This window comes from Diadema setosum, chromosome 4 (assembly GCF_964275005.1).
Source record: "Diadema setosum chromosome 4, eeDiaSeto1, whole genome shotgun sequence".
NCBI lineage: Eukaryota > Metazoa > Echinodermata > Echinoidea > Diadematoida > Diadematidae > Diadema > Diadema setosum.
In genome coordinates this window covers 47,494,888-47,733,089 of record NC_092688.1, presented here as the reverse complement: position 1 = coordinate 47,733,089, position 238,202 = coordinate 47,494,888, and the positions used below count along the sequence as shown (strand labels likewise).

At 38.0% G+C, this 238,202-nt stretch overlaps 6 protein-coding genes across 6 annotated transcripts; 4 read left to right on the top strand and 2 right to left on the bottom strand.

Moving 5' to 3' along the window:
- Nucleotides 1-35,747: 35,747 nt before the first annotated feature.
- On the bottom strand, nt 35,748-66,061 carry LOC140227377 (acetoacetyl-CoA synthetase-like). The gene is made up of 18 exons (XM_072307788.1): nt 65,956-66,061; nt 60,349-60,452; nt 58,696-58,813; nt 57,023-57,136; nt 54,854-54,951; nt 53,201-53,397; nt 51,730-51,883; nt 50,964-51,044; nt 45,490-45,614; nt 44,793-44,857; nt 44,157-44,279; nt 43,312-43,425; nt 42,794-42,919; nt 42,150-42,219; nt 39,330-39,388; nt 38,034-38,236; nt 36,658-36,787; nt 35,748-35,866 (listed from the first exon to the last, which is right to left on the bottom strand). The coding sequence occupies exons 1-18, from the start codon at nt 66,059-66,061 to the stop codon at nt 35,748-35,750; spliced, it is 2,106 nt and encodes a 701-aa protein (XP_072163889.1).
- Nucleotides 66,062-72,621: 6,560 nt separating this feature from the next.
- Nucleotides 72,622-142,432, top strand: LOC140227375 (transmembrane protein 132D-like). The gene is made up of 11 exons (XM_072307787.1): nt 72,622-72,685; nt 103,703-104,558; nt 121,511-121,663; nt 129,666-129,846; nt 132,319-132,462; nt 134,334-134,539; nt 136,939-137,066; nt 138,122-138,282; nt 139,035-139,232; nt 139,985-140,122; nt 140,589-142,432. Exons 1-11 carry the CDS (start codon nt 72,622-72,624, stop codon nt 141,786-141,788), a joined length of 3,429 nt encoding a protein of 1,142 aa, XP_072163888.1. The 3' UTR covers nt 141,789-142,432.
- A 4,361-nt stretch (nt 142,433-146,793) lies between these two features.
- On the top strand, nt 146,794-153,405 carry LOC140227947 (peroxisomal sarcosine oxidase-like). The gene is made up of 8 exons (XM_072308331.1): nt 146,794-146,895; nt 147,791-147,939; nt 149,016-149,232; nt 149,997-150,179; nt 150,950-151,087; nt 151,633-151,797; nt 152,411-152,486; nt 153,278-153,405. The coding sequence occupies exons 1-8, from the start codon at nt 146,794-146,796 to the stop codon at nt 153,403-153,405; spliced, it is 1,158 nt and encodes a 385-aa protein (XP_072164432.1).
- A 1,969-nt stretch (nt 153,406-155,374) lies between these two features.
- Nucleotides 155,375-162,321, top strand: LOC140227946 (peroxisomal sarcosine oxidase-like). Its single transcript, XM_072308330.1, has 8 exons — nt 155,375-155,476; nt 156,379-156,527; nt 157,003-157,219; nt 157,649-157,831; nt 158,720-158,857; nt 159,314-159,469; nt 160,805-160,880; nt 162,197-162,321. Exons 1-8 carry the CDS (start codon nt 155,375-155,377, stop codon nt 162,319-162,321), a joined length of 1,146 nt encoding a protein of 381 aa, XP_072164431.1.
- A 7,270-nt stretch (nt 162,322-169,591) lies between these two features.
- LOC140227374 (vacuole membrane protein 1-like) lies at nt 169,592-182,903 on the top strand. Its single transcript, XM_072307786.1, has 13 exons — nt 169,592-169,704; nt 172,621-172,877; nt 173,571-173,661; nt 174,269-174,379; nt 175,243-175,322; nt 175,607-175,703; nt 176,319-176,370; nt 177,193-177,275; nt 178,443-178,523; nt 179,173-179,289; nt 180,969-181,030; nt 181,883-181,988; nt 182,766-182,903. The coding sequence occupies exons 1-13, from the start codon at nt 169,615-169,617 to the stop codon at nt 182,901-182,903; spliced, it is 1,365 nt and encodes a 454-aa protein (XP_072163887.1). The 5' UTR covers nt 169,592-169,614.
- An 8,464-nt stretch (nt 182,904-191,367) lies between these two features.
- On the bottom strand, nt 191,368-227,430 carry LOC140227372 (stromelysin-1-like). The gene is made up of 8 exons (XM_072307784.1): nt 226,931-227,430; nt 208,057-208,316; nt 199,606-199,892; nt 197,715-197,873; nt 197,037-197,176; nt 195,276-195,423; nt 194,243-194,518; nt 191,368-193,289 (listed from the first exon to the last, which is right to left on the bottom strand). Exons 1-8 carry the CDS (start codon nt 227,099-227,101, stop codon nt 193,180-193,182), a joined length of 1,551 nt encoding a protein of 516 aa, XP_072163885.1. The 5' UTR covers nt 227,102-227,430; the 3' UTR covers nt 191,368-193,179.
- Between the last annotated feature and the right edge of the window lie 10,772 nt (nt 227,431-238,202).

Below are 238,202 nucleotides of genomic sequence, written 5' to 3'. Positions count from 1 at the left end.
AAATGCAGCTCTATGGGCGAACTGCACATCAGAGGCAGGGGGTCCATCTCCTTTTAGAGATTCTCCCAAATATTTTATATGCATTCAGCTCCGAGGCTAAATTGCAGGGAATGAATGTATAGTGAGAGAGAAATATTGCATTATTTCTATGTATCTCAATTGAGAAAAATGATATGAAACGAAAAGAAACCATGAGATTCAGGGGCGGATCTAGCTTTTTATAAAGGAGGGGGTTGGGGGCGGTATGCGAGGGAGCGTAGCGACCGAGCCCGAGCGAGCGGAGCGAGCGAGGGGGGGGGGGGGGGGGGGGAGGGTGTGGGAGGGGGTGTCCCCCCTCCCACAGTAGGGAGAATTTTTGAAAATCTGTGTGTGAAAAAGGCGATTTCTTGCATCTAAAACACCACTATTTTTGGTATAGAGGTCATTGCCATAAATAGAAAAAAATAGAATTACAAGTTTTAAAAAAAAGATAAGATTACAAAAAAATGGTCCCCGGATTTTTTTTTTTTTTTTTTTTTTTTTTTTTGGGGGGGGGGGGTTGGGGTTGCAACCCCCCCCCCCACCCCCCCCCCCCCTCTAGATCCGCTTCTGAGATTTCTGAAGCTTTTGGTAGAAGATGTTTACATTACTTTGCAGATCAACTACTCTCATTATCTATATGCGTGTCTGATAAATGTTTGCACTTGACTAATCAGGAAATTTATGTTTTAACACAATCATAAGCCTGTGGTAGGAGTATTCTTGTTAGAATGACAACATGTTGGCTTGTGAGTGGGGCCTATAATAGGGCCTATGTATTATTTAAGTGACAAAATATATATATATATATATATATATATATATATATATATATATATAATATATATATATATTATATATGTATATATGATGTTCTAATTGTCCTTTGCAGGGTTAAACGTTCGGTCCTTTTATAAAGTTTTTTTTTTTTTATATGAAGGTGCCTTTCAAGCATATTTCATGAATTGATAAATTTATGAGAAAAAAAAGTTTGATTTAAAAGTTCACTTCTACTCCATCATGATGTCAATTACCATTGTTACATGTGTGTTAGATAAACAGTACATCCTAGGCTAGGCCTATATGTTTGGTAGGAAAGAATTACGACCTGGAAGATCATGACCTAGCTTGAACAGTATGTGGAATCATCACGTTCTGTACTTTTTCATGTACACATGAATTATGCATATGCCTATCGGGCTCAGACGGGCTCACAACTAGTGGGGTCGGAACATAAGACATTAAACGTATACCTGGTCCTTATAGGGAGCAAAATGGTAGGGCCTACAGTGCAAATATACAATATATGTATATGAAACATTCTTTTTTCTTGTCTTGTAAGGGATATCAATAATATATCTTGTATTATGTATATATTCATTGACACATGATTATATGAACAGACCAAAAAAAAATATAGCCACATACATATTTTAATACATGAGCCTACACATATTTGATATTATCCTGTCTTAGTTTATACTTTTGTATCTTATTAGTGATTCCTTCAGTATTTTTGTGTGTGTGTGTGTGTGTGTGTGTTTTGTCTGTTTTCATCAAATGTTTCATCAATTCACAATGCAGCAGTCGGAGACAGCAGACGCATAACTTTCATTCTCCAGCCACCACGGAACATCATCTGGAGACAGCTCAATTGCTCTTTAACTTTCTTCGGTGTTTTTCTGCTATTTGCACCAACCTCATTTTACTATTCAGTTATGGGCACGAACTTGATCTCCTGGTCTCGCTCCATTTTTTTTCCAGCAAACTCTACTTCTACAAAGCGCAATCATGCTTATGTCAACCAGAACAACAGTACCACGCCCTTCTGCACGTAAGCAGCCGAGCCGCAAACCTGCCAGTCCACTGCAGCATGGGACATTCCAGACCATGACGTTCGTTACTGTGTAGACCCTGGATATGATACCGGACTTCCAATGGTGAATGAATGTTCAAAATGTATTTGTCATGTTAAGTTGATATAGAGCAAGACCTGTCTTGTATTTTTCTGTAGCCTGTTCATGATTCACAGTAGGATCCTATTCTCTTGTCAGAATGTTGTTTTGACGTCCATTGCAGTCACGGTTACCCCTCATTTGAATACGAGCATAACCTTTATTTTGAGTAAGGCATTATGCTTTTACACTCGAGTCACTTCTTGTATGAGACTAATCTGTAAACAGTAACTATCATGTCATTTAATACAAATCATTTTCTTTTTCTTTCTTTCTTTTTTTGCTGTTGTTGTTTGATCATTACATTTGGTTCTTCACAGCTCTTTTTTTTTTTTTCGCAGAGTCAGTTTCATATTTTTATACGTCATCGATTGAATATTGACGTCTCATCATCTTATTGTTGTGATTATTCTACCACTATCTAGATAGTTTTGGTGTAGGAAATGCAAATAGAGCCTTGAATAATAGACGGTAGCCTCATGTGCTACGAACTACGTCAACTTCGTCAACGAATTCTAAATTCGTTGACGAAGTTGACGTAGTTCGTAGCACATGAGGCTACCGTCTAATTTCTGTAGATCTATTTCATAGAACTGTTTACTATTATTCCAGAATTTAAGACATTTTCGTCCGCAGTGTGAAAATAATCATATTATTCCTCTGTATTGAGGGGTCTGTGAAGTGCAGGTGCGCGTTGATTTGTGTTGGTGTTGGAATGTGTTTTTTCTTCTTCTTCTAATTCTCTTTTATTTGGATCGCTTGGATGCGTCAGCGGGGGACCAGATTATACGCACGGTGTTCTGGTTGTGTCCTCATTCTGCCGATTGTTGCTGGGGTGCTGATGTGATTGGCGGAAGGCGTTGAAAGTGCGCCCTCCAGTGACCGTGCATGGCCTGCAAGAGACCCCGCCAGCGATATGTTTTTCCCATTATGGAAAGGCATTTATTTGTGTTGGTGACTTGGATAGAGAATAACTATCAAGTCTTTGACTTTTTTACTCTCTCTAGCCTTAAAACCTGACGGAATAAACCGTTACAAACTTAATATACTTTAGAAATTAAGAGCAAAAATGAAAACAAGATGTTGAGCAAGACCCCGAATGGGAAAACCACGGACCAATATTATCAGTCCAAGCTCTAACACACAGTGCCAAAGCGAGGCGATGCCGAGGTCTGTGGTCATTGTACTTGAGAAGTAGGTAGAGTCCCTATAGTAGGTAAAGTCCCTATAGTCTTAGTCAGTAGACTGCCGTAGACTTTACACACACTAGTGACTTTCCCATACTGGAAATAAAAATATTTATTATAGCACCCCGCCAATATGGCCATGTTTTTTGTTTAGTCACATTCAAAAGCACAATCAAACAACATGCAGGTTGTGCTTGGTCGAGTGGAGGGTGCATTCCGGTGTCTTTTGTGCGTATTTGTATCAGCACAGATCATCTTTGATGTCACTGCTTTGGCGGTGGTTGGTGGATGGGGTCGCGGCCTGAGTGTTGGTTTGGGGGTGGGGGTGTTGATGGGTGTGTCGGTCGGATTCCAACAAGCAAACAAATTAACATTTCCAGAACGTTTAACGTTGTTTCTTTTCTTTTCTTTTTTTTTTGTTTTTTGTTTTTGTTTTTTGGGGTTCAGTTTTTTAATGTCCCGCGTACATCTTTGTCTAAAACGGATATTTTTTAAACGTGCGTTCAGCGTCAAAATTTGGACTAGGCATTCGTCGCAATGCACAGATTGTTTTTTGATTTTTTTTATTTCTTTTTTTGTTTTTACAAGGTCTTCAACGTTCATATTCGCCTTTAATGAACGCTTAAGAACCGTTTTTATTTGGTTCGCTACGTCTTCGTCATTGGTTTCTATAACTATGTCATGAATATTCATGTACATTTATGAATATTCAAAAATAAAGAATCTGAAAAAAAAAGACTAGTAGAAATAGATAAAAACCATTGAAATCAAGGCACGCAATCTGCCGCGCTTTGTCAATGATGAGCCTAGCGGAATCGCCCTGTATGATGTTGTGAGATGGGGGTATACAACCAACATTATGCTCTCCACAGGAGACAGCTATGAAATAGTAGCCCTCCCAAGTTGGATTACCCTTTTTTTATTCGCATACAACATATTATATATATATATATATATATATATATTATATATATATATATATATATATATATATATATATATATATATATATATATATATATATATATATATATATATATATATATATATATATATATATATATATATATATATGTATATATATATATATATATATATATATGTATATATATATATATATATATATATATACATATATATATATATATATACAGTATACACTCAGAAAAAAAAAAGAAGAAAGTACCGGTAAACGCTTTTTCAAGTTTAGGTTTCTCATAGAATATTTGGCTGCAAGCTAATGTATTATATACCATATTGAAGGTAATTTGATTGGTTATCAACCTGGTAGGTCAACAAAAAGGGAAACTTTACGCATGAATGAACACCATTGTTTTCTCTCTTCCAGGGCACAAAAGTAAAAATTGCGAAACTGAATAAGTTGTCATTCATGCGTATGTACTCTTCCATAGAACAATAAGAACAAACAACACATTTCACATAAAAAGAAACAAGAATCAAGTTGCAAAAATAAACCTTTGGTCCCTTTGATATCTTTAGAGCCCAGAAGACCAATGAAGGCTACAAATAATATAGGAAAATAAAGCATGTTAAGTCAAATCTAAATTCAAATGAAATCAAGAGAAATAATAATTCATAAAAATGGTAGAAATTTGAGGGGGGTTTTTTCAAATTAGGACATTGTAAATAATGTTTGGTTCTTGAAATTGTCACATGGATTTTAAATCACTTTGTATTTACAGAAATAAATAAAGGAATTCTGCTCATTTAATCATCTTTATGCTTGTTATTCCCTATGTCATTCGAAGTTTGACTTGATAGAAAATTCTTACTTTTCCCCTTTAGTTACCCACTTTGTTTTTCTTAGAGGTATAAAGAGATAAAGAGAACAAAAACTTATTTTCCATATATCATTCATGTCTCTCATTGTGGTAAACTGGTCTTTTGTTGTCAATGTTATCTTGAAGAGCATTTGCAAATGAAAGAGAACATGTCAATTTTTGCAATTTTTTAATTTTGTGCCTTGGAGGACAAAAACGAAGGTGCTCACTCATGCGTAAAGTGTTCTTTTTAATAAACCTGTTAGCTTAATAGCCAATTAGATTACCTTTAATACGATATATAAAACATTGACTTTCATAAAAATCTTCTATGAAAAATATTACCTCGAAAAATTGTTTACTTTCTTTTTTGCTAAATGTGTATATAATTGTATATCATATATTAGCAACTGAAAACACACCTTTCACACTGATATATATGTATATATATATATATATATATAGAGAGAGAGAGAGAGAGAGAGAGATTTATAAATTACACGCATCAAAATGGATAATAGTTACCTATGAATACTTCCTTACATCCAACATCAATATCAGTATAACTGATGTATTTGTCGATTTATATTAATAGTCATCTATAAAATTAATGTGCGTGGAAAAAAAAAATGTCTTGGGTTGCATTCCGTTTATAATCATTAATATAATCAACTTTGTATACCTCACTTAATGAATCCTTGTCTCTGAGTCGCCGGCTTAAAATTACGATGACCCGCGAATCATGAGCTGTAAAGCATTCTATTGGCCCTTAAAATAGGCCAATAGCATCCAAGGGGGACCGCTTCATGTAGCATACGAAACTGCCCTCTATCGCAAGTACCTGGATGTACGCGGACTGTCGACCAGGAAGTCGTGGGTTTGATATGGGTATTAACTTTGCTGTTCATAATATTTTATAAAATTATCATTATTACTTGTTGGTTAGATGTTGTGGGCATGTTACAGTAGATATTAACCGTCACATTTCCGAAGCAGGAGATCGTGGCTTTGAATATACGGAGGACACATCTGGCTAATACAATACTTAATGCTCTGTTTGTTTATGTTTTAGAACCTGGAATTGAATGTCGTCTTTTCTTCTTCTTCTTCTTCTTCTTCTTTTCATCAGCAACGGTTTTAAATATTGGCTTCTTTTCTTGGTATTGCACATCAATGACATTTTCCCCACTCTTCTACGGCCGACCAGCCGCTACCAAGACTTCGAAGCAGCCGCGGCCAGTCATTCACCATTCAATCACACAACTGAACAATTCAAGACTAAAACGCCAATACCGCCCAAACACAGCTATACAAGCAAAACCGACCATACAGATAATCGTAATTTGAAGGGGATTTCAAAAACATTATTGTACCCATTTGCAGATGAGCAGCAAAACCCGGGCTTAGCGCTTCAAAATAGCTCTAAAATGTGAGTTAGGAAAAGAAACAACCATGCAATGTAAAAGTGTTAATCAGTTTATGCATACAAATGTGAACAATAGTTACAATAAGATTGTTTATGATAATACAACAACCATGCAGTCATGGCTTATTGAGAAAAATAGGGATATCTCCTATACCTTAGGCTTTATTGCAAAACTATTAAATGGCATAGGATGTTTTATGACACTACTGACCTCTACATATGAATTGAATTGAATTGCTGAAACTGCACTGGTCTTACACTTGAGACACAGTGAACAGTTCCAGCTGTTTATTTTCATATTTCATATCACATCAAATCTGTAAATGTACTTAACAAAAAAGAAACAAAAATATAAACAAGCAATTGGCAAAATTCAAAATATGATATAAGATTGGTAATTACAAGAAAGTGTGTCAGCATTTTCTATGTACATAAAAGACAATTCTCTTTTTGTGTGAAATACGAAGGAACCGCAAAAGCAAAGCTTGTAACCGCGTGTTCCACCCAGAAAGAAGTAGCAATGTAAATACGTTTTGCAATGGAGATAGGACACAAAGTACTAATAACGAAACTATTTGAAAGCTAAAACAGCAAGGAACAAATAGAAGTAAAAGAAAAGAGAAAGAAAATAAGAGAGAAAAGGAAGAGCATAAGTATACTGATTGATAAAAGATAGCATGAAAATACACTGGTATACAAGCATGACCTATATCTACCTACCTATCTATCTATCTATCTATCTATCTATCTATCCATCCATCTATCTAAATACATCATTTATGTGAAAAATTGAACATTTTCAAAATCACTGCTCCCAACGGTAAACAATACCTTTTAATCTTCGACACGGACACAGTACCAAGAAAGCAACGCTGTTTCCAATGCATCGTGCATCGCCCAACACCCATCATGCCCCCCCCCCCTTATTCCAACGTCCACAATAGAGACTATGGGGGAATCCGTCCCATCCTCAACATCAGTCCTTAGGAAGAACTGTCGACTTGATTGATGTGCTTAAAAAGTGTGTTAGGAATTATTGTAAGTGTCTTTTTCTTTATTTAACTACAGTGGTTTTGATCAGTTCTTGTACATTTCTTTCGTTTCTGTTGCATTGATGTATGGGTCTCTTTCTACTTATATCCGTGGAATTTTCTTCTTATCAGAACTTCTTTGATATTCATAATTTGTCTGAATTAATACTAATACAACGTAACTTTTTATGGAAGGGGGGGGGGGGCTTTCTGCATTCATAACACTTTCCAATCATCCACACACACAATGGTATATTCCTTGATACTGAACTTATGTTCTTCATGTACTTGTTAGTTTTTTTTTTTCTCTGCCTTTTCGTAATCACACTTTGTTCCCTCAATGTTTTTTTTTTTTACTATTCCCCTATTTTCACTTGTATGGATTTGATAGAAAGGTTGAATTATTTTGATGGCAATTAAAACGTATTTTTGAAAGAAAATACTTGCAGTAACCAGCATGCAGTAACCAGTAACTTTACCCTAAAGTTGCCACAAAATGATAAGTACATCGCAGAAGTGGCATGACGTAAGAAATAGTGACGGTGATAACCATGGTTTTATAAAATATCATCATTGTAATTCAGGGGTAATACGGGATCAGTTGCGCGAGGTGGTTCTTTCTTTTCCGAGGTTGTGTGATATCAAATCTGAGTACTGAGTTTAGGACAGACCCTCAATCTTTGAATGGCATATCATTACCACGGAATTGAATTGTATGCATTCATCATTTCAGCGTATAACATTGAAAGGGAAGACGAAAATTATACTTCCGGCTCTCTTCAAATTAATCTCTCCTGCACTTTCAGTATAGGAGTCAGTGCATTGGTTTAAACCGCACGTCACAATCACCAGCGTCTCTATAACATTCTATAGGTAGTGTGAATAAGTATGTTACACATGAAAAATAACAAAGAGGGGAGGGAGACAATTGCTTCATAGTTCAAATACCAACGATCAAATGCACCTGCAACTAAAGTCGTGGTTTTCCCCAGATTGCGCAATCCGTCTTTAGATGAATACAACTTTGGGGGAGTTCCACTTAGTAGCTTGTCAGCCAATCTGTTTGTTTGAATAGAAATACTCCATGAATGAAAGCAACATTTCTATGGCGTGCAATTGCACTATAAACCCGCATATTCACATAGTGTCCATATCAAGAATACAAGTACCTTTGAAGCGTTATGAGGTACAGGCGTCTACCCCCAATTTGCGGGTTTTTCCGTATAATTGGAGAAAGATCTGCTTCCATTACAGGGCTTTGCATATTTTGATATAATGTTATTTCGATAAACACTTCATTTCCAGAGTGAATATTACTAAACATGCCGCACATATATGCCACTTCTCGATGTCACAACTGAATATGCAGCTATAATAACCTGTTTACTACTGCAAGTCTGGATCTTATTAGAACAGCCGTGATTTGGTAAAATACGTAGGACCTATTGCGGATTAGGTGAAATATTCAGGCGTAAAAGATGGAATTGCCATTTTTCTGACATATTATAGTGACATGAAATAAAGACGGTTGTATTTGATCTTTTCTGTTCATAAGATATTTTTTTTCTAAGTTTTGCATGCTGAGGAAGACGATTACGCTTCATCAAAAGAAAGATGCACACTGTGTATTTTTGTTTCATTAAATCAGAAAGTAGTGCTCCTGACAAAAAGATTTTGAGTTTTAGTCCTCTTAATATGATAGGCCATCGGATACCTAACGAAGTGATTATACCATTTTTAACCCTGCCCCACCAGCAAGATATTTCCTACACACCTGCGTTCTTGCGTCACCTCCGCACAGGGATGCAAGCAAACGAACAACATACACCATCTCCTCGTTTGACCCGTGCACTAAAGAGCAACAACCACTCACCATGCTCACTAGGCCTACAGCTAGATCTCGAAATCCCCCTCACCCTAAAAAAAAAAAAGTTTTATCGTCAAAAAAGAAATCCGAAAAGAAATAACAGAGCGATTGCACATCTTATATATATATATATATATATATATATATATATATATATATATATATATATATATATATATTAAAAGCAACATCTCTACGGTTTAAGTCAATGTTTTGGTTTACAAGTCGAATGGCTCAGAAAATTGAGAGCATTTTTTATTGTAAGATGTATACGGAAAAAAAATACGTTGATTTATAAGAAGGCAATTTTACTTAAAGCTTAGAATTCATTGTATAAATTTTTGGCAGAGAGCATATTTTATTTCACCTATTATTCCGAAAACGGAATTAAATCCAGATTTTAGTACATGCATGATCATTGTGCCAATAATCTGAGTGGATTTCATGATCAAGATACAAATTTAAAAGCTCTTTGTTGCATGAATACCACGTACGAACATTATAGACAAAGTTAATTAAACACCCATGAAAATGCTTTTTTCTTTTATTTGGAAAAAGTTAGATAGATAAGATTGATATGTGCAGAATAAGAATTAACTCATTAATTGCCGGATATGCAAAGATTTCTGTAAAAACTGACGGAAGTTCACCTGAAAATCAGTGTAACCTGGGTGTAAGAAGGCAATGGTTGAGATGAATAACAATTTTATGACATACTGTTTTAAAACGTAAGTAGTATTGGAAGCAAGAAAAAGACTAAAGCTGCAGCAACTGCAGAGTACTGTATTACAAATGCCATTGTTAAAGAGTAATCTAGACGACGGTCAATGAAATGCATCAATTACAATTCAACTGTTTACTCTCCGGTTCACCTCTGTTGATGATGATTGTTTCTTGTCTTTATGCTCTAGCATACACAATATTACGCAAACACGCAGACCAAAATTGAAGAATTACCAAGCGAAGAATGAATCTAATGGCAATAAAATTGTTGCAGCTTACATTTCATCCTAGCAAGATGAAGATGGAATTGATCCTGAAACTGGATATGAAGCTATTCGACGCAGGATAAACTAGCAATAATGAACTCAGCATGGAGATGGACAATGGCATCTGTCGATCTTCTTCTTTTTATTTCCATCTGGTATACACAGGCGAGGATTTGGTTCAAATTACGGTTACCTTTATTAATCTTGTTGAGCGTTCCTTACTTTTTTAAATTCCCGATCAAAATGTTTTAGAAATAAGGTCCTTTTTACCCAGTGGATCGGGCAAAACGATTCCAAGTGCATGGGCAGGGTACAGAATGTCAATAGGAACATAAGTTAATGCACAAAGGGTAAAAAGAGATCTGACGTGTCTGAAAAGGTTCTGTAAGCCCACAATGAAGACAGAGTAACAAACAGACACACAAAAACACACGCGAATGAACATTAAAGGAGACTTTCAATGTCTCATGAACATGTTTTTCAATGCATAGCAATAGACAGTATGACTCGTGACTCTATAACACGTGGGATGATCTCAAGGCTCAAGGAGATTGTAAGGTTCAAGGGATTTCATTTCATTTCATTTCATTTCATTTCATTTATTTCATTCCTCCTTTCTTTTTCGGCAAACATAACACGAAATGAATCTGAAGATATAACATAGGCATGTATTCGACTTTACATGGTAGATAATGGTTAACAAATACGAAATTATACATGCATACCGGCAAAATACAAAGTTATGTTTGGAGAGAAAAAAAGAAAGAACTGAGAGGTTCACTGAGAAGCATGCTTGTAAATTGTGAACCACTCAAAGGATTCTTGTGAATACATTAAACTTTTTTTGTTACAAAGACAGGAGAGAACAAGACAGGACAGAACAAGACAGTAGAAACACAACGACATTACATGACTTTACAGTAGGGTATACCATGACAGTAATAAAACACAAAAGAATAATGGAAAGAAAGGAGAGAAAGACAAAGGAAAGGAAAGGAAAAGCCAACACGTTGAACATCGGGATCAGAAGAGGGAATTGAGGTGCTGAACATCGGGATCAGAAGAGGGAATTGAGGTGCTTCAGCTCGATCAGCCGAGCAAAGTTTGTACAAATAAGATAATGTAAAAAAGTACACAATGATGAAATCAATGATTGACGATGAACCCTTAGGCTGTAAAGACCAGCTAAGTAATGAATCGTATATATCTTAATGTCGTGAAGTGGGTCGACTTCACGGGGTATATGGACGGTTGAGGTCCACGGGGTACACACCAATGAGGATGTCGGGAGACTTCACTTAAAGGAACTTGGGCCTTTAATGTTTCTAAATGACTCAAGAAACCAAAACAAAAAAAAAACCTGAATCCAACACAGGAATCTCTGTTGTGTTACGAGTTCCCGTTTGTCAGAACACATCGTACAAACCCGGATTTTCTCCAAAATCGGGATGATTGTCCAAAACTTTGACTTTTCCTCCGACGCAAAACGTGTCCTCTTCCTCTGGCCGTTCTTAGAGTGAATGAAACTCACGCAGTCTCTCCGAGCTGACCAGAGGAAGATTTCTGACCCAATCACTCTTTTCTTCCAAATTATTATTCTTACTCTAAAATAATCTTGGTTTTCCACAAAGCGAAATAAACATGAATATACCTTTCGAGAATCACAATACCATGAAACTAATTGTATCTGAAATTATCATAGCCGATGTTTTTATTTTATAATTTTCTCCAGGAGAGTTACTTGCTTGCTCGCGGATGACCACATGATGTCATCGCAAGTTAAGCGGTTTTCTACGAAATACACCTTGATTAAAGGTATTCTCCGGCTTTTTTTAGGCAAAAACAGCAATACGAATGAATTAAACTGTATTCAAATCCCTTTTTGATTCCGTTTATGCGCTGTAGGGAAGTGTTCTATTTCAAGCATCTTAATCAGCCATAATGATTACCATTATCATCGAATTTATTTGCACAAACTAAAAAATTAATCTCGTCAATTTTCCATTTTCCGACATTAATATGAGTTCAACAAAAAAAAATTAACTTATGTACGCTTAAACGAATTTAAAGATAAAGAATTTTTTATATCACAACTTAAAGAATTCCAAAATCTAGGGCCAGTGTATATAAATGCATTTTGAGCCAATAACGTTCTCAGAAGGGGTAAATGAAACTCATTAGATCGCCTGGGCCCTGTTTTATGAAGAGTTAATATTGATTATATAGTTGATTTCAACTGCAAGTCTATGGCAGACTGTGTGTTAAGGAAATTTATGATCAATTTCATCTTTTGATAAAACGGGGCCCTGGTGGGACAATTATGAAAAGATTTTTTTTTTTTTTTTTATTCATGTTCCATATTCCACATTTCACACAAATTATATATTCCATTTGATTTTGAAAAAGAAATGTTTTTAACACAATGGTCAGTTTGAACCAAAATTGCACAAATGGATAAGGACGTATAATTGGCGTGTAATATGAGGAACCCACTAAAAAGCAAAGCTTGTAGGATGTGGGTTCCAAAAATGTAACAGGCTTTTAGTACAGTATTTCAATTTCAAAAGTGACGTAACATGCAAAAATACAAGATATCGAGAATATTATAAAGTTTACGGATTGCACAAAGTATAGTATTATGTTTTTGACTAAACCTATGGTATAAATGCTATAAAAGTAGCAAGTTAATCAAACTACTGAAGTCATCCGAGCTAGGCATCATTTGAGTATGCAGACATTTTCAAATGGTTACGGCAAAATAATTAAACATAGGATTTTAGAAAATGGGCTTTGAGATTTTGCTTAAAGGAACTTAAAGAACTTGATTGCAACCGAACCGAATCTAACTCATTCCAGAAAGAAGGGCCGGTCGATGTTATTGTCTTGAGGGCTAAAACTGTACGAACAGGGGAAAAATGATAGGATTCACTGTGTCTTGTAGGGTAAGTATGAATATCATTGTTTTTAACAAACATTGTAGAAAATATACTTGGAAGATCACCAGTATTCAACTTATACATAAAAATTCCAACATGATACAAATACAAATCAGAAAGTTTTAACAGTTTACTTGAAACAAACAATTCATCAGTGTGATCAAAAAATTGTGCACGATTTATAATCCGCAAGGCCTTTTTCTGAATCAAAAATAACGAATCGATTTTAGTCTTAGAGCAATTCCCCCAGGCTAATATTCCGTAATTCAAGTAAGGTAATAATAAAGTTGTATAAAGAGAATGCAATATTGGCTTTGGGAAGAGATATTTCAGTTTGTGAATAACTCCAACATTCTTGCACAACAATTTGCATAAATGATCAACATGTGCCTTCCATGAAAGGTTACTGTCAATATAAATACCTAAAAATTTTGTTGAATCTATTTGGTTTAACTGTAGACCGTTCACTAAAACTAAACCTGGAAGAGATTTTATTGTGTTACTGAAGACCATATAATTGGTCTTATTTATGTTAAGCGACAATTTATTTGCCTGAATCCACTCAAATACCAGCTTAAGTTCATTATTCAAAGAATCGAGCAAAACATACGGATCTGAGTGAGAATAAAAGAGACTAGTATCATCTGCGAACACAAGAAAAGACAGCAGAGAGGATGAGTTCCGGAAGTCATTGATATATAAAATGAATAAAAGAGGACCTAAGAGGGAGCCCTGTGGAACAGCACAACAAATCGAGTTTATTTCAGAGTCATGATTATTTATGGAAACAAATTGAGATCGACCGGTAAGATAACTTCTGAACCACTCCAAGGCCTTTCCACGAATACCGTAATGATTTAGTTTATACAAAAGAATTTCGTGATCTATTGTATGCGACTTTGAATCTATAGCTCTTACAACTTTCTCAACTAGTAGTAATATAGCATGGGTGGTTGCATGTTTTTTCCGAAATCCGAATTGATTATCAGCTAAAATATCACATTCGTTTACAAATTTGATTAAACGATTATAAACCACCTTCTCAAGTAATTTAGAAAAGAATGACAGAAGCGATATTGGTCGATAATTTCCTAACTCATCCTCTCTGCCTTTCTTATAAATCGGGATAACTTAAGCAATTTTCATTTTAGTGGGAACAATACCTGCTAATAAAGATAAATTCAGAATGTGAACTAATGGTGATAGTATTTCATTTACAATACATTTCATAAGGTGATTAGAAATCCCATCATGACCTGTACTCTTTTTGGGGCTAAAAGAATTGACAATATCTACGACCTCTGTTTCAAGTACTGGGAGAAAAAATAAAGACTGTGGATTGGAATTAAGTAGATAAGAATGAAAGGGTCTGTGTACAGATGAAATGTTGCGGGCCAGATTCGGACCAATATTAACAAAAAAAGAGTTGAATGCTTCCGCAATTTCCACATCATCTGTTAAATTCTTCCCTTCACAAAGTATATTATCAATAATACCCTTATTTACACGTTTATGAATAACACTATTTATTACATGCCAAGTTGATTTTGCATCTGACTTGTGCTGTTGAAACAAAGAACAAAAATAATCCTTTTTTGCTTTACGCAGTAGGGACGTAAGAGTATTCCGATATTTAATGTACTTTGATTTATTCAAAGCTGTATTACATGATTTATATTTGTAAAACAGAGTATTTTTCCTATCTATGGATCTGAGTAAAGTTTTTGTTATCCAAGGTGAGCGCGGAACTGTTTTGTGGTTTCCTCTTTGATTTCTCAAAGGGAAATGCAAGTGATATAAAGGTACCAAAATATTCATAAATCTGTCATACGCATCATTCGGATCATTAGAGTTAAAAACCTCATTCCAATCAATTTCGGATAAACTTTGTTTAAACAGCTGGATATTATGATCAGAGAACACTCGTGATTGCGATAAATTTTTACACACCTTTTGTTTATACGATTCAGGTATAGTAGAAATTGAAGAAACAATAACGGGAAAATGATCTGATATGTCCGTAACAACGATACATTGATCGACATAATCATGGCTGTTTAAAAATATGTTATCGATCAGTGTTGCGGAGGCTCCAAATAATCTTGTAGGCTTGGTGATACAAGGAGTGAAAGAGGATGATACCATAGTATCAAAAAAATCACGTGTTTGTGGCTTACCATAATCAAGCAAGTCTAAATTAAAATCTCCCATTATATACACGTGTCTGTTGCGCAAATAGGGCGAATCTAAAATGATTTCTAAAGTTGAGATGAAATCAGAATGATCACAGTTTGGGGGCTTATAAATTTCTCCTATTAATACGTTTTTACCACCTGGCATACTTATATCAATAAAAATACTTTCAATGGAATCAGACATATGATTCAGCTGGGTTATCGTTTCAAATTTCAAATTATTCTTCACATAAAATGCCACACCTCCACCTCGTTTACAAACTCTGTTATTTGTTACTAGTGTGTAACCATCTAATTGTATGAGGGAAGTGAAATTTTCAGCCATCCAAGTTTCACATAATCCCAAAACTGAAAGTTTTACATTCAAAGTGTCGAGAAATAATTGTAATTGATCAAAGTTTTTAATCAAACTCCTTATATTGTAATGCAAAACTGAGAAAGTATACTCCGCTCTGAAAGACTTAAGCTGTGCTACATGTTGCGGTAGAATATAACTAGATGTTGTTAGTTTCGGATGGAATGAAGCGTCATGGCCATCATGAATGAGGTCAAGATTAGGCATATCATCATTAAGAGTATTGATATCATCAATATCGTTGGATACGTTACCTAACATTTTTAACAGACATACATGGGTAAGATAATAAGGTGGTGTAACATTGCTTGGAATCATCCTGAGAAGAGAATACAATAACATCAGAAATCACGGTTTGGTCAACCATTTCGTTACAATGTGAAATACATATATAGACGCACACAGTACGAGTATCGCATGGGTGCCTTGGCACCATCAGAGCCGTAGTGAAATGCACGCGACAGTATGCACATGTTCCAAAAGAGAAAGCATGAGAAAAATGCAACTTTGAACGATCAATGAACTGACGACTCGATTTCCACAAAAATAGACTCAGTATTAAGAATACAGTAGCTGAGAATACATATGACTTTTTAAAAAAGCCGAGGGCGAGAAGATTAAGGAATAGTAACCATTTGTTTGGTGTGACCGATGAAAACCTACAAAATTGGACTTGGGGGAGAATGGAAGGGAACCCCACCACCATCCGGTTCATTAACAAGACAACAATCACTATGTAAGGGAAAACGACTGGATAAGGTTTGAGCTGAGGAGACATGGCATAAAATTGAATGCTTAGTACATGATAAGTCGCATGATGCGTCGCTCGGGTGACTTGGGAATACCAAAGCTCAAGTACAATGATCTCGACAAGACCTGATACAAAATGGGAGGCATGAGAAAAATGTGGCGTACAACTTTCAATGTAATGAATTCTCGGTTTACACAGAAACAGACTCGGTGTTGTGTATACACTGACTAACGCTATGAATAAATGGAACAATATGATGAAAGCAAAAGCAACGGAATAATGGAACGGTAAACGCACATCTGGTGTGCCTGGTATAATGACGTAAACAGAACTACAGGACTAGAGTTGGGCTGGAATGAAATCCCACCACCACCAAGTTCATAACTTGGCACCAAACCACATACCAGAGGAATGCATTAATTTACATTCGCTTTCCGCTTGTTCTATACACACGTATGAAGCATGTTCTGACATGAAGAAAAGAGAAAAGTCGGCAATGGTATTCAGACAACAATTCGGCGCAGGATTTATACGAATACACAAACGCATGATTTTAGTCACAAAATTTCTCTCGTGAAGGTGCCTATCAAATGCCAGCAAGCAAAAAAAAAAAAAAAATAATAATAAAAAGCATGATACTGAACCAGGACTTAGATTATCATGATGAATTTACAACCAAATGAAAAATCAGATTTGTATTATTTACTACCATACACATTGATTTCGTGGAAACATTGAATAAAAAATGCTGGGAAGTGCATTTGTGTTATAATTAAACATAAACTGACCCAGCTGAAAGAAAAACAAATCTTTAATTTTTAAAATCTCATATCTAACAAATAATGGATCTGCATGGGAACGTGGAGAAACGCCACAAATAATACGAAGTGCCTTTTTGTTTGTAATAACAATAGTCTATCTAATAAAGTTTGATGGGCACTACCCCATGCTAAGATTCCATAATTTAGATAAGGTAATATTAATGAAAAATACAACGTCAACAAAGAAGATAACGGGATATGAGATTTAAGTCTATTAATAATACCGATATTACGCGAAATTGTTTTACTAATATTAATAATAATGAGGCTTCCACGAAAGTTTATCGTCCACTGTAATACCGAGAAACTTTGTATGAGATACACGCTCTAAGTGAATGTCATCAAAAATGATATCTGTGCGTAAAACTTCTATGGACTTACTGAATAACATATACTTTATTTTTCTGAAGATTCAGTGATAATTTATTAGCTCTTATCCATTGAGTCACTTTTTTTAATTCAGAATTAATAGTATGGACAAGAGTGATTGGATTTTGGTGGGAGAATCGGCAAAGAGTATAAAAGAAAGTATGTCGGATGATCTACAAAAATCATTTATGTAAATGATGAAGAGTAAAGGTCCTAATATACTACCCTGAGGGACGCCACATTTAATGACTTCAAGACTAGAGCTGTGCTCGTTCAAAGATACATATTGTTTTCGGTTTTGCAGATAACTACTGAACCACTCCGAGGCCTTCCCTCGTATACCATAATGAGACAATATTTGTGAAGTAAAATTTCGTGATTAATTGTATCGAAGGCCTTGGAGAAGTCCAGGAAGATATCAACAAGATGAGAATGGTCATCTATAGTGTGTGCGGCGTTATCAATAACTTCAAAAGAGCATGAATGGTGCTGTGCTTCTGACGAAACCCAAATTGAGAATTCGTAAAAACATTATAATAATCAAGAAATTTAATCGTTCTTGTAAATATTAATTTTTCCAAAACTTTAGATAGGGATGAAAGTAAAGAAATAGGTTTATAATTACTTATATCAAAACTGTCTCCTTTTTTGAATAAAGGACACACCTTAGCAATTTTCATACAATCAGGAAAAACACCATGTAATATGGATTTATTAAAGATATGAGAAAGTGGATCAGCATTAGAAAATATAATTCCCTTTATGATAATATTACTTATATCATCGTAACCGGCACTTCGTTTATTATTCATTGCAGTAGCAATGTCTATTATTTCATATTTCGTAGTTGGAGCAAGGAAAATAGAACTGGGATTGGATTGACCTGAAAATATTGCAAAATGCAAAAAAATGGATTCACCATCTTAAGAGGAAAATGTTCACGCAGGATTTATACAGAAATAAAAAAAAAGCCAATTCATGAATTACGAAAACGAATTATCACACTCAGATCACCTAATCACATTAAGAACTTTGTAAAAGGTTATCTGTTCAGTCTTTGGAATCAGATCCGTGGTTGTATAGGCACTAGAAATAAACTGACGTCTGATCAAGGAAGTGTTATCTTATGAAATTAATGATGCATCTGAAATTGTCTAAAATGTATGAAATAATAGGGCAATGGTCCATGTACTTCTTGAAATTGCAATATTAATAGAGACTACACTGCTTTTGACCTTTGAAATCCATTGCCCTGTCATAAGGAAGAGAAATGATGGTCCTGGGTTTACAAATATGGAATGTTGGCAGTGCAGATTAATGACGAGGAACATAATAAAGAAACATGAGCAGACAACCTGGCCTTAGTAGTCTGCTTGTTTGTCATCATTTTTCTCATTGGCGCGAAGGAGGACATCTGTGATGTCCTTTTGGGCACGCCTCCAAACATCGTGTTGGAAGTTGGCCATGGCGGATCTCACCCACTCGAAGAATCTCAGCCTCTCGTCAACCTGAGATTGACGACGACTCAATTTCATGACTTCTTGGTGTATTATCGTGATTTTGGAGCCTTGGTCCTCTAGGGCGCTGAGGAGATTCTTGTCCTGCATCTCGCCTGGCTCCACTGTAGAGGTTCCACGGACGGTAGATGGGATTTCTGCTGGTGTCTCGTCATCCTCCATGTCCTCAGAGGAAGCAGCAGTGTCAGAGTTGGAGACAGGATCTTGAGTACTATGGCTGGCCGTTTGGGTTGCCCTCTGTACGAAATAAGAATAGGTTGCCCTCTGTACGAAATAAGAATAGGCAATATTGTATTTTCTGATTTTATATTGTGACAAAACTCAAATGTTTTAAGATACATTCAAATCACAATGACGAATATAATGGTTTTATTTGGGGTTGAAAGAGTACGCAAGTAATAAATATTGGAGTGGTTGGGACGGAGGAAGGGGTGGCTATATGCAGAAGGGGACCCTACACATTAGGTGATGGAAATCGTAGACAAAGCCATGGACATTATAAAACAATAATAAACAATGAATAGCTTGGCTGTTCCCGGACACAAATGTATATACTGTTTGCAGTTATGTTCAAAAAAATCCTGAAGATGAAATGGTTACACGTCTCTAAAATGAAACACGTTAATTTCTCTTGCTAATACTCGAAAATGTCACGTGGATCATGAAGAGTCAGTTACTCACTAGAGAGAAAAATCAACCATTTCCCGCTCTAAGTTATACTTTCTCAATATAAAAGATGTCAGATATGGAAATTCGTGACAACTTACGAGCTTGTTATCGTGCAACACTACGTATCACTGGGCTCATCATGCAGAAGTATGTAAATGTGAAACTAGATATATCGCTACGGCGACTGATATGCCTCCGCCATAATGCATGGTTCTCCTAATAGGTATATAATACAATGTCTTGACAATGTGTGATGACAGTCTCACACAATTGGCAAAATATTAAAATGACAGGTTTGCCACAAATGTGCTGAATATTCACTTTCCTAGAACTAGGTTCAATTGGATGAATGATTAAAATGTCAGAGTGCAGGTATTTGGGGAACTGATGATTTTTACTTGACTTTTGACCCTTTTATAAGTTTATGCAACTAGTAATTTTCAAGGTATTGAGAAAAAGTATAATTTCAGTATCAAATGGGAAAATAGCATTATCTAAACCTGGCCTTTGACCTTTGACCTCACAGTTCCAAAGAGAATCACTGTTAGGTAGAACATGCATAAATATGTAAGTTTCATGATGATACCTTGAGTTACTTTTGAGATATGGAGGAAAAAGTGCAATTCAACACTTTCACTTGACCTTTGACCTTTTGACCATTGACCTTTTGGCAAGAAACTTCCCACAGAATATATATCGGGTAATACATGCATACATCAAGTTTAAAAAAAAAAAAACCTTCAGGCATTGCATAAATATAAGGAAAATAGTGATATTTTGAGGAGTTGACCTTGACCTTTGACCCCCTGACCTTTGAACCATGACCCCCAACTTCCCTAGATAATCACTGCCCATTGGAACAATCATATATACTAAGTTCCATGAAGATACCTTGAACCATTTGCGAGATATGGAGAAAAACATGAATTTTCAACCTTTTTTTTTCACAAATCCTGTGACCTTTGACCTTCGACCCCGTGACCCTAAAATCCAAACAAAGTATTATCCCCCAGGATATACCCTCATACCAAGTTTGATGTAAAACCACCTCACGGTTCTTGAGATATCGACAAAAACAAAACGGGACGGACGTACGGACGGACGGACGGACGGACGGACGTACCTACGGACAGACGGACGACCCGAAAATATAATGCCTCCGGCCACTTCGTTGGCGGAGGCATAAAAAAAAAAAAAATCGCTAATGCTTTCAATTTAAAGCTGTGTAGTATGTATCAGTATGGCTTATCCAATTGTGAGCATTTTCATCAATCTGTCCAAAGACTATACTCAAAACTGCCGTTCATCTCGTCAGCTACGGCAGTGCAGTCACCGCTAGGGGTTATGAAATATAAATTATGCAATATATGAAATGTTTTGCCTCTGACACCACCGATCATGAAAGTTACCTAGCCCATACATTGTGGATAATCACGACGTCAGACAAGAGGCACAATTAATTCTCTCATACACTGTCATAGGTTATTATGCGCTGATCGTCGCCAATATGTAAGCATCTAATCCAGTGATTCTCCTTTCACTACCATGACAGGGGCGGGTCCAGGAATTCTGTAAAGGGTCGCAACTAATATTACTGGTGCCACTTCCGGGTTTCATTTTATCTTTTTTATTTCTTTTGTTTTTAACGAAAAATAAGGGGGCATGGGCCGGTTGCGTCCCCCTCTGGATCCGCCACCATAGTCACTGCAGGATTATGGCGTGTCTGAGTGATAGCAGGGATCCATTCTCAGACCATTGCTTTCTGTGGCAAATGTTTTATGACATCTGTATATTCCTTTTCGTGAAGCCCGATTTCATATTTGTCTATGAACATGTGGACCACTACTGAAAAATAAGTAATGTTCATCATAAATCCCGATATATTTAAAGCTAAATAAAAAAAGACACACATACACGGCCCTAAACTAACTAAATTCCGGCCTTCTTTTAAATTGAAAGCAGCTATTTGGAGCATGGTTGCCTATTCCAGAATTTGAATGACCGACGAGATTCCGTCGCCAGCTTGACATGAATTTGAATGCTCATTGCTGAAATGCGCAAATGCTCCGATAGTGAATTCGAATGACCGGATTTTGAATTTGATTGCTGATTCAGTGCTGCGAGCGTGGAATGCGTGAAATTGAATGCTCGGAATAGGAACATGAACGACAAAAGTATGAAATTGACCGGGAAAACCTATAATATCGCTTGTCGTAGGTTAATACGTCAGCCATTTCAAACCCAATTTTCATCAAATAAGCGTTGAATTCCTTTTTGAATTATATGCTTTGTAATATTTCATAAGGGATTTCTTATTATCTCAAGCAAAACTATACCCATCCCTTTAAACATTTTCTGATAAATGACACCTTTAATCTGATGACACTTCAGTCGTTATTGTTGTAAAGGGCATGATGAGGCCAGTCATTTCTAGGAGGTGGGCTTAACAAAGCAGATATCTACCCAGTGGTAAACCTGCCATACAAGGGTAAAAATGTCAGGAGTCAAAAGGTCATTAGTGAAAACTTAGATTCATTAAGTATATCATCAGTACACTCAAGAAAATCTCACTCTTTAGCTGTACCTCCTGTAATCGAATATCAATTATTTATAATCTGGCAGCATTTATACGCATAATACTCAATCCTGTTTAATGCTTGATTTAGTTACATCCTTGAGGAGTTGTTGTCTTAAATGTTACCTATGAATGACCATCATTCATGCTGAATATGGAAAGCAGATGGAAAATATCCATGTAATACCAGAAGTAATGTAGATGTAGAGTTTATGTAATAATATAATAACTTTGCAACTTTGGAACGCTTATATATAAGACTGTGCGAGTAAGAGGCACCAGAAGATCTAGAGGGGGGGGGGGGGTTGCAACCCCCCCCCAAAAAAAAAAAAAAAAAAAAAAAATCCGGGGACCATCATGGGGGGTTAATTTGGCAATGACCTCTATACCAAAAATAGTAGTGTTTTAGATGCAAGAAAACGCCATTTTCACACACGGATTTTCAAAAATTCTTCCTACTGTGGGAGGGGGGACACCCCCCTCCCACACCCTCCCCCTTTTATAAAAAGCTAGATCCGCCCCTGGGCACAACGTGTATGATTGCGGTGGCGCTGCATGGCAAAACGACAGTCGAGAAACAGATGACAATACTATACATCATGCATCCCATAAACATGGGATATATCTACAATCATGCCTGTCTTGGATTCTCTGTGGTCATTCTAATTTCAATTCAATTCAATTCAACTTTATTTCCACATAATCATTAAAAGGATACAAATAATACATAAAATGTGATATAATGAACATCAATTGGAATACACAAACTAGAAGAACAATACACATAGAATACCATATTCACCAAAAGGTGTTTCAACAAACACAAAGTGAATTACAAAGAAAGGAAATAACAACATAATGGATGATTTGTGGAGGGATCATGAGAAGTTTTTATGGAGATTCCATAAAACTTATAAGTAAGATCCCCAAAGAGTACAGGAATAAAAGAAAGTATTACAGTGTGTGTGTAGGGGGGAGGGTGTCTAGATGTCATTTAACCGGATACACTTGAAAAATCAAACATACTAAAATATCATTACAGATACAGAAAGCTCTACAGATTCTATGAAATTTTTGTCAACAGGTTCTTTTTCAATTTTCTTTTAGGAATTTGTTTGTAGGATAATAACTAGTACAATACTTGTATATATCATATCCCCTGGTTTTTGTAAATGTTTGCTTCATATACGTAAGCTTCAGCCTTTCGTAATTCTTCTCTATTAGCTTTCATATTATTTTGAAACTTGCACGATGAGATCTTTGTCAATAATGTGCCTGTGATGTGTATGCATATCAGAAATTATTATGAAAAGAGAGGAGATTTTAACCTAATGACCTATATTTTATTTCCGTGAATAGTTTCCTAATAACTACTAATCCTGGTATTCTAGGGATGAATTTGAATAGAAAAGTGATGTACAAGATGATGTACAGTTATCAATATCCTTGTGCTGAATTTGACTAACATACAAAATGATTACTTAGATTTGCTTTAAGAAGTAGGCAACAAAGCAAAAAAGAACATCTCTTCATTGAGTCACATGTGTATCATCGCTAGGGCCGACATAGTTTTGGAAAATTAAAGACTTTAGTTTTCGTCTGTATACTACTGTTCGTGATGACAGAGTTACCTTCTAATTTGAATACTGTTGGAAAAATTAACGTGATTGGTGAAACAGATAATGAATTTTAAGCAGCTAATCAATCTTCTATAGTTTCTGCCATGGATTATGTTGTAACAGCTGGTACATTTTGCTCTCGAATATTTTTAAATGTATTTGTGACCCAACTACCTCTTCTATTACCTTGATTTTTACTCTTGCTCTGGATATCATCACTCCTGACATTTTTATCTGATATTTTTTTTTTCTCTTTACATTTTCACAGCTCACATCTTTTTTCTTGACATGTGTATTCACTGACATTTTTACCCCAACATCTTTTAACTTCTTTTATTCTGCCTTCTCATTTTTACTGCATGCGATTACTTCTGACACTAATAATCCTCGACAATTCTACCCGAGTCGTTTTTGTTCTCTCTGACATTTTCACCTATGACATTTTACCTCTCATACTTTTGGCCCTGATTTTTCATCCGGGACACTTTAGCAATGATCTTATTCACTAGAATATTTTCACCGTTATATTTTCCCCCTGTCTTTTTCCCTTCTCTCATTAATTTTTTTTTTTTTTTTGCTATTATTTTTACGGGTGGTAACTTCACTCTAACTTTCCAAAAGGACGTTTTTCACCCTTGACATTCTTAAATATGACATTTTAGTTGGCACTATCATACATACCGATCTTTATGTCCTTCTTTAATACGGACGAGGTGTGAAATTTGTTTGAAATGTTACAGCCCCCTCTTAGTTTCAGCTTCTAAAAGATCTCCAAAGGTATGTAAATCCGTCGGATTCTTCGGAGAATCTTAAAAAAAAAAAATGTGCACATTACAGGACAGTGGAGGTTGCCTGTAAACATCGAATAACATCGTTTTGGCCCTTCATAAAGTTTATACACAGCTAAGAATTGTTACACCAATATTGTTAATGTTAGGGCAAGCACGTCGATCTCTCTTCGTCAGGTGATTAGGCTGCTGTTTCGGCCAGTTGGGTCCGTAACAATACTGTCCTGATTTGTGATGTCCACTTTTTTCTAATGAGATTTTCCTCGAGATTTAAATCTATTGTCCTATTGGTCGTACTATTTTTATAGTACATGCTTGCATTAGACGTAGAATGAGACTAATTTGTTCTTTTTCATCACAACTTAATCTTTGAATTTAAATATTATGTTCAGTTGGACGACTTACCTTTGACGTTTTACTCGGCCTATTTTTGCACTTAGTCGGCTGGCATTTACAAGAGTTGCCGCAATGCTTTTGATAGTCCTTGCAATGACATGCATATCTGCCACTCTTATGATAGCAGACGCCTTCACAGTCACAACGAATTTGCGCTTTTTGTGACAAGACGGCATGTGAAAACGATGCGTCATTTTCAGATTCTGGTCCGGAAGCCATAGCTATACAAGTTGACTTGGCGATCGTGTTCGAGTTGAATGTACGTCAAGAAAATATCGCGGACTGAGATGCGTTCACGTGTATGTACTGTATATAATGAATGTACCGACCGCGTAAAAGATAAGATGGGACCAAAGAGGTTCTATATATAGAACCTCTTTGGATGGGACGTAGAAAGTGGGAGTGGCTAGTGGGTCCATAAGAGCAGTCTCAAGGATAAGAAGCTTTGAATGCGAGTATGGCAAGCCATTTTATTATTTGAAGTTATTTAGTGATATCACGAATTCAAATTTGTGTAACACAAGAAAATATAATTTCTGATATCAGGAATTCAATTTTTGATATAAAAAATTCACGAAAGTTTAGCACACAATCCTAATCTGTGATATCAAGAAATGGATTTGGTGATATCACACGCTCTCTCTCTCTCTCTCTCTCTCTCTCTCTCTTCTTCTTCTTCTTCTTCCTAAGTACCCTTACGGTCGTATATGTATATATATATATATATATATATATATATATATATATACATATACATATATGATATGTTGTTTCAGATAGTGTTATATTAAATGTAGTTATATATATATATATATATATATATATATATATATATGTGTGTGTGTGTGTGTGTGGGTGTGTGTGTGTGTGTTTGTGTGTGTGCGTGTGTGTGTGTGTAGGTGTGTGAATGTATGTGTGTATGTATACATAATGCAAATAGATATATGAATATATTATATTATATACACATGTACATGTATATGTTTATAATGCTATTTTGTTTGTAATTAGGCCTATGCTTTAAATGATGAGAAAATATGGTTATTGTATTTCAGCAGTTTGATACAAGAATCTATTTATACATGTTTTTTAATTAATGATGTATTTTGTTGATGAGATAATGTTAGATTGGATTTTTGTATTGCATTGAATGATATATATTTTATATATATTTATATATATATATATATATATCTTTTATCAAGGGGATGGTACAGTTACCGTTTCAATGGGGCTTATGGTTTCCGATTTTTTTTTTTTACAATGACTTTGAGATATTGAGAATTTTTATTGCAATATGAAAGAGTGTATAATTTTATAGAGGAATCCAATTTCTTTTATGAAAATACGTATATTTGTAACTCTGTTTATTGTACTATTTTTTTAAGTTGATTATCTAATCATTCTCATTTCTCCATCTTGTACATTTTTTAACTCCATCATGGTATGATTAATTTTATGGAGTTATTACATTTTTGGATGCTCCGGCTTTTTGAAGTAATGAACAATTGTATATAAATGATAGACCTTACGTATCGTAATTGATGATATTTACAGGTGGTTTTTTTTTTCTTACGCGGACTCACGCTTTCCCTTTCTCTCCCACCCTCATTTCTGCCTCTCTAACCCCCTATCAGTACCTCTGTCTTTCTTCCCTTCCTCTCTTCCTCTTGAGTCCATATCCTGGTTAAATATAATGTGTTCATAATGGAAATGCTTTTTGTAATTTCATAAGTTTTTATCAGTATTGTGTATGTATTATATTTTATTGTAACATCGTGCAATTCAGTCTCTGAGTGCAATGTGATTGAAGTAAAACCATTATTGAATTGAATTAAAAGCAATTGTGATTGTTTGATAACAGAAAAGGGATTTACGTGTTAAACCAATAGAAATTTGTGATATTACGAATTGAATTCTTTATATCACATATTCGATTTTTTTTGATATCACAAATTCCATTTTTATTTGTGATATGAAAAATTCGAATTACTGATATCACATTTCCATTTCATTCCATTTTCAGATATCAAAAATTAACTGACATCACTGATTTGAATTTTAGATATCAAAAAATAACTGGGATTTCGACCGTTATTTGTGTGCAGAAATTCAGCTACGTATTCAGACGTTACTTTTGCGCAAAATACCCAGAGAATTCGAGCGTGAATTCAGTGCTAAAATACATAGGAAATTCTAGCACAAGTTTTGAGCAGAAATTCAAAGGGATTTACAAATACTAACTTGTATAGAATACAACTATCAAAATACCAGAAAGAGACTTACACATCCATTCACAGAGATCAGCCACTGGCGTAAATCTGTACCGAGGATGGGGGGGGGGGGGGGGGGGCGATAGTCATATCACAAACTAGCACGAGCAAAAGCCCCGTAATGCGCGCACGTGCGCGCAATGTGTACGTACAAAAATGAAGTGAAATGAACTATATAAGACTGAAACATGAATATTTATTTCTGTATGTGGTTGATAGTTCCTTATTCCTATCGAATTTATGAATTTTCTTGAATTTTTGATACATTATTTGCGAGCGAGTGAAGCGAACGAGCGCTTGAGATTATTATGTATAAGTATTATGCAAATTCTAACAGCTAGCACTGCACCACTGACCACTTTGTGAAATATTTTCTTGTAAACTACATTTCACAGCTGGGTATTTTTCTAGTTGTTTGATTGGAATGTCCACATCATTTTATTTTACTTTTTTTTTCCTAAGTAGGTGTATACCGGTATGTGTTTTGCGGAAAAGGAAACGAGGGTGTTTGGGCATTTTCGAAATTAATGTGGAAACATCTCATGCACACTTTTACTGAATTTTGTTTATTTTTTTCAAAAACACTCACACACGGAAACACAATTAAAGATCTTGAACAGTTCAGGGGGTGAGGGAGGGCAACTGACGGGGTAATACCCTAGCAACTCTCCTTTTCCATCTGATCATATCTTATCTATGCCATTATCTGGACACCCTATAGAATTAATTGGTCTATAGGTGGCGCTGTTCATCCTGTCAGTCTCGTGGGCCTTCTTTGCCTAGTGTCGGTCTCGTGAGCCTCTTTTGCCAAGTGTAGGTCTCGTGGGCTTTCTTTACCTAGTGTCGGTCTCGGGAGCCTTTTAAGCGTAGTGTCGAATAATTCATGGGCTGTATAACTCGTGGGCTTATTTTGCTTGATGTCGAACTCATGGGCTTTATTTACTCAGTGTCGAATTCGTGGACTGTATAACTAGTGGGCTGTATGACTTGTGAGCTGTATGACTCGTGGGCTGTATGACTCGCGGGTGTCGGTCTCGTGACGTGCACTCGCTCGTACGTGGCGCCGCAGCACGTCCCTGTTTGCGAGGCCTGGAACGGGCATGTGATTTTGTTTATTCAAGTTTCCCGTGTTGTCATCACTGGTGATGGCATCGTCCTTATTCTTGCACTGCATTTTATCATTTGGGTATAATCCAACGAATATGTATCGATATTCACATTACATAATCTACTTAGCTGATTCAAATGATCTTCATATATTCGCTTTGTATATTCCTTCGTTCAAATCTGTTATTTTATGAATTGTAGTTGATTCAAATTTACTGCATTTCTTACTTTGAAATTTTCTTCAACTTTTTCTTTCCTCCTGTCTGCCTATATTTTTTTAGACAGTTCCATGGTGATAGCCGACAGGAGGTTGTGTACCGGTTTTGTGTAATAGCGTATATGCATTTTCTGAGGCGAATATCCTGTTTCATTGCAACAGTAAAGGGCAGTGCTCTCTGTTTGTATAAGATATTATGAACTCCTTCATCTTCTTTCTGTATTCTCCGCCGAACTCCTCGTGTATGTATGTCTTTTCTTTTTGTTTCGGAAGCCCACCGAGACACTCGTTGTATCCTCGTTCACCAATTATGTGTGTTCTGTGTTCTTCTCTTTCATCTTTATGGACCCTTCCTGCCCATTTCATCCTGCATTTTTTTTTTTCACTCCCAGCCCAGTCCCTTTCTTTGGCAGCAATTTTGTATTCACCCAGGCCTCTACGAAACCCATACACATTGCTATGTGCATTGATTATTTCCCATGCTTTATCACATTCTGTCTGTTGGCTATTTTCCCACTGCATCATTCATTTATTTATTCATTCATTCATTCATTCATTCATTCATTCATTCATTCATTCAGTCAGTCAGTCAGTCAGTCAGTCATTCATTACTCATCAGACGCTCCTGAACAGAGCGCTATTACTGCAATAGAAAACCCTCCGTAACACTTGCAATTCTCCCATACATTCACATGAATCATTTGCCTATGATAAGTTATTAAAACTCAATGCATTATTTCTAATTAACTTAGACCAATTTATGCACATGTATGATAACAGGTTACTTCCACCTATTTCATCTTGCATTTCCGACTCTATGTTCCTAAAAAAAAATCAATCTTACCATAATTACCCTACTCGACGCTCCAATGAGTTTCACTATACCACTTTTTCGGACGATTTTAGCAAAGAATACATTTATTTACACTGGACCAAATTACTGAAATTCCCTGAATCTTGATATAAAATCTGTACCCTCTATATACTCATTTAAAAGGGGGTTGAGCTTTAACTCTTTTTGATACAATCCTATAATGACAACCCCCAGATTTGGATTAGTGTATACACCTGCCCGAGTATACTTGGGACCCGTCCTCAACGGGTTAACGCTTCTGGACAGAGTAGAGGTCCGTCTGTAAAATCTTCTGTGTACTTTTTTAAATCATCATTACTGCTATTATTGTCAAGCCAAGGCTATGATCAGACTTTAAAAAAAAAAAAAAAAAAAAAACCTAATTCGCAGTTGAAGGGTTTATTGTGTATTTTTTTTCTTTCTTTTCACCCTCAAACCTCCGATGATCGTTGTCCATGTCCCATTCTCCGGTCTACTAGTATTTGATTACCTTCTTGGCACGCTATTATAGTTTTTTTTTTTTTCCTTGTCGTGTTTTGTCGTCAAGTCAGTTTAGTTCGTTTGTTTGTTTTTTTCTCTCTACAAGTAGTCATATTGCTGTCCCAGTCTTGTCTCGTGTTAATTAGTTTGCTTGCTGTTTTGTTTTTATGTGTGTGTGTGTAACTGTTTGTCCGTCTGTCTCTCGATGGGCTCCCAAACCTTCCGTGCTGCTTAGTTGCTGTTTTCAATATAAGAGGGATCCATATTCTACAAGCTCTGTCTTTTTAGTGGGTTCTTCTTTTTTCAAACGATGCATATTGATAATCATTTTACTTTCGTTACTTCACCAACCATTGTAATGTATCCTTACTGTAAGTATTTAGTAAATTGTTTTCATTGTATAAACCCAAAATAAATTCGAACTGAACTGATCTGAAATGTGAAACAAATGAACTTGAATATGATATACAGGTAGTTAATGAGATACATATACATACACACATACATACACTCATTCATACACACATACATTCATAGATTGATGGGAAGATGGTAAAGTGACGAAGTATTCCAGGTCAGCTGAATTTGTTACCATGAATCACGAGAGGGTGAAATAAAATGAGCAAAAATATGGGAAACAACATTTCTCTCTCTCTCTCTCTCTCTCTCTCTCTCTCTAATATTTTTATATATATATTATATATGTATACAGGTGTATATCATATATATATATATATATATATATATATATATATATATATATATATATAATAGATATAGATATACATGTATTTAGTTAGTTATATATGTGTGTGTGTGTGTGTGTGTGTGTGTGTGTGTGTGTGTGTGTGTGTGTGTGAGATGCCTCAATATCACAAAAAAAAATTGGAATGTATTCTACAAGTGGCATAAGTCCTTACTACCAATTTACAACGTATCATGATTAGCTAAAAGATGGGATATTAATCCATTCACAATATATACACGCATTCAGAACACAACAAAAAAGAAATGAAGGTGACAGCATAAAAACAAGACTTATTTGCATATACTGTATATATTTTCCCATGAAATATCTTTATTATGAATAGTTATGACATTCAGACAGCAAAAGATAACTAATATGTCTTTGACAAAAATATTGCCTCAGAGCCCAAACTCTCACACGACACTGATATTATGCTAAACATTCTTCAGGGAATGCCATACATTTTTAGTCTTTATGTTCACCACACCCTTTAAATTGTTTCACACATGTTCGCCATGCATAACCTTCATGGTGCATACCATACTCTCTTACAGGAGATTAAAACTTGCTTGATAAATCTCACTTCTAATCACACAATAAAAATGAATACTGAGATAGAACGAAATTGTCTTGTCAGTCAAATTCAGAGTACATTAGAGTCAATAAGTTAATTTGACTCTGACTGACCAAAAAAAAAAAAAAAAAAGTTTGGATATTTTCTCAGGACAATGGTTTATGACTGAACTGCATTGTTATGTTCATGAGAGTTATGTACTGACATCAAACCAAGACTAATTTCAAATTCAGACTGGTTAGTAGCTGATTTGGATCGACATATTTCAGGAGAATATTTCAGTCACAATTTCACACTACTGACAGTGATCTAGTTTGACTTGTACAGAAAGATGATACATGCACAAGAAGTGAAATTATATCCTGGTAGCTAAGGAGGGAATAGAAACATAAAGTATCCTACTCGGCCTGTGGTGTAAACATTCTGGATTTGAGCATGGCATGGATACAACCAGTTCAAATGTGAAGTTTATCCAACCTTGGCAGCACAACCAGCAATATAACATCATATTACAGCAATATGCACATATTCGTGTATATCATACCTGTGATAGTATCATTTTCTACTCACAAACTCGCTGTAACCCTCAAGGACTAGGAATGGCAAAATATCAGAAAACTGATATTAGAGATTTTCACTTGGGAAACACTTCACGGAAGATTTGCAATTAACGTGAACTGCAGTTATCATTACAGTAGCCAGAAAAAAAAAAGAGGAAAATAACAGAACAAATTTGCTCTGATATCTTAAATTGCTATCATGCAACTAAAGACATCTTTACAAAATGGGGCCCAGATCACTTACTGTGCTGTCAATTGACAACATATCTATGCACAGCTTAACATACCTGACAGCCCACATTGACCTAATGGGATGTTGGCTTTGAGCAAAGACCACACATTAACTCACACCTCTTCTGGCTGTTGATAAAATATAATAATATCATTGTGCAAAATCCCCCATCCAATAGGACTGCTTGCCACTGATTTGTACTGCAACCTATCACAGCATTCCATACAGATGTTTCAGCCATAGTACATGAAACAAATCATAGATTTAACATAATCTACAGATTTGTCATACTATGCATGATTCGACAAATGAAATTCATGTCTTCATGAAACATATAAGTTCAGCACACATGCACACACACAAAGAAATATAATCTAATCAAACGTTGATCCTCTTGCAACACCACTCATGAAATATAAACATCGAGCGTGAGTGGAATGGCCAGGTATTGCAGACATAACTTGGAAATTAAAGAATTTAAATAATGAGAATTCACACTCAACCTCATGCTATGATTACTGATTTGAATTTACAAGAATAAAGACCACAAATATGGTAGGATGTTTGTATTGTTACAGTGAACAAATATTGTCAATGCAGCATATGCATTAATCCATTTAAGAATGCCTAAATGTTGTTAAAGAGAGTACCGGTATTCAATTTTGTAATACCCAGGTAAGTATTTACAATTTAATAACCCATAAATTTACATATACTCCAGCAAAGTATATGCAAAGATATATTCCACACCATTCATCACCTTTTCAATGTTAATAAACATCAAACTTTCTGTTCTTTGTACTGTGGATGAAAACCTTGACATGTATCTGGTTTGGTCACCTGTGTAAATGCACAGATCACTCAGACACTCACTCTCCATATCCTAACTATGCTAAAAACCATTCAAGAAGATAAGATATATACAGAGTGATATTCATTCATCACAGTCTTTGACAAATAATTATGGGTTTTTGTACATGAAATGAGTTGGAGCATGTAATTTTCATATTTACTATTTGTGTACAATGTACACATAAACTGCACTGCAAAACACAGAAATCATTGTTGAACATCAAATATAGTTTACTTAAAATTTACTCTGCCCACATTATCAGCTGGCTACATGCTTTGAAAGCTGTAATGATATTAGCTATTGAACTGCTTGATTTGGTCAATAAAAATCAATATCATACACTACATAATAAACAGACCGCACCAGTCACAAACACTTTTACATACAGTAAAAAATAACCTCTATGTCTCTTCAGCTGTGTGGCTTTATCAGGTCAATATTTCACTGAATGTTGCCCCCTGTCTCTAATAAAATTCTGCTGCCTGATTGGTCAACAGTGAGTCACATGCATATTCATGCTCGGTTGCTAGGAGTCAATATTTTATGCACATCCTCCACTAGACTTCATGTCAACAAAACATGGTGCTAATCCATTAGGAAGGAAACTCTTTATCTAAATATTATGACATACATGAAAGATGACACATTTTTGATAATTACAAATCCTATATTATGTCATTAACTTGTTAGACAAATTGAAGCAAGTGTTAAAAAAAAATTGATTTGAAGATCAATGCATCATTGTCTCTGTTCTCCATGCTAAATTCTAAAACACCAGCTCTGTCATGACAATCTTCATATGGGAAACATCTTATACGACCAGCTAAAACTGAATCGATGTCGCGAACATTCATCTACACTGGAGTGGAGTCTAATACGAATCGTGATTTTGTTCACACAAATAGTTTAGTCTCATTTTAAAGAGAGAAAGGCACACAGTATATATGGGATCAAAACTGCCCTTTGCCCCTTTACCAACATTTATATGTGAGAATGAATAGTAACAAAATTTGAATTGTCATTTTGCAAGGAAATGTAAATAAATACATCGCATCAATGCTGATGTACTTTAAAAGCATGGTCTTTGACTATTAAGAATGAAACAGGAATACAATAATTCTATAAATAAAACAACAAGATCTTTAAAAAAAAATAAAACAAAGTTATCCATATCAAAGAGGGACAAAAGATCACATATTCCAGCATACTTTCTGCACATGTCAGAACTCGGTAAAAACATGAAATCTTTACTTATTCCCTCTGGTTTTGACAAACATCAAGTAAAACATACAAAGATTAGAATTTTATCATTTATCACATGATTTTATCAATGACAAAATAGAAGACATTCCATGAAAACATTTAAAGGAAAATATCCACATTAATATTCACAAAAGGAAAGTATTGTTCCTTCAGAAAAAGAAAATTTAAGATTGACAATTTCAGCAGGAAGCTGAAATCCTTGAAGAATAGTTAGAAACCCTGGGAGTTCATTTAGTAGTGGCAGTCATATGAATGGTGATGATATACTCAGTCTTTGGAATCAATTCTTTACCTGACAGCAATTCCAGCAATGGAGAGTAGTGTCATGAGATGACATTGGCACAGATCTAAAGAGTGACGGGAATTGAGGTAATTTTCTACGATATTTGGCAAGAAGCAGACTCTTGACAGAATCCAACAGTCATACACCTACATCTCTAGTTCAACTGTTGGCACATTTGTGTGGTGATGAGAGCTGTTTGAATATCACAGTCAAGGAGACTGTTGATGAGAAAGGAGCATAAAAATTATATTGAAGGAACACCATCTTCTTATTTGGACAACAGGGCCAAATTTCATAAAAGATGTTAGGATAGCAACTTTTGCTGAAATGGCAACTTCCCATATCAACAGCCAATCAGGAAGCCGGATTCTTGTCATTACCATGACAATTGCCATTCCAGCAAGAGTTGCTTTCATATCAACTTTCTGATGAAATGGGACCCAGATTATTCTTTATGCTATCTATTCTTTATGCTATCTATTCATATCATCAGAACTGAAGTCTACAATAAGGTTTTTCAGTGGTAAATGTATTCTAGAAGAAATTTGTATTGCAAATGCACGATACCAAAAAATGATGTGTAATGTATCTTCCCAAGTGTAGAGACATTTTTCTCTGCAGTTTTGTTGTATGATCATAGAGAAAAGAGTAAATTTCATGCATTTTGTTCTTGTACAAAACTTGCATAAGATTTGTATAATAACTCAAAGACCGGATTCTGGGAGTAACATGGAATTTGAATAAATTACAGTGCCTGAGATAGCTTTACTCTCATTCAGAGAAGCCAACTATCAGCCAAAGAAGGTCTAACATGTTATGAATACTATAAATACCAATGAAGAGATTCTTGACTGAATACTTGATGGTCAAACTCTCTTTCCCTACTACATCATGTCTTGAGAAAAGGCTGCCAATGACAGCTTCGAGTATTTTTTGCATTATTGTTATACTAACCTACCTTCCTCAGAGTAAATTTATTTACAATAGAATATATACCAGGAGGTCTGTGATACCCTGCCTGTGGTTGTGCTATATAAAGTGAGCTGTGAGCTCTGGAGGTCAGTTTTCAGGTGCCGTCTCACTGGTGGGCGACGACGTTGTGTCCACGTGAGCTTTCTTGACGGGTTGCATTGCACTTTGAGTGGGTGGGATGGGATTCTTGCTGGGCTTGTAGTAACCTAGCAACAGAAACAATCAAATTAGATCCAATCACTGTAAACCATAAATTTTTGTGCACATGAAACTTTTGCAAATTTTGCAAGGAGCCAAAATTCACGAAAGTAAAAAGCACACAAAGGTTTTTGTCTTCATAATGTATTAAATACTGGTGACAATTTGGAAAAGTTTCATGCCACAAATAAATCAGCTCCAATTTGCAATAGTTTCATGCCGTGAATGTTACAGGTTTTACAATAAAAAATGTTGGAAATCTGAGCCAGTCAGAGAAACAGCAAGAGCTAAGAACTATAGATTCTACATCATGTTATTTTGCACTTGAATCAAGAAGGAAAAACTGTGTTTGAAAGATAATCTGACATTTTCTTACCTGGAAAATGTGAAGCACTTTTCAGTGGCATATCACAAAGTAATACAATGAAACAAAGACAGTTCTCAAAGACAGTTTCTAGCTTTAGCCTTGTTCCATAAACTCTTCTCTGGAGACCAACACCTTGCAAAATGTGTTTCTTTTATCATGTTTTCCAGCTTTTCAAATTTTACAGTGGTTCATTCAAAATCACTTCTCAAAACAAAAGCAAAAGTAGTATATTCATTATTATCATTCATCATTATCATCATTCTGATAATCTCCAATATTGCTTTCATTACAATCATGACTTAAACTGGCACTTTTAGCATTTTTATCATTATCATTAATATGATCTTAAAAACAATTATCATCACAATCTCTTCCCCAGTTGTTATCATCATATTTATTACCCAATAAGAATTGAAATCAAGCAGAACCTACCTTGTAACTCAGGAAGGTTCTTGTAGAGATCAAGAGAGTCGGGATTTGAGAAGGCTCCTCGCTGGATGATTTCCTCTCCAGCGATAATCTTCTTCACTGCCACTTCCACTTTCTTGCCGCTGATGGTGTACTGCAAACATCAATCACATACCACACATTAAAAGAATAATTAACTATAAAAGTGAAAATTTTCTTGCGAGTCATTTTTTGCACTCCACACAACAGAATGAATTTTGCATGTTTCGAATTTCGTAGATGGTCACAAAAATTGAGCAAGCACTTCAAACAGCACACTGCTGCCATGGAGGGTAAGGCCTTTGGCGGCACATATTATGGTAAAAGGTAACTTATGACATCAAATTCATTCATGCTACAGGGCAAACAAACATGAGGAAAACTAAAAGCAAAATAGGCATTAATTTCACTAACTCTCATTTTGCACAAGTTTTGTGTCATGCGAAATGCAAGAAAATTATCACAAAAATTTCCACTTTTACAGTCATGTGGAGTACAAGCAGTAGTATGTCATCCATGTCAAGGCATAACTTGAGAAAATACACTGACAGCAGAGAAGTCATTTAGACACTCTCATGCAGAAACAGAAACCATTTTTAATGTCACACTGATCCATGTGGAAGTAAGTTTTTACATGAGACATTAAATGCACACACACAGCTGTCTCTAAATGTGAGCTCTTGAAGGAGTAGTATGCATGCTATATCTGACAAGTAGGCCTTATACAACCAGTGGCATTGACCCAAAGGCAGAAAAAAAAAAATACATATCTGCAATATCATAGCTAAAAAGTCACACTATAAACTGACCCAGCATCTAACCAAGAGACTTGAGGGTTCTACTGTAAAAGTGGAAATTTTTGCGGTGTTGAAATTTTCGCGCATTTCACGCAACCAGAAACTAGCACGAAAATAAAAGCACGCGAATATTTTTGCTTGCAATATGTTCCCATACTTACTGTCTTGATTCCGCGAAATTAAAAACATGTGAAGCCCTTCTTACTGAGCCGAGCGCGAAAAATTAGTCGCGCGAAAATATCCACTTTTACAGTATACAAGAGATGTTGACTTCGTAGCAAGGAATAGAAATTGTCTTATCTTTGATCGAAAACATATTTCCAGAAAGTAATTATCTCCATACATCTCATGAGTCATCCCTTACAAGTGTTTACCTATTTCCCTAAATGCATCTTACAACTCAATATCAATCCCTATGTACAATTTCCACCTCTCAACAGGAACATTACTGGTAAGTAGTCATGTCTCTGCAATACTTTACCTGAATCCTGCAGAAATGCGGTTTCTTCTTTATAGGGTGTTCTATAAAGAGCAAATTAACAATCATCATATTTGTTCACTTACGGGAATGTCCTTGGTCTCAAGTATCAAGGCTGGCACATGGCGGGCGGACAGCTCAGATCGGATCAGGACCTTGACTCTCTTGACTACTTCTGGGTCAAAGGTCACACCTGAGGCCATCTTGAGGAAGAGGATGACTCTTTCCTCATTGAGATGGTTTCTCTGAGGGACACACAGACTGTCCTGAATCTCTTTCAGTCTCTCCACTGCAACAAACATAAATACACATATATGGGACCAATTATGATTCAGGGATAGCATAGGCCCTACTCTAAAACCAGAAATTTTTGCATGCATGAAACTTTCACAAATTTGCTTGGAGCTGTGATTTGCAAAAGTAAAATGCATGTGAATGTTTTTGTCTGCACTATGCATTAAATGCCAGTACAATGCTGTATACCTTCATATTACACAATTCACAAAGTTCAATGCTGCAAACAAGGCCATCGGCTCCAATCTGCGAAAGATTCATGCTGCGAATGTTTCTGGGTTTACAGAGTATGTATATACATATTTGAAGACTGTGCTAGAGAATTTTTTTTTAATTATTATTTGTTATTGGTTAAGACGCTGAAGGTCAGATCAGGTCATTTCTTCTGGGATGACACCGATGACTTTGGCAACCTTTGAATTCATCACTCCTGTCTATAGTGTAAATATTGAATGTGTGGAATGAGACTAAATCTAATTCAATTCAGTCATTCATTCAAACTTAAATACACTTGCTTCTCCAATTCTTCTGGTGCTATCAATGATTTCAAGATGATAAACATGGTGTCCAGCTTTTTATTGTTTTTGTCAGAGAGGGGCATAAATAGAGAATGATGAATGGAAGTTGCCATGACAACAAACTCATAATACTGCCTCTTCAATGTGAGCCAAGGATGAGGATGATTATGACAAGAAAGGATTACAATTCTCTTATGTGAATGACACAAACGTACAACAAAAAAGAAAAAAAGCTCATTAACATCACCTCATGCAATGGTTTTGAAAACAAAATATGTAAAAATTTGATATTTGTAAAATTACTAACTTGCAACAATATTGCCTCCCCTAATGCATTGTTTATCATCTCCACGATGAAAAATTGCTAAATTTTCTCTTGAAAGGTGATAATACTTCCTTCTAATTCTGTCAATGAATTTCTCGTTCTCAAATTAAAAAACTCATGAGGTTGTCTTACAAGTCCAAAGTCACAAATTTCATGCTTGCAAAGTATATGGCATATACAGTTATTTCATATCATAGTTTTGATGTTTATGAATTGATGGAGAATAAGAACAATGAAAACCTCACCAATATTGTAGATGTCTGAACTGCCAAACCGTACTCCATTGGGATTCAATGTGCCATCACTGAAACAAAATGTAAAATGATTAAAATATGAACATCTTGAGAGTAAACAACCAAACAAACTTGATTGCTTCAACAGAAGATATTTGTTATGGATAGCACTTTATTTAGTCATCAAAACATGCCTCACTAATCATGACTGTAGAATTTGTAGCTGTTGACTGCAAAATATTGTGGGCAGTAATATAGACAAATATGTTCCCTGTAGAATGCAGTGGTCTCTTGTGTCATGGGCACATTACCATTATAAGAGCTTTATGTTATATTCACACACTATATTACTTCTCATAACAAATACATAGGCAGTTGCATCTAAAAGCAGATAGGCAATTTGTTAGTCAGTTGCAAGAAAAACTATGAATCATGGGTATAATTGCGCATGCATGGGGGTAGCACGTGTTTCTGGGAATTTCTCGCGATGTGACTCAAGAATTTCATAACTCATATGGTTCTTGTTGGATATTACTCGGAACAATTCATCGATTTGGAAAATGGAAACCATTGTGACAGTACTGGAAGAGTTTTCTGGATTTTTATCAGGAGGATTAACAAGGATTGATTCGATTCAGGAGGATTAACAAGGATTGATTCGATTCAGGAGGATTAACAAGGATTGATTTGATTCAGGAGGATTAACAAGGATTGATTCGATTCAGTTTTTGCAACCCAAGCGACCGAGGAATTGCAAAGTTCTCCGCACAACGCTATGGGCATCAGATTGCACATGTAATCTCTACACATGTGCCATTGTATACAACCGGCTGCAGTTTGTTCCAGTAAGCAAGTGTTCCGTCGATAGCTATAGGACGTCTACACGCGAATGCCATGGAAAAACTGCAGCAGACATTAACAAGGATTTCACCATTCGGAAAAAATGAAAAAAATTGTGAAGTAAGTGATGTAGACGGAGTGGAAACCGCGGATCATGAATCATCGCGCGACAAAGCAGAGGATGACCAAAACATCGAACGCACAGATCCTGATGCTTTAACTTCAAGTTCTACAAACGCAGCGATGCTTCTCAAATCCAAATGCACAATCTTCGCCGAGCAAGGCTCCAATTCGAAGCAAGACAAGAAAGGGAAATCCGGTAGAAAAGGATCTACTTCTGCCAGTAGCGGAGCTGGTGCCAAGAAAGCAGGAGAACCCAAGTCCAAAAAGGGAGGGAAGATGGAGAATGATGAGTTATACTCCCTAGTATGCCAACAGTGCAACAAATCAGATAGGAAACAACTGACTGAGTGTGAAACCTGTGACCAGTGGGTGTGCTTGGCATGTCAAGACATGAGTATGGAAGTCTACAATTTACTCAAGAAGGCTGGTGAAAGATGTCACTGGTACTGCAAAGAATGTGAGATAACTGCAGTACAAGGTGCTAGAGATGCTGTCATGTCAAAATCAAATCCTGACTTGTGTACTAGTACTAGCAGTAGGCCTACTACCAGTTGTTGGTCGACCTATGGGTCAGATGTGAATGTTGAGAAAGTAAAGATGGATGTGAACGAGAAAATAGAACATGTGATGAAACAGATGCAGGACACACTGTCGTTGATGTTGAAATCTAGTGAATCTCACAGCCATGGACGTAGTGACTATCCTCTTACGTCACATAGGACGCATGCACAAGTCACTGGAGAGCTTAAATATGCAAACGGTTTGAACACTAAAGAATTAAACCAGCCCAGTCCCATTAAACGTGATCAAGGTGAACTGGTTGATGTGATAATTAGGTCTGTTGATGAACACATTCCAGGACAAGAGGTCACATACTCAAGCTCAGAAAACCCTACGCAAACTCAAATGTAAGGCAAAGGAATTTCTCACACCGAGTAGTTAACCTATGGAACAGCCTACCACCTGAAGTCATCAATAGCAGCACTATCAATACCTTCAAATCAAATCTTGAAAAGTCATGGAAACATAAATTCAACTGTTCTGACCCGGATACTAAATTCCCATGATGCTCCTGCCCTATGCATGCAAATAGTAGAGCAAATAACACTTGCAGCAAGACTCAAGAGGATGCAGAGGGGCAAATAAGTCCAGTATACTTTATGCCCAACATCAGGTAAATCAAGGTAAATCATACAATTTGCAAATAATATTTGGTAAGAGTTGACAGCTTCTAATTGAAAGTAATTATTCAATATGTATATTGTGAAGTGTGTAGCTTTGGTTTATGAAAGGGCAGCAGCTGCTATTGTGTGCACAAGTTAGATTCGTCTGTAAAAGCACAGTACATATGGCATGTATCTCGAATCCAATTCAGCCATAAATCTTTCTCAAAGCTGTCCGTCGTAGAGTTGATGACAGTTTTTAACACAACCCCCCTAGACTCCAATCCCAAGTATCTCTTAAACAGGAGATTCTCCTGCCAGGACCTCCTAGCAAACTTGAGACTCCGCTCGCGAGCACACGCACAATATTATGCCCGCCTAGCGCACATCATGAGCACGCAGCATATCCTTTGAGACCGGGGTCCAACTCAAGTGTTACAATATCTTAGCCTCATTTTTTAACTCATATGACAAAAGTAAGGTGGGGGAGAAAGCTTTACTTCAAACAGGAGAAACTACATTATAAGTTGGAGCCACAGTGCTGAAGCTGAGTAGTCCCAACTCAGGTGGGAACGAGGGACATTTTGCAAAAAATGGTGTCCAGGGAAAGGTCTCCTGCCAAAGCGTTGGAGTTGGAGGAGTTGGAGGACTTTTTAGATGGATAGAAATACCTAGCAAAATACTCACTTGGTTCCAACAATCTTACCTTCTTCCCTGCATGAGGATTCCTTTCGTGACAGGATCAATGTTGATGAAGTCCCCATGAGCCCAAACACCTGGGCAAGAAATAGAAACAAAAATACAGTTACTACGTTTCCACATGAAGCAACAATGTATTAATTTAATTAGTATAAATTTGATTTTCCATCAAAAGAAAGAAACACCACAACATTTTCCCAGGGTAAGACAGGCATTCCATAAGCCCAACCCACTATAAGGAGTTACCATGGTTCATCTCAGAGCTCAATTTCACTTTCTCAATGCTGTGTCAAGACAGGTTTGTCTACTCTATGTATCAATAAGTGTTAAGTTATTCATATGTAATCTTGCCTTCATATTTCCACAGTTTAAAACAAAAGACATCCACCACAATGTCAAATACTGGCCTGATAGAGCCGTCAACACACAAGTATCAAAATCACCAGGTATATGTTATTTATGTTTATATAAGATACACATTTAATGTAAATCATGGACTTTCTGGTCTTGATACTGGAAAGAATTGCAATTCCTACTAAAACTTCCAATATCCACTCATTCAATGCTATGTTTATTGTTCCCTGTTTGGCACGTGCAAAATACAACCAGACAGATACAGCAATAGCCTTTAGTTCTGACACTAAAACCAACCTCTGTACTTGGCAAAGTAAGCCTTCTTGTATTTAAAGCCGTCCGCATCATTCCAGAAGTGTGTTGGCATGCAGGGAAACGGTTTGATGCACACCAATTCCCCACTCTCACCATACACTGCCTTGCCTGAGGAAGAAAAGCAAGTCACCATAGGAGTTCAACAAGATTTAAACAATGACAAGAAGAAAATTGGCAGAAGGAAAAATGAAAGATGAAAATGAAGAACATAATGCCATCCAAGGGATGTCCTGCTTATAGCAGCTGCAAATATGTCATCATGAAATAATTTCAATGCATAACCATCTTGTGTTAAGAAAAATATTCTACTCACTTAACCTTTGAAACTTTCATTTATATTGTTCAGTAAAGAGAAAAAGGGAGAAACATTAGTCATATTTATGCCAGTAGATCTCAGAGATTCGTGACTACCATTCTATTATCATCGTTCTGAGTGCTCCAGTAATTATAACGACCCATCTAGTTTCAACTGGACCAGTTGACCAGAGTTTGAAGCTTACCATCTTCATTCCAAGCCTCTATCGCCATGCCCAGGTTCCTGGCCTGAATCTCACCACGGTAGACTGGTACCGTCCAGTTCTGTCCAGCAAAGCAGGATACCAGGTCAGTGCCCCCTGTGGAGAGATGCAGCATTAAGGTGACACCTCCATTAAAGTCTGTTACCATAGTTACTTACACAGACAAGCTGGAGTGCAGTCCACACACAAAATATATGTGTGAAATTCACCTCATTCATCAATTCTGAGACTGACAAGGAAGTTATAAAAGACATTTGTACCAAAATATTGCTATTCCTTAAACTTTATTCAGTGAGAAATAACCAAAGCTACAATTTCTCACATAAAATATGATTAGCAAATATTAATTCATATAAAAGAAAAGAAAACACCTTTTGTAAATTCAGCCATACAGCATTGTAGACTATTTCATCCTCTACCCTCTTGCAAAATTTTGAGGCAAGTGGGCGATCCACGGCCAAGATCTTTGGGGCCATAATGCCCCCCTTCCCAATTATAACAAGACTAAAAGACCAGGACCATCATCATCACCATCATCATTTAAACTATCATCATCATCATCACTGCCATCATTTTAACCGACATCATCACCATCTCATCACCATCACCAACATCATCATCATCATCATCACCATCAACATCATCATTTTAATCATCATCATCATTATCATCATCACCATCTTCATCATCATGATCATCATTATTATCAACATCAGCATCACCATCACCATCACCATCACCACCATCATCATCATCATTACCACCACCATCACCAAACAAACACACATGCCACAGACATTCAAGAGATGCACAAAAATGTCACATACCAGTGATAGATCCGAGGAGGAGGTCCTTCTTGATGGAGTTGTAGACATAGTCATAGGATGCTGGCACCAAGGGGGAACCGGTAGAGAGAATTGTGTGCAGCTTCTCCAGTTTGTGGGTCTTACCTAAGAGATGGGAAGTGACTTTATTAATCATCAAAGAAGCTGAAACGCATACCAAAGAGACTGCTGCATATGTCTCAACCTTACAGCACAACATGGTACAACTCATTCTCAAATACCGGTAGGTGGCTAATATGTGTATACAATAATAGTTTATCTCATTTGCCAAGGAGAGCAAATTCAGGATCTTTTTGTGTGCAAGCTGAGAGGAGAATCCAACAGTTTGTCTCTGAGATGATTTGTAATGTCTGTCATGAACAATTATATTGACCTAAGACTATAACAACAAATCTTTAAAATCCTGCCCTGAATGGGCTTGCCTCAGGCATACTGGTGTGTGGGCTAGTAGCATCTTGGACCACTGTGTAAATGTAAAAGGAATAATTTCCTTCACCAGTATTAAGTCAGATTAACTATGAAGACATTTCTTGTCGAAACATAAGTGCACATGAGACAGATTCTCTGGCAAGGTCATATTCCAAGAAATCATCAAACAAGAAGAATGAAAGAACTCACAGGGATGAACTCCCTTGTCCTCCAGCACAGACAGCCACTTGGCACCGGTTCCTAGAATTGAGATGCTGATGGAAACAAAACCATGGCAACAGGAATTGGATGATGAATTCAACAAACAGTTGATATACTTTTTAAAAAGAAAAGTCTGTCTAAAAGATGGCACATGCGGTCTACTACAAATTTCAAACAATATTATTCACAGATTCCTCATATCTTTCTCCATAATTCTTCCTGTATTTCACTTGTTACTCCATCATGTGATGTTTTGGTTTAGAGTGTTTCTGCTCACACTGAATGTTACCAAAATATGCATAATACTATCATGAATAAAATATCATTGTGCATTTATTGTCCAGTAACAAAAACTTTTTAACTACTTCAATAGATAATCCAAACCACTGATATATCAATCTACTGCAAAGGAGCTTCATAACAAAGAAGTAGTCTGTATGCAAGGCTTAAATGCTTGCATTTACATCTTATCAGGGAAAGAATGCCTTTCCAACTTATGGAAAGGGCACAATAACATGATACTTCATTTCTAGTTAGTACAAATAATACAAGACAACTCAACTCTCAACCTTTGAGTCTCTTGGGATATATTCAACTTTCCTTGTGAGTGCACCTGAAGTGTTGCATAACTTGTGGATTTTTTTTTTAAATGATCTGCAGTAAAATAAAAACCAAAGTCACTCACTCTAGACTGTCCACAAGGTCCCAGAGAACTGAAGGACCAGGAACTAATGGGGACCCGTCATACAGGACCACACCGCTGCCTACAGCTAGAGCTGTTACCAACCAGTTCCACATCATCCAACCAGTCTGAAAATAGATTTTCATAAATAATTTTATTTAAAATCAATTTTAAATCAATTATATTTTCCTCCATTTTTCCTTACCTGATTCACATGACAGCTGATCACAAAATGGCATTAATGAAACCTTTAGCAAAACATGAAAAGCAGCGAGATTTTAAATGGATTCCTTGTATAGTTATTGAAAAGACCCATTTAAATGAGCAACATAATCTAAAGAGATGTGCCAAAATTTGTGATACACAACTAGAACTGCATACACAGAATTATAAACAGATACAAAAGAATTATCCTTAGAATTTATGAATAATCTACAAAGCAAAAATGGGCCTGCCACACCATTTATACATGCATTGTTTCAGTTTGTTTTGTTTGATTTTGTCCCAAAAAAATGATGAACAAGAAAGTCTTTCCATATATAATAATAACAAATCCATGAGCGCATGTCATGTATTGGAACATAAGCTCACAGTTCACTCTGCAAAAGATGTTCATATACAAGTTTATTTCAAATTAGATAACTCAGACAGAACTGCTCACCCAGGTGGTGTTTTAAAGTAAATCATTCAAAGTCCAAGCACACTAAGTATCAGTATCAACACTTTCACATGGTTTCCTATTTCATTTAACTTTTTCCTATTTCATTTTTCTTATGAGGTTGAGAGGAAAAGCGGGAGAAGAGAATATCTTAACTAACTTTACACTTGCACATCTTAGCAGTCATGAATAAATAGGAGTACCTGTTCTTCTGGTCATTTTTGAAAAGTAAAGGTAAAAACACTATATGGAACAAACAGAGCTGCCAACCGTTCCGAAAAATTCGCATTTGTTACGAAAAATCGAAGGGAATACGAAAATACGAAAACGTCCTTAGAAAGTACGAATTCACAGTGGGAAAAAATAATGGGTAAAAAAAAATGGCAAAGGCACGTCGCATGTGCCATGTTTTCTGTACTCAGCTGGGATATCGATGCAACGCGTACGCACCGTATGTGGAAAGCGCTGAATAGAAAAGTGTTCGCACACGCATATCGCTGCTTGCGTACTGTGTACACCGAACAGAACTTCGCGTGCGTGAATCCCTGCCGCCTACGGACCCTGGATGTTTACATGGATCGCCGTGGTATCCCCATGTGTGGCCGGCTGGGGAGCGTGAGTATACTGCAGTAGCTACACACTGTAGCAAGCTGCCACTACAGTACCCTATTTCGTTTTGAGGCGGGGTAGAAAGCGTTCCGTTGTGCAATGTCTGCTTCTTTTTCTCTTCTTCTTCATCTGCTTGTTCCTTGCCTTCCAAGTACGAAATGATTTTTAGAGTGTTGTGTGTGTGTGTGTTTTTTTTAATAACGTTATTGCATCATTTTCTGCAAGGAAGAGGTGAGTTTCTGTTCGTGTATTGATGTGCACTGCAGTATGTGCAGGTGAAAAGCATTCGAACTTTCTTTCCCGAGTATTGTGGAAACTCGATGTATTTCTAGGCCTATTAAAGGAGATCTCATATAACAGAATACTTATAACAAACTGTTTTCCGGTCAAAATGAATTAATTTCCTTTGTTTTGTATCGTTTATTGACTTGATCCCAAGGATCTCGTCGCAATACAAAGTTTCTAATGTGTATTTATTTTCGCGAAGCTTTCGGTGCTGCAAACTTTTGCTAGGGCCTAAGCTTACTAGATCTACTGTACTGAACTTCGTTTTATTTCTGTCGTTTCTCACACCTCGTTTGGTACGATTTCTTCCATTTTATATCACTTTATCCTTTCCCTTTATACTTTGAAGTATTTAAACGTAATTCTCTTAAGTGTCTCGCACTGTTATTTTCGTAACAGCGATTTCTCCGCTTCGCTGCAATACTTTTTCGAATCGAAGCGACGGAGTTTGATCCCAGCCGCTTCGATGTGCTGTTTGTTGTATTTTCCATATGTTTGTGTTGTTGGGAGGTGTTGATACTTTGTATTTGTTATTTATTTTCCAAGGTATTTATCTCGAGGGATTATGCGTGTTTCTTAATGTTGATAGGAAAAGGCTAAAATGATCTTGAGTGATGTCTGATGGTGATGATGATAACTATGCTGGTGACTGGTGTAAAAAGACGGCTTCCTGTGAATGCTGAGCGTACGTGACGTTTGTTTTATTTCCCTTTCCCTCTTACTCTTCTTTCCCCCTTACTCTTCTTTCCCCTCTCAAGAATGATAAAAAAAAAGAAATTACATACACCTCACAACAAAGAGAACCACGTGCTATAGCAACCTTCGTAAAGTTAAATCTAAATGTTCAATATCAGCAAAGAATAAGGGGAAAACACGAATGACAAATTAATCAAATAAAAGCGAAGAGATCGTGTATGCAGTCTCTTCGGCTCGAAGACACTTGACACCCCACCCCTCTCCCTTGTGGAAATTTCCACAAAAGCAGGTGCCACACCCAGGTGCGTGCCAGACGAAAGAATGCGCGCACTGGAATAAACAGCGTGTAAATATCCTGGAAATATCGATCGAAGAACCAGCTCATTAGTTGAATTAAAGGAATCATTGCAAAGATATCATGATTCTATTTCTATAGCCTTTCTTTTGGCGCAGAGTAGGAAACATCGAACGGTCGATTATAGTGTACTTGATCGAATATCTAATGTTCCCTGAACAATCATAAAAGGATTGATTATTCAGTCAATTAAAAATGCAATCACAGAAATACATGAAAGGTCTCGTATGCCCAGACAAATTCTGGTCCAATGAGATGCAGTCATCACCTGGTTAGACAGCAAAATACAACGTGTAATGACAATTAATTTCAGTTCACGCTCATCAAAACTGCTTATTACTATTCAAAGTTTTGGCTATCAACATTCGTTCGTGGGTGTATTTTGTTTGTTTGTTTTGTGTGTTTTCCCTCGTGAAAGACGTAATGATTTCTTCGTATCGAACGTAAACTGCATGTTTACCGTAAACAAGCCATTCAGCTCAGCTCAGCTATGGCGCATTCGATCCATCAAACTTGCAGTAACCTCTTATAGGCAGGAGCACATGGCGCATTCCTTTAAACTTGAAAGTGAAGCCACGTGTTGCACATCGGCGCTTCCACACACAGCGCGGCATTTTGCGATCAGCGTTATAGCAGACTTTCCGATTCCAGTCCGGGGAAAAGGAATTGGAATACTTCGGAAAATACTGATGTTTAAAATCCAATAAAATGAAAAAAGCCTGAAAACAACGCATGATTATGTTTTAATAGTAAACAATAATTGGAAACACAGAACAGAGTTTTGCATCCGCTCACACAGAAGCTCTCTTGAGAAGATGAAAGCATTCCCCGTCCCCTGCTAGATAGTGGAAGCTTCCGTAATCAGCCCAGCAAGTTTTTGGAGTTACATACAGGTGTACTTGCTCTTGCACACATTCATTGGGAGAAAGCAATCAATCAACGCTGAGCATTGCGTAGTTCGGCATCTTTATCGTGCTGGTGACCAGCTCGATGCTTCGGCATGTGTCATAACATTATGTTTAGAGCCTGTAGGCCTCACAAGTCGACGAGTTTAATTCAAAATAGCAACTAGAAATGTCACTTTGGCGACTGGTATGCCTCCGCCATAATGCATGATTTTCCCAATAGGTCTAGATAGTACATGTGGACACTGTGTGATTACATTTTCACAAAATTGGCAAAATATTGGAATGACAAGTTTGTCACAAATGTGTTGAATGTTCACCTTCCTTGACGTAGGTTTAATTGGATGAATAAGAGAGCATGTATCTAGGGATTTAAGGACTTTAACTTGACTTTGACCCATTCATACATTTAGGCATTGAGTAATTTTCAAGGTACAGGTGTGGAGAAAAAGTGCAATTTCTGAATTGAATAGTAAATTGTTACCATTTTCATCTGGCCCTTGACCCTAAAATTCATAAGATAATTACTTTCAGGTAGAACATGCATAATATGTACTAAGTTTCAAGGTAACTTGAGCCACTTCCGAGATATGGAGGAAAAAGTTAGTTCAGCACTTTCACTTGATCTTTGACCTTTTGACTTTGAGGCAAAAAGAGAAAAAAAAAAAACTTTCCAGAGAATTTCTATTAGGTTACACACGCATACACCAAGTGTAAAAAAAATAACCCTGCTGGCATTGCATAAATATGAGGGTAATAGTAAAATTGTGAAGTCTTGCACTTGACCTTTGACCCCATGAACCCTACATTCTCTAAATAATCACTTCCAGTCAGTACATGTATATACTATGTTCCATGAAGATACCTTGAACAATTTTCCAAGGTACGGAGAAAAAAAAGAAGTTTTAATATTTTTACTTGACCTTTTGACCTTTGACCTTTGACCTCATGACCCAAACTTTCACCAGAGAATCTTTATTGGGTAATACATGTATACACTAAGTTTCAAGAAAATATCTTCAGGCATTCAATAGATACATTTGTATGGTGGAAATAGTGAAATTTTATGTATTTGACCCTGACCTTTTGACCTTTGACCTCATGACCCAAACTTTCACCAGAGAATCTTAATTGGGTAATACATGTATACACTAAGTTTTAAGAAAATCTCTTCAGGCATTCAATAGATATGGTGGAAATAGTGAAATTTTATGTATTTGACCCTGACCTTTTGACCTTTGACTTTTGACCTCATGACCCAAACTTTCACCAGAGAATCTTAATTGGGTAATACATGTATACACTAAGTTTCAAGAAAATCTCTTCAGGCATTCAATAGATATGGTGGAAATAGTGAAATTTTATGTATTTGACCCTGACCTTTTGACCTTTGACCGTTGACCTCATGACCCAAACTTTCACCAGAGAATCTTAATTGGGTAATACATGTATACACTAAGTTTCAAGAAAATCTCTTCAGGCATTCAATAGATATGGTGGAAATAGTGAAATTTTATGTATTTGACCTTGACCTTTTGACCTTTGACCTTGAGCATGTGCACCCAAAAGTTGATAGGCACAACTTCACCCCCTAATACACAAACATGCCAAGTTTCATTAGGATACCTCAACAGGTTTCGATAGTTAGCTTGTCCACAAAATTCATTACGGACGGACGGAAGGACGGACGGACGGAAGGACGGACGGACGGAAGGACGGACGGACGGACGGAAGGACGGACGGACGGACGGACGGACAACCCGAAAACATAATGCCTCCGGCACCACTTCGTGGCGGAGGCATAAAAAGAGGGAGATTGAAAAAATATGAATTCTAGTGGAAAAATACGAATTTTGGAGCTGCTGAGTACTAATTTGTGCTTCCAAAGGTTGGCAGCTCTGAACAAAATGCAGTTGCTCTAGAATTAAGATCGTGCTTTTCACAACATGACACCTTCTGAGTGACTCACCGTTGTGTAGTAGATGATGTTGTCCTCTCTTGTTAGGTTGCCATGGAGAACATGCTCTTTGAGATGCTGAATTAGAGTACCCTATGGTTTCAAGGAGAAAACATACAATCAACTCAAATTACACAGCAGCAATGGTTAGAATCTATCAAAAGCACACTTAAAATATAATGTAGACTTTGTAAAGAAGCTTAGTTTTCATTCATATGGGCTGTTTTGTATGATTTCACAGATACAACTACATCTGTAAATAAATGCTGGTATGTCTATAGCCAGAGTGACACTAAGTGAAACTACATGAAGTTTCACAATCGGGTATTTTGCTTTGTGTAGTTTTGGCAGTGTGACCACAAACTTCTCGAGAAGTTAGTTACCTGTGAAACTTCTCGTAAGCTCTTGGGAAGTTTCTCGCTTCTTGCAAAACGATGCATAGGTTTTGTGTAGTGTGGCCACACACAGCTGAAACTTTGAGAGGTCTGTCATGTGATTAGATCCATTTCATGTTTTTTATGCACATTTTGCATTCTTTAGCACACTGTTGCATGTTTGCATTTTTTACATTCATGGAGGGTAACATGTTTTTTACTCATGTGGAGCATGTGTGTTGGAGACCAAAACTATTTTGCATCTCTGAAAGTACACATAGTTTTGTTAGTAGTGTGACTGTGTGCTCTAACTTCTGGAAGTTACCAGGAAGCAAACTATAAGCAGTTTCACATAGTGACCACAGCTTAGGGTGTGGTCCGACTTTCATTGACACTATGCTTACCCCAGCTGAGTGCACCATACACTTTGGTGCCCCAGTGGTCCCAGATGAATACATGATGTAGAGGGGGTGGTTGAATGGAAGCTGCTCAAATTCCAGGGTGGGGTAGGTCCCATCGGGACACTGACCAGATTTCAGGAAGTCTGGTAGGAAGATGCTGCAAGGAGGAGAGGGGCAGTCAAGTAGGAGAGAGGTAAGGGTAGACTGAGAAGCCCATGTATGCACGTTTGGCAAAATCTTGCACAATGAACAGTTTATCGGATAACAGAAAGTATCAAAAGGGAATTTACCCAAAATATATGTAGATTCAGTTAATGCAAAGATGATATTAGTTCATATTAGTGAAATTTGAGAAAAATCAGACAATTCGCTCAATAGTTATGTATTATTAAAGATTTGGTTAAATCCATGCGCCATCACAGTTAGATAAAGAAGACTACAAACATGATGTCACCGTAGGGCAACTTTATATGGAAAGTAAAAAGAAAATTCCACAAAATGTAATTTTTAATGAAATTCTATATTTCTTTAACTTGTTCGTAAAATATGTCCTCTGTAATATCCTTCCCCCTGACTTTTGAAAGACATGAGTGAAACCTTCTTTCACTAAATGCTAGAAAAATGAAAAGACAGTATTGGTAACTTTATTTTTTGAAGTATCACTCGATCAAAATCAATTTCCAACATTGCAAAATTTGACCTGCCATTCAGACTTTGAAAACACAAGCCTAACATTCCTACTTTAGTACCAAGAATTTATAAATACATGTATGTTTTACAAGCTCCAAATATGTTATATAATAAAAATCTGGTTGAATTTTGGCATTGTATATGTAATTGCTGATTCCCACTTCACATTATACTTCAAAGCTACAAACCACTTATCAAATACAGAAATTTCATCAAAATGCTGTTCAAAGTCCAAAGAGAAATTGGTCTCTGTTAACACAGTAAACACAGTTTGAATGTAAACAAGAATATATTTCAAATGTAGATGGAGGTTGTATTTGAATATGATAAGAGAATACTGTAAAACATGATATATTCGCGGCATGAATTTTTCGCGAATTGGAGCCGACGGCTTTTTTTGCGGCATGAAATTTTCGCGAAATGCCACTGACATTCAAGGCATATAGTGTAGACAAGAATTTTCGCGTGCATTTTAATTTCGCAAATCTTGGCGCTCGCGAAATTCGCGACATTAAAATGCACGCGAACATTCCTCGTTTTACAGTAATAGAATTTCTACACAAAACACAAAGAACACATATAAAGGTCAAAATTTCATTTTATGTCTGCAAATGAAACTATTTTACTCTTCATCAATGAAAGTTAAGTTACATAAATCAACTTCAGCCTTGATAATGTGGTAAAATAAAAGCTTATAAAATGCATGGGACTTCCAAGGGTCTCCAAACATCCGGTATCATGCACTATATAGTTTTGAAAAGATTCAGAGATTTTTCATGCTCACCTGTTTGGAATGTTAGAGATGTCCAGTTTGTCAGCCTGGTGGACGTAAGGGATGACCACCACCTTCTCAAGCTCTGGCAGTGCTTCCACCACCTGGCGGAGTTTGCCGAGGTGGTCATGGGTTCGGCCATTGTAAACAACCGCATCAACAGAGAAAATGACCTTGGGTTTGATCTGTTTGAATCTGTCCAGCACTCCCTAGAAAATGAACAAACAAACAGATGAAAGTATGGTTAAGTTTACAAAATAACTTGGATGTATGACACCAGTCAAATAACTCTTGTTAAGTTTCTCACAGGATCTTTGTGTAGTGTAGATCTGATACTTGATGTCTTTTCATTATTTACAATGAGACGACAAAGAAAACTCTTATCACTTTCTTTAATTCATTTGAAAACTATTTAATATCAAACATTGAGCATTGAATCTTGATTACATGAAAGGTCAAGCAAAAACTTTTCAAAACAGATGAGCTTTAACCCACCACCTTGATTAGATCTTTTGTTATATCTTAAGAGAGCTATATGTGATTCCATTAGACCTACGATTCTCTAGAATGTTACATTGTAAAAATAAACTCCTGGTCTTTGGAAAAAAAAAAGGTGGTGCTTAGTTTGATCAACAGATTTTGACATTATTTAAACTTTTCTGTTCAAATTCTGTGAGGACTGTAAAGTGTTGATATTATCTTCTCGAGGTAACAAATCATGAAAAATACAGAATTGCAAGTTTTACTTAAGTCCTGTGACAAAACAAAAGTTTGCTTTAAACAGAACTAATCAAATTAGTGCTCTCTTTCAGCAGAACTGATAAAAAATTTTATATCCCCATCAAATTAATTACTATTTCATGCCATGATGAATAGAGATCGTCAAATTCATGCAAGTAAACAAGACCAAGAAATCCTTGATTGGAGAACAAACAAACAAATGGGTAAATATGCCCCTCTTAGACTTAAAAAACAAATTTTTGAATTAAAATGATCAGCCCAGTAAGAATCTGACCTGAGTAAGATTGCTTTCCCAAATACCCTGCACAAATTTTCAGTGGGTCAAGGCATAAATTGAAGTGCAGTTCTCAGAAATTTGCTTAATCTTAAATTACATCTAGACTTGGCATGGTGGAAATACAATTAATCCTGTAAAGCAAAGTTGATATGAACAAAACAATGGCTGCAACAATCTTCTGTAGGTGGGACTGTTGCTAAACTGAAATATAAAACTCCTGCAAACAAAATCACAACAGTGAAATGGAAGGAAAGATACAGCTAGCTTAGCATGGTTTCACAGTGTTCATATTCTATGTGTCATGTTTCACATATCTTGTGCCAAGAACTGAAATTGTTGTTTTTATGGGGGATTTCAACGAAGAGAAATAAGCATCATGTTCTATGCAGTCTTTTTTAGGAGATCTTTTGCTTCTTTGCATCATAAAGGCATACACAAACAAATCAAACTTCTTGCAAACTTGAGTTTATCTTGAAGCTGGCTTTGTACAATTTCACGAAAAAGTGTGAAATCAAAGTGAGACATATGCTAGTAATTGAAAGCTCAAAGTTTAGAGTCATGGAATTTTAGAATTACCAAAATAAGGATAATCAGGGTGATGGATCACAATTATGACAATGATGATGATAACCTGAGTCTTGTCTCACCGTAACTCCAAAGTCTGGTGATGTGGAACTCCACACTGCCCCCATACTGGATGCTGCAAGCATCGCTTCTATGGCAACGACACAGTTTGGTATGTAACCTTGGAAACGAAACACAATGCAACAAAAATTTCAGCTTATGATTTAATTGTTTATGATGTTTTTTAAATCATCATCTAACTTCATACACAGGCTTCCATTTCTTCTGCTGTCTGCAAATCTGTTTAAATTCTTTCACAAACTGAGCAGCACTACTGCAGATACTGTAAACATAATTCGCGGCAAGAATTTTTCACGAATTAGAGCCGACGGCCTTTTTTGCGGCATGAAATTTTCGCGAACTGCCACTGGCATTCAATGCATATAGTGTAGACAAGAACTTTCGCGTGCATTTTAATTTTGCGAACATTCCTCGTTTTACAGTAACACTTACCTCTATCCATTCGTACTGAATAGCAGGAAAGCATTTAAGAAGTATAGACGATTACATAATCGGGCAAAATTCATATATTTTCATTCTTTATGTACAATTTATATTGGGGAAGTACCATGTGCTGTCAGTTTTGAGTGATCATATCAATGTATGTGTTCATAGTTTCTTTTTCTTTTTTTATCCATTTTCTAGGCATTTTGGGACTGTTATGAATTTAAGGAAACAAAAAAAGGATGAAATTTGCAGTATTCCTTATCTGCATTTCTCAAAAATAAACTTTCTAAAATCATCATGAAATGTGAATATTGAACTACAGGTTCAGGTTGATGATCAAAATTCAGTGGAAGTTTTAAAATGAAAACTTTGTCAAAAGAGCAGTACCATTTTATGTTTCAGAAACAATCTTCATGTGTGCTGACTAATGTAATCATTTTATCAAGTTTCTGACATGAAATGCCAATTGGAACAATAGTGAGCTTATTTCTGCCTGGGACCCCTGGGCCATTTTTCCAAATTGTGGAAATTTTTCCAAATTGAGACTATAAAACATCCAAGGATTACTTGGGGTTGGTTTGCTAATCTTGTTTGAAGTTTCCTGGATTACTAGTGAGGGACACTTACATCAGTATTCATATTCATTAAAACTGTGGACAGGTTCCTGACACTAAAGAAACAAGTTACGTTTTGTACATCTCTTTCCTTACAACAAAATAATAGATCTTCAAAGTCTAAATTTCTTTCCATGTTTACAAGCCACACGAGGTCTGAATACAGGTCAGTGAGCCCAAAATCCAGTCTCTCTAGTGACTCAATGCTCACTGCTCACAAGGCGTGTGTGGGGGTGCAGTCAGTGTTGTCTGTTTCTCTTTGTATTACATGAAAACACATTGTGAGGTCTCTTTCTACTCCATCGCTGTGCATGCCAAAGTCAACTTTTTTTATTTTTTTTCCAACACAAATGGAATAATACTAATGCTAATTAAGAACAGGAATGTGTTTTATGATGTGAACACTACATAATTTTATATTTTTCAAGGCAACATACCAGCCATTTGTCAATTAAAGGACAATGGCCCTGTTCTTTATCATGATGATAAAGTAACAATGGAAACTTCACTGCATAGTGCAATAAGTTCCCATTTATACATTAGAGATGCCAACAGATTAGAAGTGCAGTTTACCATACACTACCAGTAAAGCTCAAATCATGATTTCTTTCTTTTTCAGGTTGTGAAGTAAAACCAAGAGGGTATCAGAACAGGTGTAAAACACACACATATATGTATGCATATGTCTAGTCAATTACAGCAACACACACACACACACAAATTATATATGCATATCCCACAATACACTTGTAATTACCATTCTTTTTGTGTGTGTGCTGTATTCATGAACTCTTTCTTGCAAGGCAAAAAAAAAATATAAATAAATAAATAAAAATCAAGACTTAAACAAGAGTAATTTTCCCCACTCAACCATGGTGTCCTGCATGTAAAAGGCGTGACTCTTTTAAAAATCATTGCCGGTATTCTCATTTCAGTGTGTAACTGTTGGCTGTTAAATGGTTAAATTAAAAGACAATGTACCAGTGATTAACATTATGAAATACAATGTCACTAATGTACAGACTAAGATGTGACAGCAGGGTTTGTGGGGCTGTGTAAGTCAACAAGATTTAAAAGCTCAAACAGTAGCTTTCCAAGTGATCACATGACTCAAGACTGAGAAAGGCTTACCAACTACCCTGTCTCCTTTCTGGATGTTCATCTTCTTGAAAGCCGCAGCAAACTGACCGACTGCGGCATGAAGCTCAGCGTATGTGATTCTCTCCACTTCTTTACTCCCTTCAACTGGGGAGAAATCAAATGGAGACAGATATAAATCAATTAAAGCACAGAAAGAGGTATATAGGTCATATACGTGTAGACTAAAGTTAATGTGTCTCTCTTGCAACCCTGAAAATCAAATTCATTTCATAAACTGGTACATTGTAAAGGTAGGTACAATCATGTCATGTAGGTCAGATCCTTCCTCAGAAAAATAAAACTGAATGAATGAATGAATACCACAGATTTCCAGTGAATTTATTTGGACCGTGCAAAAATTTCAACCATTATTCTCAGTGCAAAAGGGGGGCATATATTCTTGAGTGACATGGGGTCAGTTTCTTAAAATATCTTATTATTTTAAAAAAATACTCTAAGGTGTATTACCATAAGATTTCATACATGATGTCGGTATACATTATTCTTTAAAATGCAGAATTCTGTGATGTTTGCAAAGGGGAAAGGCCTATGGGACCCTTTAAAGGAGAGTTAAAAGAGATGGGTTAATAGATGGAGGGATACATAGGTTGGCATCTAGTAAAAAATATGTAGATTGATGATAGGTACAACTGTAGCTCTTCTTACACACTTACATAAATATAAACTTAGTCACATACATTGTATATCCAAGAGGATAGAGTTTAAAATTCTTCTTCATACATGGAAAGCAGTACATTCTTCACCTCCAAAATATTTGCAAAACCTTATTTCAGAATACGTCCCTGGCAGAAATCTCCGTTCATGTAATAGTAAACAATTAACAGTTAAAAGAACAATCTCGACTCTCGGAGAAAAAGCCTTTGTTTCTGCAACCCCATCTCTCTGGAATGCTCTTCCACTGAGGATCCGATCAGCAGAGACCATTGAAACATTTAAAAAGCTTTTGAAATCACATATGTTCGCATCTTGTTTCGATTGAATTTCAACGAATTGCTCATTGGTGTGTATATTTCTACCTATCTCTTTCTTCTTTTTCAACCTTCTTATGTACAATTATGAGTACGATGTATGCTATTCTTTTCATAATTACGTCCCTCTGTGCCTCAGAATAGGATACTAGATCGAAGGCGCATTACAAATGCTGTACTTATTATTACTATTATATACAAAAATAAGTGGTACATACATACAGTACATAAATGTTTTAAAACATATACATCTGTGCATTCATAATTTGTACATACACATACACATACAATCGTTTACATTACACATGGTATAAATATGGATTTGTTTGGATTTTGGAAGGAGATTGACAAATGTACAGAGAAAGACAAGGAGAAAATGAGAGACAATCATGATTAAATGCCCAAATCAACATTGATTCTATCGGAAACACACAACTTGTACCTACACCACAGTCTGTAAGCTGTGCGCCATCAAAAACTTGTTATTCCCACATGCCACAACTCATATCATATATTGGCCCTGAGTACATAGATTACATCATTGGAGAGTTTAAGCTACTTTTCTGCCCTTATCTTACATTAAAAGATGTGAACATTGTCACTTTTATCAGATTAACTCAGGCTCCCAATATTCCCTGAATCCATGAATCCAGGGAATACACCCAAAGAGCTTACCTGCAGCATAGAGGGCGACTCGATCATCATTGTACCTGAGAAGATTCTCAGCAAAGTTCAGCAGACTGCCTTCAAACCAGACTGGAACCTCTTCTATACCCTTACTTGGGTCTACCACCTGTAGAGAAAGGATCATTGATTCACAGAGAACATGATTAGTGCACCCTTCAGTCTCTCTGATTTTTGGAACTAAACATATTAACCTGCAACCAATTTTCTTCTTACTGACATAATGGTAAAGGTGCTACATGAAAAACAGCAACTATCACAATCGATATCATTCTTAGCAAGAAAATCATGAATCAAAGCTTTTATGTAGATTGTTTAACAAGCTAATGTAACATTATTTTGCTTGTAGCTGATGAAGATCATGCTAGGATCAAAAGCTCAGGCTCCTTTTGACTCCAATTTTTTTTTTTCTTTTCCATTTGTGTGACAGCTGAATCACAAAACTGACGTTTGATGACAGCTTGTCTTAATTTCTTCTGTCCAGTCTGGTCAGTGGCATTTTAACAAAGCTAGTCATGCAGCAAGAAGCAATAAAACTGGACACTGCTCTACCAAAAAAAAAAAAAAAAAAAAAAAAAAAAAAAAAAAAAAAAAAAAAGGAGGGGGAAAGCAATAAAGGAACAAGTGTCATTGCTAGTATACACAGACATCATCTCTCCTCTATCACACACACACACACACACACACACAAACACACATACATGGCACACATGGAAGCTGCACCATTGTAATTATGGCACTTGCTATTTAGTGCTCTACCACCACGAGCCCCAATCAATAATTCCCTGTGTAAACTGTACTCGTAGAATAGATTGATTCGCAGACAGTTCAGTGCTGTCTGCTAATTGGACCAAAACAGCACTGATTTTTTTTCATTCCCTACACATAATGACATACTCCAATTAATGAAAATGTTCTATTACTTTAACCCCAAGGATGACAACATACTAGAGTAATGTAGATTCTTTGAACTAGATCCATTTTTCCACGATCAGTCATAAACTGGCAGGAAAATGTGACACGTAATAGAATTACAGCACTAGTTTGTTTACACAGCAAATGTATGTGTACACATTCCAAATTTTACAGCCATTCAACAGCTGTGTCATATGGCACTAATCCAATGGTGAGTCTGTCTCTTCCCATTGTATTATGGCTGTCAGTAGTTATAAATAGTAAGGTTAATATCCAGTCCTTTGATGTTTATTGCTGATATTCAATTGGGCATATCAAATCACTGATCGAAAAGAAAAATGTTGAATGTGCAATAAAATTGTATGCCAAGCAGTGACTACAAGGGAGATGCGGTGTGGTGATTAAATATGCCAGAAATGGTGGTCCAAGAGTGTTAAGAATGTTGAAAGATTGAAATCAGTAAATTTTTCTCCATTCCCAGCAGCCAGTGTCCATCTGCATGTGTCCATTCACCCAAAGCGACCACCAGGGCAAGGGCAATTTCTGTCAAATTTGTTTTCAATAAATTTTATGTCTCAGGAGCTTGGCATGCTGCTCTCAGGAAGGGCCAGAGGCATTATAAATCATTTACAACAAAGTTCTGGCATACAGTGATAAAATCATCACTTGCAAAATTATACTTACCTTAATTCAGCACTTAAAGAATATCTATACAATTATCTCACCTACCTGTGTGTATGTCTGTGAGTGTTTGATGTCGAAGTATTTCCAGCATTCACCCCAGAACACGGCATAGTTATCCACTGACCACTGCCACAGTTCCTCATAATTCTCTGTCATGGAGAGATAGACAGCAACAAGAGGAATGGTTGAAAAATCTCAGATTTAAAATCACCTTCACCATACCAACATCTCTGTACAGATAACCTAATAATGTGAATCATTCCACCATCTGACAAATTCATTTAACTCACCGACCGATGCTATTCATTTAACAATATCTGATTGATGAATTAAAATTTGTTCATACTTCTCCTCTGGGGAGCTAGTTACTAGCAGTTTCTTTAAATCAATTCTTCTTACACACACATTAACTCATGGAATCTGGTTTGTATTTTAGCCATTGCTACTTAAGTCAGACAAATTCAGAGAAAGCATTCTGGCTGATAGGCGCAATCTTTGATGAAACAATATTCTAAAACACACAATATGAATCATCAAGTCATCTAGTCATTTGCAGTGAATGTAATGTAGCCATGACATCATGGTTTCGGAGAAAACAAAACTTGCTCGAGTCATATCCTGAAATTCAATGGCAACTAATGTAATATACAATTTTGTATTTCCCTACACACAACTTCAAGACGTGGGATATTTACACTCATTATTTTTTTTTTTTTTTGGTCCACTGAGGTAATCATTCCAATTAAAACGTCAAAACTGAATTTCAAAATGATAATAATCTTGATAAAGCCAGTTGCATTCTTGATCCATTTTTCTTTTCAATGTCAACTTCACTTCATTATATATTTTACATCTATCTATACTAAGTCTCAATCACACAAGCATTTGAAACAAAACTCTTTTGTTCCCTTCTGCAAACAAAAATATCACCACAGAAAAAGAAAAAAGAAGCGTGGTTAAGGAATGGGTCATACATCAGAGTGTTGATCCTTCTCACACATCAAAAGTCCTACCAGCTGATTCCAGTCACAGTGGAAGATCGGAAACGGTCACCACTAATTTGTGATGGCTCATAAAAAAGTGATGAAAACATGCTGGTATGGTATAGTACCAACAACGTGGAAAATACCGATACACACTGTAGGTGAATGAGTTGAGAGAACAAACTCTTCAATAACATGTAGACAAACAAGCCCTCAGCACAGTATCAGGCAGCATTTGTTTTTTGTTTTGTTTTGTTTTGTTTTGTTTTTCATTCCCTCATACCCATTTCAGATTGGGCAATTGTCAGGGGGATGCATCCAGCACACATGCTACATTTCTTCGGTCTGATATTTTTGTCAGGCGACTTCCCATTGAAATATCAATTATATGCGGAGCAATAATTTACCCTCCCAATTCCCCCCTCCCCTTCATAGTTCTAGGATCGGGAGACTTCAGTATGAATTGTTTTCCTGCTGAAACATATAGTTTATGCACACTACCCTGTACATGGTGTGTACAGTATACCCCATATATTTTGTGGGATTTTCATTTGCAAGCACGAATTTCATGAGTCAGATGCTACTCGCAAACTTAAAGGACATGTTCACCTTCACAAACATAAGGATTGAGAGAATGCAGCAATATTAGTTGAACACATCATTGAAAGTTTGAGGAAAATCGGACAATCCGTTCAAAAGTTATGAATTTTTGAAGTTTTTGTGCAGTCACCGCTGGATGAGAAGACTACTGCAGTGTATGATGTCACATGCATACAACAATATAAGGAAAATATAAAGAGAATTTCACAAAATTTTATCTTTTGAAAAAAAGTACACATTCCCTTGACCTGTTACTGACATATGTTATGGGTAATATTATTCCCATTGCCTTTAGAAAGAGGCAAGTCAAGTGCTCTTTTATTATGCGAAAAAAAGTGAAAATATGTTGAATTTTCTTTACATTTTCTTTATACTGTTGTACTCATATGACATCACAAGCCTTAGTAGTCTCCTCATCCAGCGGGTCCAACACAAAAATTTTAAAAATTCATAACTTTTGCATCGATTGTCCAATTTTCCTCAAACTTTCACTGATGTGTTCTATTAATATTGCTACATTCTCTCAATCCTTATGTTCATGAAGGTGAACTTGTCCTTTAACAACACATGAAGAATATTAACTCTGATCCCGACAAGCATGCATACATTTCTCTATTCGTTGCTGCACGGCATGGTCGCGAATTTAACTAATAAACTTGCAAAATTGTCAGGAAGTCCCATCAATTTGTGAAAAATTAGGTTTCCTTAAAGGTCCAGTTTACCTTTGGGAGCAGTGATTTCAAAAATGTTCAAGATATCACATTTGATGCATATGTGTAGGTCTGTTGTATCATAAAACATCCTACCATATTAAATATTTGCAATAAAACCTAAAATATAAGGAGATATCAGGGTTTTTCTCAGTAAACCGTAACTGTATACGGTTTAGTCTGGAAACATTTTTATTATAACTATTGTTCACATTTTGTGTATTTAACAACACTTAACATCGATTATACGGATTCAAATTTTGACAGTTGTTGTTTCTATCCCTAACTCACATTTTAGAACTATTTTAAAGCACTAATGCTTTCATCTGCAAATGGTAAACTATGCCTTTAATATACAGCATATACAGTATGCTAAAGAGATTGGCTTTTATCAGGGTTTCATAATGGCTTTTGGTCTGGATGGTAGGCTGAAAGAAAATCACCCTTACCAAGCAGAAGTTTACCAGTAATATTAATAACAGTTCTACAATTAACCAACCAGTAAAGCCAGTCTGGAAGGGACATAAAGACTCAAAAAGGGCAATGGCGGTTGTTGCTAGGGGGTGTCTTGCTGTTGCTAGGGGGTATCTGCCATTGCTGGGGAGATGTGAACAGCAATGTCCGTCCAAAAACAAGCATTGTCATTGATATTTGTGTGTCTCATTACTCTGCAGTATTGAAGGAGTTTGATCTTACAGGCAAGTAGATAGATTGACTGTCAATCAGCCTACGAGGCTTATGAGTAGCAACAACGACCATATCCATGGCACAACTGGGCTGCATAACTCGGCAATCTATCACCAGCTATTAAATCATTGTTTCTGAGTTTATCAATTCAGAACTGAATTGGTATAAGTTACAGAATTCAATAATATTAGTTATGATTGTAGTGGCTGTAGTTACATACCAGGACCATGGTCAAATTAACAAGATTTAGAAATTAACTACCGGTACATACAGTAATCCGTCGTGTAGACAAAATGGCCACTAGGACCGAAGTAAAACTTTGTCAACTAATTTCATCTCGTGGACCATTTCACACATAATGGTCAGTCACAACATGCCTTCAGCAGGCTTTTCCCCACTGCCCTGTCACACCAATGGCTTAGACGTGTTTTGTTTACCATGTGCAGGGTTACAATATCATACAGGCAAACAGAGGCTACCCAAGTCTTATCACTGAGCTGTGCATACAGTAGCCAACCTAACATCCAGTCCCAAGCTATGATCGTCCTCAAGGTCAAAAGGGAGATTCAGATAGATGTTTGTTTGACTGAAAGATCGGTCTGCATCTGGTCGTCAGGGATATGTTACGCTGAGACTGCGTCTGGCTTCACGGATGAGGAGAGTGATAACGCCGAAAAAATAAAAGACTCCTCCGGACAGACGGATCTTTCTGTCTAGATGTTTGTTTACTAGGAGTACTACTTTATACATCTCAGGCACTGGCATGTCAACTTAGATACTGGTAAGACAAAATTTCCATGGTGGTGGTGTGTAGTATTAGCTTTGAATAAACATTTGTTGAACTTTCCAGTTTTAATTTGAAAGAGTTCCACATACAGTCTTTATTTAAAGTGCTCTTATGAAGTAGAACTACAAGTATTTAAATACAAATAAACCCTATATTCACTTACATTATTCATCAAATATGTCCTGCGATCAACTTGAACACAAAGCTCCCACAGTATACATGTAACTGTGCGAAGGAGCGCCCCAGGGTTACAAATATGTATGCTATTATACATTATCATACACATTTGACCGAAAGATCGGTCTGTATCTGGTCGTCGGGGAAATGTTCCGCGGAGACTGCGTCTGGCTTCACGGATCCCCTCAGGAGAGCGATAACGTCAAAAAATAAAAGACTCCTCCGGACAGACGGATCTTTCTGTCTACATACACATATGCTCAATACAATCACATAATATAATTTATTATTTTGGTACATGGAACACTTGCTATCCAGGTACATTCTAACAATAACATTTAACATCCCATATCATTTTGAACACTCTTCAACTTCTAACTACAGATATTCACTTCTGCTATTCCCACAGGAACAGAACTTAAAATTAAAAACAAAATGGGGAGCTCCAACCAAATACGCGTATACACAGTATACGATACTTTAACCATAGCCCGACCAGACGCTGTTGATACGCTACGCGAATACAGCGTCTGACCAACGAGCGGGCACCTACAAAGTGGGGAACCACAACACAACTACAAAACTTATGAAAATTTATACGTTCTTTATAAACAATGTACACGTTACCAAACGTTAATTACCTTAAGTGCATGCTTGTATTACAGAAGGTTCGTAAGTCCATTGAGAGCCCTCGTGATAAGTCCGTGGAACCAAAAAATGATACTTTCTGGCGGATTCCCTAACACCGTCAGGGTTCATCGTTGCAGAATTCAAAATGGCGCCTTGATCTCTGCGGAAATCTTTTGCGTGCGTGCGATGCGCTGCTTGAGTGTTGGTGTAGCAGCACGGTCGACAGCGCGACCTTTTGAAAGGGCATTCAGATCATGTGACCTCCCGGATATTGGAAATGGCCTGGCGTGAAAGACGATGTACCGTTCGTGAACCGTTCACACATGCTGCATATAACCATCATTTTAGGTAAGTTATCAAATCTAAATTTCAATATTCATAGCATAGATATGAAGTCTCATTATCATTTTGTTCGTCAGATGAGTTTGAAGTGACAAAAAAATGATCTAAAGTATCAAAATTCAATCCGATCGCATGCTATCGTTGGACCCTCTTCGTGTTTGGAGCTTCGTTGGTACAGCCCTGTCGCGCTACGTATGTACAGCGGCGACTGGGCTGTGTATAGTTACTTTAACCACTACCAGTATGGCAGTAATTGTTCGGTCAGATTATTTTTGAAGGAGGGCTTTACAAAAGACTGGAAAGGATCCTTGATACAAATCAAAACTCATGTTTAGGTTACCGAAATTGTAATTTGTAATCTCACAGGTTTCAGCTTCAACTGGCCCCTAACAACATGCAACATCCACACGGCGTACAGACAGGCACTAAAGAGCGCGAGCGGCTAGCCGACACCGAAGAGGCCAGAGAAAAGCTAGCAGCTCAGTCAGACCAGGGGGGTGTTTCATAAAGCTGTTCGTAAAGTTACGAACGACTTACGAACAACTGGTGATCAGTTCTTGTGCTGCATTATGGAAATTCTGATAAGTATAGCACATCAGAACTGATCACCAGTCGCTCGTAAGTTGTTCGTAACTTTACGAACAGCTTTATGAAACTGGGCCCAGGGATGTGGAAAGAGCTCAGACTGCGTACTGCAGCGGGTAGCTAGCAGTAAACGATGTCGAAGAATACGTACCGAGATGCAGGTTGTATGTACTGTTTATGATCCCTCTGAATTCATCCATTTTCGTTGCCCGTTTGGGATCAGGCTTCCACATAAGTTTGGGGGTTTCTGCGTCCATAATGTTGAAAATTGTACAAACAAAGATGAGCTAGAGAAGTAGAACAACTACTATAAGTTCAACACGATATGTCGGCCTCGGCTTTCCAACAACGCGACCCGCAATGAACACTCGTCGTACACGTTTACACGCGATGACAGCAGTGTGAGGTCCCTTGATCAGCCGAGTTTAAGCCCCGCCCACTAAGACTGAACTCATATTTTCTTTGTCAGTTATGTTTCCTAGTACTACTCCTCTACTTTCAGAAGAGATACCAGTCAAATATCGCCACTTTATTAAATTTTCACATGAATTTATTAATTGGTTTTATAGACTAAAATCTTTCCTGTACCCTCAGGTTTTGGGGTTTTTTTTTTTATTTAGTGCATGCTTCTATTCAATGAGGAATCAAAGCTGAACATTGTTCCAGTTTATGGAATTTTGCGTGTCCCATCTCATACATGTTGTATTACCATGGCTCACTGTTCATCCCGCTGTTCATTGGCTCGCGAAGATCGCACGATGCATACAGTCACTGGGCCACGCAATACACAATCATTACACACGTTCTGTGTGGAAACTGCTCCTGCTCATCGGAGCGTCACGGAGGTGTGTCAAAGGCGTTACCCCCATCTTGACCAATCACACGCCGTGTCGACTTTTTGTTGCCTACGATGTTTTCCTTTTGTTTGCTTTGTGTATTGCGCAACGTGAGTTGCTTGAGCAGGGAGATAGTTTTCCACCATCTTGCTAAGTGAACTGTACTTTTATTTATTGACAAGCATATTTCATTCATGCTAAATGTTTAATCTGTCTGCAAGTGTAGGTTATAACTAAGATACAATCATCATGTTCAAAGTGTAACAAGAGTTTGAAATGATCATCTGAATAAAAAGCATGCAAGCATGCATTTAGTTACTCACACTTTGACATGACTTTTTCTTTCTATTCATGCTTCATATCACTATTATTACTATCATAGTCATCATTAATTATCATCATTATCATAAAAATCATTATCATCATGTTGCTGCTGCATTACACAATATTGATTGATAGTTCAATCAATAATGCGTTGAATAGCATGTGGCTCATTTTTTTTTTATTTCACACTCATCAACTCCATTACGCCCATTAGTTTGTTCGTGAACAAAAAACAAACAAACAAACAAACATATATTTCCTACTAACTAAGCTCAGGAAAGGTGAAGCCCATTGTGGCTGTAAGAGTGAAGCACACTTCCTGTACTATTTATGTTTGCACCATTCGTTCAATTTATAGATTTGAATCATCGTGGGTTAGCTCCCTCCTCTGGACAGAGATCTAAGGTTGTTCGCAAACTGATCAGAAATAAAACACAAAGGACAAACTATGAACCATGAATTACACGAACGTCTAGAGTGTGAAAGAAAAAATGGATTGCATTATCTTGTAGTTATCATTGATGGTATTGTGTACCATTGGGAGCAGTGATTTAAAAATTTTCGAGTTATCACATTTGATACAATATGTTTAGGACAGTTGTATCACAGAACATCCTATCATATAAAATTTTGCAATAAAGCCTAAAATATAAGGAGATATCATTATTTTTCTCAATAAAACATAACTGTAGACTCTGTATTCTTGAAAAAGCTTAATATAACTATTGTTCACATTTTAACATTGAATATACTGATTAAAATTTTTACTTTGTTTTTTTTTTTCTATCCCTAACTCACATATTAAAACTGTTTTGATGAACTACAAAAACTGGGTTTTTGTTTCAATTCTGCAAAGGGTAAATAAACTTTTTCCGGGGTGAGCAACCTATTGGAGAAACAAAGTGCATGTAAACAGTTTATATCAGTTATTGTTTCAGTCTGCTTTTGTTTTGTATTGTTTTGTCTTGTCTTCGAGGGAAAAACTTTTGCACACAATCCTTTCACGTGGGAATTATACCAGGGAGGTGAGAGACAACTCACCTCCCTGATACGTTGGTAAATGACGAAGGCTGGTTGACACCAGTGCTGTTCTTGCCACAAGATGGCGCTCATTCACTCGAGACGTCTTGAGAACATGGCGCAATTTCGGCTTGGAATTCACGATGTGCTTTGCTGGAAAATTCGTCTCTGCTTACTCCACGGCAAAAAAGAAATAATAATAATAATAGTAATAATAATAATAATAATAATAATAATAATAATAATAATAATAATAATAATAATAATAATAATAATAATAATAATAATAATAATAATAATAATAATAATAATAATAATAATAATAATAATAATAATAATAATAATATAAGAATAATAATAACAATAATATAATCATAATGATAACAATCATATGATCATAATATTAATAATAGTAATAATAATGAACAAATTAATTAAATAAATGAATTGTAAAAAGTAAACTGCAGCATGAGAAATATTGATGAAAATAATATCACACGGTACAAACAAACGAATTATTCAACGTAATCCATGTAGTCATATCAAAGTATTTAGACACTAAATCAATATTTGCCGACTGTGTTTTGGGTCACAGCTGCTGGCAAGTGATACATTTGTTGTACTTATCTTTGATTAAGGTAACCTGTTTACATTAACAACAACAAGAAGGTAATTCCACATAAACATCGCAGTGCACCTTTGAACATGCCCACACAAAAATAAGAAAGTCATGAGATTTCAGACTTCATAAATTGGCAACCAAAATTAAGAAAATCTATTGCTTGTGGCGATTAATAGTGTTTCATGAAAAGTATGGTAATTTTATGATTCGATAAGGTATAAAGTAATAAGGGGTGGGGTCTGAAGCTTCAGCTTTTGTCAGAGAAAATCATGGCTGAACGATTCACGTATATGTGATCAGGTTAAGTAGTAAACCCTGTTGCAGATAAGAAGCATAACAGTCCGTATGATTCATTCAGGTGTTACGGTGACATTCAAACTTTACTACTACATTGTAATGCCTTTCACACAGAAATCTCAGTATCTCTTGAACAGTAAGTGTGTTGCCCGCCCAGGGTTGCCCATTGAATATCTTGGTAAATCGGGGTCATCTTGCTTCAGCGGTTACTGTAAGGACGTTCCTGATAGAGGGCGTGATAATAGCAGCTCTCCTCGTCTGCCCCCTTCATGAATGACTGCCTTCAACCTGATAGGGCCTCCGACACGCAAGGCACAAAACTGCAACATCCAGCAACCTCTTAACAAACCCGATCGCTTAACGAGCAGTAGACTTTCTTTTTAGGCAAAGATTAATATCTAATTCAAAAGAAGAATTATTTTTTTCCTCGTAAGAACGGAAAGAAAATAAAAAACAAAACGTGGTGTTCTGACTAAATAAATGACGCCCTCCCATACCGAAAAGGAGACAGTATTACATAACTGTATTCTACGCACACAATAAAAAAAAAAGACGACACACAAGCGCTCATTCAGTCCAAAAGCGACGCAAAACGAAACAAGTATGTATGGAAATTTAATTCTCAATATCATTCAGGAGGTCTGAGAAATAACGAGACTCTTTGAATCTATCCAAGGTGTAACGAAAAGCTATTGATAAAATATTGTAAGCATAATTATTGTTACATATTTTCATCATTTTTTAAGAATTATATTGCATTGCATATTTCCCCTGGTATTTAGGTAACATAATCCAATGTTTTTCATGTTATATAAGTATCATGGATTGTTTAATAAACTAATAAAGAACATTAGAAGTCGTTGACACTTTAACAAGAATTACTTACTAAGCGTTGCATAGACAATGAAGATTTGTCAGTTAATATTTTTTTTTGCATAATATATTGCATTTTCATTTTTTTCTCCTTAATCTTCTTCGACCAGAAAAGATGTTGATGAATAGTTTGTTACTCGACGTCAATTCAGAAAGCAGTCGGAGAAGACTAGAATGATCTTTCTCATATAGTGAAAACTTACATGACTCAGTCAACTTCATAATATGGCCTTGACATTTCCATCTTGGTGGCATTGCGGAAGACGTAAACGTTTGAAACATCGGCAAAGAAAATCGATTTGGGGTGAGAAGACCAAGATGTGACTCATCATAATTATCATCAGAGAGGAATTGAGAAGAAAGATCATCAACATTACCAACGTTCAATGTTCAATGACCTATGATGACAAACAAACTAACAAATAAACAAACCTAAAACTTCTTTGTTTTGTGACCCATGATAGCTCCAAACGTTTATGTCTCTTGAGTTCGTAACACTGCATGTGAAGTGAGAAGATCATAGCAATGTGATTATCTCACGGTGTGCCGATCGATTGTTAAAAAAAGTATAAAGTAGATAGAATAGAACAATAATTCTCTTCTGTTGTGTCTAACCAGAGATCGAGAACGTAAAATCAAGTTGACGAATCGACTTTGTAGACCTATAAGATCAATCCTAATCCCCGACCATACAATGCATCCCTCCCCTATCACCACCCTCCGCCCGCTCCCTATTCTTTACCAATCGATCGATCTCAGGTAATGGTCAACTTTAATCAATGAACAATAGTGCGGAAGATAAAGCTGGCAGTAACAACACGCGCTGAATGTAATTCAGTATCACACGGGGTTTCACACGGCTTGGTAGCACTTAAGCCCCCTTTAGATTCAGTGGATTGGATCGTTTTTTGTTTTTCCGGCTATTCTTCTCGATACATAAAGAGCTGATCCGATCAGAGTGCGCGAAGAAGACAGCTCAATAAATGTCTCCCTGACAATGTATACATTTATTTTCTGCGTCGTCAAAAAGAACATGCAAATTCTTGCGATGAGGGAAGACTTACGTTGATATTTTAACGCAATGTTTTACTCAGAAGATTTAATAAGACCATCGTTCCTCAAAATAATAATAAAACACCCAAACGGTGTGCAATACTGCCTCTCGTGGCGGAGTCTGTATAGTGACTGTACTGATGTGGCCAAGAGAGGGAGTGAGAGGGGGTGTGGTTCGGTAGACATGGAAAGATACGTGGATTTGTAGAATGAATCTGATAGAAACAGATATCTTGATGCAGATTGGTAGGTAGATAAGATAAATAGAAAATAGGTAAATACAGATAGACATTCATGCAGATAACTTGAAATCTAACAAGATAGATAGATAGATAGATAGATAGATAGATAGATAGATAGATACACCTACAATAGATAGCCTAGATGGGTAGAAAAATAGATGGATCGACAGATGGAGATGACACACATATACATGCATATATGTGTGTTTATATACGTATATAAATATATAGAAAAAGGGGACAGAGATAGGAGAGACAGAGAGAGAGAGAGAGGTTGATATCATAATGTCGATATAGACTTGGTAGTTTTTGAGCATGAATCACTAATAGACATAGTGGGAGAGAAGTGTGTGCAAAGAAAAGGGAGCGCATCAATAATGCCACTACAGAGAAAATTTGCATATTCCTCATATGACCTTGCTCAGCCAGGAGAAATCTTTTCACTGTCGGAAGTATCGCTATAATGAATACCTAATAACTTATTTTGTCGGCATCTCTCCCAGAAATACAAAGTGATCGCATTACAATAGCATGAATGCGGGCGCTGTGGCGCAGCGAGGCTACACCATTATTGGCCGAGTGTGCTTTTGGATCTCTTTAGCGGCAGATTAATAGCGTGGTTTTACAGACCCTTTGTAGAATTACTTACTCACAATCATACACTAAATAGACTATCAAAGGTTATGTCAGGCATCCATTGCTGTTTTTTTTTATTTTATAGACAACTGTACTATCAGTATTCACATAAGGCTTACAATTTAGGTTATGGACAAAATTATTGTATAAATGAGACTTAAGTATGTCTGTGCTAAGACTACGTGATGAGCTACAGTCAAACCTACCGCCCCGTAAACACTTTACACACAAACTAGGCGAAATGAATGCGGCTAGACTCCGTGGAGAGCACTTCGACACACAGATAGACACACACACATGCATTATCGCACCTCACCCCTGTACAATGTGCAGGCTGCCCACATGCACACACTCAACCTGAACGAACACACACACTGCCATCAACATACAACGTGAGTACGATCCTGAGTGTGCAAAGAACTCGCCGCCTCATCTCATTCAGAATCTCACAACAAAAGCCTGCCCGGCCGAAAGCTCTACAAGCGCTGAATCGCTGCTAAAAACATCTACGATTTCTGGTTGTTCGGGGAAACGCGAGCAAAAGCTATGATTTGTTAGCCGAATATTTCAGAGATGCAGGGAATTTTCCAATCTCAGTTTGTCATAATATGCCTTGGATTATCTACCCTTGGACGAAGCAAGCGATAAAAAGAGCACCGACTCCCCGCCGTGCAGCGGGTGTGATAATTCCACATCGAGCTTATGGGAGACACGACTGCGGAGCGATCCCCGGTAAATCAGATGCACCGACTTGCTGACTGCCCTTGTTAGCTCTACAGCCACTGGACGTAGGTAGCGAGTGAGCAAACGTGCATTTTGTAGCTGGAGCAGAACGACCAACTACACACCTTCACGGAGATTAATCTTTTCTGGTCGTATTCAAGTTAGTCTGAGGACACAGCAAAACTGTCCAAATGGCGAGGATACATGATGTCTTTGTAGCTTTTGCAATCATGCAATATGCAAGTTGTCTGCAAGGTAAGATGGTGATTTCAATTCCCAGTCTTCTTTGTAGGGCTGCTACTAGAGTCTAGTATTATTCTTCAAGATTTGTGAAGTTTGAGCAAAGTAAATGATGTAGAACATATGTGATTTTCTCTAATTGGAAGTTAATGCAAAAACAGGTAAGGGCCAGGATAAGAATTCATTTTCTCTCCAGAAAAAAAAAAAAAGGTCATTAAGTCAGTGTGAGAAAGCAGTGTGTTGATGTGCAAACTGTTGGAACTACATTGTACATGTAGACTATAGGCCTAAATGGAATTTGACAACTACGAATCAAGTCTTGTGTCTACTACTATTACTAATAATGTCTTGGATCATTTGAACATCAAAAAGTAGGGGAATGGTACTGAAGCATTATAAAAAATACTGCTACTGCACTACCACAGCCATTGAGTTCTCTGCCACACTTTGAATGTTAATGAAATGTGTGTGATGTCTTTTTTTCCCCCTCCTGGATTTGTTCTGTATGACATTTAATGTGTCAGTATTTGCATACTTGCCAACATTTTCATTTGAGAAAGCGGTAGAATCCAGGATGCCTATGCATGCAGTGCTAGCTTGAATGCTAATGAAATCTTTCAAAAGCGGTAGTCTACCGCCAAATGTGGTAGAGTTGGCAAGTATGTATTTGGCAGTACGGACAAGGCATATGTATACATTTACATGTATAGGGCTTACAGAATGCATTGATTGACTGAAACATGGGAAGTTAACACTTTGAATATACACTGCACATCAAATGACAATTGTGCATTTGGTCCTTGTGTTGTCATTTATAAACATCAAAACAAATAATGTGTTTCATAGAACTGCACAAGAGATGTCTTTGTCACATGGCCACCTCAGCTACCTGATATTCCATATTTTGACTGAGCCATTGAACTACTGCAATGTTCTGCAAAATTACATTCTAAGTGTCCTTATTCTTTGTATCATATAGGCCTACATAGACTCTACATGTAGGCCTACCAGGTACATGTGCAGTTTAAGTTTTTTTTTTTTTTCTGTGACATCTGTTGCTGATGACAATTTTCATTCAAAAACAACTTTCAGGAGTCAGAGTGTATAAACTTTTGCAGTAGGTGCGAGTACACAGTATTAAGATGCAAAGAACATGAATGGATAGAGATACATTACAACTTACAAGTTACATACATTTGTATTAATTAAGAGACTGACAAATTTAACAATGTTTAGGAAGAGAAAGTTCTGGTACCCTGTCACACATACAGTTGTAACAGTGTAATGTACAATTATAGATCAAGGACAGGGATTGAAGAGCTCTTCTCTTGACCAAAAGATCAGTGTATCTTGTTGTCGGGGATATGTTCCACGGAGACTACATCAGGCTTCACTGAATTCCCTCCTTATACAGCTGTAAAAGTTTAAAAAAAAATGATAAAAGACTCTGGCTAGACAGATTTTCCTATCTAAAGCTTCTCATGAGTATTCATTGCTCTTCATCTGAGGACTGTATCATTAAAAGATCACTTTTTTGTTATCAGAAATGTTTCTTTCATGTCATTCAACAGTGTATTACGTACTCTTTACTACTCCTTCTTCTCTGATGTACTTTATGTTCTATTGGTGGCTTTTAATTAGTTAATGTGCAAGTAATGTCCATCCTGCTGTACATATTCCTTCCTCCAACCTGTCGTGCCACCAAGATTGTTCCTCTTGACTGAAATATTCCCAGGATGCATGTTCACACACTTTAGGTACATAGCATGTACTTGTATGCTTCCCCAGCCCCATTTTACAAGACCGGCTGCCTTCTGCTTTGATCAAATGAGCACACAATATTGTAGACTTTCCTCTCTTCACCCTACCCCTCTATCCTGTCCACCTCAGCCCCAATCCATCCCACTCCTTCCTCAGTATCTTCCTCAGTATCCACCCACCCTTACCAGCACTCCACCCTTTCCCTGAAAGCCTACCAATTCTGCCCTTCTCTTCAGTGTACTTTTTGATTTTGTACCTAACTTCTCTAGTCCACCTACAACATGTGCCCTCCCGTTCTGTCCACTAAAACTAACCCCTTCTTCTGTGCACCCAACATCTCTTCCAGTCTACAATGTTTCTGTTCTTCTCTCAATCCCCCAGACCTCTCTTCAATCCAGCCCTCCTCAGTCCACCCCTTCCTCCTCCTTCCGCACCAAACTCCACTTCCCTATCATTTGCCAAGATCAATACTCCGTTTCAGTGTCTACAAAGTGAGTGATCTTTATGACAACCAGATTTAATTACAGATAAGCACCATATGAGTGCATGCCAACAATATCTGGTCGGGTGGCAAAAAACGAACAAAGCCAGAGGCAATATGTATTCAGAGTGAATTCATCTGCGATTTACTGAAGAGATAATTTTGATGTATTCTTTTTTTCTGTACTCTTGTTTGCCTTTCATTCAATGTTGAGTTGCTGTTTTGCTTTCTGTTTTGTTAACTGTCTGGAGTTTAGCCATATTGCAGCCGTAATAATACTTGCTTTCGGTACTGGAAGCATATCATATAGAGATGCTGAAATCCTTCTCAATATCCATGGAAGAGAGTCAATTGTTCAGTATTTGCATAAATTTGGAGATTTAGTTATTTTAATGTTGTATTACACACAAGCATTTGAATTTTAAGGCAAAATTCTACTCTCCCAAATACATACAACTGTATCAAAATAAGCCTATCTCGACCAGTAAGATTTCCTTTTCTTAGTTTTTGTTTTGTTTTGTGCTTATCAAGGATGTGGCAAAAGTTCAATCACAAATCCCATAAGGATCTTCATACTGAAGTGTGTTTCTTTTTGTTTGGAACCCCCCTCTCCAGCCTTTAGCAAATTTAAATGTTCAAGTAGACTTGAAAATACATGTTATTCTCTATACTATTGGGTTTGAAGTTTTTGATTGTTTGTGATAAAATTAATCTATAAATCTATTTATTACAATACAATTAATTGTATCAACAACAAAAAAGAACATCTAAAATGTGAGTAAGCCTGAGACTACCAGCAGCTGTGCTAATCTGAAACATCCTGTCTCCCACCTACTCTTCCATACGATCTGTGTTACTCTGTTAGTAAGATGCCTGATGGAATCCCATTTTCTTTGCTCAATTTTCCACTAATAAGATGACTCTTCTCACTTTATCAATTTGTACTCGATGTTATTGGGATTTTTGGGAAAAGTATCATGATTAGGAGGGAGAAAAACAAAGCGCTACTGAATTGATACTCAAGCCCATGATTCCTGTGGCTGTCTATTTATAGCAACCGGAGTACTGCGATTCAAAATGTAGGCCTAGATGTTTTACACAAATTGGTTTTGGTACTGTAGATGAGTATTTTCAGAAGTTTGGCTGTGTTCAAAAAACCTTCTGCCGGGGCAGATGTTTGAGAGAACTGTAGTGATACATGTATTGAAAACTTGTTGAAAACTAGCAAACAGTGATGAAATTTACAGTACACTCACAACATGGTTGAGGAAACTATAAGTTACATCTTTATTTTAGTCTTTCAATGACGACTAAAACTCCAAGAAGAATATGTAGCTCCTAGACACTTGCCTTTTAGAAGTACATGTATTTCTCATTATAGGGTCATATGAGAGAAATACATGGTTCGGTGGAGTGTGTATTGCCTTGCTGTCACTGTTGATTCTGTGTGTGTGTGAGTGTGTGTGTGTGTGTGTGTACATGCGTGTGTGTGTGTGTGTGTACATGCATGTGTGTGTTCAAAGTTTGCTACTATATGGTTGATGTCTTGAAGTCATATTAAATTAGTTGATTATGCTCAAATTCTCACTTTCCTGGTTCTTTTGTTTCACTACCTTTGTTCAGGCTTACCTGTACCTACAATGTATGTGCCCATTAATAGCAATTCTCTGATAGCAGACATCTACATGTAGTACATTCAGTGTATGATTCCACCCTCAGGTTTATGTAAGCAGGGAGGTGTGAGAGACACCTCCCTGATGTAAGGGATGTTTTGAGTATTACATTATGGTGGGGGAATCAAATAAAACTGCTAATGAACAGGGCACTGTTTCATGACAAGTTGTCACTTTCTGACTATTACCATAGTAACAGTCCATGACCAAAGCTTCTCAGCCAATCAAAACCAAGGATTTTGCTATGTGATATAGAAACTTACTTCTTGTCAGGGCTGACAACTTTCATGAAACAGTGCCCAGCACTGACTCAGAGCTGATTACCTCTCTTCAATTATCGTCAATCAACGCTTGAATCTGGCACCATATGTTCATGTGTAGGCCTACATGTACGGTACATGTTCCCAAACTGTTGGTTCACTCCCTTTCCAAGCCACAGAATGTCTTTGCGCTCGTCCGCAATGTTGCGAGAGACTGTGATCCCCGAGTTCAGTCAGAGAAACTTCCGCGGCAACGTGGTGTCAGCCCCCTCTACCCCAGATTAGAGGAGAGCGATCCTCAGCAAAGCAAACATTTTCACCAACACTGTAACAGCCTAGCCCCAGGATTACTGCAAGTTGGGTTTCCTCTACCAAGGCTGGGTTACATCACTGTGTTTAGGTTAACGATCAGGTTACCTGAATATGTTCTGAGGGGAGGTGCCAGACAGTTAATTTCCTCCTGATAACATTGAAACTTTTTTGGAGGCAGTCAGCTCTCTGCAGCATTCTACAGCTACATAAAAGAACTGAGGAGGGGGGGGGGGGAGGGAATGATTTGAACTTTTACTTAATTGAGATGTGTTGAATAGCCAAGCCTGCCTGACCGTCAGTGACTCGATGTAAAGGACTAGTCTAGATTCAAGGATATTCCTGTTTTTTTTTTCATATATTGAGCATCATGTAAAATCTTTTTTACCATACTTTTCATGAATTACGTCTCAATTTGAGTTCTATGATTTGTTCTGCCACTTGGTTATTAGCATACAAGTAGTTTTATGAAGTGAAGAAAAGAAGCAAAATAGAAGACATATGGTGCAGATTGCATGAATGGCAATTTTGTGTCTCTCTTTTTGGCTTGTAGGACGTGATATTGCCTACAAAAGAAGAATTACAGCCGAAAATTGTAACTAGGCCATGCTTAACAAATCACCCTCTGTTTATGTATCTTTGGTAAGGGTTAGCATTACCAGTGTGACATTCTGCCATACATCACTCTTTGTCTCGTTCTTGGAGAGACGATCGGTCTTCCTTTCTGCTGCGATGCAGGCTTGTGCCGCTGTCAAGTTTGCCCGCATTTTGAGATGATTCACAACTGTATCAGTTTTTGCTGCAAAATTGAGGTCAGAATTTGGCACTCTGGGGTCAGGTCCCCGCTTGCCCGCCACCCCCTGTGATTGGTTGGGGCATAGGGAGGCTCTGAGGGTGGTACTCCAGAGGGGAGTGGGGAGGGAGGGATGATTGAGTTTGGAAGGTGGGGGGGGGGGGGGGGGTAAGTGAGTGGGATGGGGTGGGTGGGATTTGGTTCAGTGTGTCATGATTTCCTACGATTTTGTGTTATACAGCATGTCTGCCTTCATTTAGAATGTCGCCCTCCCAAGTGTTGTTAACCCTTTGTAAACTCTTATCGCAGGTGAAGATCACGGAGGCAGTCAGAAAGAACAGCTTATTTCAAAATTTGACCTGGTAACTGCTCCTGTGTGGGCAATGTGAAAGTGAATTGAGATGTGTAATTAGTGTATGCTCCTCTTCCTTGCTACTTTTTGAAAATTGAGGGTTTCTGTACTCATACATTGTAGTAAAGAGAAAAATGGTAGGCCTAAATAGGCCCCTATATGTTACCCATACACAGAGAGACTATTTCCCCGTCATCTTTGTTTACACAAATTATTTAGGGCCTATGTTCATCTTTGTTGTTATTATCATTATCACTGTCATCATCATCTGTTTTGTTTTTGCTGAAAAGTGTGTTACAAAAATTAACAGAAAATACCACATCATGATAAACACACTTCTATACTAAAACAAATATCTCAAATCAATACTTTGGACTTTATTTACATTGACAGCAGCAAGGTGTTAAAAAAAAATACTTTGAAAGTGGGTAGTTTTAGGAAGTGTCCATTACAAAGGGCCTACAACACAAGTGCTTACAACATACATAATGATAATGATAATGAAAGGACATTTATATTGCGCAGCTACTATAATAATATACTCTACTGCGCATTACAAAATGACATGCATACAAGAAATTCAAACAGAAAATACACTACTTCAAGAGATGACTTTTTAACCTGGCCTTAAACTTATACATACTTTTTCCCTGTGTCTCTGGATAAAATAAGGAGATTCGGTCATTCTTGGCATCATGGCATGAGGTTTTGCCTGCCCGCAAACTATTCGACTATCTATTCTGGTACGTTTTGCAATGTGTATTCGGATATTATTCAAGATGTAAACTATGTATACATAGTGTAGTAAGATCAGTATTGACAGTTTGATGTGATTGGATTCTTCAGAGATATAAAATTGTAGAAATTACAGTATGCTCAAACATACTTTCAAAGATGAAAGTGATAAAATAAGACAGAGACAATGCAGATGAATATCTAACAATTTTTTTTTGATAAAACCACCCAAAACTTATTTGCCATTTTATGGATTTCAATCAAATGAACAGAGCTAGATGAAATTAGAGATAGCATTTGGATACGTCCAAGTTTGTTACTGGAATCAATGGTACTGGATAGTTGTAGGGGATGCTTCCAGCAGTCTGTACATTCCTGAGCAAAAGCTCAGCTTTTCAGATGTTTTCATTTTCCCTCCTCGTCTCCTTTGGGGACAGCCACATATCCATTGCAAATCAACAGACCAAGAAGAGAAAAAGTCAAAAACAGGATTAGAGAAAGAAAGGCATTTCACGGGGGCGAGGTAAGCTACAAGACATGGCATTTCACATTTTGTCTGAGCTGCTATTTCCGAAATAGAGTTTGTCTCGTTTGCCAGTGCCTGAGGTATATTTTCCTATTCGTGTCTTTTGTATGCTAAAACTCATCTCGTATACTCTCACAGTGTCTGTAGTCAACTGGTTTGATTAGAGATATTAAAAATGAAGGAACATTATAATGCAAATAATGGATTTTGTCATTTTCACCTTTTGAATTGCACTTAAAAAGTCCAGTTTATTGTGATATATGAATATCACATGATAAACCTTTTCTGCACATGCAATCAAATGAGGTATGTGATTTCCATGACATGATGGAACCAATACATTGTAGTGTACATACATGTACTATTATCACATCTATTCTTACATTGTACTGTATAGGCCCACTTCATGTATTTAGCGAGTCTAAATTTTTGTGAATCGAGACTTCCGAACAATTTCGCGAGTGGTTGAATTCGCAGTCGTAGAGTATAGCACTGAACGGAGAAAATGTACAATTTTGTACATTATGTGCACGTCACATTCATATTAGGGATCAGAGTTGATATTTTCGTGTGTCTTTGAATTCACGAATAGCACCTGACTCGCGAAATTTGTGAAAATAAAAACCTCATGAAATATTTGGCATATACAGTACCCTCCTTTCTGCATCAATACACCATAAGGTCCTAAACTTCAATGGCATACATGTACCTTGCTATTGTTTATTCATCAGTAATGATGCATGATACAGCTATGACAGGCATAGGCCTACATTGTATGCACAAACCCATTTTAAGGCTTGATTTTAATCCAGTTTTTTACCCCCTCAAATGTGAAAAATAGTATTGCACATTTGCACATGTGGAACTGTTCAGTGCAGGGCAATGTGAAATGCAACAATCAAACAAAACCACCGAAATTTTATCCAATATTGAGAGGAAAAGAATAAATTTCTGAGGATTAACGGGAAGAAAAGAGCTTGAAATAGAAAAGGAAGACGAGAATTCCAAGTTCACTTGCTTTCAATTTGCGAATCAAATTGGCTTGCCCCAGCACCTTTCATCACCGTATTATTTAGGCAGTCTTGCTTTCTCTCCTGAAATACTGGTCCTCTCATAGTCTCTGTGCCAGACCTTTTATGAAATTTATATTTACACTACTTTGGCAGTGATGATACGCTGTTGGGTTTTGAAACCCTTTTTTGTGGAGAAGGGAACAGGTTTCCATATTAAAACAGACTCAGACAAATTAATAATTGTAGTACATACTTATGTTGGAAAGTGTTAGATGTGATTTGTAATCAAGGGTAAAACTGTATCTGTCTAAAATCTTTTCAGAGAATTGCTTCCCAGTTAAGGATTTAGGATGCAACAGAGACATTGCAGTCCACTTTAGATGAGTATGAGCATATTGAGCTTGATTTCAATCACGGTGAAAATATGATAGATTAGAATCTTGCTTTGCAGTGTGAAGAGCTTGTCATGCGCTCAGCCGTATTTCCATGCATACATCTTGTGTTGAAGGTGCAAGTCGCAACATCAGCTGAATTATGTGATACATTGGAGAAAGATATCATAATATGTAAACCATCGCGGCACAAATTGTCAGAACTTTCGCCCTTTTGTCATTGCTCTGACAGTTCATACATTGTACAGGTGTTTGAATGAAATTTCTTAAATTCATGTGAAACAAAAAGGGATTTGAACATGTATGTCTGGAGCTACACAACAGTAAAGGATTCTGAAAAATAGACTAAGGGAAGAGGTCAGGTCAAGAAATAGCCAAATGACATCCTTTTTTCCCCTTCTCTTTTTTTTTTGAGGGGGGGGGGTGATTGGGAGAGAAGTTTAAAAAGAATTGTAAGCTTCGTGAAATTACCTACATATCATGTTGCATGCATTTCTTTTTCTTTTTCATCAAATAGGATTTTTATAGTAATCCTCTTTGGAAGTTTGTGTGTGGCTCGGTATGTGTACAGTATGTGTGTGTGTGTGTGTGTGTGTGTGTGTGTGTGTCTGGCAAACAAGACTAGTGTCGTATGATTGAAGAAAGTGACCAAGAATGCTATCATTTGAGAAAGAAAAATCTGGAGCAGAGGCAAAAGTGGAAGAACATGTACAGTTGTAGGTTGGTACATCAATCAGAAGACATCAAATGGGACCAATGATAGGAAGGAAAATTAGATTCATGAACATTGTTGGTTTTGTATTGGAACTGTAGGCAAATATTTGCTCTGTATGCCATTACTTTATCTTTGTGTACTAGGTTGAATATTTGCACATGCTTTAAGCCATGGAATATATTCGTAATACTACAGGTATTGGAAATCTGATTTGCTGTGCTGATAGCAACTTTTGCCCCACCCTCAGTTTACTGTGAAAACTAAGATTTGCTCTCATGTGTGTCTGTTGTCATACATTGGCGGAGTAGAACTTCGAAGCTACAAGTTCCTTGTCACTGTGGACTATTGATTGGCTTGTGTGCATATCACAATCTGTGCAGTCTTGCCTTCCTGACCAGTTCACTCCAAAGTGAAATAGGAGGATATGAATCTGGAGATAAAATGCATTGCAATTCTTGCCTCAAGATTTTTGCCAATGTGGATGTAAAAAGCTAAAAAAACAACAACTAAATACCAGTGATGAGTGTCATGCTCCAACTCACAAGGAATCTTACAATTAGTTTGTAGTTATCACAATTATGTGAGAAATAGTGCAATCATTTGCACTGCAGTGGGGGGTCAGGACGGTAGAGCAAATAATCTTGGAATCTGTAGGCCTACATTGTTGCCAAAATGCTAAAATATGTGGTACTTCATTGTAGGTACATCGCCAAATTGATATGTAAACATCTTTGTGTCAAACTATGTATATGTTAAAGTCTCCACAGGATTCACCCATTTGCACACCCCAGGAACAGACTACCTCAATCCAGTGAAAGCTTTGAATAGTCTTGATAAATGAGGGAAAAGATGCAGGTGGTTTCCCAAGAAATTCATTCCCGTCATGCTAAGATCTTTCATTGCACTCTATTTTGAGAGAAAAAGAATGAATATGCTGATTTGGCGGTAAAATGTTGATTAAACCCAGTTAGTGATAGAAAGGGATCATCTGATGTTATGAGGGAGTTCACCCAGTTTTGTTAGTGCCATACAATCAAAAGGTTATTCAACTCTTACTTCAGTCATAGGGGGAAAGGGGGTGGCAGGAAAAAAATCAAAGGCCAAAGAAAAGGCCAAAGAAGAGAGGGTTTGTGGATAGTGATCCTAGCATTAGTCATTGGCAAGTAATTTGCAGTGGTTACTTTTAGGGCTTGCTTCACAATAGGGGTGGAAAATTAGCTGCCAATTTTACGACCGGTTTGTGGCGATGAGGTTGTAGGTGCGAGGAAGGCGTGGAATGAGATCGGAGAGCTCTCCAGGAAGAGATGAAAGTTTCATGGAAGATGATCAGTGAAAGGAAAAAGAGAGGGAGGGATGAGCTGAATTCTGAAGAAGTAGATTGTGGGATGATCTAACCAATGATAACATTCATGTGAAAAGAAATTCACGCAGGATTCTGAGAGGAGAAGGAGCTTGATAGTGTCAATGATTTCCTACTTAAATTATGATATTTGGTGTCATATTTGTAAATCTGTTGCATATATGTACTGGAGATGCCCAGTTGACACACATATTGTGTAGGCCTATAGTGTTTGCATTTTCCATGGTTAGTGTGTGGTCAGTGGTCTGCCAGGCATACAGTGATATAGGCCTAATGGTGCATGTTGGATACAATTTACAAAAATGTACAAATGTAGATGTGCATCCCTGGTTTAATATTTTAGATAAAATGTAAGGAAACATACAAGAGTTCAGAAGGTTTTGCTTGGAAACCTCAAAGATGAGAATCATATGGAGACAAAAAGGTGAAAAGGGGAAGAAAGTTAGAGGAAGAATATCAGACATAAAAAAAAGGAAGCAAGACTGTTGGAAAAACAGAAAGAGTGAAGGAGAAGAATAGATACTGGTGATAAGTTGTGGCTAAGAATCCTTCTTAGCAAGAATTGAAGCTTTCCTTTCCTATTAATCTCACTTATCCATTACCTGAATTGCCACTTCACAGCTCCGCATCACCGCTCCTCGCTTCCGTGTCGAGAGGGCTCGCTGAAGAATCACGCTGCCAATAAACACTCCCACCTTGTGTGCGGTACCACCTTTGATGTGCGCGGCGTCCCACCGCTCTTTTTGCCGATGTGCTTTTGTTAGTTCCCTCTCGCCGCCAGTATTCATACCGTTCCTTCTGCAGCAATCTCGTGTGTGGCATTTGACTTTGCAAGCCCCTTCCAATGAAAGGTCACTTGGGATAATGTTTTGGTGTGTGTTGCAAATGGGTCTGTCTCATGCAGTATCATGTTCACGGCCAGAACACACCAACATTTCCACAGATTTTGATACTGTTTGCATATGGACAACATCCCAGTAATGTTGTTGAAGTTGTATCAAAAAGAACTGCCTTATACATGTAATCTTGCAAAAATCATATCTCATAAGCCTCCTACCCTTATGGCATTGATAGTAACTTTCCTGATGAAGGAGTCAGATTTCTTCCTCGCTTGTCAATATTCAAAACCAAAAATGTAGACTCAGAGCTTCTGGATCATATTAGTGAGAAGTAAACATGAAAAACAAACTTATGTTTTAATGATAACTGTATCGAAGTACTGTAAAACATGATATATTCGCGGCATGAAATTTTCGTGAATTGCAGCCGATGGCATTTTTTGCGGCATGAAATTTCTGTGAATTGCCACTGGCATTCAATGCATTATAGTGTAGAAAAGAACTTCCGCGTACATTTTAATTTCGTGAATCTTGGCTTTCGCGAAATCAAAATGTATGCAAACATTCCTCGTTTTACAGTATCACTTGCTGACATATTAAAGTCTGTGTATACATACAACATACTTCTGCAACTGTAAGGAAGACATTTATTTTGTCTTAGTTACACCATGGAGCTACAAACGAATAGCTCCATGGTTACACTGTATCAGCTTAGAGGTACTGTACAATGTGAGTTAGATTTCTTACATCTTGAAGCTGTACTTTATCAGCCTTTGAGTACCATACAACTCTGTACCAGTAGGACCCTACTCTTTAGCTTGAGGTTATCAGGAGAGCGTACTGAATGTACTCGGAAGTTGACAAGATTCTTGTGTAATAGTGTTCATCCTTTTGTTACATTGTAAACAAAAGAATGAGAGATGTACACTAGTGTATGGTACAATGTTTCTTTAATTGTGCGAATATGAAGGTCTAAGAAGACTGGTGGAAAAAAAACAAAACAGTTGAGTATTCCTTATCAGATACTTTGCATTAATCTTATAGAACTGGACATCAATGAACGGTTGACTCCAGAAAATTTGATGGCTGACTAGTTCATATGAAGATAGATTCACAGAAAATGCTAATGACCACAAATTTTGATTCCTCAAAATAGCATGCTGTGTTCAGCCATGGATGCAGTCGCAGTATCATCGACTCTTGGTTCCCATTTTGATGATACAGAAAAAGGATACTGTCTTTCTGCTGAAGGAGAGTTACGAGTCCTTTATTGGGAAGGATAGAGAGAGTGCTATAGAGGAAGATTCAGAAGGCTTTATTGGATTTTGAGATAGCGTCCATGGTGCATTCAGCGCTATGTAGAATGTAATTGTGACAATCAGGAGCTGAATGGGATGGGTTTGAGCCAGGGAGATTGGATCTTTTCTCCACTGACCTTTTCATCTATCTCTTTCTATTCTTGAGGCTCTTTCTCTTTCCGTGTTTAGTGCTGTATTGGTGACCTCTCTGCGATCTTTCTCGCTTTTCCTTGTTGTGTCTGAAAAAAAAGAGCTGTTTTCATGATATGTAACAAGGACAGATGAGAAGTTTCAATGAATCTCATTACAAAGGGAAACATTGTCAGTGTTTTCTGGATCAGTTATACTCTGCACAGGAGGATGCAAAGCCACAATTTAGACACCATTTTCATCCTCCACGTATTTCTTTAGCTTTGTGGATCCCTGTTGCTTTTTATATTTTCCGTTAAGGCCTAACTGTAAAAATTATTTAGTGAGATGCATTCTTCAACTTCCAGGTTATTAAATGCCCAGATTCTCAGATTGTTGGCTACATGCTGTATATACCTCCATTTAATGTTTGCATTTCTTAGCAATTTTGTTACAATAAAAACAGAAATTGCAAAGACAGCAGCCTTTGTACTGAGAAAGATAGTTTGAGGTAACTCCATAACTTTTGATATGAACAGCGTTTCCATCCTTGTAACCAATGTGTAAAAAGATTTAAGTTAAACTGTGTCTTAGACCTCCTGCAAAAGATACATCATTGTAAGTTAAGTGTTTTGATGGTGTTAGGAGTCTTACTTTGTTGAATATTTTATCAATCAATGTGAATAGGATTTCATACTGTGACAGCATTGTGTAGAGTTTGAATGTGAACAAGGTCCTTACCCTGTAACAGATCTTTTCATCACACACTCTCTTGGTATTAATCACCCTGCAACCCATGGTGAGTAGTGGTAGTGAATAGCTATCATTTCCAGCTAATCCCTGTCTTTACATAGCTGAGGGTCCTCTTCCCTCTCGTGTCCACTTTCTTGGAGCACCTGAAGAGCTCTCGGAGGAAACAATACAAGGCAGTCACAAGGGGCTGAGAAAGGGGCGCTCAAGGCCCCTTTCTACCACCGCCCCCTTTGTCTGATCTCTATTGTTATACTGATAGAGAGGGTATAGAGGTAATGAAAGAAGGAAGGCCAAGTAGTGAAGCTACATGTGTATTGAATGTGCTTGTATGGGGGTGGGGGGGGGGGGGACTAGGGGTTGGGTGGAAGGAGTGTGTAGTGAACATCCATGCATTCCCTTTGCACTTACCACACTTTCCCATTAGAGAAAGAAGCAAAAGTCAAAGTTTGTAGGCAGCAGGACTACCACGGAGAGCAATTCAGGGCTAGACATGAACTTCAGCTGTGACAATCCTGGCACTTGGACTCCCGTCCCCATTTCTAAGCAGTTTTGCTCTTCTGTGTGGATGGAGCCGCAAGGACAAGATAGCTGCCTGCTCAATCATGCCCAATATTGGGACCAGATGCTATTTTGATCAAGAACCGTTTTCATTTTTGTCAGGACGGGAGGTTTTTTGGGATTTGAGCATGTGCAGAAGCACATTTTGCACATGGCACACTCAACTTGCGGCCGCGTCATGCTTGCGGCTGCATTGTGCTTGCAAAAGCTCCCTGATAACATGCTGTAGTCACAGGACGTAACACGAGCATTCCTTTTCAATTGGCCATGACTTTGTAATCACTTACTCATCATTTGCTGAAATCTCACCTGAGTTTGTATGCAGTGTCTTTTGCACAGCTTTTCCTAATGTGACCATCCCACTTATTCTTTCTCTCCTATTTCATCTTCTGTCCTTTCTACCTTCTCTCTCTCTTCTCTCCTTCTTCTATTGTTCCCTATTTTCATTCACAGCAGAGAAGAAATACAATGTAGCAAGGTTCATCTCAGCTTTGGCCAGAGTCTCTGCCAACATGCTGGTTTTATTAGCCTTGCATCCCAGGATTTTATGGCTTTGTTTGCTTGCTCAGAATCAGAGCTCCATTGGGAGCACCAGGAAATTTGCCCATAAAAACTCAGAATTTCATGAATCAGGGAGATTGCCGACTCCACTGGCTCGTAAAAATGAACCTCACAGTTTAATAATGATAATCTTTGTATTAATATATCCTTTTGCGTACAATTTTCATTAGCCCCATAACTTGTGGTCACAAACTCTAAAATGTCATGATACCTCCAGACCATAGTCATAACATCTTCTTTTAAAGCCTAGGCAGGCTGGGAGTGCCTGGCAATGAATCTTCTGATAACAAATAGACAGTTTTGATGTAGGAGGTAAAGTCATGGACCTACAACGAATGGTAAAGTGGACCACTGTTACAACTCGGGAATCCAAATTGGAACCAGCTCCCTGTGTGCTGGTTCACCTTCAGCACTGCTGCTGGATTGGATACCTCTTGTTGGGTAAACTGTGCTCTTTCCCCTACTATCATGAATGTCGAGGATACTAAAAGAAAATGATAAATTGAACAGAACATGAAAATTTCTGCCATAGCGGTGGTCTCTGCCGCCCCTCCCCTTTGTCATAATCATTAATGTTTTCAAATTTAAGGATATTTATGGATTTCTCCTTCTGTGATTTCATACTTGTAGAAATAACAAGAACCAGTTTGCAATGAGGTTTATTGCCGATAGTTGGACTGGGGGTACAGATTGCTGAAAATAAATTGCTACCATGCCAGACTCTATGTGGGCATTGGGGGGGGGGGGGGGGGGGGGGCTTGACAGCCTTAGAGTAAAAATAAAAATCTATCTTTTAATAAGCCAAGATCAGTTATATATTTTGGTGAGTCTCAAAGCAACTTGAATTCAGTTTTTTCCCAATGTCCCCAAATGTTTCTCATATCACATTTAGCCAATCCATTTCAAAGATGGTTTCCAAACGAGTTTTGGCATCATCTGTGGTGCATGTTGTCCATTCTGAATGCAGGAGATGGGCTTAGCTTGACCTTACAGTGGTGTGTGTTTGTGTGTGTATGTGTGTGTGTGTTTGTTTGTGTGTGTGTGTGTGTGTGTGTGTGTGTTTGTGTATAAGTTCTATGTATATTACAACTGTTGTGTGGGCTATTGATTGCAGTTACAGTACAGTTGTCCTTGAAAGAAGACTAATTTCAGTGTTGAACACTCAGGAGGCCTTACCATGCTCTGAAATGCATTTCATTTCACAAAGATGATTATAAATGATTTGTCATGTAAGTGTGAAATACCTCTTTGACTCCCAATAACCCTAAAAGATGCTTCTGCTATGCCCTAGTCTTCCAGTCCAGACATTTTAGAAGTTTCAAGGATTTTCTTACGTGCTACGTCCCCATTACTGAATATATGAGTGGCTTGAATGAGACCAAGGAAGCCTGGAAATGATTAGCCATTGACCAATAGTGAGTCTCCCTCTTTGTTGCTGACCACTCCAAGGCTAGACATAGGATTTATGATGGAAGCCTTCCAGTGACAGCTAGACATAAACTGAATCTAATTTATCAGTCTTTCTCCCCCATCATTCTGAAGTGACAGGAATAAATTATTGAGGTCCACCCAGGTAGAACCCCACCCTACCCCATACACCTTATCATCCATGGAAACCCACCCACCTCTTCAACACTCCTAGTGTTCAGACACACAAAAAAAATTATACTAAAATGATAAAGCTGTAACAAAACAGTGACCAATGTGATGAATTTATGCGTCTGAACTCTTACTAACGAAACAACGTATAACAAGATGATGTATAACAAAATGATGGTCAGAGCACTGTTTCGAACTAGAACTCGATAATGAATCGCCATTCCATCATATCCATACTGCATCTGAACTTATGGCGACTGTAGAATGGTATAGCTCGGGTGAGCGTGCACAAAAGGAGCTACGTAATACCATGGAGCTATCGTTTGTAGCTCCATGGAAATACAGAGAGACAGACAATGATATGCTTTCCAGTTGTATACATTTATAATGCATGTTGAAGGCAGTGTAAATCTTCCAGGAGTCTGTTTCAAGGTAGTAATAATAAACTTGCATGCTTCAAGCAGCTGAAATAAGGGGCATTCACATTGGAATGATGGTTGTATTAAAGTGCAGGGTAATTTGTTGTCACTGTTCTCATTGGCGAAATACTACAGTATTATATACCGCGGTATTTCAGTCGGTACTGTTCTCGTTCATGAAATTGCGTGGTATTTCTGGCCCGAAACAACATCTCTCCCAGCGATGGTGCTGCGTACACATATCTCCTATAGGAGAAGACAGGGAGTGTGTCTGGTCATGTGATAGGCCTACCGCTATAATGTAGGGTGGTATTTCGTGACAGGATTCACACTCAAATGTAGCATGTGCACTTTTTGTGAAGTTTGAATCACTGCTCTAATTCCCTGTTTTTGCGAGTTATTTGCATTCACATTACAAAATACTGTAGGATTCTACGTTAGGTGTATATGACCCTATAGAGGGCACATCTTGAATTTATAAGCTTTGTGGTTCATAATTTGAAGGCACAGTATGCAGGAACATCCGTAACCTCAAGTCGACAAACTTTTGAACTTCAAGTCACCTTTTAAAGTTAGGGAATCCCATTTGCATGCCTTAAATGAAGAGTTGTATAAATACAGACTTGGTATGTTGAAGAGAGTATCATTTTAGAAACTCCCATAAAGTATTGAAAGTGGAAGGTAACATTTAGTACATTTTTATTGACCGTTAGATTTTGAATTGAATTTTTTTCGGGGCTCACCGTAAATTCCAGTACATTACTAGGCTACCTTTGCAGACCCATGCACTGCATGTGTGTCCATCATGTATATTTTGTGAAGAAAGTTCATCAAAACTTACAAACATTTCTATATACTGTACATTCTTGCCACACACTCTATATGTTATTACATCAGTTCTTATACTTTTAGATTTGTGTTTATAGATAAAAAAATACAGAAGACTGCAACAAAAAGGCTTAAGTGTGGCTGACACACAGAACTACTGAGTAGTTGAGTTTTGTGCATTATTCAAATTGTAGATAACTGTTGACTTCCAAATTTCTCAGCAGTGGCCTAAACAAGTCCCCTGAGGTTCATATTTAATGTTTTGCTGCATTTTGGGAGGTCTGTAAAAGGTATCCCCTACCTTTAAGTTTGACTGAAATAAGTTGCTTTTTGTGTGTTTATGTGCAGAAATTAGATAGATTCGCAGTTAATGTAGTATTTTATGTTGGATGTTTTAGATACAATTTAATTACAAATGGAAAAATGTAACAAGTGTGTTGCTTCATTGGCAAGAAAGGATGTTTACAGTTCCGCTTCCCTAATTCATAGCCTACCGTCATGAAAATGGTTACATTAATGTCCAGCAAGTATCATTGGTATGTGCACTGGGGTGAGGAATACCATATGAGCACAGTGAAGCCTGGGCCATGTTGCATTTACATTGTAAAACTACAGTAAACTTTAAAATTACCATGGTAATGGTAACTCTGCAGTCAATGGTAACTACTAGAGCTTCACTATTCCATACATTGTATCTAGTCAAAGCCAAGAAATCACTGATGGTTACCACTGATTGCAGAGTTACCAGTGATTGTAAAGTTACCATAGTTTTATTCAAGGGAACCCAGGGATCATTTGTGTTTTAGTGATTGATAGACTTTAAGAATTGAAGAATGAATGCTAGTTGCTCTGCAATAGGTGTGTAGAGATCTACTGTAGATGTAAAATGTATCAATCTGATTTCATGGACAAAGTAATAACAACAAACAAGTGATTAAACACTAGGGGATTTTATGGCTTAGAATATTTCACTGCCAGCGAGATACAGTAATCTGCTATAAACACAGAAATTATTGCGGGACATTAATTTTCACGTATTTTGTGCTACTTTTGTCAAGCGCAAATTCTAAAACGCATAAAAATATCTTCACAATTTTATATGTGGACCTACATTTTGAATGGTTGACAATTGCAGAGCACAAATTCAAGAACCTTGGAATATGTTTTTGAGCTGCCCTGCGTTAAAAAAATAATCACATGAAAATATCGACATTTACAGTTCATGTAGTCCTATGGAGGGAGTTCATTAATAGATTAACCAGGGAGGTGGTCCCACCTCCCTGGATTAACATACTTCTTAATGTTGACAGATTTCACTGATAAATCAGAATCTCATATTTTTGTCCTACATGCTTGTTTTTTGTTGAAAGGAAAATACTTCAGTTACTAGTATTCTGTCCTTGGGATGGAGTGGTCTAATATCGAGTATGTTGTCATGAATTCTTGCATGCAGTGCAAATCCCTTTGGTTTGGTTTTGACTACAAATCTGTAACTTTAACCCATGGACTACGAAGAAATATACTCAAACAGGAATGTTCTTTGAAAGAATGCACTTTCAATACTTGCTCCTTTGAGGCAACTGATAATATCACACACTCCCCATAATTTATTCTCTATTCAGGACAGACAGCTCGAAAAACCAATAATGCCTTGACGTAGCTATGTTCACACTAGACTCGACTCATCGTAAGTTAGGGGATATGTTTTGCTCCCCAGACTATTTCCTCCCAACAGCTTGATTTCTGTCGTGAAATCTCAGCAACATAATGTCAGTGCGTGCAGAAAATCTTTGCCCCTGTTGTTAATAATTGTTATGAAAAAATTGCTCTGACTCTATTCCATCTGCCCAAAAAAAAAAAAAATGCTTTTTGCAGACAGCTCTTTTATTCATCTGTGATGATTAAAAAGAGTGTGGCAATGTGGCAATCATGTGTAAAAATCAATTTCAGTTTGTAAAGGCTTTCAAAAAGTGAGCTATGTGGATAGGACAATGTAGCATGACAAGAAGCAGCAGCATAACTATGTTTGCAACTCAGTGACTTTAGAATTCTTTCATTAGGCATGAGGTACAATGTAATTTTGTGAAAATTAGCACAGGATTGTATGAGAGAAGAGTCGAGCAAGGATAGCTAATGAAGCCATTCTAATTGGCCAACAGCCAAGACACCAATTGTGACTTGAACTGGTGTGATTGTTAAATGCATCAAGGTCACATAGCCTCATCTTGACTCTGATAGCTACAGGAAGCAATCTAAAAATAAGTTCATAGCAAATTATCTCAAAAAGTGTAGGCCTAACACATCAAGCCCATCCAAAAACAGTGGAAACTGGGAAGCAATGTTTTTTATGACCTTCATATTCTAGTACAGAATCAAATGTCAATAGATACTTAGCACCTGCAATAGTTTGAAAAGGTATGCTGTAGGCCTATATGCCATATATTAACTGAGTCAATTTGTTTGCATATAAGGACTTTAAGACAATTTCGCAAGTGGTTTCGCGATCATGTAGCACTGTAATGAAGGGAGAAATGTGTGCATGCATGTCACAGTCATGTTAGGATCAGTACCATTATTTGAGTGTAGGCCTACGTTTCAATTCAAAAATTGCACCCGATTCGCGAAATTCATGAAAAAACCTCATAAAATATATGGCGTATAAGTATACAGAGATGTTTTGCTTTGAATTTCATGTACAAAATATTAGTTTTACTGTTGAACTTGCTACTAATTATGGAGGATACTTAATTTCCAGATGTTTAGCAGAAGTAATCAAATGTCCATTTGATGTCACTCCATGTTGTTGTAGCTGCTCCGACCACATGAAGTGGCTGGTAGTGAACTATTTTCATTCAAATCTCAGAGAACAGTCGTGATGTTGGCATCCAATGTGAACGTGCCACATGATGCCCCAGTCTAAAATAAGGGAGAAAAGAGTGGAAAGGGGAAAAAAGCAATAGCCTTGATGAAGAAGAGAAGTCTGTGATGAAAGAGAAAAGATGGAGGAGAAAAAAATCTCAACCTGGCTTGCCCGTGGAAATAAGAAAGGTTTGAAGAAATCAATGTCGGGCCATAATGGCGCCAAGCTGCATCTTATTATACAGGAGGAGTAGTGTGTATGTGAGTGTGATGCCTAGTCTCTCTCCCAGGCTGTGAGATACATTCCCACTGATGCAATTATAGACATTCTCATTTGCATTCACTTCCACCGTACATACAGTTGCACATATTTACTATCAGGTTGACAAAATCTATCAGTTTTATTCCCCAAAATTCCATGATCAGCATTATAGGCCTACTGTACTTCAGATTTTAGTATTTTAGCCCCCCACCCCCCCCCAAAAAAAATACATTTTTCACATAGTTTCTTACAGACAGCATTGCAACAGTGATTATGAATATGAGTATTTTTTTTTTATCACAATCTGTCCTCCAGTCTATGTGATATGCCTTTGTAGATTTTGCTGCTCTACTTGTATATTCTCTGTGACTTGTGTGACTTGTGTACATGCCCTCTACATAAGTAAAAATCATGATCTTATTAAAATGGGGCCCCTACAGAGGCACATGTTATGTGTATCTTCCCCTTACCCTGCATTGAGTTTTTTTTTTTTTACAACTTTGAACCTCATATCCCAGCATTCCCCAGGAAGTGTAATTTTTATCACTGAATTTTTCCTTTTCTTTTTATTTCAATTATTCCCATATATCCAAAATGATATAAAAATTATTTCAAAGTAACAAGAATAATTGTACAAGCAGGTGAAAAGGCATATATTTGGATCGTACAATAAAGTACCGTTTTTCAGTATCTTGGGTATGTTTGTTGGTCTTCACGACGGGAATGGGGTAGAATCTGACAGTGTAAATGCTGATTGCATAACACTGCAACCATTTAGCCAGCCTTATCACTGAACAGTCACCCTGTTGCAATGTTTGACTTGTGCTCAGTGGCTGTTAGTTTTGAATACTTCTGAGAGAAAAGATACAGAACAAAGAGAATGGGTAGATTTAAAGCAGAATGTTCCAGTTACAATTGATGTAGCATTGTCGGGATAAACCATGTCTGAAACATATAACAACCTGTGAAAAATGTGTACATGGTATGTTTGAAACCGAGACGCAAAAAAAAAAAAAAAAATGTAATAGGCTCTTTAACCCTTTCCTGTGCCAGTGAGTCAAATTTCACACACAAATCAATGGAAAGAAATTAAACATGGTGCACAAAAGGTTAATACTGGATATGAAAGTAATAACACAAAGTACATAAGACTGGCTTTTTGCAAGTTACTTCCATGATGTCCTTGTCAAGTCTCTATTAGTAGTTACTTTTTTGTGCAATAGTTCATTGCAAGAAGGCCTTATCTTCACAGATTTTCACAAATCAATAATACAAAATCAATGATACATGTATAGGCCCTCTTTGTTTTACATCATGAATGATTGTACAAGACTAACAATTAAAATTCTGTGGCATGCCATATTTGGGTTGGGTTTGTTTCTTTTTCATTCGTGATTCACCCCCCCCCCCCAATCTTCTTGCTTAGTCCCACATGTAACATTCTTTGTTGTACAGGTTGCAGTCACTTCTGATGTGTGGGATATCAACATTATGTGATGACAAAATCATTGGAGTAAGAGCATACTGTAGAGCTTTTGTTTAGTTAACCAACGGCCCACAGTTGAAATGCGTCACTGAATCTCAGCATTTTAAACTTGGGCAAAGGAGAATGTTATTAATATTATTATGTACACTAAAAAAGTGAACTTTGAAAAATAAATTAAAATGAATATTACACATAGGCCCTAAATATTCTTTTTTTTGCAAAAAAAAAAAAAAAAATGCTAGCAATTCTGCAACTATAATATACTTTATGTTCCAAATTTAATGAAGCCTTTTCTTTAATTTTCTCTTTTTAATATTATCATCTTGAATATGAAATCAAGCTTTTCTTTCAAGAAAACAATTTAAAATTCATGAAATGCTTGTAAGTAACCCAAAACAAGCAATGCTGATGTGTTGTTCCCTTCTGCCTGTTTATCATGTGATGTTGGTTCAAAGTCAGGTTCTTTCATCGAGTCAAAAAGGTGACAAGGTGTAATATGATTTTGCTCAGACAGCACGGAGAATGGGTTTTGCACAGGGAATGGCATGAGCTGTTTTCCTGCTTGCCCAGGCTGGGGCAGGCTTATTACAGGCTGCATTCAGTGGCCAAGGCTTAGTAACTTGACCCAACCTTTCTCTCTCCTCTTTTCTTTTCCTACCAGAATTGGGGGAAGTAGTTGTTTGTTGGGCAGCCTTCTGCAGACAGCATGGCCAGAATCTTATGTCAGCATGTACAAGTATGATGCTCTGAGGAAAGGGGTTGAGGGGAAGGGATAATATGATTTTAAAATCAGGGGTGAAATGAGATATGAGAATATGTGAATGACTACCATGAAAATATATCTGTGTATATTTGTGTAGGAGTGTGTGTGTATTAAAAGTTAAGTGATTCTGTGATACCTCAACTTGGCTTAGACAATGCATATCGGCCTATGAAGGTATATTGTATAATTATGATAGGATTCATCTGAATCTGCCAGGCCCTAAATGGTACAGAATTTCTAGGAAATAGCATGCAATGTTAAAAGCATGGTAGCTTGGGAAATATGGGCATTCCAATTCAATTGTTCTTCATTTGCTGCCCATTGGGATACATTTGAAACCATAAATAGTGCCTGTCAGCCACATGCCAGCAAGAACAAACTGTAGGGCCTACATTGTACAATGTATGTACATCAAAGTATACGTGCTCATTGGTAACGATCAACACCAGTCAAGATTCTCTGGCTGTGTGTATGTAGGCCTACTTATAAAGATCAGTGATAAAGCTGTACACAATTTATTACACAATATCTCGAATACTAATGTACAAGTACATTGTAGGCCCTACCTGAACCAGGCTCACCTTCCCACTCCATGAATCCCCATAGGCACCTACTATGTCATCTTTAATAGAACCTGTTTTTATCCCAGTGTTCACATGGGATGGAGGGTTACTTTATACACAGGTGGCCTTTATTTGCAGATTGTTTCAAGGAATAATGGGAGGATAGTTTGTAGTGACTTCTATGTTTGTAGTGACTTCTATGGTCACTGTAAGGCTGTATTAAACTATTACTGAATTAAGACTTTCAAGAAGGAGGACAGTAAGAAGGAGCAGATAGAATGGCCATGATATTTGAAGGCACCACTAGTGGATATGATTGTCATACTCATATCTATTGGTGTAAATGTACTTGGAAATTAAGAGTGTTGTATCAGGTGTAAAAGGGTGCAGTAGCATGGGGAGGGGGTGAGTGGAGGGGAGAGCTGTGGATTAGGGCAAAATGGGAGAAAAGAAGAAAATAAAAGAGAAAGGAAAGATTGGCTGAGGATGAGAGGGGGAAAGATGAAGGACGGGATGGGGTGGAAGGAAGTGTGATGGGGGTAAACAGGAAAAAGGGGTGAGGCAAGCCACAGAACCTCAGACCCTATTCGTACTCAAAACTAGAACAGTTTAAAGGGTGATGAAAGAGTTGAAGAAAGTTGTCTTTTCCTCATCTGCCATTTAATGAAATGAAAACATTACTTGACTCCCAGTTTGAGACAGGTACATTTGTACCTAGTATCTGCACCTTCCCAGTGCTGGTATGTGATCTTCAAAATGTCAACCATCACATTGTTTGACCACCACCTTAATTGCCATAAAGGAGTTTGCTAGAAATATGATTCATGGCAAGTTTTGTCTTCATACTCCCCTTAACCTCTTCAGGGCCACCACTTTGAAGTGCCCTTGTTATCTTAAGTATTCAGCCACCAGTGTATAAGACGCATGTTTTGAAGTGTTCCTGTTGATGCAATGCAACTGAGATCAATCTTATTTTTCGAGTATGAATGGGATCTCAGATACCAATTTACCCAGAAGAAAGTTGGCGCTTAGATATGAGGAGAGGAAGGAGGAGGAGAGGGGAGACGTGAGGCAGGGGAGAGCTCTTGATGTGGGGGATTTAGGCATTGAATGGTGGGGGCTGGATTGAGTTGTTAAGGTGAATGTGATACCATCATCCACTCCACACCTGTAGGGGATGGTGAGTTAGAGGCTCTTACACCCCTGTCAAGTGCATGCCTGAGACATGACAGTTTATGCAGGTCTGTTTAAAAAGCAACAAAAGACAACAACAAAATCCCCTCCTTCTTGTTGGGTTTCTGGAATGAATTGAATTGAAATGAGTCCTCATAAGGTCCAGACAGGAATTATTTCATAATAACATTTCAATTCTTACTTATGTGCAATTGTAGTTCTTAATGCTGTTTAGGTCAAGACAAAATTAGCAAAAAATTTCCATACATCCTTGATAGTGTGGTTACTCCATTCACATGATCTTCTTCATGATTTGATTTATGATTGTACAGATTTACAGTATATGAATTATGATGAAGACATAGAACTTTTCTGAAATCTTAACCATTTTTAATAAAATTTAGCCCACAGAACTTTACTCCCAAGACTAGCTGTCAGATTTTTTTTTAGCCACTAGGCCTAAATTTTAATGAAAATTTGGGACAGGCGGTCACTGGTATGGTTATCAAGCCTGTTCTCAGGTCAGTACTGTGATTTGCCTGCCCAGCGTTCTGGTACATCTGGTGCATTTGTAGCAAACAGGCATCAGGCTACAGGGACGGGCTCCTCAGACAGTCGGGAGCAAGTAGGCAGAGGTCAGAGGTCAAGCTCAAAGTACTTAGTGCATGATGGGATGCACTCCTGACAGCAGCTTGCTGCTTTCTCTCTACTCTGCCAAGGTGAAGGGTCCCTAGCTTCAAGTTAAAGGGATGATATAGTTTTGGTTAAAGATGGGGATTCAGCTTTAACATTTTGAGAGATGAGAAGAAATCACTTATGAAATATTAAAGAGTTTATTTGATGAAAATCAGTCTTGAAATGGCTGAGATATCCAAAAACAAAGTAAAAGTAAAGCAATCCTTGTAAAAGGTGCATCCCACCTTTTATTAAGATTGCATCATTTTGGATATCTTAGCCATTTCAAAACCAATTTTCATCAGATAAACTTTGAAATTTTCTTAGAATCAAATGCTCTTTAATATTTCACAAGTTGATTTCTAATTATCTCACAAAAAAAGTTGGAAACCTGGGGGGCGTTTCATCAACGAGTTCGTCGGAGATTTTACCGACAAATTTGCTATCAGCCAATCAGACGCAAGGATTTACACTGACAACTGTTACAAGCTAATGAAATCCTTGGTCTGATTGGCTGATAGCAAATTTGTCGGTAAAATCTCCGACGAACTCGTTGATGAAACGCCCCCCTGAAGTCCCATCTCAACCAAAACTGTATCATCATCTCTTCAAAGGGCAAATTCTATAATTACAGTATGATATAACCCTGTATGAGATGGTATCAAGCTCATACCTAATAGGCCTAGTGGTAACTTTTAGGCCTATTTATAAGCTTCTCAGCTTCTGCAGAATTTTGCTGAAGCAGACATTTGGTTTTGTATCTCTGGTGAAATTGCCCACTAAAATTGCCCAAGCATTTAGTGAGAATGATGTGTGTTTCAGTAATTTCTTCTTTCTCCTATCTTCTATTGTGACATTTACACATGTATGTGGTTTGGGGTTGAGGACATGGGGGAACTTTTGTTTTTGTGAGATATTTTTTTTTTTTTATTCAACCTTGTATCAGTGATACATTTATTGGACTACGAGTTTTCCACATTGACATAAAATTTGGTCTCAGATTTTTTACAAAAGCTCTTTTTTATGGATGAGCGGGCTGCAATATATTTTATAAAGTCTTCAAATTTAAGAGACTTATGTGAATTTATGGTTTCAAAAATTTTTAGAACAGAGGAACTCCCTCCCAGTTGCAGTATGTGGATCAAATTGTTTGCACTGCATCAACACTCAAACATGGTTGAGAGTATTGACTTAGCTATGACATTCAGTATTGTCAAATATAATGAACAATTTGTTTGAGGTATGAATTTTGAGCAAAAATCATTTGAAAGGAAGAGAAAGAGAGAGAATTAGTGCCAAAGTTGATGATGGAGCTCGTACATGTGGTACGTGCAGAATGGAGAGTTAGTCACTCAGTTGCGAAAACAAATTCGCAAAGTCGTTCAAAGGACATATCTCATTATGTCTTCATACTTGACATCTTCATCAATTATCATGAAAAGGATGAAAAAAGAAAATCCGCCCAGTTCTCACCACACCAGGGACATTCCGTCAAGTCGGTATGGAAAGGGGTTGAAGCAATATTGAGCTGTTTGACCGAGAGTCCCACTGCTTGCGCTCGTCCTGATCAAACACCGCCATCTAAATTGTTACTTTGAAAGCAAACTTTATAAGCGATATGATAGTTTATGTTTCTATTTTGACTGGTTGGTCCAGAATAAACATCAAATGATGGACATTTCAGTCCTCTTTTATTCCCCCCTTGGTCTATTTCACTTCACTTGCCATTTGCTGTTCGTCACACTTCTAGGTGAAGTTTCTAACATTGACTCAAGCATATGAATGTAAACAAAAAGTAAGAAACAAGAACACACGCACACACATGCACACACACACACACACACACACACTGAATTTAAAGTCTTTTGCTCTAGACTCTCAAAGCTTTTGTTTGCGATGCAATGTAGGCACACCTCTACTTTCAATCTCCCTCTTCTATCTCTGTTTATCTACAAAATTGTACAGGCTTTACACAAATATCATCAGGGAAAAATGAGTTCCTTGGTCAGGCTTACAATTCGTAAAGTGATAATTTAAAATGATAAGTCTTTAGTTGTCCGTGATAGATCTATTTGGGATTAAACAAAACAAATTGCAGCTAGGGATAAAAGTTATTTATTTTTATTGGTGTAGGAGAGAGCTAAAGCATCAGCAACTTATAGAGTAGAAACAGCCATCATGCTGTCTTATGCCTCAATTTATATAGCAGTGACCTGAGTATGGAGGTATCTGAAAATACTCGAGACATTTGACATTCTCAAATGAGAGAAGAAAACAACATACCAAGATGCCTGTTTTCTAAACAAAGCTGTATTTTTCAAAACTGTTTATATTGAGCATGGGGCTACAAGCTCCATGTATTGAGCATTTTATTTGCTTAGTCATTTTTGACAGGCCAAACTTGACATTTGAAGTATGACCTCGCTGTGATGAAGACATGAAGAATGTGAAATCTAATCTTTACAGTTCTTATCACATAGCAGATTATTTACCAGAGGTCTAACATTGGTAATGGTAAAATCAGCATTCTTTTTTAGTGTTGGCAGGTGATTTGTTATTAGTAGTCGTAGTCATCTTAATAATGTTGATAATATGAATATCATCTCCGTCATCATCATCATCATCATTTCCAGTGATAGTCATCAATCTTTATGTAGAATATGATGATAACAGGATGTGAGTGATCATAAGAGCAATACTCAGTGAGTTATATTGAACATTGGCAAACTCTGGATCTTTTTCATTCCCGTCATGTTCAGAGTCTGGCATGCAAGACTAGTGCCATATCTTTTGAAGGTGTACTTGGTAGTACTTTGGGAGTTGGTAAGCTGCACCTCCACAACTTGTTTGTGCTCATTTTTTTTCCAACCTCTTTCTCCTCTTGCTGAGGAACAAAGCTTGGATATCATGCATGGCCAAGTGGGAGAGCTACTTGACCCCTTGACCTCACCAGCTGTATATTTGAAGTGACCCTTGACCTTAGTTCTGTTAAAGGTAGTAGGTTTCGTAGCAAAGCCCATCGGACCGGTACAAAATTTTGGCAGCATATGCAGTAGCATCTGTCAAATCTGAGGACGTAGACTGCCGCTCGGTTTGGCAGCAGGAAATGCAAAAGTCATTTGGTGCTCCTCCCCCATTTGAGTTTTAAAAAAAAAAAGAATACTGATTCATTTTTCATGTTTTGGGCCACCATGAATCAAGTATGTCAATGATGAGTGATCAAAGCTGTCATGGAGTCATATCTGATTGATACTCCCATGATGCACTGGCAGAAAAGATTCATGGTACAATGATATTTCCTGCTACCAATGGTAGATACACGTACACAGTTGTAGATGTCAGTAGCACTGTATGTAGTTTGTGGAGAGTTGAAGTGGCCTACCTACCATATACATGAGAAGCAGAAACATTCATGGCATAAAGTTTCAGCGAATTTAAGCCATCTGTCTTTTTTGCGGCACAAAACTTTTGCAAATCGCCACTGGCATTCAGTGCATTGTACAGACAAACAACTTTCATGTGCATTTTACTTTTGTGAATCTTGGCTCCTCATAAAATTCTTGAAAGTTTCATGCACAGGAAAATGTTTGGTTTTACAGTATGTCTTCCCTGCTGCCACATGCCCTTGACCTTTTAACGTCCAGTGCACTTTTTGATACGATGTATTTACCTCTGTAGAAATGACATTTGATATGCAGTACAGGTATTTTAATATCATTCAAGAGCCATATTTATCTTTTTCAGAAATTCATCTAAAATGACATTAGGCTCCTAAGCAATAAGACTACAAGCTTTTGCAGACTATTGTTCAATTATCTTCATCAGTTGTAATACAAAAGTTTTTGACAAAGCATCTGATATGAATGTTATAGACCTACAGTATACGCTTTCGTGATTTTAATCTGCTATTTTTCAGCAAGTGACTTCTTTTTTTTTTGGCAACCAGTGTTTTAGTCCTTTGTGTGGAAGGATCAAGGATATTGAAAAGTGACTTTTTTGTGCACTCCTTTAAGCAATTATTATCTTTTTTTTCTTCAGTTCTATCAAATTGAGGTTTTCTGTGTGTGAGTAATATGGGCTATTGGGAATGAAATGCTGAAATAATTAATAGTAAGCTTCACAATTGTGAATAAACTTTTCAAATTCCTGTCTTAATCACAGTGTCTATCAGATGCGTCAAATAATAGAGGAAGCACAGTTTATGATTTGATGCTTTGCCTTTGCCATTAACCCTAGGAACACTGATAACTCTCTGTCTTATGGCTCATAGCATGGCAAGTGTAGTAACAAACTCTGTAGTAAAGAATGTCACCCTAACCTCTAAAAAGGTCTGCAAAATCTCAAATACTCTTTTATTGACTCACTAGGTTGGCACACGTGAGCGTCTTTCTAATCGTCAATTGAGAGTAAATATTCATGTATGTCAACCGGGATGGCTTCCCGTGCTGCTTATTGTAAGATGGGCACTTAAAGGGACAGTGCTTGTCTATTTTTGAGGGAAATTGTACATGTACCTTTTTTTCATCCCTGCTTCTGTTGTGTGTATGGTTGTATTAGAAATGGCCATTTCTTGTGTGTTGTAGCTAGTTTTGAATTGTGCAATTTATATGCTCTGAACTGCTTGCGTAGTTGTATAGTGTAGTTTTTCACAAGTGAGCATGTTTTTGAATAGTGTGATGAGTATGAGAACAAAAAATAGAATAGATTCAGGAATTAGAGAATACTGGTAATGACCTCCTCCATCTTCCCCCCATGCATAAAAAGTAACGAGTGCCCATGTCATCATCCTTGTTAGGTGCATTTTACTTTGCTGGTAATGTCCCATGCGGACAATGCATACATTTAGTGCAATTATTACATGTAACATTTGTCATTACAATAATAATAACCAGTGCGGTGCTACTGTAATGTCTGTTAGGACGTGATAGGGCTTCTGTAGAGTCTGGTACCTTAGTCCCTTTAAGTTTGTCCTTTTATTCAATCATTCTGGCAATATCCCCGTCTGAATATATTTATTTTGGCGAGTTGAGCTGAATCATCGTCGGCTAAGTAGTAGCTTGCGTGACAGGGGAGAAAAACATCCACTCGTGTAAATGTGATCCGTTCAATGGGAAGAAAAAGCAGAATTGGGTCTGTGTTAGCAGACAGCACTTGACGTTGAGAGCCACCTATCAATAAACCAGTCAGAAACATATCCAGAGTGTCCGGAGGGTGAGTGTAGCTACACCCTGGGGCTGTCACGCAAACCCTCATATGTAGGTGAAATGTCCTGTTTCAGGCAACAAGTCTGTTTACCTTGTGAGTAAGATGAAAGGAATACCAAATAATAAATGTATGATGATCAGCTGCCTCCACCCAAATAGAGAGGTTGGGAAGGACATGTGAAGGAGAGACTGGACCTAGCCTCAGCTTCAGTCTGCAGGATGTTTCAGCTAGTTCATTACAGTTTCAATAAATGGCAGTCTGAAGGAGGACTGTCCAGTCTGACTGACCTGACCTGACACAGACCCAAAGAGTTGCAGATTTACTTTCCAGAAGGACCTTACCAAACACTGTAGGAATGACTCTCTTGTGCAAAGAAAGCAAATGAGGAAAACTTTCTGAACATTATGGAGTAACAAAGGTACAGTTGAAAATCTGTTACTTTGCCATCGAGAGTGGAGTCCAAGCCTCACCATGTACATGCTATAATCAGTAAGACGATGTAAATGGTGACAGGACCTTACCCTGTGTGGTTTATTCAAGGTGATAAGTTGTATAGCTGCAGTCAATGGAAAATGAATTACTGATCAAAATATCATGATAAAAAGGTAAAGAATGACATCCTAGTTTTTGTGCATTCTACCCAAACCTGTTCATCTAATCATATTGCTCTCTGTTTTTTTCATCCTTTGCAGGAGAAGCAAACTCGAGGTTCACCAAGCATCGCCTCCGTCGGGATGCTGTCATAGAAGATATGGGATGGGAGACAGTGGACTACTCATTCCTCTCCAACCAGGATGTGTTTTTACTGAGAGACATGCTGGAGGAGGATTCACCAATTGTTCCTGTCAGGAACGACACCAGTTTGTACGCTGACCAGTTGATAGGGTCCAGTGATGTGAGGAGGACGTTACTCAAAGCATCAAGTGGTCCTTTCTGGGTGCAGGAGGAACTCTTTGCGTCCTCTGTGGAACCCTTTGATGATCTCAGTGTACAGGCTCATCTCCTGCTCAAGGAGATCTCACCATTTGCCAGCAGCATCGATGTTCTCTTCAGCATCAAGACGGAGAGTTTGTTCGCTGGCAGCAGTGGGGGGCATGGGGGTGGTAATGGTGTCCAGCCATGCTTTCGGGCGATGGCGCAGTTTGGGGACGAGGAATCCGTTGCGGTGTGTTCACCCATTGGAGACTCCGGCTTCTGCATCGCCAAGGTGCCGATTCTGTTTTCTTGGTATGAACACAGCAAGGTAGAAACAGTGGATGGCATTCAAGTCACCTACACTATCTTCCCTGCCAGGACTTCTGGGAGCTGTGAACCACAGCAAGGCAACTCTGCCTCAGGCACAGGGGGAGAGGAAGGGGCCAGCTCAGTGGCCGTGCCCTATGAGGTTGGTAGTGTCACACTCCTCTCTTGGGATGGTAAAATGGACTTGGTGGAGGATGACCCCTTCGTCAAGATGTACATTCCTGGAAGACGTCTTGGTATCAGAGAACACTTCGTCATCCCAATCACTATCAACAGGAAGTATCTCGATGGAGTCTGCACTGTCAAGTGAGTATTAAAACTTTCCACTTGACACTAATGACATACCACTACTCAGCTTGCACTTAACAGTGAACTTTTTTTTTTTTTTTGTGGGATAGAACAATAACTTCCTCAAGTTGGTAGGTGGAGAAGAGAGTTTAAACTTTCAGCAAAATGGAAGATATTAGTAATACTTCCACCAGAACTTAGTGGTCTTTGAATCATTTCTACAGTAGTGTAAGATTAACAAGAGAATGATTCTCAAACCTTTCCCCATCACCATCAAATAACATACTGCATTACAGTGTGTTCACATTCCTTAATTCCCTTCTACTTTCTACACATTCCCTTGGAAAAAAAAAGAAACTAAATAAAGAAAATTGAAAAAATGACAGCATTTTTAAAAAGAAATAGCAGTGGCAATGATTAGACTTTGTGGGGCTGTTTGTTTCACAAAATCACAAACGGCTTCACCGGTTAGGTATATGAACTAAACGACAGGAGACAGACCTAGAGGTTTAAACCTACATGCAGGTATTCCTTGTGTGTCCACCTTCTGTGGATATCCTGTATAGGCCTATGTGTACCTTTGATAGTAATAGATTCTCATGTAAATTCCTTGTGTATTTACTTTCTGTGGATACTTTGTGCTGATGGAATAGTGTACATGTATCCTATATAAAGATACCTTTAGACATCTTGGGTTGATATAGTTTGTCTTACCCACATCTACCAGCTCCATGCATTCTTTCGTCGCTGTTCTCTTATCAGGTGGACATACGTCTGGCTGTTTGCTTAGTCGTTGATAGCCGGTTGACCTCTGTCTGTTCTGACACATATTTCTCTGAGACAATGCGTCATAAAAATCCTGTGTCTCTCCCCTTCGCCCAAACACAGCTCCAAAAAGCTCCTTTTTCTTCTCTACCGACCAATGTAAACAAAAGTCGGGAAGATGTATTCTTACCTTGCCAAGATCCTAGCTCTACATGGCAACATAGCTATCAAATAGAGATTATGACTTTGCGGGATAGCCTATTAGTCTTGAAGTTTGTTGATTTTAGCCCTAAATGTAACCTACATGAAAAATTTTAAGACATTTGCCTAGGTCTGTTTGTTCTGTGTAACATCCTGAATAAGGGAGCCTAGCTGCAGGTTTACATTAGTAAAGTTCAGTCGTGTCATGGTTGACTCAAAAACATTTGCAGACAAAAATACAACCACTTCCAGTTTTGGAAATTAACTGAGAACTGTTGAGTGAGGGGGTTTCACCATTATTGAAATGTTTTACATCCTTTCTGATGTGATTTTTAAATCCATGTTATTTTTAGATGAGCAGTCTTCATTTACCATCAAGATGCAAATTAAAACATTTTCCATGAATGACTTGTTGATATGGCTTCCACTGTAAAACCATTGTTTTTGGGCACATTCCATTTTTTCATTACAGTTGCTAAGCAACAACTGGCATGAGAGCAAAATCCTGCCCCAGAAGTAAAGTTGTTGTTGTTGTTGGTTGTTGTTGTTTTTTTTTTCAAACTTGGCAGTTACAGATTTTTTGCTAGTGTAAATGCCCACTGCCCGGCTCGCCATTTTTTTTTTTTCAAGTCTTTGGTAACATGATGTCTGCCTGCGGTGGGGGGGGGGGGGGATCTCCTGCACCCCTGTCTACACCACTGATCTCTTATTAACCCGTTGAGGACGAGTCCCGAGTATGCTCGGGCAAGTGTCTATGGGAAATGTGGGTTGTAGCAAAATCAGCCCATCCGCAACGAATTAAGAAGCACATATCAGTAGCCTCCGCTCAAAGGCAGTGACAAGTTGCTCAGTGCACACAACTTCCCAAAACGAAAAAGCAAAACACCAAGGTTAACATTCTGGTATTTCTCATGCATATATATACATGCATTTCCCGCCCAAAAACTGGTATAAGTTACGTTCAGACGGGAGTCCTTAACCTCGAAGTTAGGAAACTTCGAGGTTAGAGCTTGTAGTTAGGGACCGTGAAGACGCACTCGTAGTTAGCAAACCTCGAGGTTTGCTCGATGTTTCGAGCCACGAGAAATCTTATGGTTAGCGCTCTAACCACGAGCCGCGGGGGGTCCCCACTCGTAGTTAAGCACCGTGTGGACACAAAAAACAACGAACTTGAAGTTAAGAGTGACCTCGCTGTAAACTCCAGCCCCCACAACTATTCCTCTGCTTCCGGGTCAACCTCCCAAACGTACACCACAAATACACTACACGTGAAAAACCTATGACGCACGACACAACAACATCATCTTTTCTCCCCATGCGCTTGATCTCTGAAACTGAACATGTCGAACTCGCTACTGTATTCTATATTCTTTTCCGACGCTAAAAAAAAAAAAAAAATGTTTTCGACGAATATCTTCATAAAGGCATAAAGTCATCAGTGCAGTGCTATCTCTGCATACCATGACAGAGAAAAAGAGTACCTGTAAGCGAGTCCGACAGGGTTGGACTAAAGAATAGATAGACGCTTTGTTAGCAGTGTGGGCTGAAACTTCCGGTTTTGTGGTTTTAACTGGTTTTAACATCGAGTGGGACCCACTCGTAGTTACGGGGGGGGGGGGGGGGGGGGGGGGGGAGGGGGGGAGGGGGGGGGGCAGAAGCTTTACCACCTCGAGGTTTCGTAACCTCGAGGTTAAGATTCGTCGTGTGGACGTAGTTAGGGGGCAAGAGCTAAACCTCAAGGTTTCCTAACCTCGAGGTTGGGCCTGCCGTCTAAACGTAACTATAGTTTTTGGTGTTTTTGGCAGTGAAAATGGTGCATTGAAAAAAATTGTTTTTTCCCATTCTTGTTTGTGGTAGTGTAAATGCTCCTAAAGGTCATGTTGTGTGTGTTGCTGTCACTGGACAGCTTGTGATTTGAAACTACGAGGAAACCTGATCCATGCTAGCATCACCTTACCTCCACCACCCTCATCTATAAGTTTTAGCATCCTGGATCATGAAATCTGATTGTTTGTCCGCAATGCTCGAGAAGTCTTCAGTCATTGCCAGTCTTTCTGTCTCTCTGTCTGATAACTTGTGTTCTGGTCTTCTACCTACTGATCTGTCTGAGCAATATATTTCTCTCTTTTTCTCTATCTCTTCTTTCTCTCAAGTATGCTAGCTTTACATTCTGCCATATTTTAACAACAGGGAATTTTCTAGTCCGTCTCTGTGTTCCTTTGTACCTTACCGTTATTGCTTTTGTAACATTAATGCAAAATTAGCCGAGCTCTAGACAAAGGGGAGAAGCGGTGCGCAGGGAGAGAAAAAAAAAGAGGGGACTCTGGCTCTAATGGAATAAACATGTCGTCCTCTGTAAACCCAATCAAAATTGGTGGATGGCGGCCCAACCTGAGTCAGGCGGTGGCTTCTCATTTCGGACGAGGCAGTTTGCCGAGCGGAGACATGAAAGCCCGCCGCGGCACAACGCAAAATTGAGTCATGCACGTGAGGCAATCAGCCCTGCATACTTGTGTTTGAAGCAGGCGGCAGCAGGAAAGAGAGAACGAGAGATAGAGAGAAGAGAGAGAGATGGCGGGAGAGAGAAGTGATCTATTCGAGGTGCTCTTCTGAAGGGATACGATCCAGTGAGTTTAGAAACATAAGGACAAGGTCGGGATGGGTGGGGTGCATGTACAGCCTCATGTTCAGTCAAACATAACGAAAACTGGCACAGCTGTATACAGTGAGGCTGCTCTCCCTCCTCTTCCATGTTCACTTGCATGTCCAGTGGAACAAAAGATGTTGGACTGCATCTTACCAGTCAGCTGGTAAAGATGCATTTAATACCAAGAGGATGGGTGGATGTTGGGATGAGGATGGGATGGGGTGGGGAAAGATGGGGGGGGGGGCATGTCCCTAGTACAGACAATACATAAAAAAAGAATAGAATCAGAAAGTGTGTGAAGAGAAACATGATGACCCTGTAGCTTGAAAGATAGACAGGGTACGGAGGAGCATTTAGTTCTAAAATTAGATCAACATTGGAAGATATACACCACTGTTGCCAGGTGCAGTATGCAGACAGCATACTAACACAACACACATATCATGTGCATGATAAATAGAAGGTTACAACCTTGATATATTGGTGTGATTATGATGGAAAATTTACACGTAGGCCTATACTAGGTCGTTTCATTGTATGCTGCTTGGCTAAAAAAATGCGGCTATAAAACATGTTATATAGGGGTAATTGAACCAGCCACACAAAAATGACAGCTGTCGGTGATCTGCTTCGCCGAAGACCCAATTACACAAACTTCCACCAAAGGTTTATGACAATGGAAAGGTTCCCTCATAAATATGTTCAGGCAATGTGGTTGAAATACAAAATGGGAAGAGGGTGCATAATGTGTAGGCCTACCTCAGAAGTTTTCTAACATACTGGGAATGCAGGTGAAGATGCTTACATCAATATTTTGTGAGGAGTGTGCAGAAAAGGATTGAATTAATGGTCACTAAAATAGACCAGTCACAAAATTATCAATTTGATTAATAAGCTGCTAGTATTATCATCTTTTCAGTTTTTTTTTTTTATTTAGTAAAGGGATTGCATAATATAATGTTACAGATATAAAGCACATTATTTATAGGTATTCAAAACAATACTCGTTCATTTTGAAGAATACTGAGAATTAAGATTCTATCAGAATTTACTTTTTGTAATGGTCATACCTTTTATGTTTAGTTCTGTAGAGAAAAGGCCAAACTCTGTCTTTAATATTATGTCAATGTTTATGTACAAGCCAATAGCATGTGTTGGTTAGGGGAGACTCTCTCACACAGGAGCAGTGCAGTAGGGAACAAGAGAGAAAGTCTAGTGCAACAGTATTGCTTGCATCTCTCTCACTGCCTGGAGTAGTATTAACTTTTAATCTCTCAAATATCTGAAGGTTGCAGCAGCATTTCAGACGTTGTTAAAGGCTTTGGTAGTGACTGTAATTGTGCCAAATTATTGGCGTTGTTAGCGAGATATACGCCTGATAACTAATACACCTGGCTTCCCGAATTAAAGGCGTCTGTTAATCCAGTTACCAGCACAGAGTGCACCACGGAGACGAGTGACAGTAATTAACGTTCTCGCGCCTTCAGCGCGGCTAGAAGCCAGCTGCGGTGCTTCTATGTCGCGACCAAAAAAAGCTCTAGGGTACAAGAGATGCCAGGATAAGATAGCACACTATTCCATAGGCTGTAGGGGAAAGATGATGGAGACAGGAAAAAAAAAAGAAGGAAAAGAAAATAAAGAATAAACTTGACGGTAAATAGGTACACAGATAAGGCTCAAAACTGACATGCAATAAAAGCACTATTGTGCTGTTGCCACCACAAAGCCGAGAACATATTGAGTCCATGATCATTTGTGCGGCGCGATAAACAGTTTCATTTGAAAACGCAGCCAATGCGACCACGACATGCCTGGCTAGGCAGTCGGCTCGTAAAGATGTGAGAATGAGATTGTTGCCTTTGTTAATTTATCGCTTGTGAGGAAATAATGGCAATAAGTGATCATAACAATGGGGAAAGGAAAAAAAAGATGGCGGCGTGGATGAATCAACCTTGGCAGGAACTCTCCCAGAGTGGTTAGATGGAGGTATTCATGCGGTAGATAAATATCTTGTGGAAACTCTAGAAAGAAGGAGAGACTGAGGGGTATAGATCCAAACAATCTACACCCATCAGACCAGCGGTCTCACACATCCTGTGCATCCTTGATTTCAAAGTGTTCCCCTCCTGTTTTTTTGACTCTCAAGCAGCATTCATTGAGGGAACCAATCCCAAGTTTGGTGATTTTATCAGTATTCACTGAATGCAAATTGTTTTCAAATGACTTCAGATATGGGCAAATGACTCCAAGGGTCTAATAAAAGCATTCTTTGTTTAGTGTATCAAATGCCGATAAAAATTCTTTATAGAACCAAGCACTAATGCTATGGCTGCAGCATTTGATTTTAATCAGTTGATTGAAGCTAGAATCTCAAACATCACTGGCAAAATAATCACACACACCTTTATAGAATCTCTGTAAAGATTTCTGAAGAATCATCTCATAATACAGACCTTCTATTTGATGGCAACAACTAAAGCAGATTTTTCTTTCAGCAGTGCAAAGCTTAGGTTGAAATAAAATTTCCATCTACCCTTAAAGGTACTGTTTACCATTGGGAGCAGTGATTTAAAAAATGTTCGGGATATCACATTGATGTATGTGTAGGTCAGTTGTATCACGAAACATCCTACCATATGAAAATTTCACCATAAAGCCTGCACTATATGGAGGTACCACTATTTTTTTTTTCAATAAGCCTGAACTGTAGATGGTTTTGATTTAAAAAAAAATTCTATTATGACTACTGTTCACATTTTGTATATTTAACAATACATAACATTGATTACACTAATTCAAATTTTTACATTGGTTGTATCAGGGAGGTGCTCCCTGGTTGTATCTATCCCTGACTCACATTTTAGAACTACATTTGAAGCACTATAGCTGGGTTTTTGTTTCATCTGCAAATGATAAATAATGCCTTTAAATAGTTCTCTAGACTTGACTGAAGTGGGGGAAAAGTGTTAACTATATATGAAGCATCTGTGAGAATCAGTTTTGGTTTACCATTGGTAATGCTTTTACTAAAATACTGTCTGGCAGTGATACTCTTGGTCATATCTGCCAGTAAAATTTAGGCAAAATGACAAGCAATATTGATATGGATACAATGTATATGGGACTAGGACCATGCAAGTATTCACTGTGATGATTGAAAATGGCAATATTGTTCAAAACCATCCCTCCTGTTTTCCCACATCTGTATTCTCCGAGTGCTTTTTTGGTGTTTTTTTTTCACTAAATTAATTTCCAAAATGAAAAGAATGTAATCTATTGCGTACACATTTCTGAATTTTATTAGACTACAGTTATAACAATTTTAGGGGAGTCACAGGGGGAAAAAAACATTGTCCCCAAATGTTTAGAATGATTTCTCACAATGAAACTGTATTTCCTGTCTGATTTTGATGACATTTAAAGTTTTTTTATTTGCTGCATTTTTCAAATAGCTGCAATATCTAATTTTTGTATGTATACCCATCATCACAGCAGGCAGTGCTTATGAATAACTAGCAGTAATCGTGAATGAATAACAACTACCAACAAATCAGAAAATCAGTAAATCCCGTGAGTTATAATGTCAATTCTATACATTTTACATTTTGTGAATTTGTTGTTATTAGCAATCATAGTGCCTTGTGACATAACTTTGGCACACAGCATTTTGTATGCAGTGTACTAGCAATTACCTCTTCTGAAGCAGAGAATTATTTTAGACAGATTTGCTTCGTGGGTAATCTCCATTTGCAACAGTAAACAGCTGACACTCTTTACATCATTGAGGTGAGCAAACTTAGATGAGAGTGACCTCCAGTGAGAAAGTTACATGGATCTGTGAGACTTTGAACAAAGTTGGACAAATAATCAGAAAGTTATCATCAGGGCCAGTGTTAGCAAGTCATGTGACAAAATAGCATAGCCCCCCCCCCCCCGAGAAAAAAGGAGAAAACAAGCAAAAATAAAAACAAAACAAAAAACCCAAAGCAGCAACTTATCTCTATCACATGATGTAGTGATGCAGCAATGTGTGTATAGGGCAGATGCTCATCTCTTATCTTCACCAAAGCCATTATCACTATCATTGGTATTTTTATTGTGTTATCCATAACGAATAATTGATATTGCTGTTCCGGAAATGGGTTTCATGGGCACTTTTAAAAGATTGATTGTCTTCTGACAAATACAATTTAGAAAATAAAGGCTGTGGATATTCATCAGTGTTCCCTTGAAGGCAGTGGTGCAGTGGACCATCCAAAGTCAAGTCAATTGACAAACAGCCATTATGATATTAATATGATTGATATTAGTGTGAAAAAGGCATATATTATGAGGTGTGAGAGAGTGGCAAAACTCTTTACAAATTCATGACTTTAGAAAGTTTTACCATGTGTCCTTCATATATGAATAAATGTCCATGATATTCTATTCGATCCAGGGTCTGATCCTCTCTAGGTTTTTGAGGCCATCTTATCTGAAGGTTTGGCCTTGCTTCCTACTTGTTGCCTTGTTTGGTTTGTTTTCTGTAAAACTAGAAATTTTTACATGTAACACATGAAACTGACACAATATTAAGGGGCCAAGATTTGCAAAGTAAAATGCATGTAAAAGTGATTGTTCGCACGATGCATTGAATGCCAGTGGCAGTTCGCGAAAGTTTCATGCGGCAAAATATTGTGTCGGCTTCAATTTGTGAAAATTTCATGCCATGAATGTTTCTTGTTTTGCATTATTTGTCTGTAAGCAATGTTGATTTAAAAAGTTATGAACAGATTGTAATGAAAGTTTTAGGATAAGTTTGTCATGTTCAAAGGAAGAAGTGGTCAGTTTTTGGTGCTGATCAGGCACCTGATAGTGACTGGGATCTAGGAATATTTTTGAAGGGTCATTGCATAGTACAGTTCCATGGATTTTGTGAACCAATGGCCTTGGCAGAATTTCAAGCTCTCCAAGTGCTTCTACTTTTGAATGCATCGATGCCAGTCTCATGAAAAATTTGTTTCGCTGGCACAGACCTTGAATAAATGGTGTAAAACCCAAATGCCAAGCTGGCTTATTGGATGTGTGTCTTGCTATGATGCCATTTTACAGAGGCAAAAACCAACAATTTACCATCTAAGCTGCATTTAGATTCAATTTGCCTCTGAAATGATAAATTGAGGAATCTAATTTAGATGAGAGGATTGTTTGGGCGTGATAAACTTGCGGTAGCTTCAGGGGTAATATCACTCTCTCCCTCTCTCTCTCCTTTTTCATATATCTCATTATTTTTACCCTTTTTTGGTCCTCGATAGATTTGCAACTTTCGTAGTTTCTCCCTTGTTTGATTTGCAGTGTCAGCTCCCCGTGGTGTGGGAGCTCTCTGTGTGGGCTCAATGATACGATGTAGAAACTGTTGCAATTTACGTTGTAACGAATCTCGCATACTCAACAAATATTGCCAATTTGCGTGCGGCATGGGGTCCAATGAGTGCATCATCACGGAGCTGGAGTTTGGGGGGGGGGGGGGTTGAAGGTAGAGAGGGGAGAGGGAATAGCAAATGAAAAGCAACAGCAATGACGGAGGATGAATTGGCCACCAGATCCGAGTTATGAGAGAAAACTGCAACGTAATTTTAAGCATGATACAAACTGTGGAGGTATTTGGGTACTTTTATTCAGCATCAAGCCTCCTGTTGCACAACTTTGTCTCCTCATCACGTGGCTCGCGCTAAAAGACTTCAAGTTGATGATTCATGCCAGACCTTCAGAGTGTCAATGCTATTGAAAATATTGCATTTATGAGGTGCCTCTTCTCTGCAGTAAAGGTAGTTATCATTTCGATTGGATTTACTGTCCTTCAAACGATGATTTTGAGCAGAATAGTTCGGTGAAAATCATTCGAGGATGGGGGGGGGGGGGGGGAAATCAAAACTGAGGCCAGAATGTGATACAGTCAAGCAATTTAAAAACAAGTTAGGGCTCATTAAGTGGGCAGGGGGCATGTTTGTCAGTGTAACAACTGCGCCGATTGTGACCGACGAGCGACTGCAGCCACAAATTCCCAGAGAGAATTAACCCCCGGTGGCATGTTTCCAACTCATCGAAAATTTGTGAAAACAGCTTCTTTCAAATTTCTTCCCAACCCCCCCCCCCCCCAACACACACACACATACACTCGCACACTTAAAGATAACACACATATCTTTTTCTCACATTTTTTTTTTTTTGGTACGCTCCATCTGTCCTCTTTTTCTTTCTTCCCTTTCTAATGGCACCTTTTATTGCAGGGTCTCTCAATTCTCACAAATATAATGCTTAATGATATTCAAATAGCACAGACATGATGATGATGATGATGATGATGATTATGATGATGATAATAATTTCTGTCATGTGAGCTATCACTTGGGATCAAAGTGCCCCATTCTAACTATGACAAAACAAATATTTGTTTTTCACATGCTTCTAAATACCTGTCTGGTTCTGTAGGGGTTTTTCTAAATAGTTTTCTTTTATGATTTTGAAACATACAGTGAATGTATTTTGTATTGCTGATTTATAAAGCTCATGTGTGTTACATTCAACTTTAGTTGTAACTATAAACCAGTGTTCAGAGGAAACTTTTCACTTCGCTTTCAAAATTTTACAAATTTATGTTGGGACGTTATATCTGCCTAGCTATAAATATCTTAGAATATGATGGTTTGTATCATGTGTTTTAGTTAAGCTGTGCTAGCTGTTGCCTTTCTAGCTGTCACCTTGTCTGTTAGCAGCATTTTTGGTATACAAGAAATAAAAAGTGATCACTCATTTTTTTCACTCTTTGAAATCTAACATTAGATTTCGTACCTGAAACAGGGATGGAAAAATTGACCTGGAGATTAGAATGTTGCATAGAGGGAGGAGGTAAAGTTATATTCACAAGCTACCAAAGGGAGAATATACAATTTTATTGGCTTTCATAGAGCCCCAAATGTTTATTTCTGAAACCAATCAAATTGAGTCATCATATTGTATAAGGGAAAGTGATGATATTTAGCTGTTCCAGCTCTGGTCCAATCATAACAAATTCTTGAAGCTGTTTCCTTCTGATGCTATTTTGTTTTTTCTTTCACCTAGTCTATCTGTCAAATTGAAGAAGCTTAGTTCTTGGTGAATTTTTTTATTCCTTCTAGCGAAATGATTGATGTGTTCGATGGAAGAGTTCTGTGTGTTCAGTCATTGATTACTGGATTTTTCTTGTTGTTTTGCTTCAATTTTGTTTTTACTGTGACTCAGCTTTCTCTGGGCAGAATGATTGTATCATAAATGCGTCAGTGGAGCTATGAAATTGGATGTATTGTATGAAATCGTATTGCATCAAAAACCACTAGCGCACACATTGCTTCTCTCTTTCTTCTTTTTCCTTTTCTCTGTTTCTGATGACTTTCAATAATGATGCCTCCTTTCAACCCCAAAAGTACACTGTGAAATTCATCTGTCATGAAGTATAAAGCCCACATAACAAAACTAAAAGGAGTTATACAAAACTCAAACATCCTATGTCATTAGGATCACTTGATAAACTTGTTCATGTGGCGAATAAGTGTGTGAAAAAAAGGGGAAATTTCCTTGTAACAAGTATCATTAACTGATTTTTCACTCTTGCGTATTTGCCTCTTTCATGAAAAAGGAAACAACAACTAAAAACAATGGAAACTGTTTATGCGTGATGCTTGTGATAGTTGGAAAGTCAGCCATTTTCTCAATTCTGGAACCCACTCAGGGCCCCAGCAGGGTACCGCCAGGCCTGTAATGCGGGCTAGCAGGTGCAGTGAGGGGGCCTGCTGCGCCCCAAACCCAGCCCCACCCATCTCCCTACCGGTCTCCGTGGAAAGTCAAACTTGACTCCTTCCTGGTTCACTGTTACTGTCCTGCCACAATGTAGCAAGATGACTTGCTTGGCGTCAAGCGGAATAGTGTAACATGTCAGAAAGTGTCCCCCAGGGCAACCAGAGCCCTCTGGAAGAGAATACAGTCAAGGTGTCAGATAGCTGCCTCTGTTCTGTTTTTGTTAAGTCTGTGTCTATTTACTGACAGAGATAGGTATGAATCATATAGCGCAGTCAGAGAAGTATTAATAATAAGTTTAGTTTGAAAAGAGATACAGACAACAATAAGAAACAGTGAATTGGAAATAATTTTGTTGGATGATGGGGGAAATGTGAGCAAATAAACCTGCTCCTCACACCCACCCTCCATCCACATACCCACCCACATTTCATATACTTTTTTTTCTTTAATGAGAACTTAATGTCAGTGTAAGGACACTATTCTTCCATGCACCGTACGCTAGCTTTGCTTTTCTTGTCTGCTGAAAAGTACAAGAGTTTATGGGATTCACAAATTGTTAATGCCTTGCCCCTTTGATCTCTTGCCGTAGTCTGAAAGAGATCCTTTTCTTCTCTCGTGGAAATCAATTATGCGGTTGTTCCCCCACCGAGGGCATGTATGAAGTGTTCTTGCGATGTTTATGATCTAAAATGAGAATTTGTCTCTGAATCCATGTGCGTTTTGGCGGTCATTAAGAGGTGAGGTCAGACATGAACTTTACTACACCTGTGACTCCTCACCAAGTGTCTGGTCTTCCTGATGACTCGTTAAAGGTTGCATCCATCCTTGTCAAGACGGGGGAAAGCTTAGGGGCACTGATATCAGTGTTAGATACCAAAATGTCCTGTCAAAGGGTTTAAAGCTTTGTAGGGTGGGATAATGGCCTCTCTGCTCCAAACATTTAGGGTAAATAAAGATTCTGTTGTTCAAAATTGCTTCCTATTGTTTGATTTTTGGAAATTACATAAAAATGACTTGCTCAAAGCAACATTTGCCTAGAAGTACCAGCAGAGATAGAGGTACCGGTGTATGTGAGAATTATATCATTGTTTCTGTCTTCTTGAATGCAAAAAAACACTGTTTATCAAAGCTTTGGTCTGTGAAAATATAGTTTTCTTGTGAGAACTTTCCAGCATGCACACACTGTTTAAAAATATTATGTTATGAAAAAAGTAGTTTGACCAAATTACCCTGTGATATCCGGAGCTGTACGTGAGCTCTAGATTCATCGGTAACATGAATGAAATGCGAAGTAGTCTCAGGACTGCGGGATAACAATGCCATTATTAACATTTCTGAGAAAGGGTTAAATAGATTGATTTGGCTTTGTTCGAAACTAAAATGCCTTGTGAGCTTATTGTTATGACTCACTTTTTTGGGCGATATCCTAGATATTCAGATATTTTGCAAAGAGAAGGTTTCACTCAAACAGTATTGACTCTTTTAAGCATGTCAGTTTAACTTACTTGATGTGAAATAAAGCAACAAACTCAGTCAGAGTTAATACATCTCTATCGACAGAATGTCTTATAACACTGTCATTGTCAAAGTCATGTGAAACACAATGTAGTATGTTACCTATGTTGAACAGCCATTATAAAAGACACACAAAAAACCCCAAACAAATAGAAACAAGTTCCTGTGAATGAGAACTTTAAGAAAGTTGAAATGTGAGCATGCTAATTAGGAGAGATTATCGCCTGGAGACGCTGGATGGAATAGTCATTAGATGAATTGGAATTAATTTCAGCTTATTACAAGAAGTTAACAAATATCTTGGATACGATGAGTACTCTAGTGCGTAATTAGTGGCTAATTCATTTGAGAGCCGATAATGAGAAGTAGGAGTCTAACAAATATGTCACAGCTGCTGAGTAAAAAGGGTTTGGGTGATTACAAGGGAAGTTAGCTGTTAGAATGGTTAGTTATTTAGAACTGATGTATTACAATTACAGCAGTGAATGTTTCAGCAAATTCAACAAATTATGCCAAGTTATATCTATTTATTATAAAGTTATCTTTGTCGTTGATACATCAAAATGGAGTCTCAGACTATAATGCAGTAGAGCTTTTTTTATGTCTTCACTCAAAGGGGGCCCGACAACATCTTGAAGTACAGCAGCTATTTGAAGCCGTTTTCATGTGAATAGTGATCTTTATAGGAATGGGGATAGAAATTGATTTCAACAAAGCAAGTCTGTGTTTTTCTACATGTTTGTCAATGCAAATTCAACTGGCATTCAAGCAGAATAGCTTTCGTTGTAAGACACTGCAGACAGAAGACAAAATATTCTCAAGATTTTAATTCATTGTTGGATTAAGAGGTTAACTGATTTGAAGAATATTTGATGAATAACTTTCGTGCATGACTAATATACTGTTCTCTCATCTTTGAATGTATATTGTCTTCATTAAAAAAACAAAGTCCAGAAGGGTAGTGATGCTATGCAACATTCATGGATTTACTGTACGTGACATATATTTTATGAATTACGCAAGTTGGTTGCTTTTCATGAATTAAACAACACACGAAAATGTTTACTCTGATCCCAACATGAATGCCATCTTGTTAACACACATACATTTCTCTATTTTCGAATTCTATCTGCTCACCGAATTTTCTGGAAGTCCTGATTCACAAAAAAATGGACTTGCTAAATATGTGGTGTATACAGCATGCCACTCTTATCAGCATAGGTTACCTCAATTCTTCAAATGCTGAGATAATTAACTGACAACATATTGCAAAGTTGAGATACGGGAATTGTCTTGTTTATAGGTTCAGTTCAAAAGTATAAATACACTTTAGTTTGGCTACAATACCATCCTCCTTGACCTCCAAGATTTTTTGCTTCTTTTGAAAGTAGTTTCATATCTTGGCAGATGTAGGGGGCTGTCAAGTTGAATGTGAGAGGGAGGCAGTGAGATAAGCCTCTCATGTCATCCTATCATCATCAACCACTTAGGGAGGTTGGAAGTCTTCATCTTTTTTTTCTCCTCGGAGAACAGCTTGGCTGCTGGAAGCATGCTGTTACTGGGACGACACGGAGGAGAAGTTAAAATGTTCTGTGTCGCAAAGTGGGTCAGGAGTCAGTTGTGTGAGATAATGGTTGCTGTTTTCCTTCGCTTTTATCAATCGGCCGGAAACGGGGAAAAATCACTGATATGACCAGAGAGAGGCGGAGGAGGAGCAGGAATCCGGACAGATTTATGAAACAGTTTGTCAGAACTTTGGGAGATTTATAAACAAGAGAAGGGGAAGGATGGAGGCAGGGTTAGAAGGTAGGAGGAAGAATGAAGCAGGGACGTGGGAAGGAATAAACAACTGGATCTGTTGGGATTGGAGACATGATTTACCATAGTCCCTCTTATTATACTTTGACATTTTAGAATGGCTTTCCAGATGAAGGGGACTTGCTTTGGGATTTGGCTCTGTCTTCTTTAGTCTTTGTTTTTGGTTTGCTTTTATGAATTATGTACATGTTCCTCACAATGAGTGTTTTCTTTTAAGATCAAAGACTGGAGGAGAGGGGAAAGCCCGTTTTGATAGATGAAAAAAATGATAATGAAGTAAGGAAAGGAGAAGGAAATGTCACAGATGCTGTTCCAGGACAAGCCACTGAGAACATCTATCCTGACATTTGATGCAGTTAGCATACAGTTTACTATTCTTTCTAGGAAGAAAGAGGGGGTTAAGGTGGGGAGATGGGGAGAAGGGAGAGGGGGAGGGGGAGGGGAGGGGAGGGGGACCAGTTCCCAGGGAAGAGTTGATTCATCTGGTTATTTGGGAGAAGAATTACGAAAGAGAGTTGTATTTAAGAAATCCCCTCCCTTCCTCGCCCCCTCCCCTACCCCTTGACCCCCCCCCCCCCAAAATGTTAGACTTCATTCAGGTGAAGGGATGTTGGACTGGCTGTATTGAGGCTGAGGGGTGCTGGACCGGCTGTAAATTAGTCTTCCTGTTTGTGTGCCCTTCTTCACCAATGGCAAATATTTGGAGGAAAATGTCAGCTATCTCAGCCAGCGAGGATATGAGTTATTCCCCTTAGGATTCATGAGGCATTACCCCATGGCTAGTCACTAAACAGAACATCTTACTATCACTTCAGATCCAGAAGGGTGTAACTTCGTTTTCTGTTTAACATGGTCATGCACTCCTGGTTCTTAGTGAAAGATATGATAGCCATTTTCCTTGAAGGAAAGTGCAGTGCCTTCTTTAACAACTTTTTGTCAATCTTTATTACTGTTAGTCATTTTGCAAAAGTTTGTCATTTTGTATCAGTGTAAATACCACATGAAATTTATAGCCAGTACCCTCTGAGCTTCTCGACTTACAAGCTCCTGTGCCCTTTTGCCAACTGGCATCGTAATACAATGAGGAGAGCAAACTCAGACAGACTTGCTGAGCAGTTTGGACTTTTAGTTAAGTTGGATCATGTTAACTACTTCCTATGTTTCTGACTCATTGCTAGTTAAAAAGAACATTAAAAGCTGTTGGAAAAAATATTGTACTTGCAACAACAGGAATTGATTATTCATTCATCTCTATTGAATTGATATTTATAAGCAAAAATCTCTATTTAGGCCAAGTAATGTGAAGGATAAAAAACCCAAGAACTTGAATGCTGCCAGCCATATGTGTGCATGTGAGTAGATGTGAGGTCAACAGTTTTAATTAAAACAAGTAGATGAAACCTTCAGCAACAACAACAACAACATGACATGCTGATTTGATAGAAATTTGAGTATGGGGGGTGGATTTTTTTTGACAAAGACCTTGTCCCTGAGTGCAGTTGATCTTCTAAATGCGTTTAGGAGCGGTTACACACGGTCAAAAATTCGTCATTTGAATGATGATTCCAGTGAAAAATAATTCTAATGACGAATTTTTAGGACGTGTGGAAGCAAATTAGAATCACGAATGCCAATCACAATCACGAATTCAAATTCTAGTCCGGAGGTGAATTCCAGTGAAGTTTCACTCAAATTACGGTGCGAAATTTGCGTGTGTAATGCTTGACCTCCAAAACATCTTTTGAGGGGCGGAGCTTACGTGACCTTTCAAGCACTTCCGTAGATAATACGCGCTATAGAACCTTGTTGTTTTGATTGACAAGTCACCAAGGATTACGTAACGCCATCGCTCGAGAATTTGAATTCTAATCACAGTTTTCGAGCGAGCGTGTGTAAGGTCCGATAATTCGAAAGACGAATTGCAATCATCATTACAATGATGATTCAAGTTACGAATTTTCTCTCGTGTGTAACCGATCTTAGTCCCATGCAAGATCAATCATGTTCTTTCTGCAGGAATGCCTTTGAAGCTGAATCTGTTTATTGTAGCAGTGAATGTTGATAACGTACTACCAATCATAACCAGACTCACACACTGCATTTGATAACATACACATGTATAAGAAAAATTCAGTTCTCCAGAAAGTAGCAAGTATTGTATTATCACCTCTCTGAATTGGTTTCATCTTGTGTGTTTCTTCATCTACAGAGCCAAGGCACGGAAGGGCATTTCGGCAGTGTCCGTGAGGTCAACGTCACAGGAGCAGTGGACGGTGTTGTCCATGGTCAAGCAGAGAGGGACGTTTGCAATGGTCACTGCTGAGGGCCTTGGGGGCACTTCAGGTAGCAGTGGGACAGACAGGTATGCACTGAGTCAAAGACTGTGATAGTAACATGTGGGTGGAACTTGTTAGGTCCTAGAAATGGTGGAATTAACTGGCAGCAAGGTGTTACCATCAGTCTAACTTCATTTAAGCTGGAAGAAAAACCCTTCAACACAGCATTGTACAATGATCAGATATTCCAAAACAGGTAGATTTTTCCTCCACATAATATTGCATGGTGTACAGTCTTCTCACTTGTAAAAAGAGATGCTGTTTGCCATCCTGCGCTGAGGCTTCTAGAATTCTGCTCGTAGCCAGTAAATTCAATTCACTTTGAATTTCCCAAGCAATGTAAAAAAAGTAATGTTCTATGAATGTCAGTATGGGGTAAAGAACTCATGTCATGACAACGCAGGCTGCATTGTTTCAATTGCTGTCCCTCCCCCCCCCCAAAAAAAAAGTCAACAAGAAACAAAACAACAACAAATACTCTCTCAACATCATCCTGTTTGTCCAAGAAATTAAAAGAGTTTGCGACCTGAACTGGAGGACAACCAAGGGTATCAGTAGCAGTTTTTCTCTGGCGATCTACAATTTAAAACTTTTTATTTAAATTTTCGGCCTCAATTTTTGTCAAGCATCTGAAGACCTTGCCACAGGCATTCCATCGGTATCAACAGCCACATTGATATTTGAAATTTGACCCAGTATAACATTGTTTGTCTGCCAGCCAAATTACGCAGAGGGGAAATACTTTCAATCGCGATAAAGATGAAAGTTGTCAAAGTTGGTTGTGCGTGAGGCTTAGAATAATTTATGAACACATAAAGATGTAAGAAATTTCTCCTGCTGGGAGATAGGTTGTATAATTTATGCCACCTACTCTCCAATTATAATATCTATTCAACATTGTGAGAGTTTCACAACAGGCATTTGTTGACACAACAAATCTCTGTGTAACCATGAGACAAGTGTTTGGCTAATGCTCCATGCTGCCGGCCTGACAGCTCGTTAATCTCGACTGAACCTATTAAACTTTGAGGTTTCGTCGTTCAATGAAGGAAATCAGCATCTCGGCATTTCGGCAGGTGAAATCAGAGCTGGAGCCAGCACATTTAAGCTCCGCGGAGAGAAGCATGAGCACACGATGCTCCTCCGCTCGTATTATGTGAGCAGGGGGGTCGGACACGTAGACTGAACTCTCATTTTCATCGGCAAGAAATTGAATGTTTGAGGGGACTTAAAGCCGGAGAGGGGGGGGGGGGGGGGAGATTGTGAGCCCAAGGAGCTGAAAATGAAACCATATGTTGCAAAGTGTGCAGTGGAATGGGAGAAGAGTTTGTCGGTCAGCAATGAGTGCTAGCCTCGCTTCAAGACACCATATTGCTCTGCCGTCTTCCCTCTTGTGTTCACCTAGTGACCTGACTTTGTGGTATCATTGTCATATGGTTGGTTTACACTGGTACTTATATGCCATATACACATTTCCTGTCTAATTTTTGCACAAATTTAGGACTTCCTGACAGTTTCACAAGAGGTTAAATTTGCGATTGTGGAGTATAGTGATGAACAGAAAAATTAACGTGTGCATGTTGCATTCATGCCGATATCAGAGTTGATATATTTGCTTGTTAGTTTTGTGAATAGCTCCTGACGTGTGAAATTCATTAATATAAAGAAGCTTGCAAAATTTACGGCATGTACAGTATAAAGTAGATCTATGAATAGATGCTACTAAACATTCATACCAATTGATTTGATCGACCATGTCCAAGTTTGATAATCTATTTAACTGTATGCATTTATAACACTTTATTTTCATTAATGTTTCTAGGGAAAATCTATGACCTGCTATCGTACTATCAAAATGATAATAAAAAAAAAAATCTGAGATATTTGCAAGATTCACAGTCATCTTTCCACTCTAGTGTTTTATTTCCACCTTTTTGTACAATGTGTTCCTCTCACTTGTGGTGACTACAACAGACAAATTCCTCATAACGAGCTTATGATGCACAATATTTCCATCAGTACCGATGTTGCCTTGTTTGAAGACAATGTCAGTGGAATTTCGAAGTAACGATGCTGAAAGGGTTCAGGCCAGAAAGTGTTAATGTTTTACAGGTAGGGCCTGCACTAATCATGGCACATTCTCTTACATCTGTGGGCAAAGTGCACAGCCTCACGGAGTTACAAGTTTAGGAATAGGATCCATGCTTTCACTGGAGGAATCTTTGCTTAGCTGTTTCTCGATGAAAATTTGTGGAGCTGGCGTTTGCCAGAATCCAAATACAAAATTACCAGCATGAATTGATGATGGTCATCAAAGAGGAACAATGAATATGGATGGTTTCCATAGCAACGTGGAGCTTGGCGGGGCAGTGGAGGTGGGAAAAGTAGAGATGTTGTTTGGGCTTTTCTTTACATTACATATCAGCTCTAGTGGATGTTCAGTTTGGGTTAGCTTTAATAGGAGCATTGTGGTAATATTTGTTAAGCCATGACAAACATGCAGGAATCAGTGAGGTAGAATCCAGCACTAGTAGTTTCTCATGAAAATAATTTTTGGGATTCACGTGGAAAGCAGGTCCTACCTGGCAAAATAGTTATATAGATGAAAACTAGAAAAAGGGAAAACCCCAATTTATCATCTTTGATAGGTCTACTTAGAATGATTTAGGAGACCTGCAACCTTCGACAAAGTCTTTCACTTATGTGGGTAGAGTAGCTATAGGTTCATCCAAGACCTATCTTCAAATATTTAGTCACTAATGATTTTGTTTCAGAGACTTAATTTAAGATGTATCATCCCAAACACCTCCTGCTGTATAAAGAGACTACATCTCACCTGGTCTGTGTTACTGCTGCCAGCTTCTACCGACCCCCCCCCCCCCCCTCCCCCCCCCCCCCCCAAATTAAAAAAAAAAAAAAAAGTACCTGTATCTATGAAAGAAATGAATAATACGGTATTTTAAAGGGGAAAAAAGAGGATGACTGGAGAGAAGGGGAGAGAAGAAAGGAATGGCCAGCTCTCAGTTTCCCCCATCGGCGTAACCCAAGCCGAGCCAATCAGAGAGAGGTAATTGAAGTCACATGATCTGTGGCTGGGAGGGAGGTATCGGAGATGGCCGCTGGGAGATTGGGAGATGAAGGAACAGAGGAGAGGAAGGAGACAGGGAGAGGGGTGGCGGGAAGTTAGATGATTTATAGTAGAGAGAGATGGAGATCAGAGGATGGGAACTGACAGAAGGGAAGAAACAAGAAGGGACAGAGAGAGATGGTGGTGGATGGAGAGTGACGAAAAAGAAAGAAGATCAGAGGGAGAGAGAAATTGAAAGGTAATATTAGGTGGGATTGGGGATCAGAATTCTGCCCCAATTTTGTGAAACAGGAAGGAGAAGAAAGAATGACAAATGTGGAAATTTGTGTCCCCCTCCTCTTACCCTCCCCCCCCCTTTAAAAAAAATGATCTGATTTAACATTAGCATGAAGTGTACAAGACATTTAAATAAATGTAGAATGTGGATTGATCCCCCCCCAAAAAAAAAAAAAAAAAAAATCCTAGCATCTCAGTTCATCACCCATATGCTTCCAAAATGAATAACAAAACAAAACAAAGCAAAATCAAAAACATGAAGACCAACCCGAAAAGTTGCTGCTTACTGTTATGTGAGTAGGCAGGATAGAATGAGGCTGTATGTCAAATCTGTCCAACATTCGCCCTAAAAATCTTCAGTTTTATATAAATGGACATAAATAGAATGTGCAGAAGCTACAGTGTATTTGTAAGAAGAATAATACGCCCAAGGTTAGGGGATGCCTGCACTGGTTGATTGTACCTGCGGTACACTAGAAACAGTGCTCTGTCTGGGTGATTTGGTAATTAATGAGATTTAGATGATTTAGATCATTTTTATAGTCCACATTCCTTGACCCAGATTGGACTGATTGGATGCTAAGAGGAGGAATCTATGAGCAGTTTTAGACTGTCCAAAAAACTTGCTTGTAAATTTTTCAAGCAACATGTCACCGTAAAATGCTCTTAAAAGTCAAGTTAATTTTGTATAGATGTCTACAAGCTAACTTGAACCCATGTTACTCACAATGATGTTTTTTCACGTCATGTTTGGACAGTCACAGCTTACCTGTGTTTATTAGCCAAGTTTTTGCCAGAATTCTGGACAATGGACAGGTTGACCTCTCGAGCACAATGAGGTAAAACTTGACCATACATGTATTAAAGATAATATAAAGTTTTGGTACCTCAAAAGTTTCCCTGAATTTCCTTGTCTTAGTTTGTGTTTCAGGTTAAAGTACCTTTCATATAACTAACACTGTGAGACTTACTCGCCCCAAAGTGCTCTCATGTCTTAGTAATCATGCAATTAACTGCGACCAGCAGCCCCATACGCATAGTGTAATGGGGCTTCGCATTGTAGCATTCAGGATCATGACAGATTTAGTATCGCGGGTAAATATCAACTTAGGATCCAAAAATTTCTTCAATTTGAAGACTTACCAATTAAGTTGAAGTATTGAAAACAGGCTTCGGGCAACGTTTGGTTCTGCCAATAGTCCCTTTCTGTTCGAATTGATGACTGAATGTGACTCGGTCGAGAGGACCTTGGGAGAGCTACATACACTGAATACTACGGCCAGCGAATGCTCACACAATACATGCGCACAAATTTCAAATCCATGAACGGATAAGATGTCTGTGTGCGCATGCGCTGGCCGTCAATCTCTGAACACTCTGTAGCTCTAAACATGGTTCCGAAGTATCATGTGAACACTCCATGAATCTGACTGAATATTGTTCAGAAGAATTGTGCTTGAGATATGTAATTATGAACTAGTTGTTTTGAAAGTCTAAAACCTCTCAAGTAGAAGGTGGAAGAGGAGTGGAAAGGGGATAGGGTGGGGGGATGGGGGGAAGGGGGGGGGGGGGGGGGTAAGAAGAAGGAGAGGGCCTGAAGAGGAGTAAGAGGCGTGGTGACCCGCCTCTCTTGGCTTCACAGTAGGGGTCAATCAGAGCTCACCAACCATTCCTCTCTCTCTCTGTCCCTTCTTCTTAAACTTCTTCTTCTTCATTTCATCTGTTTTTCCTCGTCCTGGCCAGGTGAAGAGTGAGCGATTATTTGCTGGGATGCGTAGTCCTCGGCAGTGTGCCAGTGAGAGGGGGATAAGGGGTCAGGTAAATTACTTTGCCACGGAACGTTGGCTGCAGCGGTTACAGTAATTGACTTTGGAATTTTTTTCATTCGCAGATATTTTGCGGATAACAAAGTTTGTGATGACCATACTCCTATGTCCCTGCAGTCAAGTGTTGGCCCAATCACATACTTGCCAACTAGTAAGATTTTATCAGATTCAGTAAGATTTTTTACGGTAAAAATAGCAAAATCAGATTTTCTGTCAGAGAAATCAGATTTTTAAAAAATATTTAGAGATACCTTTCATGTGTATTTTCTGAAGATTTGACCGAACGTAAGATTTTTAACTTCAGTTTGCATATAAAATATGATTTTTGCAATCCACGAGTAAGATATTTCATCTTGAAATGTTGGCAGGTATGCAGTCAGAAATGAGTGAGGTGACAACAGAGGCTGGGTATCTCAAGATGCTGAGGGAAAATTCAGGAAAAAAAGAAAGAAAGCTGCAAACTTGATACTTGAAACTCTTTTAGTAGTATACTAGGAGTAGGTAGAATGTTCTGTGATGATCGACCGTGCTCTATCAATCGTATCAGCTGCATGTGATTCACTCTCTCACGGAAGATCAGTGGATATTTCTGTGGCCCAATTTGTATATAATCAATAAAAAAAAAAATACATAGCAACCACACAGTTGGGAATGCTCTGAGATTGTGGTGCTTCTGGAAAACCTTTTTGACTAATATTTTTCATAATTATGTCATTACCAAATTGAAATTGTTGACAGTGTTATTTCACACATTTCCTGTGCATATGATTTATTCTAAAGCAAAAATCGACCATTCTGCATTCATTCAAGAACTATTATTTCACTTTAAAGTTTGATTTTGTTATGCTCTTTTGTGTGTGTGTGTGGGGGGGGGGGAGGGTTAGGTATGGCATAATTTCAGTTTTAGTGGCATTTTCTTCAGGGTGAAATATTCACATAATTTGCTCAAGTTTTGAGTGTTTTTGAGTTCACCTGTACTGCACCTGTACTATTACCTAAACATTAACATTTATGAACCCGTGGTCCCCTTGGTATGTTTCAGAATCTTTAGATACAAATTCCTTTTCAATTTTCAGGAAAGTTTAAATTATACTTTCAATCCTTTTACATCAAAATGTAGATTTCTCTTGTATAAGACACTATCTTCTTTTGCTTGTTAAATATTTGCTACCTTATGCTTGACAAACAATATGGTGGGATGGGCATATAAATACCTGGTCAGTGGTTGTGATATTTTATGCCCAAAATGTGTCCATTTCCCTGAAAGACTCACAAAGACTTCCCAAGTAAAATTGGCAGCATTTGGTTTGTACCAACCAGTGAGATAGTCCTCCCATCTCACCCATGCTCCATGTGTGCCTGAAAACCCACATCCATTAATCCCTCCCATAGGATTATTTTCGATTCTCATGAGGTGTGTTCACATTTGAATTACCGCGGTGATAAACACCAACTTAATTTGTTGGCACCATTCTCATTTGCAAGATACCGCAGTAATAGATACCACGGTAATAGATGCCACGGTAAATCACCAGATGCCATTCTCATTAACAAAATACTGAGGTATTTCTGGTAAGCATTACGCATGCAAATATATTCAAGTGAGGTAGTGTGTAAGGGCATGTGAGAGACACACTGCTGTATGATTGATGTACATCATTGTAATTTCATGATGCAATTAACACTGAAATCTTGCTTGCATATTTCATGCAAAGTTTGAATTACCACCGTAGATACCACGGTATTGTGCAGGGTATTTCATGGAATATTCTGTGGTATATATACCACGGTATTATGCAGTGTATTTCATGGTATATTTCATGGCGTATTTGCATTCACATTATGAAATACCACAATATTTCACTTTAGATATGAATGCACCTATATACACGTCTGATTAGTCACACCATCCAACAGGTGCTAATTTGATACACTGTGAAGATAATTTCTCTCCAGGAAATGATATATTACTTTAATAGATCAAATTGTGTTATTGAATGTGTATTATATCATTATGTAAACTTAAATATGTAGCTGTTGATTTATCATGTTAAACTTAATGGGAATTAGCTATGTCTAATTATTGGGTTGGTGGGTTGTTTGTTTGTTGTTGTTTTTTTTTGGGGGGGGGGCAGGGGGGATTGTTTCATTAGTCTCCTGGAATAGATCCAATCAGTCTCACAGCCAATTTTAAAGGCATTATTTACTATTTGCAGATTAAACAAAAACCCAGCTTTAGTGCTTCAAAATAGTTCTAAAATGTGAGTTAGGGATAGAAACAACCAACATAAAAATGTGAATCAGTATAATCAATGTAAGTATTGTTAAATATACAAAATGTGAACAACAGTTACAATAAAATTGTCTTTGCACTAAACTGTCTACAGTTATGGTTTAGTGAGAAAAATGGTCATATCTCCTTTTTTATTTTAGGCTTTTTAGCAAAATTTTTATTTGATAGGATGTATTGTGAATTATGTGATACAACTGACCTACACATATGCATCAAATGTGATAACTCGAACAGTTTTAAAATCACATCTCCCGATGGTGAACAGTACCTTTAATTCAACCTGAAATGAACGACAATCTCAAATCCTATCTGTGTGATTTTTTATTTGACTTAAAACTGATAGAGCAATCAGCAGAAGTCTGCTTGATTCAGACTAGCTACACCAGTGCATGTCTCCACTTCTTTTTTTGTCTTTTTTTTTTTGTGCTCATCTCTGACTCTTCACTTTTGTTTATTTAATTTTTTTTCTCTTTCGTCTGGTTGTTATCCCCCCTCTCTTCCTTTTCTCCGCAACCTCTTTCCTGCGTCTCACCAAACGATGGCAGCCCGGAGGAGAATCCGCTGCTGTTTGTGATTGAGTTTGAAGTGCTGAACGACACGGCCACCACGCGTGTCATCAACTGGCGCATTGACTGCAACCTGGGAGGGGAGGCGAGGGCGTCCCGTTTCGGCACGGACATCACAACCTCGGATAGCTGGATCCAGGCCGTGGTTCCCATCCCAAAGGTCAGAGGTCATCACTGGTTTACTTTTGTAGATTGGTCAAGCAATGTGCATGACTTTGCATCTCCTGCCTAGAATCATGATTTTATTTTATTTTTTTATTTTTTTTTTTTTTGGGGGGGGGGTCTTTCTTTTTGAGGGGAAGGTTGGGGAGTTGTTTTAATTTGTTGTTGTTCTATTATTATGTTAGTGACATAGTACCATCTTTAGATTTTTTTTTTTTTTTAACTGTATCAGCATGCTTTTTGATCAGCAGAGGACTGCAACTTGTAGATTTGACAACAAAATGTCTTTACAACTGAAACTATTTAATCATCAGTGGACATAAGTATCATTTTAATAGTTTCAGGTTTCTTCTTATAGTTCTTTAAGGCACTTCCAAGTCTAAGATATGTAATAACTTCTGTTATGAATAATGCACTTTGACTATAACATCTAAAATCTATGTGTATAAACAGTAATAAATGTATGATTCATATGTTGGACAGATATCAGTTTGGTGATTTGGAAATAAAGATATCTGCCCATAAGGGAGTTAAGATTATAGAAATGGGTATTGACAGCAAAACTGTGGAAAGCAACATAGAGATATTCATCAGATTCATTCAGTTTCCACATTCAATATTCAACATTTTCAAAATATATCATCTGGAAGAAAATTCCATATTGGGGAGGGGGGGGGGAGCTTATCAAACTTTGTCTTTTTTTTTTATTTTACGTAGGGTCATGGGAAAATGGCAGTTGGCACCTAAACTCATTTTCATTGTTTCTTTCAACATTAGAGGAGCTGTGTAGTATTGTTCTACCAAGTAATAAATTCATGGAAAAAGGGAACAAAACCTAAGCTGTATCCTTGAAATGCATTGGGAATATTGTCTGCTATAAGAAACACATTTTGAGAGGTATGCAGTTGAAAACATGTATTGTTATATTCCTTTCTTCCATTTTTTCTGGTATGTCTGGCTTCATGGCAAGATGGCTTCTTTTGTAGAAATTAGTGATTGGATCCTACTAGATGAATTCTAGTACAGCTAGGGAAGAAAGCACTTACAGCTGGCATATGCCCAATACAAATATCATCAACAATGCTTCAGCTGTGGCATATCCAGTATGAATGTTTTGGTATGATTAAAAAAAAGAAGAAGAAGGTTTTAAAGAACATCTTAAAGAGCATTCCTGCTTCTTCTAGTGATAATTTTCCCTTCCTTGTCATCATCATCTGCATCTCAAAAATTCTCAGGCTCGTATAAAGTTATGGAGTATTAAAATGCATATTTTTTAATAATCTTTTTTTTTTTTCTACATGTCTACTTTACAAAGAGAAGTAAAAAAAATCTCAAAATGTGTTGTTGTACATGTGAATTTCATTATTGTTAAACACATGTAAATGCTTTTAGTATTGTGCACTTGTTATGTCATGGAGAAAGGCACTCATTATGTTATGAGTCTTTCGGAACACCACAAAGACAAATTTATATTTAAAAAAGGAAGGATAACAAAAATTTGGTTATCAACCTGATGAGGTTTTCACAGGGAAATCACAGATTAGTTTTTATTCCTTTGTGCTGAATGAGAAAGACAAGTCAGGTCTCTGAGTGTATACCAGCATTACACACAGGTGCTATCTTAAAGTTTAGGTGTGCGTGTGAACCCGCGTCGTGAATTCAAAAGTGGAGCTAATCATCAACATTTTAGTTTCGACCTAAACTTCAAGTTTGGCAACTTGCGTGTCAATGTAACTATTATCTTTTGGCAGTCGTATGCTGTTCAGTTTTGATCAACATCATCATTCATGCATGGACCATCATCTGTGGAAACATGATGCCAACCATGCAGAAAGTATTTGCACGAAAGTCAGAAACAGATAGCAGCTCTGAATGTAGTCTATTGTGTATTGGCAGCCATAAAGATTTTTTTTTAATTCACTAGGATGGTTGCCAAAAAATGTTTAGATATATTTCTTTTAAGATAAGAATGTTTGCTGAACTCTTGTGCACAGGTGTGACAAGCTCAAGTTTCAGATGATAAGAATGTTTCCTATACGCTCCATGTGGCTCTGTTAACTTTTACATGATGCGCAAGGTTACCTTAACATTGTTTTAGGCTGTGACAAAAATGGAGTTTCTGTCAAAGTTTAATTCTAAAATTTTTTGATAGGTCAATCAGATTCTTCATGCTCCACCAAAGATATGCAGACTTGCGTTTCTTCTTTGAGTATAGCTGTTGCTTGCAGAGCTTTTGAATTTTGCAAGAAATTTAGGCTGAAAATGTGGCATGTCTGGTTCTGGTATATTTGTTTAAACCAAATTCTTTTGTGGGTTCACTCAAGATAAGATTTTTCTTGTTATTGTTGTTGTTGTAATGTCAGTATCAAATGTGGCCATCTAGTGAAAAGTATGGTTTGTTGGCATGACATGATGTATTAGACACCTTCTGTAAAAATTTGACATTTTTCTGTCTTCATTCCCATGACAGGAGACGAGTATGACCAATACTGCCATCCTGACAGGTCGCGAGGTCAGCATCCCCCTGGCTGTAGGGGTCGTGACCCACGTGGGTGATGTCATGGATGCTACCGGTCATGCCAGATGTCACAGCGAGGACACACAAGTCTTGAAGGTACCGGCCATCTTTTTCTCATCTCGGGGGAATCGTTGAACAACACTCCTCACATAGCGTGGTATAAGGGGTGACACAACATTTTATCCCACAACAATTGCTCCAGTCTGATTTTCTCAAGGACTTGGGGTTAGGAATAGCATTGTGATAGGGTTTTAGGTTTAGTTTGATATGAAGATTAGGGTTAGGGTTAGGGTTATGTTTGTGGGTAGAATTTATGTTTGGTGTAGCGTGCAGATATTTCATGGGAGCATTTGTCACCTGAGCAAATGTCAAGGAAAGGGTTTTCAACCTGTTGAGGACGGTTTGATTTTGCTACAACATGCATTTCCCATAGACACCTGCCCGAGTATACTCGAGATTCGTCCTCAATGGGTTAAGGACCATCTCCATTAATCCTTTGGTCCCCAACCAATAACACAGCTAGTGCAGAGATGCTTATGGATCTTCTCTGCAGATGTATATCTGGTCGGGGTTTATTTTTGGTGTTTTTTTTTCTATATCAGCTATTAATTCACCAAGAAATAAAAGGTTCTTGATGAGTACAGTAAGTCAAGTCCGGTGTATCAAGGAACTATGTAATGCAAATTCCTGTAGGCTTGTGCTGATTCATGATACCCTCAAAATCACTTTATGGCTAAATGAATATCTACATTCATGCAATAAATTTTGTAATAATGGTTCTTATATCATTCTTCAGATTGTTTGCATACACCCACAAAAATCCTTCCAAACAAAGATTCTACCAGTGGCACCATCTGTCAATCATTGCTAAAGTACTAATGATATGATTAACAAAAGACATTGGAATGCACCTTTTTCTAGACTGAGTATAAATTGCATGTTTCCATGTTACAAATATGATTAACAAAAGATATTACAGGGAAACATGCAAGGTGTGTTTAGTCTATGGAAAAAGCATTCCAATGTCTTTTTGTCTTTTTGTTAATCTTTTGAGAACTTTAGTAACGATTAACAGATGATGTCACTGGCAGAGTCTTGATTTGGAGGATTTGTGCGTGTGTGTGTGTGTGTACATGTATGTGTGTGTGTGTGGGCGTATCCAGGTAATATGAAGAAAAATAGTGTAAATATTATTATATATATACATGACACATATTTAGATACTCATTTGGCTGCATTGCATTGCATACAACTTTGAAGTAGCTTTCATTAACACTTCCGCTTGATGATTGACTGGATACGTGGAATGTGGCATGTAGCTTGTTCACGTTGGCATGAATATGGCTGTCAAGGGGTTAAGAAGAGAGTGAATAGGTCAGGACATACTGTTAGATTGCTATGGAACACCACAGCGAGGCAGGGTTTGCTTGCAGACATGCAGAGCAGAACGTTAACACACTGGTGTTCTATCACCATTTCTAACCTGGAAGTCAACCAACATCAGCAACGAAAGACATCAGGAATGGCTCATTGATAAGGAATAAAAACATACACAATGTGTGGAGACTGAAGACAGAATTTTCACTTATTGTATGAGTGGAAGAGGCTGCCAAAGGGCAGTAGTCTTGACATATCACAACTAAATGAAGCTTCAACCAAACTTTATATCTGTCACAATTTTTCCTCAACCGATGAAGGCTCTCTACGTCAATGCTCTTGACACTCTTATTTCTGTCTCACATGAAATCTCAAGATATGTTTCTGCTTGCAAGCTGTATTTCCCATGAAATAAAAATCAAGATGGCATTTGATTTAATGTACCATTCATTTGCATTAGAGCAGCAATAATGGAACTTCAATTGTTGTATTAAGTCAAGTAATGACTCAATAAAAATTCAATTACAGCTATATTCCAGAAATGATTCACCACACGCTCTTGTACGACATATCTTTGTTGATGTATAAAGGTGAGACGCAGCTGCAGTAGTGTCTACCTGGACGGTTCGGAGACGTTAGGGTCGGAGAAAGTGGACATCCAGGTCAGTCTACAGGGTCACACGGCAATGACCTCTTTCAGCGTGTGGGTCCCAGAACTCCCGCTGAGGGTGGCTCTCTCCGACACCAAGCTTAGCGCCATCCGGGGCTGGAAAGTGTCAGCGGGTCGACAAGACGAGTGAGTCATTAACTCAACATGATTGGCTTGCACAGTGGAAACTGGTTTAGATACAAACCAATGGTTGGATTTAAAGGGGTTCAGATACAGGATCAATGGCTTGATTTGAAGGGGTTTAGATACAAACCAGTGGTTAAGATTTAAAGGGGAATGATACCCAAATATATATATGCGTGGATGAAGTGAATGCAGTAATATTAGGAGAATTCATCAGTGAAGTTTGAGGAAAATTGGACAATCCAGACAAAAGTTATGAATTTTGACAGTTTTGATGCCAATTCGAAGACTACAACAGTTTGTGATGTCAGTGCAGGACAGCAATAAAAAAAAAAACAGATAATGTTTAGAATTCAACATTTTCATTTTTCTATCATAATGAAAGTTCACTTGACTTGTCTCTTTCAGAAAACAGAAAGACTTTTATTACCTGTTAGAGAATGTGTACAATTCATAAAAAACTAAATTTTGTGAATTTCTCTTTAAACTTTCTTTCTGTCATTGTCCTGCAGTGACATCACAAACTGTTGTAGTCTTCTCACCCAGCTATGGCTGCACTGAAACTTTAAAATTCATAAATTTTGAATGGATTGTGAGATTTTCCTCAAACTTCACTGATGTATTCTACTTAAGATTGCTAATTCATTCAGTGGTTCAAGTGACCCCGAATTTTAAACCATCAAAACAAAACAGTTGCCAAGCTAGACATCACCCACTTACATAATCCAACTTGCTTTTATGTTAGCAAGCTTCTTTGAATGTATGGAAATCTTATTCTACTTCAGCATAAAGATATCATTCAGTTACTATACTCTGTCGTACCGTGTTGTGTACCACATTAAAAATGACCTTTATCTGCTCAAGCACAACATGTAATTCTGAATTGGCGTATAGCTGGCAGTTTGAATAAAGATGTCAAGTTAAACAAGTTCTGGGCTATGGAGACTGCATACCCCTGTATTAATTTGTGCCACCTGTCGGAGAACAAACCACTGTTAACCCTCTGAAAACCACTGCTACAAACATGTACAATATATCATAGACATTACAGAGTACTGAGTTGCCAATGGCATTGGCAGAGCTCTGTTTCTAGTCTTGGGCTGGTAGCTGAAAACAAAACAAAGCTGCCATGCTTCAAGGGTTTAGCTCTTTGAAGAGACTACATTCTTCATTAACAGAGTGCTGAGAAGCAACATGTGGCCTTGAATATGTTCCTTCAACCATATCAAGGAACATGGCTGTCTGGATGCTGGAAAAATATCCCAAACATTCAAGTTCTGTAACTCATTCTTACTTTTTTTTTCTCTCTTTCCTTCCCACTTATTTGTTACTCTCAAGGAGTAATATTTGTATAAGTATCATCAGTTTATATTTGTATTTTTTTTTTTTAGTTGACCAAGGGACATTAATTTCCAGGATTTGATTTCAGGACCTCATTGCCAAAATGTTTATATCTCAGTCTGTTGTACAAAACCTTGTATCTAAAAAATGCCAAATGTTCAATAGAGTGAAAAACAAATGGCGGCCAAAGCTCTGTAACAAATGGGATTGCCTTTCTTTGACATGCTGTGGTGGCTTCATTGTGGGGTAAGACAGCAAGGATTTGGACAGGACACCACTTTGATAAGTGATTATCTTACCATTAATAAAAAAAAGTGACTCTCACCATAAAATGAAATACAAGGTCTCTTCACACTAACGACGATATGGTCCTCAAATATTGATGATAGTAAGAGTGGATGATTGCTACCTGGCCCCATGAAAGATTGACCAATAGGATTTCGTCTGTACTCCTGCTATAAAGTTTGCAAAAGTAAGGGAAGAGTCTTTCTCTTATCTGCTTTGATCCACTGTGGAATTATTCATAGATTCACTGTTTTTTGCAGTTCCTGTAAGGGCACTACAGTAGCTGTTGTTTATTTCTCTGAGTTTTCCCTAAAGTCATTTGTTTTGGTGGGTAAATGTAATGTCTGGATTTGCTTAGAAGACTTCAGTTTGTATATTAGTCAGAGCATTTGCTGGCAATTATATGAAGTATATTAGTTCCAGGAAAAGAAGAAAATCAATAAACCCAACATTCTTTGGATTTGCAAATTTTCCTTTTTGCTCCTAATAGAAACTGTGGCTCAGTGGTCAAGACTATTGACTATCAATCATGAGGTCCCAGGTTCAAATCCCCTGGCAGCAGCGGATTCTACCCCTAGGCAGGGCACTGCCTAGTCCTTCAGAGAGAATGTCATACTAATGAAATATAATATGGCATAGACATTATTTATTTAGGGAATAGTCTCAGTTCAAGACTGTTCTAATGTATTAATTTAAGATATGTAGTGTACTTGAAACTAGGCTAGAGGGTGAGATGTCTAAATGGTTGCCACGTTTGTTTTCTCTTTGTGATGCAGTGGCATTCCGGAGCCGGATCAGATGCTGAATGGAGGCAGAGACTCGAAGAAGACAAAGTGTCGACTCAAGTATCAACAGTCAAAGGTCAAGGTCTACACCAGATTCTACGCCCCGCACGCAAACTCCAGTAAGTGACAGGAAATCCATCGGTGTATTTATTTTGCATTATGTGAAGCTGTGGGCTGGAAATTTGTGTTCATGTCACACATTCTGCAGAATGCTACCTCAAAGCATGGAGTTACTTTTCAAGGATCAAGATTACAGGGAAATGTCATTCAGACATAGTGCCCCCCCCCCCCCCCATCACCACCAACCAAGGGAAATCAGTCTGTGACCCATAAATGGAGAGAACTGGAGATCTATGGCTGGAGAAACTTTTTGAAGCTTCTTTTAAGAAAAGGGAATCAGCTTTAGGTCCATCTGTGTTGAATTTAGAACATATGAAATGACAAGAAAGTTACCAGTGCACACCCATGGCTGCGATGGTGTTGTTATAGCAACAAAAATGTGGTAGAAAAGCAACTGTCCAAATATAGTTCTCTCAGAATGTAACCGTATATCCAAACACATTTTGGAAGTGATAGACCTACCAACATGAAGCGTAAAATTGAAGTTTTTCTGGAAGGCCATCGCTGTCCAGACTTTTGTCACATATTTGTGTATGTGTACAAGTTGTCACAAGAGATAACTTATTTGTTGATGATGAAATACAGTGCACTCCTGTTATAACGAAATTCTGGTCACAATGAAGTAAAAATTCAGGCCACAGCATTATCCACTCTATGTCTTTTATTGTCAACTTGTTAGGTTATGACGAAATTTCAATATAACGAAAAAAAGACTGTCAGTCTCGAAGACTTTGTTATAACTGGAGTCCACTGTATGTATTTCTGACATTTACAGAAAGTATTATTTTGTTTGACATACTTAATTATTGATCTAAAAACTTTTTTATATGGTCTAAACAACATCACCTTCGTGGGATGGTTAACTTTTGTACTGTTATCAAGTGTTTTGGATCAGATGGGAAAAATTTTTTATTGTGTTCATAATGGTAACCCAAACCTATCCACAAGCTGAATTCTTGGACCTTACATCACTTTTGTATAAAACCATTGTGAAACACATAGGAAATGTAATGAAGAATAGTATTCATGTTCACTGATTTTCTTTTTTCTGCAGTGTCAAGACCTGATGGCAAGAGGATCTACCTATTTGGAGAGAACTTGGAACAGTCTGTCACTCATTTAGTCAAGGACCAAATCACAGTATTGGATCGTACCATTGCCCAAGTAGAGGGGACCAATATCCTTGCCAGGATGCCTGGGAATACCAAAATCCAGGTTTGTTTTTCTATATTCTAAGTCATCCCTTTAAAATCTCTCTTCTTTTGCCTCTTCTGAAAAAAAAAAAAATTTGATAGTGCAGTCATTGTTATTGTTTTGTTCATCTAAATCTAATCATGCTAAATTTTATGGTATTATTATATTTTTGTCTGAATTTCATATTTCCAAGCATTCACAGATATGTTTCAAAGACATCTTTGATGAAATGTCTAAAAAGAAGATTTCCAAAATTTGATGGGGAGCTACGAGAATGTGCCCCTGTGAAATATCTATATTTGACAGTTGAAAGAAAACATGCCCAAAAGAACAGTGACACTAATGTGAAAAAGCAAGCACAGAGCTGTGGGAAGCTTTTGAAGGCTTAAATACCTGTAAATCTTCACTCTGTCTTCATAATCGCTTGATGCCCTTCTCCTTGCATGCTGTAATTCAAGGGCATCCTCAGCTAGAAGACAGGGCCTTATGAGTGGGGCTCTGGCAGATAGCAAATTAAAGACTTTGGTTGTAATCATTACAAGCTAGAAATCTTTTATTAACCTTTTCTGTACCAGTGAGTCAAATGTTGACAAATTTCACATACAAAGCTATGGACAGGTGCATACAGAGGGTTAAGATCTATGGACTGAGGCCAGACTTTGCTTCACCAACTTTGACAGTAGCACAGTCATCCAAGTTCAACATTGAAAAAACTGTATTTGATCTTTAAGGAGTATTAAAAGGCAAATGGGATTTTATTTTCTCCCCTACAGATTTTACACCCCAGGAGCAGAGATATCCTGGGTGAGAGTGGACTCTTGGTGGCAGCAGACAAGGTCAACGTAGCTACTTACATGGATGTCACACTGGTCTCGGGCATGGCCCTCAGTGTCAGTGACATCACAGGTCAGGGGTCAAGGGTCAAGCTTGCCAGTGTCACAGCCCTGAGTGACCTCTTTGTGGAACATCAGGTACGTTTGTGACTCTGTGTAATTCCACAAAGCAGATGATAACATTGTTAAGTAGTTTAGTATTAATGGTGATGTGGATCCCATTCAAATGATTGGCTGAGAGCTATCACATGACCCGTCTCTTTATTTTTCCTAAAGCCCTAAATGTACTTTTCTCCGGGCATTAGTATACTAATGACCAGTACTAGTGGCTGCTCATGTACACTCAACTATTGCCTTGACATTATGTGTGCTTCGCAAATGTTCGTGGATGCAGTTCAGTTAGCTTTTAGCTGGACTGGGAATCTTGCAAAAATGGCTGCCCCTTTATTCAAATCATGTTGCCTTAAGTTTATAAAACATATAATGCATATTACTCACTTGTGCATTTAGTAAAATTATCCACCCTATGTGGAACAGTCCAAAAACACCGTCAGCTTTGTCTTATGAGTTTTGGACTGTCCCAAAGTAACTATCTGGTGGATAATTCTTACTAATGTTCCTGTGTCGTGTGCGTTACAGTGGACTCCCTTCATAACAAAGTCCTCGGGACTGGCAGTTTTCTTTCATTATATTGAAATTTCATTTTAATTGAACAAATAAATAATAAAAAATGTAGAGCCTATAATTTTGCGACATGGATTTTTATTTTATTGCAACTGGAATTTTGTTAAAACCATGTTCATTTTAACAGGAGTGCACACTGTATCTGCATACTATCAAACTTAGTACCCACGATACAATCATTCATGCTTTCATCAAATCACCCACAGGAGGCCTTCCTAAGTGCAGTCATATTCTTTGATGATGGCTCAAGTCTCGCTCTCCAAGATGTCAGCACCAATGATTACACCATTGCCATAACAACGCTGGATCCCAGCATCATCCTAGATAGTCCAGATTCTCTGCAGGTGAGCATAGTCAAATTTACTAAAAGTAAAAAAGTTGAAAGGCTGTGTAGATCATTTATTTGTGCATGGAAAAAGAGATAATCACATAGAAAGTTTGTTACGTTTGGATCTTAAAACTAATAAAATGCAAAGAAACTTTACACATTTGAGAAAAAAAAAAAAAAAAAAAAACTTGTGAGAATGAAAATTTATTATTGTCTCAGGGAAATTACCCCCGGCTAAATACTGGTTAGTGGTAAGGTTAGAGTAAAGATTAGGGTTAGGTTTGGGGTTAGGATTAGGTTCAGGATTATGATAAGAGCAAGGGGAAGGGTCTGGGGTAATTGCCTAAGGGGTAATTGTCCTAGACCCTTTATTATATCAGTGTTAATGAGAATCTAGTGTACTAATGAGCAAGATATGAAAAGGAAGTGATGCAATCGGTATAACAAACTTTAAACAAATCTCTGCTGCATACATCCAACAGGCTTACCCTGGAGTTATTGCTATGGGTCAAGGGTCAACCACCATCACGCTGGAAGTGGAGCTTCCGGAGCCGTGCATGAAGAGACGAGGCAGCACCATCACCCGTGGCATCATCCCCATCAACGTCACCCTCAACAACCCAAAGTATGCCGGTCTGGTTGGCTCTGATGGCGAGTCACCTCCACAGGGTTCAGACAGCCTGTGGAGGAGTCTAACCAAGGTGCATGGAGCGGTGGATTATGGGATTGTGAGGACCAACTTCGAGTTGCAAGATGACGCCAACGTGAAGAAGGGGTCCAGCGTCATCTCTTCTATCCCCATTGATATCGACTTCAATCGGGTCTACCACGGGCCACAAAATGGAAACAGGGAAGAGAATGGTGCAGAAGGTACAGTTGGACCGGGAGACGGTGAAGACACGAATGATTACAGCAATGATGCGGAACGCATGTCTGGTATCGAGATTGGGATGTATGTACTACTGGGTGTGTTCTCTCTAGCCATACTGGCATTTATGGTGAATTGTGTGATGTTCATGGCGCGCTATCGTCGATCCAAGAGAATGCCAAAGACTCACCAGGGGGCAGCCACGTACCCACAGAACTGGGTGCTGTTTGGCATGCATGAGGAGCATCCACGCATCTCGGCCGAACCATCAGAGAACATCCCCCTCAGACACAAGGATGAGGAGGAGGGGAGCAGTCGTGACGAGGCCATCGGCACCGAGAGCGAGGTGAGCGTGGAGAGACACTGCCTGGGCGAGTGTCGCAGGCTACGTGAGGGCGCCCTTCAGGAGACGGTGCTGTCTCAGTCAGCGGAGCGTCACCCTAGCAACCAAGACTCTCAGGAACCAGATTGTGGTGTGGTGCTGGACTGTGATGACAACGAAGATGATTCATTACCAGACCTTGAAAGGGACTGCCAAATAGCGGACAATTCATGCAACGATGTATCAAATGCCAAGGAAACTAGCATTCAAAATTCACCGAGGCTGGAACCAGTGTCATCTAATAATATTGGCAGTCAATCTTCGTTGAATGCATCATCGGTGTCAAACACTAACCAGTCTAACAATTCTTGCGATGTTCGGATAACTTTAAACCCCTCGGATGAAAGCTTGCATCTGAAATCAGGACTTGAGGGAATGGAATATAATCAGATTGTGAACTATTTAGACAGCCTGAAGGAAAGCTGTACATAGCAGCGATAGGACAGGTGGTCACTGGACTGAGTGCGTGCCGTGTTTGTCTCTGGCGGACTCATGGTAGCCTTCAAAATATTGACAGCACTCTTCTACTTGCCATGGAAAATTCTCCCGCCAGAGTTTTTGTCCAGTGTGTGCAGACACTGTGCGATGATGTTTGGAGTGTACTGCTATGTTTCTTTCAGCCAAACAGAAATAGTTACGCAAAACACTGACCAATATCCAATCACTGACAAACTAATCTCAGCCTTGCCTGTTGATTAGCTCTGTCAGATATGGTTGGTGTCTTTTAACTTACAATATATCGTCGCTGGGGCGACAAGACCTCGTATCTACAAAATGTCAAATGTACAAGAGAGCAAAAAAAAACATGGCAGCCAAAGCACTATATCAAATAGGATAGCCTTTCCTTTGACATGCAATGGTGGCTTCATTTTGGGGGTAAGACAGCTAGGATTTGGACAGGACATCACTTAACTGATTATCTGGCCATTAATCCAAAAAGTCATTTTCACCAAAATTTGAGATAAAGAGACTTGTCACCCCAGTGACAATATGTGGGTGTTGAAAAGCGTGTGTTAACGATCTACAAGCCACAGATTATATTTGAGGAAAACTGCGCTAGTTGTTGCTCATACGTTAAGGAGATGTTATTGTTCGCAGTATGTATTGTTTGTGTGTGTGTGTGTGTGTGTGTGTGTGTGGGTGTGGGTGTGTGAGAGAGGAGATTGAGATAGAGCAATGCATGCATTGCAGATATTTAATGTGAACACAATATTAATGTACATATGAATATACAGAAAACATTTCTTTTCTAACTTGAATATATGTCTATGCCACCGTGAGTCAGTAAGGGGAAAAGTGCCCCAAATTGACCAAAATCTCCCACTGAAAATGTGTGTTTTCTCTGTTTTGTTTGAAATTGAAAGTTATGTGTATATGTTACATACAGCACTCAGTGCATTTGTTTTTTTTTGGGGGGGCACATCTTTGTTCCTGGCGTACGAGAAAGAAAAATTCTTCAAGAATATGCTAAACTCACATGGAACTGTGTAATTTACCCGCAAAATTATCTGTAATGAAATTCTTTTTTCATTTCAGCATGATCTTAGTGCCTCCTTTAAGTGAGACTAGCTGAGGAAAATTAGCTACAGTAACTGTGAGTTGGATCATTTTATATTATGTTCTAGGCTATGCAAAAGTTGTAAGGCTATATTTTAATAGTGTGCTATTTTTTATTTAAGCAGAGGCAGTATGTACTCTACTTGAGAATAGGACCTTTTATTTCATTTTTCACTTTTCAGCATTTAAGATCTGATGATAGCCCATGATAGTCCAGTGATGGAGGCATAATGTGATAGGAAATAGAGGGAATGAAACCAATGGAAAGCATAGAGAAATATTTCTATCCTTGGACTGAGTAGATCTGAATACTCATCTATTCCCAATCCTGGAACAGTGTGTGCTATGTCTTCAAAGAATAATGTGTTGCTTCTTTTTTAAATATGAGAACAGATTGTAATAGTGCACTAATCGTAAGCATTGACTGATGGCTACCATGGTGAAAAGCTGGTAGGACAAAGGAAAAAGAGAATTCTCCCTATCATTTAGAAATGTAAACATTTTGTCACTTGAGGTTAGGTTCGTACACTGGCCATATGCTACATGCAAATGAATGAGGTGATCTAACACACCTATGTGCAACGTGCAGAGGTCAAGTGGGGTCACACTTTTGCTGTTAGCTTGTGCCCCTCCGGTAATGCCAAGTTACTGTGCAGCAGGCACAGGCAGAATGTAGATGCGGTAATCGGTATAATTTTCCCCTTTGTATTATGACTGTAACATTGTCACTTCACAATAGAAATACAATTTCAGAGCTTACAATTGATATTTCTTTTCCAGACAGATAACAATTGCTGTGAAAATCTGCAAAACTATGATAGTTTCGTGATAGAGATAGTGCTTGGTGCTTTTCATGTATGAACAAATAGAGCTCGCGCTTTGCACCGGTACAGCACTGTCAACACATTATCATGGAAATTCAATAGTGCTACTGCTGCTGTTTTAGTTTTTGACAGTGATATGGGATAGGGAGAATTTGCCCGGAACGCCAGGTGATATATAAGTCTGTCATCGTGCTATTGTTCAAAAATCTTGCAATAAGGGCATGCTTCATTAAAGGTCCTGTTTACCAAAGTTTCAAACATTCTGTAACTACTGAGTGTGACTATAAAAAAAGTAGCCACTGCTTTAGTAGCAAGAAGAAATTCCAAAACTTGTCTGACTTTTTTTATTGTAGGTGCTATTGTTGTAAGTTGCTTTTATTGATGTCCAGAAGGATAAGAAAGACCAAACAATCATGCACAAACTATTTCTGTTTTATGATAAATTAAGTCCCAATGTATCATAGTGTCTTGGGTATGGGATTATGTTGTGTTAGGTATTGCAGAGTAAAATATTGTGGACAAAGTCCTGAAACAATATCTACAAAATGTTGTAACATTGCTGGCTTTTGTTGAGCCTCAAAGAAGTCAAATACAGCAACCACATTGTGACTCATTAACATCTCATATGTGCAGATATTAATGAATTATTTGAATTTGAGGCAGTCTGAGAAGTGATAATGGGTATGCCTCATTCCAGAAAATATTGAAATGATAGATGAGAAAATTAAAATGAAAACTTGATATCTACTGCTCATTAATATTTTTTTTTTTTTTTTTGATATGTGGAGCAACTCAGCTTCTCCCTCACATTGAGATTTGCCAAAATGTATGTAGCAGTAAAATGAGATGCAAGCCAAAAATCATGTTTAAATACAGATAGATTTGAATAATAATTGCACTTAATACCACTCAACACCCCCCTAAAAAATTAAAAAAAAAACACGAACAACAAACCGCCACATACACACACACTCCGACAGACAACAACAGAAATGCTTCATTACAGCTTACAAAACTTTATATTGCTTTGTTTAAATGTGACTGATAATGAGTTTGCAAATGCAGTACGATTTTTGCCATTCTTTTTATAATGTGAATTTCATGTACTTGTGAGTATGTAATTCACTTGTTGATGTAATTTTGTTTCTCAGTGTAAGTATTCACAAACTTGACCATTTTCTTTCTAAAAGAAGACTGAGAAATGTTAAACTTTATCCTTTATTTCTACATGAATTTTCTGTACAGAATTATTGTATTGTGTACCTGAAACATATTTGCCAACCAAACTTTATATATGAAGAATATAAATATGAATATTTCGCCATATGTATTTCTCCATTGGGAGTGAATAACGGAATTGAAATATAAACGTGGAAAAAATCATAACTTGTTTCTTTTGATGCTTCGTAATGACTGTTTTATCTGTGAATCAAATTGAAGATTGCTGCAAGTGATCACATATATGAAGGGAGAGGAGATGACAGAAATGGAATGATAGATGGTTGGACAGAGAGAAAGAGAGAAAGAGGTAGAGACAAAGAGAAGGGACTAGAATTGATAGAAGTATGATATATACATATATATATATATATATATATATATATATATATATATATATATATACACTGTATATACTGTAAAACATGATATATTCGCGGCATGAATTTTTCGCGAATTGGAGCCGATGGCCTTTTTTGCGGCATGAAATTTTCGCGAATTGCCACTGGCATTCAATGCATATAGATGGCTGTCTAGTGTAGACAAGAACTTTTGCGTGCATTTTAATTTCACAAATCTTGGCGCTCGCGAAATTCGTGAAATTAAAATGCTCGCGAAATTCACGAAATTAAGATGCTCGCAAACATTCCTCCTTTTACAGTATATAATTGTCAGCTGAGAACCAGAAAGGCGCTATCGCATTCTAAGATTTTGTGACGTAAATTCAAACAAAACAATCAATTTTCATGCAATAAAAAACATTTATCTAATCAAAAGTGGGTGGATTTGTAAGCGTTGTTTCAAATAGAGGTTAAAATAGTGCCCTTGTGGTTTTGATCTTTAATATTTTACTAGAAACAAAAGTAATTTGAAATTGACACCATAATGTAGAGGGGATCAAGCTCTACATCATGATGCCAATAACTCAATACCCCTAAAACTGCGATAAAACCTTGTGGTTCTTAGCCAACCATAAATGTATATGTGTATGATCAGGGAGGTGCACCTCCCTGGTATGATGTGTGTGTGTGTGTGTGTGTGTGTGTGTGTGTGATTATCGTTTTTATATATATATATATATATATATATATTTATTTATATTTATATATGCAGGTGTAGAGAGGAGCAGGGGTGAAAATGTAATGTGAAGCATTTTACAATGTTTGGTATATGTGCTGCAGAAGTAATGTTTTGATAAACTTCTGCGGTATTTTCCTGCCGTTGAGCAACATAAAGGGACTGTACAGTACTGGTTGAGGTGGGGATTCATGTTTTGAACATTCCTACGTGAGATAATGAGAAACCTCTCATGAAATATGAAAGAGCATGTAATTTTAAGAAGGAATCAAAGTTTATTTGATGAATATTGGTTTTCAAATGGCTGAGATATCCAAAAAAAAAAAAAAAAGTGATAACAATAAAAGGCGACAGGCCACGCCTTTTATTAGGATCTCTTTGTTTCACGTTGTTTTTGGATATCTCAGCCATTTCAAAACCGATTTTCATCAAATAAACTTTTGATAGCCCTTAGAATTGCATGCTATTTGACATCTCATAGAGTGGTTTCTGAATATTATTCTCGCAAAACGTTAAAAGCTAAATCCTCACCTCAACCAGAACTGTACACACCCTTTAATTGTCATGTCAATCATACAAAGTGCGTTTCGTGCAGCCGCAGGAAATATCGCACAGACATCATGTCTGTGACCGGGCAGTCACGTGCACTCTCGTGGTTCAGAGGGTTCCATTCTGCAGCTTCTCTATATACTAGAATAGATGTTTATAATGTAACCTACCCTTGGTAGGATCCCTTCGTCTGCAACTGTGACAGCTAAATAATGTCGTCCTTCGAGGTTGTTGTGGTTGGGGGAGGCATTATGGGCCTCTCATCTGCCTACCATTCTGTACAAAACGGAAAGAAAACCCTTTTGCTGGAACAGGTAAGGTTACAAATCTTGTCAGTAAAGTAATGTCATAGTTTTGCGTGACCAAAGTTTGAGAAGTCAGCAGATTTCCATAACGCTTGATATTGACATTTTCTTTTCGTTCATTAACTCAGGAACACGCAAGGGTTATTGGAGGGAATGGGTTAAAGTGGACTACGGTTCACTTGTTGGACATGATTGTGAGATTCATAATATGCCTAGTGTCAACAGGGAGGTGGACGAGAATACCGCCACCTGTTATGCTTTTTTTCTGCTTCGCAAGCTTCCTTGGGACATAGGGCAAAATCTATAAAGTTTGAGATATGCTTATTATTGATACAACCACTTCACAAACATATCTCTAAACATTACACAGTTTTATCGCACTGTCTCTAACTGTATAGTTTTTTCCCTCTCCTTTACTTTCATGACGAATTAAGTCTTTCGTGGAATAAAACGCCGCTTGTAAACAACAACTTACTCTTTCACACTGTTTTGCAACATCCAAAATAGCATAGGCATGTTCATGTGCGTGTTTGCAGATGTACTTATACTACACCTAGCCTATAGGTGCCTATAGGCACCTGTAGGCTAGGTGTAGTATAGGTTATATATAAATGAATATCTTTTAGTGCCATTTTATCGTGAGTATTAGCATCATAATTATTCATTATTATCATCACACGCATGTAATCATTATTGGCAGTATTATTACGATTTAGATTTTTCGTCATCTTTCTGTCATTATTGCTACATATAATGCATTGGCATTTCTCCAGCGATATAAACGTCTTTCATGTTTCCTATAAAGCTTTTTCTTTCTTTCTGTTTAAATCAGAGACAATCAATTATAATTTATAAGGCCCTTCATTCTATTGATATTTTCCCATTTGATGGCGTTTCTTTTTAGTTTCCAAGGCTCCACTCCCGAGGTAGCTCTCACGGAGGAAGCCGAATCATATGTTTTGCACACCAGGACAATCACTATCAGAGACTGCTTGAAGAGGCGTATCCACTGTGGGAAGCTCTAGAGAAGGACACCGACACCGAAATCTACAGGTGGGACTGTTGAATAGGTTCAAGTATAACATTTTTCCCCCATAAGACTGAAGACAGAAAGATGTATTTTATGGAGTATGAAATATATATTTCGCTCTTGGTTGGTTTATTCACTTAGATATGATGCCACGTTCATTGAGAGACTAATAGTATTTTGCAAGCAATATTGTTTCATAAATGTTTGTGTGTATTTTATTTTATAGTTATTTGGATGAGTGTTGATTTAGTGCAGAAGCGGATCTAGAGGGGGGGTTGGGGGTTGCAAACCCCCCCCCCCCCAAAAAAAAAAAAAAAAAAAAAAATCCGGGGACCATTTTTTTTTTATCTTATCTTTTTTTTTAAACTTGTAATTTTATTTTTTTTTCTATTTATGGCAATGACCTCTATGCCAAAAATAGGGTGTTTTAGATGCAAGAAAACGCCATTTTCACACACAGATTTTCAAAAATTCTCCCTACTGTGGGAGGGGGGACACCCCCTCCCACACCCTCCCCCCCCCCCCCCTCGCTCGCTACGCTCCCTCGCATACCGCCCCAACCCCCCTCCTTTATAAACAGCTAGATGCGCCCCTGTAGTGTTCCCCTTAATCATTCTATGATTTATGCACACTTGCTGCCCCTGGATCAGTTATACAGCAGCCGTAGTCCTATAGGTCCTCTCAATTCAGAGGATTATGAGACGTTATATCTTCATTTTGTTTTTCCCGTCAATTTTCGCACTCAGTCGCACGGGTAAATTGAATTTGGCGAGTTTTTAATTCAGCGGAATCAAATCATGAACTACATGATATCGCGTTTCGAAAATAAACATTTTCGCGTGCTTTTATTTTCGCGCTTGGAGCACGTCGAGCGAAATGCCCCAAAATTTCCACACCTCCAAAATATCCGCTTTTACAGTAACTTATTACGATTTCAGGATCCAGGCAAGCCACAAATACAATGGAATTAAACTATCCATGAGCCAAGGGACTGATGTAGGGCCTGCATAGTCCAATGTGAGTGCATGAAATTCACATAGTGTCTTATACATTCTGAGGTCAACTATTTTTCTTTTCGGCAACTTCTTCTCCTTGTCAGGGAAACTGGAATAATATTTGTTTCCATGGAGATGGATGAGGGATACGGAGCGAGAACCTTACAAGCCATGCGGGCATCCCCCTATCGCTGTGAGAAAATCGACCAAGAGGAGCGGGCAAAGAGATTTCCTTTTTATACACATAGCCCAGAATCAGTGTGGTTCTTCTACGAGCGAGCTGGTTTACTGAGGGCTGACAATGCACTGGTGGCCTACCAAGTAAGTGTTTAGCCAGGTTGTGTGTGTATTATAAGGTTGTGTGTGTATTATAAGGTTGTGTGTGTATTATAAGGTTGTGTGTGTACTATAAGCCTGTGTATTGCGAGAACTGCCTGCCAGTGATGACGGTTGGCTATCTTTTGTATTCATAATTTATTTCCAGTGAAATAATTTGTTAATATTATATGCTCTTACGCTTCCTTTACAAACACGCTTGCTACGAAGCCATCCAGTGTATCTCACAGGGCAGCAGAACTTTTTTTAATGTTTTTTTTTTTTTTAAGTCTGTGCTGGGAGGGGGCGGAGGTGTCAAGACGTAGTGTAGTGCTTGATTTGGTGATGGGGCAATGCTCTCCCCTCCCTCTCTTGAAGGAAGAATATCGGGGTTGAACTCTAGGATAGTCATGGGTTTTCTGTTTTGTTCATATTTTCCATATTTCTTTGATCCTTTTTTTTCTTTCGAGCCAAAAAAAAAAAAAAAAATGTAGAGGCTCTCTTTAAAACAACATGATACCGACCTCTCTTTCAGCTAGGTCAGTTTCTCCAATAGTTTTATTATATCTGACTGTCACACGTGACTGTAGTCATCGAAGATATTCTTCACTTATTTTTCTTTGTCATTATCACTTTCATATAAATGGTTATAACAATTATCGTTTAAGTTCTTATAGTGCGGAAACATGTAAACTATACATGAGTGGAAACTCCACAGTTTCTTTCCTAACAATTGCCTAACATGTTAGACCATTCCGCCCATTTCCTAGAGCGAATTGGAAAGATTGGGTGGCGTCCTGCAAGATGAAGAAAAAGTGGAGGAAATCATCCCCGGTGCCATGGTAACCGTGAAGACCCATCGTGGATCTTACCAGACCTCTAGTCTTATCATCACACCGGGACCGTGGGCCAAGGATCTGCTGGCATCACTGGGTCTTCAACTACCTCTTCGGGTACACTCATCTGGTCTATAGAGCTGGCTTGTAGATTTCTATCTTGTTTGTCTGTATGGGTCAACTATAATCATTGAATATGGCAAGTATGGTTTAAAGTGCAACGACCTATCTATATACGGGAGTAAACTACGTTGGTCGATATACACGAATATTAACTTGTGTAATCAACCGAGCAGTCATGTGATGCAGTTTTCACTTTGAGGGTCACAGAGAATGCCAGTTTGGTGATAATTGTGATGGTTTTCCAACAAAAAAAACAAACAAACAAACAAACCCCAAACACGAGTTTTGTTCGATCTTTTTCTTATAAAGTGTTTCTATACAAGAGATATGTAATCATAACTAAATTTGATTTCATTCATGACACACATTAGTACCCACTCAACAATAAATCAAAGCGTTCACACAACATGAGGGCGAAAAAAAAAAAATCCCTTCCATTTGAAAGCAGTTGAAATAATTGATTTGCTAAGAACGTAACAACGGATGGACATTCAGCATAAATTATGTTCGGCTGTGTTTATGATGCTTCTCCTTTTCGGGCCAGAATCGGCGTTTTGAAACGTGGTTGGTGCAAAACGCGGTTGCGTCCTTACTCATTTTGATATAAACGCCTTTTCAAAACTTTGTTTCAAATCGCACAAAAAGGTGCGTTAATGACCGACGATTTCATGAAAAAAAAAAAGAGTTGATGGGTATTTCTCGTGTTCTTGTTGTCCATCTTGATAATCAACTTCTCCATACATGTACTCATATTTCCGGTGAAGCCGACGGCAGCATGCCACATCTACTGGAAGGAGAAATCCCCTGGAGCCTATCAAGAATTCCCGGTCTTTAACGACGTCGGTCCCGCGGGAATCCTATTTTCTGGTCTTCTGTCACCCAATCACGTCGGGACTGTAAAGGTATCGCCAACATCCTTTCGTATTGTGTGTCAAATATTTATGCATTTATCTCAAAATTTCTGTTTTCTCTCATTAAAACACACGACTGCTTTCAAAAAATTGCAATTCTCGGTGACAGTGTAATATCACAATAAAAAAATTGCCTTTTTTCAGTCTCGACAACCAATTTGTTCATGAAGAAATCGATTAATCATGAAGGCACATTTCGGTCATGCAACCATTGTAACATTTACATTGTACAGTATAATAAGTCATGGTTATAAAAGAATATCACCGCGATTAACTGAAGCCTTTATTCAGTCATTATGATGGCGCGTATAATGTGTAAGTGTAATGCATTTGAATTTAATGCAGAGTAATGATTATTCTAAATGTTAAGTAACAATAGCTTACCGTAATCTACTATGCGGCAGATCTCTTTTTTTTTGTATCAATCTAAAGATGTATTTTTACCTTTCTTGCTGTATTTTTCTTCATCTACACTACCAGCTTATAAAAAAAAAAAAAAAAAAAAAAATTTCGTAATTCTCTCTCTCTCCTTCAAGGTTACACCGATTGAGGGCGCACAACCACTAGACCCGGATGGCGATGAAGATCAAGATCGTCTGCCCGCTGAGTGGCATATTGAGAAAGCCAAAGTTTACGTGCGGGAACATTTCCCGGGTTTAATGAGCGAGGAACCCGCCATTCTTGAGCCTTGTGCTTACACGGTGAGCATGAATAGATGGGTGGATTGGTGAATGGTAAGACGATACATATGAGGATTTGTATAGATGGATGGATGGATGGATGGATAGAAAATTAAATCATTTGCCGCATAAACGGATTGAAGTTTCATTGAGATTGCGTATGTTATCGCAAATTTTGTTGAGAATTATGGTATTTTCATTTACATACGCATTTGAAAACATCCTTTTATTACAGTCTTATTGTTGCCTATTCATTTCCAGTATATCCGGTTTTCATTTTACAACTTAAAAGCAAGCAACGTTAAGTGCGGTACATCTTGACACTATGAACTTTAAGTGCTGTAGCAAGTGGAATAAAAAAAGAAATAAAAGGTAGACATTATAAATCTTCGAATCTGTGTTAAATTTCCAATAAGACAAGTATTTTGAACTTGAACGAATGGTTTCATATGTAGCATATATATATATATATATATATATATATAAATTATAATATATTGTTGTAAAACATTGTATGTTTTGTTTTCCTTGAACTTGTATCGACAAAACAGTGATATTGGAAATAGAATATGATTTGAACTGAGAAAAAAAAAAGAAATTGGATTCATCCTCTGCGTGAGTTTCCATCCTACAGAACACACCAGATCACAATTTCATTATCGACGCACTGCCGGCTCATCCGAACATAGTCTTTGGGTGTGGATTTTCAGGTGAGTTTAAAAACCAAATGCACTCTTTTTTTGTCTGTTTCTAAATTATGCACTTAACTTGTGGCCTCATTTTAATATTCATACCGCATCTGATTATTACGTGACTTCCTGTTGACTTTACATGTCTGCCGTATATGGAAACCAAATTCTACAAGCGCACATCAGTGGTGACCAGTCTGCAGATTTCATTGATAACTGTACAGTTCAAGGAAAGTCGTGTAGCATCTTTAGTTCACATGTATGACACATAATACGTTTTGAGTCATGCAATACACATAGTGACATGATATAGAAAAATTACTAAGAAGATGATGATTTGATATGATGGTTTCAAAAAGAATCTCAAAGACCTACATTTTCAATTTAAATTGACCATACCTGTATGTATAATCGTGTACGTATATATTGTTTGTTGGTTTATTGTCTTATCATTTTCTGTGATACTGTTGTAACGTGACACAATATGTACTCTGTTCTATGTATAGCGCCTTGAGTATCTTTTTTAGGTAGAAATGAGCGCTTTATAAGAGTCTCACTATTATTATCATTATAATGAGCAGCTTCATATAAAATGGGTGAAATTCGTAATATACTTTTCATGAAGTTAATCGTACGGTGTTTTCTTCTTCGATGTCGTGTTAAAATTTCTGGAATCTGAACATACAATCAGAACAAACGGAAAGTCATCTAATGCTCTTTCTCTATCTTTTTGTCTGTCTCTTTTTCTCTCCTTCTCTATCTATCTATTCAACTATCTATCTCTCCTGCTGTTGCTCAATATTTCCTTGCAGGCCACGGCTTTAAGTTTGCCCCAATCATAGGCAAACTCCTTTACCAGCTCGCCACGAATACCATACCAGACATGGACATACTGGCTCCTTTCAGTATGAAGCGATTTGCTGACTTCAATCAGAAATAACAAACAACTAAAAAATCAAAGGCAATGAAACACCATGTCAAGTTGATGTAAACAGGACGGTGTCTCATCTCCCTGATGTAAATGAGAGGTGTGAAATGGAACACACATGCTGGTAGAAGTTTTATTAAAGTCGAACGTAGGATAAGAAAATCACTCGACTTTTCAAATCTACAAGCCCTTACGTCACTTGTCTCATTGAAAAAGAAAATAGTGTTGATCGTATTATAGCCATATATATAAGAATTATTTGAGATGATGGCCCCAATCGAGTTCTTTAAAAAAATAAGATAAAAATTCATTGAAAAACACCAAATTTAAGGTCCATAATGAGCAGTGGAAAAGCTTCTTCTTATGACATCAATGCTGGATTCACGACTATACCGTATGACGTCACTGCTGGATTCACGACTATACCTTATGACGTTGATGGCTGATGTAAATTAGAAAGGAAAGATAGTAAAACTTAGATTTTCTTTTGCTGGTACATACTCTGCGTGAATAAAATCGTATATGAAGAGCTTGCTTCCAAAAGGCGCTAAATCCATTGAAAAATGATGGATTTAGCGCCTTTCGGAAGCAAGCTCTTCATATGCACGATTTGTATCATCATGAACACCAAATGTAAAAGAAGGAACTATCCTGAGCTTATCCACCTCCTGCTTACCGGGCAGCGACCCCCCCCCCCCCTCTTCCAGTTGATCACGGCCTTGAGGACACAAAAATGATTGAACAATTTCCCCAGCTAAAGAAAATCTCTGTAACTACGCTCAACGCCCTTCGGGTATAATCCTGTGACAACATTTACAAATACTCAAAAGTTTATGTAATAATGTATGACTAATGATATTACAGTATATCATGCATTTGTATTTGCATAATATGGTATATATATATATATATATATATATATACAATATATATATATATATATATATATATATATATATATATATATATATATATAATATCAGCCGCAGGATAGCGACACCGATGTTAAAACGTCAATAAGCCCAACCTCCATTCCTATAGTTCAGAAGACTAGTTCGTCCCCATCCACGACATAATAGTTCGCTATTTCTTTCACTTATTCTTCACATTTTACTATAGATATATATTCTATATATTCTATATATTTTAAAGCTGTATATGAAATTATAATTTCAGATGTACATATATCCAAATAAAGATATAATGATTGCTTCAATCAAAAGTACGGACTTTGTGTTGACTATCTTGCTTTGGCGGCTAGGAAAGTTATTTGATTACCAAGGGAATCGTCTTTAGGCCCTCTGTGGCTCAAAATAAGATTTTGATACACAGTACAGCAGAAGTCGCTGCCAAGCGAGGGGAAACACCCCCAGGGGAACATCGTCTCTGCCTCCCAAGATATCTGTCTATCGATCGTTGTGGATTTTCTCCACCAAACACGATTAAACTCTTATGTTACATGTAGGCCCTAAATATGATGATAAATAGAGTAAAGTTACAATCAATATTGCAGTAATGATATCTTATTTTATACATACATATACATAACAATAGTATTTACTTCTGGCGATCGTATTAAAATACCGCATACTTCCTACCCCCTCCCCCACACATACATGAAAAATCACACACACACACAAAAATAAAAAATGATAATATTGTTCCATCCTAAATGCTGAAATATTCAAGATACATGTAGACTTTGATCCCTATAAAGGTTAAAATGCCTACATGTACTGAGCCACACTGACTGCCGTACCAATAGGTCAAAGCTTAAAGTGCACGCATTATTATGATATAATATACATGCATTGAGCCACGTTGATTCTTACGAGCACGCTGTATATGGAGAGAAATGAGTCTCGTTCTGAAGCTTATTGAACTCGATGTTTGTCTGAGTAAATAATACCTCCGCCTGACCTTGAAGAGGTCTCGTCTTTTCAACTGCAAAGTATCATTAACTGCAGCTATACAGCTAAATATGTCGTCCTACGAGGTTGTTGTGGTTGGGGGAGGCATTATGGGTCTCTCATCTGCCTACCATTCTGTACAAAATGGAAAGAAAACTCTCTTGTTGGAACAGGTAAGTTTCAAAAGTGTTCACTCTGTGTTTGTAATGCAGAGACCATTGCATATTGAACTGCCGTGCCCATAGTTACTTTTTTTTTACAACTTGGTAAGACAGTCGTGTAACCTAGGCAACTATACAATATTAAACACATGTAACATTAACATTACATTTACGTTCCAAATGAGGGATTTACATAAGACATAATGTTGTAGAATAGGCCTACGTCAGTGATGTTTGAGGAAAATCGGACAATCCTTTCAATAGTTATCTTTTAAAGTTTCTTTAATCCATGTGCCGTCGTCGCTGCTTTGCCATGTCCGAGTTAGTGGAACGATTTGAAAACGTAAGATGCAAATTTTGGGTTTTTTTTTTGTGTGTGAAAGGTACACATTCTTAGATTAAACAACATTACTTCGGCTACTAACTGACATGTCAGATATAATAGTAATCAATAAGGAGGTAAGACAAGATTTAGTGTTTTTTCATTATCTAGAAAAATGAAAATATATTGAATTCTACCGATAATTCCCTTTAAATCGTTTTCCTATGCAATGTGACATAAAATTATAAAGCAATATTATCTGTCTCTCTCTCTCTCTCTCTTTATAGATATATGTACGTATCGGTCTCTATAATAGATATGAATACAAAATGTGTAAGAAAGACTGTCTCTTGAGCCATTGTCATTGTTATCATGTACTATTATCATTAATGAAATCATTACCATTAGTGTTGTTATCTTCTTCATTTTTCTAACATCACTAAAATCTTGTGCATATGAACGCTTCTCAGACCTAAATTCATATAAACGTTTCTAACGCTCTCACAAGTTTATATTGAAGACAATCATTGATGAAATATTACTGCTACTTTATTCTAATCATATTTCCACATTTTTTGATGATGATTTTCAGTTTCCAAGGTTCCACTCCCGAGGTAGCTCTCACGGAGGAAGCCGAATCACATGTTTTGCAAACCAGGACAGTCACTATAAGAGACTGCTTGAAGAGGCGTATCCACTGTGGGAAGATTTAGAGAAGGACACTGACACCGAAATCTACAGGTGGGAGTGCAAAGGTTGACCTCTATATTTCTCCTTTAAGACTGGGGATAAAGAGAAACAGACAGAAGGAGAAAAACGAGACATCATTAAAAGTCTAATGTCCCTTTGACATTTTACTCACTTCCTGAGTAAACTTATTATTTCAACTACATCTATGTTTTGCTTTTTGTGTTGTTGTTGTTGTTTTTTCGTTCTGCATGTGTTTGTGTGATTGTTGGTAATAATATATTAAGAAAAATAGCAGGGGCATAGTCATCCCTCGACCTCGCAGAAGCCGAAAATATGACTTCGTCGAAGAAAATTGTGTCCCCTGATGGACAATATTATACTCATTACACTGCTGTATACGGTATCTGGGAGGCCATGGAGTAATGTGCACAGTCCAATGTATATGAGATGATATTCATTTTGCGTTTTGTCTATTTTGAGGACGATTATTCTTCTTTTCGGCAACTTCTCCTCCTTGCCTCGCCAGGCAAACTGGAATGCTGTTTGTTTCCATGGAGATGGATGAGGGATACGGAGCGAGAACTTTACAAGCCATGCGGGCATCCCCCTATCGCTGTGAGAAAATCGACCAAGAGGAGCGGGCAAAGAGATTTCCATATTATACACATAGCCCAGAATCAGTATGGTTCTTCTACGAGCGAGCTGGTTTACTAAGGGCTGACAATGCACTGGTGGCCTACCAAGTAAGTGCTAAGCCAGGTTGTGTGTGTTAGTGTGTATCCACGCCTGTGAACTGCGAGAGCTGATTCTGCTGCCAGCGATCTATTAGTATAGCTATGGTCTTTTGTTCAACAAAATATCTGATACATTTCCAGGAATTTGTCATAGAAATAATATTTCGGTGTGTCTACTGGAGCGATTCGATGTATTACGACCTTCTTTTCGACTAGTTTTATTTCCAGTAGATTTAATATAGTCCTGTGGCAATGGTTGACGAAGAAGATGTAGCTGATTGAAGATGATGGAATCAGATGTCTTATAATACGAAGGTCACAATTATTATGATTTTAATGTTTTTATGCATGATGGTGTCAAATCTTGAAAACTAGATGAATAGAAACTTTGTAACAGATTTTTCTTGAACACGTTAGACCTTTCCGCTCATTTCCTAGAGTGAATACGAAAGATTGGGTGGCGTCCTGCAAGATGAAGAAAAAGTGGAGGAAATCATTCCCGGTGCCATGGTAACCGTAAAGACTCATCGTGGATCTTACCAGACCTCTAGTCTTATCATCACACCGGGACCGTGGGCCAAGGATCTGCTGGGATCACTGGGTCTACAACTACCTCTTCAGGTAGGCCTACATCCATTATTATAGTTTATACTCATGTAACTTGTAACATGTTGTGAAGAGTTCGACGCTTTAAGCTCTCTATTTTGTTTGCCAAAACATAAACTTGAATATGGAAGGAATACTTTAAAAAATATTATCGAGCTTCAGATGAAGACATCCATACACTATAGCACCCAGCACAATGTAAAGAGTAATTTTACATGTGACGCAGTCATGACTTTGAGCTTCTAATAAAAATGCCGGCAAGATCATTAAATGATTTAAATTGACCATCATCAGGGAATGCTGAACGTTTTCTAATGCAAATGTGTGTGTTTGTGTGTGTGGGGGGGGGGGTGCTGTGGGCCGATAGGCGGATCACGGGTCAATTATCCCCCCCCCCCCCCCCCCGTTTCTGCTGGATGGAACCCTCTCTCGGGGGTCCTGGCATTTGTTGTGATTTTTCCAGATTTTTTTTTTGAAAAAAAAAAACAATGGGGGGAGGGGGAGTTGCAGCCCCCCTCAATTCCGCGGCCCCTGATCATAATTGTCCAAACTATTCCTCAAATTTCATAATTTCTTTTCAAAGATTTTGGTCATATTTTGATACCCCTTAATCTATTCTTCTATGCAATTGAAATATCAAAGCGTATGTATTACAATACAAAACTTTTGAACTATCAGAAAATGGTTAGCCAAACCATCAGAACATGTAGCGAAACAGGCTTGCGGTAAACGTTACAAAGACCGAAAACTTTCCAATATTACACATTCGAGTTTGACTTTGAACTAAAGAACGTTTCTCTACTCATCTCAGTACGTCTAAACTTCAGTGAGCGTTTCTCGTTCTCCATCTCGATAATCGATTTGAACCTTATTCTATACTTGTCTCCGTGATATCATGTGAAGCCCACGGCGGCGTGCCACATCTACTGGAAGGAAAAATCCCCGGGAGCCTATCAAGAATTCCCGGTCTTTAACGACGTCGGTCCCGCGGGAATCCTATTTTCTGGTCTTCTGTCTCCGAATCACATAGGGACTATGAAGGTATTGCCAAATGTTATTACTTCAATGTATCATAATAGATAAATCAAATATGTGTAGATTTTTCTCATAGTTCAGATTTCCGAATCCACGACACTCCGCCCTTTAAAATGCATGTACACATCTTTTCATGAAGGCTGTAATTCTCGACGTCAGTATAGGCTTGATCGCTAGGCTCCCTTACTTGTCAGATTCCACCAAGATTGAATATAATTATTCTACCCTCCCCCCCCCCTCCGTCTCATCAAAAATCCTGCGTACAGCCATGCCCCCAGACATGCCAGAGGTCCTATACCAGCTTCACTCCCGACTAAAGGTCCACTATTTTCCATTTTGAACCCCCATAAAAAGTTCTAGTTACGGGCATGTTCAATTTGTCTTTCATTGCACAAAATTTCACCTTCTGCAAACATCTTGTCTTCTGATCATTTTCTTTTGATTATTTCTCCCCCTGGTGAGGTTACACCAATTGAGGGCGCACAACCACTTGACCCGAACGGGGAAGATCGTCTGCCCGCTGAGTGGCACATGGAGAAAGCCAAAGATTACGTGCAGAAACATTTCCCGGGTCTGATGAGCGAGAAACCCGCGATTCTCGAGCCTTGTGCCTACACGGTGAGCATGAATAGACAGGTGATATTCGTTATTCCATATAGGTTCGTTAATACGAAAATGAAATAAGGTTCGTTATTCCGAAACACACACCTATATAGAGGTCTGTTAGTCCGAAAATGAAAAAGGGTTTATTAGTAAGATCATTAATGTGGCGTCATTCCAAAAATTCGTTATTCCGAATTAGGTTCGTTAATACGAAAATGAAGAAGGATTCGGAGAGATTCGCTAGTCTGAAGATTTTGTGGGGTCATTCCGAAGGTTCGTTAAAATGAAATATGGTTTCTTATTTCGAAGGTTCGTTAATCCAAAAATGAACAAGGTTCGTCATTCTAAAGGTTTGTTAATCCGAAAAATTATATTTATCTATAAGGTTCGTTATTCCAAAGGTTCGTTTATCCGAAAATAAAACAAGGTTCGTCATTCTAAAGGTTTGTTAATCCGAAAAATTATATTTATCTATAAGGTTCGTTATTCCAAAGGTTCGTTTATCCGAAAATAAAACAAGGTTCGTTATTCCAAAGGTTCGTTATTTCCAAGATTCATTAATCCGAAAACGAATTAAGGCTCGTTATTCCGAAGGCTCGTTATTCCGAAGTTTAATTTTTCAGAAATTTCATCATTCTGAAAGTTCGTTATTCTAAAAGGTTCGTTAATCAAAAAAAAAAAAAAAAAAAAAATGATAAGGTTCTTTTTTTCTATTTCTAATTTCTTGGGAACAGTATTCTGTTCTCATGTATTTCTAATGCATTCGGATTCGTTTTTATCTCAAAATCAAGAAGCCCTACTTTAAAAGCCAAGTGCGGTACATCTCTACTCTACAAAACTTTCAAACCCCGTGTGGAGGTGTCGCGGCTGAGTGGATAAGAGCGCTCGTCTGTGAACGACATGAGCGTGGTATGGTTCGTGGGTTCGAGCCCATGCCAAGCCCGACACGTTTGCCCTTCAGCAAGGCACTTTATCCACATTGCTGCTCTCCACCCAGGAGTATAAATGGGTACCCGGTAGGATGAGAAAGCATATTATGTTGGTTGATCAGCATGTGCGCGCCTGTAAAAATGGCTGCGACTGGCTGGAATGCTCCCCAGGGAGTGGAGAATGAGCACTGTTAGTGCTGGTTGGAAATGTATCCAGTGACCGGGGTAATAATAGTCTGTAAAGCGCATTGAGGTAACAAGTGTGAAATGCGCTATATATATATATATATAAAAAAACAGCTATTACAGTATTATTATTATCATAGCAATTGGAATGTAATTAGAGTACAATGCAGTTGTTATAAATCGTTGACACTTGCATAGAAAATATTCATAGTCTACGTGACATTACCTTTTACAGAACACACCAGATCACGAGTTCATCATTGATGCACTTCCTGCTCATCCCAACATAGTCTTTGGATGTGGTTTTTCAGGTGAGTATAGTAACCAAAAGTGCAAATTGTTGTTGTTGTTGTTGTTGTTTTTCACTGAGCTTTTGTCCTCATTTAGTGGCGGATCCAGGTGGGGGCGTACCGCGCGCGCCCCCTTTATTTTTTTGTTAGAACAAAAGAAATGAAAAGAACAAATGGAGGGGGAGGGGCGTACAACCCCCTTGAATTTGTAAAGCCCCCCCCCCCCCCTTTACGGAATTCCTGGATCCGCCCCTGTCATTTTCATATTCATATCGCATTTCAATGCGTCACTTCTGGTTGACTTGACATATCTGACTACTGAGTATATGGAAGCCGAAGTCTATAACCGCACATTTGTGGTGACCATTTAGCAGATTAATTTTCACCATGGGTTGTATAGATTACGAAGGGAAGTATTTATATTAATAGCCCAACCAGACGCCGTACAGCAACAGGGCTGTGAATAGTTAGATGTATGCAGTCATTGTTCCTTATCAGCATCACACGTGGTAACATGATGGGATAAATGATAAACTTCAAAAAATATAAGTCAGTTGATATAATAATAGTAATAATTAACATTTTTACCGCGCTTAATACAAAGTTTCTAAGCGCCTTACATAACATACTGTTTTATTATTATACCGAAATATATATTGTTTGATATAATTATGGAAACATGAATCAGCGCATTTATGAATGTTCCTCAACGTGGGGGAAGATTTAATCGTCAAACAATCAATGTAATGATGTGAATAATTAGAATAATCTATATTTGAAATGGATGGTGCTTCTTTTTCGTTGTTTGTTTGTTTGTGTGTTAGTTTCATTTTCCATCTGAGAAGATGGCTGCAAATAGCCCATATTCAGCTGTACTAATAGCTGGTTTTCCATGGGTCCAGTTGGATGTGAGGCGGGACCACATTTCTTCTTCTTCTTCTTCTTCTTCTTCTTCTTCTTCTTCTTCTTCTTCTTCAATGTTGCACTGAAATCGTCTAACGACACCCTACAATATCATCTTCCACTCTTTCATGCTGTTTGACTGTCTGTTCATCTCTTGTTCACTCTATCTGTCTGTCTATCTGTCTGTCCGTCTTTCTTTCCATCAGTCTGTCTAGTAATTTCTCTTCCACTCATAACCTGTATGTCTGCCTATATCTATCAAACTTCCTTTTAGTCTGTCCTTTTAGCCATCTCTCTCTCTCATTCACTCGTTCTGTCTATCAATCTCTCTTTCACACTGTCTGTCTGTCTATCTATCTCTTATTGTCTGTCTGCCTGTCTGTCTGTTTATTTATCCTTCTTTCCTGTTTGTACTCCATATCATTTCCCTGCAGGTCACGGCTTTGAGTTTGCCCCAATCATAGGAAGACTCCTTTACCAGCTCGCCACGAATACCATTCCCGACATGGACATACTCGCTCCTTTCAGAATGAAGCGATTTACTGACCTCAAACTATAAGAGATATAATTATAAAGGCCCTACATTGTATCTCTATAATATGCTCCAAAGAAGAAAGTGCAATGTGGCACCATGTTCAAGTTTATATTAATAGGTAATTTAAAGGGATCGTATAATTTTGGTTGAGACCTAACTTCAGGTTTCTAACATTTTTTTGGTGAGATAATGAGAAACCTCTTATGAAATATGAAAGAGCTTGTAATTCCAAGAGGGAGTCAACATTTATTTGACGAAAATTGGGTTTGAAATGGCAGAGATGTCCAAAACAGAGCAAAGGTGGGTCCCACCTTTTATTAGGATTGCTTTGTATTACTTTGTTTTTGGATGTCTCGGCCATTCTAAAACCGATTTTCATTACAAACTTTGATTTCCTCATTGATGTTCTATACTATTTCATAAGTGATTTCTGTGTATCTCGCAAAAAGTTATAAGCTTTCCACCAAAACTATACCATCCCTTTAAAATGGAACAAACATCTTGATTGTATAAAGATCCAACAAATCGGATCTGATAGAAGACAAGTATGTTATTGAATAATGTCGAGTTTACATATTCACATTCGTACTATTATGGTGCTACTGACTGCAGGCACATTTGAAAATTAGACCAGATGATTTTAATCTATTCTATTTAAAAATTATTAAGAAAAAGTCACAGAAATTGTTCTATATACAAGAGTACCAAAGCCCCCCCCCAAAAAAAAAAAAAAAAAACAACAACAACAACAACAAAAAACACGATATTAATTAGGCCTACTGGTTTACAAGAAATACATCTGTGTTTATAATATCGTTGACATAATACACATGAATGAATGTTTGCTTGCGTGCATATTTTGCGTTTAAGGTAGGCCTAATGGGTGCGTGTGTGCATGTGCGTTTGGCCAAAGAGTTACCAATTTAAATACAGTAACAGTTCAAATGAAAACAGGACATGAATGAAAGTCAAATTGACAATTTGTACCGCTTTGAATCATGTTTACTTTTTTTTCTTTTTTTGATGGAAATAAATAAACTATTGAATTGAATTGAATTGAATTAACAGAATGGAACTTTTCAGGAATACATTTTTCGCTAGAAAAACTAGGGAGGAGTTAAATTACAAAGAGATATTGAGTAAAATCAAACAGATGTTAAAAGGCTTTTGGGTTGATAGAAGCAGAGATTTGTATTGCAGAGATGAACAACAACAATAACAACAACAACCAATTTTTTTGGTTTCATTATGGAATGATATAAAGGACGGAATCCAAAGAGCGAACTGCTTCATACTAGGACCGTGACGGTGTAGTAAGGATGATAGATTTGGATTTATTTGTAATAAGTAAATGAATAAATAAATAAATAAATGAATAAATAAATAAATAAATAAATAAAATAGATAAATAAATAAATAAATAAATAGATAATAAATAGATAAATGAATAAATGATATATAAATAAATAAATACATACATACATAAATCAATAAATAAAATAGATACATATATGAATAGATAAATAAGTAAATAAATGAATAAATAAAAATAAATAAAAATAAAAAAATCAAAGGGTTATGTAGGTTAAAACGCTTTTTTAATGGTGAAAGGTAGATGGGTTAGTCACACTTCGACTATGTTTCAAAAAAATAGGTGGGAGGTTTCTCTTTTTCTGTGTACTTTTGTATGTGTTCGGCGTATGGGGTGTATATTATCATTATTGTTCTTCTTCTTCTTCTTCTTCTTCTTATTATTATTATTATTATTATTATCATTGTTATTATCATTATTACTATTATCATCATCATCATCATTTCATGAACGATTTCGTTCACATTATATTGTTTAGTGTACTCTAAATAGTAGGTGTATCGAGTTTTGTATATTTGAATATTTGTACATTATTTTGTTCATCACTACATCCAAGTGGATTTTTAATGTGTATCCTACTGGCAGGAGAATCTGATATCATGTTTCGTATATTATTTTGTTTACGCTTGAACATTCAAGTATAGAATGTATACATTGTATATGTATAAAGATATTAAAAAGAAATTAAAACTCTTTGTGTGGCACGCACGAGCATGCTAAACTTGTTTGTGCTATAATTTTGCTAAGGAGTTATCATGTGCTGTATAAATCCTTGGAAATGTATAAGACTGAATATTGTCAACATCTTCACATGTTTTCTCAGGCCTATACTTTTTTTTTCTCTTGTGTAAACATGACCTGTGTTTGAGTGACAGAAGTTAAAGGAGTGGTTCAGTTTTAGTTTAGATGGGGCTCCAGATTTCCAACTTGTGTGTGTGTGTGTGTGTGTGTGTGTGTGTGTGTTTGAGATAATGAAAAACCTCTTATGAAATAATATCATGAAAGAACATGTAATTCTTAGAGGAATTGATAGTTTATTTTATGAAAATTGGTCTTGAAATGGCTGAGATATAAAAAAGCGACCCTAATAAGAAAAAGCGACCCTAAAAAAAAAAAAGAAAACAAAAAAGGGGGGATAGAGAAGATGTTTGCAATTATCGACCTATATCTTTGTTGACTTCTATTTCGAAATTACTTGAAAAAGCTGTTCATTCTAGATTATTAAAGTTTTTGGATATTCATAAAATAAATTCTGATTATCAGTTTGGTTTCCGGCAAAACCACAACACATCCCACGCAATACTTACCTTTTTAGATAAAGTTTCAAAAGCTATTGATCAACACTTCACCATACAATCGGCGTTTTCCTGGACTACTCCAAGGCCTTTGAGACCATTGACCACAATATACTTTAAAAAAAAAACAAAAAACAAATTATCACATTATGGTATCCGAGGAAAGGCCTTGGAGTGGTTCAGGTGTTACCTTTCTAACCGTAAGCAATTTGTTTATGTTAATGGACATACATCTGTCATGCAAAATGTTAATTGTAGAGTGCCTCAAGGAAGTTTGCTTGGACCTCTTTTATTTATCCTTTACATTAATGACATGCCGAATTCATCAAGTATTCTTTCCTTTCTATTATTTGCTGATGATTCTAATGTTTTTTGTCACATTCTGATCCTAATATGTTAATTGATGTTTTAAATGTTGAATTGGATAAATTACTTCAATGGATAAGAACAAATAAATTGTCCATAAATATTAAAAAACTAAATGTATGATTTTTAGTAACTCTTTGGAAAATGTACCTAGGAATGTATATCTGAATGACACAGTTATCGAAGAAGTTTCTTCAATCAAATTTTTAGGTTTGATTATTGACCGTAAACTCACTTGGAATAACATATTGATTCCATAAGCCGTATTATTTCAAGAAATATAGGTGTTATAAATAAAGTTAAATTTTGTTTACCCAAAAATGTTCTTTTAATGTTATATTCATCTCTGATTTTACCCTATTTGAATTACGGTATACTCGCCTGGGGAAACACACATTCTTCTCATTTGGAAAGACTACTTTTATTACAGAAAAAAAAAGCTCTTCGTATTATTTGCAATGAATCGTGGAGAAGTCACACTGATGTGTTATTTCATGAAAACAAGATCTTAAAAGTTAAGGATTTGTATTTTTTACACCCAGGACAATTCATGTACAAACTTACCAATAATTCTCTCCCATTTATGTTTGAGTCCATGTTCACTAAAAAACAGATCTGTTCATCTTTATCCTACCCGGCAATCCAACTCATTTCATTTGCCATTAACTAGGACTATATTTGCTAAATCTATATTTTCTTTTACTGGCCCCAAATTTTGGAACACTCTAGATAATAGTATGAAACAAATTCTAAGTTTAAACACATTCACATTTAAACTGAAGAAGTTGTTCATAAATTCTTATATAGTTGAATGAATTACATTTTAGTTAGCCTTAATTTTGAGCTTTCTTTTATATTCGTTATACTCATTCTTTTCTTCTATCTATTCCTTTCCTACATTATGTACATATACCTCGGTGATCCACCGCATCATGTGCCTCGCGTGTGCTGGTATAGACCTTTCATCTCTTCTCCTTTCTCGCCTTTTCCTGTCCTCTTGTCTCTTTCTGTTTCATCTTTCAAAATAATTTCCTCTTTTCCTCTTTTTCATTTACTGTGTTTTGTTTTTCTCTCTCTATTTCTCTCTTTACAAGAGAGGTTGCTTGTGTTTGTTTGTCCGTCTGTTTGTTTGTTTATATGTTAATAGGTCTGTATGTGTTGTAGACCTTTTGTTATGTCTAGCTAATTGCTTTTTGATGTTATTTAGTCTTTTTGTCCACAAGGAGACTGCAAAATACAAGCTTAGCTTTTTAGCATGTCTCCTCCAATTTCCTGCAACTTTAGTTTCATTTCAATTTTCATCGTTTACTTTGCTTTTGTCATGCGTAGTATTGTTAACTTCACGTATTTTTCTTTGTTACTATACATTGCATTGATGTGTTATTTTGTGTATGAAAATGTTGTTGGAAATGAAATAAATGAAATGAATGAATGAAAAAAAATGCGACAGGCCATGAATTTTTCATAGGATATCTTTGTTTTACCTTATTTTTTGATATCTCAGTAATTTCAAAACCGATTTTCATCAAATAATCTTTCAATTCCTCTCAGAATTGTATGCTCTATAAGTGGTTTCTAAATATCTCGCAAAACGTTAAAAGCTGAATCCTCACCTCAATCAATACTATACTCATCCCTTTAAGGGAAACACCACCTTCATAAACATGACAGTTGAGAGAATGCAGCAATATCAGTAGAACACATAGGTGAAAGTTTGAGGAAAATTGGACAATCCGTTCAAAAGTTATGAATTTTGGAAGTTTCAGTTCCGCGATCGCTGGATGTGAAAACTACTACACCTGCAATGTCATATGTGTACAACCATAAAGAAACTATAAAGAAAATTCAACATATTTTCACTTCTCTCGCATAATAGAAGAGCACATGACTTGCCTCTTTCAGAAGGCAGGTGGAGTAATATTACCCTTAACATATTATATCAGTTACAAGTTGAGGGAATGTGTACTTTTTTCCAAAAAAAAAATGAAATTTTATCGAATTCTCTTTATATTTTCCTTATCGCTGTACGCATGTGACATCATCAACTGCAGTAGTTTTCTCATCCAGCAGTGACTGCACAGAAACTTTGAAAATTCATAACTTTTGATCGGATTGTCCAATCTTTCTCAAACTTTCACTGATGTTTTCCACTTACATTGCTGAATTATCTCAATCTACATGTAATATACTATATGAAGGTGAACTTGTCCTTTAAATCTGTCTGTGCTAGCAATGATTCGAATGTGCACAAATATCACACACATACCCATGGACAGAGGGTTAATGTGTCATGTACGCTGTGAGGGTGAAAGCGAATAAAATCAATGTGTGAACATGTTTTATATTCGAAACGGAATATTAAGGTGTCTTTTTCGTCATTGTTTATCTTCTTTTTTTTCATTTGTGGCTCTGTCTCTTTTCTCCACATGATTATGAGCACACACACACACACACACACACACGTACAGTAATATCTGTTAGGGATATTCTTTAGAATATGTAGACATTTGATACAGCCAGTATGTACATTACGTGTGAGACGAGGCATGCAATGACGTCATAAAAGTTCTACAATAATATCTCATTATTAAAGCGTATACTATATGTGTGCAATATCATAGGTATAACACATGCATATTTAGTAAGGATAAATTGTCCTTTGTATGTATACATGTATGTGGGTGATGCTAAATATGTCTCTCATGAGCTCCGGGGTGGATACTTATTTTTGTGAGTTCCGCTATGGAGACATTAATTCATTTTATAAGCTCTCACATGACTAAATCATTGTGCTAGATTAACTTCCATGCGGAGACATAATGATGGATAGTGAGGCCTAGTAGCATATAGGCTTGAATAATCATATAATTTCATTTTTTGATAACATTATTTGATTAAATATCAGTAAAACGTGGGAAAATTATTTCCAATATGACCCCATTTCTTTTCTTCTTTTGATAAAACAACATCGACATAATTCTTCATAAACATATGTTAAATAAAAAAGTATAGAATATATTATGAACTATTCAAAATATTTCCTGTTTCATATCAAAGTAAGCAAATTTGTTTCAGTTAGTAGTCCAGAAACTAAAATTTGCGAGATTTTTTTTAAGTCATTATATTCTGCTCAGATGACCCTGAAGAAAGACCAGTTTCACCACTCAATGATTACTTTTTTCACGTGTTTTTCTGAATCTCAAAACAAATGTAGTGCCCTTAAATAATAATAATAATGATGATAATAATAATAATAATAATAATAATAATAATAATAATAATAATAATAATAATAATAATAATAATAATAATAATAATAATAATAATAATAACAATGATAAAAAGTGTCCATGCCAGCCTCTTATTGGGTTGTATTTTGTGAAAGAATTCACCCTCATCAACCACACGAAAGTTTTTTTGTTTTGTTTTGTTTTGTCTCTAACGACAGGCTGATATACAGCTTAGCTACACTGAACCTCCCCGGGGAATACACGACTGTACAGTGCACTCCCGTTATAACGAACACGGTTATAACGAAATTTCGTTATAACGAAGTAAATCTTCTGGTCCCAAAATTATCACCATTAAAGTCTATGGTAAAAAATTCGCTTATAACGAACACGGTTATAGCGAAATTTCCGTTACAACGAAGTCTTTTCCGAGCGCCATAGACAAAGAAAAACAAAAGAAATGTGCTCCGTTATAACAAAATGCGAATTGCTTTCGAAAATTCGTAGCGGAACAAGCATTCAAGCTTCTCTGCATGGGTGAACGCTTCACACCACTGTGTGTTCGCTCTTTGTGTCACGCACAGTTTCTGAGGGGAACTTGCGTTTATTATTGTGATACAATTATCCCATCACATTTCACATAGCTTTCCAGTGTATGATAAGTATTCAGCAAACAGAATATATGTGGTTTTCTTGTTTTCGTTATATATTGTATTTGTTCGGTTATAACGAAATTTCGTTAGGCCCTATAACGAAAGAAAACTGCCGGTCCCGAGCATTTCTTTAACGGGAGTGCACTGTATTCATCATTTCGGTTCAATCCTGCGAAAGTTTGTGCTTTTTGGGTTTGAAAGACACCATAGAATTTGCCTCAACGGATGCTAGTGTGTACGTGTGATTTACTGTATGTACAGCCAGTGCACACACTCCGTACATGTACGTACGTACGTAAACGTGAAGAGGTCAGTCGTCAGCTATACAGCAAGCGTATCACTTCAGAAGGTATTTCTCTTCGAAATGGACGAATAACATCCACAGCGTCAGTTATTTCGTGATGGACGATTACTCTAAATTAAAAGTTCCCCAGTTAAAGGAGGAACTGAAGCGACGAGGTTTAAGGGCACACGGCATCAAAGATCAATTGGTGAGTATATAGCACAGCCGACAGTCAACGACTGTGGCACCTACTATAAATAAGTAAAATACAACGTGGATGTATTATGCTGGCACGAACATCGTGCCCACCCACACGAAGCTAGCTACGGTTTGCTGGCAGTGCTGCTAGTGCTACTACCTAGTGCTAACACTAACAGGGGTTAGATGTGAGTAGTGTATTTAGAATTCTATGGCATGGGATAAACGGTGTAGCCGCTGAGCTGTGGTGGGTAGTGAGGTAGTGAGGTAGTCTTACTAGAATTTAGAAATAGATCTAGAAACCTTAAATAGAATACTGCTAGAGTAGTATGATCAGGATGGGGGTTGTGTTTCCGGACACTTAAGTTCGCGCGTGAAAACTTAACGTTAGCTATTTTACATAGAATATGCACCCTTCTTTACCTCAAAGACTTGATATAGACTCCTCATATACTAATGCACTTGTCAATGTAATGACTCACCCCACTACCCCCGGACATGGGTGCGTCATTTCCTCGTTTGGTCCGTCAAATTTGTGACCTAGGTGTCCGTCATTTTACCAGCTTTGTCCGTCAAATTTTTGACCGAGGGGTGCGTCAAAATCCCATCATTGTCGGTCAAATTTTTGACCGAGGGGTGCGTCATGGTACGTCACTTGGCTATGGAAAATAACACGCATTATTCTGAACCGAGGGGTGCGTCACTTGGCTACAGCCTATGGAAAACTGCACGCATTTTTGCACGCTACCAGTATACCGTATACGCGTACCACGAGTGAAATTACAGTGAGCGTTTTCCCGCGGCAAGTGAAAATCAAAGTCGGGAAGCATTTTGGAATAAGAGGGAAAAATGCTTGCCAGAATCTGGCAAGCAAACAATTTAAAAGCCACCCTTTCTCCTCACATTTTCTATCCAACAAACCCATGAAATCACGCATACTCAATCTCAAGTCAAACCAGGGACTTGTTTAGGCTGTGCGAATCTCTACGTACAGCGACTGGGCTGTTTATACTCGCGGGAATGCCGTGGCGTGGTGTGTACCTGCGCTGCAGTATGCATCCACCGGACTAGCAATGGCCGCGCACACACAGCGCATCTGCACACATGTGATTGTCGTATGGATGGATTGCATGCACAGAATACATACTACTGTACGGAATATCGTAGCAGCAGCGTGATGTACGGTGAATGACGGTACGGTGCTTGCAGGGCCAGGGTAAGGGAAACTTGCCGAAACTTTTACAAATTATGCTTACGAACCAAAAGAAAATGAAATTGCTTGAATAAAACGTATGCAAAAATCGTTTCAGTATTTTCGGGGGTGCGTCAAATGTACCGAGGATGTCCGTCAAAAAAGTGACCGAGGTGTTCGTCACTTTCAACGTGTTGTCCGTCAAAAAAGTGACTGTGGTGTTCGTCACTTGCAGCCTTTTGTCCGTCAAAAAAGTGACTCTGGTGTCCGTCAAAAACCCCGTGTGGTCAGTCAAAAAATGACCATGACGCACCCATGTCCGGGGGTAGTGGGGTGCGTCATTACATTGACAAGTGCATAACGTTAGACAACATACTCTGAAAACGGCGTGAGAATTAACCTGCTAAATCGTTGGATTTTCCCCTTCAAAGTGACTCCATGTACGAATGTATCAAAGAGAGTTGTGCACGTGTTGATTTTGTATGGGAAATATATGGGGAGCGAGCGTGCACGGTGTTTACATTCTCGCCGTACAATCAAGGCTATCGAACATTCGATCGAACTGGCCTAATTCACTCATAACACCTACCTTGTGAGACTTTCACTTCTGATATAATACTGGCAGTGAGAACGACATGCATCGCAGCCAGCGGGAGGTATAAATTACATACATTAGGGTCATTAGCAAGAAAATATGTTTTTTAGGTGAGAAAATGAAAGAATTATCATATTTTATGAAATTATGAGACAGTTACTTACATTTTTGCATTGCATCTTGTAGATCTGCATGGGAATTCCATTCCCAGGCAGGGTTGGTTTTATTCCTGGGTGCGTCATTTTCATTACAGATGCACTTACACGCACTTACAATTCGCGTCCAGTCCCACATTGTGAACCTGTCCGGTCCCACAACGCTTGGTGATACTACTCCATACTAGAGACAGTAAGATCTAGATATTAAAGAACCCTACTCCGAGTCTACGTACTGTCTGACTCTGTGCTAGCTGCCAGGCCAGGGCAAGTGAAAACGGCAAAAAGAAAAAAAACAGTACAGGCCACCGTCAGATGTACTTTGTAGTAGAGTCTAGACTGTTACAGATACTGTTATGATCTTAATTAAATAAATTACCTACGATGATGCCCAGTAAGTTGAAAACGTGTATTTTTTTTTTTTTTTTTCCAGTCAAAATGTCTGATCCGGACTGATGATTAGACTCGTAGAGTTATCCTAACCGCACCAGCAACCCCAACACGTAACGGGCTGTTAGTGTTACTGGTTGATAGCGCCCCGCCACTCCGGGGTTAGAGTTATCCAAGACCAGTTAGAGTAAAGACGTTTCATTTATTTATTTTGATATATTACAGGCCTAGGCCTTTCAGAGATTTTATTTTATTTATTTATTTAGTTTTTTATTTTTACTAAGTACAAGTAGCTGGAGTCGATACCTGTTAGCAGGGTTATTCAAAAGGTGTGGCTAGATCAGGCAGACGTGTTTAAGCATATTATGAACATGTTTTAGGGATTGCCATGGTGAACGAAAGATATGCTGTACTTTGAGGACCCCTTTAAAACCTATTGAGGACGAGTCCCGAGCTAATACTTGGGCAGGTGTCTTGTATGGGAAATGCGTGTTGTAGCAAAATCAGTCTGTCCGCAACGTGTTTAAAAAAGCAGAAAGGCTATTTTTAAAAATAATTTTATTTATTGCCCATGATTGGCTGTTGTTCTTTAAGGTACTGCGTCTGAAGGATGCTGACGCCATGTTCCAGCAGAACAACTTGAATCCTGGGATTGGTCAGCTGATCAGGGGCTCGGGGACGCCCACCAATGAGGATGCACCGTCCACGCCAGAGGAACACGAGGCTCTGAGGGAGACGAGGCGAAGAGATCGAGAGGAGCGAGCCAAAGTGACCCTCTTCCGCAAACCTCTCACAACTCTACAGTACTTCCTTCTCGAGCTGTACATTATGATTGTAGGATGGACACACAGGTACAGTATGCAAACCCCAAATTTCATCAAATTTGGGTCAAGGACACTTTTTTGAGGCGGTGCAAGTGAGTAATAAAATGTTATTCTGGCCAGTGGGAAGGACATGGCAGCAGATTGCTGATGGTCTGTGGGTATTTCGAGCACAGAGTATGTTTGACCAAGCAGGTCCTACAGAAATTATCATCTTATTCTCATCAAATTGGCAAGTCTTAATTTTACTGCTAATGTCTTATATTAGAGAATGATTAGATTGAAGTTGTCAGTTCATTAATGGTATTATTTACCATATGATTGGGAGAAGATTTTTCAGATATGTTTGAGTTTATCACATTTGATGCATATGTGTACAGTGTAGGTCAGTTATATCACAGAACATCCTACCATATAAAAACTTCCAATTTTAAGACCTAAGATATATGGAGATATCACTGTTTTTTTTTTCCAATAAACCACAACTGTAGAAGTTTTATTCTCTGAGAAAATTTCTTATAACTATTCACATTTTGTATATCTATTGATACTTACCATTGATTATACAGATTTTTAAACATTTTTAAACATTGGTTGTTTTCCATTGGTTTTTACATTTTACATTGGTTGTTTCTATCCCTAACTCACACATTAGAACTCTCTACAGATCTATACAGTGAAAATGAAAATAGATTATTATGTATCTCATTTTATCTTTTGTAGGTTATGGTCCAACAAGAGGAAGGTTGGAATGTTCTTTGTCTTTGTCTTTGCTATGACAGTGATGTATCACCTTGAAGGCGCACATCAAGTGGTAAGCTCGGCATCTACTGGAACTCCTTGCCACACTATCTGCATCACTAGATATTTTGTTTCAGCATGTCATCCACAGAATTGATGAACTTCAAGAACAATTTATGCTGCTGGGATTTTCTCACAGTGATATTTTTGCAATTGAAGAGCTCATAGACACTGACTGGAAATGTTGTGTTTGTAATTTGACACCGAGGCTATCTTAAATTTGCTGATGCCTGTGTGTAAATTCAATGCGATTAAGATCATGTGACATTATTTTGTGTTGTTCAATTCGCGATCCAACAGTGATTTGTGAAATTGGCAAAATTAAACCCTTACAAAAATAACAGCTCTAACAATATTAGATTCATAATCATCAATTAGTAACCCTGTCTCTTTGCGAGTGTAAAAGACATGTTCTGAGTACTTTTGGTTCAGTGAATTTGGTATTTTGTATATTTGTCACTTGGTCTGCTGTTGTTTTGTTTGTGAGTCTTGCGTAGCACCAGGGTAAATGAATACCTGTAAGTTAGTGCCTCATCAACCAAGCACACTCACAAGCTGTGCATGACTTGTATTTTCAACACTTACTCCATTCGTTGTGTTTGGTTGGTCTCCTCCATCAGTATGTGCAGCTGTTCAGAAAGCAGCTCCTATGGTCCCTGTACTGGGTGGGCCTTGGTATTCTCTCCTCCGTTGGTCTTGGGACTGGATTGCACACTTTCATCCTATATCTGGTAAGTACTGGATCTGCCTTTCCTAAATTATATCCTTTGCATAACAAGATCCCTTTATAAACTTTTTCTGACGAAGGAAGAACAGTTTGCTTCTTTATACAGTCCTGTTGTGCAATTGACAAGTGAATGATAGTGTGCTTGCTGTGCAAGGTTTTAAGTTAGTCTGGGTGTGTTTGTGTTTCACTTTTTTAGGCATAATCAGGCTTTTGAAGTGTGTTACGTTCAAAACGCAGTTTCATCCAGACTCACGTTGATATGAACACATGTGATGAACTGCGTACTACAATAGAGGTTTAGAGTATTTCACCAGTGCACACTGCATGTTTGCGAAATCGGCTCTTTCTCAAGCTAAAAAAATTGAGCCTAGACAGCATCCTTGTGAACAGCATTTTGAATCAACGTTTTGGATCAGTGTTTCCAACTGCTGATTTTGCCCTCGCAAATTGAGCATAAACACACCCTTAGTAGTGACAGTAAAGTGTTTGTTGAAGCTTGTATGCATATAGTAATGGTCAATGCCTAGGCAATAGAGATGCACAAGAGATAAAGGAATAGTTTTGTTTCAAGATCAAACAGATATATTATGTTGCTCTGTTTGAAAGAATTACTGCAGATTTTCATTAAAACTATAGATAATGTCGTCGGTTGAGAATGATAAGGGCGTTAAGTTGCCACTAAACCCATAGTGTTCAAGACCACTTAACGCCCTTCTCATACTCAACAGACGATGTGCTCATGTAGCAATTTATGGTTTTGCTTTTAATAAAACGGCTATTTGATTTTCCCATTGTTAAAATACTTTTCCTTTGCAGTGTTAAGTATGTTCAAAGACTCTTTATTCTGTGTGTATTTTAATATTACAGGGTCCACACATTGCCATGGTAACACTAGCAGCATTTGAGTGTCAGTCAGTAAACTTTCCAGAACCGCCTTATCCCGACAAGTAAGTTCATTTTCTACGAAATTAGAACTCATTAGCAACCACATAAACTGAGAAATTAAATCACTTCAACCATCTTGTTTAAGTTGTCATGAAGGAATATAATCATGTTTTCTTTAAATTTTCATCCATGGTACTCTGTAGTGCTGTTTCATAATAGGACCTTCAGGTTGTTGCCAATATACATGGTAATATAAATACAAAGCAGTGCTAATGAAATTCTTATTATTTTTAAACTGTGTAATATTATAATCTATTCTGGGTTTTTTTTTTCTGATTCCTTTCAGGATAACCTGTCCAGACTCGGCACAAGAGGGCAGTTCTGCAGTTTCCATGACGATATGGGCGGTACTACAAAAAGTTCGCCTTGAAGCTGTTATGTGGGTTAGTGTAGTGGAACTTCTTATTCTTTTATTGTTGTGATAGTAAATAAAGAAAGCAGCATTACAAGGTCGCAACGTCTTTTCCAGATTGCCATATTTAGTAACCAGTGACTGTATTTGTGCAGGAGCATGGGAATATTCACACTTTTTGTTTCAGTTAATCATTGTTTATGATGGAAAACCCATTCATTTGAATGATGTGGGAAACTTTTTTATTAAATATATCATAGCTTTAATATTAACAAGCTTAGAAACTTCTCATTACAGTTGAATGTTCATACAACTCAGTTCTGCGAACTCTTTCATTTCATGGATTTTTTTTTTTTTTAAGCTACCATTCTTTTCACAGTTAATGCCAAAATAATAAGTCACTCTGTGGTTTTTGAATTTGAAATGTTAAAATATGGGCAGATGTCAAACAGTTTTGATTTTGGAATAAATGTAGGTCACATTTTTAATGATATTTTAGATGGTTATTTGCCAACATGCATGCAAATAATGTTAGACTATGCTGTATATTAGATTGAATTTATGTTATTATTCTTTACTTTGCAAAGTTGTAAATAGGCAGCTTACTTTCTCCTTGGGTTTCTCTTCCCACATTCTCTTTGATTAGGGTGCAGGAACTGCCTTAGGAGAACTGCCTCCTTACTTTATGGCCAAAGCAGGTAAAGAAGACACCTCATCAGTTGTGTTTGTCATTGTTTGTACAGTTGAAAGGTGTATACAGGTGACTCTTGTTGCAACAGAGTCCTTGGGACTGGTAGTTTTCTTTTGTTATTTCAAAATTTTGTTATAGCCCAATAAATTAAGTAGGTGAAGATAAATAGATGATAATTTTTGGACCTGAAGTTTTGGTTTTAACAAGAATTTGATACAGCCATGTTTTGAAACAGGAGTGCACTGTACAATGTATGTGAGTGTGTTTGTATGCTTTATGCAAAAGACAGAGTAATATCTTGTGATGTTTCTTAAGCTACCGCTACGCCTAAAATTATTCCTCCAGGCAAGAATTTACCAGGTGTGTGCATGAGGCATCCAGCCACACAACTTTCTGTTCGATACATGCAGTATGTCCATGCCACAGAGGGTTACTGATGCTTTTTGACAGCAGCATAACAATAATGAATTTTATCCATTTGAGCATTAAATTGAAATAAGATTATTTGGCTGATGGTAATCAGTGTGTGATGTAGGAATAGCTTCTGACCAATCAGATTTCAGAGGTTCTGATATTTCACAGTTTAATTGTGCATACACAAGAAGAAGAGAACTTACTTTACAAGGCCTTTTTGGCTTTATTCAAGTTTTTTTTTTTTTTTTTTTCATTTTCACAGTTATATGTATATAAAAATGTAAATGATCAGTTATTTTTGTACTGTATTGTAAAATTCAATACTGTTGCATTGTTTTATCAGAAAATGAGATGAATAAACAAATTGAATCATACAGTTTGGTATTCACAAACCATCTCTCTGTTGGAATCACAGCTCGTCTCTCAGGGGTGGAACCAGACAATGAAGACTATGAGGAGTTTGAAGAGATGATGGAGCAGAGTCAGAGGGGTGAACAGGTGAGTCATGTGGGAGGATTGGTGGGAGATTAGTCACTGACATCACCAGTATCATCATCACCTCTGTCATTCTCAGCATTAGCGTCGTCAGCATTATCATCATCACCATCATCATCATCATCATCATCATCATCATCATCATCACCATCACCGTCATCACCATCACCATTACCATCACCATCACCATAAACATCAACATCATCATCACCATCACCATCATCACCATCACCATTACCATCACCATCACCATAAACGTCACCATCATCATAAACATCACCAACATCATCATCACCATCACCATCATCATTCATCGCCATCATCATCACCATCGTCATCACCACCACCATCACCATCGTCATCATCATTACCACCATCAGCACCATCGCCACCATCACCATCATCATCACCATCATCATCACCATCATCACCACCATCATCACCATCATCATCATCACCATCATCATCATCATCATCATCATCATAATTATCAGTGATATTATCACAACCCCTATCGCTACTATCATTGTTACGATCAGCATCATCTCTGTCCTAAGACTCATCCACACCTCATAGTAATTAATTAGACATGGTAATTAGTGTGACAAGTTAGAACATTGCACAGTGCAAACACTGGCAAATTGCATTTTTCAGTACTATCCAACACCTGAAAAGTTTCCTGCTACACATTTGGCTGACTTCTCATCACATGACATTTGCTAAGAACTGAAATTCCAAGCTTTTGCTGTTGAGCATGCAACTTTTGTCGAATAGTTTGAATAGTTCACCTCATCCATGTACGTTAACTCCCATGAGAGGCTTGTAATCAAACTTAGAGTTTTGCTCCATTGCCCTCTGACATTACAGTGTGCTATTGTTTGCAGCATACACTGGATCACTGACTATTACAAAGTTACTTGTGATTTCAGTCAATTACCTCATCATACAACTATGTACATGTATCATTTGCCTTTCCAGAGAAATGGTTGCCATTACTGTATTGCATTCAGGTACTGGCTAGGACCACACTCATGAATGTCTGATGTGATTTATAAAACAAATAGTGAATTGTTTACAAGTGATTTATATAACAAATAGTGAATTGTTTACACTTGTAACCATTAACTTTTTGTATGTTATGTGTTGCTTCTAATCATATCTCCTTTTCAGGACTTCATAACAAGAATGAAAGTTGGTATTCAAAAGTTTGTCCAGAAAGTGGGTTTCTTTGGAATCCTGGCGTGTGCTTCAGTGAGTATTTGAGTCATGTGTATTACGATTATATTGATGTGGAGTGTGAAGGGCTAAAATGATGTCTAGTGACACTAAACTCTACCAAGAGAAAGCATACATGTTTATTTGACATGTTATATTCTATTATGAATTTGGTTTGTAAAACATCAAAAAAGATAAAAAGGATGTGTAAGGAGAATGTAAAGTGACTGGATAAACAGTTAGTTGAAGTAAGTCAAACAAAAATCATGTTTTATGTCATTACATGTATTGTGTGCAAGACAAATGAACAGCCCCATTCACATCTCTTTGGTCAATGATTATTTTTTTCTCTCTCTCTCTCTTTCTCTCTCCATATATATACTGTAAAACGAGGAATGTTTGTGTGCATTCACATGAAAGTTCTTGTCTACACTATACGCATTGAATGTTAGGGGCAACTCACGAAAATTTCATGAAGCAAAAAAGGCTGTCGGCTCCAATTCGCGAAAATTTCATGCCGCGAAAATATGTTTTATAGTATCTGCAAGTTGGGTTTTTTGTGTGTATGTGTATGTGTCCATTACAGTCTATAGAATAGTTTTAATGGTCTGTTATGATGATTGTATTGTTAGATTTTTTTTTCTCTGATACATTCTTTGGTCTCTGTTTGATCTTTCCTGTGTAGATTCCCAATCCTCTCTTTGACCTAGCGGGCATCACGTGTGGTCACTTCCTCGTGCCATTCTGGACATTCTTTGGTGCTACCCTTATTGGCAAGGCTGTCATCAAAATGAGTATACAGGTAAGATCCATAGGCTATGCTTTAAATATACAGGTAAGGCCCATAGGTTATGCTTTATACAGGTAAGGCCCATAGGCTATGCTTTAAATATACAGGTAAGACCCATAGGGTATGCTTTGAATATACAGGTAAGACCCATAGGCTAAGCACAAGCATTTTCAGGAAGCTTCTACTTACAAATTTTATATCATTTTTCACAGGTATGTGTCCAGTCTGGATTGACTAGAAAAAACAAGAAAAACTATCCAGAAAATCCAACAAAAGAACAAAAAATGATTTGTGGGTGATGTAAACACATCGTCTCATTTCTTTTGTCTTGAGTTGTTGGCAAAACTGTGACTTTCTTTTTATACCCCCGCCAAACGAAGTTTGAAGGGGGTATATAGGAATCAGCGGACGGTCGGGCGGTCGGTCCGTTGCAAATCTTGCGTCGCGAACTACTTCCTCAGTTTTCAACCGATTCCCATAAAACTTGGCACAGATGTGTGCCTTGGGTTGTAGATGTGCAAGACGTATTTTTTGACAGTACCCAAAAGTACGTTGCCATGGTAACGGCATATTATGGGCAAAAATGGGTACAAATCTTGCGTCGCGAACTCCTCCCACAGTTTTTGATCAATTTTTATGAAATTAGGTACAGATGTTCATCTGAATATGTTAATGTGCGAGACACATATTTCCGCAGTGGCAAAAAGTGCGTTGCCATGGTAACGGCATGTTATTGGTAAAATATAGGGCAAAATGCTTCATGGCAAAACTGCTTCATCAGTGTTCTTCCAATTCTCATGGAATTCATATTGAATGTTTGTCTTAGGATATAGGTCAGCATGACACATTTCTTGACAGTGACAAAAAGTATGTTGCCATGGTAACAGCTCACATATTATGAGCCATAATGATGGAAAATTTTGTGTTGCAAACTACTTCCTCAGTTTTTGCCCAATTTCCATGAAACTTGGTACAGATGTGTGCCTTTGGTTGTAGATGTGCAAGACGCATTTTTCGACAGTACCCGAAAGTACGTTGCCATGGTAACGGCATATTAATGGCAGAAGATCAAGGAAAGATCTTGCGGATTTAACTACTTCCTCATTTTTTGACCAAAGCTTATGAAATGTTGTTTGGCGGGGGTATAACCAGTCGCTGTAGCGACATTTCTAGTTTAAATCTTACCCACATTTGGCACTCAATCTTCTCTTTGATAACTTTATGTCAGTGTGTCGATTGTCAATATGGATATTTTCTAACCTTTTGTGTGATATTTCACAGATTATTGTCAATGCTTGTACGTAACTGTCATCTGACAAGTTTATAAATGATGCCCAGATATAATTGGCTGCATTTTCAGTGACATTTTGCAATATATTCAGGTTGATGTGTGAGCAAGGTGTCTTCACTGTTTTGAGTAAAATTATATGACATAAAGTTAAATAGGTAGAAGAAAAATGACCATCTTACTTGTAAAAGTAAGTTAACTTTACTTCACACTGGAATTCAGTGGATTTGGTTGGATTTTTTAAGGTTTCGAAGTCAATGTGATATTTTTTTTCAGTGTGATATGCTGTATGTTTCATTTCTTGGTATGGAAGTCACAAAGCTACAGCTATTCATAGTGAATGCTATCAAGATTGACATAGTGTTATTTTCATCATATTTTTTATGCTTTTCTTCTCACACAGACAATGTTTGTCATCATTACGTTTAGTGAGCATCATGTAGATCTTCTTGTTGATTTAATTGGGTAAGTGATGTGTTTGTCTTATCTATGAAATTGTACGAAAATTACACTTCTTTTTAAACTTCTACTAAAACCCTACCTTCCACACTCTATTATCATCTGTAGAACTTGTGTATGTTTTGTTATGTCCTAGTGGTATAATTCAGAGGAAAGTTCAGCTCACATCACTCTTGATTAGCAAGGTAGAGCAAAGCTTCTCAAGATTGTCATGACTTCCTTTCAAAAATTGTTGAGAGACAGACAGAAATCATTCAATTTTACATGACTTATGAGTAGCATTGTTTGATAATCCTTTTTACACTTGAAAAACTGATCTCATTCATCATAGCATGAAATTCTTGTATTGGTACGAAAGCATTATTATATGTGAGAGTTTTGATGCCATAAGTTTGGATGTAGTAAGATAACTAAACTCATTTTATTCAAGACAATATTGTGTAAAAAAAACTTGAGAAAATTGTTGACTTATTTTAAGATGTGTCGCTATGAAATGGTCGTACAGCTCTGAGGACTTGTAGTCGATATCTTGATGATATCTGTTATTGTGAGTGTTGAGGCTGAAGGGTGCAGGAGTTACTGTAGGACAGGATTTCTCCTGACACCTCTCACCTTCTCTCATCTCTAGCCGATGAAGGTTTTGAACCTTGAACCTTGCATGAAATAATCCGTTGCAGCAGCTCCAGGAAGCTAAACTGCGAGTGTCTGTGCAGAAATGGGGCAGTTACAGTTGTGATGTCTATTTTGAATAAAACATTAAGACACTATAAAATGAGAAACTAGTCCCATGAAACTGCATAGTTTTCATGAAGTAGGACTACATCATTGATTGCATATCCATGTCTCTCTTGAATACAGTATGCTTCCACTGATTGGTCCACCCCTTCAACGACCCTTCCGTGACCTCTTGGTCAAGCAGAAGGCCAAATTACACCACCAGCCGGGCAGTGGAGGGACTGATCAGGTAAATATTGTGAATCCATCATCTTTTATGCACTGTTCTGTTTTCACTTTCTTGCTTGGCAGCTATTTAAAACCTTAGCTGTCTGCCCAAGGCCGCACCACTCAAACATTGGGGAACTGCCTGCACTTACCCTTACATGTGTGTATAAGAATTAGGGACATGGGGCAATGTCTTTGTTATGAGCAGTTGATAAACAGTCAGATGCATTCCTTTTTAGTTACTCAGTAATCAATATATGGGACTATTCAACACAAAATATTTGTAAGCATTGCAAATGCACATGAACAGTTGTGTTCAAATGTGTTTAAAAGAGAAATGAAAATCATTGAATAAAATTGTGGTGGCTCTACTCTGTATTTTCATACAGGGGACAGTGTGATAAAGTGCATAAAACCTGTCTTCACATGATTCATGCTGTAAGTTACAGGTGCTTTTGACATGCATTGAGTTATACTCAATTTTATCCATGTAAATAGCAGTTGAATCCATGTTGATCTCATGTATCAGAATTGTTTATCAGTGGGGCTTAGATTTATCAGATTTTCTTGTACAGACCTTTCCCCATAATTATTAGATCAGGGGGAAAAAAATAACGGGGAGATCACATCTGAATAATAGAGAGATCCAGATAAAGGGAGGCCGGATAAGAGAGGTCGGACTGTATATAGGGGCACTGATATATTTTGTCATATCTTAGTGTATATTATTATCCATCTATTTCTCTTTCTCTCTCTCTATACCACTATGTATCTTTTTCTCTATCTCTCTCTGCTGTAGAAGAAAAACCTCCTTGGCTTCCTCTTTGAGAAGCTGGTCATCGCCATGGTGATCTATTTTGTGATTTCCATCGTCAATTCGCTGGCCCAGCGCTACATGAAGCGGGTCCAAGAAAAGAATCGCGACAAGATGCATTGATGTCAGCTAATGGCAGTTATGTACAGCTTGGTAGCTAGTGACAGTTTTTGCACATATTTCCTCCTTATTTTATAAATTTTTATTTCTTTATTATTATTATTATTATTATTATTTTAGATATATTTCTTGGTGTGAGTTCAATTTCCGAGAATATATATCGGTATACAGTATTTGATGTTGGACACCACCAGGCAAGGAACTGTATCATTCCAGTCCAGAGTTTTCTGCAAGTTTTGCATGAAGTAAATGGATGAGAACGCCATTTGCAATTGATGAATTCATTTTTAGCCAGCCCTTTTTTCCCACCCAACAAGTAGACAGCCATGGCAGTTGTGTAGTATAACACATAATTCATGACAGTTCAAGATGATGCTCTAATCTTCATAATGAATGATAATGATGGCTACTTGTATACTGTAAAATGAGGAATGTTCGTGTGCATTTTAATTTCACGAATTTTGCAAGCGCCAAGATTCGCGAAATTAAAATGCACGCAAAAGTTCTTGTCTGCCATATATGCATTGAACACCAGTGGCAATTTGGAAAAACTTCATGCCGCGAATATATCATGTTTTACAGTCATGCACATGTCAGCATGTCGATACTCTTGGTGCTTTGATACAGGCAATTAAAGGCATAATTTGCCATTTGCAGATGAAACAAAAACCCAGCATTAGTGCTTCAAAAAAGTTCTAAAATGTGAGTTTGGGCTAGAAACAACCACTGTAAAAATTTGAATCCGTATAATCAATGTTAAGTGTTGTTAAATACACAAAATGTGAACAACAGTTATAATAAAAATGTTTTCGGATTAAACCGTCTACAGTCACGGTTTATTGAGAAAAACACTGATATCTCCTCATATTTTAGGTTTTATTGCAAACAATTTATATGGAAGGATGTTTTGTGACTCAACAGAACTACACATATGCATTAAATATGATATCTTGACATTTTTTGAAATCACTACTCCCAAAGGTAAACTGGACCTTTAACTACATGTGGCAGGATACATCTGAACAGGGGAGCAATTAGACAAACAAAAAATAATTAGAAAAAGGCATGGATAAAAGAGGTTGAAAAAGCATGTTTTAAGTTTGGGTTTACATTTGACTGTTGTGAAAATTTGGCATAGTCTGGGGAATATCATTCAAAAGATTTGGATTTGGAAAGAGAAAGTGCTCGATCACCTCATAGTGTTTGATTTTTGGTTCATGAAATAATAGAAGATAGATTTTTGATTGGTGTGTACAATTTGATTGATTTACTCATATAACCAGGGTAAAAGGAATGCGCTTTAGTATACTTAACTTGCATAAGGCTTTATATGTGGTGGCCTTACAGTGCAGTGCCACTTCATATTAAATTTGCTTGAATAAAGAGAGTAAAGTCACACAGTCAGATTAGTAGAAATTTCCTCAAAATTTCCTTGGACCGGAAATAGGAAAGTTATGGAATTTTAAAGTTTCACATTTTCAGTGAACAGTGATGCTGGTTACAAAACACATACCAAACAAACAAACACCATTGCTATGCTAAAGCAACACAATAATCATTTGTGCAAAGGATACAAATTGTTCAGTCTCATTTCATTGGGAAAAAGGGAAGTGGAGTGAAGTTTGTTTCTTGGTCAAAGGACTTATACTGTATTGTGAAAATATGAAATTTTCAGCTCAGAAACTTCTGCAATTGTTTTCATTCTGTCTGCTTTTTAATGCCAGCTTGGAAATTGAGGGAACACTTTATGTACTCTCAAGGGATGCATTGTAGCTGCTGCAGAATTCAAATGTGCCAAAAGCTTCTATTCTCTTTATGGTTTTCTCCCACATTTTTGTGAAGATTCTCAATCCAGTGAGTTAATGAAAGAAACCAAAACTCTTATTGTTTGATTACTTTTGATGTTAAACTGGGAATAAATATCATTAAGTTGGTGAAAATGTGAGAAACATCCAGTGGAGAGTAAGTGGTTTCCATCAAATCCAATAATGTTATTGCTCAGGAAATTTCTTGCTTTACCACTTTTCCCCATATGCTTTCTCCTTGATATAATCCAACATTGGACCATAAAACCAGACGAATGAAAAGAAAATGAAAAGCTATTGTAATATTATTTTGAATATGAAATGGAGATTTTCTACAACTTTTCAAATTATTTCTTCGATCTAGTACATGTAAACTTCTAAAACTTTGTGCCATAAATGTAACTAAAAAGGAAACTTCTTTTAAATCAGACACCCTTTTCTAGATCAAACTGCTTCTCTGTGTGTACATGTAGGACATGAGTGACATGCCAGAAAAATATTTAAAGCAAAATGAAAATGAATAGATGCTTTCTTTTGGGGGTTAGAGGACTTCCTATGTAGATTGTGGTCACAAAGATCGACACTTGTACTTGACTGTGTGGTTGCAAATATTGTTAACTGTCTAGTGCCCTCTTGCATCAATTCTTGAACACATTTTAACATGTGTCACTTTACATAGAGTTTCCGTAATGTTATATAACCAAAATCTTTTGAGAAGTTTAGACTGTATCAGGGCAATTTCCCCCTGAGGGCAATTACCCCCTGCTAAATACTGGTTAGTGATAAGGTTAGAGTAGCGATTAGTTTCAGGGTTAGGTGTAGGGTTAGAGTTTGGGTTAGGGTTAGGTTTAGGTTCAGGATTTAGGATAAGGGTTAGGGTCAGGGGAATGGTTTGGGGTAATTGCCCAGGGGGGTAATTGCCCTAAGCCCGTTTAGACAATATGTTCTATTTATGTGTGGTAATAGGTGCAAATCACTTATAATTGATAGATGCTTTTTCAATGATGTTTTGATACTGAGAAAATTTGAAATTAAGGGAAGAGTTAGCCAGATTCCTTTAATCTATTTCTTTCTGTGAGTGTGTTTGTCTGTGTGTGTCTGTGTTTTGGTTTTATGTTTTTCTATCAGGAGGAAAATAGTGGCAGGATAGATGTTGTAGACAAACAGAGGTTTTAGGAATCTTTAATTTGTTGTCTCCTGCTTTTCTGTAACAAAGACTTCTGTTGTGCCAGAAGAAAATAAAAATCAGGGTATGAACATGAAAGTGAAGTCTGAAGCTTTGTTCGTGTGTATTGTTGCTCCCACCTATGAATTGTGGTGCTAAGGATCATGGGATTGGGAGAGGGTTGGGGAGTTTGGATAGGAGAAGAAACTGGGAAATATTTGTCTTTATTACTGCAGTGGAACCTAATTGTAACAAGATCAGATATGGAGAATTACCTGATAAAATGAGCTAATTTTACAGGTCTCATTCCCTTTATATTCATTTGTTTTTATCCCTGATATAAGGAGATACCCCATATAACAAGGACATTTCAATGGTCCCTAGCAGCTTGTTGAACAAGATTTCCCTATAGTTGGCGTGGTTACTCTAGTTGACATTGTAACTAGAGTTCATGGTAATGTGTGTAACTTCTGTGTGTATTGTTTGTAGATTAATGACTTAATTCTGAAGAAGGTGAATATCAGCAAAACATAGGCCCTTCATTGTAATGGGAAACTCAAACCTTCAGATATTATTATTTCATTACTTTATAAAGTGTCATGTTATGTTCAAAATCATTAGAAATATATATGAATATTGTGATAGTCTGTTCGTCAAGCCAAGACATATTGATTCCATGGTAACCCTTTCTGTGACTGAACAATAGGAATGTGTATCTTTAACTTTATAGCACACCAAATGTAGGTTTCAATGACATTTATGTACAAGTAAATGCTATTGGACTTTGCTTTTATTTCTTCAAGTGTGTCGGATGTTTACCATTTACAGAAGAGAGTTTCTGTTTGTTTATGATCATATAGGATGAATGCACAAGATTTCCCCTGGTTAGCATTGTTATTCATGGTTTTTTTTTTATATATAGTCATCTCATTCAGCTGCAGTAATTCTTGTGTCTTAATTCTTTACAAGAAGGAAATTAATTCTAAAAGACTGGATGGCGTGGGGATAAAGTGGAGTAAGAAGGCTGGCCCAGCTCAGGTATATTTGAGAATCCCTGTACCAAATTGTGTACAGCGTACAGCTTTATCACTGATGTCTGTATCATTAGTAGACACACAGCCAAAGAATTTCAATTGGAGTCAACCGCTGTCAATGAGCGTATGCTTCAATGCACACATTCGCTGACCAGTGCTATTCATGGTTTTTTCGAATGTACCTCGGTGGGCAGGGAATGAATCGGGCCACCCATGGATCCCCACGCATCTGGGCCGTGAAGACAGAAATATGTTATCCATTCCATACAGAGGAAGAAGTGGATATGAAAATGTATTCTGGTATGATTGCCACAGGAATAGGCTGAATGATATCTCCAATATGACTCAAATGAATGAAGAATATATGAAATATGAGTGGCTGATTTGTAATCATTCTATATAACATAAAATCCATTACAATCATTGTGGCGTTTTAAAAATACAATGTGATTTAATAGGTCCAGTCACTCAGGAACAGCACAAATCCTAAGTATCTTTTGTTTCAAATTGGTCCATATATCGGGCATAGAAAGATTGAATGGTCACTACCCATCGATACCTTTGGACAAGTATTTGTAAACGATTGTTAACCAGTTAAGGATGAGCAGATTTTTCTACAACATGCACTTCGCATAGATACCTGCCCAACTATGATCGGGACCAGTCTTCACCACGTTAAATGACAATATTCAGAGTACAGGAGAAGTGTTAGTATGTTTGAAGTCAATGATCATTGGATGACATATTCATTTGTATTATATTGTACACAAAGCCCCAAAGCCTTCTCCTCCACTTAACACATCTCAGCATTGACTCACCTATGTACTTTGCATTGATAGATTTTTCTGAATTCATTTAGACAAGTGAGGTTGATTATGATTCATTTAATGTCAGTCTGTCAACATGAAGTAGGATCAATGTTTATTGTTGTAATTTCTACACAATTAATGCACTTATTAAACTGCTGTAAACATCAATATTTTTGCGCAATTACTTTTTCGCGCTGAGGGGCTCAAAAACATATTCGTGGGTTCGTGAATTTGTGTTGCGCAATTGTTAACCCATTCAGAATGTGCAGAGAAAACTGTGAAGATATTTTTGCGCGTTTTAGAATTCATGCTGGCCAGAAGGAGAGTGAAATACGCAACATTTAATGTACCGCGTTTACTGTATATGAAAAGGAGAGGTAATGATAACAGTCAATTGTTCTGCCTGATGTCTACTATTTTTGTTGTACAGCTGGGCTCAGTATTTCCCTATCAAAGCGTTTCTAGTTTCCATGCTCACATATTCATCATAAGTAAAATTCTGATTGTGTACACTGATTTTTACCATAAGGAAAATTGTGCAAATACATAGTTTTGTAATATTCATGGCTACATATATCATCCATTGCTACGCTGATGAATGCTCAGAGTCTGCATTTCAATGAGATTATGCCCTTTTTGTGACTTTAGAGCATGTGCCCAGATTGTGTGTGCAAAGTCTATGTATACTTATACTTGCTGTACGGAATTTAAAATTTAGTGTGTATGGTTCCACAAACTCTAAGGCATCAGTCTATCGGATGTTATTTTGGAACACATTAAATCCCTATCAATGGAAAAGTGAAAAAGAACAAAGTTGATCCATGACACAATCATGTCTTGCCCGTCACTTGAACCCTCTTTAGAGTTGGTTAAAGGGGATGGCTCGTAACTGATCAGTGGGAATGCTGGGGATGATTGCTCCAATCCTTGTAGGAATCATTCAAGAGTACATTATACATCTATTGTTGTGTAATGATTGCCCTGTCACTGTACAAGCATGCTTACCTGGAAACATTAAACTCCACATTACATGAATATGAGACCATTCTGAAGCAAATAATTTTCACACTTATAGATAGATAGATATATAATGTACTCTTAAATGAATCCCACAAGGATTGGAACAATCATCCCCCAGCATTCCCACTGATTCCCACTGATCAGTTACTAGCCATCCCCTTTAAAAGTCCTTAATCTATCGCATTTGGTACTGCTTGTTGGAATGAAATCTACCATTTCTTATGCCATACCCAATGTTCTTAAGATGCAAGTCATGTACATGTGTCAATTAATCTCTTTTATTGAACTTGATATATTTTTTATATTTTGACATTGAAGTATTACCTAGGGTTTATTTTGATCAGTTTGGTTTAGTGCAATTCAATAGTTGAAATGCACTGGTATTCCAGATTCAACGTTCTGAGATTTTGGGGCTAGTTTTCTCTCCAATGACATTATTATGCGAAGCATAAACCTTTTACATGCTTTAACAGAAGTGGAAAGTTGTTTTCTTCTTAAAAAAGCCTTGTGTATTGTTGACGTAGACTTATGTACATGTATACAATGTATTGTGTAATTGTCTAAGTAAAATCGTTTCCATTGTTCAAATGCGACTTGACCAATGAATTTAAGGTAACGTAATTCATGTTAAGTTGTATCTGTTCCTCGTACAAATGATGTGTAAATTTCTTCAATGAAAGTTCTATGTGTGTATATCAGTGTTTTGCCTGGAAATAGCCAAGGGATAAATAATTTGTTGTGGCATTGTTTTGAGTTAAAAACATACAATGCTTTATTCTTCCAAACTTCTTACCAACGCAGATGGGCATACCACCATGTGGTTCATATTCAACGTATGTCTTTGTAGCATGCGCTGGCATAAGGCAAGGATATCCTTGCTTTTATATTATCAAGGTAAAACCTGATGAGTTTTGTGATATTTGTTTTCTTCAGATATTTCACGTACCAATTATTTTGTATATTTAGATATTTAGAGTCATTAAATTTATTGATTGGAAAAACAATGTTCGTCTCTATGGTGTTGTAAAAAGTCGTGCGAATGTGTGTCTACTTTTTTCAGTCCATATGATTTTCCCTCTGCATGACTGTGTATAGAGTTTTTGGTGTTAAACATAAATGAAAAGTGAAAACAAGATGAGAATTTGAATAGTTATGTCTCGATCTCTTTGCTGAAATCATCCCTGTACCGTTGAACTTTCTTTTCTGAATAGAAAAATTTGCTATTATTCATTCAACGTGTATGGATTATAAATTATTAAATATTTGTGTTTTTTATCTCTAAAGATGATACAATTGTACAGAAATTTGATAAAATTTAATAAAACCATGGGTACATTGTAGCTCGATTAATGATGTATGCTAAAAATGTGATTAACATATCATGAATTGATGGCCATTAAGGTGTTCAATGAACCTGGTTTACTTGATTTTTTGTCTAGCGATTAAAAAAAAAAAAGAAATAAGAGAAAATGCTACTTTCTATTTTCAAATGCATAGGTTTTATTATACCTAACATTTTTTTTCATTCTTTTCTGATGCCACAAGCCGTATATGCATCATTATCACACTTGTGATCATTACCATTATCATCGTATGTTTGTTTAATAATCTTCTATTCTCTCCTTCATGTACTAGATTATTTATTTGCTTATATATGAAAATTTTCTCAGGACCTCAGATCAGCGAGTTAATGAATCTGTAAGTCCGATTGGGAAACTACCGTGATAATAGTTGTCGCCAAAATTCACACAGCTTTGTTTCTCTTTCAAAATCTCGTGAAAGGAGGCAACGAACATTGCGACTTTAAGTCGGTTGAGCATCTAAGTGAAAGGGTAAAGCCCACCTGCCCCCCCCCCCAAAAAAAAATAAATAAATAACTAAACTAGACATGAAATGTACTTTGGAAGTGGACAAAGATATTCGGGGACCATTTTTTTAGGTGCTTTTTCGTCCTTTACAAGGTTTTATTGAATTTGTTGCAATGTAGAAGAATAGAAATTTGTCGAGTTTGTTCCGAAAGCAATGTTGGATGCACAGTTATAATGTATACAAATGTACAGATAGATAGATAGATAGATAGATAGATAGATAGATAGATAGATAGATAGATAGATAGATAGATAGATAGATAGATAGATAGATGGATGTATGGATGGATAGATAGATGGATGGATGGATGGATGGATAGATAGATTGATAGATTGATAGATGAATAGATAGATAGATTGATTGATTGATTGATTGATTGATTGATTGACTGATTGATTGATTGATTGATTGATTGATTGATTGATTGATTGATTGATTGATTGATTGATTGATTGATTGATTGAGAGAGAGAGAGAGAGAGAGAGAGAGAGAGCGATAGGAGAAGAAGCTATAGAGCTGCTAATACTGTCGGAGAAATTCACATAGAGCGACCTCATGTGACAAGAGGAGGAAAGGATGGACCCGAATAATGTAGAAGAGACCGAATGTTTGCTAAAGATGGACGACAAATTGACGTGTAATAGAGGTAACCAACGACAGGACGACATGGAGAGCGATGAGGGGAAGACCGTACCACTCTAAGGGGGGGGGGGGGAGGGGGAGGGGGGAGGGGGAGGGGGAGGAGGGGGTGGGGGATCTTTGGAGGAGGTGACAATGAACGCAACTCCCAAATCTGTAAAACTTATCAATCAGTTTAACGAAACGAGTATGTTCATGTTTGAGATGATATCTGCAGAGTATCATTTAATACTTCAGCCACATGAATACATTTGCAAATAATATATATCGACTGTAATATATGTACAATATACACAACATTAAAATTTTAATCTAGTACATTACACATTGTTAGAAAGAGCACTCACTCCTCACCGCTACAATATTTTACAATAATCTTACAAAGTCAAATCCCTTATAAAGAGTCACATTTTTAGTACTTTATAAAATGAAATATAATCAAATCGTAATCTGATAGTAGAATCATATTTCAACTGCTTATGGTTATTTCTACCTTGAGATTTTTGGGTTGTATTGCAGCCAGCCTCCCTGATGTACGTGATACTTTCTTTTGACCTTGTGTAGTAGATCATTTTATTGGGTTAAAAACATTAAAAGTTTGATTTTGTGGAACATGCTTGACATATTGCGGTGTACGGTTGAAATTAGTAGGATTAATTGCTATCTTTATGCCAGAGACTGCAGTACGTTGTTGATGGTAAGCTTGTATAAATTTGTGAAAGTTTGGTCAAATTGATTTCATAATTCATCAACAATATATATTTGTTCTCTCTAATGGATTGCCCAAACTTGCCTGCATTGAAGGGGTCATATTCACATAAGACGGTTTCCACGTCTCTTTCGTATCAAAATGTTCTCCTGCTTTTATATTTGTCGTCTAAGAAGGAAAGAGAAACGTCCACCACCACAACAACTCTATAAAATGATAACATTCACAGACTCGCTAAGGTATTTTGCAACTCACGTTGTCTAAAACCTTTCCTTGAAAAGTATTTTAGCTATCAAAGAGATTCAGCCCATTTCACATAAGAAATCATCAATGATGAATCATCATAGCCAGTTGTATTGCCTCTGTCAACACACGAATACCTTTCATTGTAATTCATAATTATGTATTTCGAGTCAATTTGTCAAACTTATTTTCGTCAGAAAATACAGTGATGTCAAAAAAACAAAAGAAGTTAGAGAAAATTAAGATTCACACTTATGAAATCCCAGAATGCATTTGAGTAATAACAATCATAAAAATCATTTCTCCACTCAGACAGCATAAATATACGTGTATCCCAAATTTATATATGTTTTCACTCCTATACGCGTTGAAAACAGCGACATGCCTGTTTGGTCAAATATCCAGTGAAAGAGAGAGAGAGAGAAAAAAAAAGTGTTTTCCTTTTACCAAAATTTATATGTCATTACCAAAGGAGAAGTTTGAAGAACCAGATAAATCATACGAATTTTCTATTGTTACAGACTCAACAAAACTGCGCTGACACCCTTACACACGAAGAATACTGCAATACATGAATACACCATGAACGTATTAAGGTATCACAACAAGATACACGGATATAAATGATATCTATTTACAAAGCTCATATACATATTACCACTATAAACACAGCTGATGCAGTCACAATATTGTTCGTCATTTTCCCCCACAAAGTTCTAATCCATGTCAAGTTCCGTGTAATACATGAAGATGCTTTCAAGCTCGCTGAAGGCCGATTTTCTTGCAGACAAGTCAAATATCCATTAACGGTAGCAGCTCCCGCAGACGAAAAGTGATTCCTTCACTTACACAATATTTTCTGTCTGCGCGCAGTGATAGAGAGCATTGCGCATGCTCTGTCGCTATCCAGTGATTGGTTGGAAGAAAGAATTGCATGGATATTTATAATGTTCTGTGAAATGATAACGCGATGTGATTGATCCATTTCAGCAGCCCAAGAAGTCGGCGGGAAAGCTGCGAGGGTAGCCCTCCGCCACTTGACGGCTAAGAGAATCCACTTTGAAATATTCCCTGCCTAAAACGAAATATGAATCACCTGTAAGAAGAGAGAGAGAGAGAGAGAGAGGAAAAACAAACAGCAACAGGAGTTAGAATAATTTTTACAATCATCACACAGGTCAACTTCTTCAGGAAAGTGTCTTGACGACATACGCTTGCATATTACAACAGATTGTAAATAAGATATGTACTGGCAAACGTGCACTGGCAAAATTAATGATTTCTTTCCTTTTTTTATGATGCCATTGTCTCTTTGATACCACGTGGTATTATTTGAATATTCATCATCTGCTGAAAATGCATCTATACACACTCTATTCATTGATGGTAATCTTGAACTCTTATAGCATGAGAGTCTTGGGAAGTGTTTGCTCGACAACTTTATTTCCCAAAATGACGAGAATTTATCAGGTCAGATCAATACAGCGTCCACTCCTATTTTCTAAAATGAATGTACGGTTACAATGAAAACCCGTCATCATTATGACTACATTTTTCTGAAGTCATAATGACGGTTTTTGAAAATGTTAGCATTCAATTCAATTAAAAATGATTTTTTTTTTCTATATAAAGTAATGCAAAGTATTATACATAACGCTTACATGAGTACCATAAAATCAAAAGAAACTTTGAATCACCTAAGTTTCAACAAAACATGAATACAATTATTATAATGATATCAACTCTGGTCTGGGTAAATGAACAAGTAAGCAATACAATCTTCATTTATAACTCTACATGGAAAAGAGGAATTCACAAGAAAAGCATAGCTTGTAAAATTTTTGAATTACTCTAGAAGGTGAGGACATGATGATGTTTATGGATGACATTACAGTCAGATTGTCCAAAACTCTCGCCTGTATTGTTATTCCTTCGTTCAGAAAGTCTAATAATACAGAACAAAAGTCTAAAAAAATAACTACCACTGTACACTTTATCGATTGCGATGACGTGGTTAATTATCTACGACTTATCTACAGGAGAGCCTACCTCTGTACGTGAAGGCAGCATCGAGTCTTTTCGGGAGACCTTCCCATAGGTCTCGGGCCTGCAGCGGGCCAGGCATGGTCGTCTCGCTCTGGTCACTGTAGTGCCACACTTTCCCGCGTTTTACCAGGTACGTGGACCCGGGCCATTCTTCGCACGGTAGTGCCACGTCCACGCTGCGCGGCAACCCGAGATCGCGCATCGATATGCGCGAATACGATGCGGTGGCCGACTCTTCGTGGAACTTCGGATGGACATCGTAAACCCACATAGAGCCACCTTTATCATGTAAGAAATGAATCACAGAGGGTAACAATAGAGTGGATTATAATAGACATATAAATCACTGCAATCGGCCTAACACTGTCTTTTAGCGTCAATAATGAGGCAATAAATTTCATCAAAAAAGAGCGCGTGGAAATGAATGTCTGTGATTACGACATCAGAATTCAATCTTTTCTGATACTGATTTCTATCATAATCGATAATCGCAAGCAATTACATCGTGACTACTAGTCCGTTTCTATTCTACCTCACGGCATGTAAGCCTATAATTCTTATAGTCTATCACAGGACAATCCTACAGACATATTCACCGTGTAAACTCAAAACGATGATTCTATGGCATTTCCCATATCATATCAAATCAAAATTCGATAAACTAAGGAAAACTCCAGATTTTCACAACAAACACGTAACGCTAAAAGATTATCAGGGCTTAATTCAATTGTTTGATTCATTTTTCCACCTGAAGATGACTGGATAGCCCATATTCAGCTGCACTAGCTGGTTTTCCATATGGGGGGCGAGGCTGGTCTACTTCACCGGGTTATGCACCCTGCTCTTTGCGATTGATGAATGAAGCGGGGTTCTACGTGCATGAGTTGTGACTCTCTCACACACGGGGACTCCATTTTATGTCATATCCGAGGGACAAAGTGCTTTGCCTCTTACTGGAAGGGACGGTATGACTAACACACAGCATTGCCAATATTAGTCCACACTGGTAATATTGTGGAAAATAGGTGATACACACCTTTAATGAAGACTGCCTTGTTATCCGTGAGTCTCTGATAGACTGCATGAATTCCAGACGGTAAATCTGGCCATCTTTGTGATATCGGAGTGCCAGAGACGGGAGATGCCAGACGGTTTGGCGCGCTAAACTGCCAAAATCGATTGCCCTGTGGAACAAGCACAAAAGAAAACAAGCATAAGAAATAACGAGAAATGATGTGGTGGTTATTGTGGCGATCACACACCTCCGTTTGGAGGAATTCACCATTCATCTTCATGTACACTGGATTCTCTAACATCACAAAAAATACTCTGTTTTTGTTGCTGTTGATTTGTTTTGTTTTGTTCTTAGGGGTGGGTGGCAAGACAGTCGGACGATTCCATCAAAGAGAACAAAAAATGATTTGGAGTCAATCTCTCCCAAAGACACTTCTCATGCGACGCATTTTTATTAGTTGAGTTAATAATGCTTTGTTGATCCTGTGAGCCACCTCTAGGGGTCATTGACCTGCTTTCTGATGTGGGTGTGTAGGATGGAACATGTCATCCCTTGCCTCTTTTAAGCGTGAATATATAAAAAAAAAAAAAAATATTTGTTGAATAGTCAGTTTTCGCTGAAACTTAACCAAATACCTATATATTGTCTGCTGCAGTATCTTCCATCTTTCTGCCAAAGTTTACATGTTATTCAAATTTATAAAGTTCTTCCGTCGTGATGTTTTCATTGCAACTGATTGACAAATTGCCCTACATCGACGTAAATAAGCACTGAATTGATCAGTGCTATCATGGCTACTACTAAAACACTGATCAATTCAGTGCTTATTTACGTCGATGTAGGGCAATTTGTCAATCAGTTGCAGTTTACATGTTCTATTTTTTATTTTTTTCTCTCCCTCTTTTAAGTGTATCTTAAAATGTACATACTATAATATCAAGTGGGAACACAGTATTAGAAAGGACAATGGCCTCTGCTCGCTCCTCCATTGCATTTTCTCTCTTAGAATTTCATTGCTTATTTTTCCTCTTTCTCTCAATGTGTTGTATTTTTCTCTTATTCTTTTAATGTTGTAATCCAATGTAATGTTGTTGTTCTCACCTTTGTTCTTTTCATCTTAATGGAAATTTGAAAATAAATGAAATGAAATGAAATGAACATGCGTATCTTATGTGTATCTATTTGTGTAATGTTATATTATTACTATAGTATTTGAATCACTGCACTTGTTTTCCTTTGTCTTTGTGTTTTTGAAATTTGTATTCAATTTGTAGTTGATTGAATGAGGAAATATATCAAATCAAACATTACATCAGGATTGAACCCTGGTCTTGCGAGGAAGAGAGGTTGGATATTTTAAGTTCGAGAGTCCCGACTTTCTCACACCCGGGACCTCCATTTTACGTTCTTTACAAAAGGGACAGAGTGTTTTGCCTCGCAACACGGAGAATGCATGTCAACACAGAAGTGTTCATTTAGACTCGCTGTGACTCGAACCCGATCCGTAATCCTAATAAATATATTATAATTACGAGGCAGAACGGCTGTCGCGACTAAGCCACCAAGGACAATCAGAGCGATATTTAACAGTTTTGAATTGAATTAAATTATCCATTTCAATTAAGAAGGTGAATAGCCTTTTCAGTAAAAGGCTGATTTTCAAAGGGATCCATCAGTCGAGGTTGTCATGTTGTACATCATTGTGATAGAACCAGTAATGGATAACGCAGCTAAGTTGATGATCAAGGTATGGCTATCTATCCGCATAATCAGACAACTCACCTTAAAAACGTAGATTTGTCCTGCTAATACTGCCACTGCATCCAGTGGTCTCTCCTCGCAAAGGAACAGGGGTTCGCTGTGCTGGATGGGGCTGGGCGTGCGGAGAGGGCGGCTGGGTGAGGATGGCGGGTTGGGGGAACCTGATCAAAATAGATATAGCATCGAGATAACATATTTTAGTCACACATGGTGTCATTAAAGTACTGACGAAGATTCATCAACGGTTAGTCAGGTCTACCTACCCCTCCCCACCCCCCCCTCTCTCTCTCTCTCTCTCTCCCTAGCTATTCATTATTTTACCATCGCCCGCTAATGTCTTGCTGAAGAAGAAATAATAAACTGTCGTTGAAGGCTGCTCCATAAAAGCAGCCAAATTTCGAGTGATCTTGCGTGCATGAATAAGAGAGCCGAGGTATGCCTAACTATTGCAGCATTTCCTTTTTTTGGCAAAAAAAAAGGGGGGGGGAGTTATAGGTCACGTGAATCACGCAACACTGTTGATTAAGACAGTGTTGATAATGAGGTGAAAACTTTTAGCATATCACCTTTAGGGAAAAAAGTATTGGAGGGTAATCAAATAACAGTATGCCATGTTGATATTTCTAATGCGACTGGAATGTATTTTGAGAAGAACCCGGATTTTAACACAAAGAGTGCAGCCAGATCTCATGAACTTACCATACAAGCCTCGTATACCGGAGATATCGGATGGGGAGAGAGCAAAGTCGGCCATGTAGGGTTTGGTGCAGGGTGACATCACAGAGTCATGATTGGACGAGTGACCGAGACCCAGGGCGTGGCCAATTTGATGAGCCATGACCTGGTAGAGATTTATGCCTGTATGAAATAAACGAAAATGATGATACGTCAAAAGCAATGAATTACAATACATTGCAGATAGCAGAACCAAAAGGTATGTCTGAAAACAACAACAAACGCAGGTGGAAGAGGATGAGTACAGTTTGCTACTCACTGACATTTATACCGAGAATGTTGTAAATAAATTTGATAATTTGAGAAACTATCAAAACGAGCAGGCCTATATATGTGGATTATGCGTGGTGCGTTCTCAAGAATAAATAATATAAGAACACGGCTCATCTGTATAAACCTATTTGGTATCAAAACATAGCAGTATGTGTCGGTCACAACTAGGGGCTTCAAAAATAAAAAGAAAAGATGATTCAATGGCTTACGCAATGGCGCATCGCTATGCCAGTCCTTAAATCAACAGAATACTGTTGTTACGCATATTAATAAGCCCGCCCAGTTATGGCTGAAATATAGACATTAACATAAAACCCAGCCCCTAAACCGAACAGGTTTATACCAACATAACATAAATAAATGGACTGAGGAATTTGAAAGGAATGCGGTCCATTCAACCATATATTTGATGTTACGTATGACGTGTTTGAGTATCTGTGTGTTTGTTTGTTTGTTTGTATGGATGTCATGTTTCAATCGTAGGTGTGTACGTGACGATCCAGATATTCCTCTGATTAGTTTTCATAACTAATTAGACTACGTCCTCTACCCATATTTGTCGATGAGGGCATAACGACCTTGATCAATTTATCTTTCGCAATTAGAAGTCATTCAGTCGAATGGACAGCTAGCTCTGCTCAAATTCAGACACGAGGGCTGAGGATGACAAGAGTTTATGTTCACTAGTGATTACGATGCCCTTGGGGGATATTGCTAGTGGCGACGGAAAACAATACCTGGATCAGTTTGTCGCGCGAATTTTAAAAGGTTCCTTTGACATATAACAGTTTGGCAGATATTGCACCAGTGAGACACAGACTACTACATGAGGTATTGTTCTTCGAGGTGAAAATTTCATGGTCTAATTAGACATATTCGCAAGAGAACCTATGTGAATATTAATGGTATTGCTGTCATCTTACTAGAACGACAGCGTTTATTTTCACAATTTATTAAAGTGATAGAGGGCGTACAGATGGCTTAATAAAATTTGTGCATCATAGATTATGTGTAATATTAATCCAATAGTCCATGAGTATATTGTAGATATTGTTTGATATACCATCATAAAGATTTGACGAAATACGTGCGTACATTGATGAATTCGTTATAATAGTGACTCACTCCCTATCGTCAATGGGTGTGTTAAAATGCAGTCTATGTCCAAACGACCTTTATTGAATATAATAACATTAAATATATGATGAAATAGTATCGTTTGATAAAGTCTGACTTAAATCAGAAAGATATCGAATTCTAAAGTCGCTAAAAATTTTCATTTAAAAAAACATTACGAGTCACGATCATATTGCTCAGACAAGATTTGGTGACGCTTGATTTTAATTCATTTTCCAATGTTTACTTGAACAGACGAAGTTACATTTCGTTCCAAGTGATGTGGGTTCACTGAAGATGAGGACTCTGCACTCAGAAACTGATGATGCTGAATGAGATACTTTCCCGATTCTTTAACCCTTTGAAGACTAGTCCCCGGTATACTCGGGCAGATGTCTATGAGAAATGCGTGTTGTAGCAAAATCAGCCCGTCATCAACAACCTTACATCGGCTTCCAAGACCTACCTTCGTCGCTGCCGAAAGAGAAGTTTTCGTCCGCATCGACGTCCAGACGGACAACGTGTCTACCCCCTTCGTCGGCCTGAAGAGGGTGTCCGACCATTCTCCCCTCGTTGTCGAACGGCATGGAGTCCATGTGGTATCCCGAGTAGAACCGGATGTCGATATCGGCAGGCGACTTCCGCTTGACCTCCCGGAAGTTCAGTGTGGTGACGTCACTCCAGAGTTGAAAGGCGCGCTCGATCGCAGATCGGAATTTGGTCTTCCTGGCGCCAGACGGAAACTTGAATATTCTGTGTGATTTCAGCAAATCAGAAATAAATATTAACAGGTGAGAACGAGCTTAACCAACAAGATAAGGAAGAGAAAAAGTGAGAAAGTATATTTTCCATCGTTGTATGCCAAAACGACCCCTTATAAAGAGCCCGCTCTCAAATATCTAATCCGCGTTAACCAACCTGCTTTTTGACGTCACGTTTTCCTATGTTGACATTAAATTGTTGCCACTGCGTTCATTTCCATCTGACGTCAAACATAAGGCCAGGATTTGAAACAAGTCATGACCGTGAACTCTATACAAAATGCTTGCGACTTTGTCATATAATATGACAAATTCTTTCTCCCTACAAGACCGGACACTCGTGTCAAGAAAACACCTAAGATGGCACAAGGGAAATCATGGTTCCAGGTTTTACAGTGCGTCGCGTCCAGGGGTAACCCCAATTTTCACCAGAGCTCATCGGAAAGAATCTCATGTCATGACGATGTTCATCATATCGCAGGCAGAAATCTAAATCCCATCGTTTGTAATAAAGGGCGGATGTTTACAGTGTTATACAGAAATTACATGACAGGGTAAACCACTAGGCCCGAAGGCACGCCCCAATGTAGATTAAGTTTTTCATCATCTTGTTATAGACGGGTGTCTTTTGTCAGGTTTATCAATTCCACTGACAAGTCCTCAGGGGTTGTGACCAAAAGGATGTGGAGATATCAGAGCGGTGTGTTTTTCCTCAAAGTCCAGCTATCTTCTGGGGTTAGTGACCTTATTCCGGTATAAATCTTCCTTCTAGTTACGTGACGATGAATAGGAAGTATCAACACTCCGACAAGATGATGTTGCATCAGTAGGTCAAATGACCTTGACAATAACATACGTAAAACGTACCCATGCTATCAAAATGTCGACGGAAGGACAGCATTCAACACTCTTGTCCTGACAACCAGAATGTAATAACACTCCTAATTTCCTTCGCACTATCAAATTAAGTGTAAATTGTATAAATGAACTGTTCAGTCAATGAGAGCATCTATATGATTCTGACTCATCTATTTTCCAATCCAAGATCATCACAACGACTCTATAATACCACATATTTTTTACCCACCAGACAGTGAAAACAACAAAACTGTTTTCTTGTAATCGGGTGCTCTGTATACACCATCATGTATTTCTGTTCACATGGCAGACTCGAGAATCGACAAACAAATTCAAAACTTATGTGACAATGTGCCATTTCGACTTAGTTCACTTTTCTTTCGGATGAATGACCTGGACTGAAGATTACTCCTTCCTTAAAACCAAGATTTCCCCTCAAAAATTTGTACAATAGAAACGAAACGAAAAGAACAGACACCGAACAACCAACCTGTGACGAAAACTAGTGAAGCGTACAGAGAATTATTCTAAAATAGCATCTTACTATGGATCACTGTTTTCTCAGCGTCCTCACAGCAACCACTATTTGCAGCAAATAGGTAGAAAGATTAGCACCTTTCACTGAAAATGGACAGATTATCTAAGAATAGCTGTTTAAAACAGCCAAGTTAAGGAGCTACAATGGTCTTTTCACAAATAAGTCAAGTGGATAATCTCACTCAATCGGGACTTTCGATTTTCTTGGATAATTCCGTGATGAGAGTAAATGGACCATTTCCGCTCCAAAGCTAGAGAGATCGAGAAAAAGCATGGAGTTTGAGAGACTTGTACATAATTGATACCCCTCTTTAAGTCAACGTATATCTATTACATTGCTAGAATTACTGTAAAAAAAATTGACTATCACCAAAAGATTATTATTGGAGTCATTAGGAGCAAGATAGCGAAGCTCGAAAGATGATAATTAAATCATTTTGAGTCTGAATTGGGATAGTACTAGCAGTGATATAATACTATAGACCTACTTTACTGGCTAAGAGAAGAAAAAAAAAATATGTCTTCCACATCTTCCCACCAAGATCAAGGTGTGTGCCACATTTCATAAGCTTTGGTCAAAAAACTGAGGAAGTAGTTAAATCCCCAAGATCTTTCCTTGATCTTCTGCCATTAATATGCCGTTACCATGGCAACGTACTTTCGGGTACTGTCAAAAAATGGGTCTTGCACATCTACAACCAAAGGCACACATCTGTACCAAGTTTCGTGGAAATTGGGCAAAAACTGAGGAAGTAGTTTGCAACACAAAATTTTCCATCATTTTGGCTCATAATATGTGAGCTGTTACCATGGCAACATACTTTTTGTCACTGTCAAGAAATGTGTCATGCTGACCTATATCCTAAGACAAACATTCAATATGAATTCCATGAGAATTGGAAGAACACTGATGAAGCAGTTTTGCCATGAAGCATTTTGCCCTATATTTTACCAATAACATGCCGTTACCATGGCAACGCACTTTTTGCCACTGCGGAAATATGTGTCTTGCACATTAACATATTCAAATGAACATCTGTACCTAATTTCATAAAAATTGATCAAAAACTGTGGGAGGAGTTCGCGACGTAAGATTTGCACCCATTTTTGCCCATAATATGCCGTTACCATGGCAACGTACTTTTGGGTACTGTCAAAAAAATACGTCTTGCACATCTACAACCCAAGGCACACATCTGTGCCAAGTTTTATGTGAATCGGTTGAAAACTGAGGAAGTAGTTCGCGACGCAAGATTTGCAACGGACCGACCGCCCGACCGACCGCCCGACCGACCGCCCGACCGACCGCCCGACCGACCGCCCGACCGCCCGACCGTCCGCTGATTCCTATATACCCCCTTCAAACTTCGTTCGGTATAAAAAAAAAGGAGTTAAAGGAAGAGAAGAAGGAGAAGAAGGAAGAAAAGGAGAAGAAGAATGAAGAAGAAGAAGAGATAATGAAGAGAGGAGAAAGAAAACGACAAGTTGGAAGAGACTCGAATCCTTGCAGTGAACGCTGTATGAATCATGATCAAAATCACTCATCACGGATAGTTCCATTGATTAAATGACTTCTGGCTGACTCTCGTGTCGCAATGTCGAGATGGATAGACATGTTCTCGTCACGTGACTCTGAAGGTCTACCACCTGACAGTTGTTAGAGGGAGAACGTCAATGTGCGGGAAGACCACAAAAATTCGTCGTAATAACATGTGCCATAGGTACCTGCTAACGAAATTAAGATGCCCATGGATGCCAAATTTTAGGTTAGCGATGATTGGTGACATAGGCCAGCGAGGATTGGTTATATTATATCACTTCAGTACGTGAACTGTCCACTATATAAAACCGTGCTTGCATCCATGCATACGCTTTAATCTTGTTTCTAATCCATGATGACAGTGGATGAAATTACATGGGGGTGGGGGCGATATACAGAGCGGCGATTTCTCTCTTATAGGCTTCCGGTTTGAAGAACAGCTTTAAGAGTCTCGACATGAAGGTATGCATCCGCTAAACATTCTAATCTTCAGTGTCTGGCACTAACCACAAATAAGACACGACATTCCACACGATTCTGATATTCATCCTATAAATCCGCCCTGCACTCTATCCGCACCCTGCCTCACCTCTTACCATGAGATGCTCGGAAGATGGGGTTAATCTATGACCTTCGTGTGGGCGTCATGGACCCAAGGTGCTGCAAAGTATAATGTCCACAATCAAGGCGAAATTCGAAAGATATTATTTGGCGTGAGTTATGGCAATTATGTTTGCTTTGGCCGTGCGCAGGTCAGATTATTTCAGCAGAGCTTCTGTTACAATAAAGAGAGCTACAGTCATTGAGTTGTAAATTCTGGTATTAAGACTAGCATTTTCTCGCAGTCTTCTTCAATTTCGTGATAAAGTGGAATTCAAGTTTGAAAGACATCCGTGAAGCACAGCTAAAAGGAATCTCTCATCTTCCGAATGAGTGGGGGAGAAACAAAAACAGAAACCATTATGGGATTTCCCCTCATTTTTATCTTCCTAGTACTCTGATTAGTTAGGTAGGAGGACTCTACGTGTTTTCCTGGGTCATATCATATAGATCTTGCTAATTCCTTCTTTCATCCCAGTTGGTCCTTTCTCTTTTCAAGATATCCCCATCTCATTGAAAGTAGGGTGTATGTCCTCAGGAAACAAAAATAAAAACACACACTTAATAAGCAATAATTGTAATATTGTATTCGCATTAAGGTAAGTTACGATCACGAAGGAATACTTTGAAATCAACCAATTTATAACTATATCAAGAGGGCAGTCTTCTTTATTGCCTTCATTTTTCTTGTAAACTGGATTACTGCACGATGATTGTCTGAAATTAAGAGAAAGCTATTCCTTGTCAGTCCTTGAAGTAGCGAAGGTCGTTGGCCGAGCGGAGACGAACTTGTCACAGCCGGGAAAGTTTGGCGGTAAGCATAAGGCAGGGTTCTGTTGGGGTGGGGGCGGACAGACTGCTGTCTATCTGGACATTATGCAGAGCAATGAAGTATTCAAAACGTACTAGTAAAAAGAAAGTTAAAAGCTGGCCCTCTCTGCCACATAATTAACAGCATTGATTAAGGTTTTTAATTCCCTTGACACCCACACAGGTAATTCAATAGACATGGGATTAGAAGACAACCAGCGGACCTATAGTTGTTACCTAGAAACAGACTAATCATTCCTCTCTGTATAGTATGTCTTTTATGACAGGTGTATATACCAGGAACAGTTTAATTCCTGCATCTAAAACTGGTTTCCCAACAAGGTCTGATTTCTGATGTGTGACTATCTGTGTACCAATGAGTGTGCTCGCCGTTCTGCGGATTGGTGGGGGCAAAACTTTGAAGAAGCTCCATAGACACTGACTCATGTCATTTCTGGCTGCTTACCAATGATCTATTATACTTCAGTGCATCACATTTTGACGGATCTAATCATGCATACTGTACAGGTGGACAGCTGTGGTCTAGTGGTTTTCACGCTCGGCTGATGAAGGCTGTTACCAGCCTGGTCCTCGGTTCGAGCCGTAGCATGATTGCGTGATCATAGCCGAGACACTATCTGCACCACTGCTATCTTGCCATGCGTATCTATCGGTACCTACGGAAGTGTGAAAATCTTGTAAAAGTATGGTGACCTAGTCCTCGCAATAATCCACCCCCTTGAGTAAAGATGTTGCACATTAGCAGTACAATTTTGGTCCATTTACGGTAAACTCCATATCTCACTAAAACATACAATCTTATTTCTTTTTTGTGTCATTTTCTTTATCTCACATTTCATGCTTTATAGTCACTTATAGACGAATTTCGAAAATTCGGCCGATATTGTTAATGACGCTCGTTGTTATAAAATAAAGCTCACGTCTTGAAACTTTCTAGATACAATAACTAAAAGAAAACGCCAATCATCAGTTCTTATAGGTATAACGGGCAATGACCCGGCGAATCGCCTTCTTGGGAGTCCGGTTTCCATGGATACCGTCTTGAAGATAAGACTGTGCATTATAATCAGGTCTGTCTGGTAGGTCTGAAGTAAACGTCATCGAACAATGACAAGACAATGACAGACGAAGCATCTGAGTGTCTTCTCCGCCGAAATGTTTATTTGTTGTTTCTTTTATCGAGGCTATTCCCCTTTGAAGAACTGGGAGGACTCCTGTTGGGCGATTTACGGCTTAGGGTCAGTTGCAATGATTCAGAAAGTGCTTTCCATTGATGTTCTTAGACAACACATTTCGTTATTTTCAAAAGCCGAGACTATGAAGAATGGGCGGTCCTTGGCCAACGATGTTTGGCTTCAGAAGACAGTTGTTTCTCACTGACTCACCGCAACCCGTGCATCAGTCTAATAAGTACGTCCATATTCCTGTATAACAGGAAGGGGCAACCCATAACATTTCTCTTGCATAGTGTGTACCGGTATATTACTGCTTTCATGTACATGTATTTTCTTTTTAAGCACAAAGCTAACACACTAAGTGCTTTGCATTTGTTTCGAGGCTTAATTGATCTGATTCAGTTGTGTAGCTCGGTCACGGTACATGGTGAAGGATTTTCTTTAGGCATTGTTGAATGAAGATAAGTTGTATCATTCATTTGTTATCATGAAGAGAAACTCTGAAGGCATTTTCGTTCGCTTGCCAAAAACGCAACTTACAATCGTTCGGTCTTGTACCCTCGCTCTTTTCAGTTTACCCAGTTTGAATGACGTAATATAGGATTTGGCGTAAAAGCACGAACATGAGCCAAATCTAATGACTCGTTACAGACCACAAAGTTTATCTTGCCTTATCTAAGTTTGCCTTGTTTATTACCATGTATGGTAGACTCTCCGCTAGCACGGTGATAGGTGATCTGTACCGAATTCTCTCTGAAATAAATTGGTCCTAATAAGGTCCTATCAACTCAACAATTTTGACCAGCGTATACTGACCGCCGTCCTCATGAACAATCCTATCAGAACACATTGCAAAGACCGACGACTGAGAACATCGATTGAATTCCCTATTTGGACCTAAAGTCATTCCAGAAACAATTGCTTACATGTTTAATTATCGATCACTTAGCCAGAGTTTCAAACAATAGGCAACGTTCAGAAAATACTTTCCAAGCAGTGGTAAATGTATCGGTAAAAACCCAGCTGGTTACATCAGCCCGTTGAGACGATTTCTTGTAGAAACTCCTGGTCGAAGTCTTTGCCCCCCCCCCCCCGCACTCCCTGTCAATGGTTGGTATCTTTCCACAAACCTCATGCGCTACATCACCATCAGCATTGATCAGTATGCTGCTGTTCTAGCAGATGCGCCTCGGGAAAAGTGCAGAACCCAACCTACATCTTCGACAAAAAGAAAGTTTGGCATGTTTTGGATGTGGCTTTGTAATGTGAAGTCGAGGCGTCAGGGGGTAGTCCCACCCTTCCAAAACTATAAAACAAATAATCACCCATCGTCACACCTTTGGAGACGCGCGCGTAGACACTTTCCGATTCCAGTGCCATAGTGCCAAGTGTAGTAAGGTATATTTTGTTACAAGATCAGTCATTTTGTAACGAAATGAACATTTCGTCGACGAAATGACTGATTTCGAAAAGAAATACTAAGTACTGTATACCATGCGACACGTGGTGCCTCAGACAGGACCATTTGCTTTGGTGAGGTCGGTCTCCAACAATCTGCACAGTTGGTTGTATCTCCGTCTATGAAATCCTCCGAACTTTTGGCTGGTTTCCCCACGGCGGATGTTACGACAATTCAGGTTTGATAAAAATCGTAAGCATGAGCAACACACCTGCGATTGATGCGTAGCGGCAGCACTTACACCCCGACACTCACGACCCGCTATAATGCTGGTAACGAAGTGTCATTAGCTCACTAAATACAACAGTCGTGTCGCTGATTGATATTTTAGTGACAACCTGCTTGCTCATGTTCAACAGAGAAAACCGCAGTGATTACCACATGGAGTCAACTAATTGACCAACAAATTGGCCGTCCGCCCAAGTTTTGACCACAATTAAATGTGAACGGCAAGCATATTGTGTATGGAGAACAAATACAACCAACTTCGGAATAGAGAAGCGATCGCCATATCGAGTGCGTAATAGAAATGAAATCATATTGCGCAAAAATGGAACCGCCCACGTGCGTACTGCTCAAGCCATTAGTGGTCTGTTGTTCTAACTAGGGCAGTAAAACATTTACACGCATTCCTGACGTAATATTACGTATTACTCAGTGGTGTATAGAGGTACATAACTTGAAAAGCTGTTTCATTGAAAACATATATAGAGAAACACCCTGACAATTTCCCCATATACGAATTCGACAATAAACTCTTTACATGTTTTTTTGGTTACCTTCATTTGAAGACAACTTTTAACACTGAACGTAACGCTTTAACATTATTTCAAACAGTGACTATTCAATTCAGTGCGATTCAAGTTTATTTATTCGACATGCTGAAAAAGTATAAAAGACACACAAATACACGGACATAACACATTGCACATTACGTTTACATTGGAAACAAGAGAATGGTGCAAAAATATGTACTTAGCATGTGTGAAAATTAGACTAAACTGATGCATTCCAATAACGCACTTATTCACGTGATCTTGGCAATATGCACATGTGAATATGGCTTGAAAAGAATTAAAAACGTTTGAATTGGGAGTGGCATGGGTCGGGCATAACGTATCTCGATGGACACCAACCCTAGCTGACATCAACTCACTTGTAAGTCAGGTCCGTCTTGTTCCACCTGGGACCGTAGTGTGTCGTCTCGGCGCCGCCCACCTCGTTGGTCATGCGACTCACAGGGTCCTTCAGTCCACATCGTGGCGTCCTCACCGTGTCCAGAGTCTTCTTGTTGACCACGCCCGTTGGGGAGATGTCCATAAAGGCTTGGAGGTCAGCCACGGCGGTCTGGACGGCCAGGGTACTCGGGGCCTTGCCAGGACTGACCGATAAGTAGCCATACTTGGCCAGGTACTCCTGCCAAATTGGGAAGACAGATATGAAGTAAGTGACTACAGTGACAATAATAATGCCAGTAGATTTTACAGGGATCACACTGACATCAACACTCCTGCTAACAATGATGACAATGATAAATAACGATGACGATGATAATAATCACGCTATTACTATTGTAATAATGATAATGTGTGCATGTTTGTCATGATATGACGTCACAGTCATGGGAACAGAGTCAGCAACTATGCAAAAGTTTATTGCCCAAATTAAATCGTTATCGAAATGATGAGTTCATAGTTTGGATGTTATAAAACCAGGTCGTAGGATTTATAGTTTTTATGTACCCTCCTGTAATCATTATCATTAAGATAATTAATTATTGATAGTATTTTTGGTTTGTCATTTGTAGATTGGTCGACTGTTGATTAGTAAGTAGTTTGTTATGGGGGTTGGATGCTCAATACAATTGATGACTTGGGTTGCAGAATGATTGTCAGTTGCGACATTGTTGGTTGAAACAAACAAGCTGTATAGACCCATTTGACTTGCAATGAATTATGACTAGTTTGCAACTTGGCCGTTAAGGAAGACAAAATACCACAGGACAGATGGCTTGATGTCTCCTTCGAAGGATTCGGCGATGAGAACTTAGTGCCTTGTCTAAGGGCAGCAATAGGGGAATCGAACCAAGAACCTTATAATTGAGATACCGTGGTGCTATCCACTGAGCAACAACAACTTTTTGTCTCCATTCCTCTTCAATACTCAGTGCTAGCATATCTCAGCATTGATGTAGCTATGAACCATGGGTAACGATTGAATGGTGTCTTAACAATAATGATAAACCCTGAGCAAACTTTGAAGGATGTAGTGTGCTCTACTAACGTATATCGGCAGGATACTACTGATTAAGCAGCAAATTCTCCTCAACACAGGCTGGGGCAAACGAGTTCTATGAAGAATTATTCATCACTCACATCGGTGACAGCTCATACATGAATAGTTCAGACGAGCCAGACACGACCTCCACATCACCCCCCCCCCCCAAAAAAAAAAAAGGGAGAGAGAGAGAGAGAAAGAGTCGTTGAACGAGGACACGACAACCACACGTCAGCGTGAGTAAGGATTCGAAGTTGGCGGTCGTCATTTTGTGAGGATGAGATGGTTCTCGGTTCTCGAACGTAGAGGGCCCATCAATTTTGCAATGACGTTTTTGTCTGATGTTCGGTAACATTCAATTTGCGATCACAATGTGACTTTCACGTGATAAACTCGTTACCTTTCTAGCCGAGGGGAATGGAATCACATTCGAGCAAAGCGAAATCCAATAAATGTGCTTCAGCAAAATATTGGGGCTTGCGTTTCCAAAATGAAATGCCACTTTCAACCGGAAATTGATGAAGACAGCGAGGATTCACCAAAACAGAAACTAAAACAACATAGTCTTAAGGAGTGAGAGGTTTCAGAAGACTCCTCTCACAACATATAATACATTCGAATATAAACCATGATAAAGCAGCAGCATAGTAAAACCTAATCAAAGTACTGCAAGGTAAACAAGAACAAGCTTAAAGCACCCAACGCACCAGTGATGAAAAGATCAAAGTACATCAAGTGGGATAGCATCCCATTTATCATCAATCTATTTCATATACACGCCTTCTCGTTACAGCCATTTTGCTGGTTTACTTATTTAATCCTGACCATTAGCTAATTATAATTGCCGAGATGATATTGTGACGAGAAGTATGGCAATATCGATAAGGATAACGAAAAGGTTGATGAAAATGATTACGTCGACTTTATCGGATTCTATCGCCAGTGAATATGATGATCCGTTGGTACCAACTGGTAACAGATAACGGATCTGCCTTCATTTCCGCCTGCGTGGGGGTTGGTCAATTCGAAATCGATTTACGCGATTACGTGTCCGGGTGTGTGGATACTTTCACGTTTATTTTGGTCTTTATCAAAGAAATGAATTTATCACAGGAAACAACCAGCATTAGTTTAACAATGATGCAATGATCCTTGATAATATATCTTGAACTTCTATCCGAAATTGCGTAAATTTTTAAAGGAACTGTGATGGAAAGAAATAAAAAGTACAGCGAACCACGCAATTTGTGTTTCTGTCAATCAACGTTCTGTTAAAGTACAAGCGACCTTCCTCCGCGTGTTAGGCGAATTAGCGCGTTGATTAGAATGAGAGTAATTCCATTTGTGCAGCGGCAATGACTTTCAATAAATCAATCTGTTGTACAATACGAAAGGGAACCAATGCTGGTCCTCTTCGTTAGACATTACTGATGGTCGTCATACTATACAGGTGAGACAGCGAGAAAGTTGTTGACGTTGTTTCGAAATGGTAGATGTGAAAGCGATAATATTGTTTGCATTGTTGTATCGTCTGCGTCATCTCCTGTTGAAAAGGCGGTTACAATCGTGGGGCAGGAAAAAGACGACATTGATAAGTGATAGTGTCCGTTTCTAACATGTTTAATGAATTAACGCATCGCAAGAGGAAGCGGAGACATGTTGTGTGAGCTCATTCCACATTGGCACATCAGCCTTTCCCTCCAATAAAATAAGTTCACTCTACATATTTTTTTTTTGTGTGTGTGGGTAAATGTACAAGCATTGATGTGACGTCATAATAAAAACTCACAGCACTAGTTGTCGACATGACGCACATGTTATACACAACACGTGCTTCATGATATGCAATGGATGCCCTGATCATGTGACCTGCTCTCATAGATGCAAATACCTCAGTTGTGAGTTAACACAGCGTATATAGGGTGCAGATCGAGTATACTTCTTGACAATAAACTTATAGAATTGTGATTTGTTTAATGCTGTAGTTTTTGTAGATTCAAAGTTGAAAGTCTGCTTTTAGATAATGTAATTGGAATATCTCATTCCGACAGAAGACCTCTCTCAACTATGGATAACATCAGGTTAAAAAACCCGAAAACAAAAACAACTATGGCAACATAGGCTTATGTGATTCATATTACAACGCTCGGTTAATAAATTGGTAATGAAACAAATGCAAATGAATTATTGTAGAGCCTTTCCTACCTTGGAAAGCATTAATTAATTAGAAGAACGGATACAACAGGGAAGGGAAAAGAAAACAGCCAAAGTACAATCACGGTAAAATGATATCAGATATACACTTCCCACTGCCACGCGTCTTCAGCGATATAACATTCTATCACAGTAACAGCACTGACTCGTGTACCAATACGGTACTGTTCAGAGCACATAACATATCTACTTGATTGTACCCTCATGAAATAAGGTTGATCTACAAAGAAATGCAGAGTTAGTCAACGAGGAAGCGCCATTCATTCTAAAACATTCCTAAAAGTCCTTTAAACTACTGTTTATACGGCTCTACAGGGAGGTGGAACTCGAGGCTGGGGCGCCACTTCGAGGGGCCTTCTAGCAAGTCAGGGGGTGAGGAGAAGGGTGTGCTGCTGGAATTTTGAGGTGGTTTTAGCGGTTAATCTGAGCCGAATTCCCGGACCGCACCGCAGCTGAAGATGGCCTACCTACCTCCCATGTGATGATTGTTCGGACAAATTGCATTAGGAGCGTGGGTAGTTAATAAACTCGTCCCCTCAACTCAGGACATTGAGAAACATGGGCAGGTATAAGAGTGTTCAAACGGTCCGGCTGTTCCAACAGGTGCAAGGCAAGAAAAGTGCTGATACACCTTGGATGTTTGGCGCCATAGTAGTCACGTGGTCTAGATTTTTATCCAATCACAGCCGTCCATTTAGAATGACTTACATTCAGACATAAGAGTCATTCTGTGACCGACACATTGCTTCCACCCCTCTCTCTCTTTCTGCATATTTATTATACATATATTATCTTTCTCTGTCTCTAGTTTTTAGTTTGGATGATAAAAATATACCTTTGTCGTTGGAGTAACATTTCCTTACACCCATCGAGGCATCTATAGTATTTTTTTTTTGTGGGGGGGGGGTTCGGTGTTGACAATCTTCTTCCTGCAATTGTAATAAATTTACATTTTGTCAAGAGGTAAACGATTATCTTTCTTTGGAGCCCTCGTTTATTCGTCGTTTGTTCCTGTCGCAGCAACTTAAACAACATCTTAGTCGCTAAAGTTTTAACCGATCCTTATATTGGCAACTTTTTGTTTGGACAAGATGCCGTTTTTATCTCTCAAAATTTGAAACTTCCTGAGAGTCCTGTCTGATTCTGTGCAAATCATTCAGTCTATCCAAGGAGGTAGCTGATAGGCGAGCCTATGTATAGCATCTCCTTGATTTAACCAGGTTCATCAAATCATTTTCTAATGAATAATATGCATTGACATTCAGAGTTGTCAAAATCTAATGATGACATAAAGATTATTTCTGTGGCAACACTCAACCAAGACTTAATCGCTTAACTTAAACATGAGCGATATAACAATCTCATATAAGCACTTTTGTGTTGGAGTATATCAGCTACGAAAACGGTGGTCACTGTTGGCTCTCCTGATCGGAGAGCGGTTCACCTGTCGATCTGGTTTTGGCGCCTTTTTCTCTCGGCTGATTCGTCATGATTGTGGCTTTCTTCTGGCAGTATCACAGGGGAGCACCAAACTTTACTCGACTTTACAAAGATGAAGTGTATAATGACTGACCTTAACATGTACTCCCATGGATCCAATGTAATCAAACAGGTGACTTGGCATACTAAATGCAGGCTAGGTTTTGATATGCCATCATCATACACCGAGAGTCATTTCATTATTTCGCAGTTTCAACCACGTAGCATTAATGCTGACACCTTCCCAAATCTCATGTGTTGTCATCATGGTTGAAGACACGGATGAACTTCCTATGTGTGCAATGACTGATCAGTGTCATAATATTAGAATTGGTCTCATGAATCCCCGCATAAATCGCAATGAGAGTCAATTAACAACGCGCAAAATGATGCTCACACAACTTCACCTGTTTTCAAGGTTGTTAACGTTTACATACACAGTCGCTTCTGATTTTGCGGAGCACGTACAACTTTATTTTACTGTGCATGCGCTCTTATACGCATCCGTGCGTTTTCTGATTTACAAATTATAATTCAACAATACAAAAGTATATTGTAATGCAAGGATCATGCCACTAAACGTTGACTCTCATAAAAAAGGGTACTGACTGTGACGCCTCTCAAGTAAACTTTCTATTGTTGATTGTTATGATGTCAACAAACGATCCTTGCTCAAAACTTGTAATGTATGAGGCCGTATAGTTTCGAGCTCGTTTTATTATTGTTTATGTTCATACGACAAACGTTAATAGACAAATGCGCGGAGTTCACCTTGTCTATTTAAGCTGCAGTAATCCACTCGAGAGACGTGGCAAGGCTCTCACCTGTTCGCACGATGTCTAGCTTTATCTGGACTGACAAGATTTCTACGGTGTAAATTAGCAGGAAGAGAACTGCAGCTACTAATCTTGAGACCAGGGACAGATGAGGCGCCTGTGGTGCAGCTTGATGCTCTGATGGTGGAACGAAGCCAATTCAATTTGCATGCTATATGTTTTGTGTTGTACGATTATTGGCATTCACCACTGTATTGATGGGTAGACAAAAACACACACACATACGCATACAAACATACATACATACATACATACATACATCTGTCTTTATGATAACCCTTCGCACACTCACACACACACACACAAACACACACAAAAATCTCTCCCTCCCCTCTCTCTCTCGAAATATATATATATATATATATATATATATATATATATATACATATAAAGTATATGTGTGTGTATATATATATATATATATATAATTATATACTGTATATATTAATTTATTATAAATTATGAGAAATGTTAAGATTAATTTAAATTGAAAATTGAATGTATATATTATACATATATGTATATATCAATTATGAAATTGATTGACCTACGTACTTTTTTCATCTATCTATAAATAGATATGATATCGATATAAATATTATAAGCTAATAAGACATCCAGTGGTAATTGAGATCCAGTGGATTGACAGTAGATCACCGAAGTAAAAAAAAAAAAAACTTAAGACTCAGCATAGTGAACAGAAAGACTTTGCGGCCAATAAACATGACTCTACTTGACACCGAACGACTAAAAATTAGAAGATGTTTGCTGTTATCATAAGGAGTGACGTTGAAAAAGAAATGCTGCATGCATGTAAGTGGGAAACGGGTCCACTTGATGAAACTTTTCATGTTGTCACACGGAAATTCGGGTGATGTTCGTTATTCCGAAGGTTCGATATTCCGAAGGTTCGTTATTCCGAAGGTTCGCTAATCCGAAACACGCAAATTCCCTATACCTAGAGGTTCGTTAATCCGAAAATGAAAAAGGTTTCGTTAATCCGAACATTTGTGGCGTTATTCCGAAGGTTCGTTATTCCGAAGATTTGTTCACCCGAAAATGAAATTCGGAAAAGCGAACCTTCGGAATAAGGAATCTTCGGACTGAAGAGCCTTCGGAATAACGAACCTTCGGAATAACGAGCTGTAACCGGAAATTCAGGTTGCTCTTTGGATGAGCGGACGGAGTTGTGTTAAGTGGTGTATCTGATTGAAGTATACCGTACAGAAATTTTGAAAAACAAACAAACAAACATACAACACAGATTTTTCTCGATAAATGTGGTACCGACCTAGATAAATCAACCCAACATCTTGCTGACACCAATTGCAGTCTGTTGCTGGAAATTCAAAGAAGTGGGAGCAGGTTTCACGGAGGACTCCCAGTGACTTAGCACAAACACCCTGAGTGTGCATGTTTTCAATCCTTTCCTCGTTTACAAAAATCGACAGCAGCTTTCTGTAAGACGCCACACAAGACAAAATATTCCAGAGAACAATTGCCCCGGAGGGTAGAATCCGGATATAAAGCACAGATATACCTGTCTTTCTTGGAAGGGGGAAGATAGTTGGGTAACAGGTGCAGCATTGGTTGCTGAAACTGGAAGAGAGTTTGAAAGGGCAGATGGCGCTTTAGCTGAACATCACGAGGAACATGGATAGAGATAAACACTGGGATACACAACTAGCAGGTGGATTCTAACATTCTCATGAAAAACGACTTCAGAGTGTAAATAAACTGACAGTCAGCCAGCGAAGAAAAGATGTCCAGCATCATCGAAGATGGGAAACAGGTGAGATTCCGGAGGTCCCCGTGATTCATTTATTTTACTTGGCAACGATGGCGGCACTGCTCCGACACACTCTAATCTCTCATTTCGCACTATCCACTGCTATCTGTTTTGGACAGCGCTGCGCTTGATCTTCACCGTCCTTCGGATGATCTGAACGAATTATAACAGCTCTCGAGTCAGCTCGTGATGACACCTCTTATAATAGACGAAATATTAAACAGGCAATGATGCAGTTACCAGTGACCTTCGCCCATTGCACCGCTCCCCTCCACTCGCGAAAAAAAACAAAACAAAACAAAACAAAACCAAAACAAATGAGAAAATGTACGGGATGAAAACTGAAACAACAATCTTGATATAATCATCGCCATGGCAACAGTAAATTCTTTAACAGGACTTACGATTTAAAAAAAAAAAAATCAATCTGAATCTGACAAGACGTGGTGACAAAGGAAACAGGGTGCATATTCCTGAGAAATATAGAAACCACAGCAAGAAATGAGCTGGCAAATAACTGAAAATTTTTGTAATATACGATTCTGAAAAGTGAAATTAAGAAAAGTGAAAAGTGAAACGTGACTCCGTCATCTGAAGGGAGAAAAATGCCAGAATAGAGGGGAATACACTTTCGACAGACATTCTCGAATAACTCAACAATACCATTTTTTTTTTGGTCGGTAAACTCGTCTTAGCTGAAAATTCAAGTTGACGAGAAGCTCAAATTCAACTCGTCTCCTGAATTTGTGACCCGTCTAGACCTAGTTACATATTTGGAAGTGGAGGGGTCAAGAGCTCCGTGATCTACTAATAGTTTGACCCTCCGGTATAATACACGGTTTTTATTGGCATCTCATCTAGCATGGTGTTGAAGTTGATTTGTGGCTTGTGTTTCCAGAGAATTTCTCAGCCAGCGTAACCTACTAGAACAAGTATTTAGCACTTTCTTCGGATAGAGACAGACAGTGAAAGTTTAAAAGTCGCTGCAATGGCTCGTGCAGAGTTGTGATTTTATTGTGCCACTTTTTTTTTTCTTTCCCCTTAAGATATCAATACGGAGGACCAGGGGGTAAAATACCCCATTGGGGCGACATTGTAAGGTCCAAAGGCGATATTTTGCGGTCGGATGAAAGGTAATTTGGATTGTTGTTTGTGGCTTTCTTCCAGAATCCCTCTTTCCTTTTATACCTCGCTCTCTCTTGCTGCTTTCACCGCTCCGCTTTGCGTTCGTTCGTTTATCATTCAGCGTTTCACGGTAAGTAGGCCAGCTAAAATCGGAAGCCAGATAGCAGAGGGACGCGGAGTTTTGTCGACGTTTTTGTATTTTCAATTTCGAAATCAGCTCATTGTCATTCAAGAGAGGTCGAGTGGCGTGGGGCTAGGCCTAGGCGGGCTTCAAATCTAAATAGATCATGATATTCTGGGTATCATTACCGAGTCATTAGAACACTGAACTGAATAAGAGAAGCGATGTTCATTCATGCACTTGACTGTCTGCAAAGTCCTTCTCAAACGCATATCATTATAACATCACTTTTGTTCCTGTTTATATGACTTACATGTCAGACCTGGATGTGTTCTGCCTCGTCTCACATTATCTTGACATGTCCTCCGATTAACCCTCTCGAACCCAGCGACTACAGTCTACATCGTACAACCGCATTGAAGATTTCAATTTCAATTTAATTTTGATCCATTTCTGCAACTTTTTTTCCAAGAAAACAATGAACAAACGGAAGTACAAAAACAGAGAGATTTCGTTCTAACAAGATTTTTCTGAGGAGCTTCAACTTTGACAACCAAATTCAATAGATCGTATAGATACACAATACAGTAAATTGTTGTATTTTCTATTCCGTGATATGATCCATGTTGCAGGGGTTGTCACAATAAACATATGTAATGACACTTAGTGAGAATACAGCCCTTTCCTCAGGACAAAACGACTAAAAAAAAAAACATTCTCAAAGATTCACTCACTAAGAGGGAGGTGAAAGCGCAAGCTAAGGAAGGGGGTGAGAGGGACCACGAATGGCCTGGTTTGATTTTACTTTGAAAAAAAATATATGATTATGCTAAACGGCACCATGAATTAACATAACATTGTAGTTGTCGATACTTCACTATATTATTTCAATATATTTCTACATTTTATACAATTATTAATTCAAAAAATAAAATTTATATATCATCATTAACTTCAACTTTCTTCCAAACAAACTGTCTTTTAAAACGTGTTTTGAAACAGCTGTCCAGAGTTCATGGATATAGCAATACAGGACAGACGTCCTCAACCCTTGTCCAGTGGAGGTCCCCTGCGTTGTCATGGAAACGGGATAAAATGGTGGCTTTCCAATTGCTCATTTGTCCGATCACACTGATAACTAATGACCATAAAAAGAACGTCAGTTCTTTGCATTCTGCTTTTTTCACGTGGATCCTGGTTTCATTACAAAAAAAAAAAAAATCCTTTCTAAAAGATAAAATAGATAAAAGATAAAAAATGCGAGTGACTTTTGATTGGTGTGGAGCTTCGATGACAAAATAACACATCCGCTATTCAAGTCTAGAACGTAAAGTATTGAAGAACCATGAAGTAGTACGGTGGTATCCATGCATGACACAGTGACCTATGTATACAGGTACGCTAGTTAAAATAAAATAAGCAAAACAAACAAAAAGCCAAACATGACGAAGGTAGTTCTTGTTACCGTGTCGCAGCGAACGTACTTTATCAACGTCATAGTATCTTTGAACAACATTCCGTGGCATGGAGCAACTTTGCGAACATTCTCAGAAACGCACACGAAGTTTCTCGTTATTCATAACAAAACCTTGCACAAACGTGATATATTAGAAAACGTAAAGTTCCATTGAAATGAAAACACAGAAATTGGCACAAGAATGTTGATGGAAGTCAAGCAGACAGTAACCTTGTCACGTTACTGTTATCCCGGACTTCGTCAACATTCGTAAGCCCCAGGCTACAAAGTGTGCTCCGACATCCGACAACACATTGGTTACAACTAATAACCTCCATGAGCGGTTTTACACAAAAACTGCAGCAGTAGTCTTGCAGTGACATGCAAATGAAGACGTCATGAAAACACTTTCCTGCCAAACCTTCCAGATACCCACAGACATGACAGCCTTTCTGTGGAGTTCACGGTGAATTGATGACGAGTTCAAAATAATTTGTCCACGAGTTCAATGAGTGACATCATGAAAAAGCAGTACCGTACTTTTAAAACAAAACCTTATCAATCTCTTTCTTGTTGACGCATGAACACCTGTAAGATATATTTCCATGCGAACTTTTGATATGTTACCATGGTAACATTTACCAGCTCCAGGTATTCGCCGTCATGACTGTAGGCACAGGGCGAGTTTTGTTTTTTTGGCCAAATCTGATACCACTCCTCTCTTCCTTCCTACGCCACTCTCAGATTTCCGTAAATGCACCTCAGAGTGTCACATACTCATAAACAAAACCAGAAAAGTCTCGGATTGGCGGTTTAGAGAGAACATCTTCATTGGACAATTCTGCCAAGAAACCTGTCTCATTGTTTATCTGCTGGTATTAAGTACAACATCTTGGGGATGATCCTGGAGAAAAATATCAACATTTCATAATAATCACACTTTCATGACATCACCTTCTGTAAAACCATGTAAAATACTGGCACACCCTATTCTTTTTCTTTTTTAAAGGCACTTGTTTAACCTGGGACATTTCGAGGAGGTCTGAAGTATGTTTTTGTTGTTGTTGTTGAAGGAAATACAATTACGATATATATCCGGAGGCAAAATGAAATTGTGAACAGCACTATATTCATTTCGAGGTCTTCACCCATTTCTTCACTTTCATTTCTTCTAATTCTGGACGTCCGACGGTGACTTCTTCTTGTACATGCACCTGTCATGAGATAAATCAGCTGAATGGTTGATTGCGTGGTAGAAAGTTCAACGTTAACTACTGGCCTTCATTAGAAATATGTGGGTAAACACAAATAAGCATCACGCGCGCGCACACACACACACACACACACACACCATAGCATATTCACTTTTACTTCTCACGGGGATATGAATGACTAGAATACAGAAGAATCTAGAGAATCATTTGTTATTGTAGTAGTTGCGTGAAATGGAAATGGTTTTCCCACACATTGCTTGTTGGTAAAGATAAATACTTACGTTCTTTCTCTCCCCCCCCCCCCTCCCTTCCCCCTTCCCCTCTCCTTTTCTCTCTTTAGATAGCACTGGCCTCTGATTTTAAAAAGCAAACAAAAAGAAACAAAAAGCTGTAAAAGCCAGCATTATGGCCAACATTGCAACCCAACAAGTAAAGAGCTTCCAAAAGGCGCTAAATCCATTGAAAAGTGATGGATTTAGCGCCTTTTGGAAGCAAGCTCTTCACACAGAATTATATTTGTTTGCCATAATCAACAAGAAAAACAGTAATCATAACTTCTATTCACCAATAGAGTGTGGTCACTATACATTCTCTGAATGAAAGATGTAACGAGCATGCCCAGTACCGCGCTCTTAAACCAGTGACAAAGAAAAAGTCGGAGAAACAAACGAATACGGACCAGTCCTGAATACTATACTGATACTTTGGAAACAGCTAACGAACAAACTCACTGAAAGTTCCCATGGCCGTTACACGTGGCTGCCGTTCCCAAACTAAGCAAGCTAAATCTAACTATACCTGAGTATTACAGACACAATGTACTTTCGGGAATCTGGTTACAACTTGGCCATTTAGTTCCCTTGGACACTTTTGTGATGTTAAATTTCGCGGTTACCGTAAGCCAATATAATGACGTTGAGCGTTGAAATAAGCGATTCGCGTTTACTTTGATTAATGAGTTTCTCACTCCCTTTGGTCATAATGACTTTGTGCTCGGATAGCTTTCTCATGGTAGTCCCTGTGATATACCTTAAAAAAAAAAATCAGTAACAAATGAAAAGATGTGAAAGGGTGGGAATGCCAGAGCTAAGATCAAACATACTCCTGGTTTTGCAACACATTTATGAGAAGTCTCACAAATTCTGATAGATGAGTCTTATTCCGTCGTGTTTGTCGCCAGTTACCGTGTGTGTAAATGCGCTAGCTCTTTTTCAAAGCTCCACTCAAAGTTGTCCCTGTTTGGAGAAACTCCTATCGAATATGATATCTACAAAATTTAGAGGACGAGAGATAAGCACAGTTGGGTGTCGATAGTCGTTTCATCGAAATAAAACGTCTTCAAGGTTCAGGGTTCCCTGTTCAAAATTGATCAAAACGACAATAAACTGCAGGTTTTCTGCATCACGGATACTTACCATTCAGAAGCTTCTTTTTCCAACTTGTCCCTTAATAATTCTCCTCATGATTTTTTTTTTTCTTGCAGTGTTTGTGGAAAGAAAAGTGCAGTTGACGTTTCGTTTTGACTTTCAGTTTGAGCCTACACCAATCATTGCAGCAGATTCTAACGTAGGCTACCAGATCTCTGTGAGGTGTGGCAAATCCTCACCAATCACTGGTGGATTTAGAAAGTAGGGTGTTTAGCCATCGAGAGTGACTTTAAAAGTCGTCATCTCTCACGCCCGGTGAACTTTTCGTATACATCGACCGATTACTGTGGAAATACCGGGAAAGAACAGGGGACCTTTTCCATCGAACCAGGGCGAGATGTTAACTGTGTCCAGCGGGCTTTTGTGTTTCTGACACCAAATATCAACCACTCTTGAGGCGCTGTCGATTTTAAGCACAGATTCCAATTTTTTTTTTCTGTTTTTTCTTTCTTTTTATCTTGATAAAGCCTGCAGTGAAACTCGTTTGACGAAGTGACCTGGTGGAGGTCCACGTTCTTGTGACCACTAGTGGCTGATATCAGATGGGTATTAAACCTAACGAGTCATTTATTTTAGAACCATAAAAAAGACATACAGATTAAAAAACACAACCTAAGTCTTATCAAATGAGACTTGACATTATCCTCATAGTTGCAATACGTCGGTATGTGGGTATAAATCATTTCATTCACAATGACAGCCCATACTTAAACTTCATTAAATTGCCTATATATGTATTCGTATAACATAGATGAATACAGGGTTTATACAAATGAGAAAACATGGTAAACACTGAGAAGGATTGCCCGTTAGTCTTTGATTGGCTCGTCAGCCTTTCGACACCTTCCAAGCTTGGATATCATAAATCCCGCAGCTCCCCCCCCCCCCCCTTGCAGAATATTACCCATTTTTTCTATCACACGCCCCTTTTTCTATCATACGCTGTTCTGATTCTTACTTTGCCAAGGATTTCGTCCAACGTTTAACAAAAACTCCCTCAGTTGTAAGTTCGTGCTGGAATGCTTCAGTCATTGTCAACAGAGAGACCATTTTTACAACGCACAATACAAAACAAAGAGACCTTGGTTCGACCAAACTTGGGCACGTCTGTCTGGCAGTGATGAAAACAAAGTAAAAGTTATTGCTCCTTTGTAAATATTTCGCCCTTGATATGATATTTGCGATTTATGAACGCAGTACAGGTGATACCTTCATCTGGGAAAGTTCACGTTCGTGAGAATGTCTCAGCTGACCCCCTGCTAGGTTAGTGGTTAGGCATCAAGCTGTGATTCAGTGACATGGGACCAGCGAAATTACACCCGCACACTGCGATTTCATATAGCCACTAAACCTGTGTATGCAATTATGTGTATGTGTGTTGTATGTGTGTGTGCGTGTGTGTGTGTGTGTGTGTGTGTGTGTCGAGGTTTCACTTTTTAGCGATTTTACATCCACATCTTCTCATCTTCGTTTCCAGGTGGGATAACAAGCCCACCAATCACAATCCGAAAGCATGGACATTTCAGTTTTACACCACATCTAACACCACACTATAAGACTGTATAGATCAGAAAGTGGAGAATAAGTTATTTTCACACTAGGCATTCTAAGGTCTAGAAAAGAATTTGACTGATATTCCCATTGTAAAATGATGCATTCTTAATGTATTATGATATCTTATTGCTTCTTGCAATTATCATCAACCTATACTGCCATCAGAAATATGATATCAACTTTAAGACAATGTTGATGGAAGCTGAAGACACCTTGGGATTTGAAGAAAAATTAAAATCTAGAGTGCGGAACAATGTCACTGTTCTAATCTGAACTTGCATCCCACTTCAATAAAACACTAAACAGCCACTAATACTCAAATCAGTTATGGTTACTCTGATGACGGCGGGTTGGTATCAACTAACAAGTTGTTGCTGTTTTTATACAATCCCGTCAGTTGTAAAAATCACTCATCTCCCTTTAAACCTGAAATTACACGCTCTATAATCTGAGAATGACATTCAATAATGTGCAATGTTCGGAGGATTCTGAATGTAAGCAAAAGACGCCTACTTCTCTTTAGTCCATGAGGGAGGATCCCTCCAAAAACTTAATAGAAACAAAACAAGCAAAACATACATAACAGAAACAGAAAAGGAGGAATTTTTTTTTTAAATATATACGTTTATTCCGTGATAGCGTGATATCTTTCAAGCAAAGAAAGCCGAGCACTGAGATGAATTTAGGGAAGAAATAGGGAAGAATGAAAAGAGAAAGTTAGAGGAGTGATGATAGTCGTTGTGTGATCTAATGACATCGGTTTAACCCCCCGGACAGTGCGGTTTGAGTCATGGAGCGATGCACCCTTGATCTCGCTGTAGGTAAACAGACGCCAATAAACACAGGAGGGACTAGCGGGACCTCCTCGCCTCTGTAAAGCACGAGTTACTGCCATCTGCGGCTGGTCCTTTGCTTCGACTTTTACTCTAGATAAACAATCAACTTGCGAGCATTCGACAAGTTCAAGGTTACTTTCTCAAGGTGATCGTTTTCAACAAAGTCTTGAAAACTTCGGCATGCTGCGTAAGAGACAGACGTACCAACATTGCCATCACCATTTCAAAGTTTATGACGATTTAAACACACTCTTACGCTTTCCCGATGTTTTGTGTTTTAAAAACTAGTGGAACTGGAACCAGAAGTGCATTCAACATTTCGCGGAGGGGGTGTGACCACCGTTAGTAGAAATCGTGGGGTTCAAAAATACCGGACCTTGAGTCATGACATGGAGCTACTGTATGTAGCTCTATGTCATGACTCAAGGTCCGGTATTTTTGAACCCCACATGGTCATGATTACTAGGACCTCTTTAGTAACAAATCAACCAAACCGCAACCGATTTTGATAAGTGGATGTATTATTGTTGTCTTTCCATTAGCACGACACCATCTAAAATTTCTAAGGATTCTATGGAGATCTTCCACTCTTGTATGAGACACTTCACTCTGCCATTATGCCTACGATAGGGACGAGTCCCGTTGAGGACAAGTCCGAGTATACTCGGGTAGGGGTCTATGGGAAATGCGTGTTGTAGCAAAATTAGTCCGTCCTCAACGAGATAATTTCATCGATACTCATATCAATGGTTGCTATGGCACGCGATGAAGATTCGCATGTTGGGACCATTACACCTGTCACTTCTTTGTTTTTGTTGTGTTTTTCAGACACCTGTTTGGTACGTCCAGTTTTCTGCCGAGCTGATGCTCGTGCGTTTTTAGTTCTAACATGCAGCTGCAACACCAAGGAGTGTGCGATAACTCCTCGGCAGTGATGAAGTACAGGTCTTGACCGTTGATGGTTCACATTACACAAAATTCCCGTTTGAGGTCAAAGTGTGGACTCTCTGTTCAATTTCTTCTCCCTGTGTTTGGTATGGATTCATTCTCTCGGTTTCTCTCTCTCCCTCCATCTTTTCTTCTCTCGGTGCCTCTCTTCTCTCCCTTTTGCAGTGTTTAACTCTCACACTGCCTCTGGTATCCACAGGGCGGACGATCCCAATGATATTGTCACACAGTGATCTTAAAAGGGTTAAGTTCTGTAGGACTTATGTTCCCTCGTGTTCTTGTTTCAAGGATGATCTGCAGCAGCGATGAGAGGACATTGTCATGCCATGAATGTGGCCCGACAGGGAAGGGGGATGATTCGCTCTACATAGCATCGGAAACCCCAAGGAGGTATCACAAACCCCAAGGTTTTCACTTCGTAGGGGGTGAAGCCGTGAAAGAACATTCTTCACATCGCCTTGTGTTTGCAGCCTTATAAAGATATATGCAATGTTTGACAACGCCTTGAAATAGAATTAAACTCATTCAATGAAGAAGCTCTACAAGTTTTGCAAGGTTTATATCAATCTTAACCCTTTCCAGTCATCCCACCCCTCTAAACCATATCAAAATAAAGAAGTGAAAGTGCAAACTCAAAGCGCATCCCTCATGTTCAGTTAACGACATTAAAACAAAATGGAACAAATAAAACGCGCACATCGAGAGTTTAGTCACACCGCGCTATTTCTAACCCGAAAACGAAATCATTGTGAATGACTGAATGAATTGATGAATTGATTGAGCAAATAAATCAGTTACTTGGTGATTTATGCTATGAACAGAATGTCTCTGATAACTAATAATTTAAAAACTAATTCAGACCCACATGTGTTTGCCGTATGTAGATCAGAAATGGTGTCACTGCTATTGAGCATGCACCGGAGCATGAAAGCCACACTCTTCTTACGTTAAATCTACTTTCATGGTATATGCATCAATTTCCGGTTTTACTTCACATTACACAATCGTTACCGACTATCAATTAATCGTAGCTTGATCCCAACAAAGTAGGCCTACGGGTTGACAAAACTGAGATGATTAGCATTCTATTCTATCCATAAAACGTTTGAATGATGATGTCTTAAAAAAACAAAAAAAAACAACAACAACAAACCTTCCTCTTGATGGCTATGAGGCGAAGGGTGTAGAACAAAGTAAACTTCATATCCAATGTGGTCGAAATCCAGGCCGTTTAGCGATCACAACGGATGGATTTAGATCTATTTATTTCTCCCATAAATTTGTTTGTATTCTAATATCATTCTCGAATGCCTTCAGTAACGTGATCACGTGATCCATGTAGCCTAATAACGCATGTTTTATCTTAAGAAATGACAGTGGCATTAAAGAAAATTGCTCTTTTTGTCTAATGAATGAGCGGACAAGTCACGCTCCGATGAACTCGTTTCCGGTCGGCACCCCCCTCGATGTTCTGCGAAAGAAAGCCGAAATCTTATACCTCATCCCTCGTCTAAATCGATCAAAATCTTCCTACTTTTTTTCTCTTTTTTTGCTACTGAATTGAAAGATTCGTCATCACCCTTGTGGACTATTGATTTTTTTTTAAACTGATGTGACGCTGTCACAACATGAGTATGTCATAACTTCTCTCGCTGCGGTTGGTTCCACATCACTTTCACATCACGTTTGAGTTTAGGCGAGACGATATCTCGAAGTGTTCAAGAAAGCTAAGTTTCATGTAATGCTGTCTTTAATAAAGACATTTCCTTCTGTAAAATCCCTTCCATATCAAAGGGCAATTGTAATTTCAGTGTTTGTTTACTATTGATCTAGCTAAAAATTAAAGAAACTGCTCGATATCACAACCTCTACGATAGAATCATAGGAGAAACGACAATTTGTCACTCTAAATGCCATGCAGATTTATTATCATGAATGAACAAACTTGAAAAGCCGCCGGATTTTTGTTTCCATGGCAACCTGTAGCTGTGTTTTGGTAGTCTCCGACAACTGACAGCAGAAGTTGTTGTTGTTGTTTCTTGTACTGAACTTGGAAAGTTTTCGAAAGTTTACAATTTTATGGAAGACGTCAGCTGACAGAAATGTCGATGTCAAAAACGTGAAGTGACTTCGATGCTACTGATTGCACGGTTGGTACGGATTTATAGAATCGGAATTGATCGTTTGTTTATCAGAAGTACATGGTGACAATCAATTGCACACAAATCACGATTAGTAATGGAAAAATGAATTATGAGTGTAAAAAAGCGCCGACACATATACACACACGCACCACAACAAAACAAAACAAAACAAAACACATCGCAACTTATCTGAAGACACCACTAAACGCTAAGAAAACTTGTGATGTGTTCTTCTGCATGACTTTACAGGATCCCCACATGTTCCCTTTCTCAGCTCGCGCTATATCAACTTTGTACTTGCAAAGCAGTGAGATAAATCCTACAGGCCAGCATGTATGACCTCCTTGGGATGACGAAATGCACGTCCACATTTATTTATTTTTTTTTTCTCTCCAACTGAGACACGATAAAGGGAAAGCGTAGAAGCACTGTAACCATGGAAACGGAGCCAAGTACGCGGAGTGTCAGTGACTTTTCTTCCTGCTCCAAACTCGGCTCGGCGCTCCCGTTGGGGAGACAAAAATCCCAAATCTTCCCCGTTATGAATGCCATAAATGTTATCAAAATAAACATCCGGGTGACTCTAAATATATCAGAATTGCAAACTTACCAAAGTTTCTAGGAAACACTTGCCCTGATCTTCCGTGATCGAGGAGTCAACGGGGAGAACGAAAGCCGCTATCGACTTCAGCATCAACAAGGACAGTAGTAAGGAGATTGCAGTGTTCCTCGTCACTGGACACCTTGGAGCTATCCGGCAGTGAGCTAGTCTTGCAGTCATGGTGACGACTTCACACAAACTGATCACCGACTGAAAGTGCAAAGGGACGCTGAGGGAGAAATCGTCGCGATACGAAACCGAATTCCTCAACCGGTTTTATCTTTCAGATCCCATTAACCACTGCGCAGACGATATGCCACAACAACCGTTTCGCGTGTCGCGTTGGGTGTCTGACAGCCTCGCCTCGGATTCACTCCGCCAGCACACTCGGCACGTCGTCCCCGTTCGCTCGCTTGATGCGACTGACGGGCTGAATGATCCGGCTTCTACTTTTATATACAACCTTCGTTTTATTGTAAGACGGGGAAAAGTTGTGCTGTAGTATGATATGGAGGGCGGTATATTCGTCACAAACTTATTCTCGCTGTCTCTATCTGCGGACTCTGAATCAAGTTCCGGAGCGGTTTAGAGAATGAGGGACAGTCAGACCGCAACACCCTGAAAAGCCTTCTCATTTATCGTACGCGTATGCATGGACCTTGCGGACATGAATACGTAATGAGCTGGAAGACCATATTTTTAGAGTCCTTGTAATTCTAAACGACATTACCAATCTTCCTGATTAATACATCGATAAAAAGCTGAAAAGTTGTACTTTAATGACATCCGACTACTTGAAAGGTTGTGACATATAAAATATACTGAGCAAGGAAATTACAAAACATAACATTTGCATATTTTTCATTTTTCTTAGGGGGTACATTAGAACAATGAAATAAACGTGGACCAAAATCGAAGAGGTATGAAATGAAAGAGGAAATATCATACTATGGAAATATGATGACTTCATGTGGACTGATTATTGGAACGGGTCAGGTGATCGAATAAATCATTGCGTTGTACAGTTAATTTTTGACGAGATTTCAGTTTGCCGCGAATACGCGTTTCTGATTGGTCAATTCCCTCTGAGTGGAGAGTTGAAACAGTTGGTCAGCGCGGAAGGACAGTAAACGTGTGCTGTACATACAGTAATACTCTGTGTGTAGATAAAAGTGTAGGACCCTATGAGTGTGTGTGCGCGCGCGCACGATGTATGTATACGCGCTCGGGCTAAGATCTCCACGTCAACAACAAGAACAACACTCCACTCTGATCGACAGCTCAACTTTGGCTTGGACTTTGTTTACTCAGCTAGCAGTAACTGTTGCATTAATGAATGGCTCATTATCAATCGATAATAAAAGATCTAAAACTTATTGTGCACACATAGTTCTTTGGGGATCTCTATTGTGAATTACAATAATTATTCCATCTAATTCCACTGTATACATCGCTGAGTAATTTAACTAATGATACCCTGAGAGCATATGATCATGCATCTATCTCAAATTGCCACTCCACGATTTTCACTCGACGAGACTTTCAATTTTTATAGTTTTCTAAGCGAGGGACCAATTCAGTTCTTACTGTGCTATTATAACAAGAATCTCTAGAATGTTGGATATCAGTAATGAGTTGATTCAACTTTGGAACGGGTCGGGTGATCGATAGATAGAAAGCCTTGTCATAATATGTTCTAGGATCGTTTTAAAAAATGTCAGTAGGATGCGGTGATAAGAATAACGGTATCATAAGTTCATTTCACATGATATAAGCATTAAAAGGTCTGATTAATATCAAATATTCACAAATCATGTCAATTAGTCACGGAGAGTAGATCTTCATGTCGTCAATAAATGAATCTCGTAGACCATGCACTTTGTCTCTGAATTATCTCGCAAAATCTCGGGTGTTGAGAAGGACATGCGCAAAAACCTGCGCGTACGATAAATTTTTGATTTGAGCTCATTAACAGCAGCGTTGCGGTCTGACTGGGGACTGTTGCGTCATGCACCCCCGGATATTCTGCTAAAAGCTTCTCATTCTGACAGAGTTGGGTTCATCCATGCAGCAATATAGCGCTGTACTCGACGCGATTGAAATGCGCGCGCATCCACTGGGGAGGGAGAAACCAGCTGGGCTCACTCGCATTAGTAGTTGCGATCGGTCGTAAATCGTTACGTCACGAAAAGAAATTTATCTCTCAGCCAATCAGAATAATGCATTCGCAAACTTTGTTTAACTCCAACTCGCCAGTAATCGCTAATCTTTTACTTCGGAGTAAACATTTTTTTTCACTTTTTTTTTTCACAAAAAGGCTGAAGATTACTTTATTTCAATTCGGCACAGTCTTATGATATGAAGTATATAATAAGAAGGACAGCATAAGTTATGTTTTTAAATGTAGCTGCTGATCTTCATTGTTTGTCTGTCAATAGATCTAAAAGAGTGTAACATTGGGACATAATGCGCATGTAGCCTAATCGCTGAGAAATTGCGAGGGAAACGTTAAAGAAGTGTATCATATTGAACAGTGGTTGACAAAGAAAGGTGTGCGTATTTCCAAAACTGCGTGTGATTAATGTCACGTCTTGATTATTAAAAGACATTTACGTGTGACCTCGCTGAAAGCGAAGCCTATCATCAGACAATTCATCAAACCCTTGATGATCTCCACAGGAAGACAGCAAGAGGGAGACACTGTAAGACTTCGCGGTTCAGGTTGAGTTCATCGTGGCCAGTATGCATGTAATCCTTCCGCAGCTCATAGAATTTACTTGAACTGAATTAAGGACACACTTCTCTTGTCTCAAAATGAGAGACCGATGAGTATATTGATCATATGAATACCAGTGGTCTGACTGCCGCTGAGTGCCGTTAACAGACATCTTTTCTTTTCTTCTTAATCAACAGCTAGCCTGTCAATTGTGATCAACGGAGATACTCGGCAAAACTATAGAGTGGCCGTCTTCACCTAGCCTTTCGGCACCCTGCCACGCCCCCCCCCCAAAAAAAAGAATACAAATTTGAGGTCAAATTGCCGTCCTTTTAGATCAGTAATGTCATAACTGATTGATTGCTTGATTAGTAGTAGGTTGAATTGATATTTTCTTTGCTCGCTTTCTTGCTTCCTCGCATGCTTAATTCGATTCAATTTAATTTGATTTCTGCTTTTTTCTCAAAGCGGAAAGAGAAAAATATTGATGAAGTGTACAATATAATGCGTTATGCATCCAAGAACGACAAAATATAGAGAAAATGGTACTTTGTAACTAATTTGAGTATAAGCCATAAAACGCAGAGAAAAAACATAATATGAAAGTTTACTCTACAGATGGTATGGGAAAAAGATGGAGATGGCCATTATGAGCCGAGCTTGAGTATGATGGCAGCTAAGGAAAGAAGAGATGAATAAGTTTATTCACTTATATCATTCATTTGGTAAAGAATATAACTTATTCAAATATTCATCCGGTAATATAAATATAGTAGTGTTGGCGAATTGTGTGTGTGTGTGTGTGTGTGTGTGTGTGTGTGTGTGTGTGTGTGTGTGTGTGTACGCGCGCCTGCGCCATATCATTTACAAACATTGATAAACATAAAAAACTATTCACACTTTGACGTCTATCGAAGCCTCGTAATTCTTTGCTGCTACATAACGCCCAAAGTCCGTTTATGACGTGAATATAAACACAACTTTTCAAATTAATCGGGCTCAATGGGAATTCTTACCGCATTAAACAACGTGTTTTATTCTCCAAAACGGAAGTTTTCAAATGGAATTTTGTCTCTTTTGTGAAGCTCGCCTAGAATTTGCTCGCCATACAGTAAGATGGCACGGTTCGACGAAAAGAAAAAATAGCGAGTATTATTTCCTTTCGCTGATTTCACAGAGATTCAAATACCTTTGCATCGCTGAACAGCTTACACGCACCAATCTGTACGGATTCAGTGCGCGAGAGAGAGAAACCCGTCAAGCCGTCATGGTAATGGACGATGCGCGCTCAAACGTTTCATGACGTAATCAGGAATACAAAGATGTTGCAGTTACGTCACAAAGGAGGTATGCAATAAATAGACAGACGTCATAATATTATACACTTCAACTTCCAACATTTTTAGTGTGTATTTTTGTGGCCTCTGTCTCCTCCTTTTCTTTAGTCTCGAAGATTTCTAAAGGGTGTTATTATGCCCTAAATCATTTATCTCAGTTACGTCGAGGACGGTTTCTTGACTAAAATCATCTGAGATAGTCACTATATAGCATGATTAAATTACACCACAAAAATTCTTCTTGCTATACGAAAAAAAAAAAACCCAACAACAACAAAAACCAACATTTTCAATGAGCCCAACACAGAGTAAGGCTAGAATGCTAAGTATTACACAAAATCGACGCAACATGGGCGGCTTGAAACTTTTTGCGCTTTTTCACCTACATTGCATCGTAACAACAAACCAGAACCCTAGTGCAATTTAAGAGCTTAAAAGCATCCTTATGCTTTTGAATTATTTATAGGCCTATGAAGTAAGTCTGCATCCCGAGTATGAAAGTTTGGAAGGAGCAAGATTCAATGCCCATTTATCACTTCACTGGTGACAAATCACTTCCTCCACCAAAGCCGAAGTGAAGCAAGTCATGGTGTGGCGGACTATCAGCAATATTCTAGGTGGCGCTATTTATTAACACCCATAATGCGTTTCAGTGAAACTCCCTCTACGGCGTGTTCATCATCCGAAGTGACTGTCCAATGGCGACAACTGTGTGTGACGCAATGGGAATTTTTGTGCAAACTATTGCTTATGACCTATTAATTCTCTCAAACGCTACTCCTCCCTCTGTATGGTGAAGGGTCGTGTACACGCATTGCTTACTTTATTACCTATCACCTCATTGCTGCTCACACTGAGTGCAGTCATTTCCCTTGCACGTGATGGGGCGTCAATCCACTCGACATCATCATTATGATTTTATCTTTTCGAAATTACATACACAATATTAACGAATAAATTATGTATAACGTACTTAATGATATACGTTTATAATATATATATATATAATACACAAGGGAGACAAAATATTGATTACCGTAGAAATCCTCCAAAAGTAGAAATCCTTCAAAAAGAGAGGAAAATCTAACTTCGTGTTAACTGCTCCTATGTGTTTCCCCTTCCAAAAAGTATTAGAAACATTCTTGTCAATGCAACAAAAACAAATCTGGTATCAATGAAAATCAAATTAAGGGAATTGCCAATTTCATACGCCTTCTTTTGCTGGATGAATACTAGAGCCAAGAGCAAACATAACAATAAGTTGGGGCAATATACTCTACGGTAAAAATCTACTTAGCCTTTTTTAAAGACCATCTTCTGAAATAGTTCGAGAGAAGCAAGGCAGAGGGCGTCAGGCGAGAAAGAGTCAGGAAACCATCGAGAGACAAGCTATGATATATCAGTCAAGACCCCGTGGCTTTCCATAGCAAGCTCGGCTTGAGCAGCGCTCTCTTCGCGCCAAGTTGTCAGTCAAGTGGTTGTCAGTGATAAAAGCATGAAGGCATTTGAAAAAAGGCTAACTCCTACACACACTGTTCCTCTTCCTCCAACATCGCCCACCCTGGGAGAGGAGCAAAAGGTTAATTCTAGTTACGATCTATCGACCTTCCTAATTTTCTCCCTTTTTTTCATTTAGGTACACCATACATTCCTTGAAGTAATGACGTCACGACGTCACCAGCGGAGCGCGCTGAAGCATGTGGATTTATAGCAAAGTAAACTCCCCTCTGACGTAAACATACTGCAGTGTCGTAATATAAAGCAAAATTATCATTTGCAAAATCTCTGATTTGATATTATTTTGTATAAAATCAAAACACAGAAGGGAGACGGATGGATAAGGATTAAAGAATCATGTTTCTTAACTGACTTACAGGAGATGCAGATTCCATTTCTACTCACTAGAAGGCTTGAGGTTCGAATCTGCTCTCCAGTGACCAGGGTAGGGAGGACCAATGAGAAGATGAGGAATTGCCTATTTACCCCTCACCTTGACCCCACCCTTAAAACTCTACCCCCTCTTCACCTCCTCATGAGCGTAGATCCGTCTTGTCAAGAAATTCAGTAATGAAGCAGCAGGACCAGTGACTCAACAAACAACGAAATATTGGTATTTAGTGATATACGGTTGTTTGGTGATTAGTTGATGTTGTTTTTGTTAAGGTTGCACTTTGATTCGGTTCGTGTTGCTTACTTTGCAATTTCGCCTTGGCTTTGTTCCAATGTCCAACCGTCTTCCCCCTTCCCTGCTGCAGGCAATCTTAGAATAATTTATCATATTTAATTTGAGTCATCAGGTAATTTTACTTTATCTTTCAATATCGTGTCTTGTTGTTGTTGTTGTTTTTTTTTTTGTACACAGGGAACAGTGATCAAAGTAGTAACATACCTTACGTAAAGATACAATACAATGTAGACCAAGTGTAAGCATTTCATTTGTCGTTCAAAATTTCATCATTTCATTGCTGATTAAAAAAAAAAACACGTAATTTCAAACTTCTTTGAAGCAATTTCATTCAAATTACCCAGAATGCTTTGAAACATAGTGCTTTTTGATATTATTTCTTCACTCGGTCGAAGAATTTTCATTCATACGTGTCTTATGCTTTAACACTCACCCAATTTTAATTAGTTTTACGAAGTCCTTAGTCTGTTGAAAGCAAGGTGCCTCGTAACATCCTTTCCCATCGTTTAAATCTGCAATCTTTTTTTTTTTTCTTTTTTACTATTGCCGAGAGGTAACTGTACAGAAATGTTACAATATTTATCCCCCGGTGTATGTAAAGGTACTTGGCCGAAATGATACGAAAAACCTCACGGACTTTGCCCCTGGCGCTTATGACACGCTTCTTCGCCTATAATCACTGACCCGTTGAGGGCGTTATTGTGCCATACTGTGCGGTGACGTTGTACTTGACGATCACACCGGTGTCACCCTTTAGGCCCCTGCCCTACATTTTTTTAAGAAGAAGAAGAAGAAGAAGAAGAAGAAGAAGAAGAAGAAGAAGAAGAAGAAGAAGAAGAAGAAGAAGAAGAAGAAAACTACTTGACGAAGGAAATAGCTATTGGTCTCGTCAACCACAAATTTATATACAATGTTAATAGGATATTATGGTGTTTGTGGCCAGAGGATAATAGAGAGATATTATGAAATTAAAGATACAACTGGTTGAAATCTTCGCTTAAACTGATCAAAAAGTAGGAGTGTTGTCGCTACCACTTCACGTACATGATCCACTGACGGTCTCACGAGTAATTCTGTATCTGGGTAGTCTGATCGTAATTACATTTGTACTGGCCATTTGCTGTTGTGTGTTCCTGTCCATATTGAGAACAATTTCTCTCTTTACCGAGCAAAGTCAGCTTTCAGTAAATTCTCCAACCTCATAGTGATTGACAGATCAGAAAGAACATTTTTCTTTTTTTTTTTTTTTTTGCCTTATACATTAATCGTATTCCCCGGTAGATCACACTTTTTCTATCAGCCACTGAGGATTGTTACAATAGCAATCTATGAAATGATGTCAGACCATTTTACCCTTGGCTTTGATTGAAAGTTGAGATAACCCGACGGAAGGGAATGGAGAAGGGGGGGGGGGGTGGTATTGCGGTAGTGTTCCCTTCTAGCACCTACACTGTGACACGGTAATATTTTGCTCTCAAACATGACAATTGGTTCGAGGTGAAGTTTTGCCAATCATCGCCAAGCTGCAATCCTACTGGATATTCCCCGCTAACATTACACCTGTAAAATGATTAAAAACACTGTGATGTACCTCTATAGCTCTCCGTTTGTCAGAGGGAGTTATGAGAGTGACACGAAGATCTTTAGATGAAGCCTGACTATAATAGTAGAGCCAATTTTGCTTTGTCAGAGGTAAGAAGACTCTCGCATGTCCATTTTGTAAGTATCTAGACGTCTACAAATCACCATTCATTGTGCGTTTAGATTTAAAAAAAAAAGAAAAAAAAGAAGCAAAACAGAACTCCCTGTATGAGTACGCATCAATGTGAACACGCATGTCTTGATGCTTTGGTTATGGCGTTCGCCTGTGTGCACGTGTACACACAGATTTTGTGTAGACTATAGCATACTGAATTGTTTAAACATATGATTTTCTGCAAAGGTTGAGAGCGCACTACGTTTCCCTGCCCGGTGCTCAGGTTTAATGTAAGGGAAATTTATTTATGTTATAGCGACCTCTTGCAGTGATTATTGCGCAGCTAGTCGACCGCACTTGTAAGCCAAAAGAGCATACGGTGAGATTTCTGTATACATCGCATGCCTACTCGACAAGCAAACACGCCTACCGGCCGGAGACACACTGATGATGGGCAGTGTCCGTTCTATGTGTTGTTTGCCATTGGTCATTTAGTATTGAAGTCCACAGAGTCTACGGACGGACTGTCTGCTTGTGTAGTGTTTCTCCTGTATAGATTGTAGCGACTTTCTGTCAACTTTCTGTGTCTCATTAACTCCCTTCATCCTGATGGTTCGGTACTCTGGAATTATCATCTTCTACTGATTTTCATGTCGTGATGTTTGTACTGCTGCTGGAAACTCGCAGAGTTTGGAGCCGTGTGGTGGCAAGATGTGAGCCTGGCTTGGCAGGAGCGGCCGTAGGGGTCCCATCTGGAATTGGAGCATAACATATACACGCTTCATGCTGCATCGAGTGTCTTCATATTCTTTCCGTCTAGGAGAGGAGAGTTCTGTTCGTGGTAGTGACAGGTTCACCCCTTACTTTACGTGACCTCTCGGGTCATGGTGGCGTGGAAACACGCGGAAATACCAAACTACCAGGTGACATGGTTCTCTTATAAACATCAGTTAAAGGGTGAGAACGAAAATAATGTTCAACCATCAGATATAATTGATTTCCATGATAACAATGATAAATGCCATAGGTTTCTATGTTGTAGAGTGCCATGACTGTGATTGAGACATACTTCAGTACCGTATAATCACCGTTTCCTTGTGCAGTGTTATTCTCTGGAGACTTGGACGCGATCCAACGCGAGGTAGAATTGACCAGACCAAACACACTGGCTTCACTCCAAGAGAATTAAGAGCTTACTGTGATTGCAGGCTACACGGCTCATGTGTCGATTATATCGTTTCATATAGGCCCATACTATTTTGACCAATCTATCACGTTAATAAGCGAGAGAGCAAATCCTATATCATTTACTACTCCATTCTACGTATGCCTGTGCGTGGGTTGTTGTTGTTTAAGTGGGAAAACTTACAAAGTCAGTCAAATAAGATGAATTCTTGCGTCGAGCTGTTTTTTATTGCAAGTGATAGACAAAAAAATGAAAATTTATCGATGTAAATAAGCATCGATTATTTAGCGTTTTAGTACTGCAATAGAAGCAAAAAAGAAAAAGAAAAAGAAAGAAAAAGACAAATAATGGGTACACACACATATGAGAATACATCCAACGTGAGTAAGTATGCCCATGATTTTATATCATGGATATTACTCAAGCACTGAATAATCGGTGCTTGCTTGCGTCAATGAAAGGTGATTTGTTACTCTGTTGCCAAAAAAAAAAAAAATACTAAGTCATTGTTTGAGCGCTGATGATTATGAGCTACTCGACTCCGTAATTGCGTTAGACTTGGCATTAACTAGTAATTTTAATAGAGAACATTCGTATTCTTCAAACTTCTACATCGGGATGAGTTTCATTCTCTTCATTCTGTCTAAAGCTAACTTATGTAACTATCTGTCTACATAACATTATGTCTATGGTGCTTTCAAGTGTGGTGTATCATCATATTTGTATATTCACACACACAATATTATGTTTATATATTACACCACATAATATATGAAACAGTACACTTTTTCTCTCTCCCTGAAGAAATATGTGATGCTATTAAAGTAAAAACAACAACAACAACACGTTTCCTCTGGTCTCTATGTATATCCATAAATGTATACATACGTATGAACGTAATCATAAATGAACATTGCGATTATTTTATTCTGCTGCATTATAAATATACAATTTACATATATATTTGTTTGTTATTACTTGACTGCATTGAATATTATTATATGTAGGCCTATAATATTGCTTATGTCTACATCCTCGTTTGGCATCCGTGAAGTGGTTAACGTGTTATGGTTTCCCCCTTTCCATTGAGAGCCATTTAAGGAAATGATTTTCCCCTTTGGCACGAACGAATAAAGTTTGAACGGATCAGAGAGTAAGGCAAGAGTATATCCGGTGAATCCCATCATTGTAGTGCCTTTACAAGGGTTCGTCTCGGGTCATGGTTTCCTTCTTTCATTCCCTCTAATTCATCTCTTCCTCCATTTATTACCTCGTTCTGATTGACCACAATCACTCTCCGTACCCAGACTCCACTTCATTGAATCCCAAGATTAAGGTAAATCAGGCGCTACCTATAATCCGGCGGAGAAGAGGAGAGAATTTTATACTTGTCCTTTTTAAGGCGACACTGATAGTCTAAACACTCTTTTGTGACGTCATTAAATTCTTCAGAATGAAACGCACGGTCCACTAGACAGATAGATTCGAACCCGGACACTGAGGACTATCGATATTGTTCTTCTTCTTTCATTCTTGTTTTAGCTATGAAAAGCATTAAGAACTCACAGTAGCCCGAATCACGTCTGGAACTCTGCTTATTAAGATGGTGACCAACGTTTAGAAACGGTTTTACAACTCGCCTTTATTTAGGTACGCATAAAATCAGTCAGACGTATTAAACTTTGGTAGTGCTGAATAAGACACTTTCTCCCCTCTCGAAGAATCCACAGACAAACCCACAGTAAGATTTGTCTATTAACAGTCTTCTTCTGGTGTAATCTGACCCTGAAGTAATAATATGCGTTTAATAAGACTCAGAATAAGGAGTTTTACTGGAATTTTTGTTTAATGACATGTTCAGTCATAATAATGTGACTATACAAAGGAGGTTCTTACCTCCTTGACTATACATGCCATAAACGCAAGTATAGACAGCTACTGGCTAGTCTATGAAGTTTAAAGGGATGGTACAGTAATGGCGGAGATGAGGATTGGGCTTTTAACTTGTTTTGTGAGATACTATTAAGAAACCTCTTATGAAATAGTATAGAATATACCATTCTTAGGGAACTACTAAGTTTATTTGATGGAAATCAGTTTTGGAATTGCTGAAACATCCAAAAACAGAGTAAAACAAAGCGATCGTAATAAAAGGTTGATC

What these genes read in the sequence shown, in the direction of transcription:
- LOC140227377 (XM_072307788.1), bottom strand. Translation starts at nt 66,061, where the DNA reads ATGGACGCAGAAACCCCCAAACTTATGTGGAAGCCTGATCCCAAACGG. An exon ending in GGACAAGGGAGTTCATCCCT is followed by an intron (nt 44,280 to 44,792) that starts GTGAGTTCTTTC and finishes CCCATCTCTTAG; the next exon opens with GTAAGACCCACAAACTGGAG. An exon ending in TTACTTTGCCAAGTACAGAG is followed by an intron (nt 42,220 to 42,793) that starts GTTGGTTTTAGT and finishes TTTCTTGCCCAG; the next exon opens with GTGTTTGGGCTCATGGGGAC.
- LOC140227375 (XM_072307787.1), top strand. Translation starts at nt 72,622, where the DNA reads ATGGCGAGGATACATGATGTCTTTGTAGCTTTTGCAATCATGCAATAT. An exon ending in CCGTGGTTCCCATCCCAAAG is followed by an intron (nt 129,847 to 132,318) that starts GTCAGAGGTCAT and finishes TTCCCATGACAG; the next exon opens with GAGACGAGTATGACCAATAC. An exon ending in CGCCCCGCACGCAAACTCCA is followed by an intron (nt 137,067 to 138,121) that starts GTAAGTGACAGG and finishes TTTTTTCTGCAG; the next exon opens with TGTCAAGACCTGATGGCAAG.
- LOC140227947 (XM_072308331.1), top strand. Translation starts at nt 146,794, where the DNA reads ATGTCGTCCTTCGAGGTTGTTGTGGTTGGGGGAGGCATTATGGGCCTC. An exon ending in AAACCCTTTTGCTGGAACAG is followed by an intron (nt 146,896 to 147,790) that starts GTAAGGTTACAA and finishes GTTTCTTTTTAG; the next exon opens with TTTCCAAGGCTCCACTCCCG. An exon ending in ATGCACTGGTGGCCTACCAA is followed by an intron (nt 149,233 to 149,996) that starts GTAAGTGTTTAG and finishes CCCATTTCCTAG; the next exon opens with AGCGAATTGGAAAGATTGGG.
- LOC140227946 (XM_072308330.1), top strand. Translation starts at nt 155,375, where the DNA reads ATGTCGTCCTACGAGGTTGTTGTGGTTGGGGGAGGCATTATGGGTCTC. An exon ending in ATGCACTGGTGGCCTACCAA is followed by an intron (nt 157,220 to 157,648) that starts GTAAGTGCTAAG and finishes CTCATTTCCTAG; the next exon opens with AGTGAATACGAAAGATTGGG. An exon ending in CTTTGGATGTGGTTTTTCAG is followed by an intron (nt 160,881 to 162,196) that starts GTGAGTATAGTA and finishes ATTTCCCTGCAG; the next exon opens with GTCACGGCTTTGAGTTTGCC.
- LOC140227374 (XM_072307786.1), top strand. Translation starts at nt 169,615, where the DNA reads ATGGACGATTACTCTAAATTAAAAGTTCCCCAGTTAAAGGAGGAACTG. An exon ending in ATTGTAGGATGGACACACAG is followed by an intron (nt 172,878 to 173,570) that starts GTACAGTATGCA and finishes TATCTTTTGTAG; the next exon opens with GTTATGGTCCAACAAGAGGA. An exon ending in GAATCCTGGCGTGTGCTTCA is followed by an intron (nt 178,524 to 179,172) that starts GTGAGTATTTGA and finishes TTTCCTGTGTAG; the next exon opens with ATTCCCAATCCTCTCTTTGA.
- LOC140227372 (XM_072307784.1), bottom strand. Translation starts at nt 227,101, where the DNA reads ATGACTGCAAGACTAGCTCACTGCCGGATAGCTCCAAGGTGTCCAGTG. An exon ending in AGTGTTTCCTAGAAACTTTG is followed by an intron (nt 208,317 to 226,930) that starts GTAAGTTTGCAA and finishes CCAATTTGGCAG; the next exon opens with GAGTACCTGGCCAAGTATGG. An exon ending in CAAGGCAGTCTTCATTAAAG is followed by an intron (nt 194,519 to 195,275) that starts GTGTGTATCACC and finishes TACATGATAAAG; the next exon opens with GTGGCTCTATGTGGGTTTAC.